Source organism: Ochotona princeps, chromosome 25 (assembly GCF_030435755.1).
Source record: "Ochotona princeps isolate mOchPri1 chromosome 25, mOchPri1.hap1, whole genome shotgun sequence".
NCBI classification, from domain to species: domain Eukaryota; kingdom Metazoa; phylum Chordata; class Mammalia; order Lagomorpha; family Ochotonidae; genus Ochotona; species Ochotona princeps.
The window spans coordinates 7449625-7737982 of NC_080856.1; the positions used below are offsets into that span (position 1 = coordinate 7449625).

At 38.7% G+C, this 288358-nt stretch overlaps 2 protein-coding genes across 3 annotated transcripts; one reads left to right on the plus strand and one right to left on the minus strand.

Annotated features, from left to right (window-relative positions):
* Positions 1-453: 453 nt before the first annotated feature.
* AASS (aminoadipate-semialdehyde synthase) lies at positions 454-42816 on the plus strand. Of its 2 annotated transcripts, XM_058654950.1 has the most exons (23): positions 454-1068; positions 2144-2320; positions 5876-5960; positions 8778-8845; positions 8945-9091; positions 9997-10075; positions 10198-10325; positions 12394-12542; positions 14075-14197; positions 14516-14627; positions 20925-20984; positions 21158-21225; positions 23592-23713; positions 23897-24023; positions 27458-27568; positions 27659-27767; positions 28437-28577; positions 33204-33371; positions 37310-37405; positions 38951-39066; positions 39730-39818; positions 40270-40446; positions 42377-42816. In XM_058654950.1, exons 1-23 carry the CDS (start codon positions 859-861, stop codon positions 42493-42495), a joined length of 2781 nt encoding a protein of 926 aa, XP_058510933.1. In that variant the 5' UTR covers positions 454-858; the 3' UTR covers positions 42496-42816. The 2 variants fall into 2 exon arrangements, with proteins under 2 accessions (XP_058510933.1, XP_058510934.1); XM_058654951.1 differs by lacking the exon at positions 8945-9091.
* A 10704-nt stretch (positions 42817-53520) lies between these two features.
* PTPRZ1 (protein tyrosine phosphatase receptor type Z1) lies at positions 53521-173909 on the minus strand. The gene is made up of 30 exons (XM_058654948.1): positions 173711-173909; positions 135931-135996; positions 113681-113860; positions 111047-111198; positions 107318-107413; positions 106627-106693; positions 103846-104003; positions 103598-103748; positions 99656-99837; positions 98059-98185; positions 93547-93593; positions 87797-91229; positions 83434-83578; positions 79019-79110; positions 76484-76569; positions 74042-74062; positions 73773-73869; positions 71418-71500; positions 70006-70140; positions 69314-69448; positions 68212-68375; positions 66230-66365; positions 65438-65584; positions 62769-62862; positions 62433-62506; positions 61053-61181; positions 58592-58738; positions 56576-56718; positions 55661-55796; positions 53521-54255 (listed from the first exon to the last, which is right to left on the minus strand). Exons 1-30 carry the CDS (start codon positions 173766-173768, stop codon positions 54115-54117), a joined length of 6822 nt encoding a protein of 2273 aa, XP_058510931.1. The 5' UTR covers positions 173769-173909; the 3' UTR covers positions 53521-54114.
* Positions 173910-288358: the final 114449 nt, after the last annotated feature.

Sequence of the window (288358 nt, forward strand, 5' to 3'; positions counted from 1 at the left end):
GACGTCAGAGGATTAGCCTGTTAAGACATAATGATGAAGACACAGCTTCAAACTGTGACATTTTATGCAAACTGACCTCTGCATAGGTCCCACAGTAGGGCTTTTGTAAATATTTCTGGAAGGACAGAGTAAGGTTGTATTACTTCTAATACCTGGGATATAGGTTTGTTTAGTTTTCTAAGACATTTGCTTTTTTGAGGACCAATACATTTTTTTGGTGAAATTTCATAATAATAAATTACTAGAAAATGAAAATGTTTTCTGAATCTTTACTTCCTACTTCCGTTTGTGTCTCATTGAGGGCAGTAAGACAACGGTTCACTGATGTTCACTAGGCGGCACAGTACATCAAGCTGCATGTGGAGGGAATGGCCAGAAATGAAGCGGGAAGGCTGTTGGCATTCTGTTGTGGAGTCTTCTTAGTTACTGTAAGAAAGGCAAGCTTTGAGCCATCCAAATGGACACCAACTGTGGAAGGCCAGTTTCCCACTGTCTTCCTGGCTGTATCACTTTAGATGTACTTGTTCCAAACTTTTGTGCTGATTAAGTGTTCGATAAAACATGCTTAAAGAGGTACTTCAGCATTGCGGTTATTGGTAGGAGTGTCATGTCAGTTGCAACATACTTACTATTTCCTTGGAATTCAGTGTCTTTGTTTTTGGGAACTTGGCTGCACGTGGATAAAGGACCACCTTGAAGGTAGCTTGTCAGTTCCCTCTTCTCTGCCTTCCGTCTGCTGCCGTCTGGGTTGGTTACATTTTACAGCAGATTTCTAAGGAGACCAGAATTGATCTGCAAACCCCCTGCCTTTTACTGTCCTGCTCTCTCACGCTGCCTTTATAGTCACCAGGTTTCAAGATGCTGCAAGGATATAAGACCAACCTGGGCAGGCTGGGGCTCAGCCTCCCCAGACAACTTCACCATAAGGCTGTGATGGCCGTCAGGCGGGAGGATGTGAATGCCTGGGAGAGAAGGGCACCTCTCGCTCCAAAGCACATCAAAGAGATCACCAGCCTGGGGTACAAGGTCTTGATACAGCCTTCAAACCGGCGGGCCATCCATGATAAGGTGACTATTTCTAGCTTTTTTTTTAAATGGGTAGGAATAAAATGAATCTGCATATGAAAATTAACTAGCATTTCAGTAAAACGAAAATGTCTGTATGTCTTTACTTTTTACTTAGATTCAATTTCTGTGTTTCTTTGATCAACTCACTTGAGAACTCTTAATATCTATTAAACTAAAGTGTTATCTAGATTCTGTTAATGTTTTGAATTTGGCTTCACTTGATGTGCTCTGGACTTATTTTTATTATATTTTGTGGCTCCTTACAGGAAGAAACTTGACTGTATTTCTTGTATGTCTTATCATCTCTTCTATAGCATACTTTCCTATGCAGATTAGAACAATAATAAATATCAACTGAGAAAAAAAATGACAAACATTGGAGATACATCTTTTAAAAATCTAATCAAGAAATCAGTCTCTGACATTCAATGTTTCAGTGTATTACTGATGCAAAATATGCATATTAAAAGGTCTATTTATTTATTTTTTTTGAAAGCTAGAATTATATATATAGAGAGGAACAGACATATGAAAGAGAGAGACCCACCTCTAGCCCACTCCTTGAATGGCCACAAGGGCCAGTCTGGGCCAGGACAAAATCAGGAGCCAGGAACTGCTTAAGGCCGCTCCTGTGAGTGGTAAGAGCCTAAACACTTTGACTATCTTTCACTGTGTTTCCCAGGTCGTTAGCAGGGAGCTGAATCAGAACTGTGGCAGCCAGAACATAAACTGGTACCCACACTGCAAGCAGTGTCTTTATCGGGTACACCACAATGCCGGCCCCAAAATATACCTTTTATAAGAATATTTCAATAACATGTTAGTGTTGTGGCCAAACCAGACGTTGATTGTATTAGTATATGTTTAATTTTCTAAGTTTTCACTATAGAAGTCAAGTATGATAGACTTAGGTTTAGCCAGCAAGTACAAATATTTAAAATAGTTGTTCTGCTATTTGTTCTAATCCATAGAGAATTTATCCCTTAAAAAATCATGTGTTTATTTACTATAGTTTTTGTTAGAATATGAATATGGCAAATAAGGGAATAATCTTTAAACAAAATTACATTCCCAGGAATATGTCAAAGCTGGCGGAATTCTTCAGGAGGATATTTCGGAAGCTTGTTTGATTTTGGGAGTTAAAAGACCTCCAGAGGAAAAGTTAATACCCAGGAAGACTTACGCGTTTTTCTCTCACACCATAAAAGCTCAGGAGGCCAATATGAACTTGCTGGATGAGATTCTGAAACAGGTAATCAGTGCCCAAGGTGCATGAAAAGGTAACATACATAGCTTAATTCTCAAGCAGAGTTTCATTTTCTTTCAGCATCAGGGAAATACATCGTATTGCTGCACTCAGTAGGTGAGTTAGTGCTTCTCCATCTGTTGCTCTGTAGGGCTGCTCTGCTGTGCAGGGTTGAAGTTTGTACGAAGAGGACCGGAATATTTTTTGTAAACCAATTATAACCTGTGATGGGGAGAAGTGATAGAAATCTTTTTCCATGAACATTGGCTAATTTAGAATGTGTAATTGGTCAGATGCTGCCACATACCATTTTATTGATGCAGATGACTGTTTTTTTCACAGGGGACTCAGAGAGGTGAGGTGACTTCACTGAGGGGCACAATTGCGTAGTGCTAGAACTGAACTGGATGTTTTTATATGTATTAGTATTTGTGAGGTAAAGACTTTCTTTAGATGTAAATACCTTGGAAAAGCAAGCAGTGCTCAGCAGGGAGGATACTCATTGGTAAATGTTTCCCGAGTGTCTACAATATGTCTGACACCATTCACATCTGTGGACGAATGAATGAAATAGTAAAGTAACTGTCTTCCCGGAGCTTACGTTCCAGTGGGAGGAGTTGGTTGAGAAGTACATGATGTGTCTTCCACACACTTGGTGACATACGTAACGGAGAGGACTCCAATACTGAGGCAGCAGGGCACAGCAGGTTCCACGGAAGATGACAGACTAGTTTAAATGGAGTACTCAGGCTGGCAAACATTGGAGGAAGGCAAAGGACTAAATCGTGTCCATCTGGGAAGAGTTTTTCAAGCAGAGTAGTGGTGCAAAGGCTTGAAAGTCCTTTTGAGTGGAAGGCAGAGTGGATCAGGTGCTTTGCCTGCTGTGTGAGTGTGCTGGTAAGAGAAGAGGGAGAGCAAAATTAATCAGAAAATTTTTCCTCTAGACCGGTCCATACCGTACGCCACAAAGGCGGGTGTTGCACCTTGAAAGTACAGGCCCTGACATATGGACGAATAACAGATGCATTGTGAGATAAATCCTGCAAAATTCAATAGTGACATGAAGGTATAAAATCAGAAACGAGCAATAATCAGGATGACTCAGGTTTTGGCCCGAGCCACTTAGGGGAGCTGCCTTGCTGGAGGAATTACTCCTGCTAGAGCAGCAAGCTTGGACGGGAAGAACAGAGTTGAGTTTTTTGCCTACAAAAAAATTTGCCTGAATGTTCCATTAGATATGTAAAGTAGGAAGCTAATTGATTAGGTTGTAGGACAGGAGTCCATGGCACAGGAGGGCAGTCCCGCATTTGGGTGTGTGATAGAGAAGCTCCATGTCCTAAGGTGAGAGTGGAAGAATGTTAGAAAGTGGTTCCTGTGTCACATAATGCAATGTAATTAATAAAAAAAAAAAGTTGCTCGACATCTGAGGATAGGGTCAAGGATGGGAAAGTTCACAAACAATAAGAGAAATGAAGGCACATGTATGTTTATAGCAGTATAGAACACTTCTCTAATAATTTTCATTCTAGTAGAGTTCAGTGGTAGTTAATTTGCAATGTTTCTGAAGAGCAGATTCAAAACTTTTTTGTGGAATATGATAACAGAAATGTTCCACCTGAAGTAAATATATTCCTTTTTTTTTTTTTAAAGATTTATTCATTTTATTACAGCCAGATATATACAGAGGAGAGACAGAGAGGAAGATCTTCCGTCCGATGATTCACTCCCCAAGTGAGCCGCAACGGGCCGATGCGCGCCGATCCAAAGCCGGGAACCTGGAACCTCTTCCGGGTCTCCCACGCGGGTGCAGGGTCCCAAAGCATTGGGCCGTCCTCAGCTGCTTTCCCAGGCCACAAGCAGGGAGCTGGATGGGAAGTGGAGCTGCCGGGATTAGAACCTGCGCCCATATGGGATCCCGGTGCGTTCAAGGCGAGGACTTTAGCCGCTAGGCCACGCCGCAGGGCCCTATTCCTTTTTTTTTAAAGTTGGAAAGTCAGATGTACAAAAAGGAGAAGAGACAGAGAGGAAAATCTTCCATCCATTGATTCACTCCCCAAGTGGCTGCAATGGCCGGAACTGAGCCAATCTGAAGCCAGGAGCCAGGAGTTTCTTCCAGGTCTCCCAAGTGGGTCCAAGGTCCCAGTGCTTTGGGCCATTCTTGCCTGCTTTCCCAGGCCACAAGCAGGGAGCTGATGGGAAGCATGACCATCGGGATTAGAACTGGTGCTCATTTGGGATCCTGGCATGCACAAGGCGAGGACTTCAGCCCCTAAGCTGCCATGCTGGGCCCGTACATCATTCTTTTAAAGCTACTTTGGAAACATCTTTTTGTAATGCACTTTTTTTTTTTTTGCCATCAAGAAAATTGATTAAAACAGATTCGTAAGGGGTTTTGTGGTAGCATTTTAGAGCCAATTACTCAGAATTGGGTGAATATTAAATATCCCCAAATTCATGGACATGGTTAAGTTTCAATGCTCTTTGAAGAAATAAAGCAATTGTTTAAAATGGATTTTCCATAATTATGCTGCATTAATAAATATCTTATAAGCATACTTAATTAGGCTCTTTTTTTTTCTAGAAAAAGGTACCCAAAGAGAAGAGGAAGAATGTGTTCCTAGTGAAGGGAAATAAGAGAAATGCAGGCAGCATGTGCTATTTTGAACTTTGTTTTTCATTTTATGTGAAAGATAGAAAAGAGAGATAGAAACTCATTCACTGGTTGACTCTCAAAATATCCACAAAAACCAGGCAGTGACAGCTACAGCCAGTAGCTAAGAACTCCTTCCAGGTCTCCAGGATGGTTGGCAGACAAATAAATGTTTGAACTGTTATCAGAGACTAACGCACTTGAACCATCATCCACTGTGTGCAGGATGTGCTTAGCAAGAATCTGGGTTGGAAGTGGAGGAGCTGGTACTGGTAGACAGGTGTTCCCAAGTGATGTCTTAAACACTGTGCCTAGCAAGTGAAGATTACCTGCAAAACGGATGAAGAGAGAGAGGGAGAGTGAAGGCAAGAGAGTGAGCGAGCAATTCGGAGAGAATCTCTTTTTTCCATGTAGACAAAACCTAAGTGTACTTAGACGGACTGTGCAATGATGTTGTGGGGAGGCTGCAGCCAAGAGGTAACAGTTCATTCAGCAGGAGTGGTTTTGGAGGTCGAGGTAAGAGACAGGCTGTCTCACAAGGCTCCCTCTGGGGAGGGATCTACTTTCTTTGAGACAGAAAGGAGGAATGCGAGGATGTAGGGCTGTAGCTATGATGTTGGTTGTGTTGAGGGGGAGGTGAAAAAGAAAAAAATCGTGCTTTTATTTTCTCGCCGGTTACTCTCAAGGGGTATTTATTCACTAGGACCATTGTTTCATCTCGGTGAACCTGCATATTTGTGATCTGGCATTTTTTAATGACTTTGTGGTACACCTGTGGATAACTTAGGAGAGTGAGATGCATTCCTGAAAGAGGAAAAAACCTGTAAAATCCCAACTAGCCCAAGTGTGTGCTTTGAACATTGAAATTCAGCTTCATGGATCTGGTTGAAAATTTGTTGTCCTTTCTCCAGGAAATCCGACTTGTTGATTATGAGAAAATGGTGGATCACAGAGGCACCCGGGTAGTGGCGTTTGGACAGTGGGCAGGAGTGGCGGGTAGGTATGCCAGGGCTTTCATGACTTGTCACTCACATTCTGAGTTGCTTGTGGGAGTGAACTGTAATATTCTTCCTTTTCTGAGGTCAAGGGGTTGTGAATGTTTATTTTTATAGAAAAAATTTGGAATATGTTGAAGGGTGATAAGGGTGGGTAGTTCCATGTGGAAGGCTAGGTCAGTCTGGTATTGGGTATTATACTTGAATCCACCTGCTACTGAAACAGTAAAGACATCTAAGTGAAATTTTGAAACTTGATAAATTCTTTTTAGGAGAAGCAAATGCATTGTTTCTTACTCTAACTGCCAGTTCATAACTTTCTTCATCTAGCACACAAATTAGCTAACTGATTTATGTAAAAATAAAAGAAAATTAAATTTCTTATTATAGAAGAAATAATTAAGTAGACTCCCATAATTACTCTCCCCAAGGCTTTGGAGGACTCACTCAGATGAGAGCTTTGCTTATAATGAGAGAATTAATATGTCATAAATAAGAAATGAGTTGATTCAGAAATCAGCTGGTTATCAGAAAGAAGTTGGTTCAGGAGCCTGAACATTCACATTGTTACGATGTCCATTTCTAATACTGAAGTGCCTGGATTTGGCTTTCGGTTCTTGTGTCTGACTCAGCTTACTCTTTTTTTTTTAAAGATTTATTTATTTTTATTGCGAAGTCAGATATACAGAGAGGAGGAGAGACAGAGAGGAAGATCTTCCGTCTGATGATTCACTGCCCAAGTGGCTGCAATGGCCGGTGCTGCGCCAATCCAAAGCCTGGAGCCAGGAACTTCCTCTAGGTCTCCCACGTGGGTTCAGGGTCCCAAGGCTTTGGGCCATCCTCGACTGCTTTCCCAGGTCACAAGCAGGAAGCTGGATGGGAAGTGGGGCTGCTGGGATTAGAACTGGTGCCCATATGGGATCCTGGTCTGTTCAAAGCGAGGACTTTAGCTGCTAGGCCACGGCATCGGGCCCCTCAGCTTACTCTTAATGCAGATACTGTGAGGCAGCAATGAGGCTCAAGTGATTGAATTCCTGCCACCCACAGGAAGAGCTGGATTGCATTGCAGCTTCCAGATTTAGCCTTGACCCAGCTCTGACTTATTGTGTCTGGGTGTGACCAGTTGATGTGAGCTGTTCCTCTTCTTATCTTTTTGTCTTTTTTCCTCTCGACTAGATAAATAAGACAAAATCAGCATATTTAGAAGCAGTGCTTCATCTGTGAATAAGATGTGGCTGTTATTCTTAAAGAATTCTTCAAATAAGACGAATACACAGGGCAAAATCAGTGTTGATTGCTGCAGGAAAGGTAGTTAGAGGACTTGGCTACTGGTAAAGTTTCATTTAAACCATCCCTTTAAAGCTAAGATTCTGAAACAGAAATAAAAACTATTCAAAGAAATAGGGGAGAAGGAATGTTTGAAGCACGGATAGAAGGTGGAGGTGAGGGAACATTTTTGCAGAATAGAAATAAGTTCAGTACAATCATTGTGTAGATAGAGAGGGATATGTGAGTTTGAGGAGCATTTAGGAGCTGCAGTGCTTGGGGTCTGGTTGTTGGTAACATAGGGGTGGGGGGGAAGCACTGAAGATGATTACAGATACTAACTTGAACCAGGATTCACTTTGCTTAGTATCTATGGGAATGGAAGAAGAATTCAGGAGTAGGATGTTAATGAATTCAGTACAGGGTGACATATTAGTACGTTAGTAGATAAGTTGTTATAATAAATATCATAGAACAGTAGCTTGAAGATCGAAGTCCAGATGTGAAACCTGTAGAGCTGCTGCCACGAGTGGAAAATTTAGGGTTGTCAGTGCAGGTGACTGGTGGTTGCTGTTCCCCATCAGTGGAATGGAGAAAGAACATGAGTACAAGCAGTTAGTTTTGTTTTTTAAGGATGTGACCTAGAATTTGAACGGAATGTTTCTTCTGATCCTCACTAGTTCAAATAGAGAGATACAATCCACAGCTGGACAATGAGGGTGTGTCTTGTAATGACCACATACTTTTTGATCGATGAAAATTTAACTGAATCTAGACCGCTACTCTGTCATTTCACAGCTAGAAAATCAAATGAGGCATTTGAAATGGTGTTTTCAGACACCCAACAACAGATGGTCTAGGATGGTGATCCCTATTAGGTGGAAAATAAATGAGGTAGACTATGTTATCACAGAAGCTTTCTGCTGGGGTAATTTCCATTTCAGGGGAAAATGGGCAAGTGACACAATATTTGGTGGACTCAGAGGGCTGGGAACGTAGAGAGAGCAGTTGGGGAACCTGATAGGGCCAGAGTTTCAGCAAAGAATATGACATAAGGAAGAGTTGGGCAGGCTCATTGAAAAGAGAGAGAGAGAGAGAGAGAGAGAGGGAGAGAGAGGGAGAGAGAGGGAGAGAGAGAAATTTTGGACAGGATGAGACTGCTAAAGAATAGGGTATTTGTGGAGAAGGCTAGAGTCCAGGAGAGAGGTAAATGTTGAGAAGAATGAACTGATATAGAGCAGTGAAGGAAATGAGTCAAGGGTATATTCCTGCAGAGACAGAACAGGAGGCATCTGGAGCCAGTGGGGAGAGAATGTTCTTTAACAAGAAGAGATTCCTTTGCCATTTGTCAAGATGGAAAGTGGAAGGGCGATGGGAACCACAGCTGGGTTAATGCACATGATGGCCGAAAGCAGAGGGGTTAGATATGAACTGTTGAGGCCTCTTCCAAATGGGAGATCTGTGCTTCTGAGCGAATCGGAGAGTGGTCAGAGAGCTAGCTCTAACTCCGTCTATCTCATGGTCTTATTCTATCGGTCTGATTCTGCCATAGGGATGATCAACATTTTGCACGGACTGGGTTTAAGGCTCCTTGCTTTGGGACATCACACTCCTTTTATGGTGAGATATGTTTACTTTTGGAAAATATATGCCATATTTTATGAATAGAAAAATGTCTCAGAGGATGGGCTAACTTGAATTGTGTGTGCTTGCTTCTAGCACATTGGTATGGCTCACAACTACAGGAACAGCAGTCAGGCTGTGCAAGCTGTCCGTGATGCTGGCTATGAAATATCTCTGGGTTTGATGCCAAGGTCAATAGGCCCCCTAACGTTTGTGTTCACAGGGACTGGAAATGTGTCTAAGGTAGATCCCCAACCTTTCTTCTCTCTATAAAGCATTCTGAAGCTCTGAAGCAAACCTACACGATATGGGGCATTTGGTAGATATTTAAAGCAGAATAAATGGATATTCTGTTTTGGGTCCTTTCCCTTACCAATGTATGGGGTGTAATAATGGTCCAAATATTTTCACTGCTTTCTGTTGACTCTGAGCTGTCACCTGCTTAGGACTCTCTCTCTGTGTCTCTCTCCCCTTCCTCCCTCTCTTCTACTCCTTTTCTCCCTGCTTCAATTTGAGTCATTATTAACAGGGTAGAGGTTACCTTAGGTTACCCTGTTTTAACTTCTATTACTGAAATGTCCAAAAGTTTTGAAGTGACTCCAGCATATACATTTTTAGGAATTTTCCAATGAAATACTAGGAAGATCAATTCAAGATTGAAATTAATACCTCCTTTCTCCTCGGGTAGTTTTGAAAATGCACTGGTAATCTCCTAGATAAATGTGTAACTGCAAAATAGATCTTTCTTCATAGGAAATTTTTACAAACAGGATTCCTGTTAGTAGTATATTGTGTGGTGGGCATTTTATTTTTTCTTTTGAGAAACACAGTTTCCTTCTTTGAAATAATGTCTGCAATGGAATGAAAGTAAACATGATACTTTTGTCCTCTTATTGCTAAATATTCTTCTTGTTATTTTGAGTAAATGATGTGAAAAAAGTAAAGGCCCTGTAGTACTCAGGTTTTGGTTACAATGGAAAGAAAGGTGACTTGCAAGCTGTGAGCAAGAAGCTTGTGCACCTGCCTTGGCAACACAGCAGAGTGGGAAGTTACACAACTGTGGGGGAAAATAGGTAGTAAATTTGCAGGAAGTGGTGTTGCATCTTATACTGTTACTGCTTAGATTTTTACTGATACATTACTTATAGGGAGCCCAAGAAATCTTTAATGAACTACCCTGTGAATATGTGGAGCCCCATGAATTAAAAGAAGTTTCCCAAACTGGAGGTAAGCAGAGAGGAATACATCTCTCTTTTTCTGAAGTGTTCACAATAATCTTGTATTGTAGTATTTCATCATGGTACATGCTTAAAATTTGCCACCAACTGTACCTGTTTCTTCTCTGCAAGACCTCAGAAAAGTGTATGGGACAGTGCTGAGTCGTCATCACCATCTTGTCAGGAAGACAGATGGCATGTATGATCCCGTGGAGTACGACAAGTATCCCGAGCATTACATAAGTCGCTTTAACACTGATGTGAGTATCACATCCAGCTGGGGAGTTGGTTGCTTCGAGACATTATAGTTAGTCTGTGTAGGGAGAGGAATTATAAATGCATTGGTATTCAGCTCCTCATATTGCTTTGTGAGTGCTTTGGGTCTCCTAAGTTGTTCCTGGGAGCTGTTGGTTTTCGCTAGAGCTTGGAATAGTTGTGTGGGGGTTTTAGTGGTTTTTGCAGGGTTATGTTCTGCTTTGTTGTCTCTTTTCACCTCAGTCCTGCATGCACGCAACAGGTCCAAACCTTATCCTGTGAATTAGTGTCTTCTGTATTATCCTCATCTAATTAGCACTCTTGGCAAAACAACAACAACAACAAATCCATGAAGTTTGATCTTAGCATAGGTTTTTCCTTTCTGTGAGAAGAAATGGCAATCCTGACTTCAGCCAGCCATCTTAAAATGTACCTGATTGATTACCCAGGTAATCAATAGTGAAATAGTGCAGCAGTATAGGCACAGACCCATCTTCACTACACAAAGCAGTTATTTGCAAGTCAAATCACTCTTTGGATCACACTGCCCTTATCTAAAGGAGAAGGAATGATTTGCATATTTTTAAACTGTGTTTGAACAATATAGTTGGTTAAAGTTCTGGCCTGAAGTTTAGCTGTTTAAGTATGCATGGTGTGTTGCAAGAAGGCTTCTTTCCTTGAGCTTGAGAATGCTTGAGCTGCTTGAGGAACAAAATCTAGGAAACTAAAACATTTTGGTTCCAGTAAATGTCCATCCTTTACCCCGCACCCCCAGCACAGTGTTGGTGATTGAGTGCTTCTTAAAATTTGTAAACCATAGTTTTATATATCCATATATAGACATATATCTGTGAATACATATGCATGTCTATAGCACATCTGTCTGTACAGCTTACAGTTGCCCTCTGACCTAATCTTCACAGCAGTCCTTGGAGGGTGTGTATATCATGTATGTATGTATGTATGTATGTATTCCTTGGAGGGTATGTATATCATGTATGTATGTATGTATTCCTTGGGGGGTGTATATCATATATGTATGTATGTATTCCTTGGGGTGTGTATATCATGTATGTATGTATGTATTCCTTGGAGGGTGTGTATATCATGTATGTATGTATGTATTCCTTGGGGTGTGTATATCATGTATGTATGTATGTATTCCTTGGGGTGTGTGTATATCATGTATGTGTGTATGTATTCCTTGGAGGGTATGTATATCATATATGTATGTATGTATGTATTCCTTGGAGGGTGTGTATATCATCTATGTATGTATTCCTTGGAGGGTATGTATATCATGTATGTATGTATGTATGTATTCCTTGGAGGGTATGTATATCATGTATGTGTGTATGTATTCCATGGGGGGTGTGTATATCATGTATGTGTGTATGTATTCCTTGGAGGGTGTGTATATCATATATGTATGTATGCATGTATTCCTTGGAGGGTGTGTATATCATCTATGTATGTATTCCTTGGAGGGTATGTATATCATGTATGTATGTATGCATGTATTCCTTGGAGGGTGTGTATATCATGTATGTGTGTATGTATTCCTTGGGGTGTGTATATCATGTATGTGTGTATGTATTCCTTGGGGTGTGTATATCATGTATGTGTGTATGTATTCCTTGGAGGGTGTGTATATCATGTATATATGTATGTACTCCTTGGGGGGTGTGTATTATCCCCATCTTACAGGTAAGGAAAATAGAGTCCAGAGAAGTCAAGTCAGCGTGATTTCAACTACGTAGTACTAGTGGATGAGTTAGCAATAGAACTTTAGGTCATTGGATTGTTCTTTTTTTCCTCTTTTCTATCCAGTTCATTATAAAATAAAGGTGTTAATATAGTATTTATGACATTTCTACACTTATCTCTCGTGTGGTAATTTCACACTAAAGTATGGGTGGGTCTCTATTGGCTTCCTTCAAAAGATGACCACTGACCTGGAAAATGAGACCTTCAATTATTTCTCACGGACTTTCTGAAAAGCTCTCATTCAGCATGCTGTATTGGAAGAGTAGCCTATTTTCTATCTTATTGAACTTGCAACTTGCTTTACAGATCGCACCCTATACAACTTGTTTAATTAATGGGATCTACTGGGAACAAAACACCCCTCGCCTACTAACCCGCCAAGATGCTCAGAATCTCCTAGCCTCAGGCAAGTTCTCAGTGGCTGGAGTTGAAGGCTGCCCCTCATTACCACACAAGTAAGGACTTTAATTCAGTGACAATGACAGCTTTTACCAGCAGCACCTGTTATTGAGAGATCAGAGAATATACTATACTCACATATCACAGGATTTGTGGTTTTAGATTTTGTTATTTTTACTTATTTGAAAGACAGAGACACAGAGATCTTCCATTTGCTGGTTTACTTCCCAATTGTCTGCAGCAGCTGAAGTTCAAACAGAATTAAATCAGGAGCCTGGACCTTAATCAGGGTTTCCTACATGGGGGGCAGGGACTCAGGTACTGGACTCATCACCTGGTGCCTCCTCGGGTGTGCCTCATTACCAAGCTGGGATTTGGGGCAGAACTAGGACATGGGGTGTAGGTATCCCAGGTCACATCTTAACTGCTGCACCAAATGCCTCGCCCAGATTTGGTTGTCAATGACCAGCTGTCTGCTTTATTTTACTCAGCTTCCCTGGAGGCATCACTTGACACATGCATCTTCTCTCCTTGAAGCTCTCTGCTTCTGCCTTCTGTGACTCTACAGGCAGCAACAAGACAGTGTCCTCCAAGAACAGTTTCTCTGCATCACCATTCCCATCTCTCTTTAGTCTGTTCCTCTGTTCTTTTCTAAATTCATGATGATTTACTTTCCTGCATTTATGATTATGATCTGCCTCCCTCCTGGTAGAACTCAGGTTCCTTTAGGATAGAATCTCTGGTTATATTGACTACAAGCACAAGGACTTACTTCACGTACAATGGACATTCAGATACTTATTGAGTTAGTACTTGCTTGGCATCTAGTATCGCTGGAATTCTGCTGATTCCAGGAGGATAAAAGGTGTTTGCTGTCCTCAGGCATTCAGTTGGCATCACATAAATGCCAAGAGCAACAGCATCACAGGAGTTTCACAGGAAGCACTGGGCTCCATGGAGTCTGAAAGTGGAGGAGTGGGGAGAAGGAGCATTTCAGGCGACAGAATGGATTCTTAATAAGTATCTGCTAGAGAAGTGTAAGGCCTGGGACTGACAGTCTGCGGATTCATGTGGGCTTGTGGCAGTTAGGGGAATTGTGGTCTAACTTGTACGGCTTTTGAATATTAGTTTAAGATTTTGATCATAATCCTAGAGAACTATGTGTATTGCCAAAAATTATAAAGTACTTATCCCAATAAGATAGTGTGACTGAACATTCCTAACTTTAGAGATAGCTGGCTAGGTTAACTTTATTATTTTGTTAATGATTTGTACGTGGAAGGGATTTTTCATTTTTGTTTCCTTTCTTCTTCCCTCTGCCTCCCTCCCATATTTTTTTTTATCTTCATTTTATTCTTTCGTTTTTCTTGTTGATGATTAAAACACAAATCGGGAAGATTCCCTGTAGCCCAGAATAGGCTGGCAGTGCTCAGAAGAATTAGCTGCAGAAAAAGAGGCCGCGGACTCGGGAGATTTTTGGCATTCACATTAAAAACTGTTCCAAGCACCTTTCGCTTGTGTTCATTTTTAGTCTCGTTACAAGCTTCCAACTTCCTACCTCTTATTTAAGCACTGCTGTTGTTTTCAGACTTGTGGCAATATGTGACATTTCAGCAGACACAGGAGGGTCGATCGAGTTTATGACCGAGTGTACCACCATAGAGCACCCCTTCTGCATGTATGATGCTGACCAGCACATTATTCATGACAGGTGAGCTTGCCAAGACTGTTTCAGGATGAAGGATGTAATGTCTATTTTGAAATACTAGTCTAAAATACCCAGTATGTACATCTTTATCAACATCTGAGGATTTTGAGAGAGAAGCATTAAAAAAAATCTGGTAGAAATATCACATTCAAATTCAAACACTTTATGTTTAAATTGGAAGTGGGTTGTCAAAAGCAATGTTTGAAAGTCACTTATCTTTTTATGTTCTTTTGCACAAAATTACAAGTGATAGTATCTGGGAAAGTCGATGCTTGGAAATCACATTTTGTACTTGTGAATGAAGCATATTGCTTTTCCTAGTGTTGAAGGTTCTGGAATTCTGATGTGTTCCATTGACAATTTGCCGGCACAGCTTCCCATCGAAGCTACAGAATACTTTGGAGATATGCTTTATCCTTACGTTGAAGAAATGGTAAGTACACTGTGACCAGCAGCAAAAACTTTGTGGCTGTAAATACAATTGTGGATGCATCCTCCGAGTGTTCTGGTCTTCTTCATCCACGGAATCTGCTGTAAAATGAAATGCCAGCCCTTCCTTGAAGCATTTCCTGATACACTTTTTTCCCCTCTGTGTATCATGCTTGTTTGTAATATCTGTCTCTTGCTTTATACAGAATAGTCACTGACATGTGAGATAAGTCGTGTATTATTTTTAATTCTACCTCAATTCAAAACAATAAAAATTCTAAATATTTATTAAATAGAAATCATCCAGGTGCTGCTTCATTCCCCAAGTGGCTGTGATGCCAGGGTTGAGCCAGGTCAGAAGCAGGACCTAGGAGTTTCCGTGAGTCTCCTGCGTGGGTAGGGACCCATGCACCTAGGCTATGCTCTGCTGCCTTCTCAGGATATTAGCAGGGTGCTGGAGTGGAAGGGAAGGTGCTGGGACATGAAGTGCCCATATGGAATGCTGGTTTTTTTTTTTTTAAGATTGATTTTTTTTTTTTTATTGGAGAGGCAGAGGAGATATAGAGACTAAGATCTTCTGTCCGCTGGTTCATTCCCCAAGTGGCTGCAATGGCCAGAGCTGGGCCGACCTGAAGCCAGAAGCCAGGAGCTTCTTTCGGGTCTCCTACTCAGGTGCAGGGTCCTGAGGCTTTGGACCATCCTTTAGTGTTTTCCCAGGCCACAAGCAGGGAGCTGAATGGAAGCAGAGCAGCTGGGACATGAACCGGTGCCCATATGGTATCCTGGCGAATGCAAGGCAAGGATTTAGCCACTAGGCTACCGTGCCAGGACCAGAATGTTAATGTTTCAAGTGGTGCTTTTAAGTGTTGTACCACAACATTGCTCCTGACTAGGTCAGTTCATTCTGGAACTTCTTACTGTGTTGTCATGAATAGATCTGAAAAATCAAAAGTAGAGAAAACATTATTGGATTTTAGTCACCAAGACTTAGTTAAGTGTCAGTTTGTGTCAAGATGGTGTGTTCGTTTGTGATCAGTGGCTGACTATTGCAACGCTGTGTTCTCTGCATTCCATTTGGTCTGTTAAGAGCACATAGAAAAGCTTTGTTATATCAGTGTTGATCCTAAATGTTCTTACCTGTTCTGCCTCATTTCTGTCGCTAATGGTTGTCTCTGATTCCAAAGTATGCAGAGTGGCTTTTTTTTTTTCATTATCACTCCAGGCGCACTTTCTCACTTTAGTGGGGCGCAGTAGTCACTCTACTGGTTGAGCTTTTTGTGTGGGGGAGGTTTAAGTTTGTGATTATAGAACAAAACTGAAAGCATGTCTTTATAAAAATTAAAAGAGTAAATAGAAGAGAAAGAGGAGGAGGATGGGAGTTTCGGTGGGAGGGAAGAATGGTAGGAGATATCATTATGCTCTTAAATTTGTATATATGCAATATATGAAATCTGTTCACCTTGGATAAATTTTTAAAAATGGAAGAACAAAAAGGAATGAAGGAAACGTCCATTCTGTGCCCTTCTTCCTTCTAACCTTATTTCATATTGATTCTGTTTTTCATCTTGGAATGGGCCAGCAGATAGCTGTAGCCAGGCTTTAGAAAAAGCAAGCAGAGGCATTCTCATTGGTTGGATGCAATACAGTAGTTTGGATGAGCCAAGAAGCACATTCCGTATTCTGATTTCAAATTCTCATGAGAATCCTATCTGGCAGGTGCCACCAGTAAACCCATGGTCTAGATTAAGAGGCTGAAACCCAGAGATGTTACAAGTTGGGGAGGGTTAGTGAGGTGGTCCGTGCTGGATCTGCCATGTGTTTGCAGTTGGTGCTGAGGGGTTCACACAGCATGAGAGCATACTGAGGCTTTGCTGGAAATGTCCACTTCTTTACAGAATTAAGCAGGTGTTCACTTCCTTTCTGTACCTCAGATATTTCATACGTAAGTGAAAAGGCTGCAATATAGAACCTTAATGCTGCCTCCAGGTTTAGTATTCTGCAGTTGGCCAATGTCTAAGGGTCCCAACGGTATTTGTATTTTTAAAAGAACAGTAGGGAGTTTCTCAGATGTTTACCATTTCTGGTGTTCATTATTTCTCTTTGTTATCATTCCTCTGCAGAAGGACTAAATTGAACACTTCCTACAGTATAAATTTGCTGGTGACAGGTTCCTCTTGTTGTCCTTTATGGGAAAATATCTTCATATTCTGTATTCTATGAACAAACCCTTTTTGTGAGTTTTTAAAATTTATTTTGGCATTATATTTCTATGTAATCCGTGTTTTCAGTTCTAGCATTTGTATGTGTTGTCACTATCCATTTCTTTGCTAATACTTTGTCTCATCCTCGACTACGAATGTTTTTCTTCAGGCCTCGTAGCAGAGCTATCAGTGTCAGTTTGCAGTCTTTGTAGTGGTCCCCCATTTGCTAGGGAATACTTCTCATACCCCTAGCAAAACTATGTATAGTACACAACCCTGTCTGGACAATGGCCGTTTTTTACATCCACACCTTTGATAAAGCACAATTTATAAGTTAGCCACAATAAGAGATTAACAACAATAACTAAAAGTAAAATAATTATATCAATGTGTTATGATAAAAGTTATGTGGAGTGACCTCTTTCTCAAAGCATTTTATTATACTAAACTAACCCATTGTTCTTGTGATGTGAGATGACGTGGTTTAAGTGATGGGTTGAGATGGATGAGATATGCATTGTGATCTCCTAGTGGGCTACTCTGTAGCACTGCGGTACTGTGACAGGTTCATCTGCTGACTGAGGTGGCTCCTTGGTGACTGACAGGCAGTATGGTACGTTGGGCGAATGGCTAGCTCACTTCCTGGATCTGGTGTTGCAAGAAGGCATGAAATCTCATTATGCCACTCATGATCATCTGAGACTTAAAACTTGTGCATAGTTATGTCTGGATATTTGATTTAATATTTTTCAGATTTTGGCCAACCATGGCAAACTGAAACGGGAGAAAGCAAAATGGGGAAACCTCCTGGAGCTCACTTTTCTGATTTCCTGGGTCAGGAAAGGGCTGAACTGAATTGATTATTTTTTCATTTACAAATGAGTCATGATTTTCTGGTTTTCATAAGCTGAATGATTGGGGGTCATGTGTTGCATGTCGTGAATGTAATGCTGTAGAGCTTCTTGATGTTTATATTTGTCTGAAAAATGTTGGTTTTTGTTTTAATTAGAAAAATATTAGTTGGTTAGATTTGCACTGATATTAGCTTAGACTCAAATTGGAAATTGTACATCATTTGTATGGTAGGGGAGAGTTGCTCAGATAAAAATTCTGTTTTGGGGCCTGGCATGTTGGCTTAGTAGGTAAAGCCTCACCTTGCGAATGCTGCGATCCCATATGGGCACCAGTTCCTGTCCTGGCTGCTCCTCTTCCCATGAATTCCCTGTTTGTGGCCTGGGAAAGCAGTAGAGGATGGCCCAAAGCCTTGGGAACCTGCACCTGTGTGGGAGACCTGGAGGAAGCTCCTGGTTCCCGACTTCAGATTGGTTCAGCTCCAGCCATTGTAGTCATTTGTGGAGTGAACCAGCAGATGGAAGATTTTTCTCTCTGTAAATCTACTTTTCACATAAAAATAAATCATAGAAAAAAGAGTTCTGTTCTTTTCTTATCTGTACCTGGGTCACTTGAAGTCTACCCATCCTGACTTAGCTGGTGGTTATCTAGAGATGTGTATCAGGGTTCCTGTCGATATTAGACTGACATTTTCCCTAATCTTCCCTTTGTGCACTTTCTCCTTAAACCTGTGGCTTTGCTCCAAGCCACATCCTTGTTGACTTGCATTGGGCTGTCTGCAGGCTTTCTACAGAGCAATGCGGAAAGAATGGGACACTTGGCTACTGTTCGTTCCAGGCTTTGACGTTTCTCCCCAGATTGCTTTCTATTACTCGTTCTCTAAAACCCTCATGTAGTTAGTTATTGCTTATTTTTTGTCTAGTGTCTCTATAGTTATTATTTGTGTGAGAGATAGTCTGTCAGCGCTTAAGGCTTCCATTGCTAATATATAACTCTCTGGTTGTAATAAAAGGGTTCAATCAACTTGACCCCAGCAGGGATTTGAAGTAGATAGAAGAATTATTAGTGAGCCCTTGAGTATAATTAGTTTTTTGAGTGTTAAAATTGTTGAAAATATTGCCTATGGGGCCAGCACTGTGGCCGTTGTAGTGTTTGCATTCTGGATGAGTCCAGGCTGTTCTGTTTCCAATCCAGTTCCCTTCTAATGCACTCGGCAAAGCAGTAGAACATGGCCTGTATGCTTGGGCACCTGTGTGGGAAACCTGGAAGAATCTCTTGGCTGCTGGCTTCAGAATGCCTTACTCTGGCTGATTGACATTAGAGGAATGAACGAGCAGATGGAAGCTCTCTCTCTCTCTCTCTCTCTCTACCTGTAACTCTGAGTTTCAAACAAACAAATAAATCAATCTTTTTAGAAAAAAGTATTGTTTAGTGGGTGGACTTAATTTCTTAAAATAAATTGATTTCTTAATTTCTTCTTTTGACTGCTCTAATATTATTTCTCAAAGAAATCACAACAAACCATTTTAATTTAAAGTCACATATTAGTGTGTAACGTTATAACTTTTCTAAAAAGTTTTTTTCTTTCTATTTTTCCTTAGTCAAAGTTGCCATTTGCTTCATCCCAAACAAATGTTAAGCAAAAATCAACCAAATCAGTGAATTTATGAATTGACAGTTAGCTTATGTAACTTTTTATGCCATTAAGTTCATTTTTCAGTGCAATTTTAAGAGAAAAATATAAATATGAATTTTATGTAAGTATGGAACTTGACAGTATCACACACAGATAAGTGAAATGTAAGAAGTCAACATGGTAAAATTCTGTAAAAGTTACTCTGTCAACACTGTTAGTGAGACTATTTTGAGATTGTTATTTGTGATTATTAGTAATAATCCCTGTGAATTTTTGAAGCATATTTAGGTACATATCCATATATATCTATGTTTGTAGAATTTATGGATCGCAGACATTTTCACTTGTATTGGATACTTGAGTCAGTTCCACCAGTGTGCTTCACATACTTAACAACAAATTTTGTATTATTTAACTTGTGATTTAGTTATTACGTGACAGTGAAACTTAAATAAGGCTGTGGAATTAGGGAGAGATGCTCAACAGACAGACTGTGAAATATGCTCAAGTGCAATGTTTAACCTTCTGAGTTAAATCAGAAACTCATGTTATTATCTACTAATATCTGGCCTGTGGGCAAGTTGGAAGTGGAGGAGTATTCTTGATAGGAGAATTTGGCAGAGGTGGCTGAGAGAAGGAAAACATGACAGGCCCTATGTGGGTTGATTTCATGAGGTTCCCCAACATCCTCCAATAAGCTCATAGATCCCCAACTCTTTTATTTTAGTGCTCAGATGCCAGAAATAGATGGTCTCCATTTTCATTTCATGCTAGTAATTTGTATTTGTTTTAATACAGTTACCAAATTCTCTGCTGCTGGCATCTACCAGAGGCATTGTTCCCCTTCTTAGTCTGGGGAGTGCTGTAGACCCCACCTAGGAGTAGAGAGGACCAAGGGGCTCATGCCTGCCTTCTGCCCATCAGAGGCAACACTGACTTGATAAGCCCTTCCTTAGAAGTGCTCTTACATTCAAGATTTGGGTTCCTTGAAAGAAAAGAGGACTAGAAGAATGTTTGTATGTGAATAAAAAAGATGACTTTTGTTGCTGTGTGTTTAACTCAACCTTGAGAGATTAGGGAAGAGAATGTGGATGACTCAAAATGCACTTGATTGAGTCACTTTCTCTATTACATTTGGAATGCCGACGTGCCTTGCATAGAACTAATGTGGATCGGGAGAGATCCCCTGCTACAGGATAGAAGGCCTTGTGTGAAGTGGAAGACCCTGTTTTCTACTGCCAATAGAACCACATCAACCTTGGAATTGGGGTGAATTCTCTCAGATGGAGAATTCTGCATACAAAGTTCGACAATAAACTCAATATGACACAGCTAACAGGCTGGGAAGGATAAGCTTTTTTGACTGTGTTCCCTACAAAGCAAGATGATCATAATTAATGTTTAGTTTTAAAATTGGAACTCACACTGAAGCAATGTGCTCTTGGAGATAGAATCTATTGCTTGTAGGAGATTTCTATAACCATTTTAACAGGAAAATGTTTCCTGAATTCTTTTTTTCCCTGCTTAGGCTAATATTTTAATGTGGATACAAATATCAAGAAGGCTTCTTTGCCGTGTCATTTATCTCTTACCACTCTCATTTTTCTTTCAGTTACTGTCAGATGCAACACAGCCCCTTGAAAGCCAGAATTTTTCTCCTGTGGTGCGAGATGTAAGTTGCGACGATTTCTTTCCACAACTGTAGTTTCACTATTGTCCTCCTGGCTCCTCTGTTGTCCTCACCTGCTGCCTCTCTGTGTCTCTCCACTCTCACACTTTCTTTGTATCAGTTGTAAGAGTAAAATATGTATTCTAAAAGAAATGTCTTGTGTCATATACATTTAGGCAGTGATTACATCCAATGGTACATTGACTGATAAATATAAATATATCCAGAAACTCCGAGAGGGCAAGTAAGTATTGTTCAAACCTTCTTGTTTTACACATTTATTCTTATATTAGAGTATTTTAAAGTTCCTTAGTAGAATCCTTACCGTTACGTTTGTACACTATGTAAGTTTTAATACCTCTAAGTGTAGGGAATCTGAAAGTGAGTGGCTGAAACTAACAGGAGTTGTTTTCTCCTGAAGAGTAATACAGAATCATTTTGCTATGTAATACCCTACTTGGGGGTACTCCCAGAGCCGGTGAATCGTGCAATTGAAAGGATCATTTTATGCAAAATCTTTTGAAGTCCATTAACAGATTCTTTACAACATGAAGATCCCACATATAGATTTCTGTGTACTTTTTCAAGCAAAAGTCCAGTAGGGTTTTCTTTTGAAGAACTTCTTGTTCTTTCTGTAGTGTTTTGATCATTGTCACGTTGATTATTTTCTTAAAGGAAAACATGCATAACAACACTTTCTTGTGATGCTTTAAGTTTGTATTTTGCTTGGGATTTGAGCTCTTTTTGTTTAGTAGAATGTTTAGAAAAGTGAACTCTCGTATACAATTTAAGAAAAGTAGTGAAAAAGCAATAGTGACAGGTGTATTTCTCTGGGTATTGTTATGAAGATGTCAAAAAAAAATATAATGTGGCATTTTGAACCAAAGGAACAGTTCTCTTAGAGAGATACTGAAGTTTGAAAAAAAAATTGAATGTTTCTTCTCCAGTTGAATGCAGCTGGCTTCTATATCTTATATCCATCTGTTGCACTGGTATATCCATACTAAAGAGAATAACCCATGCCCCGAATTCTTTGGGGGAAACTAGAGTGGGAAAACCATAAACAACAAAGCAAAACACTGTCCTATTTTCTTTTCCAGTGGTTCAAGTAAAGAGGTATGCTTCGATCAAGTATACTACAGTTATGAGTTTTCTGTGTGTGTTGTTTGCTTACAGCTACTTTTTCACGAGTCTTTGAAACATACTGGCTTAAGAGACAGGGAGAATATATATATATATAAGCAACTGTGCTACTCCATTGGAAAGTTGTCTACAGGGGAAATGTTGTGCATGTCTTTTATAGCTCTCTCTCTGCCTTTTTATTTTTCATTATCTGATGGTGTCTTGCATTGCTCATGTTAATGGTATGCCCAACGTGGCCATTCATGATAGTGCTTCATTATTTCATACCCTATTTCATACAATAGTAAGACTACTTGGTTTACATTGCTTGGATTTCCTACCTTCCTTTTCTGATACACTCATAAGCCAAATAATGAAGATTGCATTTTGAAACAAAAATCAGTTTATTTTGAGCCCTGTATTTTTTTTAGACTTATTTATTTTTATTGGAAAGGCAGATTTACAGAGAGTAAGAGAGACAAAGATTTTACATCTCTGGTTCATTCCCCAAGTGGCCACAACAGCCAGAGCTGAACTGATCCGCAGCCAGGAACTAGGAGCTTATTCCTGGTTTCCCAGGTGGTTTCAGGGTCCCAAAGCTTTGGGCCATCCTCTGCTGCTTTCCCAGGCTATAAACAAGCAGCTGGGTTGGAAGTAGAGCTGCTGGAACATGAGACAGCACCCGTTTGGGATGCCAGTGCCATAGGTGGACGCCCAGCCTAGTATGCCACAGCACTGCCCGCTCAAGTGTATCTTAACCTCTGCACCAAATGTTTACTCCTTATCAGGAAATTGGTTTTAAAGCATTGAAAGAGTATATTCATATTCAAAACACTATGTACTAAATATTAATGGATCTAGAGATGGATAAGACTTACAGTTGTTAAAGACATAGCTTTTAGGAGAGAGAATTGTTTATCCAGAAGTTACAAGTGACTAACAATAAAATGAGAATGAACATTATGTCTAGTACTAGTCTTAGGTGTCTGCACTTAACACAGCGTTTGGGATTTTAGAGTATGATTTCAGTGATTCTAAATATATGTGAGGAGGAACAGTAGGCTCCTCACAATGTTGTCTACTTGGACTGTTGTCAGAAGTAACTTAGACTGCCAGTGTAGAGCACATGTTGTGATTTTTAAATCCTGTCCCATGGAGAAATGAAATGCAAGACTATTTTATTTAGTTGTGAATAAGTCAAGAAAGCATCTTGCACCTGCTCTAGAAATATTTGGAATTGTGTTCTCTAGACAGAGACCTCAGAGATGTCAGAGCCTGTTGCTCTTCACTGCGTCTAAGCTAAGTAATGAAATTATTCATAGCAGGAACTTCTTGTTGAAGTTCTCACTGTACGCAGAGAAGTAGAGGAAGAAATTGTTGTTCCACAGTTCATATTTTAGTTCGGTTTGGGGAAGGCAAGAGTGGGGAAGGCAAGAAAGAAAAGATAAATTTTAATTACTTCCCTCCCTGTTTTATTTTGGTTCACAGAGAACGTGTTCAGTCACTTACAATGGGTTCCAAGAAAAAGGTCTTGATTCTTGGATCTGGCTATGTATCCGAGCCTGTTTTAGAATACCTGTCAAGGGATGACAACATAGAAATCACAGTGGGTAAGTAAGTTTTAACCTTTGAGGAACAAAAGCTATTTTTATAATCACCTTGAATGTGTAAATTTCAGATGACTATTTTCTTTCTCAAATAGAAAAAAATAATTTTTTTAAATATGCAAAATGTATATTATGATTCAGTTGCTGATAGAAATCTTAAAGTTGTTTCTTCAATTCTTGAAATAGGCTCTGACATGAAGAATCAAATTGAACAATTGGGCAAGAAATATAAGATTAATCCAGTTAGCATGAACATTGGTAAACAAGAAGAGAAGTTGGTTTCCTTAGTGGCAGCACAGGACCTTGTCATCAGGTACATGTCAAGAGTGACTTCTATGCATTTTCTGGTTTTATTTCCTTTTTAAATTTTCTCTTTCCCATCTTAACTCTTCTTCCTTGTCTCCTCTCCCCCGTTCTCCCCTTCCTTTCCCTTCCTTTCCTTAACTTCCCGTCCCCTTTCCTTCCTCACGTTTCTCTTTCTCCTCTCCTCTCTTCCCTTTCCTTCCACTCCGCATTCTCATCCCTTTAGCTAAATATATTAATGGTCATACGCACCCAACAAGTGTACAAAGAACGTAAGTGTCACAATGTATTTTTACAAGCAACCCCTCTGTAACAACCATCCACATTCCACAATAGATAAATGGCAGCACCCGCTGAAGCACTCTCTCCATTATCTAACCCCATCTTTAAAGGTAAACAGTATCGTTGCTTCCAACATATAGAATAATTGTTCCCTGCTTGCGGACTTTAAGTAATTGGAATATTTCAGTACATCATCATTTGTGGCTGCCCTTTATCATTCAGCATTGACCATAAAAGTTACTTGTTTCATTGGCTGTGATTATAAGTTGCTGATTTTCATTGCTGTGTAGTATTCCACTGTGCGAACCTACTGTTATTATTCATTTGAAGGTGGATATTTAGCTGTTTTTAGATTTTTGGCTTTATGAGTTACTCTGCTATATACATTTTAGCGTTTATTTCTTAGTAACCATAGGCACACATTTCTGATTTGTATATACCTAGAAGTAGAACAGTTGTCTTATAATGTATTTCTGGATTATGAAATGTTTATGTCTCATACATTTTTGTGTTTATTCCTTGTACTTACCCAGTTTAAGTGAAATTAGTATATTCTCTAGATTCAGTAGCACTTTAAGTCTTATTACAGGAAGAGATCTTGAATTAGAGTGCTTTCTACTGTCTAATAAAAATGAAGACCTCACTTGTAGACACAGAGCAACAAGAGGTTTTGAAATGTCAGTGTGATGGGAAGAGTGACATTCTCTTAGGATGTAGTGTTCATAAGGTAAGAGGGACGAGTTTACCTGTTCTTTCAAAACGACTGCCAAGAAGTGACAACAAGTGCTTAGATCAGATTTAACTTTGTGTCTTTGGAGGGAATTCTGTAAAACCTCACATAAGAAAACAAAGGGTTGAGAAAACTAACACTATGAAAGCTGATTTTAATCACATGTAGCAGCTTTTATATTGCCTCTTGGTATTTTTAAATATGACACCGCTGGGCGACTTGAAATGTTGCCCAATTTATACAGATTTCATGTGCATTAATTATTACTTAACAAAAATTGATGTGACTTGTGAACACTGAAAGAGTCCTGCTTCAAGTAGAATCAATATTCTAACATTCTATCTGAATAAAACAAAAAAAAGTTTTTTGCCACACATAGGTACCTGAATATTTCATTGTGGCTTGTCATTGTTTTTTTCTTAAACATAAATAACTAAACATAAAACAGATTTGGTTTGAAATTTGTAGAAAAAAATGAGAAGACAATGCACAATACAATCAATTACTAATATGTATAAATTTAGAGTTGAGCAAATTAGTGACCCCTAGTAAGATCAAACCATAGTAAAATGCACTGTTTATTTACATTTTTCCTCATTTGGTAGTTTTTCTCTATTAGGTAATGTTACTAATCATTGTTTTCCTATACAAATAATGTTTTGGAGAAAAGAAATAATATGTTTCAATGTTAACTTTATAATGGATATTGCAAAAACAAAATGAGCTAAGTAAATGTTTCAAAATAGTATGTCAAATTGTCATGATTTTATTTTTACACTTTTGATTTTGATGATTTAACTGTAAGATAGTATGAATATTGATAATTTTCTGAAAGTTAGATTGGTATTTTGTGTGTGTTTTTCACGATTGACATTTTTAGTCATTTAGAATGAGTTGGAGTCAATTAAGATTACCACAAAGTCATATTCCCTATAGATTGCATTCTATATCATACTCAAAATAAATTATAAGCTAATTCCTTTGTCCCAAACAGTACCATTTTAGTTCCCAGCAGACTATTTGTTCAGTGAAGATGATGTCAATGTTTTAAAATGTTATTAGCTCTTAAATTTTCAATGTGAGAACAAAGAATTTTGTCATGAAGATAATGGTATTGTTTATTTATATGAATACTTTGATTCTAAAGTTTTGGAAGTATTTTGCTCAATTGGCTTAAAGGTCTAGTGAATCTGATAACAATCCTTTTTTGACTGAAAAACCCAATTCACGAAGATCAAGTGTTTCACAGGAACTATTGGTACTTGCAAACTATGCATGCAGTTTTGTTCTGCACGATGATCACCCTGAGCAGCAATATGTGAGTCTATCAGTCGGAGAAGGAAAACCATCTGGGAAATTGTGTGTTTGTGTGTGTAAAGTAGGGAAAACCTGAAGTATGTAGGATGAATTTAGCAAGTCTAGTGATATAATGTGGGATTACTTTAAAAACAGCATTCCTTTAAAAAAAAGTATTAGATTTAAAATGATATGTTAGTAGTGTGTAGACTGCCTTACCAAATAAGCAAGGGGCTAACAGACTACATAGTGCCAGGGAATTGGCAGGATATGTTATTATTCTTTGAGTGAAATATAGACATACTCATTTATACCAACAATTATGAAAACATTTAGGGGATTATGTAGCGTCAGTACCAAATTAAAACAAGTCCAGCTTTTAGAAAACCCTGTTCAAGTTGAGTTTTGTGAACAGCTTCATCCTTCTGCTTATTATGTGGAATTTTAGCATTTTCCTAGCTTTCACACGAACCAGTACCATTAAAATTCATCTCTTCCCCAGTCCTTTCGCTGAATCTCTACTGTTGAATGTAACACATCAGTGACCTTGATTTACTGTGGGACATTGGGAGGTAAAAAAGATTAGCATGTCTGTTTTAATAGGGGACCCTACACAGAAATCCAGACAAATGCAAGGACAATTAAGAGTAAATTCCATTAAGTATTGTGAAGATACGTGTAAGGGAAGGAGATCTGACTTTAGGGGTATCTTGGAAAGATTTTTTTGGAGGAAAATAACTTTTTTGGACATATCTTAAAGTTAGATATGACTTAGATGAGGATGGAAGGGTGTTTCGGGCTTCCCAAGAGGAAGACACAGTCAGAGCCAAGATGTAGAACTGAAAAAAGGTAAAGATTTTGAGTGGAGAATTACAATCGCTCCTTTGGTGTCCTAAGTGATTTATGAAAGAAATTGAGAGAGGAAAGTGGAAAGGCTAGGCAAGGGGCATTAGGAAGGGCTGTAGGTACAACATCAGGATGAATTCATTCTGCAGTCCACCAGGGAGCCACTGGTCACTTCTGATAGAATGAATCAGAACAGGACCTGAGAATGGAGCATTAGTACAGTGTAAGGTCTATTGGAAAGTGTGGTTGGAGAGGAAAGTTTCTGATTAGCTTCTGCTTCTCTCTTTAAGCTTGTTACCTTACACGCTGCATCCTCTTGTGGCCAAGGCGTGCATCACAGCCAGAGTGAACATGGTCACCGCCAGCTATATCACACCAGAAATGAAAGAGTTGGAAAAAAGGTCAGTTTCCATCCATTCCAATAAGGGAGATGGCTAGCTGACATTGCTTTCCATTTACATCCAGTGTTTCCTGTTCGGATCTCTTGGCAGAGTGGAAGACGCTGGGATCACAGTCATCGGTGAATTAGGTCTGGATCCTGGCCTTGATCATATGCTGGCAATGGAAACAATAGACAAGGCCAAGGAAATGGGAGCCACGGTGAGCTTATTCATACCCAAAGGTCTATGCATGGACGTATCAAAAAGGTCTAACTTCTTATGTATACAAGTGATCTTTCTGTGACTGTGAGAAGAGATGCCTCTGAATGATAGCTTACAAATCCTGAAGATTCCAAATGCAATTCTTTAACTGTGGGAATAGCCAATAATGAAACAATGTCCCAGGCTTAGGCAGCAACCACTTTTCAGAGAAACAGAAGTTACTGTAACATATTGGCTTAATAAATATTTCACATTGCCTTGGAGTTTCTGTATTCAGATTTGACTTTTAAAAGTAGAGAAAAAAACCTTTTAAATAATCATAAATCTGTTGGTGTTTGATTATCTTTTCTAAATGACTACTGTTTGATATGTAAACATGATGATTCAGATTAAATGTTTGAGCTTTTTAATATATGCCATCAAATATTTACATTGAATATAAAAGTCTGTAGACTAAGCTGATTAGAACTAACCCTGCCTTGACAGGTAAGTTTTTTTTTCTTCCAGCAGTTATAAAATATAATTGCAATTTTATTGAATGGTGCTTGATTCTAAATGCATTTTTAAAAGCTTCAGGCAAGAAAAAAATCCTAGCAAACTCATGTCATTGTCCTCAATTCAGTTTTTACATTAATTATTCTTCATTTGTTGATTCATTTATTTGCAGATTGAATCTTATGTTTCTTACTGTGGTGGGCTTCCAGCCCCTGAATATTCAGATAACCCTCTGAGGTATAAATTCAGCTGGAATCCGACAGGAGTTTTGATGAATGTAATGCATCCTGCCACCTACCTACTCAATGGAAAGGTGAGGAGTTACTATTAAAGCCATAATGATTCAAGCTGCTTTAGAGAGTCCGTTGTCTTTCTCCTGACCTGAAAGCCCCATGGCACTGGCTGTGCTGCCGATCCTCTTACTGTCTCTTTTTCAGTATTTCTCTGTGTATGTTTTCTGCTATTTTGCCTGCCATCTCTTCAAGATCCCAGCAAATTCTGATTATGTGCTCGCCCTTCCTTCATTGCCGTCATGCAAATTGTTTCTGCTGTTTCGCAATTCATTTGTCCACTTCTTACACATGTAAATACTGGTCATCTGTTGATTTATTTCAGCATGATAAACGGTTCATGGAAGTCTGTGTTGAACTTCAGCTAAGACATCAAGGGCTTCCACACTTTCTGATGCCAGAGAACTCAAACCGACATGAGGGTTGAGCCTTAAAATGAAGGGTTTTGTAGGTCAGGGGAGGGATGCGCGGATTCATTCCCCGCTGCCGGGCAACAGTGCTTAAGAACTGTCTTGAGTTTTATATTATTCTTATCTTTTTCCCGAAAAGAAATCTATGGCTCAGAAAGAATGTCCAAATGTTCAAATTCAGGGCTAAATCTTAACATGTTATTTGATGTCAGAAAATTAGACACTGAAATCGACAACTAAAATCCATTGGGAGAAATTTAATAGTATGCTTATTGCCAGAGTAATAATGACTGAAGGCAGTTGCTTTGGCTTCTGGAAGAAGCGAAGGAATGGGGAAGCAGGAAAACCATTGGAAAAGAGGATATTCTTTACTAAAGGGTAGAAGATACCAGGCAAGCAACCATTCACAAGATGCCAGCAACCATCCACAACACAGCAGGTTTATAAGGAAGGAAACTGGTATAGGAGGCTGAGATAACTCAGGAATGATTGAATTGATCACAATAGGCAAATCCAGTATTCACACCACAACTGTTTGACTTCATCCCCGGGGGAAACATGTGACAAGACTGAGCTGCCTCTTGGAATTGTGTGTTCCATGCATCACATTTGTTTCATGTAGTCCTGGCGCTACAAGGGCTGATGGGTGACCTGATAAAAAATGTGTTGTCACGAGTCTGATGTCCGTTTTGTAAATTCTTAGTGTATCTGTCATCTTTTAAAAATTTTTCTTTTTAAAAAAGATTTATTTATTTTTATTGGAAATTCAGATATACAGAGAGAAGGAGAGACAGAGAGGAAGATCTTCCATCTGTTGATTCACTCCCCAAGTGTCCGCAACAGCTGGATCTGAGCCGATCCGAAGCCAGGAGCCAGGAGCCTCTTCTGTGTCTCCCATGTGGCTGCAGGGACCCAAGGCATTGGGCCGTCCTCGACTGCTTTTCCAGGCCAAAATCAGGGAGCTGAATGGGCAGCAAGGCTGCTGGGATTAGAACTGGTGCCCATATGGAATTCCAGCATGTGCATGCATGGTGAAGACTTTAGCCACTAGGCTACCAGGCCGGGACCCTGTATCTGTCATCCCAATGTATTTCAGGAGTCGAATGAAAGAATTTCATACAAAGCAAGATTCTCAGCAGTGATCTGTGTGCCAATGATATACAGCAGGGCTAATAGATTTTGGGATCACCAAGATTGCTTTGAAAGTATAGATGCCTGGACCCTATCCTCAAAGACTCACATCCACCAGGGTTTAGAAATTTCTAAAGTGTCCCTAAGTGATTCTAATATATAGCTGAATTTGACAGCAACTGAGATAGCGGGGACCTCAGCCACACTTAAAAACACTACTAAATGTGTTCAACCTGATGCTGAAAGGATGGATTTCACACTTCAGGGCAAGGAACAGGACTGGCATTCTGCACGGTGCCTTCCAAAGGCCAGGAAACTGATAGGATCTGCAGGACACCGGGCTTTTCTTTGTGCCATAAATGCTGGCCATTCTACCCAGCCCCCCAGTTCTGTAACTCTCGAAGCTTTGAACCTGCGTCTCGGTTTGCTGTTCTGCCAAGCACACATGCTTTTCTGTGTTGCGACCTGTCCTTTGTTGAGATGCCGTCCAATTGTTCCCTTTAGCCTCTGCTATCAGGGAAAAGAGGCTGGCATGGGGCTGGTGTAAAGTAACACTGAAAGGCAGAGTGATTTCACAGTTGAGTTGGGCAAAATGCCTATCATTGCTAGGTTGTTGGATGAGATGGTTATAGAGAGGGGATCAGAGCATGCAGCCAATAGAACAGAAAGAGGTGAGGCTTGGATGCCAGCAGGCCTGGTTTAGTGCCCTCACTCTGCTATTACTTGTGGTGAACTTTGAGCTGAAGGAAGGACACTACCAGTCTTTAGGATTCTTGTGATGTGACTTGGTGAGGTCACAACGACTCCCATCTGTCTAAGAAATAGTGGGTTGTCGGGCCTCTTGCAGGTCTCTAACCGAAATAAGTAGTTGTGGGAGCTCAGGAAAAGCCCAAGCTTGTTTTCAGGTGGCAGGAGTAATTTTTTTTTTCTTAAAGCTTTTTGCTTCCGTCCTGAACTCCTTTTGTGTAAAGGAGTGCTTTGTGCAGCTCTTTGCCGCTGTGGAGGAGTCAAAGAGAAAACAGGATGCTTTCTTTTTCTTTGCTGAAATACTTTTCTGTGCTAAAATGACACTTTTTCCAAGGTCTTGTTTAAGTTTCCTCTTGTGGATAGAGTTTTTCCCGACCACTCTACTCCCTGTTCACTATTCTTCGTCTGGACCCAATTGAAATGTCAGACACTTCAATGGTCTGTGTCTGAAAATTGTCTGGGTCTTGTATTATTCATGCAGCAGTTCAAGTATATCCATTTATTTCCCAAGCCAGACTGTTAAACTTCCCTTGTCTCTCCACCCACTCTACCACCATCACTGTTTGCCATGAAGCACCCATTGAATAATTCACAGAATCCGAATGGGGCAGCTTTAAACTTTGCCGACAACTGGACCATAGTCTGTTAGTTTTATGCAACATCTTTGTCCTTGTTTCCTACCAGTGGCACCCTTTCTAATTTCTTTTTGGAGCCAAGATACTTAACGAACTCTTGGTCTTTGTAAACCAATTAACAAAACTCAGTTTGCGTTCCTTAGCTGTCTTCATGAGACTTCATGATCAGCGTATGAACCAGCTGTCATATTTTTGTCAAAGTGCTACAATGTTGTTGTTTCTATTTTAAATGTTTTTCCCCTGACCTTCAAATAAGGCAAGAAAATTCTAAAATTGCCCTAGCTCAAGAAAATGATATGGGTGTGGAGCTTTTAAGTATAAATCAACCAGTGTTTTTGATTGTATTTAGAAATGAGGTTTACAGTCCTATCAGATTTAGATCCTGTTGGATTAGAGTTGGAAATCAAAGCTTAGAATACTGACAAAGGAATTCTGTGCCCAAGAAATTGGAGCAAGATGGTCTGTCTGGACATGTGCTTGTGTGCTTTGCAGCCCAGAGCGGCTTCAGGAAAATAAACCAAAAGCATACCTCCCGTTCTTCCGGTTCACACTCTGGAATTCTAAGTGGCATGTGGAGCCCTGCAGCCTGATCCCAGTCGGGGGAAGTCTCTCCAGGTCCTTGCCCCACCCTGGGGGCAGTGTCACCTTTTCCTTCTAGGCTAGAGCCTCTGCTGAGGAACCGTGCAGAGCCCATCTGCAGTTCAACTATAGGGATCGCTGTGTTCAATGCCTTCTTCCAGCCAACTCCCCTGGATCACCCACAGGCCCTTGGCAGCTCCCTGCTGCTGCGCTGTTTCGTGCAACCTTAAAGACAGGAAGGGCAATGGTTTCCAAAGCTGCAGTCAGGACAACTCCAGTTCATCGCACAGTCTCAGTAAGAACTCTCAACTCTATCATACTGCTTTCTTTCACTTAGGAACAACAATAAAAATCAAAGTTAAAAAGTTTAGTGCTTTCATTAAAATGGAAAAAAAACCACATCAAAAAAGCTTTTGGGGAGTCAGCAGCTTCATTCCTCTCCAACCACACAATCAAGGGAGCACTCACTTAAGTGTCCCTGGATGACCACCACTTTGCCTTGTGGAGGGAGAGCTGCCTTCGGCTGCCCCGTCCACAGATACCTCCTGAATCTACGCTCCCAACACATGCCAGAGTTTGCTAATCCAGACTGTGAGCTCTTTAACCTTGTCCTAGCATAGCTCCTGGAACTTGATAGAAGTTCAGGAAATATTTGTTTCTCTAATAAGGTAGTGAATTTAAGACAGGAATTGTGTATGATTAATCACTCTCACTCCTTTTATTCGCTTTGTGATTTGTGTGATTCCTTACACATACGTAACAGGCATTTAACACGTTTGCTATGTGAAGGAAATGTACAAGTTCAGAAGGCATAGGATAAAGAAAAGAAAAAGTGAGATTACTTACATTAGTTTATCGTAGAAATCTTTTAAATGAATTTCTGTTATAAATATATATATATTCCAAAACTACAAATTCTATTGGGACATAGTTCACTGCCATTTTACCCATTGGTAAGAAAATTTAAAAGATATCATGTTAGGAGAAACTAAATACATTAGGTCAGGTTTGAAAGCTTGGGAGAATAATTACCATTGTTCTTGTGAATTACCATAGTGATAATTGTATGAGTATGGGTGATGGTAGCTTCATTAAAAAAAAAATCCAACTGTTATAATCACATCAGTGCCTTTTCAATGTCCCTCAGGTTATGAACGTAGCTGGGGGAGTGTCCTTTCTTGATGCAGTTACTACCATGGATTATTTCCCAGGATTAAATTTGGAAGGCTACCCTAACAGAGACAGCACAAAATACATGGAGATTTACGGCATTGCATCTGCCCACACTGTGTTGCGAGGGACGCTAAGATATAAGGTAAGTATCTACACTTTCTCTTTTAAAATTTTTAAGAACATCATGTATTTGAGCAGCAGGGGAAGACTGAGAGGGGAAGGAGAGGAGGAGCAAGAGAAAGAGGGCAAACTGCCATGTGCTGGTGCAGTCCCAAGTGCTCAGGTACCCCCAGTGTGGGGTGCAGGGAGTCCCAACTTCCATTCTAACCATCAGGCCAAACATCTCCTACTATCAACTGTGGTGTAAATGGTGCACGACCTTCATTTTCTGCAGTAATCAAAATAATTAAGATGCTATACTAAATTGCAGTCTTTTTTCTCCAGGAGTCTCATGATTGTTTTAAGAGGCTCTAACCAAATGGACAAAACAGAAACCTGTGGCTGATGAGGCAACCGGGCAGGCTGAGGTCTGGCTTTAGGCTCAGTGACACTTGGGGGTGGGATGGGAGGGAAACAATAAACATCTCTTTTCCTCTCAGTGGCTCCTCTCAGAGTTGATAGCAGTCTCAAGTTCCACATATCCCCAGCTTGGTGGATTCAAATCCACTGAGAATTAAATGCTACATCTTTCTAGCAGCTGAAAATATAATTTTGGTTTGCTAGCTAGTACAGGTCCATGAAGTTGGTGAGATGAGATGTACTGATTGGCCATTGCTAGCAATATATGTCCCTACAGCTGAACGTGAAGTCAGCACGCCTGGGGATGGGCTCAGAGGGGCTTCCAGAAAGCAAAGATGAAGGATGTATAACCACAAGGCAGCACATTCTAGGAGCACAAACACAAGTGTTCTGATATTGGGTCCATGCAAGAACACTGCCTAAATCAAGGCAAGCAGTGTAATGATTTTCTAGCGTCACTTAAGACCACAAACTCAGTGGCCTGAAAGAAAAAACAGGTGTCCTTGTGACCATTCAGATGTCTGAGCTCAAGGTGAGAGCCAGGCTGGTGCCTTTAGGAAGCCCGTCTCATGAACACATCAGCCTGATGCCAGTCTGTCTTCATGAAACCTTCAACATGCATCTCTTTCCGCTGCTCTTCCAGCAGAGGGACACGAGTCATTAGCTCTAGGACCTGGCTGATTTCATGTTAAGGTAATCAGCTAATTATTTCTGCAAGTATCAAGTAAATCTATAGTCTGAGCCTCTAAAGGCCATGGATTTGTAGCATCCACAAAAAGCAAATACATCCAAGAATGAGAACTGTACTCTCAGGGCTGGCATTGTGGCGTGGTGAGTAAAGATGTTGCCTGCAGTGTCGGCATTCCAAGAGAGTGCTCCTTAGAGTCTCAGCAACTTCACTTCTGATCCAGCTGCTCAATAATAGCCTGGGAAAGAAGCTGGAGGTGACCCGTATTCTTTGGCCCCTGCCACCATGTGGGAGATCTGGATGGAGGTCCAGGCTCCTAGCCCCAGTTCGTATAATTATTTGGGTAGTTAACCAGAGGATAAAATAGCTCTCCCTTTCTGTAATTCTATCGAACAAATAAATAAATGAATAAATAGGTCTTTTTAAAAAATCTGTTTTCAGGTCTATCTGTCATGCTAGGTTTTCTGGGCAGGATAGATAATACTGTGTGTTAACAGTTATTCACTCATAATGTTTTTTCCTGGGCCTATCTTGGATTCTGTGTACCCTCCCTTGTCCTCTCTTAACCTTCTTAGAGGCCATTACCTTTGCCTGGAACTTCTTCCCTTAGACACCTGCACTATTTGTCTTGGTCTCCTTCAGTCCTTGCTCTTTGTAACTCCTCTCATACCATGCGAGTTAAAAATGACCCGTCTCTTGCCAAGGATGCATTTCATTGTTCTTCCCTACATGAAGTAAGTGTTAGCATCCAGTAGACATTTTCAGGTCTGAGAGGGAATAGCTGGAAAAATAAGGCGTGAATGGATATTACCTCTGCAGTGCTCACTTGAGACTACTGGCCTTTGGATTGCCCCATTTCTTTTCATGTCTAGTTCAGATTTAAGGTTTAGAATATGAAGTTATGGCAAGCATGTAGAGAATAAAATTGTTACTATAGTGATGCAAAGAAACATAATCATCTTCTCATTTTTTTAAAAAAAGATTTATTTATGGGGCTGGTGCAATGACGCAATCGGCTAATCCTCCGTAATCCTCCACCTGCAGTGCTGGCTTCTTCATATTGGGGCACCAGTTCTAGTCCTAGCTGCTCCCCTTTTGATCCAGCTCCCTGCTTATGGCCTGGGAAAGCAGTAGAAGATGCCCTAAGTCCTTGGGACCCTGCACCCACATAGAAGACCCAGAGAACACTCCTGGCTCCTGGCTTTGGACCGGCTTAACTCTGTAGTGGCCACTTGGGGAGTGAGCCAATGATGAAAGATTATCTCTGTCTTCCCTTCTCTCTGTAAATCTGCCTTTTCAATAAAAATACATAAATCTTAAAATCTTAAAAAGATAAAGATATATATTGGCGTGGAACAGTTTTCGCATATGCTGCGGTTTTGTTGCTTAATGGATACATAAAAGAAACTTATATCTAGTTTCCCCTACAAAACCCCATTTCTGAGATTAAAAATAGCTAAGAAGTCAATATTTTAGATGTTGGATGAAGAAATTCTCAGCACTTATCCAAACCTGAAAGTCAGCGTGGCTATCCCTTTTGTATTTCTCCTCTGTGAATTTGACTCACATTGAGTCTGCACAAATGTTGAATTCTTTCATTAGCAACCTTTGACTAGTTAAAACATTAGCAACCTTTGAGAAGTTAAAACAACATCACCTTGCAGAAATGTGAAAACTGTAGGACCACTTGTTTCACATAGTGAAATCTCTTAAGACCACAAGCATTAAAAATTTCTATAACTGTTGTTTCCCAAAATTGTTTTCCGTACTTTCTCTCTCTCTCCCTCCCTCCTGCCACCCCCCTTGCACAGTGACTGTAGCAGCCACAATGTTCCTTATTTGAGCCCTCACATTTCCCCTTCTAATTAACACACAAGAGAACAAATCCTCATGGTTATCCTTTACTTCATCTGCCAGCGGAATTCCATTTATTTAGCCTTGTTATCCGTTTTCCTTCAGTAGACTGGAACGTGAGAATGTTGAAAATGGGGTGAGGGAATAAGTTTGAAGGGTAAGCACACACAGATTAAATAACACACACACACACACACAATTTCTTCACTTTTTGTACAGGCAGCCCAACAGCTAAAGAGATAATTATAATTTGTATTAATTTCCCTAATAGAGATTTGACAAGATTGTGTGGGCACACAGAGAACAGGGCACTCTGGAGACGTACTGAGCTGGTTCATAAGGCAGCAGTAACATCGCGTAGGTGAAGGAGGGGGCCAACACACTCCATGCACAGGAGGACTGTGTAAGGGGTCCTGGTCCTTTGGCAAGCACAGTACACTTAGGGAATTATGCCAAATGGAGACGATGATGGCAGAGAGAGGTTAAAGAAACAGACTGGTGGATCTTTTGAGCCACACCATGGACCTTAGACCTACCCTACCTGTGGAGAACAGATGAGGAAATTGTAGCAGCGTGCTAACATGATCACTTCGGCACTTTAGAAAAGTCTTTGATTCACACTTCTTCTCCAGCCCCTCTGTGTGTCTTAGGGTGGTGGCTTTTAATAAACAGAATGGGTTTTTTTGCATTTGAGGATGTATCCTTATAGTTTCTGCCTACTATTATAAGAAAGGGCACACCTGCTGAGGTGACAGCCTATCACACTTGTGAAAATTTGCTCATTATACTGTCAGAAAATACAAAAATAGAAGAATCATGTTTTACAAGGTCTCATATAATCCAACCACATTGTTATGATGTGATTGGGGAAGTTGTGTCTATACAGCAATCCAAAAACTATTTTTTGCCTGTTTCCTAAAGTAGTGGTGAAGATAGATCCTTCTTTTCAAAAAAAAGGTCCAAGGTTTTTGCTTTTCTTTGAAGATGAAGTTTTCTGACACTACTTTAAATTCTTTCAGGGGTATTCCAAGGTTCTGAATGGATTTGTGAAATTGGGTCTTATAAACAGAGAAGCTTATCCTGCCCTTCGACGTGAGGCCAGTCCTCTCACCTGGGTGAGTGATTGTGGGAATACATGCTGTCTATTGTTCTTCTGAAAGTGTGAACTCTGCTTTGAACCATCATAAAAGCCAGTCCATTAGCGTATGTGCAAGAAGACAGGCCCAAGCCTCAGCATGCTCTTTGCTTTCATTGCTATAGCAGGATGGAAAGGACCTGGGGGAAAACAAACCAGATAGTTTGCCGAGTTCTGAGAGGAGATGTGCTGGCCCTCTACACTGAACTCTGATCTGCCAGTTGTCTGAATGGCAACCCAGGACAGATGATAATCCAGGAGAGATGTGGGAGCCTCAAGGAATTGGATTCATAGGTCTTAGATCCCATGGATTCTCTCACTTACACACTCAGAAGCATGAACAGTTTGAACTTCGGGAACTGAAGTTTATCCCTATAAACTGTTATGCCTAAATCTTAGGGTGTCAAGGTTGGAAGGTACTATGGAAGCTTGAGTAGCGTTTTTGCTAATTGTCAAGATTTGACTCATTACCAGCTTGTTCATTCAACTTAGACAGACATACTCATATTCCAGTAGAAATCCCCAAAATGTGGCACAAAGAGAAAAAGGTCAGTGTCACTAATCCTAATCCTATTAAATCTTCAAGAGAAACTGGGATTCTTGCTAGCTAGTTTTTATTTGTGTGTGTGTGTGTGTGTGTATTTAATATGTACTTGTGAATCAGTCAGGCTCATTTGTTATAAATGCACTTGTGGAATGAAGTGAAGCAAATATCTGTCAATGCAACAAAGTTGGGAAGATTGGTGTGGCATTTTTAGGGGTGCCCCAGCATCTTAAGGATGATAGTCTACAACATGGTTGACAAACTTCTTTTGTAAAAGACCAGTCTGTAAATATTTGTGAAATATTTTAGGCTTTATGTGCTATGCTGTCTGTTGCAGTCACTTAGAGAAGTCATAAATAAGTGAGCACATAAATAAATGAGCATGAGACATTTCAATTAAGAAAAACAGTAACCACCAGATGACCAGCCGATTTGGGTGTCCCTTGTTTTGTCGGCTTCTGATCTCGAGCTTAGTTTTTCCTTTGTGAGCCCAGAAAAAGTCTTGTGTAGAAATTAGAAAAAAGCAACGGTCACTGCTGAAAAGTTCTTCCTTTGAAATTTGATTGCCTGTAAGGTCTTTCTCGTCTCTTGAACCTATAAAAGAACTCCAGTTGCTACTGGCAACCACAGCAGCAAACCCCTTCCTTGTTAACCTGCCCCAAATTAACTGCCTGAGAGTGGGTGAAAAAAAAACTGAAGGCAAAGATACACAAGAGAAGAAATGTGTTGGTAGATGCAGGGCTGTCTGTTCGGCACTGGGGTGATGTTATGGCTCGCTTTTGTGTTCAATCCTCAGTCTGGAGCATCTACTGAAATGCAGGTGCACATTATGCTGTAGTTTTGTATTACCAGTTATCTCTGATTTAAAAATTTGAAGTGCAATTGAGCTTCAATGTCTTAATGCAGTAGTTTATAAATGTATTCATTTCTTGTTTTATTAGGAACTTAGAGATTTTTATCTTTTTTTTTTCCTCTGTTCAGAAAGAACTCCTCTGTGATCTAGTTGACATTTCACCCTCCTCTAACTATGATGAACTAAAAGCAGCCGTGCTTAAGAAATTAGGAGGGGACAGTACCCAGATGGAGGCAGCTGAACGGTAGGCTCCTGCCACTCAACTTGGAACAGAATATGTTGGCTGTATGATCATTTGTGCTTTCCAGAAATGAAAGGTCATGATCTACCCAAACATTTTGCATTTATCTTTGATCATTTTGCTTTTCCAAGGTTCAGCTATCATGGAAAGATTTCCAAGCAACATACTCATTTGGGGGACAAAACGTAAACAAAAATTGGAACTCAATGGCAATCATAATTAAGGGACACTTCATTTGCAACTCTTTATCATGCAATTCCCAAGAACTGTGGTTTTTGTTTGTTTGTTTGTTTGTTTTGCTTTAATGTAGGACACATTTTCAATGTTCTTCCAATTACTCAAAGCTTTCCTTCATGTAACTGCTAGTTGACATACTTCATGTGGGTGAACTAACATATAAATTCATCTAATGTAATGCTTTGTAATGAGAACTTATATTTCATTCTCTCTATGGCACTATGAGGAGCCATTCTTGGGGGAATCTGGACAGGATCTGAAGGTAGAAAAATTAGTATTGTCATCTGACAATTAAGATAGTAATAACCTGGAATATCAACTTGTGATTCTGTTCTTTGAAGAAAAAAAATTAAGGTTCTCTTTTTTGCTTCTCCAAATGAGAGCATGTACAGGACTTGAACCAATGCAGCCATCTGTTGCACTTTTCAGGTTGGGCTTGCTTGGGGATGAACAAGTCCCTTGTGCAGAGTCCATTGTGGATGCGCTTTCCAAGTATTTGGCAACGAAACTCTCCTTTGGTAAGCTATGGGGTATTAACGAACCCTGAAGTTAGCATTGATACAGGCAAGCATCATACTGGAATCTAGCATTAGGAATGTGGAAGTATAATGTCAGGTAAAAGGACATTTAGCCTGTTTTTCCAGAGGGAAGAATATAAGAATGAATTTGGGGTTTACCTTTCATTTTTAATGCATTGGGGAAATTCTGAAGAAGTATTTTTGGAAGCAAACTGTGGTCTCTACAGCAGTCTGCCAGTGTCTGTGGCCAGGCTGACTTGAACAAAGGACTGGGATCAACACTCTAATTTCCTTGAGGTTTTCATTTGGTCTGTTTTGCTAAAAAGCAGTGCACATGGTTATTCAGTGGCTGTGTACAATCAGAAAGGAACTTGTGAAAGAAGAAGACGAAATTCAGTATTTGAGTTGTAGTCATAATCAACATTTTAACATTTCTTAATTTTATTTTCAGGCCCTGAAGAAAAAGATATGATTGTCGTGAGAAACATCTTTGGAATTAGACATCCTTCTGGACATTTAGAAAACAAGACTATTGATCTTGTGGCTTATGGAGACGTCAATGGCTTCTCGGCCATGGCTAAAACTGTGGGGTTACCCACTGCCATTGCAGCTAAAATGTTGCTTAGTGGTAAGTTTTATTTACCTGAGGACTGAGTCTATTCCTACATCCTTTTCTGGCCATCCAGTCCCTGGACACTTAGTAATTACCCTCACACACAACACTTACTGGCATTCAGTAGAAGGGAGTTGTTTCAGAATGTTCCAGCACTGGCTTGATGTGGCGAAGAAAGGAGTGTGAGCTTTGGAGTTGGACCTGATTTCCACCCCAGCTCAGACCCAAGGTGACTGAATGCTGAAGGTTGTGTGTCACTCAAGCCCCTTCAAGCCATCTTGAACATAAGCACTTGTTTTAGTCAGCTTTTCATTCATATGACAAAAAGAAAATCTGAGATAGGCTAAGTATGAAGCCAAGAGGCTCATTTCACTCACAGATCTGGAGGTTGTGTGGCTCCGTGTGTTCAGCTTTTGCGAGGGCAGCAGAGGACAATGCCGGAACATGCAAGCATGTGGAGGGATGATTGCATAGTGAGCCAGGAAGTGGAGGAGAGCAGCTGGGTCCAGTGCAGGCTTTCATAAGTGATGCGCTCTCAAAGATTCCCACTCAGGGTACATCCTGAGGACCTAAAACCCTTGCACGAGGCCCCTTCCTACACTGTGAAAGGATCAAGTTTTTTATTCTATTAGCATCACCAATTGGTGGCTTTGGGGTTCTAGGTTCTGTATGATTTAAAGGAAAAGAAAATATTCAGTCCACAGTGGTACTGCCATCCCTAATTCATTTTTTTCGGGAGGGAGGAGGTGACAGGAGGTGAAACTCAAGCAAAATAGTGGGTAAAATTCTTACCCCTTTGAACTGTCCCCCAGGAATTGCTAACTCTCTTCTTTCCTTGGCTTTTACTTATTTGGCAATGATAGCTCTGAGAAAGCAGGAGGTATTCACTTCTTCATCCTTAAGAGTAGAGACAGTGTTTTCTTTATTTTCCTATCTCAGTGTTGAATACATTTTTTGAGCTACAGATACCTGCAAACTTTCTATGGGGCTACACCTGAGTCAACCCATTTTAAGTTGAAACTTTGTTAGCTGGAAGTCACATTTTCATAAACCTAACCTATAGCTCCATCCAATTTAGCAACACTGTGTCTTGGCTGTTCACCCCCTTGATCACAGAGCTGGCTAGTTGCCTTGGCTGCTACTGCTGCCGCACATCGTAACAGGGTACTGTGCCACGTAGTTAGCCAAGCAACAGATCAAGCTTGAAAATGAGAGGCATAATGTCTTCTGAATGCGTGTTGTTTTTGCAATATTTTAAAGCCTAAAAAACATAAGTTGAACCCTGTAATCAGGAAAGTTCACACTTTGAGTTTCCACTCTTAAGATTCAAAAAGTGTCACCTCTGAACATTTGACCTTCGTGGAAAAACTGAGGAGGTGTTAAAAATCCTGAACGCAGATAACTATGAAGTCATGGGAAAATGAGCAACAGCATGCTGGCTAATGACAAATTTAACTGTGCTTAGTGTAGAAAGGATCGAAGAGGGTTTCCGTGGCCTGGAAGGAAAGCGTGTGGCCTCACTGCTTCAGTCTTTTCTAATAGGCGCTCACGCTCACATGATCAGGTTGGCCTCAGTTCGTTCTGATGATACAATCCTTTTAGCAAACATGGCATCAGCCACAAAACAGACCTCTCGGATTTACTTTCTTCCATTTTTCTCTGGTTACCTTAGCAGTAGTAAACGTAGCTAGGTGTAAACATTTTGAGACAATTTCTCAACCCAGCTGTGTTTTTACAATCTAAAAGACATTCACCATCCTTACAGAGTGTTAATCAAATAATCCTTTAGTATGGGAGATATAAGAAACTACCTTTAAAAAAACTTGCTCAGGCCTCCATCAATCCACTGACTGTGAAGTGATTCCATCTATGGGTGACTCTTGCTGGGGAAAGGAAGCTTTCGGATCACCTTTGAAACAATAACCACACATTTTTGTTCCTCCAGGTGAAATTGAAGCCAAAGGCCTGATAGGACCCTTTGCAAAAGAGATCTATGGACCAGTACTGGAGCGGATCAGAGCAGAGGGCATTATGTATACTACACAAAGCAAAATCAAACCATGATTGAGAATTCTGTTTTTTTTAAATTTATTTTCCCAGCAACATAGCTCTAAACAATTGTGTGACAAAATTGCCTTTATATAATGTGCTACTTTATAAGGTATAAAGCACAATATATTTTGACAAAGTGAATATAATTGTCTTTTTTAAACATGAAGCATTATTTTAATATGAAAATGTTTAAAACGGGAGATACCAATAATTACTGAAAACTGAAATAATTCCACTATATATTTTTCGTATACAAGTGGTAATGACCATGCTATTTGTCAATTTGTTGTGCCACTTTTTTCTTACAAGCAAATATTTTCTAAGGTCAGAAGTGCAGTTTTACTCTGATGGTTAGAAGAACATCCTCATGTAGCTGTACTTTGGTATTCTTCAAGTTGATTCTTTTGGAAACCTTTAGGTTACCTATCAACAAACCATTGCAAAAGGAATATTTGATACCTGTTTAGTAGTGATGATTTATTATGTAAATATTGTTCCTTATAGTTTTCTCTTGATTGTTTTGAGTGGGGACTGGAAATCATCATATATGTGTGCATACATCCTACCCACAAGATCACCTCATAAGGCAAAGAAAAGCTATTTAACAGTAGGAAACACTCCTTTGTGTTAGGGGGTCTGAGCAAAGCAAAAACAGAAGGAAACGTTTTCACCCTATATAAGGCATCTGCGGAAAACCCACAGGTAGAGTCATACTAAATGAGGTAAAGCTGAATGACGTCCCCTAAGATCAGAAACACTGACTGCCCCTGCTTCTCCTATTCAGCTTACACAGAGGGGCTGAGCCAGGGATCTCTGACACGGTTAAGAATTAAACTCTACCATGGTTGATAGGCTGTTTTGGAAATGCATAGAAAATCTGTAGATAGACTCTTAAAAACTAACAAATGAATTCCGCAGATTTTCAGTGTGCATTACTTTGTAGAAACTGATTATCTTTTCATACAGTATCAGTAAATGAACAGTGAATAAAGAACAAACCATGAGATTATCAAAGAATGTAAAAGGAGTAGAATTGAGAATCCAGAAATATATTCATTTTTGATCAGTTGAATTTCCAAAAGGCACTAAAACAATTTGGCAGTAGTGGGTGGGGGCCTGAGATGGGGGCCTGGAGTGGGGTGGCAGAAATAATCTTTTTTAAAAAAATTAAATGGTGCTTACAAATCTGACAATGTACTTGTGAAATTATAAAGTAAAATTTTTACCTCATATAAGATATACAGTTTAACTCAGAATAAGCTTGTGCCCTAAATGTAAGAGCTAAAACTGTAAAAATATTAGAAGACAACACAAATATGTCTTTAGAACCTTGTGTTAAGCAATGCTTTCTTAATATTACTGAAAACACATGTGACAAAAAATTCATTGCAATCATAAAACTTAAAACATTTTGTGCTTTTGAAGACACTTTCAAGAAAGGAAAAAGACAACCCACAGAATGAGAGAAAAATAGTATTGAAAATATATCAGATAAAGGAGGAATGTCTAGCTAAAATAGATAAAGAACTAATGGAATTTAACAATAAAAATAAAATCACATTTTAAAAATAGACAAAGAATGTGCATTGACCATCTTCCAAAGAAAATACCTAGAAGCCAGATAGCCCATGCCAACTTTTCAGTTTTTTTTTAGTTTTTAAAATTTTTTTTAATTCATTAATTACACTGTATTATGTGACACAGTTTCATAGGTACTTGGGTTCTCCCCACCCCTCCCCAAACCCTCCCACCATGGTGGATTCCTCCACCTTGTTGCATAACCACAGTTCAAGTTCAGTTGAGATTCTCCCATTGCAAGCATATACCAAACATAGAGTCCAGCATCTTATTGTCCAGTCAAGTTCAACGGCTTCTTAGGTATACCTTCTCTGGTCTGAATACAGAGCCAGTAGAGTATCATCCCGATCAATTAAAAGCTCCAACATACCATCAGAAAAATTTACATCATTATGGAATTAATTGACATAGTAATGAGTAACCAATATGTTAAAAGTAAATGCGAATTCTTCACCACCTTCTGTGACCACCTCATTGACATTTCAATTTTAGTTTATACACAACATATAACATACATAACATGTTATACATAACATCATATCATCTTAAATTAAGGCAAACATGTGGTATTTAACTTTTTGGGATTGGCTCATTTCCCTTAGCATTATGGTTTCCAGTTTGGCCCATTTGGCCACAAAGAACTGCATTTTGTTTTTTTTAATAGCTGAGTAGTATTCCATGGAATAGATGAACCATAGCTTTCTTATCCAATTCTCTGTTGATGGGCATTTTGGCTGCTTCCATGTTTTTGCAATTACTGATTGTGCTGCTATGAACATAGGAGTGCATGTTGGTTTCTCATAAAACAAGTGTTCTGGATATATTCCTAGGAGTGCTATTGCTGGATCATATGGTATGTTGATTTTGAGTTGTTTGAATGTTCTCCATACTGATTTCCATAGAGGCTGTACCAGCCTGCAGCCCCACCAGCAGTGGAGTCAACTTTTCAGTTTTATTCATTGTCCGGGATATGCAAATCAAATAGATGAGATACTACATCATGCCCAATAGAATGACCCTAATAAAAAAGATGATAAATGCCTTTATATAGTGAAGATGAGGAGAAAGTGGATCCTTCACGCCGTACTAGTGGATACTTTAGGGAAAAACCCAAAAGCATGTATATCCACAGAACCTTGTGCAAAAATGTCCCTGGCAGTAATCATAACACCTAGAAACAGAGACAACCCAAATGGTCATCAGTTAAGGGCTATGTAAAATGTATAGCCATGCAATGGTGTCGTCACCAGCCATAGAAAACAAATGGTGAATGGATATGGCCCACACATGGAAACATGCCAGGGGAAGGAAGTCAGACTCAAAATGCCACATGATTGTATGATTTCATTGATGTGAAATGTCCAGAACAAAATCTATTTACAGAAAATGGAGATTCATGATTGCCAAGGATTGGAAAACTGGGAGGAAAATGGAATGACTGCCAATGAGTGTGGGGTTTCTTTTTTGCTTTATGAAGACACTGGAAAATTGATTGTGATAATAGTGGTGACACTGTGCATATACTCAAAGCCACTGAACTGTGTACTGTGTGCGAATTTTATGCTACATGAATTGCATCTTGAGTTGTTGTAAAATGCAATTACAATTTGCTCCTTGAAGAAATAACACTTTGCGTTTGAGATATAAATGAAGTATTTCTTTTGCCTTCATGCATTGTGCTCATAATTGGCATTGAGAGTAAATCTGCCTTTGAAATAAACAGGTGTTAAGCTTGTTGTTTATTACAATTGCAAAAGCATCTCCTGTGCTATTTGAAATGGATCAAAATTGATGAGGAGCTGATCCCACCTATTGTACATAGAGTATGTATATCAGTAATACACTAATAAATACATTTTGTTATGGAATGATTTCTACCACAACAGTGAATTCAGTTCAACTCATCAAGAAATACTTTGTGCCAATGACCAGACCCACTGTCTGGAACAGAGTGCATTGATTGGGAACTGGTAATGCAGCACCTTAAATGGAATTGGGGCGCTGTCAATATAATTGACTTGTTTGAGTTTTAGGATACTGTATGATAAAAGACATGTAACTGAAGAGCTGATCAATATTGGTAGTGGTTATAGAAAAAGAATTGCTAGTAGGCTTGAAGAAAGCTGTGTGTCTAATCAAACACTCTCTTAGCTCTCAGTATCAAATTTACCTATAGAAACCCCAATATTCAAGGTGGTGTTAGTAGGGTATGGGAAGGGTCACATGTGTTATAGTTACAGGTGTTGGGCCCTGTAAAGGGGCAGCAAATTTTTTTTAATTGTAAAACTTGTTTTACTTGAAATTCAGAGCTATAAATAGGAGAGAGTTTCCATCTGCTGGATCAGCCCCCCCGCCCCGAAGAGTTGCAATGGCCAGAGCTAGGCTATTGTGAAGCACGGAGCCAGAGGCTTGCTCCGGATTTTCATGTGTGTGTAGGGACGCAAGGCCTTGACCCACCTTCCCCTTCTCTTCTAGGCCATCAGCGGAACAGCCAGCACTTGAACTGGAGCCTATAGGATGCTGGTGCCACAGGCAGATTACTGTGCTATGCCACTGTGCTGAACCTGGTAGCTTTTTTTTTCTAGAAGTACTAGACAACGAACATTTTAGGTTGTTCAGAGCATATACATCATAAATGCTCATTTCCACATTTATAGTGTAGAATTATATACATATATAATTATATATATAAAAGATTAATTAGACTTTGTAAGAGCATGCCTGTCATCTAGCAGATGTAAAAATTACTGGTAGTTTTCCTCCTTCAAAGTAACACTTTTTCTTGAAGTTTATGAAATTTCAACTTTGAGGGGTTTTTTTTTTGTATTTGGAATGCCTATGGAAGGGTGCATTATATATCCATTCTGCTCAAATAGTCTGTCATGCATCCATAAAGAATTTTAAAGAATTTTAAAGACAAGATCACAGCAAAAACTGTGATTGTACAGAAAAGAAAAATGAATTTCAGTTAGATTGCCTGCCTAAGAAGATAAGACAATACCAAAATTAAATAATCGCTTGAAGACTCTCTGAAAACTTGATACTGCTTGAAAGCAGCCTGATTTGTAAAGCATCTTGCAGAGTCATCTATGTGTTAGGACCATCTCTAGCCCACGAGACACTTCTGGGAACTTTAGAGTAGTACTGCTTTAAGACACTGTCAAATCCTGGTTCCAGGACATGCTTTTGGCTCATTGGTTATATGAAGCTACATCCGGTGTTAACATGCATGCCTGGTTCATGTCCTGTGTGCATCTCCAACTCCTTTTACTCAGCTTCTTGCTTGTGTAAACCCTGGGTGGGCATTGTGGTGCAGAAGGCAAAAGTGCTGCTGGAAATGCCCACATCCAGTACAGGGACTGCCTGAGGGAGCCCTGGCTCCCCTGCTTCCACTCTGCTTCCCTGCTACTGAGATTGGGAAGCAGTGCATTACAGTTTGAATACTTGAGACCCTGTCAGTCATGTGGCAGGACTGGATGAAGTTCATTTTTCTTGGCTTTGGCTTGGCTTAGTCCTGGCTGTTGTCATCTTTTGGGGAGTAAAGCAGTGGCTGGAAGATCTTTATGTCATGCATATGGACTTCCATGCAGAGTATATAACAGTACATAAAGTTTATAAAAGTATACATAAAAGTATATGAAGCATATAAAAGCAGGTGCATGGATTCCTGTCATCCATATAGGAGATCCAGATTAAATTCTTAGCTGCTGAATCCTTTTCTGTCTGGTCAACCCTGGCTACTTGTGAGAATTTAAGGCATGAATCATCGGATGAAAGCTCCCTCTCTGTCTCTCAGTCTTCCAAATAAAATATCAATGAATGCACTTTTAAAAAGCTAGTTCCCCAATAAAGGCTTTATTAGAAAAAAATACGTTACTTCTTTTTGATGGACATTGTCATATTAAGTATTTAAATAATCAATATCAATGATCTAGTTAATAATCCCTGAATATAATGCACAATTTTTACATTCATGTAAAGTAGCTAATCCTACCTTACTATTTTTATAGAGTATTAACTATTTTCACAAGAGTTTATGTTTATTGATTATTTGCAGTGTAACTATATTTGCTAGACTTGAATTTTATTGGAATGCATCCAATGAGAGAAGATGGTCTTTCTGGAGCAAACTTGTTAGTCACTCACTTTTTTTTCAGTAAGACAGATTTGTAGAGAAAGGCCTTTCATCCACTGCTTCACTCCTTAAATGGCCAGGCTGGAACTGAGCTGATATGAAGCCAGGAGCTTCTTTAAGGTTTCCCACATGGATGCAGGGTCCCAAGGCCATGACCCATCCTCTGTTGCTTTCCAAGGTCACAAGCAGGGAGCTGGATCGGAAGTGGATCAGCAGGGACACAAACCAGTGCCCACATGGGATCCCAGCACTTGAAAGGAGAGGATTACCCAGTTGAGCCACTGAGCCAGCTCAGTCAGTCACATGTTGTGCAGTAACTTCTTTTTGCCAATTTTGTTTTCATTTCAATGCTAATTCTTAATTTTCATTAGCTAACAAGAAAAATAAAAAGTGTTAATAATCATATCTGGTTATATTAAGAAGTTACATTTTGATGGTATAGCAAAGTAGGTTTCTAGTGTTCTTTGGTCTTAGGTGGATTGGCAATGTGTACATAACAAATACATTGATGCATAACAATTTCATAAACCCTGGAAGTTCCACTCCAAGCCTGAGAGCCTTAGGAAGTTGTATTGATAGTTCTCCCATCTTTCTTTGATTGAAGATGACTCTGGGGTATTGCCTGGCACAGCTCACAAGGCACTTGGCTCTGATTATTTGAGTTCATTTTCTCTGAGCCTGATTGACAGTGAAGCTGGCACAAGGTAAAACAACCCCTCACAAAAACTTGCTAACCCAAGTACAGAAAATCTGTGCTTGCTTCACAAGCTGGTGATAAAAGATGATTTGTTCTCATCTCCTTCAGAAGAATACTTAAAAGGAAGCAGAGATGAGAGTTGGTAAACAGAAGAAACCAGAATTGGTCTGTAAAACACAGAGGAAATCAGGAAGGCAAATGGCACACCTGCAACACGCAAAGGCTCACATGCTTTTTTTTTAAGATTTATTTTTATTGGAAAGACAGATATACAGAGAGAAGGAGATACAAAGACAAAGATGTTGCATCCCCTGGTTCATTCCCCATGCGGCTGCAACGACTGGAGCTAAGCTGATCTGAAGCAAGGAACTTCCTCTGGGTCTCTTATGTGGGTGCAGGGTCCCATCCTTGATAGCTCTCCCCAGCCACAACCTGGATAGGAAATGGAGCAGCCAGGACATGAACTGGTGCCCATATGGGACACTGGTGCATGCAAGGCGAGGAATTTAGCCACTGGGCTACCCCTCACATTCTTAAAACTGTTCTGGCAATCTTACTAAACTTTATTTGGCACAGTGGTTTTACTTTCTGGACCATCCTTCTGCCATTTCCCCCTTATTATCACAGAAGTGTAGTTATTCAGTAACACCAGTTCATCTTCCTGCTATGTAAGTATTTCTTTGATAGCACTGTAGGTAAGAGGCAAAGTGAAACATTTAGTATCATATTGCCAAAGTAATTCGTTTCATTGTGAGCTCTTCTTATTTGGGAAAGGAGACATGTACTGCAACATGTCTTAATTTACCAGTTTCTTTCCTTTCACATTGAAGCCGTGTGTCTTTGTTGGTTACGTTTGTTACTAGCAAATGTAGGTAGCAAATAAATGGGACTTGTTTTCTTTAATCCATTCCTCCAATTTGTATCTTTTTATTGAAGAGTTTAGGCCCTTTGTGTTCAGGGTTATTGCTGAAAGGTAATGACTTATTCCTGCCATTTTTCCATATACGATCTCATTGTTTGCTTTGGATTTCCTTTACGCCTTCACTAAGAATTTTTTTACCTTCATGTCCTTTCATTATGGTGATTGCTATTTTCTGTTTCTCTGTGTAGCATATCCTTAAGCTTCTTTTGTAGGGTTGGGTGGGTGATGGCGAATTCTTTCCATTTTGGCATTTTTGGGGAGGTCTTTGTTTAGCTTTCATATAAAAGCGAGAGCTGTGCTGGATGTAATTTTATCTAATTGTTGACCTCTGACTCCCTGTATCTGAACAGTTCTACCTTTCTCTAGGTTTTGGATGTTCTGTTATTCTCTCTTTCAATATTCTTTTTACTTTTTGGCTTTCTCAAGTCTCTCTTGAACCCCAATAACTAGGATATTTGCACTTTTAATGTTGTCTCTCTGAATTCTTTTTTTCAACTCTATATTTTTCAAACACTTGAGCACTTGAGCTTACTATTTCATATTTGATATATTCTGTTATTGAATCCTTAAATTGTGTTTCTAATTTCTTTTATTGTGTTTTTCAACTCAAGGATGTATATTTGACTTTTAAAAGAATACTTGCCATTTGTTAAGTTTCTCTGTTAAAATTTCTTGGTATTTCTCTAAATATCACCATCTTCCCTTAAGACATTTCTTTTAAATTCTACCTCTTAGACTTCCTATTTTTCAGATGCTGCCTATTCTGTTTCTTACACTTTATTTTATCCAGTAGATGAAGTCAATGTTTCCTTGAAATTTCTTGACACTTGTTAATGCACAAATTATTGCAAAAATAACAATTAGATCTTCCCCCCCAGTCTTTGTCATCTTTCTTTGTTTGTGCCTGCTTTCTAGAAATTCCAGTCTGTTTTTTCTCTGGGTCTGCACAAACTTCTGCTATTTCAGCACTTGATAACATTTTACATTGAAGCCTGCTGTTAGTATGTTGTCACTCTTAGCACCATTGACTTTTTCCTATTCCAAGTTCATTCCAAATCCACAGTTGGTATGCTGCTTAGAATGACCTGTTAGACGCTCCACCTGTGAGTACTGTCCAGGGAGCAAAGGACTTTGGACTTTATCTGGTACTGGATCTTACTGGGCTGTCACTAACATTAAACTCTAAGGCAAACGTTTAGTGCTCAGTTTTCCATCCTACCCCCACTTGCTTAGCTCTCCACTGGATATTGAAAGCTGGTGATGGCAATTGTTTGGTCACTTAGCTAGAAAGAATCCAAATGCTTGGTCTGCACTTGCTGGCCTGAAAGTCAAGGTTGTAGGTCCTGTGCCATTGATTTTGCAGTGCTAATCCTACTACTGCTTTTGTTTGTAAGGCTAGACTTAATTCTCCATCCTTCTGTCAGAGGTGAGGCATGGAATTGCACTGCTTGAATATTTAGACCTATTGATCCCTATGTGCCAGTGAATCAGATTTAAGGCAACACACCTAAAACTGAAGTGAGATAACAGGGGCTTGAGGGATGTAGTGAATGGCATGTCCAAATTACAGAGGGAAGGATGCAAGGTCAGCATATTTGGAAAGTTTTTCTGAAGTTAATGCCTCTTGTGGCCAGCTTAGTATACAATCATGACTGATTAGCAGTTCTTGATATTTATATCACGAGAAATTTCAGTTTCAAAGCCTCAATTTTATTACCCTCATTTACAGACCTTGTTTTTTCTTTTAAACTTCTTTACTTCAAAATAAAAAAAAGGTTTAGTGTCTAAAATTTAATGTCAAATATGTCTAGATACTTGAAACTGGTGTAATGTGTTTCATTTACATGCCACTGCTCTAGCATATCAATATCAGCCTAATGAGGAAGAGACCTCTAGCTCACCAGAATATCTGGTATCTAGCAAATGAATGAATGATAATCTATCAACCTTTATAGAGATAAAACACATCCTGTAGTTTGGCAAACACTTTCCCTATTAAACTGAATTGAAACAGTGCATAGTATTCCTAGTGTACTATTTGTAAACACAATCCAGAATCACATTCTAAAATTTGTATGCTTACATATAAATGCTATTTTTTATTTTATAAATTGGAGAAATAGCCTAAATAATTTCTGCTAATAAATTGAAACTTTCAGCTAATAAATATGAAAATTCAATATAATTTTTATTGTGTAATTTGAGCAGAAATGTGTGCAATTAAATGCTTGCAATAATTTTTTGAAATAAGATTTTGGTGCTTCTTCAAAAATGTTTATCTGTTTATTTACTTATTCGAAAGGTAGAGTTACAGAGTGGCAGAGGCAGAGTCAGAGATGGATGGAGAGGGAGAGAGATCTTCCATCTGCTTGTTTACTCTTCAAATACCTGAAACAGTTGAAGAATGGCCAGGCTGGAGTCAACAGACAAGAACTCCATCTGGGTGTCTCAGGTGTGTGACAGGGATGCTAGTCTTGAGCTGTCATTGGCTGCCACACAGGTTATATGTAGTAGCAGACTGGGTCTGCAGCTGAGCAATACTCTACCCAAACACTCCAGGATGGGATGCAGGCATCCCAAGCAGTGGTTTAATCACCATGGCCTGCCCCTGCAGCTATTTTATGTTGACATCACGAAAAAGCTCAGGAAACATCATATTAGAATGGTCGTGGATTTTATAGGTCCTCTGAGTATGTCTAAATAGATTTCTGATGCTCACAATTAATTTGCTTTGAGAGATTGCAAAACTACTCTGTGATTTTAAATTAGAGATGCAAAAGAGATGGGAAAATGATGATTAATGCAATATTATGATTGCTTATTTTTCTTCTGCTTCAAAAGTGGAGTAAAAGAAAAAGATGGAGACCTCTCTAAACATGCAGCAGATGGGTCTAATATTTTTATTGATGCCATGTAATATAAAAGGGAATGGCTTAAAAACAACAACAACAAAATACATTTCCTCCAGTTCCGGAAACTGAGAAATCCAAGATCAAGTTGGTATATAGTAAAGGCATGCCTCCTAGCAGAGAGCTGTCTTCTCATTATAACCTTATAGAGAGAGGGATCTCTCTCAGGCCTCTTGTATAAAGGCACAGATGGCATTCACTAGAGCTCTGTCTCTGTGACCTACTCACCAACTGTTCTACTTCCTGAGAGTTTTGTACCTGGATTTCAACATATGAATTCTGGTGGAAACAAACTTTCCAATCATAACACTTCTCTTAAGCCAAAACAAATCCGTTTGCTTTAAATAACTTAATAGCACTTAACTTTGTGCTATGTCAACACATGCTCTTATGTTGTTCTCAAAAAGGTAAAATTCTGTGACAAACCAATGTACGTCAATGCAGATTGGGAACTACAGGCCTACTTCCCTCGTTGTATCCGCTTGACTTGCTTTGTTTTCATCTTCCCAATGGGACCTTCAATCACAATTATCTACCACATGTGCCTCCACACAATACTCCATAAAAAAAACACACAAATTGATGGCAATATTTATATTTATTCAATCCCTTGGATAAAAATCATTTAAAGAATGCTTGGTAAGGTGTTATTCTCATAAAAACATCACAAAACATATGTAATTCTATTTCTCACAAAAATTAGAATTACATGCTGAAATGGAGTTAATCAAGTCACTTACATAACATAACACAGTTTGAAAAGACCTGTTGAGTGAGACTGGATCATGACCTACATAGTTAAGCTCATAGTTACACAGAACTAGGAAACTAACTCGGTAGTAAAATATAAAAATCTACAATTATAAATATAAATTTGGTCCATGGAGACATTAGTGCAGTATTTACAGTAAGTATCAGATGATTTCTGCTTTAGGTGAATACTGCAGTTGTCAAGTGTTGAATATCACAGGGAACAGAATGTTTATTTACAGTACACTATATTAAAAGTTCTATTTCTAGCAAATCTGATGAGTTCTACAATTACAGCTAAAAAGTTGACACTAAAAACACATTTTTTTGTAGTTGGGAATTTCTAATATCTATAAATTGAAATTTCTGTTAAAATCAATATGGAAAAAATACCGTAATTGCAGTCTTAGAAATACTGTAAAATTCAATCACTTTAGTTCAGACATAATAAGTGGATTACAAGAAGTCTTTCAAAAAGGCACACATTGTTAATGATGTAAATTTGGCAGGCTTCTGTGTCACAAAAGTTACTGTCAGGTGATGAGATGTAAACAGATAACACAACTGGACTGAGTTTCCTGTCTGACTGTGGAAAGGGGAAACATTTCTCAGATGTAGGATCCTCTCTTCCTCTTCTGGATTACACTAAAGATTCCAAGCTCTCAGCTACGTTGCCATCGGGCAGTGCTGTGCCATTGCTGTCCAAAGAGGTGGAGGGGTTCTCTTCCTGCCTTGTGCTTACCAGGCTGAGGACCACTTTGTAGAGAAACTGATACTGCTCCTACAGAACAGAGAATGGCAGGTTACAAATAGCCAGCTCAATGAAAACACGCATCCATTTCATTAAGCAACATTTTTAGATACACTTTGTCCCCATCCTTGGAAGAGTACTTGTTAAGGGCCTTATATTTTCAACAGTGGAAGTGAATCTACATTAACAACTCTTTTAATTCTAACATTGGTTCAGTTAGCACACATCTGTTAACCTGGAAAACAGGTCAATATTCATTTGCAGTGCCAACTGCTCTGTTCTTTATCACTGGCTTCTTAGCCTGAGACATTGATGTGATTAGGTTGTATTAACTTGTGACTAAACTCCTTGATAACTGTAAACAACTCAACAATAGGTAATTTCCCTAGTTATGAAATCTGCTGATTCTGTGGGATCATTGAAAGGTCTCGGACATGAGCACACTGTCAACTCAAGGACCCAGGCAGAATCCAGTTGTTCTTGCAAGATCTGCTGTTGGCCATGTGTCCTTCACATTCTGTGAACCTGACTAATCCTATGCTCTGCTTGAAATGTGCTCTAGTTGATCTCAGGGTAGAGACGTCAAGATGCAAGCACTTCTCCTTTTATAGATGTCAGGCAGAGAAACCATGTCAGTGACTACTGTCAGGGCAGAAAACATTAGGATGACAGGTTAATCAGTACATCATTTATTATATTCTCAAAACTTGGAACTGGGGAAAGCAAACTTAGTGCAACTCAAGTGGTCCAAAGGAAGTATTTAGTAGAAGCTCATCTAAATAGCATCACCTGGCACTGACGTATCCTAAAGCTTTAAGGATTCTTTACAAGGATCTTATAATCAAACATATCAAGAAGCTGTGGATGAGCCCATGACTTCTACATCTGCCATAGTTTCTCACTTTCCTATTGCCTGTCAGCCTGTTTCTACAATGCAAACATCCTAATTATTTTTCATGTTAAGAAAGTAGTGTCTCTCCAGATATGCTATGTACGTTCCTTGATTGTACATGCCTCTCTTTGTAAAAGTACTTTGGAATCAGCTGTTTGTTCACTTCAGAAGCTACTTAGTTCAAGGTCTGTCTTCTGACTGTTGTGTGAGGTTAGCAAGAGCTTGTCTCAGAAAGTAACTATTTGTTTTGCTACAGAAGTCAATTTGTTAGAGGTTCTAGGAAGAATATTTTTTCAGAATTAAAATAAGTCTCATACGTTATTTTTAATACTTTTTCCATCAGTCCCTGGATGATGGGGTTTAAATGCTTATTGTTTGTCGTTTGAATTTTATGAATTAAGCATTCTTTTTTAGTTCAGCTTGAAAATTACATGGTAATGTATCAGTTAATGTGATCTTTCTGGACATATGGAAAGATGTCTGTAGCTGTTTTCAAAGAGTACCCCAAGAGTGAAAAGCTTGACTCACTGATTTATTACTTACAACGTCGGCAAAGACTCCTGGCCTCATCAAATTGATCATCTTGGCTACCTGGTAAACATCCACGGAACTCTCTTTTTCTAGTTGATGCATGAGTGTTGTCAGGGCACAGAAAGTTCCTGCTGTCACACCTCCATGCCTTGCAGGAAGACGAAAAGACAAAAGATTCCATTTAGATGGATGAAACACTAGCATGAAATTTACAGAGCACACACTCTTCACAACATTGCAATCAAATTGCAGAAAATTTGAATTAATTACTTCTTTACTTTTGTGTGTATAGAATCATGGTTTAACTTTAAACATTACGAAGTGTTTGCAATATTGCTGAGATACTTTTTGGAAACTGAATATTTTATTGCACATTTGCTTTTATATTATGGAAAAAGTTAGCAATAAACAAAATATAATTTCATTGAGATCATGATGTAGTCATGTAAATATCATATGTAATAAGTATATCATATGTAACACGTATTTGACATATAATTCCAACATACACATTTTAAATTTTTCATAGAAGAACTCTGGAAAGAACTATTGGATAAAAATTCTAATTTCTGGCAACTAGACACATGAGAAGTTCTGTCCCAGGAAGTGGAGGTGTAAATAATCTCTCGCTGGTTAGTATCTGTAAAAGTTCCAATGCTCAAACCAGCTTATCATGCAAAATATCCTTGGCATAAAATGAAAAAGCAGATTCTTGCTATCATACATGCGTTTCCTGTGTCCAACTGGAGCTTTAAGTGAAGTGGGAAAAGACAATTTCTTTATTAAGTTTGTCAATAAGCAAATAATTAACCCTGGCTGAGTCACACAGTTGGCTGGTGGCATTAAGCCGGCCTGAGGACAATGGAAATAAAAATATACATACAGAGAATGCTCAGGTGTGAAAAAATGTTAACATGTGGAACTTACTCATCGTGAACAATCATGGGTCCATCCCTGTTGGCACCTTCTTCTTTGATAATGCTTATAAGTTCAAATGTTTTACTGATTGGACTATCTGGATTTGGCCATTTGGGACACTGAAAATGCCTCACTTCAAGTACATAATCATCCTATATGAAGAAAAAAACACAAAACTTTTAAAAGTAATATTGGTCAGTGACTGTTTATCACAAGTGGAATAATTAGGGAAAGTTAGTTGATGATAGTAGGTGCAGCACATCCTTAACCATGAGGGAAGCTACACTTACAATACCACATTCACCATGCATGGGGGTATGCAATAGGACAACAAAACTTGATTTCTTCTCTAGTTCTAAAAGCAAGCCTTTTTTAAAATGGGTGAATTATACCAGTACTAGCAAACCACAAAAGTGTGTTCCGAAGACCTGTGGCTATACTACTAAATGCCAAATTGTGCAAGTCAATGTTTGATACTAAAATCTGTTTTGAAGACCACACAGATCTCAAATACTGGCTATATTCGGCTATACTAAGGGAAGAATGAGCCTGCAGATGCACCGGGGAAAATGCTGGCAAGGCGGGTGAGGAGCCAGGTATAAGTTCCACTTCCTTCTGCTTCTTGTTTATATGATAAATCAGATGATACAACTTGAGTAAACCTCTTAAACCTTCGAGTTCCACTCCTCCTGGAATGTACTCAGAAAAATACTGAATTTAAAAATAAGTTTCGAGGGAGAGCATGTGGCACAGTGGTTAAGGTATTGCTCAGATGGCCAAATTTTGTATTGGCATGCCTGAGTTCAAATCTAGGCCCTGCATTTGATTCTAGGTTCCTGCTAATATGTACCCTAAAGGCAGCAGTGATGCCTCAACTACTTGGGTCTTTGTCATCCATGTCCAGTTCCCAGCTTTTGCTTGGCATAGCACCGGCTACTGTGGGCACTATATTTGAGTATACAGTATTTCTCCCTACTTTAATTTAGAACAATACAAGATGGACCTGACATTGTGGTGCAGCAGGTAAAGCTGACCACAACAACACTGGCATCCCCTATGGGATCATGCCTGCTGCACTTTTTATTATGTTCCCTTCTGGTTGCTTGGGAAAGTACTGGAAGATGGCCCAAATGTTTGGGGCCCCGCCACCTACATGGAAGATCCAGAAAAAGCTCTTGACGCCTGGCTGGCTTCAGCCTGGCTCAGCCCCAGCTGTCGCAGTCATCTGGGAATGAACCAAGAGATCTCTCCTGGACTCCTTCTCCTTCTACTTTCTTTCACCCTCCTCCTCCTTCTTCTTTCTAATGAAAATATAAAGTAGTGTCTTGCCCTGAAGTTGTCATGCAAGATCATCAACATGGTTTGGGGTATTTAAGATGTAGCAGAGAGATCATTGTTATATAGTTTTCAGGTAAGTCTAAAATCAAGCAGGGGTTCAAAGTTGTTTGAATTTGTTTCTTAGGTTGAGACCCTACTAAGCCCCCAGATAAACCTAATTCTTCTTATTTGAAAATTTTTATCAGTTAAAAAAATAAGAATCAGAATGAGTAATTTTTAAAAAACATTCTATTATATTTACTTTCAACCCCAGATCTGCCATTAACTGATCGAGTAAAAGATCAATCAGGAAAAAGAAAAGATTAAAAAAAAAAAGAAATCTTTGGTTTTCTGTGCGTGTAGAAATCAAGAATAGTACTGTACAGTGATGATGAACTGTTTAATGACTGTATATGATTTTGAAAACAAAGGAGACAAGTAAGGTAATGTTGATTATTTGACTAAGATCTTGCAATCTGCTAAACGCCAGAATCCTTTTTATTTTGTGAAAGAACCTGAACTCACTGGTTTTTCATCCCATATTAAAGGACACCAATGCTGACTTAAGTAGAGCAATTAACAGAGCATGCATGGTAACTTTGCCATAAATATCATGTTGGAATTGGAAGCTTGAAACTTCGTGGGTTACAGCATCATGTTACACATATATTTAGGATGAAAATTTTGTCATTTGACACTTGCCCATACCTGTGTAGCTTCTAAGATAAAGTCTTGAATGATGAGTTTTTCCTCATTAGACAGGCATTTGTGTTCTTCAGCCATTAGAGAGACTTTAAAGCTCTCACAATTTATAGGTTCATCTTTATTTGGCCAGTAAACAAATTCATCTTCTGCCTGGAGGTTTAAAATCAGAGTCAAAAAATAATTAATGAAGCAGATTGTGCATTAAAGTTCATTGATTGGTAAAGAAACTTCAACTCAAAATTTTCTTTGTCTCAAAATTTTCTCTTTAAAATATTCTGGGTATCTTAAGCCAGGCTTATGTACAAAATACAATAATATATTTAAGAACTCAAACTGCTGCTTCAGACTCCTGTATTCTTGGCTTGTCACTAGCAAAGGGAAGCTTGTTGTTTCCAGAACCGACAGAACACAAGCATAAACGCAAATAATTCTAAAAGCTCAGGATTTTCCAGCTAATGATCAATGTAAATTTATAGATGATAATTGGATATAACAGTAAGTATATGCGGAAGCACAAACACAGAACTAACAGAAGAGTCTGTTTTCAGACTCTTCAAATACTTGTCACATGGAGAATGAAGTTATTCCTGATATTTTGATTCACAAAAATCATTATTAGTCCAGGAATTTACTTTATTTCAATTGGATTATTTTTTTAAAATTTCAAGGGGCTCCTTATTCAAAGGATATCTCTAAATATCCTAACACATTTTACTTACAGAATGATGAATGGAAGTGAACAGACTCACTTTCCCTGTGGATTCGTTTTCTTAAGTAGTCCTATGAAATCCATAAATTTAACCTATTTTCAATCTATCCTTAAAGAGGCTGTCTTCGTCATTTCCATATCTGAGAAGCTATGTAGCCAAATCAAGTCTAATGAGTTAAAAAGGGGCTATTTCATTGACATTAGTTTGCTGATGGGAAATAAAATGTCTTTGCTTTTTTCTTTTGTTTGTTTGTTTGTTTTGGTTTTTCCTTGGTTGTTGAACTTTTTGTGAAGCAGGACAGAGGGATGAATTTGGAGACGTAGGATTGTCTGGCCCAAAGGGGAATCCTGGAGAGCCTGGTTTGAGAGGGCCTGAAGGTAGCTGGGGGCTTCCTGGAATTGAAGGCCCCAGAGGACCACCTGGCCCCCGAGGTGTACGGGGAGAACAGGGTGCCACTGGCCTGCCCAGCATCCAGAGCCCTCTGGGTAGAGCACCGACAGACCAGCACATTAAGCAGGTTTGCATGAGAGCCATACAAGAACATTTTGCTGAGATGGCTGCTAGTCTCAAGCGTCCATATTAGGGGGCTTCAGGCCTCTCTGGAAGACTTGGTCCCCCTGGTCCCCCTGGTCCTCCTGGAGAGAATGGTTTCCCTGGCCAGATGGGAATTCGTGGCCTCCCTGGCTTGAGAGGCCCCCTGGTGCTCTTGGTTTGAGAGGACCTAAAGGTGACTTGGGAGAAAAGGAAGAGCGTGGCCTTCCAGGAAGAGGTCCCAAGGGTTTGCCTGGAGCAACAGGTCTCCCAGGTGACCCAGGCCCTGCCAGTTATGGGAGAAATGGCCAGGATGGGGAGCAAGGCCCCCTGGAGTGGCAGAAATTCCTGGTGTACCTGGTCCTCCTGGCCCACCTGACCTTCCTGGTTTCTGCGAGCCAGCCTGCTGCACCTTGCAGGCTGGTCAGCAAGCATTTAGCAAAGGGCCTGATCAGTGAGAGGCTTAATATTACAAGGCTGTCTGCGACATCTGCACTTGCTGAAGGAGCTTGGCAGAGGACTACCCTGCAAAGCTGGGGTAGAGATGGCACGCATTACCTTCAACATGATTCCAGAAGCCCTACAACCAGAGTTAGAGCATTGGTGCTATTCAACTAGTCCTCTTTCGTTTCCTCTTTGAGGGAAGATGATGAAGTCAGTGGAAACAAAAAATGAAAAGCCAGAAACTTCCCCATATAAAATACAGAGTCCTATTCCTAGGATCTTGAACTTCAGTATGCTATTTATATATGTGATTCACAGTGGGCCATGGTGCCAATAAACAAAGACAACTGGTTTAAAAAAAATACAAGTGGGCCTGGCGGCGTGGCCTAGCGGCTAAAGTCCTCGCCTTGAAAGCCCCGGGATCCCATATGGGCGCCGGTTCTAATCCCAGCAGCTCCACTTCCCATCCAGCTCCCTGCTTGTGGCCTGGGAAAGCAGTCGAGGACGGCCCAATGCTTTGGGACCCTGCACCCGCGTGGGAGACCCGGAAGAGGTTTCTGGTCCCCCCATCGGATTGGCGTGTACAGGCCTGTTGCGGCTTACTTGGGGAGTGAAACATCGGATGGAAGATCTTCCTCTCTGTCTCTCCTCCTCTCTGTATATCCAGCTTTCCAATAATAATAATAAAATCTTTAAGAAAAAAATAAAAAAATACAAGTGTACAAATTTTGACCTTTTATTTCCCCTGTAAGGGACTAGCAATAGCTCATGGGACTTACCATATTTTGACCATCAGGAATCATAACCACCAGCTGGGCATTATGGTCCCATATCATTCTCCAGAAATCCTTGATAGTATGGAGGAGGGGATGCTGAGTGATGATGAATTCATTGCTCTGATAATAACCCTGCAAAGCCAGAAGATATGGAAAGAGCTCTGGCACATGGCCTTCAGCATGTTAATGGTCCCTAAGCCAAAGTACTTTTATAAACTGTAGATTGTGTGCACAAAAAATATTGTGGTTGCAGAAGTATATAATGTGATTATAGCCAATGTTTGCAAGACATTTCCTAAATGTAAAATCCAGCATTAAATATTTTCTTACTCTTAACTCCTCACAGTAGTACTGTGAAATCAGAAGTGTGAACTTCATTTTTGCAGATGATTAAAGTGAGGGTTAGCAAGTTAAAAAGCTGTCTTCAAGTTGACCTGTCACCTGTAGAAGCAGACTTACTAAAATGGTGTGTGGAAAGCTTCCGTATACTACATACAGTGGAAACTTACGGGAGAGTTTGTTTTTACTCACTTTCCACAAGTCTCAATGGTAAAAATGGCAAGTTTCACACCTACTCATAACAGGACCTTCAGTCTCCAAATATCTTAGTTGTTTCTATAAGAAAGGAACGAGGGACGTCCCTTGTAGATTTTGATGCAGAAATGTGGAAGCTGATACCGGTGAAAAATCACTTTGCCCGTGCTTTTGCTTACTGAAACTACAGCTCTTCTGTGCTCCTTCTGCTCTGCATCCTACAGCTATCCAGCCCTACTCCATTCACTTGCGGTCTCAACCAAAACACACATCCCTATTTCCTATGTGTATATTTCTTGATATTTTCTTCCCTGAGTAAATAGGACAGAAGTTTTGGAGTGGGAATAAACACACTTATCTGAAGTCAAGCTGCTGAAATGTCAAAGAAGGTCACACAGTCCCTCCTAGTAAGTATTCATCCTTGATGTGAAAGATAGAAGTGCAGGGAGCAAATGGTGTATCTTCAGAAACCCAGGTCTCCAACTGAGGCCAGTCTTCCGGGGAAAAGCATGCTGGGAGCCTCCACTGGTAATGCCAGTGAGATGGACTCCGCAGAAGTGTATTCTTGAGCTGCTCAAGGACTCAGAGCAACTTCTCTATCTACCCATTAGCCCAAAATGATGAGTTTGGGTTCCTGTATCTACAGTACAAAAGCAAACCCCAAGTAAAGCTCCTTTCCAGGTGTTGCTAAACTTTTCCAGGTGTTCCAGGTGTTTCAGTAATGACCATGTGTGACTCATGTGTATCAGGGGTGCTGCCCATGTGGTCACAGTGGCAAGCAGTTCACTCTGATTTTGATTTTGGTAATGCAGCTTCCAGGAAGTCTCCCCAGAGAAATGTCTTGCTTACCATGACGTAAGAGGCGTTGATGTAGTCTGTGCCCTCCCCACTTAGGGATGAAATGCCAACTCTTGATCTTTCCACTGGAACACAAAATATTCGTTTTAAATGTTCTTTACAACATGATACCACCTGATCTCCAAAATACAGCTACATTTCTAAAGATGAGTCTTTGGTCCTTAAAGTAATTTAAAAAAATTACAGACCCTGACAGCATATATATTGGGCATAATTAAACAAATATGACTATATTTGTCTTAGGGCATACTGATTTTACTAAATTGCCTACAAATATTTTATTGGAAAAGAGTTATTATTTGTTTTTTAAGATTGAATGTAGTTTACCAGGGATGATGGAAGAAGTTCTGTTCTTTTCTCTGTTGCATTGCTTTAGGGCTGTAGAGTAATCACTCTGCTGTATATTCGATTGACTCAGGAGCTGAGCAATAAGATAAAAAACACAGGCATTTCGTTTAAATTACTAAACACACACACACACACACACACACACTCCAAGCAAGATCATATATCCACATACATATATCTGACTTCTTTGCCAAGCATTCCTAATCTACACCTTATTTTAGTGAACTCTGGATCGACTACATGTGAGAAAGAATATGTGATATTTTTCTTTGTGTGTCCAACTGCACTTAACAAAATGTTCTATTGTAGCAAATATAGCATATCTTTCTTTTTCTTGCTTATATTATTCCACTGTGTATGTTTGTGTATTTTTATATATTTTCTTTATCAATTCATCCAATGCTGGCATCCATGGTAACTGCATGTTCAAAGAGATGCCTTTAGTCCTGCGCTTATTATTATTTTTTGAAATCCTGTGCTTATTGTACATGCTTTACACCCTGGAGGTTTTGTTGATGGCTACTTGCAAATGAATAATAATAATGTTGATTTTCATATTTGCCAAAACCTTGTAAGAGATAGCATTTTTCACTTTTATTTCAATGTTCTATGTAGACAATATTAACCAAAAATCCTTTACTACCTTTCTACATTTATTTCTTAAAGATTTATTTTATTTCTTTATTTGAAACACAGAATTACACACAGAGCAAGAGACACACAGAGAAATCCTCCCTCTCTGGCTCACTCTCAAAAATGGCTGCAACAGTGGGAGGCGGGCAAAGGCAAAGCACTCGGCTCTCCCTGATGGATGGCGCAGGCCCAAGCAGGGTCACCCACCTCCATATGGGATGCTGCTGTTACAGACGGCGGCTTTTGCTGTTATGCCAAAACACTGAATTTTGTTGACTAATTCTGTATCTGTTGTGAGGGTCACATAATTCTTTTACCTAATCAAATAATATTGGAAATGTCAAATCATCACTTACTCTTTACATCACTTTACATCAATTGATCAGGATATTAAATAGACGGGATGATTTAAAATGCTGATATCTGAAGTGGGATTTTATTGATATTGGGTCTACAAATATCTCTTATTTTTGAACTAATTTCATACCAAAGTTATACTCTCCAAATAAAATTGATTAATTTCCCCCTTGGGTTTTTAAACCCTAAGAGTTTGAATTTTCTGTCAAAATAGTCTGGTAAAAATTCGAGGGGTCACAGTTGTGTTGCAGTGGGTTCAGTTGTTACCTTAACTATATGCATCCCATAGGAGTGACACTGAAATCCTGGCTGCTCCACTTTTAAAAAAATATTTCTTTATTTTTATTGTAAAGTCAGATATACAGAGCGGAGGAGAGACAGACAGGAAGATCTTCCATCCGCTGATTCACTCCCCAAGTGGTCTCAGCGGCTGGAGATTAGCCGATCTGAAGCCAGGAGAGTCTTTCCAGGTCTCCCACGCGGGTGCAGCAACCCAAGACTTTGGGCCGTCCTTGACTGCTTTCCCAGGCTGCAAGCATAGAGCTGGATGGGAAGTAGGGCTGCCGGGATTAGAACTGTGGCCCATATTGGATCCTGGCACATTCAAGGTGAGGACTTTGGCTATAGCGCCGGGTCCCTGGCTGCTCCATTTTTGGGCCAGCTCGTTGCTAATGCTTATAGGAAGGCAGAGGAAGATGGTCCAAGTGCTTGAGTTCCAGCTCTGCTCTTTAACCCATCTTCCTAGTGATGCACATTCTAGCAGGTAGCAGATGCTTGTCTTGCCACCCATGGGAGAGACTGGGTCTGAGTTCATAGCGACGGATTTGGGCAGTCATCGCTGCTATGGTAGGCACTTGGGTAATGAGCCAGTAGATGAGACAGTCCTTTCACTATTTCTCTCTCTCCATAAAAATGAGAATAATTAAATTTACATTGAGAAATAAAATTATAATTGCCCTGTTCCTGCATGAATCCTGAGAATGAACAGAATAGGAATAATGAGAAGGGAAGTAACATAGCCCTCCTCCTTGCGAAGCATCTCAGCTCTGTGTATCATCTGATCCCACATGGCATCTCTGGTAATACCTTCTTTCCTAAGTCTGTCTGCTAATTTCTGAAAATCAGAGAGCAACTCTTGTAGGAGGTGCGCCATCAAACCAAATATACCCTCCTGCTTGGTTTGCTGTCTTTCAACAGGGTGAGTGGGAGAAACCCAGGTTGAAGAAGCTATTGTTCTGGGGCAGCCTATTCTAGTCCATGGGTCTTAAGAGCCACAGGAAGAACCTGAGCCATGGCACTTGTGTTTAAGTGGTCTGAGTTTTTCAAAGTAAAAAAGTAAAAAGAATGCTTACATAGTTTTGTATAATAAGTTCTGTCTTCATTCTGTTATGCGCAGGGCCCTCCTTCTCTGAATAAAGTTTGCATTTGTGAAAGTTAATCTAGGGTTTCTGAGAACTTCTCCCCCTACTATTCAGAATTTGGCTTCTCTCTGAATTTCACCATGTGGCATTGTAATCGGTTGTGAACAGGGTGGTTAAAACATAAAGCTACTGTACAACAATCCTGTCAATGCTCTCACATGGCCTGTGGACTCAGAGAAGGAGATGCAGGGATGTTGAACTCCGTGGTGACATCTAAGTGGCTACACGAGAACTCACCTGGAACTGTTTCTCTAGTTTTGTTCTGCCTGTGGGTCCTGGAATGAGGAGTGCATTCACATAGGCGTGAATGTGACTGTCAGGGATCTCCGTTTCTTTACTCAGGATGGCCTCCACCAGCGTGTCATGAATGAAGACATACTGTTCCTGGGAAAAGAGTGAAACAGGAGCACGCCTTCCATATTTCTTCACGGAAAGTGAATTATGAAAATAAAATACATAGATTCCTTTTTAAGTCAGAATTAGTATAAGCTGTCTTGAATCCCATTCTCCCTGGAGCTGTTCGTAGTACCTTTATAACTATCTGGAAATGAAAGCAGTGACTTTCCAGTGACAGACAGAAAGAGTTTTATAACATGGTGCTGGGAGCGAGAGGATTGATTTACAGACTTGGAAGGAAGTCAGAGAGAAGAAAGGAATGAGCAAGTGAGAAATAACCTTTCATCTGTCCACTGACTGACCCTTGAAGATTGGGAAGAGGGACTAGGAACCAAGTAGTATCACCCCACCTATCCTTTAAACTTCACACTTTCTCTGGGGACTTTCCTGACTTCTATATTTTCCATGAGACTCCCTTTTGGTGTGTTTAATCCTCCCGTGGAACTCTTCCTTGGTTGTATTTGATGAGAACTTTATGTCCTTCCTGGACATAGTCTAGTCTCCAGGGAATGAATTTCTGCACACTCAGTTAGTAGTACTTTATTGTGTAAATCCTAGGAGTCTGATCTCGTGTGCTCTTTAAGGACACGGCCATTTTTTAGATGAACAAAGCAATCTTTTAAAAACACATACCTCTGTTTGCACCAAATAATTTCTCTGTGATCGAATGTGTTTCAAGAAGCCAAATATGTTGACAGTTCCTTCATGTTGAATTTGTTGCAACATACTGTCTAGCACAATATAGGTGCCTGTTCTTCCAACGCCAGCACTGAAAGTTTATACAGAAAAAAAAAAGTATTTCAGTGTGAAGCACAAAATAAACTTGAAAAGGAGTTACTAATGGCTGTCATGTTGCTTAAAACTGTGTCCTCCAACCCAGCAAATGGGTCACGCAATAATTCAGCATTCCAACAGTAAAGAGTTTACTATTATAAGGAATGCTTTAAGCAAAACAGCTTTTCTTTCCCCTATGAGTCAAATTGTAAAACAACATATTTCTGTTGGAGTTCTTTAATTTTCAGCAATTATATGTATTATTCATTATGAGATCTTATACAATGGACGTGGAAAGTAGACAATCTAAAAAAAAAAATGGAAGCATCAGATCTACCAAGTTGTGAAAAGCAAAGGTCCTTGGCTCCCTGTATTGCCAGGTTGACAGGTTTGTAAAGGTTTCTACATTAATAGAAAGAATTTGATAAAGCTTTCAACTGAAAATATCATCTCAGGGAGACTGTAAGGATAAAGCCTAACTTGAGTAATTTCTAAAGGGCCATTATCTAACAACTTCTTCAGAGCCTCTAACAGCGGGACCCAAGTCAGAGACAGGGACTCTTTTCAAAGGTTCCGACAAGGAGGAAGTGTTGGGGTAGAAAATTAGCACCTGCTCTGTACAATAGCCTGGTCCTTCTCCAGTTGCTGAGAAACAATTCCTGACCTTCAGAGCTGCTTTTCTTACGTTTTCCTGCTTTCCTCATCTTATTGTCAGGTTAACAGATAAAAAAGAAAAAAGAGAAAAACCTCAAGGTAGATCTCTCAAATTTTGTCTGGAGAGAGCTCCTGAGGTAGGTAATTAAAATGTGTCAGATAAGCTGAGTATCCAAGGAGAAAACACTTGTTTCTGTTAGAACACAAACAGCGCTTTGACAAAATCATAGCCCAAAGAAATAAATTTTATATTTTTGGTCGTAAGACTTGGTGCATAATTGGCTTTCAGTAGGTATTAGCCACCATTATTATTTTAATTTAAAAAGTTTAGATGAGAATGTCATGTATTTTTGTTTGTGACCTAATTTTTATGTGTGATTTGTTCTCTACCCAACGAATTGATAATACATTGACTCTGATAGACAAACTCAGGAGAAAAAGACAGATTTTGATTACAAAATGTTTAAAAAGTTGTTTTGCCAAATTACTCACACTTCGTAGATTTTGGTTTCTCTAAAGTAATATTGGTATAGCAACTGGACCACAGATTAATTTCTAAGATCAGGGACTTTTATCTCAATTGTTTTCATGCCTCGGTGTTAAATAGTGCAATAATTATTTGTTTAAGGGCAAAAACGTTGCTTCAGTTGCTTCACATAGTAAGTAAGTAAGTTGAAGCCCAACAGAATAACAAATGTTACAAGAATGTCTGGTGCTTTGAGATACTCAGCAATCAAAGTGTGCGTCTGGCATACTCACTTCTTAGTGGATGGACCTTGAGCTGCTTTCACTTGACATTCTTGGGATCAAATTTAGGATTGGGTTTGGGGTTTTTCAAAGTTTGGAATATGTGCACATATACATTAAGACATCCTAGAGTTGGGCCCAAATCTAACCACAGAGTTCATTTATGTTCCATATGCATCTAAATGTAGAGTCTCATGGCAATTTTATTTAATATTCAAAATAAACATGAAGCAAGCATAAAACAAAGGTTTCATCATATGAAAATTTCCAACCTGGCATCACGATGATGATCAGGCAGATTTGGATCCTGGAACATTGTGGATTTTGGATTTTTGCTTACTTCTTGAAATTACTACCATTTTGGCTAAAACTACTCCATTGATTTCCTTTTCATGGACATAGGCAGTCCCTGGGGTTGAGAGCACATCTCTGGGACTCACCTGCAATGGACAACAACAGGCCCCACTGCATGGCGCTTGGCATGAGCTGCCTTTCTCACAAAGGTCAGCACGGGCAGTGAGTACTCTGGTACCCCCATGTCAGGCCATTGAGTGTAGTGATACTGTGTGACCACGCGCCCACTGGGTCTTCCTTTCTGGGAACCCTGAAAGAGTCAACACAGCTAATAGCAGTAACATACATACTTATGTGTCCATATACTGCAAGAGTTTAGGTCAGTCCTTACAATGATAAATCAGTCTGTTCACCTTCCTGTTGAAGTCTCATTGGATAATCTTGAGCTACATGCATACACTAATGGTCAAAGCTTTACAAAATTTTTTTGCATTCCCTTATTTCAAGCTCTACTCATTTAGCTAGGCATCACATAGGCATCACACTCACTTCAGTCTGGCCCAAGTTCAAGACCTGCTGTTAGAGACTTGGAAGAAACCTTTGGGAATGAAATTATAGCATGATAAGAATTTGCAATACACTCAGTTATATGTATTTTACCCTGGCTTAGTTACATCAACCAGAAAAAGAACGAAATGCATTATCCAATGGTGATATGCCCACTGTATAATTTAGATAGTTTTCTATTTAATAAATAAAATTATATATACATTTGTGATGTACAATGTGGTGTTTTGAAACGTGTATGCATTGCACAGCAATCAAATTAAGCTATTTCATATATGTATTACCACAAAACCTTATGTAATTGTAAAAATTCCGAAGCTACTCAGCAGTTTTAAAGCCCACAATAGTTTGTTATTAACTATCGGTTACTTTATTATACAATAGTCTCTTGATGTATTGGAAAATGATCCTCCTCTGATGTAACGGAAGTTTTTAATCGGTTGGCCAGCATCATCCCAATTTCCATTCCCTGGTAACCGTCATTCTGTATTCTAATTCTATGAAACAGGCTTTCTTTGATTTCACATAAAAGTTTTATTCGCCTTATTTTACCTAAAACAACATCCTCCATGTTTATACAGTTTATCAGAAATGACAAGTTGAAGTGTATCTGATTATACATAGATATCACATTCCATTTATCAACATCTGATGGAATATTCCCATAATTTGTTGATTTACCTTTTTAATCTTTGTGTTTCTTAGGGTAAAATTCCTCACAGTATAGTAAGCAAGCACTTGAACATTCTTCTGATTGACTAGAAAGTTCCCATATTCTTCACTACCATCAGTAGGCCAGTATTGGTCACACTTCCTCTGTAAATGAAAAAGAAAAAAAAATTTTTTTTCCATATTCAAATGTGCCATGTCAGTCTTCTTTAAAAGTAGTAAAAGTTTGAGGATTATAAGAACAGATTTCCTTTTTCTTTTATTTCCATTGCTTTTTGAGTGTCTGTGAAAAAGCTATAGAGGAGGCCAGGATAGAATTAGGGAACTAGAAAGGACTCCAGCTGATTTATTCCCAATTTGCCCCTTTCATATGTATTAAGTTAGTGCAAAACCAGGATTGGGATTCAATACTCCTATATTAAAACATTTTTCATTCTACGATACTTTTTACAGAATCCTATGTAGTTTTTCTTCAAGTAAGAAGAATGTATTGAAAAAGTGGCTAATTGGAGTCATAAATTTTTTTAAATTTCTAACGCTAATGGCTTCCCTTTGATAACAGATCTCCTAGTAGGGAGTCCTGTTGCACTATTATAACTTGCTGTTTTGCAGTGCTGACTCTGTCAAAGCTAATTTTCAGCAGCTCTAGTCACCGTTTCAGGGATTACATCACAAATACCTATTCTGTAATAAATCCAACACACCCTTCCCTTCTCCACGAGGTTAGTTATCATGACGATCACTTCCACGTTGTGTTCCCATATCATTCTCCAGAAATCTTCAGCTGTGGACTTCAGCGGGCCTTGGGCAGCGATGTAAGCTTTTGGTCTATTGTATCCCTGCGGAAACAAATGACAATTTTTTTTCCTAAATTATTTACATGCTGCTTTAAATTACATAGTACATAGGCACCTTTTTCTTATAAAGAAAGCAATTAAAAAAACTCCTTCAAAGCTGGAGGAATTTGATAGTACTAGCAAGGGTCATGATCTTTCATTAACTATGATATTTTTGTAAAAATGTGTAGCAAGAATTCTCTTTGAGAATTTCAACATGAAGGAATTTTGTTTATTCCAAGTGCATTTAATCCAAGTCTACTTATATACTTCAAATACACTCCTTCATCATCCTACCTTGAACTGTATGAAACTTGGTTAAGAAAATTCTGGAGATATTGTCTTTACTAATGCTTGGTAACGCTGGGCAGTGTTAATCACTAATAGTAGTCCTAGCTTCATCTTCTGAGCATCCATTCCTGAGTAATGAGCTTTATAAACATTAACCATAAACTGTCATCATTTTGGCTTGAAGATGAGGAAACTGAAGCTCTCAGAGTTAGGGTTAGGGACAGAGATTAAGGCGCTTTTCAAGGCTCCATGATTAGTGAGCAATAGAGGTGGGAATAAAAACCAATTTAAACTACAGAGCTCAGGTTTATCCAACACACATCACACTGTCTTCTGTGGAAGCATGAAGGGGTGGCCTGTAACACACTTCTGAGGATGCATGGTCCCACACAGAGCCAACCTTTACGAAACTAAACTTTAAGGTCGGTGTTAGGAAATAACCAAGTTTTGTTGGCAGTCACAGTGAGGAGCCCCTAAGTTAGTGACTGATCTACTATCTCTGAAAAACTTGAACAAGTTTCTTACAGTTGGGTCTTTAAGGGGTATTCCAAAGTACAAAAGCTGGTAACTGACTTAATAATCATGTCTTCGCCTTTTAGTCAATTTTATCATATGAGTATTTCAGTCAGGATTCATTAATCATCTTTGATATACTCAACATTGTGTGAAGAGGAGCTCTGGGAAACTTTAAATAAACCCTGTTGGTTCTCCTTATATTCTAGGAGCCGTCAGCCTTTGTGTATGTACAAATTGTACCTCACACACTCTGAGCCTGCATTCTCCCCTCATCCAGGAGATAATCCAAGTATCGCAGTTGGTGTGTCCTACACTCTAAGATTGTTTCATCACAGGATCTCCTGGAAATTTCTTTCTATTTTATTATCTATTGGGTTTCATATATTAAGCACCAGTTTGTACATGACATCATAGTATAACAAATTCAGAGTGTAATAGAATTTCTATAACATTTTCAGTTAAAACATGCTTACATCAACATAATTGGCATTGATGTAATCAGTCAGTTTGCCATCTTTTTCAGCAAGTTGTGCAAGCTTAACCCTGCTATGATCATCTGTAATAAAAAAGAATACATTTCACTGTACTGCAGACTACTTTTCAGAAGAAAGTTCATTGACATACATCAGAATTTATCTCACACACAGTTAAAACAAGCACCAAAAAAACTATTGTTTTAATAGGTTTTTGGAGATAGAGATGATGATGAAGTTAACAAAGAGAACAAGGGACTCTGTCATCAAAAACATCTCAAAGGTGGTAGGTGTGAGAACATATACACAGAACATTTGGTGGAGGTGTTGAAAAAATGGTGCTAAGTGGCAAGAGGATTGGCGGGCCTGCAACAACAGTAATTTTTCATACAGGTTGAAATGTGAGGGTGGCATTTTAGATAGGCTTTTAAATTGGGAATGGGGGCTGTGAACAATGAAGGGTCACCCACAGAGCAGTGATGGTGCCTTAGAAGCCAAGGGAAGATCACTAGTAGATGCTGAACTGGAGGCTGATCGAGGAAGGAGAAGCAGCGCAAGAAAGTAAAGGATTCTTGAGTAGCTGGCATTGAGCTAAGCCGTTGACTACAACGCTGGTATCTCAAACGTGTGCTGCTTCAACTTCTGGCTACCACACTTTCAATTCAGCTCCTTGCTCAAGCACCGGGGGATCTTAGCACCCAGCAGAGAGATCTAGGCTCCTGGCTTTTGCTTGGCCTAACTTTGTTTATTGCAGCCATTTGGAAAGAGACCTAGCAGAAGGAAGATCTCTTTCTATCTTTATAACTCTCCCTTTCAAATAAGTAAATCTTTTAAAAAGGAAGCTTCTGGAAACTTAAACAAGCAGGACTTGCTATATATAAAAGTACAACAATTTTCCCAGCACAGAGGTGGTGAAACTTGCACTGTCATTTACAAGAGAATTAAAACTATGATAGCAGATACAGTATTCACGACACAATGAAGGAAGGAGTCTGGGATTGAGTTCAGAAACCAGTTTGAAGGAGATACATAATGCAAAAATGATGTGTTACTAGAAGGAAACTTGGTTGCTTTACAGGGCAGACTATTCTTTCAAGGATGAAGAAGTAAATACAGAGCAAATTGGGACCAGTTAGATTTTCCATCAGCTGACAGGTCACACTGACACAGAAATACAGCCATTGCGCTGGAGAGATGGGTATAGACACCACCCTGTCAAGTCTTTGCATTTCAGTTTTAACATTTTTAGAATTTCTGGGTTGTTTCCTTCATCTATAAAAGAAGACTCTTATTACTTCATCTGCCAGGTTATTTCAGGAATCCAATAAGATAGTGTTCTTATGGTACCAGGCACATAGTAGAAGTTGAAAATATATTCATCTCTGTTCCCTTCAGAATTACTGCATGGCTAATTTCTATTTCTTTTTATAGAGAAAATACTAACTAGTTTCTATTTCTTTTTATATGAGAGGCACCTGAACTGTATGTGTTGCCAGCACAGTGTCAGTAATGCTCTCAGGTGAAAAATGAACATTGCCGTAAAATCTGTGGAAAAGATGGCAGCAGCTATGCTATGAGAATGTGGTTCTAAAGAGAGCTCAGCTTCACCGTTAGACTGGAGTCAAGGTCGAAACAGTCTGAAGGCAGCGACTATTGCATGGATGAAGAGAGGAAGATGGAGCGGTTATTTTTGGAGTTGGAGGGAACATGAAGATGGAATTGAAGAGAGATGGGAAAAAATACAGGAGAATAAGGAGGAACCGATGTCCATAAAACTGCTATAAGAAGAAGGAAAAAAAGACTAAATTAATAAGAAAATAATCAGTGAGATCCTACCAATGGGAAATGAGAACCCACATTATTGCCCACTGAGGAGAAAAGGGAGAGAGAACAGGTAAGAAAACAAAGAGAAAAAGAAGGAATATGAAGAAGTAACACAAATCATCGCTTGTAAAACAACAGGAAACACACACACACAGAAAAAGAAACGAGTAAAGGTGGACGTAAAAGACAAAGTCTTACGAGAGTCTCATTTGGTTAGAAGAACTACAAAAAGTAGATGTGTCGTAAATGAAACGGGACCAACGAATAGACAGAAACAACACACACGGAGGACGTGCGTAGCCCCAAGAACGTAAAGGAAAGACGAGAGCTCGATTGGTTTCAAGGGAACAGCTGTCATGAGTGGGAGAACAGTGTGAGTTGGAGAGCTGTAACTCCAGGTGTGTTTTGCAAGTCTTTTATATCTGAAACAGTCCTAAGGAAGTCTGCTCTCAGATGACTTCAGCGCAGCGTTCAAGGACACAGCAGTGGCAATGATGCTGAAGTCAGAGCGGAGAGGACAGATGTACTTACAGGCAACGATGTTCACATAGCGGTTCTTGTGTTTGTTGTCTGGGTGGTTGGAGCTGTCTGCTGTGATACCTAAGTCAGCAGTACAGCTCTGCACTTCCTGTAAGAAATTCCATGTATGCCGTTTTAACATTTAACATGCTTGCAAGCACAATGTCTTAAAATATAACAAGGAAGACAAAACAAAGTAATCTATCCAAAACAACTTTTTTTTTTTTACATGTTAAAACTACTTCTTGGCTATAAGAAAATGCAGTGAAATAATGCCTTACCTGGTAAAACTCTTTCAGTGTCTAATGAGGGAATGAATGCCAAAAAAGTAAAGAAATCAAATTCCACAGCACACGACAAATGAGAAAGAAAAGTGTTCATATTAGGTTTACAATGGAAAACTATGATCATGCAATAAATACATTCATCAAATACTAACAAAACAGAATGTTTCAAACAGTTGCATGCAAATCAAAATGTCTAACAATTTGGAACCTTAAAATTATGTAAAAGGAAAAATAACACTTTTAAAAAGGAGACAGTGATACAACAACAGGATGATTTTTCAAAAAGCAACGAGAAAGGCCACATTATCCATGACACATTTTATCGTAATAGATGGATTTTGAAATATTCAAATATAACTTTGTTCACCCACTACAGCACTATTTGAAACTCTGAATTAGTAAAATTTAGAAATATTTTTAGTTAATTTAAAGCATAAATAGCTTCATATTAGGTGGTTTATAACAAATTCAAGGCTGTCAAAAATTACAAATCTCTTTAGCTTTTAAAATTATAATACTATAGCAATTTGAAACAAAATTTAACTAATTTGTACGTATTTTATTAGTATATTCTTTTGGTTTAAACTGTAATTTTTGTTAAAGATGATTTCTGTCAGTTTTCTCTTAAAATGCTTCTCAGATTTTATTTCTACATGTATTAGTTTATAACATAATTACTGTGTTAAGATAGTATAATGTAATCCTAACTTCTGAGAAAGTATGGATCCCCAAAGTGACTGTGAAGCATCAGTGAATGGCCCATCCTCTCTCCAAAAAACGGCCTCTTTTGTAGAAAGTCATTCTGAGCAATTAAAACCAGTTAATAAGGAATCACTTGAAGGGTGTAGCATTATTAGTTACAAAGCTAATAATTGAGTGAATGAGAAGATTCCTGCAACCAGACTGTGAGTTAAAAGCAACAGAATAAAATTTCTGAGTAAAAATATGAGATCATTTTTATTAATTCAATTATTATAAACTGATTAATATTAAAATGATCTTATAATGTGCACACCAAGTATACCATCTCACATGTGTATCACCAACTCTGACTATAAATGATCTGCTTTCATTTATTTTTTTTCAACAGTTGGAAGGTTAGATCCATTTTTATTTATTTATTTTCCCTGTTGTGGTCAATTTAGCTTGACATTATCCTGACTGTTTTTCTCTGCCGGTGTGATATGACCTCTACGATAAGAAGAATAGAACTTGATGTGTTAAATACGTAATTCTTCATAATATTTCACTTTCTTTGATGTTGCTGTACGTTGCTTGCATAGTCCATGTGGCTATGATTTAGATTTATTGAGAGGATTAAATGAATTGGCTTCTAATTTTTTAAATTTAAGCTAAACCTATTACAGTTCAGTTGTATTTCTTTTACTTTCTTAAAGCTTTTTAACTCTGGTATTTCCTTGCCCTAATATGTCTTAATTGGGGTGATTTGTGCGAAGCAGATGCCGGCTGTGATGAGAGAGTGGATCCTGGGGTCTGGCTCAGAACTCAGGCTAAGGAGTTCTATAGGATGCTTGGGGCTAAAGGGATGCTGGAACTCAGTAGGGGCTCCCTATTACTGCTTGGCCAGAGAGAAAGTCAAAGATTGCCTGATGGCAAAAGCAACAGAGAGGCTGGTTTTAAAAATTGTTTTTAAAATTGTAGACCTGGTTTGAATGCAGCTTTACAATGTACCAACTGTTAACAAACTCCCATGGAGTTGGATTTCACCAATAACAGGAGTAAAAATAGTAACATAAGTAACTCCAAGTTTTGACTGAAGCTTTAACGTGGAAACATTTAATCTGATGATGTAACAGACAGTGTTCATTAATGAAAAGCTTTTTTTTGTTGTTGTTAATTATTAAATTTGGGTATACAATTTTCTATTTTGAAAAATCTGGTAAACTGCTAACTCAGTGGGCCATGACAGAATTGAAGGAAAATTTTCATCCTCTATTATCTAAAAGTGTTTAAAACAACAACACTGGACATATTTTCACTGTATAAGCAGTTCAAAGGCTTTAAAGAAAGGCATGCTTTCTTGAGAAGATGTGATTGTTTTTTAGCTTGCATCCTAAAGTTAAGTAATTTTCATTCACATTTACAGTCTGGGGAAAAATTTATGCAATTTAGAGAGTTAAAAAATTGTTACTAATTCAGATTTTTACAAACAGGATATCAGAATTCTGCAATTTATAGGGAAGAATTAGTCATATTTAAAAAATTTTCTATGAGCACAACTTAATTTTTAAAATGGAAACCAATTTAATAAATTGAGTGACAGCTACAACAAACTTTCTTGTAAGTAGGAAAGTAATATTTTCAGCAGAAGCAAAAACTGTTTCAATCTCCCTCTTTAGGCCAATACACAATCTATGGGTGAATCTTAAATTATTACTTTCTATTTTATATAAAATAGATATATCAAAATTGTACCTCAAATTCTTCAGTGAACCCATTACTTGCATGCAAGTCTGCAACATGTTTTGGGAAGTGCTTAATTGGAATTGCTCCAACATCATCTAAGTAAGATAAAAACAATCTGTGTTAGGAAATATGACTCACTAGAAATAGATATGCCATGACTTGAAATCTCACTGTTTCTTTTAACCCCATCCAAATCTTAGAATTTCATTGTTAAGCAACAATCATCAATTTTCTGTAAGCAAACCATAACCACCACGTGCATTTTAGAAATTCATTTTGATCACGAGTTTCTTTTCCATCTATACTGTAATGGCAACATAACTTATTTCAAGGTTAGTTTATAATTATTCTATAAAAGCATCTGTATTTATCAAGCAGACTGTGTTCCTGCATGTACCACATTCTTGAATATGGGGTTTGTATGGATACATGCAAAAACAATGCAACTATATTGTCATTAAAGAAATAAGTGGTTGTAATCTCATAGCCAGAACCCCAGGGTTATATGAGTATCTCCTTCAGTTTCAGCATGGGCTATGCACAATACGCAATGCAATTTCAGTTTTGTAAAATTGTCCAGGTTAACGTCTAGAGTTGATTTTAGTCCATGTTTATACTTGAAAGCCTCTTGTTTTCTCTATAAATAATAGAATCAATTTTATGTGGAATATTCATTGAATATAATGACAAAAACTATTGAGACTTTAATCTGTAAAATTTAAAGAATTCTAACATGAAGATATGCTATGTAAACAAAGTCAATGGATCTGTTAATTAATTGTGAAAGGGCCAAATTACTTTAACTGATTTTTTTCTTTTCCTGGAAAGACTTTCTTAGACTAAGCATGTTGCAGTTCACACTATGCAATTTCACAAGCGATTTCTCTGACAAGGAAACATCAAACACGTTTTGCTAGAAACAGTTATTTTCCTCAACAGATGTTCAATAGGTAGGCCATCTAATACATTTAAGCTTCATTACCAGGAATTTGTTGACTAAAAAAAAAAAAAGACTCCATCTGTTCTGTTAGATGAGTGGACTTGAATACTAAACTTGAATTATTCAAGCTCAAGGTACACTAGCAAAAGGTGTAATTCCACCTTCACACCCAAAGGAGAGTCTTGCCTGGAAGTAGCTCTTATAATTAGATAAGAAAACAGAAATAATTTGTCACACCTAAATCATTAGTTCTGATAAATGGCTTTCAAACCCAAGGAACTCCTGCCCAGTCAATCTCCTTTCATAAGTGGAATATCACTTAACATTGTTTCTAACTTTTTGTTTATTCCAGAGATGGTGAATGTGGGTGTGCTCCTATTTGCAGCTGCAATCACCACAGCCTACAGTGTTCCTGGGCCAGGAGCCAGGGGCCAGGAGCCAGGAGCCAGGAGCCATCCACAGCCTACAGTGTTCCTGGGCCAGGAGCCAGGGGCCAGGAGCCAGGAGCCAGGAGCCAGGAGCCCAGGCCCACACAGGTGCAGGAATGCTGGTTCCCTGAGCCATCAATTGCTTTCTAGAGTCTGCATTAGCCACAAAATGGATCAGGAGCCAGTGCGGGGACTTGAAATCAGGCACTCCAATGCGATACACAGATGGTCTAACTGGCATCTTAACTGCTTGTCCAAACACATGCCCCATTTTTCTTTTTTATTAGTCGTGAGATTCCAGGGAAGGAGAGCATGGAGAACTTGAGCCCTGAGCGATACCACACACAGCATCAGACAATTTAGCAAGCGGCTTGTATGAAATGACTGGAGTCGAATTCCTGTCTTTGATTCTGCTTAACAATGTCAGTGTCCACATCTCATCCCCCCGTACCTCAGTTCACACATTTCTAGACAACTTTTCATTTTGAGATTTTAATCAGTAAATGGCTGCAATTTTTACTTCTAGTGGGAACTCGGAAATGAATATTTTAATAAAAATTATAACTTGAATATTGATATTCAGGTAAGTTCTGATAAAAGTAGTTAATGTCCTCTCAAATATCTAACTGCTTAACATCTTGAGACAAAGTATTTCAGACAACTGTAAACTATTTGTGTTCATGTTTTTGCCACTATGACCACTGCTGTTTTCATATTTTTTTTTCTGTGAAGGTTTCTCAAGAAACCTTTTCTCTCATAATCTCAAATGATCAGAATGGAGCTAGACATTATTTTTATTGCTTTCTCAAATGCATCTGTTTTACATTGACTTAGTATGACTTCCGTTGCTTAGGTTTCCATTAAAGTACTGAAACAGAGTCAAAGCATTGCTCTTAAGCAATATTTTATTGCAATAAAAGTTAGTATCATCAACATAAATCAGCTGAAAGTTACAAATTTGCCATTTCATCTCTGCGATTGGATCACATTCAATGAATAACAGAATATGACCCCAAGTGCTTGATATATGATACACTAGTTTGGGTAGCACCAAAATTAGTCTGCATAGCAGCCATCAGTTGACTATCCAAATGAACCTAAAACTTCTAAACTTATAATCTTGTGCTTTTCATTCAATGTTTTCCAGCTGCTCTTCATTGCACCTTACGCTGTTACCTGAAATTGGGAAGACAGGTGTTGGAGGTGTAGATATTACTCGAGGAGATGCACTATCCTCTAAATAAAAGTGTGCAGTTTGGAAGCATTTCCTGCAAATAAAAGAAAGCAATTTATACTACGAGCTTCCATGGACACTAAGACAATCTCTGAGCTGCTTGAAAATTATGGTGGGAATACCCAGAATTAAAATATAAGTGAATAAAAAATAAATACTAAGTGAATATACACCCAGAAGAAAGATCATTAGGTTCAAATCAATATTAACAAAATATAAGATATAAAGAGTTTTACAGCCTCCAATTTTAATCTCAGTTTTACTTACATGAGAGGCTGAACAACAAACAGATATCAGATATGCTAGAAGCAGGAATTGTTTTCAGTTGCAGCTAGTACCAAATGGCATTTCACTGATGGAGGAAATCTTCTGGCTACATTGTTGCTACACACCAAGTATGGAAAGGAAGGAATGCCTGAAGCTATTGTCACTCAACATTAACCATACCCTTCTGACTGGATTCAGCTACTAGTAAATGGCATGTAGAAACAAGATTTGCCATAGGTAATGTTTTGATGAGAAAAAGAAGCAGCTTTCTACTACAAGGTAATATAGTAGCTACAAAACTCTAGTGAGGAAATAATGAGCGTGGCATCCAAATCAGGGGTGATTTTCTTTCCAGCACACATAAATATTGTTGCCGAGGCTTTTAAGAATGACCATGGGTATATTGGAATCAAGGGTAACTATGACCTACAGTGTTTTCAATCTAATGACAAGAGTAACAGCTTGCAAGAGCACACCACAAACTCCTGATGACAGCAACGAATCAAGTGCTGCTGTACAGTAACTCAACCCATCTTTAATTTAAAAATTTAGATAGTTAAAAATGCTAAATGTTGATTCTTAAAGTTGTGACTCTTAAAAAAGTTTCAAGAATTCTTTCTCTTTTCGTTAAAAACAGCTTTTGCTTTAAAAATATCTTCCCTGTTGAAGAAGTAATATTGCATTTTAGAAACTCACGATTTATTTTATGTAAATTGTACCTTAAAACATCTGGAAAATGATTTCAGGGCATATTATTTAATGTGTGACAGGATTCAGTACCTATGGTCCATATGTTCTGTATAAGCAGTGAATGTCTTCACATTTACGTGCTAACTGTTGATAACTATGTCTCCTGCTAATTATCACTCAGCCATGATGAGAAATGTGATGACTGTTTTAAACCTGTAGACATAGGTCCTATCAATCAATGGCAATCTGATTATTTAATTTACACCTTTTCCCACAGTACTCAGAGTTAAAAGCTAGAAGTGTGTAATTATTTCATCTCTTGATGTCTTCATACAAGTCTCAAACAGTACCAATTCTGCTCTGTTCACTCACAGGGCCCTAAAGAACATCAGACGGCACTCTTACAAATGTGCTAGGAAATCTACCAAAACGGGAACCAAGGTGGGTGAGTTACAGGCCCAACACCCTGCAGTAAACACCAGGAACAATATGAAAGTGTGAAAGCGACCTAGGCTTAATCACTTGTAATTCCCCTTTTTGCTAAAATATGCTTCAACTCAAAGTTTATACAGTTATAATAGGACACAGTGAATTAGGAAAATTAAAAAGAGAAGATCTAATATACCACTTTAGGATTGTTTTCCTTCTAAGTTAGGTTATAAGCAGATTTAGACATTTTCTTCTAAGAATGTTGCAGTTTTAGCTCTTAAGATATAGTCCCTTCTGAGTTCACTTTTACACATGGTGTGACAAGTACTACTTTGAGTCTTCGTGTGTGCATGGATGTCCAATATCACTAGCACCATTTTTTGAAGGGACTTCTTTGACCACTAGAAGGTATTGGGATGTGTATCTAAAACCTGTTGACTATAAATGTAAGATATTATTTATGGACTCTCAATTTTATTCCTTTGGTCTATGAGAATACTTCACAAATTTTGTGGAAAAAGTAATTAAAAGACAAATTCATCTTGATGTATTTTTTTAAAATCCACACATTGTGTTTACATGGAGATTTTGTAGACACCTTACTTAATTGCATGAATTTTGAAATTTTTTGTATCCAAGTGAAATGTCTTTTGATTCTAGCTTTCATGATATTTTTGATAATCTTGAATGTGTCTGTAACAATGATAGCAGCAGGCTCTCTTTATTATTGCAGCTTTGAAATAAGTTTGGAAATTGTGAAGCATGAATCTTTCCACTTTGCAAAAATATGTGGAAGAAAATGTGGAAGTTAGTTCTTATTGCTTTGAGTTTGATAAAGGATTCTTCTATATGATATGAAAATCATAAACAACAGGTGAAAAAATGGGTGCACTGGACTTCATCAAAAGTGAAAACTTTGATACTATCAAGTATTATCAGAAAAAGAGAAAAAACAAAACACAGAATAGGGTACATAATTATAGAATATTTATCTGGCAAGAGCATTATGTCTAGAATTATAAAAAACTAACAGTAATAAAAAGAAAAGTAATCCAATTAAATTTTTAACATTGGCAGCAAAGAAGTTAAACACACATTTTTCTAAAGAAGACATGCAAGTGCCTGACAAGTACATGATAATAAACACTACTAGTAATTAGAGAATACTAAAATGAGTTTAAAAACTGGTGAATTATATTCTTTAAACAGATGAAGTTTATGATATACTGATTTATGTCAAATAAAAATTAATCTCAATATAATAAGCTACTGTTTAGACGGTTTTTGGGACATCCTTAGATTTTAAGGTATTCCACAAGCTGCAGGCTCAACATAGCTCTAAAATGTTTCCTGGTTCCTGAAGGTGTCTCACTTACAAACACGGAGACACTAAAATCCGAATAGTTCACACAAACCCTGAAAATTGCATATTTAGCGTTACCTTGTCATGAAGCAGGCAATCGTGCTAATGTATAGTATGGTCTAGAAAGTTACATCTCACAGTGAGTTAACTCCAAATGGATGTGAGTAGGACGAATATGTAACAATTTTGAATGGGTTTTTCTAATGACAAGGTTTTAAAAATATTAGATCGATTATAAAAATATACATAACAACAATATTCTCATATATCTAAACCACTATGCTTTTTTCATATTTTATAACGTGTTATTGAGAGGAAAAGAAAAATAGCTCATTGATGAAGACTAAATATGTTTTCAACTGGTAATTTTTATCACTTCCTTACATAATGGGTTGACTCATTACTGAAAGAAAACATAATCATTTCAGATTTTAATTTTCTATGAAATATCAAATAATACTGAATTTTACGTTTTCCTGCCCCTCTGGCTAATAAGAATTGGAATTCTCTAACCCTTCTTAGCATTATATTTCAGTTGCTATAATACATGATAATACAAAATTTTATGTTTTCTTGAGAAATATTTTCTCCTAAGGAAAAATATTAACAATTGGAAGCCCTTATTCCTTGAAAGTCTTGGCTTTCATTCATTTTTAATATATGTTTTGCTCCAAACAATACTTCACACAGTGCAATACATATAAGAACAAAAATAATACATGTGGTAACAAACTAAGACTATGTAGGAGATGATTCAGAAGGTGGTGATATGAACCTGCAAAGTGATGACACTAAACACAAGGAATTATAGCTCTAAAAATTATCTTTTAAAAGAAAAAAGTACTATGCTTTCTTCCTCATATCATCCTCACATCCTTGTATTTCAATACACACACTAACTTTACTGCATCCCCATTAAATTTAATGATTTGCTGCATGCTTGGCTTGTTAGCGGTTGAAAAGTTTATGATTGGTGCAATCGTCCTTGCTTTTAAAATACCTTAATGAGCTGTGGGTGAGAGTGAAGCTGTACTTTATCTTCAAAGTAAATTGCAAATTTTAGAATCCCACACAATTTAATGTAGCAATTAACTTTATTCCCTAATTATGTAATACATAACATAATTGACTGGTTTACAATTTTTGTATGGCTTTTAAAAAAATCAGTATGCAAGATTGATAAAGCATCTTAAATAACTCTCTTCTAAAAAAGCAATGTTTTCTAAGATATCAAAAAATGTTTTCCTAAATTTAACGTTTGCAATCTTCACAGTTGGTGAAAAGCTCAGATTTCTGGCAAAAGCTATGATAATGCTTGAATATTCATTAGATTAATATGAAAGAGTAGCTGGCAAAATATTGCAGTAAATATTAACAAAAATCAAAGTTCCTTCATTTTATCTTTAATTGTTTCAGTATGAAGGCATTCAACCCTTTTATTATTATACCTTGGATACATAAGTTTATTTTTACATAGTTCCTTGAGTTATCTTAACGGTGGTTCTCAAGAAAACAAAATTTGAATAAACTTTCTGGATCTTTTGGCTTAAATTTGGGCAAAATCTGAGCTTTAGGAATTATCTTTTCCAAAGCAAACACTCCACTTACCTCCAATAGATGAGAATACCCACAAGAGCCACTAGACAGAGAAAGGTTAGGGCTGACACGACCACAAGGGGCAGGACCGCCTTCTTCTCAGGATCCAGCCCTTCAGCTAGACCAACGCGAGACTCATGGCTACTATTACTGGCCTCTGTAGTCGGAGAGAATGGAGAGAATTGATGTTTCACTGAAGGAAAAGTTACAACATGTTTCAACTGATTCTCTGCAACCCCCATTGCTGTTACTTACCTTTAAAACTTCCATTCTACGATGCAAAAAATGTGATTATAGGTCAACTTAAGCAAAACCAAGTTTAAAAAGTAAGCAAGGCTGAAGGACCACAATACCCCAACAGAGATCAGCACTCAGTTTAAGGTGCTGTTCCAGTGTGCATAACATTGCCTTGAAAAGTTTGAGAAAAGGGAAATGGAAGTATTAAAATAAGAAATCTGTTAATGTCAAAAGAAAATGATCAGGAAGAACAATGTTACTTACTGAGTCATTGTTGCTTTTCCAAAATTAACTTTAATGGAATTGTTAAACCATGCAATTAGGTATATAACTATAAACAATTACTTTCATTTAAAAATCTTATAACCCTTATTACATTTGCATAACACTTTAATTCAGCAACGCATTTTAATGGTAATTGTAGGTTAATTTTACATGTTATTTTGAGTTCCTTTCTTCTCCACTGTTTTGATCAAGAACAAAAGTCCAATATCATGTGAACTGAAGGCACACGCGCGTTTAGCTATTCGTTTCATATACTCAAGTGTAAATAATGAAAAGGTCCAAATTCAGTCACTAATTTAATTGTGAAATATGTCAAATGACCATTCTGTAATCCTGCATTTTTGTACCAGCCTTTTGAAAATGACTGTCACTGGGGATACTCTTCTAAGCTGTTAAGAATCTGAGTTTCAATCTTAGCAATCAGTAATCATCTTTCCCTCCGCTTCTCAACGCTTCAGTAGAAAGTGAGGTGATTATAAGCATTGTCTGTTTCGGAGACAATAGGCTAGCACTGTTGCAACAGAACGCTGCTTTTATCCACCTGTGGAAGAGCTGAAAGTACTATACTTAAGTTCTTCTTCAAGGATCGCTACTCACTCACATGCCTGACACATTTATATTGTGTCTTAATCTGAGTCATGTGAAACAGAGGAAATCACTTGGGACGGTGCACAAAAACTCCAGATGATTATACTTGATGAAATAAGTCAGTCCCCAAAAGGCAAATATAGATTTTTCTTCATTTGTGGTAACTAACATATAGGGAACAAAAAATGGACATTTGAGATTTGATTACTTTTTTTTAGCCCTGTATATACTCTCAAGAAACAATGGCTTATCTACTTACTACTTGCTGAATTCTATATTTAGTGGACAAATAAGTTTGTGATTAGGAAAGAAACTCAACATATGCAATAGGGTGGGGAGGACATTATGCCCTTAAAACCGCATATGTGAAATGCATGAAATTAGTTCCATTTATATAGATACAGAGTAAAAAAAAAACCCTTAAGAATAAGAAAGTTGAGACACTATGTGTGCATGTGTATCAAATTAGAACACTGTAGAGAACTTAATATTTAAAATGGAGCTTTATATTTAATTGGCAAGAATGGGCCAAGAATTTAAATCACTCTATCAGAAATGCAACACGGAATGAAAATGGCATCCACAATTCCCCAAGTACTCTTCTTATAACAATAACTGGATTTTCCAGTTAAAACTGGAATACAAAAGGGTGACTAGAAATCATATGACTTAAAAAAAAGCGTTGTAAACCAACTGACATTTGAGCTGTATGTGGTTAACATTCTTGTGAGAAAAGTCCAAATGTCAACTTACACTCCAATAATAATAATAATATAATGTGAAGTAGATCAAACTATGCAGAAATTAACTTTATGTAATTGCATGGATCTTTATAGACTACAGATGTAGCAAACCTGTATATTGGGGTGTGTGTGTATATATGTACATATATAAGTAGTATCTTTTTATTACCATATGTATGTGCAAGCAAATGTATCAGCTAGGCCTGAATACATATTGTAATGCATGTGTAAGATATGTACACATAAAATATTTAATATAAATATGTCCTTTATATAAGCGCTGAATAAAAACATGCACAAATACATAATCTTATATGTGGACTTACAATTTCTCTGGAAGATCTAATCTTTAGCTGAAGTATCAGAATGATAATTCTAAGACAATTCTGTAGTATAAAATCCAGAAATTTTTAGCAAGAGGAAATGATACATGATGAGCAACCAAGTAGTTACTTTCTATAGTATAAGGAGGAACAACTGATAGCAGTGATTTAATTTAGTTTAGTTGAGTCTGAAATACCTGTTTTGCTATTGGACCAGCAGTGTATTGAGTTGCCTAAATGATAATGTATCTATATGCAACTAAGATTAATGCTTTAGAACATCCCTTGAGAACAAAGCAGCATAATTTAGTATTGCAACTTGGACATTATGTATTTTGCGGTACTGAATTGTGAAAGTGTAATCTTTAGGAGACTGACACCAAATGAACGTGTTACCAGATTCACGTCTGTGTTAGTTCTTCACATCGCCTGGATTAGGTCCTAGTACTTTTGGGCATCAGTTTTCGTCATTTATAAATTGAAGGTGCTGCTATTCTCGATGTCTATGCTTTTGAAAGACCACATTCCAGGAAACATGACAAATGTAAAAGTTTCAGAGAGAATCTGTAATAGTTAGATAGAGGGGCATATTCAATTACTGAAAAGAAAAACTACATAAGAGCATTTTTACTTGATGATGTTGGGTTTTATATGTATATTGCTTTCTCCTTGTTAGTGGAAGAATATCGCTGTAATAATTAGGTAAATCTAATTAGTACTTTGCAGATAATGTGCTAAGTTTCAGTCACTAATTCTTGATTTAACCTTTGCTGCAGATAGAGCCTTTTTATATAATATCACGTAGCAAGAATACTTTTGTGTTAATTCCTAAAACGACAGAAAAATATATTTCTGATATTTCCTTAAAAATAAACCCAACCAATCTAAAAGCTGCTATAATTGAGGCTAGGTAACAACTCATTTATGGCAACACTAATGATTATAATGACCTGCAATTTCATTATGTATTCTCACATATCAGAGTTTAAGTGCTTAAACTGAAATGCAAAGTTAAATAGTTATCAAGTCAAATATAGAAAAGAAGCTTTTCTACCAAAATGTACAAACTTTTAATTGCTACTTCACTGAAGGAAAATATAAAACTAATTGAGGAGATTAAACTAACAAAGAGGAAAAACATAATAAGTGTGCTATCTATCTTTAATTATGAATACTTTTATGTAATATGTTATGTTTATGTTTCACTGTTAAGATTTAAGTATTTTCTTTTTACCTTAACATTTCTTAAAATTTAATAAAAACCAAATTATAAAACTTATCTAGTATTTTACATTTCTAATCCAGTTGAGCTCTCCTTTCCTCCCTGAAGGGACTCAGAGCAACATCTGTAAGTAATCCGCTCTAGGAAACATCTGGCCAACACACTAATTTACATAAAACACAGTCACAAATGAAATACATTTCCACAGAAAATGCTTTACTGTTTTGCATCTTGTAACAGAACACCTAACCTACTATTTTGCTTAGAAAATTGTATTACGGCAAGAACAAAGTAAATTTTGTTGGTTCACACTGCCCTCTCTAGGCAATATAGAGGTAAACAAGGAAAAAAACCTAGAGTGTTTTCTTCTTTAAACCTTAGCATTGCCTCTCAAATACAACAACAACAACAGAAACAAAACAAAACAAACAACAACGACAACAACAAACCGGTCCTTTTGGCCCCCAAGATAAGGGAGGAAGTTTGAATTTTCCAATTTTTTTCCTTGGGGTACACCAGAGATATTTACATCATATGACTAACAGCATGATTCATTTAATAATTCAAGTGGATTCGTTTACAATGTATTTTAGAACACAACTATGGGAACTGAAATCTGCAAATAGCACACCTCAATCTTACTTAAGAAGCAGTATAGTGAAAATGTAGGTCACGGAGCTGTTTCTGCGTGTAGCAGTCATCCTGTAGAAATGGGAACTTTGACAATAAATAACTTTTTAAATCTATGTTGGACAGAATTAGAGACCAAAACCATCTTGAACATTCATTCAAAATTATGTAACCATACTTTAAATGTTGTGACTTGATTTGTTAAGTGTTTTAATTTGGAAAAAAAACACACACTCACACACAATGAGCCCTTTAATCAAATTTCGCTCGTTCCATGATTTTTCTGTTTTGCTTACAGGGCAAGGAAAGCACCAAACCTCAGTCTATCCTCTTGAACTGTAACTAACCTGCCTCTGAACTGTTGAAGACCTCTGAGTGCCTGCTAGCAACAGATGGTGCTGAGGGCTGTGGAGATTCCAGAGCTAGTTCTGAGTCACCTGCTTCCAGGACCCCATCAGTTTCTTTTTCATTAGCATCTGGAAAACTGAAATCTGTGGAAGTCTCATTATCACTAAAACTATCTGAGGCCCCTTGCCCTGATCCACTCTCTTCGTCACTTGACACAACTGCCCATGTTTTAGATCCTGGAGTCAGAGGAAGCAGGGTTCTACCACTCTGACCGTGTGAGTCGAGTGTCCCACTGTGCTTTCCAGGCAGCACACCTGCAGAGAGTGATTTACCAGGCCTTCTGTCCATAGCGGTTTGACTGTCTGTGGCTCCCCCCAGGACTTTATTTTCTTTTTCAGAAGTTGGAGGTTGCGAATATGATTGTTGGTTACTCTGGTCCAAAGGGCTGTTCTCCTGGGCATCTGATTCATTCATGACCTTTTCCTGCGATTCTCTATAGGTTGAACATGACATACACTTATTTATGGCAAAGCCATCACTATCTTTGTCATCATATTCATCATCGTCACCATACTCGTCATCAATGTCACCATCCTCATCTCCACCCACCAAATCAACAACAGCTCTAGCAGTGGCAGCCTGTTCTACAGTTGCTTTAGAAGGAAATAGCAACTCGGTTGTACCTACAGAGCCTTCTTGACTGGGAGAAACAGCTGTAATGGAAACACGCCCATTTCCTAAAGGAACAGAATGATCACTAGATACAAGTGAACTGGAAGCAATTGTTGGAATACTAGCAGACACCTTGTCAGTAATTGAGATTGTGGTGGAGGTGGAAACTTCTTCAGAATACACCAGTTTAGTTGTGAGTGTATTTGGACGCTCATCCATTGGTAAAATAGTAGTAACAAATGTAAGGCTTCCTTCTGGGGGAAAGGCCTGGTTACTCTCCAAACTGGTAGTTTGCAACAACTCATCCTTGCTGTATAAAGAGGATATTATTTGCTGGGAACTTTCACTTTTAAGTAAAACTGGCTGAAAGAATTTCTCACTTGCATAAGAAACAGTTAAGTCTTGAGGTGAAGCAGAGTACATATTAGAAGTAGGTAACAAATCAAAAACTGGTAGAGAGGTGGAGTGTGACATGCTTTCACTTGAAGCAGAATCTGATGTCATGGGATGTAATATTGTAGAACCAATTTTATCGACCTTGGGGAATTCAACCTGTATTGGTTCACTGGACACAGTTGGAAGGGCGATTTTAAGCATGGTGTCAACAGCAGAAGCCTGAAAGGAAGGTTGCAGCAATCCTTCAGGATTAAAAGAAGTTGAGGCCTCATAATCTAGAAGCTGAGTTGAAGGAGGGAACACGTCACTAGAGGCGGGGTCAGAGGAGGCTGGCTCTGATTTTGCACGAAGCACAAGTTTAAGTGAAGTATCATCGACTTCTGGAGACACAGCATGTGTAGATTGAACTTGACTAATCTCGTATTCTAAAGCTTTAGTGGTGGTATAAGCAGGGGACCCTGGCAGCATGCTTTCTGTGCTAGACATGAAAATAGAGGTTTCTGGCACAGCTGTCTTTTTAGAATGGTAAACCATGTCACTGAAAGTAGAATTCTGCAATTCACTTCCATATATTATTTCACTTTTAGAAAGAGGCTTATTGTCATCACCCACCAAAGATGTAGAATATGTAAATTCAGCTAGAGAAACAGGTGAAGAAATTTTAAGGGCTGTCAGCCCATCGGTGTCAAGTAAAAGGGATTCGCTATCAGAGAAGGTTCCAGACCACCCCCCGTCACCAGACAGGGCATGAGTAGGCTGCAGTACTGATGCAGTTGGGGCGATTGACGATTTAGGTATTGACAGACGGCTAGGGCTGCTCGACAGAAAACCCTGCTCAGATACATCAAGAGAATCATGCACGGGGATTGCAGAACTGTGCGACCCACTGAAGTGTTGGGGAATCTTGTGATGAAAGAAAGCAGAAGGAGGTTCATGCATCACGACAGCGCTGCTGGACGGTTCGGCTTGAGAAAACACACGCGTTTTATACAGCACCCCAGATTCACTACCCAATTCCAAGGTCTCCGAAGCAGCGTGAGCAGTGGTCTGATGTGACACCACATCAGAGTACTGAGCAAGGCTGGGCTCTAACAGCAAATCACCCACAGCCAGCGGCAGAGAAGCATGCAAGGGTACCTGATCACTGTCAGCAGCTGAAGGAACTTGCGGAAGGGTTTGAGAAACTGTATGCAAATGGCGGAACCGTTCACTACTGAAGGAAGCAGAGGAAAATGGAAGCAAAGGTGCACCATCATAGGAAGACAGGATGGGTTCAAATGACACATCGACACTGGGAAATACGGGTGTAGCATGCAAGGCCGAATCACTACTTGAAGCAGCAGGGGTAGTATTGAGGATCTGATTGTCAAGCAACAAAGGGGTGGCTAGAGGAAAGACTTCACTACTGTAGGAAGGTTGAAGAGGTGTCTCACCATTGGATACTGGTTCAGTTGTCTGCGAGTGTACCACATGCACAGTGGGGACTGAATCGTGTTGTCCAGAGGATGGAGTAAAAGCATGAGGTGTGGCCTCTGTTGCAAAGTAGGCAAAAGTAGAATAAGCTGGCATTTCCACGTCTGTGACTGAGGGCCCCAGAGGTGCTACTGGTCCTAGAGAAAAGGTCTCAGGTTCATCGATGTGTATCTCTGTATAATTATTCTGGGGAATGCGTTCTCTACCGGATCCAATATCGGGCTGCGTGGCCACATCTGTTGAGCTGGGAAGCCACTCATTTCCATCAACAGAGAGATCTTTCAATGACTCTTCTGAGCCTGATGAAACTGAATCTTCTGAAGCTTTTCTTGTGGACTCTGGTATAAGGAGATCATATGGGATTGCCTCTGGGTTTTCTGAAGAAAACACGTATACATGGGATATATTTTCTGAGACAAATGGCATGGCAGAAGTTGCAGGACTGGAGCCTGAAGAATCATCGGATCCAATATCATGCCTGAAACTGGTCAGTAAACCCTCTTCCTCGCCAATATCTGTTGACACCTCTGGATATTCTGTTACAGAAACTGTATGTACAGATTCTGCTGTTCCGGTCAAGTTCATTTGTGGATACTTGGCAACAGTTTTAGAAGCAACATTTAAAGAAGCCAAAGTGCCTTCCACAGTTTGGGGTGGTAGCTTGGTCATAGTCTCTGAATGGGAGGTCGAGTCTAAAGATGTGTTGGGAATATTGGTCTTTCCAGGCAATTCACTTCCTCTTGTGGGGGACCGGTTAGTCTTGGCCTCATTGGATTTAGTCCCAATATAATTGTAGTGGGTTGTGGTAGAAATGTGGGGTTCCTTTTTCCTTATTTGGTTTGTTGTACTATCTCTACCAGGATTCACAATGAATCCTTCTTCATCTTCTTCCTTTGAGAAGCAAATAAGATTTAATGAAACACAAGGAAATAAGAGAAAAGTAGAATCTTAATAATTCCTGAAACTATGTTATACTGCTAAGCTTCACTCGTGCAAACTTGGAAATTCTTTTCCTCATAAAATGTAGGGAACCAACGCTTCTATCTTATATCCTACGCTCTTCATATTCTAGGCAGAACAATGAAGCTTAAAACAACTTATTTCTGGCTGCTTTTATTTTTAAATCTGTGGAAGGAAGTGAGTTAATAGCACATCCATTGAACAGAGACACATTGCAGTTGCATTTATTAGCTGAATATGTTATTTTAGATTTTTAAATTGTTTTTCTGTTCCTTTGTTCAACTAGTCAGGCAACAAACTAAATAGTAACACTCTTACTATAATATGAAATGATAATAAAGCAATTTCAAAGATCAAATAAGCTGGTCATTAGATCTCTTTCATCTACTGGTTAACTCCAGAGTCCAGCCCCCTGAGCTCTTGTTCTTGTTACCTAGAATCAAATTAGTCCCTGGAACCTGGAATTGAACCTGGGCACTCTGTTGCGTGAGGAAGATATCCCAATCAGTGTTGTATCCACCAGATCACATGCTTGCTTCTTCTTACAATAGAAATTCTCATAGTTTTGCTAAGGATCCATGTTAAATTTAGCAATGCAGAATTTCTAAATTCATCCTCAATTTTGTTAAATTTAAGTATTTGGCTAGTTTTTTTTTTTTATTACTTCTCCCCACTCTTTTCCTCTCCAAAAAGAGTTGCTCAACCCTTGGCCATCTTATCCTTGCCCTTGATTCTTAGAATATTTCCTTGGTGCTTAGAAAGAGAAGATGCCAGCAGGCAAAATACACCTGTTGACACATGTCCTGAATGATCACACTACATTCAAAATTCACACAATTATCCATTAATCAAAATTTATTTTAAAAAACACATGAACTTGTTACCCCTACCTGTCTATACTGTTATAACTGTTATAACTTTGCCTTTTTAAGGCTGAATTAGATAACTGAGCTTTGAATTTATCCCCTAGAATTAGAACATAGTTGAGGTTTCCCTATATTTTGTGTTTTGTCAAACTCTGAAACAGATAATTCCTATCAATTTAAGGAACTCAGGACACAATGGAAAATGTACAGTTTAACTTTCAATTATCAATCTTTTTCTCTCTTTTCCTTTACATAGTTCCCAAAAGACATGTCTTGTCTTTTCCCTATATGATCTAGTATTTTCAGTGAATTCCCACAACAATATCATTCTTCTTCCTCTTTATATCCCCACATATACTTTATCCTACCCCGCTAGGAGCTACGTAGGTTCCCTTACTACTCCACCTTCTAAGGTGTCCTTTTCCTGTTCTCCCTGTGTCTCCCCACACCTTCCTTCCCGTGTCTTCATTCTGCCATGCCAGGAGCTGGACCAGCATCCTGCATGCGTGGCATCCTCCCAAGCAGGTTTCTTGCCCGGCTGGTCATTACAGGACAGCCCCGTTCCGCTACCAGGGCCACAGTTACTGCTGGGTTAATCTCTGTATACCTTTTCCTGGCCTTTCAGGATCTAGATATATAACAATAAATTCCCAACATCTCCAGAACCCAGGTGTGTGGTAGCATCTCTTGTTGGTTTTTCCCACACACCTATAAACAGTCCTTTTTAATAAATTAACCTTAACCATTCCACTTGAGTGTGGCATGTTTCCTGCTGGGACTTTAACTGATATATTGAGTTATTTGTTCGCTCTTGCTCAGGAACTTTGGTTTTAAAAAGCAAGTTTATCGCAGTCACTTCCCCAACAGCAATCTTTTGTTTCTAATATATGAAACTGGTGAGACCAGAGGACCCATGATATGCACAGTACTTGTAGTTTCTATTCTAAAAGTATCATGACAAAAAGAAGGGTGTATCATGTCACCTTTATTCCTTGCTTTTATGAAGAAATATCTGAGTGCAATGCTATAGCTTATGTAGAAATTTACTGAGAGTTAACATCAGAAATTTTAAAATAACTTTTGTAAGCTTATGGTCAACACTACCTTAAAGTTATTATTCCTTGTGAAGAAAAAATCCAATTAATAATTATTGCTCAGAGTTACCATTAGTTTGAAAGTTCTTCAGTATCCACAAACATTTAATACCTGTTTTCCATTAAACTAATCATAAGTGAATCACAGTATTACACAGCAATAGAGCCCAGAAGCTAGCCTCTCGATGAATAATGTAACACATTTATTTGTGCAACAATCTCTAATGTAAGCAATAATTCAAGATAGATTTATAAATTTTAAAGTCTTTAAATATAAAAAAATCATACCTTTATTATCTCTTCAGTTCCAATTAATTCAGGGAAAAGGTCAAGTTCTATAAAGTTAAAAACAAAATAATTAAAATTTCAGGCAATGAGTAAAGTGTTGTGGGATTCTTTTCGGAAAAAAGGAGGAGAAATAACAACAACATAATTGTTAGCTTAGAAAATATAGAATCTGTCAGAATTAAAACTGTCAATTCCAAATGTAATTATTCAATATTTCTGGACATTATTACATACCACTTACACTTACATAGGATTGTATCCCAAATAACTTGGTCTCCTGCTTATGTCCCAATGCTCTACCTCACCCTACCCAGGTCTTATTAAAGGCAAAAAGAGAAAGGACAGTGAAACTAGAATAACTGAATGCAAAGAAATGTAAATTTTCATGCATGCAGATGTACTTTTACTCTTAAAGGGGCAAGAAATGTGTGGTTAGGGAAATGCCAGGGACTTTTGGAGCACTGGCAGAGTCTAGTCTGTACACTCTTTAATTTACCCTCTGATCAAGTATCATCCTCTGATTTGGACTCATATTTATTTGCTATGCACCATGTAAATTTTTTCCCAGTGGTTTCCCATCAAGGCTGGCATTAAGAACGACGGAAGGAAGTGATTCTTCATGTTCCCCCTTCAGAAGCTCAGCTAATGCCGACTATGCAAGGAATGAGAGGGAAAAGATCATCCAAGTTCGTTTTTCACCCAATCAACCGCAATTGACATGTTTTTTAATACACAGATGCCTCAATGCTGAAACAACACCCTTCTTCTTAAGTGTGGGGAAAGACCAGAAGCTGGTCCTTTGTCTCCAAGTGGGAATCCTGCCACACTGGAAGGTTTGTGTAAGCCTTCATCAGCACTGCACAGTTCATTGGGAAGATGGGAGAGCGATGCTATGAGGATCCAGGCATTAGTACTTTTGTTTCCTAGAATTCACTCCACCTCTTCATGGGCAACCGGTCTGGCCCAGGTACTACTGAAATATTAAATAATGAAGAAAAATAATGGAGTAAAGATTCATTTCATCAAATATTCTCCAAGGAGACCAGGAAAACCTTTGCTAGTGACTAATCTGTCTTTTTTCCTGTTTTTTTTTTTTTTTTTTTTTTTGGAGTGGACATTTAAGATTTACATTTGTGTAATCAATGAACAAAAACTGTTGATTCATTGTAGTTTTGTTTTGGGGCACATGTAATGTTAGATTTCATCGTAAAGTAGCATATTAGTCCATAATACATTAATAGTCCAATATACAAAAAAGTCCATAAAACATTAGTCCATAATGTGTTAATACATTATGGATATTAACAGTCCATACTACAAAAAGACAACACTGATGTAGGTTGATAAGCAGGGCTTATTTAATTGTTGAAAGATGAGCCAAGTTTCATGGTGCAAGACAGTGTAGTCTACAGTTGCTTTAAATATCGTTATATAATGATACCACTAGCACAGATGGGATAAGCAGAGTAGGGATCAACGGACGGAGACTTAACAAGATAACTGTATACAACTGAAAACCACACTCAGTCAAAAAGAAATGGTGACTTAACTCATTGTGCAGTTAAATTTAACACATATAATCATTAACGTCCTGAAACATACACTTAAACAATAGCTTACAACTACAATCGTTACCTCTCCATCGCAGAAAAGCAATGAGGACAAACGGCTGCAGTGAAATAAATCTATTTGTGAATGATTTTTAAGAAAGTAGATTATGAATTACTAATAATTCATTTCATATAGTTTGAAAAATGTCTTTTTAAATAATTTATATAGTTCCTTAACATTAAAAAGGCTTCCCTGGCAAAATTAACTGTTTCTGAATGTGAATTTATGTATTTATTTATAAGTAACATTTAGAAAAATACTTAATGGGCATTAGCTTAAGAGGATAGTGTTGTTGACAACAAACATAATTTGTTATACAAACAATAGGCGATCTAATTATTAATTAAATGCATGAATTTATGACATTTTGCAATTAAAAACATTACTTGCAAGACTGATTTTTCTTTCATAGATACTGATCAGTAAATTTGAAATCCACAAAAATTAGGCAATTGTAAATCACCTTCTACACTTATTTTAAATAAAAGTGATGAGTGATACAGATTTTAAGAAAGCTTCTCCTAAGTAATAACAAAATAATTCAACAGGGTACGCTACAATGTTACCAAGGTAATGGAACGTGAGGGACAGGATGAAGTGGTACTAATAAAAACCATGCCAATGCAACAAATTCAAAAGTTTCTTACATCAATATTAGATTTATAGTAACAAAATTTACAAATCTCATAGGTACCAAATCTGTTCTATAAAACTCCAAGATCATAATGCTGTCAAAATATTTTTTTCTGTAGCATATTTATCGTAGAAACAACATATACTGTAATGTGATATGACTTCAATATTGTAACGATAAGGATTGAAGTGTCATTGCAGCCTTTTCAATCCAAAAAATAAGCTCCAAAGAGCTAATATTTTGGTTGTAAAGAATAGGAAAATCTGGTTTTCAGTAAAGTAACTTTTGATGAAGAAATCTGTGATGGAGAATAGTCCACTTAAGTTTCGCATTGTTGGATTTAAGAGGCACATGGTACCAACACATCATGCCAAGTGCTATCCTTTTCTCTGAAACTTCATTACTGTACAAAATGCTTTAGGGGGTAGAGACAGCCATGGAGATTAAATGGTTGTCCAAACTAGCATCTCAGTGTTACAATGTTCATTAGTGTCCCGATCCTTTAAACAAATAAAAATAAGTTTAGTATTTGTCATTCTGTACAAATGTGAAAATCTTACACATTATATAACAATATTATAATTGGTGTTATTATGGACTCAGTCTAAATGGATCACTTAGAAACCACTTCTGAATAAGGCACACACTTGCTCTATCTTTTCATATGCATTAAGCATCTCACAACCAGAAACCAATACGCATTGACAAAGTTTAAAATCTTTGCATAGTAAATAGATTAAGAAAATATAAACAGCAGAACATAATTTTTTTCAAACTCACAGGAAATTTTGTAAATATCGAGTAGCATCATTAAAACAAGACAATAAAATTCAGTGAATATGTTCAACATAACTCATGCTGTAAGATCACAAATCAAGGTAGAATACATTTTTTAACATGCCATCTTTCAACAATTCACATGTGGCATTGACTAACATGGTCACTGTCTTACTCGCGAAAGATGTCGTATAGGAAGATCAACATGGAAAACTTAGAAGAATGTTGAAACTCACAGGAGGTAGCATGATTTGATGTAATGAAAATCAGGCTAAGTTACTTTAATGGTCAGCTTTCAACAAAAATTAAAATTCACATTCCATCTTAAAATAATCTGATTTGGAAAATAGCACAAGATAAAAACAGTAGGAAAAATGACTATACCCAGGCCTGAGGTATAACCAATGATGAAAGAGCCACCATGTTAATTCTTTAGCTGCAACTGGTAAATCCTGAAGCCAATGATTTAGAAGGATACATTTAATAACATTTAATCCTTTGACATGTACATTGACATGGTTAGGACCACTATGGTCAGCCACCATGTACTCTATATAAGTGTGTGCTGGAGTATTTAAAAAAGAAGGGCAAAATAGGGCACAGGCACAGCAGTGTTCAATCCATAAGCAAAACTGACATGCTGAAGTGAATATAAATTGTAACAATTCATTCATGTCATGGTAGGAATGAACAAAGAATATTCACATACATGCAAGTATATAGAATATATGTATGCATGATGTGCTTGTATAGTCATGTACATTTATACATACATAATTCCATTTTATTATTTTCAAACTGCTTGCATTAAAAAAGTGAGCCAATTTAATCATACAAATGATCAAATATGTCTGCTAATGTTGATTCAGCTGTTATACATTCTTTGAGACCAAAGGATTTTCTTACTTAGAGAAGATGCATACACATAAAACACATTAGAAAAAGAGTTTATTTGGTTTATTTTGGAAAAATAATATTATCAAATCAACCAAGAGAAAAGCATTCCACTGAGGAAATTATCACAAATGGATGAAGCACGCGAGATAATCTCCGGAAGTGCTTTGTGCAGATATCGTAACCTCCCTCACATGACCTTACGACCACGTTTATACTTACTACAAAATGCTTTGGGAGCTGAAAAGTGAAATAAATACAATTGAAATCAACTCTTAATTTTATAAAATCCAAGTCTCAATACTTTGATAGCAATGATCACTGGTGACCATTGAAGATTTTATTCAGAGATTTTGTCAGTCTTACTTCACAAATCCAAATCTTCAACAGTAAAATAAGTTCACTGTCCTGCACCAGATTTATTGAGCTAGTTCCCATACCTCATGAAATCACTTGATGATACAGACTTGAGAGAAAAATCAGTTGATTTTTATTCAAAATAACATAAAAAGTAATAAAGAAGTCACTAATGCATTTCACAATTAAATTAGACTCATTTTCAAAAGAACATAAAGTATTATCAGGAGAGAACTTACCAGCATCGGCAGTAGGCATATCCACAACCAGCTGGTCGCTGTATTTTCCATATAAGCCATTAGTGCATATGGCTACTATTTGAAGAACATAACTCATATTGGGAAGTAAATTATTGATAATAGCACCCTAAAATAAAGACATTAGTGATTATTCAAAGATGGCATTATCATAAGATGACCCTGGGCATCTGCACTAGACAAGTTTTCTTCATTTGTTAATGGAAATTATTTGTAGTCTATCCATCTAAGAAAAAGCTATGTCATGTTAATTTGAACTGTTTTTGCTTCTTAAAAATCAGTTGCACAGGGGTTGGAGTTGAGGAACAGTAGGATAAGCCACCACCTGTCAGATCAGCATCCCATAGGAGCACCAGTTCGAGTCCTGGCTGCTCCACTTCCAATCCAGCTCCCTATACATGTGCCTGGTAAGCAGCCAAGATGATTCAAGCGCTTGGGCTGTGCCATCCACTTTATTCATAAATAAGAACTACAACCTAAAAACTAATGTTGGACAAAAAACATAATTTACCAGCAAGGAGCAAAATGTAACAAGCACAGAGATGCAAATATATCTTCACGTAGCACCTACATATATGCAAGACTAATATAATTAATATCTTTATGTAATTATGCAATATATTTAGTTATAAGTCACATGATCGCCCCACATAAGCGTCTCTATACCTTAGACAAATTAAACAAGCCATTAACAATTTTACATGCTGTGCAAATTTTATTAGACATAAGAAACATAAAAAATGGTCATTTTAAACAAAAATTTGCTTAAATAAAAATTTAAAAATAAAGGTGGAAATTCTTTATTTGAATACAGGCTCTCAGGTTTTGCACAACTCCCAGCTGCCTGGTGTCCAGGGTCTTCTTTTTGACAGTGGGGTTTTACTTGAACCATACCCACTTGGGGACTTGTCCACTGCAAGCAACATTTGCTACTAAACAAAGCCTGGTATTGAGATACTCAGGCTATAGAAGGAGCCATATTCTACTTCTTTTAATCCAATTGTTTGGGTGGAAGGAGGGAGAAGTTTTTCCTTCTTTCTTTACATTTATTATAAAAATAAAATTTTATGTTTATAAAAATATAAAAACAAATAAATAAATAAAAATGATCTGTCTTGCAACCCCCATGTCTGACCTATGACTTCAGCTTTGTTACCTGGAAATTAGATTCAAACCAAAGGACTTTCAGTTCCATTGTTGATTCTTCCTCTGCCTGTACACACCATGTGGAAAGGGTACTGAGAAGTCCAGTCCAGTTTTTCACAGTAAGATCTTAACAAGGTACTGGGCTGTTTTCAGAGTTTCTCCCTTTGTATACAGAAGCTACACTACAAGACCTTTAAGTTCATAAACTTTTTTCTCTCTACTCTGCAATGTTGTTGGCAAAGTCTTGGTTTCCTCAAAATCAGGGTAACTTATGATGAAATTTAGTACAGCTACAGCTTAGCTCCACCCCGCCAAAAGCCTTCAGACACGGTTCAGTGTACCAGAGGTGACAACATACAATTCTTTGTAAATTCTTACCTTGAAAATTAAACTATGGCGTTATCACACATAAAATAATGGATCTTATAGTTACCAAGTCTTGATAGCCATCTGTCAAAACCTCATGCTTGGTCTGATCTCCGTCCAGCGGCTGATACAGGACTGCAAACTTCTCGATCATCGCGTCGTAAACGACCCGCGGTCGCTCCCAGGTAACAAGAAGGCTGGTGTAGTTCTGGGGGTCAGCCTGCACATTTTCTGGTTCTGAACTGCAAACTTCAGAGAGAGAAACACAACAGTTGGTGACATAACTGTCAGACTTCAGGACTTTAACACGATGTATCCCTGAAAAAATTTCCTCTATGTTATTTCAGTTAAGATTAAAAGACCCATTCTCCCAACATGCAAATTTCATGTATGCATTTCCTTCTGTTTAAAACACTCTTTTCCATCCCGTATACCCTACCCACCTCTCCTTCTCTCCCCCCCCCCCCCCCCCGGAGGCCCTTCTTGTCTTGGTTCAAGTCCCACTTTGCCATCAGGAAAGATCTTGGTTGAACAGCCCCTTTCGTTAGTCTTAGCCTCACTTTGATTTCTACTGAAGGCATCTGTTCTGTGGCCCATTGCCTGCTACGTTTTATCAGTATTATTTGCATGCTTTGTTATATTAATTTTTAAAAAATTAACCTCAGCTCCTTTGTATCATAAATGTAACAGCAATAGGTTTTTCTTTTTTGGGGGGCCTAATTTTTTAAAAAATTTTTGATAGTTAATACATAGCATTTTACCATTCTTTAACATAGGAAATTATTTTCTTGGATGCTATTTTACTTGTTTCAGTCTTTAATAAAAATTGTTATTATATTATTTTTCACAATACAGTTTTGTAGGTCTAGGGTTATTGCCTAGAACATAGTCTTGAACAGATCTGGTTATCAGATTCACTTTTAGAAATAAGTGAATGAAACATAGCTTGTTTTGTTTGATGCCCAACAGATGCAGTAAGCACAAGTCTAAGAGAATTTCAATTGCAAAAGATGGCCTATTAGCAAGCATTTTGATATTAGAGAAACCCTGAAATAATTAAAAATACTCAAAGAAACTTCTAGGAAAAACAAAACTCACTTTCAGTATTTTTCAGGTCTGCTGAAAACACTTAAGCATCATTCATAAGGAAAATAATTTCATGGATTAATTCATTTTTCTCATTAAAAAAAAGATGAAGTCATTCAAAGACCTCTAAAACTAAATTCGAGACCAAGTTTGAGATTGATGCCAAAAATTTAGTCCCATCAGAAAGTTTCCTAGTGTTCTCTAAACTTTGAAACTTTGGACAAAACCGGAGGAAAAAAATATCATGAAGTTTGCGATATCACCCTAATGAATCAAAATGATAAATAATCGCTTGAGAGGTCAGACAGTTTACAAACCAGGAGAAAGATTTCTCAGGACTAAGAACTGACATGGCTACATACGATGGATTTTATTTTCCAGTGAAACCTGACATATTCAATCCACTAGATGGAGTATGTAGCTAATTTAGTCCAGCCACTCATCCCTGATATAAAAACTACAGAATCTCAATGGAATATTCTAGTCACTACATCTAGTTTGTTTTGCAGTTTTGGATATGTAGTTCACCTCATAGCACAGGAGGGCACCCACAACTCAAAGTTAGAAACAAGTGTTACATACAGTATTTAGTATCAACATTAGCACATTTATATCATGGTAGCAATAATACATAACTGATTCAGAAAAATATATGCATAATGCACTCTTGAACTAAACTTGTATATATCGGTCAACTTCTATATGAGAAACAGACTTATTCATGGCAAATCTGTGATGCTACTTGTTTATAGATGGAGTAGACTGGATTGACTTGATGGAAATAAAAGCATAATGTATCATTACTTAAAAGCATGAATTCAGTAGATGAAAATGTATCACAGTCTAGCTCATCTCATCTGTGCACGGACACTTCTCTGATTGCCCACCAGATGGCAGACGACCACCAACTTGTTTCAAGGTGAGTTGTTCACACTCACTGGAGTAAGACTGCCTTAGTCTTCCCTCCCACAAATCTAAAGTCCAGATTCCGAAAGTGAAAAATGATTATGGACAATATCACATGGAAATTTTTTCCCCAAAAACAAACCTCATTTTTTAAAATTGAGATGATTTTTAGCAAACCATGCTCCTTAATGTGAGGCTATCTTAAAATCCACTTGTTTGAGGCCATGTTTACAAAAACACTAATTTTTTTTTGAAAAATAAAAAAAGCATTAAAAGCAAAAAAAAGGTCTGTGATCTAAATGGTCATGTAATTTTGATACGCTAAATGTTCATTAGTTTTAAGGACAGTAATAATTTTAATGGGTGATTAAGAGAGTTCAAGCAAAGAACAATTCAGCTATTTTTTTTCCAAGTCACTGAAAGAAAACAATTTCTTAACAATTTTATTGGGAGACGGATATTGCCTTAAAAAAATCAGCATCTGTCTTTTCCTGGAACACCTTGTTTAAACATGAGCTGTGTGCTGATGCTACGTACCGTGTTCATCTGAAGGCTTTGCAACTTTTTAATTATTTAAAGGGTGCTTAGCAAAGGGGAAACCGGCTCCAATATGTCTGGAAAACTAAAGCCATTCATTCACTTTGTGCTTACTGCCAATAAACACGGTGTCTTCTTAACTCCAATGAATAAATAGTAATGGAGCTTTATTTAATTGTATATTGCTTATCCAGGAGTCAGAAGGATCTTACTACCTTGCAGGTACCTTATCAAGTGCAACAGGTAGTAGGTAAGATCAATCAGACCAAGCAATTAAAGCAAGGTCACAAATATTCCTCCATCAAGGTAAGAAGAAACGAACCATTAACGCAAGGAGGAAATCAATCTAACTCAGAAGGAAGAAGGATTACTTTCAATCATGCAGAAGACAGACATCCCTATGTTGAATGCTGGCATATGAATGAACTGATATGTGACAGCAGCTTGCCTTAAATCAAAATGGTATTTGACTGAATATGTAACTACATCGTTATGACCCATCCAACAGAACCTGAATTTTCTCACAAGCAGATTTCACTGTGATATGATCACATCCTGTGTTTCACCCTTTGACTGCTGAGCTCATTGGGTTGGAACAAGTAGGCACGTTTTGGGGTGCTGGCACTAAGCTCGTTTCTCTGCCTTAGGAAGGTGTGATGAGTTCAGTAGCCGAGTCCTCTCCTCAAGAAACAGATTGAACAAGAGGATCAAAACTATCCGACAGCCAGGACCGAGGGGAGGGACACGGGAGATTGCAGCAGAGAGATGCCCTGGGTCTATCACCTTACACTGAGACTTTTGTTCTAGGAGAGATGCACATTTAATCTAAGCCAGCATCAGCTTTTGAGCATGACTGCTTATCCTCCGCGATGAAGATATTTCAGAATGTTCATAGAAAACTGAATTAACATATTTTGATGTCGATGTAGAGTCTTTTTTTTCATAATATATACTTTTCATGATCTTTTTGAAGAAACGCATGATGATTCACTTTTTATTCGGTATATTCATTTTCAATGCCCATCAGGTACCAGGCTACTCCTAAGAGGCCACCAATGCAGAGATGAGAACATTAAACCCCAGGCCACGCCCAGTGACTCAGTTCCAATGTGGTTCTCCCTTGGGGTGTCACAGATCAGCCCAATCAGAGTTGATCTCCCAAGCCTCCACCCTGTCACCTCTCTTGCACGGCTGTTATCCCAGGCTGGCGTCACAAAGTGAACTTAGCTCTGCTACATATCTCGGAAACGTTTTTCTCATCTGAAAAGTGCAGCTTTCACCTAGGGAAACATGGATGTTTTCACTGCCACTTTACAGATACAATCATTGAGATTCATAGAAGTTGCACAGCATGCCTGAAGCTACAAAACTAACGAAAATAATTCTGAAGTTCTAAATCCTGCATCTTGTCTTTTGTACCAGAAATACCTCCCATAACTTCATATCTAACAGCGTTGCAGAAAACTGTTTTAACACCTACCTGCTTCATGAATCTCTTCCTTTCCAGTATATGAGGAGAACACCTGCCTGGAAAACTTATACTGCTGTTCTCGGAAATTGTTTTGCAAGTAGTCCATCAACATGACATACCCAGACTGCTGCATTGTAAGAACTTCACAGAACACGGCCAGCTGAAAGGCATCAGCACAAGATTTGAACAGGTATTGTGAAAAAACATTCCTTGTAATAACGTCAAATCACTTCATTCATTCTTGGTTCTCAAATCACCTGGCTTTCTGAGATGCTCACTGTTTCTTTAAAAACAATCCACTCAACAGTGTCTGTGCAGGGAGGTGATGTCAGGGAACCATTGTAGCTGTAATACTTGTCCGTTGAGTTTGGCAGAAGATTCAGCAGTATGAATGGATCTAAGACAGCCTGCTTTCCTGCAAAATAATAATCCAGGTCTTAGCCAGAAGTCCAACAATGGAACTTGGCTGTTTGATGCTTTGAAGAAACAGAGACGGAGATTTTGTTAAGTACTTAGAAATGAATTTTAAAGAACATTTTAAGTATATTTAAAATATGGGAATATCCAAGTTGTCAATAGCAATGATGGATAAAGAAGATGGAATATTACTCAGTCACAAAAACGAAATCCTGTCACTTGCAGCAAAATGGATACAACTGGTGGACATCCAGGTAAATGATGGAAAGCAGGCACAGAAAGGCAAATGCTGCATGTTCTCTCTCCTGTATAGCTGCTTAAGAACATAACCCAGGGGCCCGGCGGCATGGCCTAGTGGCTAAGGTCCTCGCCATATGGGCGCCGGTTCTAATCCCGGCAGCTCCACTTCCCATCCAGCTCCCTGCTTGTGGTCTGGGAAGGCAGTCGAGGACGGCCCAATGCCTTGGGACACTGCACCCGCGTGGGAGACCCGGAAGAGGTTCCTGGTTCCCGGCATCGGATCGGCACAGCACCGGCCCATTGCGGCTCACTTGGGGAGTGAAACATCGGACGGAAGATCTTCCTCTCTGTCTCTCCTCCTCTCTCTGTATATCTGACTTTGTAATTAAAAAAAAAAAAAAAAGAACATAACCCAGTATCTAAACACAGACTACAAGAGTTTGGATAACTGGTAAAAAAAATCACAGTTAGATTTAAAACAAAGTAGTTTCTAATGTTACACAGTATATTCGGGTGACTACCTTCACAATAATTCATTATAGTTTTTATAAACAAATAAAAGATAGGAACTCCATATATTATAGATTCAGAGGTGAATGGAATAATAAGACTTTCAAAGTCAAACAGAAACTTTTTACAGTCTTAAAACAGATTGAGACTTCCGAAATGACAAGAGCGGTACTCCTAAGAGGAAACCTGATGTTTTAGTACGCTTCCACAAGAAAAGCTGTATTCAATTGTCACTAGTAACAGAGTAAAAAAGAGTGAAAAAACCCATTCTACGTACAATGATTACTTCTACTTCCAAATTAATGCCCAGCACAACAGCAGAATACTGATCCTTTTTTTAAAAAAAGATTTATTTATTTTTACTACAAAGTCAGATATACAGAGAGGAGGAGAGACAGAGAGGAAGATCTTCTATCTGTTGATTCACTCCCCAAGTGGCCACAACAGCTGGAACTGAGCCAATCCGAAGCCAGGAGCCCGGAGCTTTCTCCGGTTCTCCCACACGGATGCAGGGTACCGAGGTCTTGGGCCAGTCTGCTTTCCCAGGCCACAAGCAGGGAGCTGGATGGGAAGCGGGGCTGCTGAGATTAGAACTGGCATTCATATGGGATTCTAGCACATGCAAGGCGAGGACTTTAGCCATTAGGCTGCCGCGTTGGGCCCAGAATACTAGTTCTTATATGTAGATGATGTCATATGGAAGTTGTGTGTTCCACAATGGTGTGCAAAGAATATTAGTAAGGAAGCTTTTAGTCAAAAGCATGAGCAAATTTGTCCTTAAGCCCATAAGAGTAACCTAGAATCTCCAGGAATAACTGAAGAAATTTTGAGAGAAGATGGCAAAGCTCCTACAGCTTTGTTAGCTTAACCACCCAGTATTCCCCTCACCTACACTGTCCGCATAGGCCAGTGCAAGGCCTGTGGACAGTCATCTCTCAGTCTGGATGGAACAAGCTCTCTGACTCAACAAGGGGCAGATCCAGTGTGGTTTAGGGCGATCAGCGCTGAACGTTTCAATCGGGCAGATGGAGGGAGACACCGGTTTCGTCTTGCGTCGTCTACTACTCAGAAAAGCAAATGAAAGCAGCCCTGTGTGAGTTCACATGTTCCTGACTTTTAATAAGTTTGCTCAATTTAGACCTTCATAAGTAACTGGCCGCAAGGAATCAATCGGAGGACAGGTTTCTGCTTTCAAGCAAAGGATCTGCAAGAATTTCATTTCTGCTTTCAAATTTTGTAGCTTTCCAGAGAGGAATAATCTTCATTTTATTGATGACTCAGGGCTGTATTACTACCTTTTGTGGGGGAGCCTAGTACAAATGAAATAAGAATAATAACGGATTCACAGGCTCTGTTCAGTGTTGCCAAAAGCATTTGCTGTGATAAATTGCAGGATTCATGAGAGAGTAGGTGAAACAGCATCAAACTGTACGCAAGCACACACTTTTCACCAAAAATCTCATATTGTCCTATTGATGAAGCAAAGACTTATCAAAGGAAACTGCTAGGGGATGAATTTCCATGTCAGTAGCAGTGCTTTTTCACTTTGACATACGGTTTCTATAAAATCGACTGATCGCAGATTAGGTTTGTACAACAGAGAAACAGAACAGTTAAGACATCTTACGTGCATGGTGTAATTAGAGATAATTTTCATAAATAAATTTAGAAAACTTCACCTTTCTCTTTTTAAGTTAATATTTTAGGATTCTCACTTTTTTTTTTTTTGAGAAACTGTTCTCAATAGTGTAAAAAGTGAGAGATTGCTCCTTTTTAAATTGTATTCTTTTTTACATTTTAGGACAAGTGATTTTCATCATATTGTATCCAAAAAATAATCTTGAAAAAAAATGTTTCTGCAAGCAGCTTACCAAAGCGGCTGACACTCTCGACTCCGTCAATAATCGTCTTGTACTCGAGGTTATCTTCCATCCCAACCTGTTGAGAAGGATGACATTCTAAAAACAGGGTAAAATTCTTGATTAAGTGCTCAATAAAATATATACATGGTAATGAGTTCCATTTTAAATATTCGGACATACCATCTCCCAAACTCATACTATTTTTTTCATTGTAGGAAAATAACACAGCCAGGTAAAAACAAATAAAATAGACAAAAATCAGATGACTCTTAGTATTTTCTACCAAGAAAAATAAACTTTAAAATGCTGCGATTCACACCCACTACTCTGTAATTATCAAGCTTTGCATATATAAATATTTAAATCTGTATACTTGCCAAAAATTTGTTCCGTTTAGAAGAGACCTACCCAATCCCGCCATACACACCAAAAGGCCATTTTCTAAAAAATGCCTTGCAACTGTCACCCCACCGAGGGGTTCACTGTTAGAAAGTACACGAAATTTCCAAAAAGTTATGAAAGATGTGTATTTTGAAGCCACTATGCATAGATCTGCAAACATTTTGCTTCAGATTAACATATTAACTCCACCTTCCCAAGAATTTTTAAAGCACCCTCAACTGTCTTGATACTTCACATCAATATTTTATGTGATTAAAACAGAAACTAAGATATCATCAAATGTATGTATAATAATTACCTCAAATAAAATGGACAAAGCTCTTAATTTGCCTTTTCCTTTAACTGCTTCCTCAAAACTGGAAAATCGGCCCGCATCAAAGCAGTAGATCTGCATCTATTAAATGTAAGAATGAGAGTTTCAATCTACCTAAAGCCTTACAATATTTAGTAAATGAAAAGAGTATATGAAATGAACACCTAATGAAACAACTGACCAATTTAAATATATCCTACTTGAAAAATCCTATCAAGCATATACTTCTAAATTCTATATATTTTCATAATATTTCATCCACTTCAGGCATACTCAGCTACACTGAATATAATTTATCGTCCATCAATCAACAGGTCATCACAAAGTTAGGCATCTAGGACAGATATCACAGCCGAGATTACTAACAGACATTGCAGTAATAATTTACTAAAGCAGTTATCAAATGCAAGAAGCTAAAAAGATTTTCTTAAGTTTTTTTCTGGAATTCTTTCAAACACAGAATTCACTTTTTCATAGTTTATATGCCTTTCCTGTTGGTTTTATATTTAGCATTGTTGGGTATACTGCGTTCAGTTAATATTGAAATTCTCAATAATTCTTTATTTTTACCTCAAATACCCAAACTTTCATATTCTAATTATTACTTTTCTTCTATGAGGTTTAAACCTTGTTAATTCCCACTTTAGTCTACATTTCTCTCTGCAACAACCTCTACTCCCACATATAACTGGGTGCTTTTCAGATGTTGGGTTTAGAGTCCAGGCAGTTCAGCCAGTTACTAGATGAGTAATTCATGCAGAAGTACAGAACCTTTGAGGACAGCAGCGGGAGATCAGGGCTCTGACGAAGGAACGGAATGTGATGGCAGTTGCTCCTGCCATAGGCGCCCTTTCAGGAAGATTGCTAAGCTGAGCCCCGAACGAGATGTGTCACCCAGGTGAAAAGGCAGAAGAGACGGGCAAGTGCTCAAGTCAGAGGCCGTAGCCTGGAAATGGTATTAGTAAGAAAGGAAAGATGTGGGGGTTGTGATTGCAGCTGGAGACATGCAAGGGGAGAGAGGAGACGTGTGGCTGGAGGGAAGGATGAGGGCCACTCCAGCAGGGACTGTGGGGTGTCACCGGGATACTCAAAAGCCACTGATGTGGTGCAGCTAACAGGGGTGAAGAGGAGAGTGGGTGGGGTCTGAAAGGCATTAAGATTGGAGATAAAAAAGTAAGTTATTAAAAATCCAAGGAATGGGCCAGGTGTTTGGGGCAACATTGAAGAAGCTACTGGGACATATCCACATTCCAAATTTCAGTGCCTGGTGACTACCTCTCATTCCGGTTTTGAGGTAAAGCCACCCCAGGAGGACGCAGGTGATGGCTTAAGATGTTGGGAATAACCCTGGTGGAATGAATGGATCCTGGCTTCCCCTGGGCAGACTCGACTGTTGCAGGTGCTTGGGGAGTGAATCAGCAGTTGAAAGATTGCTTTTGTTTATCTATATGTTGATCTCTTTCAGATGCATAGAGACATCATAAATGAAAAGAAGCCAAATAAGACATACTGGTGAGGTTAGTTTTTGTTTGTTTGTTTGTTTGTTTGTTTGCTTGTTTTTAACCTGCCACATCCTTCAGGGGGCAGAATTGAGAACATTTGCTTGTGGGAAGTGGGAAGCCAGCAGAAAGAACAAGGCAAGGCTGCTCCTTGAGTTCTTTTTGCACAATCGTGCATGCAATTAGAATAACAACTTATTTCACAAACACACTGATAAAACCGCTGAACTGAGAAAATTTGAAATAATAAACCTCCTTGAGAGGCAGAGGACAGAGAGAGGGTGAGAGAAGCAGTGGAAGAGAGAGAGAGAATCATTCACGTGCTGGTTCTCGCCTCAAATGCCTGCAACAGCCATAGCGGATTCAGGGTGAGGTCCAAAGGCCAGAACTTAACCAGGGCCTCTATTGGTGCAATGAGCCCAAGTATTTGACCTGCCATCTGCTGCCTTTCAGGACACATTAAGCAGGAAGCTGATTGAAATGGTGACACCAGGGTTCAAACCAGAACTCTACTCATGGCATGGGCAGCCCAAACATGATGGATGCATTATGACATTCAGCTCCAATATGGAAACTTTGAAAGAATAAGAGGCACCCATGATGTCATTGTCCAGAGAAAATAACTATTATCATTTTCTTAATTTTATCAGAGCAAAAGTTCAATCTGCTTTGTAATTCCCAAAGAAGTTTCACAAAGAAAAGGTGTTACTAGTCTCAAATCAATTCCATAAGAGAGAAATGGAAAGCTTGGTAAGTTAAATAACGTGTATAACGTCAACTCATCTAGCTAACAACAACTGGGAGGCAGGACTCAACCAAGTCTATTTGACTCAGATTTGACTCTCAATCACATTTAATTAGGTTTCACAGTTTACAAATTTGGTTATACTACTGTACCTTCTTTTTTATTTTTAAAATATTAAGATTTTATTTATTTTTATTGGAAAGTCAGATATACAGAGAGGAGGAGAGACAAAGAGGAAGATCTTCCATCCACTGATTCACTCCTCAAGTGGTTGCAATGGGTCTGGAGCTGAGCCAATTGGAAGCCAGGAGCCAGGCGCTTCTTCTGGGTCTCCCACGCAGGTGCAGAGTTCTAAGGCTTTGGGCCGTCCTCGACTGCTTTCCTAGGCCACAAGCAGGGAGCTGGATGGGAAGCGGGGCTACCGGGATTAGAACTGGCGTCCATTTGGGATCCTGGTGCATGCAAGGCCAGGACTTCATCCACTAGGCTACAACACTGGGCCCATATTTTACATTCTTCTTTTAAGAACATTAATATATTACAGTGAGCTTTTTAAATATAAATATTTCATTCAAAACATCAGTTTAATAGGACTTATAACAATGTATTAATCATAATGTATTTTATAACTATTTAACATTTTATTATTGTATATAAACCTTTGCACATACATTTCTTAACATATTCATGATTAGACTAAATTACCACAAAATAAGATGATGGTTTTGAGAATAAAGTTCCTAATGAAAACAAGCAAACTATTTCTTAGAATGTCTACCTTTACAGTCTCTTCAGACACTGATGAACATTTTTATTTCACTACACACTCGTTATTATTTTTTGTTTTTACAAATTTTAAGATTGGAAAGTGTTCATGTTTCAAAATGTTGTCCAGTACATTCATGAAGTCCTTCTCATTTCCCCCACCCTTCACTCCCCCCTCCTTCATTTACTTTGTTTCAATTTTTAAAAAAAAATTATAAAGACATATTTACAGAAAAAGGAGAGAGAAAGAGAAAGAGAGAGCTCTTCCATTTGCTGGTTCACGCTCCAAATGGTGGCAAGGACTGGAGTTGAGCTGGTCCATCGCCAGGAGTTAGGAGATTCTTTTAGGTTTCCCATGTGAATGAAGAGGCCCAAGGATCTGAGCCATCCTCCTTTGGGAGCAGCATCCATAGCCTAGGAGCTGGATCAGAAGTGGACAGCTGGACATAGAACTGGTGCCCGTATGAGGTATGTGCGTACGGCCTCTGCACTGGCTGCCTCATTCACCTTCCAATCAATATTTATTGATCACGTGTTATGTTACCGGAGAGTGAAAAATCTGACAGGAGTCTTAAACAAAGTTTTACTAATGAGAAAGGCCAATATTAACCAAGTAATTAAAATATGACCAGAAAGATACAAATTTGAATTAAAAGTGGATCATCTTACAAAATGAGTTTGTAATGAGTGGAACCACTGACTTACCTCAAGTGGAAATTTTTGTCCTTCTAGACTATGTTCGGATCCATCCGATGACGCATTGCACTTCCCCCAGTGAAATGTTATCTTACTGGCTTTAAACACCGTGTCTGAAACTCCTCCACTGAGGCGGTAGTCATTTGTGAGATTAACTTCCACTAAAAACCAAAACAAACAAACAAAAAAACAAAAAAATAGAAGCTCAAGTAGGTTGCTAAGAAAGTTACAAAATTCAACTCTATTTCCTATTGTTAGGAAAACAGTCCATTCAAAAACATTTAAACTTTTATTGAACTCCCTGCTTGGAAGCTCAGTACAATCTACCCATTGTTTCTTATTGCCACCAACATGAACTAAGCTAGTGATTGTATGATCACCAGCAGCTGAGAGCCAGTCCAGGAGCTCTGCTTGTCTGGCATTCCTGGACTTTTATTCTTCCAAAGTCCGGCTGCCCTAAGCTGTGTGATGGTCATGACGGGAGAGTAAAGGAAGGAGAAACAGAAGAATGTGAAGAAAAGACTTTCTCTGAGAAGCTCCACCTTTCTCCTCCAACCCCCTTTTTACTCCTCATCTAGCTTCTGTTTTTCTTCTGTTTCCTTATTCCTTAAAGCCTCACCTCAGGTTGCATCAAACTCCAGAATCATGTGTTTTAATCTGTGACAAGGAAGATGTGAAATCCATTCATGCGTTAAGAGTCTTAGCTTATGTTTGAACCCTCCTTGGAAACCATTAGAATCTTCAGTGCCCTTAGCTGAGTCTCACAGCAGATGGTGAATAACTATTCCATGAGTCACCTGGGGAATAATGGTTCTAACGCAAAATGCCGACATCTCTCAATTACATTCTGACAGCTTTTGTTCTACGATCACACAGACATCTCAGTTGGCATTAGAGACTAAATCCAACAGATTGATCACCCAGGTAAGGATATAAACTTACATTAATCATGAAAAACAATCATGACAATCACAGCAACAGTAATGGCACTAATGACAATCAATAGTTGTTTACCACTTATAATGTACCAAGCTATACATTAATGATTTCACACATATTAATCACTTGATCCTTAGGTCCACCTTTGTAACTCTTCAACTCTAATAATGAAAATGATCGCCTGCCACATGATGCAGTAGTCCTATCACCGGGGATATATCTAAAATACAAAAATGTGTTGTATCAAAGGGATATCAACTGCACTATGTCTGTAGCAGCATTGTTAAAAGGGGCAAGCTATGGAACCAACCAAAGGAGGCACCATTAGATGAATGGATTAAGAAAATAGAGTGTATATAAATAACAGATCACTGTTCAGATAGAGAAAACAAGGAACTCTCAGCTGTGGCAAAGTGAATGGAGCTGCAGGATATAACGTAAAGCGAAGGATACGATGCTAAGTCAGACGCAACAAGGCAAATGCTGCACATTCTCCTTACAAGGGGGAGATAAAAAGGATGCTTTGATTTGAATATAGAAGACTTATTTCTAGAGGCTGGAGGGAGGTTAAATAACAGGTACCAAATCAAAATCAGATGAGAGGTGCAGTTCCTAGCATTGCAGAACACAGATATGAAACTACAGTTCCCCAGACTCCTCATGCATTTCTCTGAATAAGTGGCAGACAGAAGCTCTAAGCCGCCAATCATAAAGTAATATTAAAGGTAGAGAAGTGCTAATTACTCTGTTTTGATCCGTACGTGTTGTGTGCATGCATTAAATGTCACACTGAAGACAGCAAACAAATACCATTGTAGTTAATAAGTTCTTAGAGGATTTGAAATGCTGTTCTTTCATTGTTTAATAACATCACATGTAATAACTTTCTTAATCATGCATTCAACAATACTAACTATGGGCTTATTACAAAGCAGACACTCATAAATTCCTTACTGTCACGGGATTTGAAATTAAATTATTACACTCAAGTGACGATTATTACCTAAGTCTGAAAAATCAAGAAGAAATTCACTAATAATGAAACCACTCCTAAAGGGCTGCGATTATCATTGTAAGTATTTTTCCTACTGTTTGTCCTGTGCTTCCTCATAACTTTGTGGTACACAGCTTTGTTTAAAACATAATATCAAATGGAAAGGTGCCACTCTGAATATTATTCTGTCCAATTTACTGAAAATGATTGTATTATATTTTACACATTATTTTTTAGTCTCAAGCATTTAAAGGGTGATTTTTTGAATTTTCTCTAGAGAAATATCAATGTCTGACTTTCTTAAATTTCATTACAGTTGATTGCTTTTTCCATATCCAAATATTGCATATAGCATGGACTGAGAAGAAAAGATCAGATCGTGATTCCCCAAAAAAGGAAATACTGATTGACCAAGAGAGTGATTAGTGATAGAGTCATTAAATTTCAGTATCTTTAACACCTGTTCTTGTGGTGGCATCAGTATTTCCACAATGCTGGAAAACATGACATACCAACACTGGCCATTTTAGTTTTGGTACAATTTTTCAAAATATTATCCAAACTTCCACTTTTCTTCACTCTATATAAAGACCTCTACCTATGGTTTAACAAAAGTCAAACAGTACATTAGGCAAAGAAAAATGAAATTAAATTAAACATATTCAAGGCACTCTCAAATATCAAAGGCACAGAGAATGTAAATATGTTACCTGTTTTTCCAGTGTTATGAATGAATGTGTTTTCCAAAGATGTTTTATCCCAACCCTGAAATTTAAGTTTCTTAAGATTCACATTTACTTGTGTAAGATCTTCATCAATATTGATAGGAGATTGTTTAGGGCTGTTGCACATTGGATATTTCTTTCCCCAATTTTTTTGATTCAATGCTCCTAGGAAAAAGAAAGAGTAGGAGATTAGTTTCATAAGCTGCCATAGTTTATATGCTATACTTACATACTTTGCATACATGTTTTACTTTACATACTTAACATGCTAAGTTCTATATCATTGTGTAGTTAATACGGTACTTAAAAATAGAACACGATTGGATTATCTGAACTGATTCACCAGAAAGTTATGCCCAGATTTAGATTCTGAATTTCAACACGAGACTATCAATAGAGGCCTGTGAAACAACCACGCCACGCCTAGTGTTCAACAAGGCATCACATTCTTAGAAACTAGCAAAACAGTCTCATAGTCATATAAGGTCCAAGACCAGAGTCCTAGCCCAGAGTTCCTACAAAGCTTTAACAGCAAAAATAAGTAAATCTATAAGTAGAATTTTCACCTGTTTCAAAGAATGAGCAGTCTTCTAAATGAAAACTACCCTAAGTTGCCTTATTTCAGGCCTGCCTGAAACATAAACCATCTCTCATAATTATATTCACTTGATGTTTTCTTTCTTACTCCCCAACCCAGCTAACAGCAGTTACATGCTATTAGTTTCATTACTGGGCGTGGCTCTAGCATCCCACGTCAGAGTGCCTGGATTTTAGTCATCCTGACACTAGCTCCTGACTCTTGCTTCCTGTTAACATGAAAACCCTGGAAGGCACTGTTGGCCATTCAGATCATTGAGTTCTTGCCACCACCCACATGGGAGACCTGAACTGAATTACCAGGTTCACTTTTTTGGCTGTCAGAGACGCAGCCGTTGTGGGCATCGGGGGAGTAAATCATGAGAAGGTAGCATTCTCATTTTCTCTCTGTATTTTATTCTACATATTTATAAAATTGTAGAATTCTCTTTATTTTTCTCCCTCACCAGGAGAAAAATAAATTTCTCACAGTTTAAATAAATAAATACAAGCATACTTTCAAAAGTGTTGGGAAATGGAATTAAAAGATAATTTATTTTGGTGCAAAAATGAAAACAATGACTTTTTGAAAATCATAATATTCGCATAGAAAATATCTTCTAAGCATTGTATGGAAAGTAGTCGAAATTGTGAGAGTACAACTCTTAAACTTTTCTTAAACTTCAATATTTTCACAGCCACCACTAGAAAGGGCAAAGTGACAGCTTAGTGCTTTGTTCGCTTTTGAATATTCATATGGGTATAGCCAAGATTTTATATGATTAAGACGTAAGACAGCTCAATTACACATAAATGCCTTTCACTGTCACGCTTGTCTATATCTCCTTTTTGTGATAAGAGAGACAATGAGCAGTGAGTGTTTTTCTCTTTTTCTTACTAAAATGAACAAATTACATACATTTCACAATAGATTTAGGAGCATAGTGCTACTCCTCCCCCTGCCCTCTCTGCTGCTGGCATCCCCACCCATCAATGATCACGAATTCTGTGCAAGCTCAAGCTAATGAGCACGTCTCATAATGTGAGAAAGCTAACTTTGCACGATTTACCTCTGGACAGAAAGAATAATTAGTCACATTATCCAACTGGCTAAATAGGGCAAGTGAAGTGATGTATGTCATAGTGAGGCTCTTCCAGAATCAATGACTGCTGAAAACATCTTTAAAAGTCTAGCTCTGTCCCTAGAGAGTGTTTGAGTATAAAAGAGCCTTAAATATGCAGTGCTGCACATTTTGGCTTCTAGGAATAGCTTTAATGCTTTGAGTAATATTTTGTTGGTTTCTCTTGGAAGGAACTTCAGCATGGGAACAAGAAGGTACTGCTTATTCTTACTAATATCAGTGCAAGGAAAGGAGAGACCAACTGTAGCATGTGTCAACAAACTTACATTTTAAATACAGTGCTATACATTCCAAGCACTCCTGGGAAGAGTCACAGCATTGTGCACAGACACTTTAAACTTTAAGTCTTTGGTCCCACTGCTTGTGATGTATAAGCCTATTTTCCATGGGATGGTCTTTTTCACTTGAGTTCTAATGGCATCTTAGACTGCATGTTACAGATGACCGAACTTCTAACTTCTGCTCTGAAATAGAATCTTCCTGCAACCTTTGTCGCCCTGTAATCTTAGATGGCATCCGGATGACTCTTATAGATCTGTCTTCAAAAGATATCCCTAATTGGATCATTTCTCAGCTTTGTCATTAACACTGTAACCCAAGCTGCCATCATTGTTTGTCTACACCTTGCCTTAACAAGCAGCACTGCCATCACCCAGGACATGGGAGTGTCAGGCCTCCACCACCGTCTGATGATGTCAGAGTTTACATCTGGGTCCGACCCCAGGAGATGCATATCCACATTTGACTTGGGTTAGACATCTACAGTGCTTTCCAATTGGTTTATAGCTTCATCTTTTGTTCCTTCCATGATGCTGTTCTCCACTTAGGTAATAAATGGAATTATGAGATTTGCACCTGCCTTGAATAATTCCTTCTGCTTGAGGGCATGCAGGACCTGCTTGAGGGCATGCCAAGGGAAAGTGATTGTTTGATCACATTACATTTGAAAGTGAAGGTGATTGCAGAGTTCCTGCTGTGAATCTGTCATGTTTTAAAAGGTTTTATTTTAGTAAACTGTAGAGAAGTACAAATTGGGAGAGATACTCCTGCTGGCTTTGTAGAACAGGTTTGGGAAGGGGTGACATAGCTGTGAAGCACCTCCAGGAGCTATGAGTGTCTCCAGGGTTATAGCCAAAGCAAATAGAAACACCATGACCTCAGTTCTCCAGCCCCCAAGAACTGAATCATGCCAAAAATCGGAATGAAGTTAGAGCAAGGCATCATGCTTTAAATGACACATTCTGATATGTGAGACCCTGAATCTGATTGGAGAAGCCAACTCAAGTGTCCCCTCTCTCCAATTTGCATCCCATGGAAGGTAAGAGATTGCAGATTTATTGCTTTAAGCCACTAACTTTATGTTAATTTGTCAAACAATAAAAGGCAATTCAGTAACTAAATTAGTTTTTTAAGATACTGTTTGGCTCACATTTCAGTAACTTTCCAGCTTATTAAAAATAAATGCATCTTTTCACTACAGCTGACAGATGCTGTACAATGTTACTGCTCACACTCATTTGCTACCACTCTGTGTTGGGTCCTAATGTAGCCACACCAGCTTCAGTTCTGTTACTGTAGCAGTGGGAGCTGTGGTTCCTGCTGCCATCTCTTCCTGGAGGGCTTCCCCTGAGCTCAACCATGCTCCAGAGTTTCCTTTTACCACTTCAGTATTTGAGGTCTTTGCTCAAGTATAACTCCCTTGACAGTCTTTCTCTGAGTACCCTGTACAAAACAGACTTCCTGCCCTGGTTTCTTTCAAAGGCCATCCTTATTTTATATTTCCTTATTAACATATTAGTGAAATCTGTTTTATTGTTTCCATATCCCTTTTTATAAAGATTAGCTCCTAGTAGATGCTCAATAAACATTGACTGAATACTTGAAGCAAACAAACAAAAAATGAAGATGGCTTGTTTTATGAGCTTAAGCAATGGAATTATATGTGAAATCACAAAGACGAAAAAATAAGAAAATGAATGGGTGAATGAGAAATATTTCTAAATTCAACTACGGATCTCATTTGACTGTTATTAGGTAATGAGAATGAGATGAACAGTTCCTACTAAACTGCTCAAAGATGTTAAGGCCTCATGTCTGAACTCTGTGTGCATTGTAATCTGACAGGATATTAATTTTGAGTAATTGGTTACCTTGCAAGTACATGGGATTACAATGATTGTGGACTTAGATTAAAAACAGTTACTAGAATAACGCAGGCTCAAGATTCCTCCTTAGTTTTTAATAATTAAATGATAAAAGTGATTAGAATAACTAAAATACATTTTTATGTACATAACAATTAGAATTTGATGTATTCCAAAAGGCTCTGAGAGAGAGGTGGTTTCAAATCTCCAGGAGTGGATGTGCATATAAATAAAACACAGATAACAGATACATTGATTAGTTTTATGCTTAAATAGTGTTTAAATTCCCAATTTCAAGGTTTTAGCATGGCAACTAGAGAGTAAATTTCACATAGTAGCTATAGCCCAGGATGACGCATCTGAGACAACGCGTGGACCTACTTCAACAGAACTGTTCTGTATCCACCTTGGTGCCATTAGACAAAATTAGGAAGGAAGCAATTAGGACACTGACTAGCTTCAGCTGATGTCTATCAGCTGATTTTTCCATATGGAAGACTTCAGAGTATGCAAAAAGAGAGCCAGAGAACTTCCATAAATTATTCATTCTTCCATTCATTGACTCACCTGAATTAGTATCACTCCTGCGATATTATTTCCTGTGCTTGCCTTTACAAGAGTACTTACTAGAATGTACATATTTTGTCTATTAACTTGTCTATTTCATCTATGCTATTATCAGACTCTGGCACACAGCAGAAACAAATTGAGAAATAGTCTTTGTGCACCAAGTTAAGGCACTCAGTATTTGCATGCTATATACCTCCTATTTTAAGAGAAATGGAGAACAATCCTAGCCTTTGTAGGGGATATACATGAGTCTAAGTTAGCCTGTTGCTTGCTAGTTTATTGTTACATTATATAAAAGATTAGGGTTTGATAAATAAGTATGTAAGTGCCTAAAGGAGGACATGAATCGAAAGAAAGCCCACTGGATAGGACAAGCACGGTCATTTGGGCATTAAAGGAACATCTGATTTTGTCAGACACAGAAGAAACTGAGTACAAGCCTGTTGAGTGATCTTTGTGTGAGCAAACTCATGGCGCAGTTTGTGTAGGAAATGTTGAGACAACACGGACAGGCCAATAACATCTAAAAAAAATTATACAGAGAGAGATGGAAAGGGTGACAAAGAATAAATACATTGCCTAGGCTGGTGTGGGGGTGGTTGTGGTGTCTACTGAAGCTTTGAAGAGTAAGAGGCTCAGAGACAGGCATCTCAGGATTAAGGAAATGCTGAATGAGGAAGAACTCTAATGTAAGGTATCCATAGGAACCATCCTCAAAAGTCCTGGATGGGAGCATAATTTTAAAAACATTGTATTGTGAAATGTCACCTCCATTTGGACCAATGCAAAGATATGGATTGTGAAAAACTAAGATGGAAAGTAAAGAGAGGATGAATAAAAATATACTAACAGGATTTTTAATATTTGGAGTGGAAGTAGCTAAATTATGCAAATGAAGGACAAAGTAAAAAATTGCTATTGTCCCTTTTTGTCTTCGTTATTATGGATGGATTTAAATTTATTTAAAGATTTATTTATTTTTATTGGAAAGGCAGATTAGAATTAGAGAGAGAAAGTTCACTCCCCAATTGGCTGCAACTGTAAGATCGGAGCTGATCTAAAGCCAACAGCTTCTTCCGGGTCTCCCACGCAGTGTAGGGTCCCAAAACTTTGGGCCATCCTCTACTTCTTTTCCAGACCACAAGCAGGGAGCTGGATGGGAAGCAGGGCAGCCGGGACATGAACTGGCACCCCTATGGGATCCTGGCACTTGTAAGGTGAGGATTTAGCCATTGTGTCAGGCCCTATTGTTAGGTTTAACATCCAAATATTAAATAAATTCTTAAGGCCCTATAACTCATCATCAAGCCACTACTTCTAAACAGATAAAAGGCTCACAAATTAGGTAGCTCTGTGATTAATTTGATGCCCTTTTATTTGCAGGACTTGGCCTTAATGAGTCCACTGTATTTCAATGTTCAGGATTCAGAATGAATGTAACCCAGGCAGGTTAAATAGAGGCTTTCTCAACTATTAGCTAATTGCCTGCAGCAAAGGGGAGGCAAACAATTTATGGAATAGAGAGAAGAGTTAGATTTACTTTGTCTCATTCCTCCCACCCGCTGCAATCTTATTGTTATTAACAAGGGAGAAAACACAGAACGAATAAATTCTCCAATAAACCAACAAATCATCCTGAACTTACTCCTAAGCTTCGGTAATAAAGATCTTACCTTGTAGAACAGCTCTAAAAGTTGCCTTAGGTTCATTGCAAACTCTTCTGTGATAATCAGCTTTACCTTTCTTTGCTTATTCATTGATGACTCAAGGTAATTTAGCAAAGAAACTGCAGTGCAACAGACACACACAGGTCCCTGCCAGTGACACACCATCATACCTGTATTGTGTGTCTTTTCTATTTCTGAGAAGGATGTTGGCATTTTGATTGGGATTGCATTGAATCTGTACATTGCTTTTGGTAATATGGACATTTTATGTTGTGGATCCTGCAAATCCAGAGATATGGTAAATTTCTCCATCTTTTAATGTCTTCTATCTCTTTTTATAATGTTTTATAATTTTCATCATAGAGTTCTTTCACATCTTTGGTTAGGTTAATTCCAAGGTGTTAAGATTCCTCTGTACAATTTTAAAGGGGATTATACTTACAAGTTCTTTCTCAGCCGTGAAGTTATCTGTGTATACTAGCACCATCCATTTATGTACGCTGTTTGTATTCTGTTACCCTGCCAAATTCTTTTATGAGTTCCACTAGTCTCTCGCTTGAGTCTTTTGGTTCTGCTATATAAAGAATCATGTCATCTGCAAACAGGGATAATCTTAATTCCTTGGTTCCAATTTGAATTCCTTTAGTTTCTTTTTTTTTTTTTTTTTTTTTTTTTTTGCCTAATAGCTCTGGCAAGGACTTCCAATACCGCGTCGAACAGCAGCAGTGGTGAATGTGGACATCCTTGTCTAGTTACAGATCTTAGTGGAAAAGCTCCCAGTCTTTCCCCATTTAGCATGATGCTGGTGTTGGATTTTTCATATACTGCTTTGATTGTGTTCCAGGGTGTTCCTTCTATGCCTACCTTGATTAGGGTTTTTAGCATGAAGTGGCGTTAGATTTTTTAAAACACCTTTTGTACACCTATTGAGATGATCATATTGGTTTTACTTTTCAACTGCAGTATGTATTTCTACTTCCAAATCAAATATGGACTCCGAATGGAACTGTTAGGTATACCTTGACAATAGGATGCTGGACTCTACGATTCTCCATACCTACAGTGTCAGGATACACTTAAATAGCAGAATGTTGCGCCTATGACTGTTTCTGAATGACTATACTATTGTAATGAGATAGGGGATATCAGTGGGAGGAGAGGATTTGGGGAAGGAGTGAGGGGAAAATCCCTCAGTCTACAGAACTGCTTCATAAAATTTTCAAAAAGGAAGAAAAGAAAGAAAGAAAATGTGTTACATATGTACAGTAGAGTTTTATTCATCCACAAGAAGAATGAAGTCCTCGTGTTTTGGGCAAAATGAATGAAACTGAATCCACTATATTAAGTGAGGTAAGTAAGGTACTGAAGGAAAAATCTGCATTTTTTTTCTCATGGGTGAAATTGAAAACAATTTATCTGAATATAGCAAAGAGTAGAACAGTAATTACTGGAGACCAGGAAGTGGAATAAAATTTAAACAGAAATTTAAGAAGACTAAGACTGTGTCTTAATTCTTAGGAAGAACCATGGGTTCCTCCTCTGTGTACATGCTTATCACGAAACACTCTTACATCAGAGCTCCGAGATGCACGTCGGTGGTTTAAGGACCAAATAACAGACTACGGATCCATTATGGCAGCAACGAATACACTGCCACTTCTAGGAATTCTACATTTTGTGTTATCCACTGATTCTGTCAAAATATAAATCTACTGAATGCAGCTTTTTCCGGAAAAAGTATGTTCCAACTGTTGTGGGCATTTGGGGAGTGAACAAGCAGACAGAAGATTGATCTTTCTCTGTCTCCATCTCCAAATAAATAAATAAATAATCTAACCTAAATAAAATACTGATAAATCATGTAATTGTTGTGTTAAAAAGAAGATGCGGTTGTGTGGATTCAATCTTCATTATGTCTACTTACCCGACCCTGTGAGAGTCCATAACATTCTATTCAGTAACAACAGATTTAAACAGTCTCTTTCTGGATGAGTAGTCTGTCTCTGTACAATTGCACAGAGATGATGTGTCAGGAAATTGAGACAAGGGAAGAGAAGCAGTAACTGGGATCAACACCCTTGAGAAATTGCAAACGCTCTAAGGAGGGCAAGAGGTAAGTGCTTTGAAATCAACTTAAGTTAAATATGTGAAAGTTTGGGGGGCCTGGAATAATAGCGTAAAGGCTAAACCTCACCCTGCACCCACAGGGATCTCAGATGGCTGCTGGTTCATGTCCAGATGGCTCTACTTTGCATCCAGCTCCCTGCCTGGGGCCTGGGAAAGCACTACAGGGTGGTTCAAAGCCTTGGGACCCTGTGCCCATGTGGGAAATTTGGAAGAAGCTCCTGGCTTCTGGCTTCAAATCACTCAGCTCCAGCCATTGCAGCCATTATAGAAGATCTTTCTCTCTGTATCTCTTTCTCTGTATATCTGCTTTCCAGTTAAAACAAAAACAACAAAACAAAACAAAATAAAAAGTTTGGGGATCCAGACATAAAACCTAATTTAGATACTTTGACCAATTAATACGAAGGAATCATTCAAGTTAAAAACAAGGTAAAAGCTAACAACACACTTGCACAAGAACAAGTTTCTCTTTGTCTTGCTCTGGTTAACGCAAAAGCTATATGTTATCACACATGACACTACTCAGTAATAATCATCACGTTTCCAAAAGGTGTTTAAGACAAAATCATATTAGGAAAAGTCTTCAAAACCTCATTTTTTTCACTGCTCAAAATAAACTTTCATAAACTTATACTAGTAATACCAAAAGATATGCAACAAAAATATGTTGTCTTCAATGGTAGGTGTGATGCTAAGCAGCAATGAGACTAAAAGAAAGTATAGGAAGACATTCCTACCCTTTGTTAGAGATGTCTAAAATTTTGCCAGTTTCAAAGAGGTTGACCCTGGACCACAGCTCTATAATAATTGATCTGTTGATGAAATAAAATGTTTCTCTACAACTAATTCATTGTGATTTCAATTTGTAGGACTCTAAGAAACTAGAAGGAAGAAATCTTCTGGACCTAAAATCTAATTGAAATGGTTGAATCATATGGATTGTATAAATGTCTAATTCAAAGCTGTGTTATATAAATCAGTTTTCTGATTCCTTATTCATGGGTGCAGTCTGAGACCCTACCAGGTAGTCATAAAATCAATGCTGATCACAAATATCTCATATTTCTAAATTCAACACTGACCTTCTGAGCCTATGGGTATGCTAATTGCCATAGTTACTATCTTAGTAACACATTTAGATCTGAAAGTACAATAATGCATTTTCCTTTAGTGAGCTCTGGGATCCAGAAAACATAAAATCTATGGGCAAAGAAATTAACATAATGAGAATTACTGGCAACTTGGAATATACACAGGTGTGTTATCATTTCCCTGGAGTGCCAAGAATTGGTTTGAAAAGGAAAGGGCTGAGTACATGTTCGTTGAGGCAGGGCAAGGCTCTCCTTTTTATCACAAGCCAGAATGTCAATCCTATCGAGAAGACAGTGAGGTAACAAAATCCTGTCTGGGCTTACATGCTCCTTCACCTATGCCTGGCACCAGCATTTCATTACACGTTCTGCTAAATCAAATGTGCTCAAAGATGGTTTTCCTGGCCTCTGATCAGAGCTTACCCATGACAGAATCTCACTATTGGGAAAAACATCCTAGTTCAATTCCTCAGTGAGCATGATGAGAATCCCCTCTCCCCCGAGGCCTAAATATCTTTGATGACTGAGTCTCTGTCTATCTCCATGTTATTCCAGGTTTTTTTTTTTTCAGTGTTGGAAAGTTATTTCCTCTTTCAGAGTAAGTTTTAGCAGCTTCTTTTCTCTCTTCTCTCGTCCTCTCTCCGCTTCCCCCTTTCCCTCCCCTCTTCAACATCATCATGTAAACACAGAGGTCCAACACTATGAGCAACATCATAACATTGCTGTAAGGCTTCAGTGATATAATACAGTGAAAGTCACTATTACAGTGCTTGACACGAGACAATGGCTCCTCTTACTCTCCCTTTCACCCCACCCTACCTGTCCTCATCTTTTGGCACACCACTTGTTGGTGATATAATACAGTGAAAGTCACTATTACAGTGCTTGACACGAGACAATGGCTCCTCTTACTCTCCCTTTCACCCCACCCTACCTGTCCTCATCTTTTGGCACACCACTTGTTGGTGATATAATACAGTGAAAGTCACTATTACAGTGCTTGACACGAGACAATGGCTCCTCTTACTCTCCCTTTCACCCCACCCTACCTGTCCTCATCTTTTGGCACACCACTTGTTGGTGATATAATACAGTGAAAGTCACTATTACAGTGCTTGACACGAGACAATGGCTCCTCTTACTCTCCCTTTCACCCCACCCTACCTGTCCTCATCTTTTGGCACACCACTTGTTGGTGATATAATACAGTGAAAGTCACTATTACAGTGCTTGACACGAGACAATGGCTCCTCTTACTCTCCCTTTCACCCCACCCTACCTGTCCTCATCTTTTGTTCTCCGTGCCTTTGCATTCGCCACATCCTTGTCTGTACTCTTCACCCCCTTCTCTACATTGGCTGGTTCCCTTTCACTCTTCCTGCTTTAGTTGCAATGTCTTCCCCTAGGAGAGGCCCTCCCCGGGTGGGCCAAGCTTATTAGCACTGATCAATTCTCTTCGATTTATGAAGCAAACAGATCAATGAATTTATGTTTGAATAACAAGGAAGGTAGTAAAATGTAGTGCACCCATGTATGGGAAACATGGCCAACAAAACAGGCAAGTATATGAAGGTTCTTTAGACAGTTCTCAGAAGAGCGATGGGGAATTCAGTTCGATGGAGCCCGAAACTGCTGTCTGTCATATTAGTAAATTTCAGTAAATGCTCAGAACTGAAATGATTATTGCTACCATGATAGATATATTTAACTTAGCCTGCCTTACAAACAAAATTCTGTAATGAGTATTAAAATCTTAAAAAGGCAAAAAAATTTCGCTGCAACATTCTGCTAGCATTTATTTTAGTTAAGACCACTGGCAGGCACTATTGGTAAGGGGAAGCTTATATTCAAGTTTATATTTCTGATACTCTTGTTTCTATTCCAGCTAATTTCTATGGGAAAAAATCATTCCACTGGATAAAGAATTACTAATTGAACTGTCTTTACTTCTAATTTTAAATAGAGGGTAATTCTACAGTTGAAACTAATGCAATCAATTTTTTGCTTTAGTTGGCATATATTTGTGAGCTCTGTGACATTACATTTCCATTGATTTATTAAGCAATTAAAATTTACATGAATTGAATTCTTAAAAATTTATTAATTTTTAGCTGATAATAAATAAAGTTAAAGATCCATGAAAAAAAATTTATTAATTTAAATCTTAAAAAAAGTACATTTATTAAAATACACTGCCTTCTGCTGTCACATCTCAATCCTTTTTTAAGATTTTATTTATTTTTATTGGAAAGTCAGATACATAGAGAGAGGGAGAGACAGAAAGGAAAATCTTCCATCCATTGATTCACTCCGCAGCTGACCACAACAGCCAGAGCTGAGCCAATCTGAAGCCAGGAGCCAGGAGCTTTCTCCGGGTCTCCCACACGGGTGCAGAGTTCTAAGGCTTTGGGCCGTCCTCGACTGATTTCCCAGGCCACAGGCAGGAAGCTGGATGGGAAGCAGGGCTTCTGGGATTAGAACTGGCACCCATATGGGATCCTGGCGTGTTCAAGGCAAGGACTTTAGCCACTAGGCTACCGCGCTGGGCCCAATCTCATTCAATCTTGACTTTCATGATCATGATACTTCTGAGGACTGTAAGTATTTTATTGACTGCTCCTCAGTTTGAATTTGTCTGATGCTACCTCACTATTAGATTCATGTCATGCATTTTATTAGGAATGCCACAAAATGATGCTTTTCTTTTCTCATTGTCTTATTAAGCAGCACAGGGTTTTTATGCAGTAATTATTACTGATTCACTTTGGTCATGTAATAAAAGTGGTGTCTACCAGGTTATTCCACTACATTATCTTGTTTTTTCCTTCTGAATTAGAAAGTCTTCTGGGAAGCTGTTGTGAAATTATATCACAATCTCATGCTTCATTAAACTTATCTTTAAATTCTTAATTTGTATTGCTAGGAACTCCACTTTCCTGTGATATCCAGCAGGATACAATGCATTATCGACATCAGTTGGTGGAGCTCTACAGGACTTTTTTTCTAACCTTCTATCAGCTTTCTTTTGTCCCAGAAGTGAGCTGAGTCAAGATAATGCTGTTAGCATTAGCGCAGGCGAGATAAACAGTGTCTACAGTGTCCAGTCCTCGTGGAGAAGGCTTTGCATATACCCTCAGACTTCCATGCTTTTTCAACATGTTCATTGGGGTCTAGCCTTGTACCCAGATCGGTTTCTCATACACGAATAACTAAGGACATGTTAGGGTTATCTATCTGGCCTTTGATGGCTTTCACTGCTTGGTGGTTATTTGTGTCTTAGTAGACAGTCTGTAGGTCCATCCCCATTTCTCTGGGTCAAAGGGGAATTCTTGTTCCAACTCCAGGAGCACTCAACAACTGTTTTCCCAGCAGCCATCGAAGAAAATGACTAAAAATCCTTACTAACACTTCACCCAGAAATGCTTTCTTACTACCTTGAAGTTTTTAAAGTACTCCACAGTTATATATATTTTTCTTTTTTTTCTTTATTTATTATTTTTAATTCATTAATTACATTGTATTATGTGACACAGTAACATAGGTACTTGGATTCTCCCCAACCCCTCCCCAAACCCTCCCACCACGGTGGATTCCTCCACCTTATTGCATAACCACAGTTCGAGTTCAGTTGAGATTCCCCCATTGCAAGCATATACCAAACATAGAGTCCAGCATCTTATTGTCCAGTCAAGTTCAACGGCTTCTTAGGTATACCCTCTGTGGTCTGAAGACAGAGCCAGCAGAGTATCATCCCAATCAATTAAAAGCTCCAACATACCATCAGCAAAAATTTACATCATTATGGAATTCATTGACATAGTAATGAGTAACCAATATGTTAAAAGTAAATGCGAGTTCTTCACCACCTTCTACTCCACAGTTATAATACGATAGCTAAAATCATTGGAAACAAATTATTATAAACTACACAGTTTAGGAGGCCTGTATTACTGGGATTTTGAAATTTTAAAAACTGCAGGAATATTCTTTTGAGGATGTTTGGAACAAATACAACTGATTTAAAATGCTAATAAGATGGGTGTTTGGTCCAGCCCTGAAGATGCCTTTTGGGACACGCACATCTCACTTTTCAGAGCCTAGGTCCAAGTCCCACCCGTGTTCCATCCTAGCTTCTTGATAATGTGCAAACGGTAGCTTAAGCACTTGGGTCCCTGCTATCCAGGTGGGAGTTCAGGCTTCTGGTTTTCTCCTGGTGATGGATGTCACGGACATTTGGGGAAAAATCCACAAATGGAAAATTACTCTCTCTTTCACATAAGAAAAAATATAAATAGTGTTTAAAAGGCTTATAAAGTTTTCATTTTTTTTTAAAGATTTATTCATTTTATTACAGCCAGATATATACAGAGGAGAGACAGAGAGGAAGATCTTCCGTCCGATGATTCACTCCCCAAGTGAGCCGCAACGGGCCGATGCGCGCCGATCCGAAGCCAGGAACCTGGAACCTCTTCCGGGTCTCCCACGCGGGTGCAGTGTCCCAGTGCATTGGGCCGTCCTCAACTGCCTTCCCAGGCCACAAGCAGGGAGCTGGATGGGAAGTGGAGCTGCCGGGATTAGAACCGGCGCCCATATGGGATCCCGGGGCTTTCAAGGCGAGGACTTTAGCCGCTAGGCCACGCCGCCGGGCCCTAAAGTTTTCATTTTTAAAACTACCAGACATAAACACATCAGGAGTGATTCAAAGTTAAGCTCTCTTACAGCTAGACTTACCATGGAGAGATTCCTTTTGAACACAAAAAAGACTAGAAAGATACAAGCCAAAGAAGCCCTGTCCAGATGCAAAACCCATGAAAGCTGCAGTAATAACTGCTCAAAATGTACCTTATCTATTTTTGACGCACATGACAGGCTTTGAACGATCTTTAACATGTTCATACATATAATACAGAAACAACGACACTATTTTTCACATCAATATTTTTTACCAGAGAACTAAAGCTCTCACACATGAATAAATTTGTTCATGCACATGCTTTGTCCTTTTTTTCCTCTATCATTTATTCATTCCACAAATAAGGACAACATGAACTGAGACTGATCTAGATCTTGTACACTTCACTACGGGGATCTGCGGGTCAGCAGGAACAAAGACATCTGAGAAATCATTAGGCACTAAATGTGTGGTCCCTGCCTTTAAACTACTGAATCAACTCTGGAAGTCACCTCCAGCTATTTTCCCCTATGGATCCTCTCAATAGTCCCGATGATCTATACAATTCTGGAAGCACTAGTCTAGATGCTCTGGATCTGTATGTAAAGTGGATTTCACTGTTTATGATTGTAATTGTTCATTTGAAAACTTTCAATAGGAATTGATTGTAAAAGTTTAAGAATGCTCTTATTTTAAACTAATTCCTCATTACCACTGCATCTTACTGTCTACAGTGTCATTTGAATATAAAACATTTTAATGCAGATTATTAGAAAGACTTACTGATGTGTTTAATAGATCACAAGCACAATCTATCACATAACTATCAGGGATAATGTAGCATGAATTTTAACACTATCAAGCAGATAATCAATAATTGTTCATTAATAACACAATTTTCCTAAGGTATATGGATGTCCACAGATTTTACAATAATTCTAATATAGCCTAAATCTCCTGCAAACTTACATGTAACAACTTGGCAAAGCTTCATGTTTTCTGGCCAGCAGCTGCTAGCTGTTTAATTGCTTAACATTAGAAAATCAGAACATGGTGTGATTATCTATTTATGGCCAAATATTAGTTAGGATCAAATAAATATAGTTCCTTAGATCTCTGTGGTATTTAATCTACATAAACATCTTCCCATGATGCTCATAAATGATTAAAAGAAGGCCAGATACATTAGAGGAATTTGCATCCTATGCCAGAACTTCATTTTCCAACCAATTTACTTTTAAAATGTTGGTGGCATAAAAATGCAGCGCTGGGATTTGGAATTTTAAATCTAGCATTCTTCTTTGTGCTTAAACATGAACAAATAATCCCCACTAATGGAAAGCAGGAGAGTTACTGTAATTTACCATATAGGTACATTTTGGTGGTAAAGGATCATAATTAAAAGTCATGGAACTTTCTCTCCAAACACACTGTGAAATCTCAGAGACTGCCTGGGTTTCTTGATTATCTCCACGGAAACTAAGGATGTAATTATTGTGCTACAAAGGAAACAATAGAAGCTGCTTTCAAAAGACGCAGTTTTCGCCTCTCAAGAGAAAATGGACTCTCATGTTGAGAGAAACTCCCTTAGAAAGTGATGAATTGGAATAGACAGTCCTTTGATCTATAGGTCAGTAACATCGTCAATCAATCTGCACAAGACATTGAGTTCCAGAGGCAGCTCCTGCTCCAGAGCACCTTTTGAGGACAAACCCAGGCTGTGGAAGATTCGCCTGAGTTTTCCGACTTTTAAAAAATGCTATCCTCTCTGCTAAATGATGCAGAAAATGTGACTTGAGTTGGCAGCAATTCAGACCATCAGTGATGAGGAACTGATTCACACGGAGCTGGGATAATGATCCCAGATTGTGAAATGAATGCAGAGTGAGGCTATTACACCACAGCAGAGCAGAAGAGCCAGTTGTGTGATACTTTGAGTGCCCTCCCTGGAATGCTAGCTGGATCAAGTCCAGATAAGAGGCAAACATATAATCTGATCATTTTTCTAAGAGAATACTAGCCATTTCCACAGTAATCATATTTTTTTTACCTACTCCTTTGGAGTATAGATGATTATATACTATCTCCCATGTTCACTTGGTATAGTCATACAGAAATAGCCCAAAGTCTGCTTGAAATTTTCCAACAATTAGGCCATTCCAGAGTGAGGAACTAGGGAAGGTAGAAGATGTTTTGTAATGCAAAACAACTCCTGGACTGCTTCTAGAATAAAAATGAGTAAACATCTCCTATTAAATGCAGCTAAAAGTCCACGTTCACAAACTCAATTATAAAACAAACATATGTTTGGTGTAGAAAAACTAGAAACTACAAACAAGCAAAAAGAACTCACAGTTCTCTGTAACATTTTCCTTGAAAAGACACATACCTAACGCCGAAGACCTCAGCAACGTTGGAACAAGCATTTTTAAAATATGTATCTACACAAAGAGCTATAGACCTAAAGTCCTGTGCTTTGCACTGTTTTCCACCTCCAGGTTCATGTTTCCAGGCTTCTGATCACTATGTGACTCTGCCCAAGTGACCACTCTGGTTCTTCCATTGAGAAATGAAAATGTGAGCTGTTTTTCAGCTTTGCCCATTCATGCTGTGCGCTCTCGCCTGAACACACGCAAGGCACCACCCTGTGCAACAGGGAGGATCAGTAAGACACAGCACCGCCGTGCCTGTGTTACAGTGAAGAGGAGTGTATGGGGTCAGTACAGTAAGCTTTGTTCTCTTGCTGTGGAACAGGAAAATTTCACTTGAAGGAAGTCAGAGGTCTGATATCCAACAAGAAGGAGAAGACAGAATCAGAAGGAACAGGCTGGCCTGTTAGCAGGCAGAGGGAAAGGGAGCTGCGAGGGGTAGAACAAGATCGTGAAAACCACTGTCAGTCACGGTTAAGAATTGTTATTTTAAAAAATTTTCTGTAGATGATGGAAAGTAACTGATTGCATTTAGACAAAAGAATTACAAAAATCCCATCTGCATTTAAAAAAATGACTATGATGGACAGAAAGTTGGTACAAGCCCCGAATGAAAAGACTTACATGACTTTAATAAGATTAATTGAACACCATGTACTATATATAATAACTTTTAACAACCTTAATTGAACACTATATATGTATATTAAATTGTGTATATTGTTGAGCCACACAGACACACACAACCAGGCACTGTTGACTATTTTGCATATACAAAGCACATGCAGACTCATTTAATTACTGCAGCACCATTTAAGGTAGTACCACTACATCATTTTACAGATCAGGAAACTTGAGCAGAAAAAGCAAAGTAGTCAGATTGAGTTCTAGACTTTATACTACAATCAGCTAGTGAGACAACGAGCATCCAGCTGAGTCTGCTTCCTAAGAATAGATGCAAGTTCATAATCTTTGTTACACAGTGACCTCCCTGCCTAACTGTGTGACGATGCTGGTAATCCTCTCAGAGGATGTGAAACCTCCCCTCCGTCCCACCACACTCAGACTCTTCTACCAGTGCTTCTTCCTTTAGTTTACTAATTAAAATGTAAATACAATGTCAGTAACTAAAAATCGAAATCATTGCAAATGAAAACACAACACGAAACATTTTATCTAGAACTGTTGGCAGGATAACAATCCTGAAGTTAATACCAGAAGCTTCTCTTATTACGTTCCTGCTTTTCCGTACTCAGGTATGAAGAGTACTGTAGAAGCTGAGGAGTGCACTTCTTCACCTACAGGTCCTGTTGCCCAGAACAGTCATTCACCAGTGTAGATTGCACCTATTCATGCTTTAGCTCAGCTTGAAGTTAATTTCCCCAGGAAGCCCTTGACGAATGCTTTAGGTTAGTTGGAGGCTAGATCTTACACTTTCATAATTTACCACTGCACATGCATCGGGCTTTTGAAATGATAATCTGATATTATTGTCCGCATTTCTGTGATCATTTCAATTTATCACTGCATCCCTGATACCTGGCACACGATCTAGTTTGGACTATCATCCAATGAGTGAGCAATGGATAAATAAGCTAATGGTTTAAGTATCTTAACTTTTCTTTTGTCTTTTCTTTTACAGTAGGATGTAAGCCATGGAAGTGGTAAGTCAACTCCTTCCTACAGAATTTATAATCTTCCTAAGGAAACACAAGGGCAAGGCTTTGGGGAATTTTGGAAGATAAAGTACATATACTGTTTATGAAAAATAGTGCTATAAAGAGATCTTAATTCCTAGAGATGCTGACAAAACACAAAAAGATGAGAATCCTATGTGTAAAGGCTTGATGTTTCATTTCAAGTTAGAGATGATCTAGATTAGATAGGTCAAATTGTGGATACGCTTTCGCATTGATTTTGGATTGGTCTTTGCTTGTGTCAATTTCCAGATAGTAAAAGACTACAAAATGCAGCTTTTCCTATTCTATGACTGCTCTGAAAACCTGCTCAGAACTTATAATACAATATTTATTTTTTGTATATCTCAGGATATAGCATAGTTCCATGCACCAGCAGCTCCGTGAGCTCAGAGCTAGAGCAGGTGGCCATGGCCTCACATGCAGCCCAGGTGCTGCCCAGGGACACCTGCTGGGGTCTCCCCAGATTGGAGGTCTCTAAATTTACCTTTCATATGTTTGAATAAAATTTTTTTCCTAAACAGTTAAAAATAAAACAAAAATAAAGAAATAAAAGGACATTTCAGTTTCTAGAAAGGCCTGGACAAGACAGAATCATTCATGATTCTACATGGATCCAAAGTTTGTTAGTTCAGCTTGGCCAACTTTCTTCCAGGTCAAAAACAAAATTCGAAAACCAAGCATGAAACTGCACTGCACATAACCTTTATAAATGGCTCTTCTGTTTTCCTTAGGAAGGATCTTCTCTTTACAGCTACCAAAATAAAAAGACTCTTTAGGAGGCTATTGTATTAAGAAAACAATTAGTTATTTTATGTATCCTTCACTCTCAGGGATCCAACTGTCTGGTAGTGATTCAAGTGTGGCCAGAACAGCAACATGTTCTGACTTGTATCTGATGTAACCCTTCAATGAAGACATTAAACGTAGCTAAATTTAAGCACTATTGAGAACATATCAATATAAGAATTCTGATGTTAAGTTGATCTGAATGTTAATATACAAATATTTTTACAAGTCTAGGAAAAGAGGATTATGCTTCAGTAGTCACTAGTTTTAAGACTGGAGCAGTTAAAGTGCATCACTTTGAATGATCTGATTGCTTGAGGTTATAGTCAAAACTCGAATGAAAGAGAATCTGACATCTGTGCGAATCTTGTGCTACACTTTTATGATATTTAAAACTGAAAGGCAAAATGACTTTGTTTTCTTTGTGTATGTATTGTTGCAGAAAATTTAAGATTCTGTGTAGAATGGAAGTTACTTTCTGGAATTAAAGGAGATCAACACATTGTGAAAATCACCAGACCCTTGCGGCTGATATTCCCAGGGTTACATTTCACGCTTTCATCACAGAGTAACTGACAAGCCTTGCTCATCCTTCTGTAGTAGGTTTTAAAAATTAGACTGTGAACTGCTTTCATCAATTTCTGAACATAATTGCAGCATATATCCTGCACAGAAAATTTGGCTTTAACCTTATGTAAGAAAATAATTATCAGAGTAATAATTTTCCACCCTCTAATTCTCCACCCATCTTGTAGGCAGTAGATTTACATTGTTACCTCACATTTTATAATTGTGCAATCTTTCCTAAGTAACTTTAACTTAAGTGATTCCATTTAAATAATGTTTGATGTCTTGTATATCATTAAGTGGCTTGTGGCAGCATGATGACTTCTCACAGAACACTGTCATGATTGACCTAGAAAATACTACCAAACTTCAACTGTGTTCCAAATTAATAGAGATAATTAACTTCACATAGAGATATCTTTCACTATAGGCTTGACTTTAGGGTGATTTTTATGGAAGAGCATATTCTTTTGGATAAATGATTTAATTTTTTTCTCTTTTTATTACTCTAAGAATTTGGACAAAATGGCTTTGGGACATCCTCAAATACCACTTTTTAATGAGTTTATTCCTTTGAACAACAGAGTGCAACAGGAGCTGAATTCAGCAGGCCTTAGGTTACGAGCAAGGTGGTACACTTGACTGTAAAGCAGAGAACTACATGTTGGTTATGCACAGATCCATCTTGGAGAATTTCACCACCCTATAGATGCCACATCTAGCTTCAAGCAACCTGTTCAAGGAAGAGTCTCAACTTTCACGTAATGGGGTATTACATACTTTGCCTTTGCTGTTATCTCTGCTGCAATCCACTGGTAAAACTATGGTCTTCTCTTGCTTGAGCTGATAGGAACACTCAGTAGCTAACTCTGTTGCTCCAGGCTGCTGGGAAACACACCACCCCAGCCAGTGCTCCAAGAGTCAATGTACAACTACTGGTGTCGAACAGGGGAGAACTTTTAACTTTCACTCTCTAGGCCTTGGAGCTTCCCTTTCTGACTCAGGGCTAAGAGAGAACAATAGAAACATTAACACATTTACTTTGCTTGATTTTATAATTTATAGATCATTGTCATAAATAAGTAATAAGAACAGGGAGCCACTAATAAATGTGCTTAAATTTGCTCACTTTCCTGCTCTGCTAGACATCTTGATGATTTTGTTTTCTATATTGTAAAATAAATTATTTCACAAAAAACTAATGCAAATGGCTAATAAAAATGTAAATAAATTTCAGTGGTAGTCAAACTAAAGCAAATTAAAACAACCTGGCATTTTCTAACATGTCTTGTTAGTAGATTTTCAAATTGAAAACTTTCAATCTTAGAATGTCTTTTGTGGGGCAAGCATTTACTTAGAGCAGAATTTAGGTCAGCCTTTTTTTTTTAAAGATGTATTTATTTTTATTGGAAAGTCAGATATACAGAAAGGAGGAAAAGCAGAGAGGAAGCTCTTCCATCTGTTGATTCACTCCCCAAGTGACCACAATGGCCGGAGCTGTCCTAATTCAAAGTCAGGAGCCAGGAGCCTCTTCCAGGTCTCCCATGCAGGTGCCAACTCCCAAGGCTTTGAGTCGTCCTTGACTGCTTTCCCAAGCCACAAACAGGGAACTGATTGGGAAGCGGGGCTGCTGGGATTAGAACTGGTGCCCATATGGGATCGTGGCGCGTTCAAGGTTAGGACTGTAGCTGCCAGGCCAAGGCGCCGGGCCCTAGGTCTGCCTTTCTAGAAAGAATGTAGTCAGTATGCATCAAAATTATTATTAGTCAGTAACTTTTTATTAAGAATTTTCCATGAAAGAAATTATTATAGTGTAGACATATGTATATTTGTATTCATGTCTGTCATTACTTAAGTTTTGAAATTGAATACGTGACTTGGTGTATCCAAACCTAGAATAATCACAGCTGTTCCAAAAAGACTATGATAGTGTGTGTGTGTGTGTGTGTGTGTGTGTGTGTGTGTGTGGTTATCCCTGAAGTGAACAGAGTGGTTCTATATATTCTTATTTGTGTGTGAACACATTTTCTAGGTTTTTGCAATGAAAATAACTATTAGTAACATTTTATTTGCAAAATTCAAATATAGAAAGAACAAAGAATTGTTAAATAATAGTACATCTAATCAATGAATTATTGGGCAAAGATTCAGTATCACGATTTAACAGGTGTCATCACTAACATTAGGAAGTGCTCCAAAAGTTTTCAAGAATAAATTGAATGTATAACTCCATATATCCAAGCCTAGGATAATCAAAGCTGTCCCAAAAAGACTATGACTGATTTGTTTTGGCATGTGTGTTTGTGGTTATCCCTAACGGAAGTGAAGAGTAGCTAATATATTCTTGCTTGTGTTTGAACATATTTCCTAATTTTTTGCGATGAGAATGACTACTAGTAGCATTCTATTTGCCAAATTCAGCATGATGCTGTGCTCTGTCTGCAAAGATAAAGTCCAAATTAGCCAAGTTCCTTTTAATCTGATTGCATCTTAGCAACCCACTCTTCTGTCCACAAGTACCCAATGCTAACACTCACTGTTTCCTAGAGGGCCACCAAGTATATTAGGGCTCATCCAATTTCCACTTACATTTTCCCAACCAGGTCTTCCCCTAGGGTTTCTGAGTATTATTTCTGGCTATCACTATTTCAAGTCAATTATAGATAATTCATGATGTTCTAAGTTGGTCTGGTGATCTGACAACACCATTTTAGACTGTGACTCAAAAGAATGCTAAATTTCATCATATAAATTATATGCTTACCTGTATAGGACCAGCCAATCTCTTCAACGAGTTTTCTCTGTTGTCTGTAATATCCATAGGCCCAATCTAGAACCAAGAAAAAGCAAATGAATGATGTATGGAAATCTAAAAACTTAGATTTTTATGTGCAGCAATCATTCCTAGCTTGAATGAATCTTGGTTACTCCTTTCCATATCATGTCATCAACGGGTCCCTTCTACCCCAGCCACCATCCCTGTAGACTCCAATACCTTTGTTCTGGTAGTAGTGTAAATTAAGGGACTGATTTTAAACAACTCTGGAGTTCAGGTAGAGTCAAAGCCAACATTGTAGGTAAAGCAAACACTTTAAGAGGTCACTGCAAAGACAGACTAGTATCACGAAGAATTGGTTGTCCAATGACCAAGTTTATCTTAACCTGAAGTCCTATTGATTGAAGAGGTTTCATGTGAAAAAAAACAATTTTATTTATAAATGTTTTGAGAAGAGCCAGAGGTTATCATGCTTTCAAAATTTGTTTCCCTTCTAGTATAAAATGACATTGGCTGACTGGAGAAAATCAGGATTTAAACGTGTGTAATGTTTGCTGTGGGAAAGGTTATGTTAGATAGTCTAAGTGAGTTTGGTCCCTGTAGGAACAGAGATGTTTTAGAAAGTCCAACTAGACACTTTGCCAATATGCGGGCTACATACTCTCAAGCAGCGGTTTCACTGCTGTGACTTGCCAAGAGCAGACAATACCTCCGCATAATTCACATCCCTTAAGATTCACCTTTTTTTTTTTTTTTTTACAGATTTTCAATGCAGACATAAATGAAGCCAGCTGATGACAGAAATCTGGACACAGTACAAAGAAGTAGAACAGAAGATAAAATTTTGAAGCCTCACAGTTAGACTGATAGGCAGAGACACAGAGGAAGGAACGGAACTTGCAGGTGGACGAAAGGGCATGAGCACCCAGGTGCACAAAGTCTGTAACTAAAGGTTTCCGGGGTTATCTGAGAGTTCCTGACAGCTTAGGACAGCAGGTCATCTTACCGAGCACCCCGTGGTGCAGAGGTCAATTCAACCTTCCCCCTTAGCCATCTTCATTTTATTCCCCTTTTACCCAGAATCCTCTTTAAAATGAGAAAACAGTCTACTGATTTGTCCCAAAAGGTGATGAGTTTATCCCATGTGTTATGTATATTTGGAAGGAAAATGTTAAAGAAGAGGACAGAAGAATCTAATCCATAAATTAACTGATGTGGAAGGGGTTTGGTGTGTGTTTTCAAACACAAAAGAGTTGGCCTGTGAAGACTTACCAAAGGACCAGGAGACCCTGGAGAGGCTCCTGTCATCAGAGCATTTCTCATCCACCAAATACATCTAAGTACCAACGTACAGGAGAACACAATATTAATCTATGTTGTAAATTTGAGGAAAACAGGAATTATAAGGATCTAAAGAATATCTATTTCAGGATCAAGAGATGAAAAAGTAGGTGCTTCAGGCACAGGCACTATGCCAAAAAAAATTGTAAAACTATCACAGTAATGGAGGGTTTCTACAAAGGATAAAGAACAAAGGGAATCATTTCTTCCACAGCCTAATTTTGGTAGTGGGACAGCCAAGAAAGTTTAATCTTTCTCTTAGAAGAAGGGAGGAATTTGGAAGTAACCAATTATATTGCAAAAAAAATAAAAAATATATAAAAAAAATAAAAGGAAACCAAACCAAACCAAATGAAACAAACAAAAAAAAAAAACAACTGAGGACTAGTTGTGCTTTTCCAGAGAATCTCGGTGCTAGCCATATGTCTACCAAACCTACTCAAATTTTTCAATGAAAATCAAAATATTCACAGTCTTAAATAGGAACATGACTGGTGTATTTTCCTGTATTTTTGTACATTACACATTTCGCATAAAGTGGTTTATCTATGCTTCTAAAGTCAATGGATTTTTTTTTTGAAAAACATGTTAAATTTTTTTTTATCTTTATCAGATAGCTATTAATGAATCACTGTTTTAAATGAATTAGAAAATACAGGCAAAAATAGTTTAAAAAATCACCTGCCACTTGAAACCCCAACTTAGGATAAGTTCAGTTCATAATTTTATGCATGTGCTTGCATGTATATTAACTTATACTTTATCTGCATCTAATCATAATATTTATTGGTAGCTTGCTTTTTCTACAAAGTGATATAGATACATATATATAGCACTCTCAAGTTAATATCCATGTCTTTAAAGCATAAAATTTCATTTAAAACATTCTGCACATATTGGATATAGAGATACAAAGCCAATTTTTGACTTGGAAAGTACTTCTTTCAAACAGGAAATGACCAGCGTGGATTTACTCATACCTCACTAGGTGGGACACAAAGATTAGTTACTCCTCACTGGGGTATTGGGGATTTCTCTGCACACCCCTCCAAAAAATGTTCTGCACCTAAACTGTTGATGTTATGTTGGAGCTTTTAATTGATCGGGATGATACTTTGCTGGCTCTACCTTCAGACCAGAGAAGGTCTCCCTAAGAAGCTGTTGAACTTAACTGGACAATAAGATGCTGGACTCTATGCTTGGTATATGCTTGCAATGAAGGAATCTCAACTGAACTTGAACTGTGGTTATGCAACAAGGTGGAGAAATCCACCATGGGGGGAGGGTTAGGGGAAGGGTGGGGGGAATCCCAGTACCTATAAAACTGTGTCACATAATACAATGTAATTAATAAATAAATTAATTTTAAAAAGAAAGTACTTCTTGTACTTAAACGATTTGAGTGATAATTGCTTCTATTTAGCTAGCATTGCTTAAGCTTTATGTGTAAAATAATATCTAAGGAAAATTAAGTATTCTTCCCATTTACCTCTACAATACCAAGAAATGATAACGATAAAGAACTCAGAGCTATTATACAAAGCTATAATCATTATAATCTCCTTGTTTTATATCTCAAACTGATAGTGATTTTGTTCTGCTAAAAGAGAAAAATCCAATTGGTAATAAGTTGGTGTTAACAGGAGCAAAGATCAAGATAACTACATGTGTAAAAACAATTGGAAAGATCTAAAAATAACATTAAAAGTGAGAGAAGAATCAAGCTGTATAAAACACCGTATAAGATGAGCAGAGCACATAGAAACGATTAAATTGTAAAAGAATGTGCCACTTTGTGATGTATTAATATGATGTGCCACTCTTACATGCTTTTAAATTATTAGCCGTACAATCATTGTGTGTCATTATATAGCAACGCAAATCAGATTACTGTTAGGAAGCCCTTTTTTCGCACACATATGTGTTAAACCTGATGTACATTTATGGAGTCCAGTTCATTTTGTCACCTACATTAGCCTGCGTCCACACTGATACTTGCAATTGCTAGGTCAGATCTAACCCAGTGCCATTTCTTATAAAAACCAACGAGTGATGCAGCCCAATCCAAACCTGCCCTCTACACAGTTGGCCCTCATGTACACCCTCAGGAGCTGCAGCCCAGTCAGAGAGACCCCCAATAACTCCCACTGGGCTGGGTTCCAACCTTGATTTCTTTGTCTGCCAGCATGTACACTGGACTGGTTTGTTCTGTACCACATCCCATTCAGCTCTTATATATATAATTGGGCATTGAAGTCTAACTCATCCCAACCAACTCCACCCTCCAGCCCTGAAGTATGCCTTATTTTTGAAAGGCTTAGGTGAAATTAGACCCAAATATAAGTGTCTATCCATTAAGCAGGGAAATCTGGCAAGCTTTCATGTTGGCAACCCTACTTAGAAGTTGGTATGGACCTTGCATTTAAATTGTTGCCCTTTATGTTGTCTGATTCATCATGTAGTTATGCCTGTGAGAGGCAGAAAGACCTTGATTCCTTTCCAAAGTATTGACTGAAAATTCATTTTTGCATCCATTCCATTTAGATTTTTTTACAGTTCTTGACAAACACACTTTATTCATAGAAAGCATATTTCATAATAAACTGATAAATCTTTAAATGGTCTTTAATTATTTATACTCACAGGTGTGCAATATCATTCTTTTCAAACTTCTTAAGCTTCTTGTTATAATCCTCTAACCCTTGTTACTCTTGGCCAACATTTTAATGGTCATCAGGGTAAGTATAGTAGGGCTGTCTAACAACTAAAAACACCTGCAAATGTTCTGTCTCTTTTCATTTCTAAGGTCTGGATCACGCATTCTGACACTTTTTATTGAGAGGGAGAGACAGCGAGTGAAAGTAAAACAATGTGACAATGTGCTTTAGCGCCTGCTTGTTCGGTTGTAAACTTAATCACTTACTGTCTTAACGGACAGTCAGGATCTGTCCCTAGCCTGCATTTTCTTTTTTAAAAACAATTAACGTTTCCCCTCATTATACTGTTTTGTAGGTATAGGATTTTCCCTCCTTTTCCTCCCTCTCCATTCTCCCCTCGCCTGTCTCCCCTGTATTTTACAATACTATAGCCCTACAGCTGCAATCACAGTTCCAACATACATTACTGTGTATCATGGCATTGCTTGAATAAGCAACAGCAGGGAATCTAGTATCTTGTCAAGGTAGATTGGAGTTAAAAAAAAAAAATGGTAAATTGGAGTTTCACTCAGAGTCCTTCTTTTATTCAGCAGTAGATATGCAGTAAGGTGGATGATCCTTGTCCAAACACTGCACTGGATTCCCAACAAATACATTTGGATCAATAGGATCTCAGAACATTTATACCTGCCTTGTTTCACAAAAGATTTAAGGCGACTCAAGACCAATGCTCACTTAAAAGTTCATATTTACATTGTGAAGTAGTTCCTCATTTTAGAACCATTTTCCCCAACTAGAAATTTTAAGAAACTGAATGTTTTTGAGGGCATCTTAATTAGTTGTCTAGCAAAAAAAAAAAGTACCTACTTATCTCCTTCACTAATTTTGTTCCTAATGTACAAAAGCTTTATGTTCATCGTTTTGCTGCTGTTTATACATAACTCCTTGCCAATAGACTCTCCAGTGATAGCTGTCATGTATTGGTTATTTTACTTCCCATTGCTTATGTGGAGTGAGCAGAAATGTTTAAATCCTATTGACGCAATTGGCAAAGAGTATTAGGGTAGTCTTTTGGCTGGCAAAATCATTTTATTTGTTTCACTTTTTCTGCTTGATACCCAGTCCAATTTATGTCTCAATCTTTGGCCAGGCATCTTCTCATGTGGGTGAATTTATTGTCCATGGAGTGTTTTGTCTTCATCGTTCTATTGCTGTACCCTCCATAGTCAACTCTTTGGAAGAGATGATTCAGTTCAATCATCACTGCTAACACACGTTATCTTTAAGTCTTACAATTGGCAACCTATCCTGACCCACATCAGCAAAGGCTGAACTGGATCCCTGTTGCAACAGCTCTTCTCAAATTTTGCCTGAAACCTGAATGGTCGTTGCAATGGCAAATACTCAAAATTGTTCATCATCCTGCCTTAATAAAATTTATTGTGCTCAGAGGAGCAATACTTTTTTAAAAAAGCATTCCTGTTCAGCACATAATTAATAGCTGTGGATAGTACATCTCATTAGGTGCTTTTATACATGATTACAGATGGTTGGTCAGGGTCTGGATGTTATTTGTTTTGGAATAGTTAACTCAGCTGGAACAAATATGTTTTCTCACCAGGTTTACCATTTTGTGAGGATGTCAAGACACTGAACAAGTTGATGAAGTGTTTTTGGTCTGGATTTCAATGAGGACTTTGCTGGCATTTTGCCCTGAAGTTACTGGGCTACTGGGACACCTCAAGATAATTAACATACCCCTGTAGTGTCTAACACGATAATAGTGATAGTTAAATAAGAAAGAGCAAGCATTTTCTGGTGGAAGATGTTTACCTAATGATTCATAGTATGTCTAGCCAAAGACGTGTTTATTTAACATTGGAAATTAAATCTTAGAATATGTGTTTTGTACACAAGGGGGTCCCAAACTAGCAGAAGAATACTTCGGGTCCTTTAATTTTCAATACTTTAACATTCAAAAGTGCAATTAAACATGCATTAGCGATCAACTTCACTGGATATCTAAGAAAACAATTACTATCATGAAGCTGATTATTTAAGTTTCCCATTTTAGATGGTATGTATTTACCTCCAACTAACTAGAATGTCTTGTCTCATATAACATTAAATGAAAGAAATGCTTTTTAAAAATATATTAAATATATTTGTTTATATTTGAAACACAGTTACACACATAGAGAGAGAGACAGAGAGAGAGAATCTACCACCTACTAGTTCACTCCCCAGATGGCCACAATGGCCAGACTTGCGCTGGTCCAAGGCTGACAGCCAAGAGTTTCTTCTGGGTCTTCCATGTGGTGCAAGGACCCAAGGATTTGGGCCATCCTCTTTCCCAGGGCCATCCTCTTTAACCAGGAGATGGACCAGAAGTGGATCAGCCGGAATAGGAGCAAGTATGTGGGATGTTTATACTGCTGGCGGAGACTTAGCCTACTGGGTCACAGTGTCTCGCATAGGAATGTTTGTTGTGAGAATGAATTGCCCAGAAAGCTCTCAGGTCTCAGAGCTAGGGCCATTCTCAGGCAGAGAAGTTAGGCATTTCTCAAATAGATTGCTCCCAGAACCACTGAGACTGTGTTCCCAACCTTCTACCTGAACACGTCCCAGTCAAACAGTAGCCCGAGAATACACTACTGATCAGTGAGATGCACTGCTCCTGGATAATTAGGCAGTCAGTGATAAAGCTATATCACTCTGACTCAGCTTCCCTGTCCATCACTGCCCAGCTCCTGCCATTCAAAGGGGTAGATGTGTAGATGAATATAAAGATTCAGTGACAGTGCTTGTCAGGGTAGTGCCCATCCCCATCTCCTGATACAACCAAGCTACCTATGGGAAAACTTAGCAATGCCTTTCCATATAACAAGAAAACTAGAAATTTCTCATATGCAAAAACCAGTAAAGCAGTGCATGACACATAAAGGACTACGTAAATGTACTTGCTAATCTCCATATCACTTTCAGTTCTACAGCCAAGACAGGTACAGCGAGTAGCCACTAAAATATCATCAGGAAGAAAAGACACTGGATGTTTCATTCCACAGTTGCCAAGATTCCCCCAAATGTTCTTGTTTTTAATCCGTTTTTAAAAATGTCGATCTTTAAAATATCACTGACCACCAACGACATTTCAGTTCTAAGAAGATCAATGGATGATTTATGATTTTAATGAAGTTGATTCTTTGAATTCAAGGCATGTGGTGAGAATTTTTTTACAAACACAATTGGCTCTTTTCATGGCTACTGCCACTGTAACTTCTTAGGCTCAGCTAGCAGATTGCCATGGACACACACCCGGACGTCTTTCCCTCTCTCTACAGTCAGAAGTTTACATCTGGGAACCAGAAGAAAGAGTAGTGAAATCTCTTCTGCGCCTGTATCTTCCTTGGGACCTTAAATAATACGGATCTTTGTGACAGAAATTACTGTTGGAGATTTATAGTGTGCTAAAACCGTATTGATACCAATAAAAAAGCTAAGCTTTAAAAATCTAGAAAGCATTAAGCAGCCATGTACTGATGATCTGCAACAATGTTCAATGCATATGCACTTGGTTTCACAGGATTTTAACAACCCATAGCCACGATAAGCAATCTCATATTTTTGCTTCTCATATGCTTACTGAAGTATGCAATTAAAAATTAATATAGGTTCCAGCATGGTGGCATAGTTGACTGATCATCTGCCTGCAAGCACTGGCATCCTCTAAGGGCACCGGTTCGAATGCTGACAGTCAGGGAAGGCAGCAAAGGATAATCCAAGGCCTTCGTTTCTGCTTCTATGTGGGAGAACTGGAAGAAACTCCCGACTCCCAGCTTTGGTCACATCATCATTTGGGGAGTGAACCCACATATGGAAGATCTCTTCTGGACTCTCCCTCTTTCTCTCTGTAATTCAGATTTTCAAGTGAAACAACTAAATCTTATCAAAAAAATGATTATAGACTGTGTACCTGAACACTTCCTGATAACAGTTTCAGTTTATCCTGGTAACTAAACTGGATTATTTTGTCTAAGTTCATGAATCATTTCCTGAATTATTTGTTTAGTTTCTCTGTGTAAATAAATGAGAATTCTACTGGATTGCAGGTTGAATTGTTTACAATCTAGCTAAGTCTTATTCTATTATACTGACAACATTAATTTAAAAATTACAGAAAACTTCCCCCCATCAAGGTGTCTTTGTATGCAATCCAAATTTTACAGTTCATCTATGTGTTGATTTATGCCATTTATAAAGTTAACACAGATTAAATGTAGTATCAGATTATCAACTACACATTTGCTAAATAAATGAATGAATTTAATCAGTGCAAACCCTTGAGAAATGCCAAATTGACCAGAACATCAGGTTAGCTCATCTACTCCACACACCTTGCTAGAACTCTAGACAAAAGCTTCTGCTTCCCAGAACCCATAGGACTTCTCCAGTGATTTCATGGCCTGGCTTAGTTAGATAAACATCAGGCATACCTGTAGAGCCCTACAGGCCCCATGGTATATTTTGTGGGAAGTATAGCCACCCTCAAACACCCTGTGTCAGATGTTTTGTTCACTCATTTCTGTGCCTGTATATCTTCACGTTCTCCCTTCTCTGCCTCTCTGCTTTTTTCAGTCTATTCTTCCTTCAACTGGCATCTTACAATCACTTTTTGACTCCTACAGTGTTTCTCACAATTGTATTGGAATAATAATCTGCATATTAAGTATTCAATATTTGTCGACTATGGTAAGTTCTGGACTCATTGAGACCTTCAATATATCCATTTTAGATACTCAGCACAAAATTTAGGCATGCAGTAGGCATTCAATACAGATTCATTGACTAGGGAGAGGCAAGCATTGGGAACAGCAGTCTAAGGAACAGGTTTGCACACAGGGGTGTGCCTGCTTTTGGTCCCTGGCACTGGCTCCTGACTCCTGCCAAAACAGATCCAAGGAGTCAGCAGGGACGGCATAGGTGACTGCCTTCCCGTCACCAACGTGGGAAAACCTGACAGAGCCTGGCCTGGAGCCTTTGCTGACACCAGGGCAGTGAACCAGCAGATCGGGCCTCTTGGAATTTGTGTGCATGTCTCATGCTTATTAAATAAATGAATAACAATTTTTAAAATGCACTGATTTTGTAAACCTACAGACTTAAGAGTCACATTCTCAGAAGACCTCTAATTCATCCACATTGCCTCCGCTCCTTAAGTGTACAAACCTGGAACTGCGTTAAATCCTTAACTTTATGGTTAGGCACTTCCTCCACATTCTGCTGTAATCCAGTAAACAGAAGCCACTGAGTAGGATGTTCTGCAAGCTGCATCTTCTCTGCCCTTTATTTTCTACTTGCCTCTCAGGCAGGCCTAGATCCCCATTCTTTCCCATCTTTTACTTCCTCCAGAATTTCCTTACAGGGCTGCTCTACCCAAGTCCAGCCACCCTTAAAGTCCCTGCCCCTCCTCATTGATCACATGAACTACCGTCCCAACTTTCATGCATCTAACAGCTGCCATCCTCTCCCTTCAATCTCTTCTATCTGGAGACTCCTTACTCCTTATGAAGGACTATTTTTTTATTTAAATATTTATTTATATAAAGGGAATGAATTTCATGTATTGCATATGCAGGATTTAGGTATTTTTCAAAAGAAGAAATATACATGACCAACAAACACACACAAAAGTTCCAGGGATCACTATCCATTAGAGAAATGCAACGAAGTCAAATGAGATGTCATTTCATTCCAGTTAGAATGACTCTCATCCAAAAGTAATAAAGTAAGAAATGATGGTGCGGTTTTGTAGAAAACAGAATGCTAATACACTGGTGGAAATGCAAATTTGTATAATTATTATAGAAAGCAGCATGGAGATTTCAAAACAAATTGAAAATAGATATTCTATATTGTCCAATTATCCCACATCTGGGACTATATCCAAAGAAAATGAACTTAGCATGTAAAAAAGATACTAGTACTCCCATGTTTACTGCAGACCAATTCACAATAGCAAAGAAATTCACTCTTCCTAATGTCCATGAATGAATGAATGGATAAATAAATTTAGGCCGGGCATATTTATCAACCATAAAATATGAAATCCTGACATCTGCAACAAAATAAATGGAATTGACATCATTAAACTAAGTAACATAAGCCCCAGAAATACAACTTTTAATCCTTTCTCTCACAGGTGGAAACTACTTCATACAGAATATTAAAAACCCCAAACAAATAGAAAGCATTAAAATGCACTAGTAAAATCTCAACCACCCAAATAACAAACTGTGGTTTTAGTAAGGAGATACAGAAAGTTTACAAGAAAGATAACAAATGAGTTAATTACAAAACACGAAAGAAAGCCTTTGAGAAAATAAGATACTTGAACGAGTAGGTGCAATTAGATGCTGGGTCATCATGAGGGAAGCCCTATTGAGAAAGGAATACTTAACTATAAAACAGCCACAGACAGCCGAGGGAAGAACATTCTCAATGAAGTTGCAACACCCCTACTGTGCTGTACTGTACACAGTACTGATGTAATATATACCCAAGACAACATTCTGCCTGGCGTGTTTGAAAACCATCAAGGATGTCATCAGTGTTTTGATGGGCATTTCACTGCCTTTGTAGATTGCTTTGGACGGCATTTTTAAAAAATAATATTCTAACTTATAATCCATGAACATGGAATATTTTCCATATTTGTGTATGTCTTTACATTTTTGCTTATCAGTGTTTTACAATTTCCCTTCTGGAGATCCTTGTCTTCATTGGTTAAATGTATTCTCAGATACATTTTCTTTTTTTGGTAGCCATAGATTGTTTTGTTGCATAGGATTGATTTCTTGATTTCTATTTCAGCAAGTTTATTTTTTCTGTATAAAAATACGGGTTGTCTTATTATGTTGATTTTGTCCCAGAATGCCAGCAGTAGGTGCCTAACAGAAACAAGTGTTGGACTTGTGCAATGAAAAAAAAAACCTCCTTTTAGAACATTCTTTTATGAAGTGCATCACTGGACATATCTTACACAATGATATCCAAACTAAACAAATGTACTTTGTAGTTCAGTGGCTTCCTCCTGAGCAGTAAGATTCCATCAAGAATGAACAAATATTTAAGTAACATTTCCAGGATGAAAGTGATCAAACAGAGTCAGGCATTTGGTGCAATGTTTGACACTGCCAGGATACCCACATACCAAACCAGAGTGCTTGGTTTGAGCCCCGGCTTTGCTGCTTCTGGTTCAGTTGCCTGCAAAAGTACATTCTGGCAGGTAGTAAATAACAAGTAGCTGAGTCCTTGTCACATATGCGGGAAACTGGATTGCAGTCTGACCTCCCAGGCATTGTGGGCATTTGGCAGTAAGCCAGCAGGTAGATGCTCGCCCTCTCTTTCTCTCATTTATCTCTTATATATACAGTTCAAATAAAATGAAAATAAATAACAATTACAATAAAGAAAAAGATCTAAATCTCAAAGCAATTACAATAAGCAAAAACATCTAAATTTCAAATCTAAATTGGAAATCCTATCATGAAACTTTTTTCCCTTTGCTCTTACAAAGTTCAGGTGCCACTTTGTGAGTTGTGCAAAATTTAGGACACTTAACATGTATGTGTTTTGCATATATTTTACATCATTGTATGGAAAAAGCTTAGATTTGAGTTTTACGGTTTTCAGTTTCCACTTCTTACAGAAACTTTGTATCTTCCCTAAAGGTTTTCATGCTCCAACTGCATATCCACATGGCTATGTTGGAGGCTGAGAGGTTGGAAATGAGGAGAAGTCAAGGAAAAAGCACATACCTTTTTTTGCCAAATTAAATAAATTTTAAAATAATAGTCCTATAGAGCTTGTGCTATTGTGCTGCTGGTTAGACCCTTCGGTGATCTTGGCATTCCATTTGAGAGCGCCAGGTCAAGTCTGGGTTATTCTCTTACTGAGCCACCTTCTTGCTAAAGTGCCTGAGAAGTTGCATCATGGCCTAAGTATCTGACGTTATGCCACCTACATAGGAGCCAAAGATGGAGTTCTGGGCCTCTTCCTTTTCCTCCCCTTCCTCTCCAATCCCTCTACCTTCGGAAGAAAAATCTTCAAGAAAAAACATTCCAATGTTACATGATACTCAATCACAAATAACTGGTTACCCAATTTTAATTAAGTGATGTTGTTATACTTGCCACTATATTAGTTTCAAGTGCAATAGCCTTTTTAAGCAGAACAAGAGACAGGACTTTTTAAAAATACTGCTCATTGTTACCATTCCCATTCTCGAGAAAGAGACATTCAGACATTCAAAGGACATTCATGGTGGTAAATTTCAAAAACTGTAATGGGATAGATCTCTCTCTCTCTTTCTCTCTAATGAACCTCTATTCTTTGAGCTCAAAAACTGTAATTCAAGCTTTCATACCTAGTAGCTACATGATGCTGAACAAGTTCATTGACTTCTCCATGTATTATCTTCATTTGTGACATGGGCAAATCTATACAGAGATACATCTATGGACACTAGTGAAACAGAATATAGTTGAATTGTGTGATAAATGAAAAATAGTAAGAGTGACACACATAGAGGTCATATAGAAGAAACAATGGTCATCATACTTATACTTATTATTCAGTTTTGTAGTAGGAATTTCACTGTTCTTAGTTTTCATTCAAGAGACTGCTACAACAGTGTCCGCCAAAACAAAAAAATACTTAATCACATCCTATAGCTCCAAGACTGTGCTTACTTTCCTATGACCTTTACAAACACAGATTGAGAAGCAGGCAGGGATAAGCATCTGAATGGATTGAGTCAAAGAGATGCTGATCTACATCTCAGAATAAACCACTACATTAAGGTATATTGTTGACCTCCCCTACAATTCTATGCTAAAGGTCTCTGTCAGTTAAGTGAAACTGACTGATCAGATGGTGAACTTCTCTCTAGCATTGAAACCCCATAGAGTAAGATTGGACTAAAAGTCCATAAACAAGCATCTATAAACAAATATCATGGGTCCAGTATAATCAGCAAGAAAGGCACATTAATGCTACATGGTTTCATAGAATGGGGAGGGACCGTTTGGTGCATGGAGAAAGTTGTGAGAGTCAATGTGAAGTTGGTGGTTTGCCATGAAAGAGAAGGTCCTTCCTGTAGCATGCTACTTATTTGAGTTGCCAAGGCTTCAACTCTTACCCACATTTATGACCCTGTGCCTTGGGTATCTAGTTGCAGCTCATCTTTTTTGTTTATCTTTTCCCTCATCCTGTTTCTATTTCATTCCAGGGCCAAACTTGACCTTTTCACCCTGAAAACAAAATGCAGCATGAGCTGTGTCTCTCGAATATCAGTGCCTATTCTTGTTCTGCTTCAGGGAATGACCCCCTCACTCTGGCTTAGTTGTTCACTCTGAGTGCATTTGTTGAGTGGGCTAGAGTTTTGTTCAGGAATTGGATCTGGACGTATTTAAGATCAGTGAAGGTCCTAACATTTACCTATTGAAAACACTGTGGTTCTTGTGCATCAAGAACTAGTTTTTGGTCATAAGTGATAATTCCAGAGATTTCCTATATTTCAAAAAAAAATAAATTGGAACCTCATTTTTGACACAGACCCCAGACCTTACCAGAGTAAGGCAACTTAGAGACACACATCCATGGATTCCATCCATCCAATGCTACTCCACAGCCCTAGCCTAATGTGCTGTGAGCTTTGGAGACTTCTGATCAAATCTGGTCCTTTTTCAAAACCTGGGGTACAAGTGTCCCTCTAACAAGTCCACAGTTACCAGCCTTTCAATGCTGAGCTCTGACTCCCAAGAACTCCAGGATCCTATCTTTCTCAAAAGACATGGAGAAACTGAAAGATACCACCTAAATCCCTGAATTACATCATATTCAAATGAAATCTGCGCTTTTGATAACTTAATGATAAATGGAAACTTATGAAAACCCTGGGCAAGGTATCCTTTTCTACAGGTGTAGTAATTTGCACATATTCAGAGAATTACATGTAAAATATTGCATATATAATGAAGCAAGGAAATGTTCTTAACGGATCTGCAAATCATTTCTGAATGCATCCCCCAGATTTCAATCAAGACTAAAACAAAAAGCAACTGAATGTGTGTAGGGGCATTAACTTCAGCATTTTGTAGGATTTGTGCAGAGGAAGAAAATAGACATGTTCCCATCAGTATCATATCAGTGCAACGAAAGCTAGTAGTATTGAAGAACTTCCAAAGATAAGACAATTCTACTACCTTGGTGCTTGTAAGACAAATCAAAGGGGAGCAGAAAGCTGATGTACCAAAGTTTTAGCTACGAAAATTTAAAATACTGTTCTGGGGTTTGTTGATAATAAAAAAGCAGAAGTGTTAGATCATCTGAGTCCCTCATCCTCTGCCACCACTAGTTCTTTATGACCTCTTCACGTATTACCTATGTGTCCTGATGTATTTTCCATTCAATTAACCTCATCAACTTATCAAGATCTCTACTGATCTTTTTGGTACAATATACAAAATACTTCCCTTTGTACCAAGATTCCTTAGAAAGGCAGCCACTTTATTTGGATGTACAGATTGTTAAAGAACTCAGCAGCACTTTGGGGGTAGATTTCTTAGATTCCACAGGAAGAAACACATTCAAAATTATGCTTTCATCAACCTAAAGGAAATGTAGTAACATAAATGATTTTGGTACTATTCCAGTAAGGAAGAAAATATTTATAAGATCAGTAAGGCTTGGCATAAACTTCAGCTTCTCATGCTATATAAAACACAATTTAAATAGTCAAAGAATGCTGTTGCATTATCACAGCTATAGAAAACAGAAGATGAAGAGATTTCCTAGAAATGTCTAAGGGCAGAGAAATTTCTTGAAATGTATGGAATAAGATCATTTTTGAATTGGGGAAGCAACAATTTCTGGTTTTTGTATGAATTTATACTTTTTATGTTCTGTCAAGTTTATATTTTATACTGACTTCCATGAACAAAACGTGATGAAATTCAGCAAATTCTTCCTCAGTTAAAGAAATCTGGAAGAAATTCACTGATTGTAAGATCTCTGACAGGTACACATACTCTTGGATGTCTGTCAGCTATATTCCTCTGATGAGGCCCCAGGAAAGGTCTTAGCCTTCTCCATATAGTTTCAGGTATTCTTTTCTGCAAGTGTGGCATCTTATTTCACATTCCATACTATTTTTATGGTTTATCTATGCTTTACGTTGGGATTTGCTTCTTTGTTAAAGTAGAATACCATACCATTTTACACAGACATATTTTCTGTGTCCATGCATCCACTGAGTAGCATCTAGGTTATTTCTGTTTTGTAGCTAATAAAAATAATATCAGCAGTGCATTGGCTTCCAATGTAGTCAAGAAAGCAAGTGTTTAGTCTAACTACTAAAATATCCACATTTTGGAGGCTAGCATTGTGAGCAGTGAGTTAATAAACTGAGTGCCAGTTCAAGGCCTGGTTGCTCTGCTTTCAATCCAGCTCTCTGTTCATGTGCGTGGGAAACAGCAGACAATGTTCCAATTACTTGGGTACCTGCCACCTACAGGGGAGATCTTGATGGAGTTCCAAGTGGCTGGCTTTTGGCCGTGTGGGGAATGAACTATCCAGTGAAAGGTCTCTCTGAGTCTTTTCTCTCCCTGTCTCTGCTAATCTGCTTTTCAGATAAATAAACAAGTTATTTTAAAAATAAAGTCTACATTTCATATCTCAGCACACAGCTTTGAGTCTCTCTGCATTCTGGTTCCTGCTAGTGCACATCGCTGGAAGCAGCAGGTGTGGCTCAAGTAGCTGCTACCCTGAGACCACAACAGAGACATGGATTGAGTCTGTGGTTCCGGGCTTCAGCTTGGCACAGTCTCAGCCATTATGAGTGAACTAGTATATTAGACACTCTCTCTCTTGCTGTATCTCAAATAAATAAGACATGAAAATCCCTTGCAGGATTCGGCCTAGGGACCACTTCCCATATGGGGGGCAACCCTGTGAGAAAATGGCAATCACCTTTCTTTATTCAATTTAAAATATGCACCTGCCCTTCATAATGAATTATAACCGAAGTCCAGCATATTGACCAGATGTATTTGAGCCATCTTCTGCTGCTTTCTCAGTCACATTACCAAAGAGCTAGAGCAGAGGCAGGTCAACCAAGAGTAGAACTGAACACACATGAGATTCTAGCAGTTCAGGCAGCAACTTAACCTACTTGCCACAAGACTGGCCCCCTTCTGCCCAGTGTTCAACTGAGTTATTTTTTGATGCTGAGTTTATTATGTGTTCCGGAAATTAAATCCTTGATAAGCTGAGTAAGAAGAACCTTCAACTCTTTCCCTTAAAATGTGGAACAAGACAAGGATGTTTGCTTCTTCACGTTTTTCAACAAAGTACTGAAAGTGTGAGCAATGAGGCAAGAGGGAAGAAAGAAACGGAGTCCAAAAAAGAAAGGAAGGCATAAAACATTCCTGTTTTCAGTGACATGATTTTATGTGAGACAAACTTGCAGATTAGAAAAAAAATCTGCTAAAATTGAAAAATGAATTCAGAAGTTGCAGGATATAAAATTCACATACAAAAACCAGTAGCATTTTTTATACACCAAAAATAAACTTCCTGAATAAGAAATCAAGAAAGTTTATTCACACCAGCTACAAAAATAATTCCTAAGAATAAATTTAACCAGAGACTTGAGTGCCAATATTTTCTATATCTTTTCCACAGAGGCCAATGTGAACCATCACAAAAAAGGTCATATGATCCTTTAAAACAAACAAATCCTATTTCTCAGATCAATTATGCATAACGCTAAAGAATTTATAAGAAGGTAGCAAAGGTTACAATAAAATAATTTACATGCCATGCCTTCTCCACAACATGATACGTCAAATTCTCTCTTGCAATCCGCATTTCCCTTAAATTCCTGTTATTTTATATATGTCTCTAAAGTACCTTTTAAAAAGTGCACACAAGGGAGGATTAAGGCGACACTGTCAAGCAAGAGCTACCTACATGGCAATTACGTTACCTAAAAGTCAGCACTCTTAGAGGACACATTCCAACACTGCTTTAGAAGATGGGACAAAATCAGTGAACAGAAACAAAAAATTTTCATCCAAATTTGATAAAGTGTATAAAAATCCAAGCGAATGATGAAGGAAAATCTAAAGTATATATCTTTAAAGAATTCTAATCATCTCTGACAGCAACGCCTTTGTAGAAGAAAAGGCAGAGGATATGGACCAGAGTCAATTCACAAAAAAAGATGGAATAGTAATAGGTAAAGGCACTAGACTCGAATAATTTGATCCTTCAGCCAAATGCAACTGAAGCCAAGTGGCTTTTCTGCTCCCCAGTCTGATATAAGCCAGGGTCTGGCAGAGTGTCTGCCGTGTGCTCCCACAGGACACGCATTGGTACCTGCTTTCTGTAGTATGGTTTGACAATCTAAGTCAACAGTCTCATACATACGCATATCATTGTTGTGGATTTTTTTTCTTGCAAGGATTTATTCTAAAATATCAGTAGACACCAGGAGTTCAAACTTTGGACTCTGAAGTTCACCAGTGGTATATCTAAGTTTCTTGTCAGTCATTTCCTGGCCCTGTGAACATGATCCAGTTATTTGACACCTTCTCTTTTAATTTTGTCTACGTCTAGATTCCCTCAGTCATAACCCTAGACAGGACAAAGAAGGGCACCTACATAATAGCATCATTGCAGTCAGTTTCAAAAACATACACAAAGCAAGTAGCACAATATCTGGTGCATGATAAATACTCTGGCAACTTTTGGCCATTATTAATTATTGTTCAAGGACAAAACTATGGAGGTACTTTCACAGTAAATTGCGAGTAACTGTCAAGAACTACTCAAAAATTTGAAGAAATAGTGTCTTCAGAGTGACTGTTAATTGTTCCCCAATAGATACACTCCTTTAGTTCCATAGCAACAAAATAGCTAACTGAGAATCTCATTGTTCAGATTAAAGATTGCAAATGTTTCTTATAACATCTGGGTAAGTGGTAGCAAAACAGAGTGCAATCCTTGTATTTTATCTTTAAAGGAAATATGTAGGTTCTGCAGTTTTCTCCCTTAACCTCTAATTCAATGGAATCTGACATGGCTGTGTGCCACTTAGGACATGTTAAGGTGGATAATAGTCCAGAGCTAGTGGAACCAGATAAGATGGCCTCAGGTTTCAATACTGTGGCTTTCCAACCTTCTCCATTACCTTAGTAGGAACTATTGCAAATCAGTCCGGACTGACAAGAAATGAAACGAACACAGTCATATGGGGTTTCTTCAGCATGCAGCCAAAATGTAATCCAACTAACACTGTAACTAAAAATGATGATGATCACTGACAAGTGTATTTTAAATTCCAGAAAAATCACCAAAGCATCAGTAGAAGGCCAGACTTGTTTTAAGAAATGTATGTTTCTCTCTCTCCTCATTTTACAACTTTCTTTGCTCCTATCTTCACGTCTTCTTTGAATGTGTGTGCTTGGGGATGGGGATGGCAGGAAGGAAACATACTTGGAAACTGAAAAAAATTAGCCTGAATTGTGGCATAATGGGTTAAGCTGCCACCACTAATGCCTACACTCTATATGGTCACAGGTTTGATTCCTGGCTGATGCACTTCTGATCCAGCTTCTTACTCATGTGTCCGATAAAGCAGTGGAAGATGGACTGAGTGCTTGGGCCCCTGAACTCAAGTGTCAGACACAGATGAGGCTTCTAAATCCTGGATTCAACTTGACACAGTCCTGGCCATCACGGTTATTTGGGGAGTGAACCAACAGATAAAAAATTTCTCTCCCTATTCCTCCCCGTGACTCTGCATTTCAAATAAACAGAACTTTAAAAAAAATGTTTAAAAGAGGCAAGTTAATGGGTTAAAATATTTACATGTTAGAATGATGAGTGACTTTACTTTCATATAAGTTCTAATCACTTGTAGTACTTGTCTGTTAGTATAGTTAGAAAAGTTTCCAGAAGAGAACAGACTCTAGAGTCAAGCAGAAAATGTTATAAATACTTGAAAGCTGGCACATTTTCTTAAGTCTTGAACTATTATTATCTTTATATTGGATTAGGTCACAACTAGGTCTATCAGGAAGACAGGATTATTTTCCTGAGTCATTGCATAGTGTTATAAAAACATACAAATTACGTATCTGTGAGATAGCCCACAGAATTCCAGAAGACACATGGCAAACTCTCATTGCTCTATATATGGCAAAATATAAAATCTAATTAATTAATTAATTAATCAATGTTGGTGAGGCGGATTTTGAAAAAAGAGAGAGAGGGAAGAAGAAATAGAGTGAAAATCTTCCAGCCACTGGTTCACTCCCTAAATTACTGCAATGGCCAGAGCTGAGTCGATCCAAAGCCAGGAGCCTCTCCTGCGTCTCCCATGCAGGTAAAGGGTCCCAAGGTTTTGGGCCATCCTCTTCTAGGCTTCCAACTGCAAGCCAGGAACTGGATGGGAAGTGGAGCAGTTGGGACACAAACTAGTTCCCCTTTGGGATGCCAGTGCTTGGAGGTAAAAGATTAGCTAGTTGAGGCATGGTGCCTGCTCAGAAGTCTGAATTGCACTGGCGAAATAACCATGTTACTGCGACAAATATACAGATTCTAGTATAGTTGATTATGGAGAGAAAGCTGATACATTCTGTGGAGTCTGATGTCCAAACTCATCAGATTTCAGTGTCTCTCCATCTTACCAGGCAGGCACTGGGGAGGTTTGGCTTCTTTTACAGCCATGGTCCAATTCTGGCAGAAAGGAAGTGCTCTAGAGGCGGAAGCTTCATCTTGTCTCAGTGACACCAAATGCCACAGCAGGAAAAACACAGAGTTCACATGTTACACAGGGGAAAAGACTATGACCAAGTGATCTCATGTGCACCAGGTGATCTTTCATTGGCAGAGAACAGAAAGACATAATCTTTACATCCTAATAGAGAAAAGAGGCCATCTAGGCATGCTTCAGACTACTACTTTTAGGGATAATCCAACTAAAAATTAGAATATTATGGTCTGAAAGAATAAAATATAAGCTCCAGAGCATAAAAATGTAGTCCAAATATATTCTCTAGGGCTAGGTGCTACATAAATGTCCGAAGGGAATGTAAAAGAACATTCTCTATTTCAAATAACAACAAATCTGCATGTAGAGTAGCAAGTGCCAGGGGCAGCAGCAAAGCTGGAGGCTGCTGATCAGTGGGGCGGGAAGCAGATTTCTGGTGCCGAGGTTACATCCCATGTCTGCTATTATGCAACACTCAAAAAGTATTTTTTGGTCTTAACAACTGGAGAAAAAGGAGTTTTGAAGTACTTTACTGATGAATAAACAGAAGAAGTAAAACATGATCTAGAAAAAGATTACTGCAAAGAGCAGGCAGTGCACAAATACAATTTTAGAGAGTATGTAAAATAATTAGGATGCATAGATATAAAACAATACACCAAGATGGAGGATATTGAAAAAAACACACTAAAATTTCAGGTAAAAGCCAAAACTGACTCTACAATGTTTACAAGGGCCACAAATACTATGTAAAATGCCAGAAATAAGAAGACAGCAAAAGACACACACGTCAGACTACTATCTAAGCAAAATGTTTACCAGAAAAGAATAAGAGGGTTTTTATTTGTATATTCATTCAGTAATTAACTTGTTTAGTATATACTATATGTTGTGTATTGGGCACTGTGTTGAGGACTAGGCTATACCACAAACTCACAGGGTTCATATTCTGATGAGCAGAGACAGAAACACTTGGGTAAATTATACAAGGTTTAAGAACTAAGGAAGAGAAAATATGGACAGAGGTAGAGACAGAAACACTTGGGTAAATTATACAAGGTTTAAGAACTAAGGAAGAGAAAATATGGACAGAGGTAGAGAGTATTTGGGAGAGGAAGATGGGAAGGATAACCGGTATGTGCAACAGGAGGTCCTCAAAGAGAAAGTAATGCTGAACAAAGACAAAAGGATGTGGATCACAAATATTATACAAGAAAGGGTAACACGAAGACAAAGGCCTTGTGTGGAAGTGTCTAGAAGACTTGAGAGCAACCAGAAGCCGAGGGGAACCAGATAAAATGTAGGAGGGAAAATTCTAAGGGCCCGCCACCACAGGGCATGATGAAAAAGGCAGAGAATCTGGCTTGTACTCCGAGTGAAGCAGGAAATTGAAGAGTGATAGCATCTGACTTACATCCAAACAAATTCACCCTGAGTTGTGCAGCCGAGAAGGAGGACCTGGTGGCAGGCTCATGTGGTGATTCAAGTACAGAGGGGTTGCTGGTGGTGGATGGGGCTCATGAGCACATAAACCCTGGAGTTTGCTGATATGATTAATAGAGTCAGCTGTGTACACTGTCATTTCCTGAGACAGTGGAAATCCGGAATTAAGGAGGGAGGAAGATCAGGAGAATAAATTTTAAACATGTCAGCTTTGAAAAGTATATAAGGCATCTAAATGTGTAATGGATATGTAACTCTAGAATTCAGATCTGAGTCCTGGTCTAAAGACATAAATACAAAGAGATAAAGAGATTGCAGGGATGAGAGATTCAAGCAGGTTGTGCAGACGGAAAACAGAGGTGATTTAAGAAGTGAGCTGTGGGAATGCCAACATTAAGAAGATAGGAAGATAGAACCAAACCAGCAAAGAAATTTGGGGAGCCTTGAGGCAACAGGCAAACCAAGCAAGTGAGGATGTGTTCAGAAAGTCAAGACAGTACTACTGCTCCAGAGTGACAGAGTGAAAGCTGTCAAAAGCTGCCTGTAGGATGAAGACTACGAAGGAGCGCAGCAACACGAGGTTCACCAAAGCACAGTCTGCCTGGAGTGGGTTCATCAGTGAAGAGAGGGAGAAGTGGAGAGCTGCTCAGGGCAGAAATCTCCTTCCACAATCTTAGCAGTCAATGGCAGGAGAAAAATGTAGCAGATCTTACATGAGAAATATATTTTTAACAGTAGAAATAGCCATCTACAAAGAAATAACCATTCTTATAACTACATGTGGCTGAATAGCTTATATTGTCATACATTAGCTTAGTAATGTGAAAGAAAACACCAAAGTTTTAATTACCAGTGAACATAATGCCCCAAACAAAACAGAGTTCTGTAGCTGAATATCTGTTAAGCTGAGCAAACACACCAAAGCTTGCTTCTGGATGACAGGGAGTTCTTCCAAAGGAATTCACAGTGTTGTGCTCACCCTCCTTGATAACCAACGGACCCTTCTTCTTGTGCACAAATCCTTTCTTAACAAAAACTCAATGAGGTGCACCAGTGTGTTGGTGTAGCAAGCTAATCCTCCATCTGCTAACACCAGCATCCCATATGGACCACTGCTTGTGTACTGGCTGGTACATTTCCAATCAAGATCTCTGCATATGGCCTGAAAAGTCAACGGAGGATGGCCCAAGTCCTTGGACTCCTGTGACTAGGTGGGAGACGGAGGAGAAGCTCCTAGCTCCCAGTTTCAGATTAGTTTAGCTCTGGCCATTGTGAGCAATAAGGCAGTGAACCAGCAGAAGGAAGATCAGTCTCTCTCTCTCTCTCTCTCTCTCTCTCTCTCTCTCTCTCTCTCTCTCTCTCTCTCTCATGTTCTCTGTAAAATCTGTGCTTAAAATAGAAAGAAATGGAAATTTAAAAATTAAAACTCAACAAAGGTCTAGTAAATTTTCTCCAGAAGAGAAATACACACAATTTTCCTATAAATATTACCTTTGTCATTCAAATAACTCAATGTTGTGCAAAGCTTCTCATACTAAACATGATTCAGTATTTTTTAAATTGAAGTCATTAAAAAAAACAAGATGAAAGTGTCCATCTCTTAAGAATGAATGGTAATACTATAGGGCAGTGGTTATCAAAACAGCCTGGTACTGGCACAAAGATAGAGAGGAAGATCAATGGAGCCGAATAGAAACACCAGACGGGAACCCACACAGATACAGCCAAATAATCTTTGACAAAAGGACAAACGATAATCCAGGCAAATGGGAAGGTCTGTTCAATAAATGCTGTTGGGACAACTGGTTGATAGCCTGTAGAAACAAAAAGATAGACCCACATTTTTCACCATACACCAAGATCAAATCTAAATGGATAAAAGATTTAAACCTACATCCAGAAACCTTCAAACTTTTGGAAGAAAATGTTGGAAATACTCTGCAAGATCTAGGGGTAGGTCCCTACTTCCTAAAAAGGACTCCAAAAGCAATAGAAATCAAGGCCAGAATAAACAAATGGGACCTCATCAAACTAAGAAGCTTCTGTACAGCAAAGGAAACAATCAATAAAGTAAAAAAGCAGCCCACAGAATGGGAGAAGATCTTTGCGCACTACGTAGGTGATAGAGGGCTAATCTCCAGAATATACAAAGAACTACAAAACAGCCAAAACACCAAAACAAACAAGCCACTCAAGAAATGGGCATGGGAAATGGGGAGAATTTCACAAAGGAACAATCCCAATTGGCAAGTAAACATATGAAAAAATGCTCAAGTTCCCTGGCAATAAGGGAAATCCAAATTAAAACATCAATGAGGTACCACCTAACGCCAGTAAGACTGGCCCACATGAAAAACACCAACAACACTTGTTGGTGAGGTTGTGGGGAAAAGGGAACCCTACTCCACTGCTGGTGGGGCTGCAGGCTGGTACAGCCTCTATGGAAATCAGTATGGAGAATATTCAAACAACTCAAATTCAACATACCGTATGATCCAGCAATAGCACTCCTAGGAATATATCCAAAACACCTGTTTTATGAGAAACCAAAATGCACTCCTATGTTCATAGCCGCACAATCAGTAATTGCAAAAATGTGGAAACAACCAAAATGCCCATCAACAGAGAATTGGATAAGAAAGCTATGGTTCATCTACTCCATGGAATACTACTCAGCTATTAAAAAAAACAAAATGCAGTTCTTTGTGGCCAAATGGGCCAAACTGGAAACCATAATGCTAAGGGAAATGAGCCAATCCCAAAGGGTTAGATACCACATGTTTGCCTTAATTTAGGATGATATGATGTTATGCATATCATGTTATGTTATGGATGTTATGTCATATGTAGTATATAAACTAAAATGGAAATGTGAATGGGGTGGTCACAGAAGGGGGTTAAGAAATCGCATTTATTTTTAACATGTTGGCTGCTCAATACTATGTCAATTAATTCCATATCGATGTTAATTGTTGCTGATAATATGTTAGTGCTTCTATTTGATCGGGATGATACTCTGCTGGCTCTGCCGTCAGACCAGACAGGGTCTCCCCAATAAGTAGTTGGATTTGACTGGACTATAAGATGTTGGACTCTATACTTAGCATATGCTTGCTAAGAGGGAATCTCAACTGAACTTGAACTATGGTTATGCAACAAGGTGGAGGAACCCACCATGGTGGGAGGGTGTGGGGAAGTGTAGGGAGAATCCCAGTTCCTATGAAATTACAACACAATGTAATTAATGAATAAATTTAATAAAAAAAAGAATGAATGGTAAATCAGCCCAAATCCTCCTTAAGCTTATAATATAAAATTTCAATCATAATTCATTCACTATATAATTGAGTTTTAAAATTGATTTTCTCAAATTGAGATCTATAGGAACATTTATCATCGCTCACAGCTATTTTCCAATTCTTCACTAGATACAATATTCCTGTCTTTAGCTATCATATAGTAAAATAACAGCTTTTAAACTTTTAATTACTTAGCCAACATTCTATCAAGCATCTCTAGTTCAATAAACGATCTCTTTTCTACAATCTCTCAATCAGACACCTGAGTTTCTGAATTATTTTTCTCAAATGTTTTCTTTTAATTTAGGTTTCTTGTCTTAATGATTATATTCTGTCCTGAGCACATTAAAACAAATATTTCAATATAACCTAAAAATCATCTGTTATTCAATAGTAATCCAATTCACACTAAATCAAAGGTTAGGCCTTTTTCATATGAGTAATTGTGTATTTTAGCAAATCCTTTGATTCTAATCAGGATGAGTTTTCTGAATTGCACTTTGCTGTTGTTTACAGATAATTTCTATTCATATATTAGGCTTGTGATGATCTAAGCTATTGTCATTTAAAAGGAACACTACACTATAATGTTCCATTAAATATTTGCCATCTTGATAGTTATTTTTAGTGATCTATTCTTTTTTTTTTGCATAATTTCTTAAGACTAGGTCTTACCAGGGACTATCCTACCACATTGGTAACAAAGCCAATGGCCAAAGGAGACATATTCTGATTCTTTTTATATATATATAAATATATATATATATACATATATATTTATATATATATATATATATATATATATATATATATATATGTACTCTGATTCTTTACACAATGTATGATTCTAAAAAGTTCCTCATAGCCTACCTGGCAGAACAGGACATCACTCTGATATTCTGAAATTTTTGAAGACTTTGAAGTATCAGGAACACTGGTTCCTTTTTTTTTTTTTTTAAGGATAACAGCTTTTATTTTACAAATATCTTATACCTCTCAAAAATTGTAAAGCATTAGATCCATGCTAAAATATTAATATAACAGGTGACCATTGACTACAAACATACAAAGGTTTCTCCAAGCTTGAATCAAACAGGATCTCACATATCCCAGATCTTGTTCTTGGTAAACAGGGATAAAAGGAGCTGGGAGAAATACTCTTGGCTGGCACTGCCTGGATGTTGGAGGGATGGAAGAGGTGTTAGTAAGAGGGATCTAGTGTCTTTTTGTTTTGTTAAAACCCTGGCTTGACAGGAAACACAGTGAAAACATACCCACAGAAGCGGTGCATCCGCTATGCAGGCCAAAAAGTAGATTCTCCCACCGCTCCTTAGAATAAAGAAACTTATAGTTCTCTTTCTCTCGTGTTTCTGGCTAGAGTCATCTCTTCCTTCTTCTGCATTCACTATTGTACTCTAGTCCACTCACTTAATTTTCTTTCTTAGAACTCTGAATGCTGAGAGTAAAAGCCCTTGGGAAGTTCTTCGTGATTGTGTGCCAATTCAGCTGAAAACCTATATAGACTCTTGGACCTGTTAAAATGAGAATGTGATTTGATTGACCTAATTTGAGTCCACCTTTTTGAAAATGAGAAAGATCAAGTGAATTTGAGAGTGAATTGAATTCTACTTCCCAGTGCTGGGAGTGGGACCCTAAGTTTCTCACTGTTCTAATGTGTGTGCTGAATGAGCTGAGGCAGTGGCAACCTTTAGCAGTTGGCTGGAGGACATCTATTACATGTTCTGTTTTAAAAGGGATTGGAAAGAAGTCCATTTATTCATGCCACTCCTACTTACTGAACACCTGCTGAATGCGCAAGGGGCTTTGAGAGCCCAGGACCCATCTATATTCGGAAGCCCAACTCCCTGCATCTGGGGAGCTCTGGAAATGCTGGGAATGAAGTGCGAGTGCTGGGCCATTCTAAGTGTGCTTAGAGAGAGAACAGGAACGAGTTAGAGAAGTCTTCCCTGAGGAGGAGAAGGGCAACTGAGAAGGCCTGGGGACTGCAGAAGGAAGACAGTGAGCCTCATGTGGGGATTGCCCATGCGCAAGGTCAAATGACATTTGACAGGCAGCCTGAAATGAAATCCTGAAGCATCTCACGTGTCCCGGTGAGGATATCACAGCAAATCTCAAGCTGCAGGAACCCCTGCATCCCCTGGAACAACACAGAGCCTCCCACCACTGTTTTCTCGATGATTTCTCAGCCGGGGCCCTTGCCTACCTGTACTGTGTTTCATTTCTGAAGTCAGCTGCAGAAGAATCTCTTTTTGAGAATTGTAGAAACATTCTCTACAACAGATCTTCCTCCTAAAACACAAGTTTGCTAAAGCATTCCAAAGTCATTGCTATGAATGCACCAAGAGTCCTTTAGCATTAGTTTGGAACAATAACTAGTTCAATAAATAATAATGACAGAGGCTTGATTGAACTTCACACATGAAGTTAGCAAAGCAGGCTAGTGGACCTTTACTAGGCTGACAGCCGATGAGTCTGTCGCTACAGCCTAGGCTGTATATGCATGCATCTGTCTTCAATCTAACACAATAGATCTTTCCATTTGTATCATGATCAACAAATGTGCCCTTGAGAATTTTAGGTAAATGAACAGGAATGTATACAATACATATGTATATGTATATATAATTTATTCTTGAATAGCATATAAAGACACTAGGAGGCTTAACCAGTTTGAATTGAAACTCAGGCCTGTAAACCATGGATAGAACTACATGCACATGTATTAGTATTTTCTCACTGAAACTGCACCGTCTGGCATACTTGACTGTTAACAAAATGCAATAATCAAGCATAATTGCTTCCAAACACAAAAGCCCATATCAATCTTTCCTTGATGACCTATTTTCAGTGAATTTCTCCAGTAGCGTAATCACCCAAACAAATCTCCCAGCAGACTGTGCACTGTGATCTCACTGTCTCACACTGAAATAGCCACAAAGGTATACTGTTTGCTGGCAGAAGACTCACTCTGCCACATGACAAAAAGGTTAATATGTTTTGATTATTTATGTGTGTGGAGACAATTTGGATTCATATTTTATCATCTTTTGCTTGAACGCCATTTAGTTTCAAACAGCTTAATTTCTTGATATGTTTGTCAAACTTATTTGTTTCAAATGATCAGATGCTATGGAATTCTAATTTTAAAATGTACTTTCTGACAATGTCCATGCCTGCATTGTAGGGAAACACTTCAATAACAGCATGATGGACTTGTGCCTGTTCATGAAAGACATCAATTGTAAAACTAGAGGGGAAATCAGTGTGTGTTGTGGGGGAGGCCTGGGGAAGGAAGGGTACGGGCAACCCCCACGCCTATAGAACTATATCATAAAGAAAAATAAAATATTAAATAAAATATAATAAAAAGTGCATAGAAGAAACTATGTGTTTTTTAAATTTCATTTATGACACAGTTTCATGGGCTCTAGGATACCCCCAACCCTTCCAAAAAGCCCTCCCCCCAAACTGAATTCCTCCATATTGCTACAGTAGTATAGTTCATATCCAGTCATGATTCCTTCATTGTGGACATGAACCATGCAGAGAGTCCGGCATCTTATTGTCCAGATAAATTCAACAGTTTCATTGGGAAACCATCCCTGGTCTGAAAGTAGACTAGCAGAATATGTCCCCTCCAATGCAAAGCCACTACACAGCTTCAACAACAATTTACAACATCATGAAGTTAATTCACATGGTATTGAGTGACCGATATGTTAGAAAGAAACTATGTGTTTTGAAAAGCTCTCACTAAATGGGTATTTGCTATGGGTAGAGTGGTTGCTACAAAATTTTGACTAGTTTATTACAGAACAAGGAAGCCTCTTGGGCTTTATTTCTTCTGGCGAAAGTACTGAATAGTTAGGAAGTAATGAAAGAACGAGAAGAGCATGAGTTGGAATTGTAAGCAAGACAGAAGCACCGACTGATACTTCCTTGCGGGATGGGTAGGACCAGATTGTGCTGTATCTTAATGCATTTAAGTGCAACATGCGCTAGCCGCTCTTGGCTCATTAAGCAGTTTCACTCTTCATGCGTCCCTTATAGGAATCAACTTTGCAGGCACCACTGACATCTACGTTGAAATCTTCCTGGAGTAGCTGAGAATCACAATCCTATCTATTCATGCTTCAAAATTCTGGCACGAAGGATTTACCTTTGTCTCAAAATAACAGCTGCCATCATCAAAAATTAAGTCTCAAGCTGGGACATATGTAACTGTGAGAAATACGTGACATTTCCTAGCAATAGCTGCTGAACGGAACATTCAGGAAGAGGTTTTTGACATACACGTTTTGCTTGTATGCAAGTGTTTTCCTACCTGCACCATTATTTTGAACATCATGGGATGGAATATTGAGGTCTAAATGCATTTCAGAATAGAAATATAAAGTCCAACTTCTGTGTCAAGTTCTTTTCATGAAATAAACAGTGCAAGACAGGATTATCTTTCTGTTTCTGAAAATAGCAATAAAAATGCGGAGTGACACAAGTTGGTTCTGATTTTCTAAACATAAAATTAGATCCAAACAGCCTGGCATATTTTATTATTCTTGATTCGGCATGCGTCCACCGGGGTACATTTTATCTTTAACCAGATTTTCTCCTCAAAGACAAAAAGCATTTATGAACACATGAATGCAGTGCCAACCACAGAATAACGGCTCAAGGAACACCTGCTGAACTGAGTTTCCTTGATCTAAATTGGACCAAAACTCTTCAGAGAAGCACAGTACTTTATTGAGGTCACAGGAAGAGGCAGGCAATCTCCAAGACCTTTATGACGCAGGCAACAAAAAAGCCCAGAATATCTCAATATCTGTTATGATTCAACGTAATGATTTTTCCAAATGATACATTTTAATGTTCTAAATAAAACAATACTAACTTGGAGAATCAGGAAAAACACTGTATTACACATATATCTTTGCTTACTGATTTGTGACTGTTCATATCACTATATATGTGTGTATAAATATGTATATTTCTATAATGTACATAAGCCTATTTGTATACACATAAACATTATATACCTACTCTGAAGGCTGTCAAAGAAAAATATTCCTAGACTTTCCTAAATTAATCATTTTTTTAATTAAACTTCTTAGAAATACCTACATTTTCCCTTCACTGAAAGAAAAATGTTTATATTTCAATGCTTGACAGCTCTCCTTTTACCTTTCAAAAATGTAAAAATGCATTAATTATTATACATTAATATCTTGAATGTCATACTGTATTTTTCACATGATCTACTGACATAAGATTTAATACAAACTTTGAAAAGCCTACCCTATGAGTAGTTTTCCATTGTACTATGTTTACATAAAACACAAATAGAAATCAAATAAAAAAGGTACTAGTTTGTGCAAGACAAACATGATAGTCTTCAAGCAATCTGAACTGGTGAATATCAATGAGGCCTGTGAACTACTAGCCTGCTGGCTTGAACATAGAAGTGCATATGCTCGTTATAGAAAGAACAAATCCAAGGATGTTAAAGGTGAAGCAAACAGTTTTGACACAGACCCTTGCTAAGACTATTTTGACTCTACAAATATTTCCAAAAACTTCCATCCTTAGAGGAAAGGTTACTTGTTTTGGTTAAGTTGAAGCTATGATCTCTACTAAAACAGACTATTTTCAGCAACATTTCCTTGTATTGCAACTCAAGGCACTGGAGTTAATCATTCAGAGTAACGGTCTAGCTACAGTTCCTAAAACTTGTGACAAATGAAGTTTGACTATTTAAGAAATGAGCAGGCTTCCAGCTAGCTGTCTCTGTGTTCCCTCTCTCCAAATGACCAACCTCTTAGAACTGTAGCATTTGTTATCTAACATCTCCTTCCTGGTGACTTTTCTTGATACACATTCCATGCTACATCTTCTTTTCCCAGAGAGGACTGTCTTTTAAGGATCACAGTGTCTCACTTGCCATAACACAGCACCATATTCCAGCAATTGCACCAATCCTGTTTATATCATGTGAAATAATGCACTTAAAAGGGGTTGCTAAACATTAAATTAGCATATAAAGAGATGGTATTATTAGACTCCAAAAGATTTATGAAATTTCCATGGTGACAGGCACAGTTCCCCAGCTTTCTAAAGAACTTCCTGATTCCCACCTTCATCATTTCAATTCTTTTTATACTCTGCTATGTGACTTATCTTTGTAAGAGAGGTATTTACTAAAGTGTTTTTTTCATTACTCAAAACTCTTCTGTCTTTTTCCATTATGTAATGGATAAATTTCAAATTTCCAACACTTTAATTAGTCATTGGAGACCTACCTACTAGATGAAACTTTCTATTGGCACTTTTCTTTAACTTGTTCTCTCCTCCTAAAGACCGTGCTTATTTTGTTTTAAATTTGTTTAAAATCAATCTGTAGTTTCCACCTTTTCCATGAATGTCTTAAAGTCTGCTGCTATGCATACTTTAAAAAAAAAAACTTTTGGTTTGAAATAAATATATCTTTGAATTCCATTTTCCAATAACATTTCAAAGAACTCTCAGATGTATCATTGACAAAATTAAATATATTATGTTCCTATGTCCTTATAAATAGCACTTTTGAACCCCATTTCTTAGGTTGGTACATTTATCTTCCCATCACTTAGAGATGTGAATTTTTGGACCAATTCCAAGACCACTGTAGTCTGTACCCCTTCTAGGGTTACTCTGAAAGGGAAAGTGTTTCAAGAATTAGAAGGGGGTGGGTGGGAAATGTTCTAAGGCCTTTGTCCAATGGCACTAGCATTGTTTTAGGCTCACATAAAACTGGCCAATGTCTCTGCCTTAAGAAAAACAAAAGTTAGTAGTGTCAAGAGGTTGGCCTAGATCTTTAGTTTTAGATCCTGGAGTCTATTCTTTGATCACTTGGGGAATTTTCAGAAAATATTCATGCCTACACTCAACACCAACACAATACAATCAACTTACTTTGTTGCCCAGCGTCCACAGATTTTAGACGTTGCTTGGGTGCACTTGTTACCTATAGCTGCTATAATCAAATGCTATACTTAGCACTAAAAATTGCACACATTGATTTCTCACAGTTCTGGAGGCTTTAATCCAATATCCAGAGACGAGTAGATTTGAATCTTGCTGTGGGTTCTCCTCTGGTTTGCAGACTTTTTCTTGTAAAAAAAGGGAGAGGGAAGAACAGAACGATTCTCCAAGAGTGGGAAAGAGTCTGTAGTCTAGCTATAGCTGTAAATGGTTTAGTATAATATCCTTTTTCCTTCTAATTAATAAATTATTATTTCCAGATATGTTAGGACTACTTCCGTGGAAACATAAAACATTGATCTCTTTTTTATGTGTACACAAATTGATTCATGTTTATTGGATAAAACCAGATAGCTCACATTAGCCAGGATACTGAATAATCAAATTTATTGTAATGTCCATAGGCAAATATAAAAAGAAAAAAATACAACCATGCCATGTTAACACATGAAAACATCCATAAACTCATACTTTTCAAAAATTATATTAACTACAAAGCCCTCACTTTGTATAAGTATTCACACAGTATAAGTATTTTTAGCTAATAGCATCAATTTATCCACTAGTCAAACGTGTTGTCAAATTTATTACACTATCTTAATGTTTAAGGTAAGAACAAGTTTTCTCTCTTTTTTTTATTCTGCTTTTGAGTTTGTGAGACTAATTTCCCAAGCTCCATTCCTTCAGAATTTTATTATTTGAATATTATGATCAGTGGTGAATCAAGTCTATAATTATACAGTGAATGGAAATGATGTCTTTGAAAAAACTGATGAAGAGAAGAGAAGGAGGGACAATGGGATGGGCATTAGTGGTAGCAGGGAAGTAGGAAGGTGTGACTGTTTTCTAGGAACCATACATGTAGACCCATAAAGTCTGTTCTTACATTAACAAATTGTTTATATGTGGTGTCAGTATACACAATGCAATACTATTCAACCGCAAAAAAATGAATCCTCGGTTAAAATATTTGTAGAACAAGCGCAAGGTGCAGCTCATCATCAGCCCCTGACTTCGTGATAAACCAGACTCCAACAGCACACAATTTTATGTTCTGTATCTCTACTTCCTCTCCTCTTCCAGATTTCCGGAACTGTTTTGGGATGCTATCTCCTAGTGTCAACTTGACAAGTGAGGACTGATTTAATGCTATCACTTTCGAATGATTGAAAAAGTTGTCTTTGTGAGCCCAAGATACTTCATGTTTCATCACTGGTCACCTGCATTTCTATCCTTTCTCCCACATGTGAGTGTCTCTCTCTCTCTCTCTCTCTCTCTCTCTCTCTCTCTCTCTCTCTCTCTCTCACACACACACACACACACACACACACACACACACACACGGGCTCAGTGACTAACTTGATGTCTCAATCCACTAAGGCATATTTAAGAATCACTGGTGTTATCTCATTTGCAGCATCTACCCTGGAAGCTTTATTTTTCATGAACAGATACAGCCTGGATCTAGATGGTGTGTACATGGATTTCTAGAAGGATCAATGAAATTCTGCGAAATTCTGATGCCAGAATTGCCATCAAAGAGGTAGATCAAGGTGAAGTGACTCAATTCTCAGATTGAGATCATAATAAGAAATAATGGCTGTAAATGCGTTGATCTCAACAACCAAATGATATGATTCTGTAAGTGGCTTCAAGATACCACCTAGGATCTTACACATGAACAATTTATGATGCAGTTACTATAGGTGCAGAGTGCAGCAATACATGTGGAGTGAAATGTGGATGTTGTACAGCATAGATCACACACTTCCGCACAGCATCATTCAACACTTCCATCCCAGTCCACAAAGGCCACAAAGTGGTCACTGAACTTTTGTCTTATACAGTTGCTTTAACAGCACCATCATGTCTCTGTGATGTTTATGTGACTGACACACAACCACAAATTAATCAACATGCATAGATGCTTCAACTAACTCAGTAACTAGAACTCTTTTTCAGAGTTGATAGTGCCTGCTGAGTACTACCAATCACTACTTGTGTTTTTGTTGTAAAATAGTGGTATTCAATAGACTTCGGGCAGTGATTGAAATGTCTTCATGTGTTAATTGTCCTGAATAGCAGTCACTAGACACATGGAATACTGAACATTTGTAATGTGGCTGGTGTGACAAAAATGCTGAAATATTTCATGTGAGTAAGTTTTATAATAAGTAGCCTAGTGGTTATGTTATTGGACAACATAATTCCAAAATGTAAGTATTTCAGGATGAAATGATTTTTTTTCCATTAGTTCCTATATAGTAATTTATACATACTATACTCTAAATAATCACGCACACATAAAAATTGATTTTCCTTTGTAACCAAAGGATCTTGCTAAGGATTATTTGCAGTAAGAAACTGAAAACTAAAGTACATTTGAAACCTGTATATCTGGCTTGGTTCTTTTACTGTGAACATTCTTGACAGAATGGGAAGCATATTTAATTACTTGAGAATTAATGCATTGAGATATTTTAAAACGTTGTTACTCTTAACCAGTAGTGAACGGACAAAGTATCTCAGAAGCAGTATTTAAAGAAGGATTTCCATATGAGGGATTAGATCAAATCAGTTGGATTGCAGGCATCATGAGTATGGCTGAAGTACTGGTGCCTAGAATGGCGTGTAGCAGATGTGGGAACATAACACACATGTAATGGATAAGTAGTTAAAACCTGGTGAACAAGACTATGCTACCACCGGGCCGTGATGGTTGCTACATGATCATACGCATGTGTCAAAAGCCTCAAGATGGTAATACCTGAAAAGACAAACTATGCCACTTTTTTTTTAATTAAAAGGGAAAATAAAGAAGCATGAGAGTCACAGGCAGTGAGTTAGTGGGAAACGAGGCTCCCATCCCGTGCAAGCCAATCAGTAAACCTGTGCAGCACACATGTCTCTTGGAAATGAAACAGAAAAGGCCCCGGTGCCAGCATGGGAATGAGGATGCAGTACAGACCCTGTGGGACATTAGGTGGGCCGTTGGACCTCTCTGGGCTTGAGTGTCCTCCTTTGAAAATACATAGAATGAGAATACCTACCTCATGATTTAGGGGAGATTGAAATGAATGAGAAAATGTCTCTAACATGTCCAGTCGTAGGACTGCACCAGGTAAATAAGCAAGCAGATGGTAAGTATAAATAAAACACAAGCTAGTTTTCTAAATCAAGTTCTTTCTTCGAGTATCTCTGCTCATGACAAGGAGTTTCTCTTTCCATGTTCCTTGGAGGAGCTGGAAAGTAGGTGTGACGCACAGTTACCAAAGTGGACACAATTTCAATCGTTTTGGAGTACAGGACATGGGGAAATGCAGATCACGCTTCTAGAAAAACCTGATTGTTTGCCAGCAGCCAGATTACTACAACATAAAAATTTAAACAAAATCTCAAGTCTCTAGTTCACATAAATATTTTATATTTATTGTATTTTTCCTTATGATAAGTAGACCAAGCTGAAAGTTCAGCTATTGAATCCATTGATACTATATTCAATTTAAGAAAGCAATTCTTCAGAGGCACTGGGTATGGTTTGTAGTTAATGGGACGTTTAAAGAAGTTATGACTTAAAACATCAACATTCGACTTCTTGCATATTTAATAATAATATTGGAACATTTAAGTTCAGTATACCTTGCAACACTCTAACTCATTTAATTCAAAGATCCTAAATTCTCTTTAATTGAAAGAAACCATTCCTTAAAAGCTCTTAAAACTCCTCCCTCTCCTCTATGACTCACAGTTAAGCCTCCTTACAGGAAAGTCATGATAATTTTTCCCATAAGAAATACCTGTTCAGTGGATCAAGAAAGGATTTGTTCCAGTAAATACACTCTAATGACAATTTCTCTGCTTGGGGAGTTATTGGGAAAAGGAAAAAGCAATTGCTGCCCATATCCTGTTTAAAACAGCAGGGCATTTTGATAAAGTCCCATGTTCGTGCTAACTCATGGGTTCTAAGGACACTGATGACGAGCCATGAACAGGCCCACTAGAAAAGGCAGTGGGGGAAAAGAATTGAAGTAGAGGCTTAATCTTTCATTTCTAGGTGAGGGACCTCAGTCTTGAAACACTCAATCCCTAGAACAATATACTCATCCCACTTGAGGTTGCTAAGTTCTCTAGGTCAGCTGTATGCTAGCAATGTAGAAGGTCATCTTTGTTACAACGGTGAGGGGTACAAAAGTTGTCACCCTCCCATTTTTGAGTTCCAACACAGGGTGATTCAAGCTTGAGATCATTAAGAACAGCAAATACAGTCCTTCAAGTTAAAACGTACATCACCCAAAGGTCACAGAAAATATTCAATAAATGGAAATCTACATACTCCCAAATAGCTTATAAACAATGTTTTATTGAGAAAAAATTTTTGTAAATATGCTTCATTAATAAAATCAAATACTGCTCAATCATAGAAATGAATGACATACTGAAACAGACCACAACATCGGTGAACCTAGACAACACTATGCCACGTCAGCACAGACAGAAAAGGCCCAGGGAGGTGCGGCTCTGTTTATATGAAATGTCCAGAACAGGTGAATCTATAGAAAGCAGCTGGTGGTTGCCAGAAACTAGAATCTGAGAGCAAGGAAAATATCAGTTAGTGAGCAAAGAATTTCTCTCCAGGATGTTGAAAACAACCTGCAATTTAGATCGTGGTGATGCATGTATACGAAAAGCACTGAATTGCATCTTCAAAATTTATTTCAGATCTTCAAAATTTATTTCAGTTTTTCAAAATTCACAAAATATTTTCATAGTATTGTTTGGATGATATATTAAGCAATACTCTGGTTTCTTTCCCTATTAGTGTGAGAGTTACTTTACTAACTTCAAGACAAAGGGGACCTAGGTTTGTGAACTAGTGCTAAAACAGAGCTGAACATTCAACAGGTGTGTGCATGCTGGCCACTGCACTTTACAGAACGTCATCCCTCTCTGAAATCAACAGCAAGCTTTCCCAAACAAGCAGGACCACAGAGATGCCCCTCTACGGCGCAGGTTCCAACTGCGCACATCATATAACCCCTGAGCACTTCCTTCAAGATTTTTGAATTTAAATTATGTTCGCAAATGTGGTGGGACATGTGCCATTATCAAATTTAGATGCAATTGTCGTTGATTAAGACTTGAAAGTGATTTCTGCTGGTAAAGGTAACTGTTCCAACAACAGCGCCAGCTACCGAATGAAACCACAAGTTCAATGCCATCGTATTTTGAGCCATCTAAAATTTAAAGATTAAATGACCCGGTTGATAAAAGTTCAGTGTATAGCCACAGCAACCACGGGACCAAACTGGGTAACTTTCAGGTTAATAGCTCCATGATTCTTCCACCCCATTGTGACCGAAAATTGTTAGGAAAAAAAAAAGACATCGCTTTAATAAAATACAAATATCCCATCTCCCAATTCTCCTGGTGAAAGATCTGAACCCCTGAGCTTGCATCACAGGAAAATACTCCCACTGGCTCTCTTGGAAGGCAAGCTAAGAGGCGGCAGGTGACAATGCAAGCATGAAAAAAAAAAAAAAGTCCACCCGCAGTTATCTTGGCCTTGGCAGCGGCAGAACCCTGATAGAGATATTTATTGAAACTTTTTTTTTTAAAGTAACTGCCCAGACTTGACTATGACTAAACTGTCAGTATTTAAATACGCTGAAAAGTCAGGTTGGTGCTTGTTCCTGCTCGTACTCGTGGTGTGCCTGTGTTGTAATTCACATCAGACACGTGCATTTTTTCATTGAAGCCTATTAAATGCCTATAGCATGAAAATGCCGAGCTCTAAGTGGCCCCGCGCCACAGTTATTATTTCTGGTCGTTGATTTGTCTTGTGGTATGTATCGGAAAGGCTTCCTGCACACTGTTAAGGGAAACGCGGCTGGGGTACGCGCAGTAGCCACGCAACCCCTCCTCTCTCGGGTCCGGGGCTCTCACCCTGCGGGCAGCTGGAGCGTGGCGAAGGCCAAGGAGGGGGCGCGCTGACAGCGTCCCACGGCCGCCACCATCGTGGGATCCCAGTGCGGGTCCCTCTTCCTCCTGGCTCCAGGATGGAGTCCAGCTGCTGGTAGACAGTGGTTCCACTCCCCCACAAGCCCGCTCCCCGCCGATCCCGGGGATGCGACCCACTGAGGTCTGTCACTCACCCAGACGGCAAACACAGAGCAGCTGAACGCACGCGAGGAAGCGCTGGAGGACGGTCATGGCCAGACGCTCCGGCGCCTCGCGCGCCGCGATCCCTCGGCTGCTTCTCCGGGTGGGCAGGGAGGGGGCGCGAAGGAAGCGCTCTCTTTTTATCCTCCAGTGTACACACTGATGTGTGTGTGTGTGTGTGTGTGTGTGTGTGTGTGTGTGTGTAAGAGACAGAGACGGAGAGAGAGAGAGAGAGAGAGAGAGAGAGAGAGAGAGAGAGAGAGATGGATGCAGCCGAAGGCGCGTGGAGGACAGCGGGGCCACGGGCCGAGGAGCCCGTCGGCTGGCGGGCGGTCCTGGCTCTGCTGCGCGGGCAGCAGCGGCCGCGGTCTGAGCGCTCGGCGCGCGGCGGCGCGGGAGTGCCGGGTACGCGCCCGGACCAGGCGGTGCGCGCTGCACTCTGCCGGGGGCGGAGACGCGGGCCGGCACCCGGGGCGCGCACGGGGGCGGCGGGGAGCGGCTGCAGCGCCAGATCTCAGTCCCAGGAGAGAGATTCTCACTGGTGCACCCCTCCTCCTGCCCCGGGCCGCTGGTTTCGCCACCCCGGAGTTAGTAGGACCTGACGAGGGTTAGAATCTTCGCACAGAAACCGGTCTCATTGAGACCGCTTCATCCCTTGGGAAGAGAAGTGGAGGCCAGACCCTCATTATCCCACACAGCCAGAGGCTGACCTTAGGGCTACACCCCTCGGCTTGCTTTCCATTTTATTGTTGTCCTCTCGGCAGATGCTAAGTGGGTCCAATCAGAGACTGCTGGGGACGTCTGGGCATCCCTCCCCCCTTTTCATTTTCTGAGTAACCAAAGTGGTCCCAGACGCCATTATCTCTAGGGCAGCCGACTCCGAATAATCTCTGGTTCTGACTGTGACCAACCTGACAATGACCCTTGCCGAGACCCCAAAGTGTCCAGCTGTGTACAGCTGCTGGGGGAACTTCAGCACTGCACTGGCCCTGCGGTTCGGAGCTACCAAGGGCCCCCTCGTCCAGGGTCGCTCCCTGGGCCGGTATACAAAAGAAACAGAATACTCGGGCTAGGCTGCTTCAGAACTGAAAAAGTTACCCTGCGTGTGCCCACTTGTTCGTGTAGTTGATAACCTGACTGTGGGCGCCTCGATGGCAGTAATTTGCGTTTGGTGTGGTAACCCCAGGTCCTACACAATGATGACAATGAATGAAAGAACCCATCAGCAGGTGCTCCCTAAATGTTTGCTGAATTAACTGGAAACCTGAATGAAATGATAGAGAAATTAGCTGGTGGTACCCTTCCAGACCCTGTCTACACGCAATCTTTAAAATCTGTGAGATATTTATTAACATGATACTTTATCAATATTAACCCATTTTCTCCTGGTAGGAAAACCCTCTTGAAGGCTTTTTGAGGCACAGCAAACCAAGTTCTGGAGTCGTCCCTTTTATTCTCAGTAACAGATGTGGGGAAGGTACAGTATGTGCATCTGTGTTCCATGTCTGTCTTGAAAGTGGCATTTCAGCTTTACAAAACTGAAAGCGAAATCACTGCTTCACAAAACTTGTTTCTCATGTTTGAAGTTGGGTGTTACTACCACTTTTCGATGATACGCACAGCTTCCAAACACTTGGCTAGGTGTACAGTGAAAAAGATACAATTTACTCTTGCTTCAGGAATTGATTCTAGTCTTGTGATGACAAACTCTAAGCTATTAGAGTGTTTATTCAGAAATGTATATCCAAAAAGTTGACCATTGTTCTTCCCATTTCTGTGAACCAAAATAGAAATAACTTTGAGAAGAGTTCTGATGGGAATACACCGTTTCCGCTTGTTTAACCATGAGTGTGTGTGAAGCTAGCAGTGAAAGCAGTTCAGAGGAAGTGTTTACTCAGTATGGACTGGAATAGGCAGGGAAGATTTCCTAGAGATGTGTAGCTAAGCCAGAAGAACTCACAGGAAAAAAAAAAGATGTCAAAAGTGGTGGGGACAAGAATGGAAGAAGCAGATGTCATATGCTCTAAAAAGAAAACTATGAGTTACATCTGAGCAGATTGAGACTGTTCAGATTGCAATGAATGTTGGCTTCCTAGTGGAGCAGCTTGTAGATGCCACACCCGTCAGAGGGAGCCACAAAAGAAGGTCAAATACTCTTAACTGTTCAGAAGGTACCTTCTTTCAAGGGACTGTGTGTGGTTCCAAGACATCCCAGTTATTTAGCATATTCCACCAGCTTGTGAGAACAATCCAGCAACAGCAGCATCATCAGTGCAACTCCTTCATAATGTCACCTGTCACTCTAGTTAGATCACTAAACAAAGACACTTTCCATAGGAAAATGAAGATTTTACTCTCTGTTGATTCAGTTCTCATGGTCATGGTTACTAGTGTTTGCCTGGGAAAACACAAAAGCTAACTTTGGGAATTAAATCACATTGATCTTAAGGTTTGTGTGGTGAGCTGGATGCAAATCTATTCTATTAGATGAATAGCAGTAAAAAATTGACATGGCAGCAATGGAGCTGACATGGCCAACTCAGGATCTTCTGATGGACCTGGGAAGGGGAGATGGATTGGGAAGTTCCTTGGAAAATAAATCACTCCCAGGTGTGGGTAGTAAAGAAAAGTTCATGAAGATAAGAACACCAGTTTTATGGGAGCAATGGTCATTTTTGAGATGTGTTATCTGGTCAATATTGAGAGAGAAGCTCTACATCTATCTAAAGCAATTGTTTATTCTGCTGAGTTAGATTAATTTGTTTTGCATGTTATAAATTCAAATCCATATGTAAGCTCTGGGAGGTTTCTACTTTCAGTGGATATAACAACATACGTAACAAGAAAATTTCAAAATAAAGAGGAAAGTGATTATATCAGTTGGACCAATATGGTCACAACAGAGTTCATCTCGGTTATTGTTTTTACTTTTTTCCAGTTATCAGACCCAATTAGGTATGTAAGATTGTCTTCTCTGATAGTTCCAGTGCTGAGTCATAACACCTTGGGTCTTTGAAGAAGTTATGATGTCTAACAGAAAAATCATGGCATGTTATTTAATTAACCTTGCTATCTTATCAAGACTGAATATTAAAGTTGTTATGTTCAGAGTATATAATTCAGTGAGAAAATTGTGTCAAAAAGCACAAAAGGGGTTTTTTGGTGCAGTACAAGATTCAGAATAAATCTTGTATATATATCAACAGAATCATCTTTTGTGTTTTGTGATTTACAGTTTAAAATAATGGTTAGAAGTGGTCAAAGAACTGTGTACTTTGGAAATATAAGTAGATGAATACTTAAGCTCGTTTGCTTAAAGAAGGAGTCATGTCATTGCAGCACAGATCTGCGGTCTGTTCTTCACTGTAACTTACAACTAATAAAAATCAATGTCTAACATATTTAAAAGTCCTAAAGTTCAAGACCAAGGCGTTGGTATAGTCAGAGAATGGTAAGGAGCTGATCCCTGGTTCATAATCAGCCCACTTTAGAGTTACTTTAGAAATCACTAATCCTATTAAGGGTCACCCTCAGGACCTAATCAATTCCCAAAGGTCTTGCCTCCAAACAGCCTCACTGGGGATCAGGTGGTGGTACCAGTGGGGATGCATGGAAACATTCACTCCATTGCAAGTCTCTTAACTATTTGGTTTGTTACAGAATTACCTTGATTTTGAAATGATCATATCCTATATATGGTCTCATTTTTTGTGTGCATATATTATGGAATACTTAATTCTAATTTGATCAGTTCACTTCTGTACATGCATTAAAATATCACATTGTTATCCAAACACAATTACCTGTTAATTAAGCATTTTTAAAAATTATATTTAACAGATAAAAAAAAGAGGAATTCTCTACACTGGAAGCTCTTATTTGAGGAGCTAATGTAAGATGGCAGTGTGTTATATTATTAATTGTTTGGTTGTATTAAGCAACTGTATTAAGAAAACTGCACTGTAAAATGTTCGGTTCATGTTTTATACTGTAATGGCTGTAAGCTGATGATAGTATATTGACTGTTGGAGGGAATGTGACCTAGCACAATCATAATGGAAGACAATATGGAGTTTCCTCTGAAATCTGAAAATAGATCTATCATACGACCCAGCTATCCCACACCTGGAAATTTACCCAAAGAAAATGAAGTCAGACTATGAGTTATCTGCACCTACATGTTTATAACACCTCAATTTACAATAGTTAAGATCCGGAGTTAACCCAAATGTCTATCTGATTGATTCCATGCACCTTGGAATACCACTCAAACATAGAAAGGGATTAAAGCATGTCTTTTACAACAAAATGGGCACAACTGGAGACCATTATAATTACAGTCACCAAAACACAAATGGCGTGCTTTCTGAGAAATCCAGTAGATAATACAAAATAAAAAGACATTTTAGGATTTGATTGCTTTTTTGTTAGCCCTTGTTTATACTGTGAAACTGTGGTATTCTACCTTATACATGTTGAATATTGTGGTTAGTGGTAAATTAAAGCTGTGATTATAGAGTGGATTGAAATTGTTTCTACAAAAATTAAATTTAAAAAAGGAAGAAGAGACTGAATGAAGAAGGATGGAAAGGAGAGAACTATGATTATGAAATAAATAGAATGAGATCTGTTCCCTTTATATTCATAAACCATTCTTCAAATGACCAGCTTGCCATACCAGTATTCTATACTGGGACAAACATTTGAGTTTCAGCTGCTCTACTTGAAATTTAGCTCCCTGCTTATGCTCCTGGGAAGGCCATGGAAGATGGCTGGAGTACTTGGGCTGCCACACCTATGTGGGAGAACTGGATGGGTTTGCAGGCTCCTAGCTTTGGCCTGGGTCCTGTAACCACTGCAGTCATTTGGGAAGTGAATAAGTAAATGGATGATATCTGTCTCTCAATAGTAACTCTACCTTTCAAATCGATAACTTTTTTTTTAATCAAAGCTTGTGAAGAGATAGAGTTGACAGTCTTTTTGAGTGTGTAACATAGATCTCCAATCCTTTATAGCTTGCACGCCTCAGGTTCCCTTACTGAGGTCCTCAAGGTTGGAGAACGAAGAGGCAAAATTAGATCTCTGGTTTCTTCATGAAGATCTTAACATCCAGCAAAATTTTAAAATGTTATTAGGAAGAAAGCACAGGATATTAGTAATGTTGTCTTCTTTTGGACTACCAGGTCTAGGCCAAATACTTTTGCATCTTGGCCAGAGCATATAGAATAAAACTACACTGAAAAAAACTCAGAATCAATAGAGTTCAGAGGTTCATGGTTACATTATGTGTGACAATTGCTTTGCTTACTTTCCTAGGTTATGCATGTTAAGAATTGTTCTAGAGAGTTTTGATGAAAATTATGCAAACCTGAAAGAGCTCACCAAATGTTAACCCACATCTCCATCAAGCTTGAAAATGTTGCTCCAACTCTCACGGTTTCGACAGAAGGTTAAGAGGATGAATGAGGTGATGGGATGAAAAATGAAAGTTATGCAAATAGAATCTTTCATAAAAAGTCACTTGATGAATATCTCCTTTGTTTTCTTACCTTTTAAATAAAAATGTTGGTTACATTTACATAGTTTAAGATCATGAAGGCATGAACTCTTGCCTGCTTGTGTTTATAACACCACTCATTCTTTTACCACTTAGAAAATGCAAAAACAATGTTTCCTTTTTTAATCTGAGCCACATTCCCTTCACTCTACAGTCAGAATATAGCATTCTAAGGAAGTATTTCTGAAAAGAGCCTGATGAAATGGACATGATCCTTCAGTTCTACCGAGGACATTGTGTTCCTCCTGATTGTACCTCTGAGCTAATATCATCATGGTTAGATTACCGACTGAATTAGCTTTCCAGGCTTTCACATACTTATAACAGGTTATTGAAGAACGGAGACTCACAGAGCAGTCATATAAAGTTGCTATTTTTTCTCAACAACCACAATACTGTAAACTAATGTTGCCCCTTGGTCAGAATCAGTAAATAAACTCTGCAGGTTTAATGTTCTATTGACTTTAACCCCACTCCCCACTCCTACACCAAATCTTTCTTTGAGATGGATAGACTCTAATACCTTGATCATGGAGTACTCTTTTTCATTGCTTTTTAGATTTTTAAATTTTGTATTGGAAAAGCAGATTTACAGAGAGAAGGATCTTCTCTCCATTGATTCACTCCCCAAGTAGCCTTAATGGCTAGAGCTGAGCCAATCCCATCTGAAGCCAGGAGCCAGGCGCTTCCTCCCAGTCTCCAACATCAGTGCAGGGTCTCAATGCAGAAGAATAAGTCAGATCAATGTCATGTAAGAACCACCTGCGTTGGCCATGAAGACGGAAGAAAATAGTGACTAGCCAAGAAATGTGGGTGACCTCAGAAGCACAAAAAAAACAAAAGAAAGCCCTTGGGGGGAGGGCAACTCGCTGCCAGCTTAACTTTGACACAACAAGACCCATCCTGTGTCAGACTGCTAACTTGTAAAAAAACAAACTTGGAGTGCACCAAGTCACTAATTTCATGGTGATTTGGTGACAGTTACAAAAAACTCACATCTATGATAAAGCTTGGAGTCCTCGTTATGGCCAGTGCCATTGGCTGCTCCAACTGACCTGTCCTGTCATTTGTGTCTTGTGCTTCCCTAATTTCAGCAGACAAACTTGCAGATCAGCAGCTCTGCCGATTAAACAGTTATCTGAGCATCAAACAAAATGCCACTACTCTTGGAAAGAGCAGTACTCATCTTTCATTGTGGTTTCCTTCCATTCATGTGCATATGTCTAGAAAGGGTAAGTGTTCAATAAAGCTTTTTACAAATATACACCTGCTTCTTGCTATTGATACCCTCCATCATTTCCTGCTTTGTTGAGCCAGCTGTGGTTATCTCTTTCGGTGGTGAATTTTGTGCTTTAACATGGTAGCACTGCTACTTCTTGATCCTTTAACATTTATTGACTTATCCAGATGGAAAACTTAGCTTTACTTTGTCCTCTGTACTGTAAATAAACTCTCCTCCATCCCCCAGGAGTTCTTTCATAATTTTGGTTTGCTCAGTGTCAAGAAATGATACGCAGTGTTTAACTTAGCGTTTATGATACCTGTGGCCCACATAAGAGTGAAGGGGTTCCAGTCCCATACTTGGCTCCTGACTCCAGCTTTGCATCAACATAGGTTCCATGAGGGCTCCGTAATTGCATTCCTGTCCCCATAAAGAGGTCCAGAATTACTACTCCCAATGACCAGTTTCAGCCCCAAATAAGCCCCCGTCGTGTGTATGTGTGTGTATGTGTAATGGGGGCTTGCCCCCATAAATATATAATCTGTTTCACTTTGGATTATTTAGTTCCAGTCCATCAGTCTTTTCTGCTGGGATGGATCTCTTTCGCCTTCAAGGGATTCCTGGTTACTTCTTTCTCCAGACCCGTTTCCAGGGTCCACTGCTGAGAAAGTGTTCATGGAGGGAAAATGGGGAAGACTTTGTCTCTCCAACAAGATCTCTACATTTACCTACTTTCTATTATTTGAAAAGCAAAGTAAGACAGGGAAAGTGAGAGAGCGAAAGCAAAAGTGAGAGCAAGTCAGACAGATGAGATCATTCCCCAAATGGTCAAAATAGTTTGGGTTGAAGCAAGGAACCTGGAGCTCTATCCTGGTTTCCCTTCCCTGATGCATTAGCAGGGAGCCATACGGGAAGCAGAGCAGCAAGGACTCCAAAACAGGATGAAAACTTGGCAAGCAGCTGCAAAGCACACTATGCAGCAATGATGTCACCTTTACTCTTGTCTTGAATGACTGCAGCAGAATATTACATTTTGAACTGTAAATCATTTCTGCTCAAAACTTTGAAGACATCAATTTATTCTGATTCTCAATAATGTTAATGAAGGAGAGTACCAAAACTATTCAGATCTTTGATTCTGTCTGCCTGCCTTTCGTTTACTTCCTCCATCCTAACAATCAGATTTTATAATCTCTATATTTTCGTTTTTCATGATGTAAAATATTTTTGAAATATTTCTTTGATGACTTTCCCCCTCATTTATTTCCTTTTTTAAACTTTTTTTAACTTAAGAGGCAGAACTATATAGAGAGATCTTACATCTGCTTGTTCACTCCCAAATAAATGGCTGCAACAGCCATAGTTGGTCCAATTGGAAACCAGGAGCCAGGAATTTCTTCCTGGTCTCCACATGGGTGTGGGGCTCCAAGCACTTGGGCCAGTCTTTGCTTCTTTCCCAGGGTATTAGCAAGGATCTGGGTTCGAAGTGGAAAGCACCACTGGTGCCTAGGTAGATGCTAGCTCCACAGGCGGAGGTTAGCTCACTACCCATGGTGCCAGCAGCCCTTCTACTTTCCTTTTATCTTCCTGAATTCCCATTATATGAATACTGTGCCTGCAAGAATGACCTCATTTTTCTTTTATGACTTATGTCTTGATTTTGCCTCCTGATTTCCCAAAAGATATGTATCAAATCCCTTTCAACACATTTGCTGAATTTACTATTTCTCTAACCATATTTTCAATTTTCAAGAGCTCTTTTTGTTCTCCTGTCATTTCACCCTCTTAACTATTTCATGCTCCCCGGGGAGTAAAACCTGTCTTCGCCAGGGATGGCAATCTAAATATGGGTGCTAAGGGAAGAGGTCTAGGATTCAGTTTCTTTTTAAACAGACTTTGAGTCAATTTTTGGTGCTTTTGAAAACATAATTTCTACTTTATTCTACTGTAGTAAGAGCAATTAACTTCAGAAGTAGTTTAACAAACTTTTAAAAATGTCTAAGAAAGTACTGATTAGTATAGATGCAATATTGTACAGTGGAACATAGTTTATTCATATTGTTTAACTGAAAGTCTGTGGCCATTTATATAGAAGTAATTGATTTTCCCTTTCCCTATTTCCAGTCAATCATCATTCCACTTTTTGATTCTAAGAATCTGACATTTTAGATAATTTGCATGAGTGGAATCATGCAGTACTGAATATTTCATTTCAGGCTAATTTCATTTAGTGTAATTACCCTAGTTTTTTTTTTAATGTTAACTGGCATCCCATAATATGTAGACCATTTCTATTGATTCATATATCTGTCACTGGGCAGTTCGGTGATTCTCACATGTTAACTACTGTGGACAATGCTACGATGATGGGAAAGTGCCAGTTGTCTCTTGGAGTTCCTAATTTCAGTTCTCTGGGATAGACACTTAGACGTAAGATTTCTGGGCCATATGGTAGGTCAAGTTCTAATTCCTGAGGGGATCTCCATGGCAATTAAATACTTTTGAATTCCTACATTGTCACCAACAGGTGTTCCTTGGGGTTCTACATTTGTTATTGCCACAGTGACAGATGTGAGGCAGCATCTCCTTGTGCTGTTGAGCTTCATTTGACTGATAATTAGCAACAGTAAATCTGTAGAGAATTGAACATTGCCCACAGGTTCCCAGTTGGAGATCCCAGAACTTGTTTTCAGAATAAGCACAACCATTTCTTAGACAACTCTAAGGCTCCCAGTAAAATCCTATATTCAGAATGAAATATTTGATTTTTGATTGAGTCTTGAACATCTGAGTTAACAGAGGCTATCCCACTCAATGTCCTATTACATACAGCATTAGGCATTATTTATTTTCTAAGAAATATTTTTGTTCTGCAGGGTAAATATGTTGTTGAGAAAATAGCTGGTCATAGTTGTTTATTTTTGTTGCACCTGTGTGTTTGGTTGTCCATATCCTGTCTTCTTGCCTATTTTTCCTCATGAGTTTATGAAGGTCTTCAGACACCTAGTATTCAGAGCTTAGAACATATTCTATTCAGATGAATATACTAATAAGCATATTTCATATTTTATGCAAGATACATACTGGAAATATTAAATAAGCATTTTTAGGAAAAATATATAACACTATTGGTCAAATCTATTTGCTATTATATTTTGAAGGACTTCAATTTTCTTACTCTAAAACATTTTTAATACTGATTCTTATTCTTTGAATGCATACATATCCTCAGGAGGAAATGATAAATGGATTCATAATCAATGATTTATAATTCTATAATACCATTTCCTTTTTATATTCTCCTCAATTTTACTTAGGGAACTCACCTTGCAATTGCATCTATCCCTAACAGTATTTATGTTCTTGTCTCTGTTCTTTTTCCTTACATTATTCCAATGTAACTTAAAAGATAAGTTTATATTTCTAAGTTGTGGAAAATAGACTTGTTGATTTATTCATCTTCAGACACTGGAATCACCTGTGTTTTTCAGTTCTCTCTTTCTGATTGATTTTAACTGTGAAATCTTCCTCAATGATGTGAATATCCAAAAGAAGAACATTTTTCTCCAATGCCAAGTGCCTAGAGTTAATTTTTACCCCTATTTTTGGTCTTGCCAATTCATGTGTTGTGATTTGGTAGAAGATACTTGTCACATATCTGTTTACAATGTAATTTTGCATGCAGTTAAATATGTTAGAGCTGAGAGTTTTGGTAGTTAATAAAATCACAGCAAAAGAACATTAGATAAGATTCTACTGTACCACTGTGGGCTTAGCAAAGTCAAGCTTCCTTGTTCCTCTGAGTGGTGATGACGGGATTGGGCAAGCCAATCAGGAAAGCTGAATAATAGGAGTAAGTGCTGGCTGTGCTTGGAATGGAGCCAGTCTTGCTCAGAACAGAAGGGAAGAATGAATGCTGGCACAGTGATGTCAATTAGTGAAGGCTTTTCTTCAAGTGCAGTAGCCAGGATGTTACAGCGAAGGCTTTATTGTGGACCTTGAGACACAAAAACCCAGTTGGACTCTGCTTTGTTTGTTTGCTGTGCGAGTTTGAGCAATTTATCTAAATCTCAGTTGCCTGTTTCTATTTATTTTCAATAATTAAGAATATAAGTAAATAAGAATATGAATAAATTTAATACATTTAAAGAGATAAAATTGCCTGAATATATGAGATACTATGTAATGCTTTGGTATGTGTATACATTGTACAATGTCTAATCTTGGTAAAATCTTGAAACATTTAATATTTTTACGGTGAAAACACCAAAACCACAATCTTCTAGCTTGCTATTTATTTTCACAGCAACATATATACTACATTAATTTTATCAATAGTCATCTAATTATGTATCACTCAGAACGTATTACTATAAATCCAAACCCTCCTACTCTCCATTCAACCTTTCAGCAAGTCTTTTTCTTTTCTTCTGCAAATTTTGGTTTAGGGTTTATAAGAGACCTTGGTCTTGTCCTTGAATCTGAAAGTCCGTGAATTAGATGGTGTCTGATGGAAAGCATGGAGGATGGTGGGAGCTAGAGCACTGCATAAAAACAATTGAAACTATTTAATGCTTCATCTATAATTTTCATAATGTTCTCTTTTATTTGGTTGGGGGAGGGTTTGTTGCCTATACCTAAGAAAACATTCTTCTTCTTATGAAATTGGAAAATTTACTAAAAACTATGAACCTTCGTTTATCCTGTTTGATGTGTTGAGCTTTTCAACCTGTCTATCAGGATTGGTGAGTTGCAAAGCACCATGAGGCAGGCCTATATTGTATGTGAACAAGAACAGGTTTAAATGTGTGTTGAAATTTCAGAGCAAATTTCACAATGCCAGTTGGGCTTCAAAGTGTGTCATGAGTCAAAGCTTACCTGGGAATTGTCATCTAGTTATTACACAAAATGAATTTAAAGTACATCACAATATATTACTATCACATAGGATAAAACTCCATGGAAATGTAAACTTTTCAAAGGAAATGAAATCTGCATATAACAAAGTGACTTGTAATCCTATCTTTACAGGAGCACAACCTACAATAGTGAAGACAGGGAAACAACCCAGATACCCATCAAAAGAGGAGTGGCTAAAGAAACTGGTACATTTCTGTCTTCCTTTCCATTGCAAGCTATATGTTCCAAAGACTATCCTGGGTGCCAACATTCTGGTATTATTAGTGAAGCACCTCCTTGCAACGCTTAGCTGCCAGCCTATTCTAAGGTTCCACTACTTGTGAATGTGTGTGTATAACACATGTGCACATGATCATGTATGTGTTTTTGTGTGTGTGTGTTGAAGGGAAAGGTTTAATGTTTTCTGGCTAACAATTAACATGTATCTGATATGAAAGTAGTTGGTTAACGTTAAACACAGAGTTCATTAGGACAAGTTATTAAGAAGAATCTAATAAATTCTCTTAAAGTCTTTATGATCATATGAATCTAACACTTTTAATATTTGACAGAGGTCACATAATACAGGAAAATCTTGAGAAATAAATAAAACTGAAAAAGTACTTAAAGCAAAACATCAGGATTCTCTGTGAGGGTTGTTAGAAAATATTTGCAATCTAAATCATATCTAATGTAAGTTTGGGGACATCAAATTATAGTAGGATTGATATGGCACTTGATTCTTTTTTATTATCCAGCAAATGGAGAAAAATCTATTCTATGATAGCCGAGTGGAAGACTTAAACTAATGATAAATGAATGTAGTGTTTGCTATATTTTTTTTCATCTGATCTTTCCCTTTTTTGCCTCATACTGAAATTTTGAATTAAAATAAAGCCTTGTAATCTGATAATAAATCTATAATGAATCCTTGAAGATTTTTGTAGAGAAAGTAATCTGTGATCATATTGCAAGTGATGTCATTGTAGAAGCAATATCATTAACATTTTAAAATAAAGAAAACCTCAAAAGAGGCACATATTCAGGTGTAAGGGAAAACAACAATCAATGCAAAGGAATAAAGGCTGCTGTTAACATGTGGGAAGAAGGAGGCTGGGGATTTCATCCTGTATAGAATAGAAGGCCTTGGCTGGAGCACAAGCCCTGACAATACACTAAATCTGCGATATGCAACAACAGTTCCTAGTATTCAGGAGAAGTTTGCATGATTATTCATTATTTTGTCAAAAATAAATCAGAGACTATTACTAAATACATTTCTTTTCGAGAAGAAGAAAACAGGTGAACTTCATGGTCTGTGCAGTAGGGCAACATTGCAGTCTAATACTGAAGCTGTAGCATGAAAGATTTGGTTAAGTCTCCTACAATTCCTCTTCCTGCCTTCCCTTCATTCTCTTCCTTCTTTTTGTTCAGAATTGCATATACATCTGCTTAAAGATTAGAATCTGAACTCAGTTTCTGGACAACACAACATTGAACCTAATTAAAAGCAATGACGCAAGAGAGTCAGTCTCTCTGTCTCTCTCACTTTGTGTTTCTCTCTCTTTTTCAGGTATACATACACACTAGGAAAAATGTAACTACTGTGAGAGTTATAGAACTGAAAGAAATAAGAACTCTGATAATAAGAAAAGTGAGTATCAGAATGGTTCAAATTTATATTTAAGTGGATTTGGGGGATCATTTCCTACAATCTGATACACTAAGGAACAACTCTGTCTACTCAATGGGATCCTACACACTCACTGAACAAGAAAGTGCAAACACCACAGACTAGGGGCACATAATGTAGAAACATGACTGTGAAGTCCAATCAGAGCAAAGCAGATTCATCTGACAATGGACCAGATTTGTAGATGGCTCTTTTGTAGTCTAGACAGACCATATTTGGATGATCCTTAGAGTAATCAGTGACACAAAATCTTCATGCTCTGCTCTGGCCTTTGATGGTTGACAAGAGACAGTTGCTACAGCAGGTGTAATTCTCATACACTGTTTTCAAAGAGAGGTTGGCTTCTCTGATAAGGAAATGGTTACAGTGAATAATAAATGTTCCAATTAAAACTTCTCTTTCCAGTTGACTAGTTCTAAGACCAGACTTTCTTTGCAGCTTTTTGCAGTGTTAATGAACCTGAAGTCTTAGCTAATAATACAGCTTCTGTAGTCCTTTTGTTATGTTTCTTGGGATGGGTGTTGATGTTGAAACACAATTAGGAATGAATGATGGAGAATGTGTTAACACAATACGCATGCAGGAATTTCCCACTTTAAATTTGGTGGATACCAAAGCACTTAAAGTCAGACTATTGTTCAAAAAGTGTCTTCAAGAATTATCCTACCAAGTTTCTGTTAGAATACCTAAATGAAAGCAAACAGTCCATACATACTGCAATGAATAACAAATCATACTATAATGAATAAACAGTACAAATAATACTGTGATTAATTAAAAAACTGATATTCCCAAGCAGATAAGTAGGCATCATATTCTACTTTATGAAAGTTTGTGAAATATAGTTGTGCACTGCCCTTGGAAATATTATTTAACTTTAGTTTTAAATATGTTCACATTTTTAGAAATAAAACCATTATAAGATTAATGGATAATGTAAGGTGATTGGAGGAAAACTGTAGAGACCATTCCATTATTAATAGCTTCACTTACTATCATTGCAAAGCACGAGAAAGAGAATGATGATTGAGATATGACTTCATTATTATTATATTTACTATTATATTGCACAACTGAGATTTTCCATACCTTTCATGGAACAGCACTTAAGCAGGAAGCATGTTGGCAGCTTCTATGATTGTATTTGATTCATTAGAATACACTGTGAAGTCTGATTTTATTGCAATGGCTATAAGTGGAGTAAGAGATACAAACTTCATGCTCCAGTAATAGTTTCCTGCTCATACAACCAATGAAACCAATGGGGTCATATGTAGACACAGGATGAAGGCTACATGTGGGGCCCTGCCTGATACAACTTTACCTAATGTGTTCATAAAAATTTTGCTTTCACAGTGAGAACTATACTTGAGGTACTTGATTCAAAGCTGTCTCTGTCTAAAGAGTACTATCCAATAAAATTCTTGCTGCTGATGAAAGTGTTCTGGGTCTGCTTTGTCCATTTGGTCACCACTTGTGTGCATGGCTCTTGTCCTTGTGCAATGCAGATGATGATCCGGGAAACTGAATTCTAAGATCAAGTTAATCATGTATGCATTTTAATTTACATTGCTTGCATTGAACAACACCAAGTTACAACAATGATTTCTGAGTGAAAGGTCACAACTGATGGATGCAGGTGTGCTCTTGCCAAGTGGCAACACCATTGATTAACAAAAGTAATCCCGGGAAAGGTATGACAAGATATTACAGTTTGTTGGCAGAATTACGGGAAATCGGAGATTGTGATGTTGACATGGATTTTAAAAGAGCGGATACCAAAATGATATTCTTGGTTTCTTTGCAATCCAAGATAGATTTTACTTTTATTTATTTTTAAATGATTTTTATTATTCTCCATGATACCTTTTTGTAGCTATAGGGGTTTCCCCTTTCCTCCTCATATTCTCTTCTCACCATTTCACAGTAGTACAGTCTTTCAGCAACTGTTGCAAGATTAATGTTCTGCTATTTAAGTTCATCATGGCATTGTAGGTCTAGACAAGAAGAATTTAGCATCATATTGACGAGGTATAGTTAACAGTTTCACTGGGAGTCCTTTTTTTCAGCAGTAATGATGTCTATTGCAACGTATTTTCACTTCTCAATGTTAGTCCCCATTATACAATTCAACTATTAGATTTTATATACATATATATATAAATAGACATATATACATATATAACTTGTTTACCTGTATGTCTATTTATTTTGTATTTTGCACGAATATTGCCTTATATCAAAGAAAACATATGACATTTGCCATTTGGGGATGGCTTATCTCACTCAGTATAATCGTCCCTAGGTGGGACCATTTTGTTGCAAATAGCAGAATTTCAAAAAAAAAAAAAAAAAAAAAAAAAAAAAGCAAATAGCAGAATTTCATTCTGGCTAGTGGCTAAGTAATATTCCATGCAGCAGATGCACCACAGGCTTTTTGTTTGTTTTTTATCCATTCCTCCTTCAATGGGTATCTGGGTTGTTCTCACCTCTTCGCTATTGTGGATTGTGCTGCTATAAATATAGGGTTGCATATCACTTTCTCATATGCAGTTCTCACTTCATTTAGATATATTCCAAGGATAGAGATAGCTGGGTCATAAGGTAAATCAATTTTCAATTTTCTTAGCACATCGGCTCAGTTCCCATCATTTACAGCCATTTAGGGAGTGAATCAGTGGATGAAAAATCTTTCTCCCTCTCTGTCCTCTATGAAAATCTATTCAAATAAAAATTTAAAAGTATTTTTAAAAAGAGAAAATAATTTTTTTCTCTGTACTTCGGCATCCTTTATAGGTTTTGCAATCAGCTTGTCAATTAAAAAAGTATATTTACAATGGGATTACATTATATATGCAGGTCAAGATAAGGAGGACTAATTTTATCAAGTATTGGGCAATATTGTTTTATGCCTTTCACATGTTGGGTTTGCAGTGATTTTCCTTATTGTTTATGTAATTTGCTTGAGTTATTTATTCATGCATGCATTCATCCAAATATTTGTAGAGTATTTTTATGCTTGTTCCTATATTATTTGAGAGAAAGTTAAAAATGAAAGATAGCTTGGATTGTTTTTTAAAGAAACACACAATGGAATAGAGGATAGAAGAGATGGAGTATGGGGGCAACAAACATGCAGTTAATGAAAGGAACTTAATATTTAAATGAAAACGCACATCCACTAGAATACACATGAAAATAACATTAAGAGGGCCCGGCAGCGTGGCCTAGCAGCTAAAGTCCTCGCCTTGAACATGACGGGCGCCGGTTCTAATCCTGGCAGCTCCACTTCCCATCCAGCTCCCTGCTTGTGGCCTGGGAAAGCAGTCGAGGACGGCCCAAAGCCTTGGGACTCTACACCCTTGTGGGAGACCTGGAAGAGGTTCCAGGTTCCCAGCTTCGGATCAGTGCAGCACCAGCCGTTGCGGCCACTTGGGGAGTGAATTATCGGACGGAAGATCTTCCTCTCTGTCTCTGCTCCTCTGTGTGTATCTGACTTTGTAATAAAAAATAAATAAATCTTTAAAAAAATAACATTAAGAAATCTTTACAATATATTTTTTTTCTGACAATCAAAATTTAATTAGTAACTTTGTACCTAGAATTCAATCTATGTGTAGGTGGGATATGCTTTTATCTTACTGTGTCATGCACTGACCAGCTGTTAATTTATATTAAGCCAGGCATATTTGTCTCAAAGAGCAAGCTGTTCAAGACATCATCAAAATACTCTCCACTAGTTTCAATAAAATTCCATCCTAGTGCTCTCTGTTAGTCATCCTGATTTTGTACACAACACCAGATGGACTCCATAGCCTTAGGGGGAAATGCATGTACTTGAAAGTCAGGTTTTATAGGACTTTTCAAAGAAAACAAACTAAATATTTTTTAATGTTGTTTTAGGCAAAATGATATGTAACTTGTGTATTAGTTTTGTGTGTCAGATATAAAAATTTTAGAAGTATGGAGCTAGAAATATCCTTGATAATAGTGGGGAAAACAAAATTTAAAATTGACAATGTCATAGTTTCAAACTTTGAGAGCAAATTTTACTCTCCTGATTTACAGATTTTTTTAAAAAATCATGTTCATTTTAATGAGCTGCTATATTCAGAGAGAAGGCTACTTCTAGAGAATCTAATATTTTTATGTCAAAGAGTAGGTCATCACTTCCTTTTTGTTCATACTTTCTATAGGCAAATGAAATGTTTTAAAAATTTAGAATGTTTGTGTCATCTGGCATTGGTGTACATAATCCCCACACTGCAAGGTGGTGTGGTTAATAATTGGTGTGGAGCTGGATAGACCCTTTGTCGTAGGTTTTGTAAATACATCTATAGGATCATGGTTGAGATTAATAGAGTATAGAAAATGTATCAGTTTAAAAATGATACACATGTACTTTAGAATGGATCAAATTTGTCATTGGATAATTTTTCACATATTCTTAAAGAAAACACGATCATTAATCAAAATTAGCCTGTGTGAAAAAAGAGCTTTGAGAAACAAGCATGGTGGCTCATCAGCCTAATCCTCTCACTGCAATACTCACATCGCTTAGGGCCTGGGAAAACAGCAGAGCATAGCTCTCAGGACCCTTCGCTGAGAAAAAACTACTGGCTCTTGGCATCAGATCGGCTCAGTTACCATCATTTACAGCCATTTAGGGAGTGAATCAGTGGATGAAAAATCTTTCTCCCTCTCTGTCCTCTATGAAAATCTATTCAAATAAAAATTTAAAAGTATTTTTAAAAAGAGAAAATAATTTTTTTCTCTGTACTTCGGCATCCTTTATGAACTGGTGCTGGTGTCATCCCATGATGAGAGGAATGATGGGACACAGAGGAGCAGACGTACCAACTTGATGTTGGAGCCCATCGAAGAAATAAGGAAGTGTTTGGGAATCTTTCTCAAAAGGAAAGATAACTATTCTATTTCCAATAAAAACTGATTAGAAAAGAAACCTATCCCAAAGCATGGAACCTCAGGAGGACAGCAGAATTACCTGGATATTGAAGGAAAATCAGCCGAAGGCCAACATAAAGGCTGTATGTGCAAGGAGATTTGTTATTTTGTATTTCTGTTGGAGAATTTCTGTTGGAAACTGCTTTGCTTTCATTTGAGAGCCACAGCAAAATCTCCTGTCTTCTGAGAACTGACTACAATTCATTTCCCACGCTGATACATGGAAGTCTCAAAAGTACTCACTTTCTTCCTTCTCTAATTGTAATTCATGCATCTCAGTCTCCTTCTGGAAACGGCCTTCCATCTAAATGTTAGGAAATCATTAAGAATTCATCTATATTCAATCTTCCCAGTCTCCTTCAAGGTTGTTCACAGAGTGCCAAACAGCCCACACTCATTCTCGGATCTGAGTTGACCTGAGCTGAGCTGACAGCCTGGCACTGGGATTTCGTTTCCCAAAGCAGATTGTAAGATTTAATTTTGATGACTTCTATTGGTTCCATTTGTGAAAGCAGTTGGAGAAAATATTAGTAGCAACATAATAAAGTGTCAACAGTGTAATGGCATTACTAAGATGTGCATTTCATTTCTCAATGGTTGTACGGGTCACAATTTACAATTTATTGTCAAGCAATCATTGTAGGTTTCAACAAACATATTTCCAACATGAAGTTTGCTGACTATAGATTGTATAACCCTTGAAATATAACATAACAAATAAAGCAATTTTGGTAGTTTTATTTTATTTCCTCATCAGTAAGAAGATTTTGACAGTAGGCAGAGGACACTTAGACATAATTTGTGGGTTAGCCCAATGATGACAGTTAACTGATAATAAGGTATAAAAATCAATGGTTTTTATTATGAGTAATCTTGGGTTTTCTAGTGTAGTGGAAAATTACACCTTTAAAAGATGTTTTATTCAGAACACAACATTGAAATCTTCAATTAAAAATCATTGTCTTGAAATGGCACTTGACTTGTGGGTTTATCAAGTCATAGTGACAGACAGCAACATGTAATAGTTCATCATATGATGTTATTTAGATTTTTTAAAATGTTCTACAACTATAGGATCTCTCTTTAATTCTTGCAAGGTACAATTTAAAAATTACTTGAGTGAATTCCAAAAGGATCAACCATATGACATATGCTACCAATTTTAACTTACATGACACCATATAATAAAATGCTTATGGGGTGTCTATATGTAAGAAGCTATCTTTGAATGAATACATACTCTTCTTTTGCATAGTTCTGTTCAGATGACATGGCAAAATAAAATAAATCAGATAAACATTCCTAACACATCAGGCCCTCAGAGAGTGGTTATTAACTGCCACAGCAAAACTAGTTCTCACCAGTAACTTCTGAATGGATAATTCTATCGGCTGATTTCATTCCAGTGGACTAGTTTATAACTGTGTATTAGTGGAAATAAAGGAAATGCAATTGCAGTTGCACTTTTCAGTGGTTTTTTTCTAAAAGAGGAAAAATTAAATTGCAGAAAAAAATAGAGACATTTAAAATGCTCAACGGAATGGTCACAAATATAGATATACGTGTATATGTTAAAAGAAAATAGATGCATACTCATTTTAAATGTTTGCATTCTTCTGTATTACATATACATTTATATTTATATATGTGTGTGCACATTTAAATTACATATGCTAACACACACACATCTAAAACCAGTACTCCCTCAAATGTACAGATGCATCATGGGTCAACCTAAGCACTTTAGACTTTGCAAGTTTGTCTGTAGACTACTTGGAGAATTAACGTTGTCTCTCTTGTGCATCTTCCATGAAATCAGCATTCAACAAGCCTGGCTTCCTGGCAAACAACAGAACAGTCAGCTCATATCTAAGGAGCGAGATCCCACCAATGAGCAGGGAGAGCATGAAGTGGCAAGAGTGACAGCTGGGGTACAAAGGAGCAAAGAACAGTGATTCCGGAGGAGGGTGGGAGCGTGACGCCACTCTCCATGCCTACCACAGCACAGATTCCACAACGGGCACTCCTTGGCAGATAACTCACCATGGGCCTGACCTTGGCAGCCCTGTAGAGGTAACATTTATGTGAAGGGGAACTGTTGTTCCCCAATGTCTCCAATACACTAGTTATAAAAAAAAATTTCCTTTTTTCCCATTAAGAAAGTGAAAATGCATGGCAAAGCATATTTTCCCGCATTCCTCTTTATGGCTTTTTCTCTTTTTTTCAGGGGCCATGTTCACGGTTCACTGCAGGAATTTTCCCACATCCCCTGTGTCTTTCACTATCTGTGAGGACATGTAAATAACCTTTAATTATAGAACACTACAATGGCTTTTGTTGGTTGACTGCATTTTCTTTACTCTTCGGGGCCACAGTAGAACTAGTTCTTCCTCGTAACCTTTGAAGGGCTAATTCTGTTGAGTGATCTCATTCCAGTGGACTGTTCTGTACCTGGAATGTTACCTTCTGCCCTAGATGTCCTTTAATCCACAGTTCATTTTTTATAAAAGTCACTGTAATCATAGCCTTCTTGCTTCTCTTTGTATGATCATTAACTGCTTGTAGTTTGTGATTGTCAGTACTCACGCACTGATCATCAGAGGGGCCAGAATATACAGGGTATCTTACACTCGAGGGAGTAGGAGAAAATGCTGTACTCTTACACTATGAAGCATGTATTCAGTGGGAAACAAAAACGCAGAATGCAAGCCTGTTTGAATGAATAAGAAAAAGCAAGGAATGGTCTCAATTCTGGGGGGTGGGGAACACCGAATCAGCAGAGTTTACATGTCCATGCATGTGCAGTCAGCTGCCTGCTGAGACTGGTGGCCGGTTCATTCAGAAATTCGAGTCCTAGCTCCTTTCTGAATAATGTGCTATTGTGCCTGCTAGCTCCGAGTCAGACAGAGCTTTCTGCCTTACAGCTGGCATCGGGCTTACTGATGAATCACTTGCCTCTTTCTGTTTTTGCCCTTATTATTTTGTTGAAGATTATTGGCCATGATTGATGGTTCTGTGCAACTGGTAAAAGCAAAAAAAAAAAAAAAGAGAGAGAGAGAGAGAGAAAGAAAGAAAGAGCGAGCTCCTATAGAGTGAAAAGGGAAGAATAAAGCAAATCTTCTGCCAGAGGTTTGTGATGCATCTGGTCAATGATGGTTGCCTAGGAGTGAAAATTTAGCTTCTTAATGTATCTTAGTCTCCTCATTTTATTCTTACCACTGCTTTTATATGCAATAATCAGATCATGCTCTAAATGAAGGAAACCAGAAGAAGCAGGGAGCTGGATGGGAAGTGGGGCTGCTGGGATTAGAACCAGCGCCCATATGGGATCCCGGTGCGTTCAAGGCGAGGACTTTAGCTGCTAGGCCACGGCACCGGGCCCACTGTAGGATCTTCTAATGTCCTTTCCTCAAGCACTCCATTCCCAATACAGCTGCTGGAGCAATAGATGCTGAAGGCTGCCCTGACATTTCTGATTATCTGTGAAATGATCATGTGTGTCTTATTGGAGTCCCAAATAACTGTAACGTATTTAGTGCGTGGAACTGGTTATAGGGCAAATCAGCATCTTTGACACTGAGATTAATAGTACACTTTGGACTTCACTCTCTGCTTACTATCTATATCACATAGGATTAGAAGAACACAAAAGTTCCATTTGAATGGGCAAAAACAAAGAGGAATTTATAGTCTTAAAAAGCTGGTGAGTCAGGGCAACTCAGTTTTTCTGGATATCTTCATCATTTTGTTTTAACATTTATCCCTTTGGCTTGTTTGTTGCTTTTTCATTATGAATGGTGCATAACAAAGTGTTAATATCACTACACTTAGATTTTGTCACAGTCACAGCATTCTCATGCTACTATTAATGTTAGCAATACCCATCAAATACATCCTTACATAACCAGAAATTATGAGAACTCTAACGAGGTAGAATAACCATTAGCCTCAGAGGTAGTAAGATACTGATGGAAATCAGAAAACACTTGAAACCCAAAATACTTGAATTCAATGAGATTTGAGATAAGACCTCATTTTCTTGAGCTATAAATTATGTACTGTTCAAAACCTTTTAGGACTTGAGCCTTGCCCCAAATTTGTTATTAATGGGAGTTAAATTTTGAAGTTAATTTTAAAATATATCCATCATTCAGTTGAACACGACTTGAAATGATCCACCTTGAGTTCTTAGCCCGGGGCACAGGACTTATACCACAGTGAATATCTTAGTGCAGCAAGGGAGAAAAGAAAGCAAGGAGATTGACGAGGAGTTAGATAAAGGCCTCACGGTGTAACTGGGGTGTAATATTAATACTTATTAATACTAGTAGGTTCATCAAATGAATGAATGAATGAACAAATCTTTGCTTAAATGAACATATATTTGGTCATTTTTCACTTAGAAACTTACCCTAAATGAATCAACATCCTTTCAGATACTAATTCAGCTGAGAGCTTCAAATGTGCGGTTTCTTCCTTCTTCTATTCCAGTCTTCACTTCCTCTCTAGAGACCCCAGACTTACCTCTTTTATAATATTATTTCAAGGCATTTGTCTACAAGAGAAATGGAAAAGTACGTAGGCAATGATGGCCTTTTGTGTGCTATTTTTAGCTTTCAGTTAAAGGACCACTTAGTAAGTCAGATATCAAGACCTAACTTTGTAAATTATGGGAGCAGACACAGGAGATGAGATTTATGTAGCAACAGCTCTATGGCTTAATTTAAGCCTCTAGTTGGATTTGATTCAAATCTTCATCTTCAAGGAGTTTATAGTGTATATGAGCAGTCAACAGATGCATGATTTAGCAAAAAATTTTAAGATTTGAAGTATGTTACAACTTTCCCACCCCCCCTTTTTTTTTACCAACAAAGCAGAACAAAACACACAATCATTTGATGCTTTGTACAAAAATGTAAACAGCCATCAAATACTTGTGCAATAGTTTCATTAGGACTATAAGTGGCATGAGTAGCTGAGGATGTTAATGGTTAATGTATTCTGTGTATCTTGAAAGGATTAAGCGTCTATGAAGGATGAAAATCCAAAACTTGATCTTGGGTCACTCAATTAAAAGAAATATTTTCATCATTTTATAAATTTCAGATTTTTGAAATCTGCCTGGATAATTTTTGGTCCTAAGAGTTGACACTAATTATTGAACAGGAAAACAAAAATATGAGTATCTTGATTTACCTGTTGATAATTGCTAACTTAAATGTGCTCTCAAATACCAAGAAAATACAAATTGTGATGGCTAGCAAATTTTTCAGGTTTCTGTGTGCTACCCTAACGTGGATGGGATGTTTGGAACAGAGACTAGTGCAAGTGGCTAGCTGTGCATTTTCATGATTGTGAGAATTGAGAAGAGAAAAATAATTTTTAAAAAAATGAATAAAAATATACTTGGGGCTGAGGCCATAGAGCAGATTAAACTATCATCAACTGTGTTGCCATCCTAAAAACGCATCAAATCCTGAGTGCTCTATTTTCTATCCAGTGCCTAGTTAATGCACCAGGGAGAGCAGTAGAAGACGACTCAAATACATGGATCCCTGCCACTCATGCGTATTTTTCTGTGTATTTCTGCTTTAGGTTTTGTTAATATCTACCTTATATATTTAGGTGTTCTGATGTTGGGTGCATATGCTTTTGTAATTGCTATATTCTCTTAATGAATTGACCCTTGCATTATACGATATTACTTGTCTTTTGTAGCAGTTTCTGAAGCAAGACTATTGTCTTACGTAAGAGAGATACTTCTTTCTCTGTTAGTTACGATCTGAGTGGGATATCTTTTTCCATCCCCACTTTCAGTCAAGTGTGTGTTAAATCTTTTGCATTGTTGTTGTTAAAGAATTTATTTATTTATTTGACAGGCAGAGAGAGAGAGAGAGAGAGAGAGAGAGAGAGAGAGAGAGAGAGAGAAAGATAAGCGCAGAGAGAGAGAGAGAGAGAGAGATTTTGCATCCTTTAATCACCCCAAAATGTTTGCAATCTCCAGGACTAGATCAGATCAAAGGTAGGATCCAGGAGCTTTTTCTAAATCTTCCACACAGGTGCATGAGCCCAAAGACATGGGCCATTCTCCACTGCCCTCTTAGATGCATCTGGAGCTACCAGAACTCAAACAGGTGTCCATATGAGTTATGAGCCCTGCGGGTGGTGGCTTAACCCAGTGTGCCATAGTTCCTGCACAATGCACTTGAATTTTAAGTGAATCTCTTCAGCAGCAGATCACTGGATCTTATATTTGTTTGGAGCATTTAATCTTCTTAAATGCAAAGTAATATGTAAGGACTTATCACGGTAGTTTAATTGTTTACTTACTCTTTTGTGCTCCATTTATTCCATTTCACACTGAGATGGTGATTAAACGGTATGCATTTCTGTTTAAACAGTATGTACATATTCTGGGAATCTATTGCACAGCATGAGGACTATAGTAAATAATTCCTCATGTATTTGAAAATTGCTAAGAGTAGATGTTAAATGTGCTCATTGCAAAAATGCAATAATGAAATTAAGGGATAAATGTATTAATTATGTTGATTGTGGCAACCATTTTGGAATGCATACACATATTATGTTAGGGCCCAGTGTTGTATTTTAACATCCCATGTGGTCACCAGTTTGTGTTTTGGCTACTCCACTTCCAATCAAGCTCCGTGCTAATGGTATGCAAAAATAGCAGAAGATGGTCCAACTGTTTGGGTTCCTGCCATCCGTGTGAGAGACCCAAATGAAGCTGCTGGCTCCTGGCTCAGACCTGGTCATTGTGGCCATTTTGGGAATGAATCAGGGATGAGAGAGAGAGAGGTCCAGTTGTTGAAATCATAGGTGGGCAGCAGTACATATTATGGCTATTCCATTTCCAATCAACTCCTTGTTAATAGTATGGAAAAGCAGCAAAAGATGAACCAAGTGTTTGAGCACCTGCCACATATATGGCAGACCTGGATGAAATTTCTGACTCCTGGTTTTTTGCTGGCCCAGTCCTGGTCAGTGGATGAAAGTGAACCAGCGATGAAGGATTCTCTCTCTCTCTCTCTCTCTCTCTCTCTCTGTGTGTGTGTGTGTGTGTGTGTGTGTGTGTGTGTGTGTGTTTCCTTCTCTGTCACCCTGCCTTTAATATACAACTTTAAAAATATAGATAAAGGGTTAATGATGTAGTATAGTGAGTAAATTACTGCTTGCGATGCCAGCAGCATTTAAGCCCCTGTTTGAGACCCAGATACTTCATTTCCCAGCTGCTCCCTGTAAATGTGCCTGGAAGGGCAGCAGAGGAATGCCAAGTGTTTGGGTCCCTGTGTCCTTGTGGGAGATACAAAAGAATCTCCAGACTCCTGACCCAGCTCTGGGCATTATGACATTCCTGTAGTAAATCAGCAGATGCAAGATAGCCCCTCCATTTTTCTCCTTCTGTCTCTTCCTCTCTTTATGCAACTATACCTTTCTACTAAATAAATAAATCTTTAGAAAGTAAAAATAAAGACATTAAGTCTAGGAACTCTACTTCTTCCTCAAACACATTTTTATTTTGCCATTATATCTTTGTGGCCGACTTCATATTTATTTAAATGGCTCTCCCTCTTATTCTTGCTGTAAATGGGGTCATGGGAAAAATGAAAGGAAGATACTTGAGTTTCTGTGTTACTGTCCACATTAGCTTTAAGTTTTTGAGGCTTACATGGCCATTTACAAAGAGTTGTTATATCCAGTTACCTAACATTTAGAGGGAGAAGTTTCCTAAATCTGTTTCTACTTCCCTTGACAGAGAAGGGCATATACAGAAGTTGGGCTGGAGACTGGCTGCTTTCCTAAACTAAAATTGCCCAAATACTGTTTCCTGATGAATCATAGCGTGTCTATGGGCAGGATGCTTGTGTGTCATTACCAAGGTTACTGAAACTCCCTACCCGCTGAGCATATTTTCAGCAGGGTTGATTCTATACTGAGAAAAATTGGTTAGCTCTTTTGTTTTGAGGGCCCTCAAAAGGCTAGAGTGAAGACAAATTTTATTCACATTTACTTGATCTGAAATTCATTCCAAAGGCATCTTCTATAGATCTACATCTTCTAAACAACAAAGAAAAAGAAACAAGAACCTTTTCCCCAACACAATCCTAAGGTTATAGACTACCTAGTTGACACAACCAGCTCAGACTAGTTACCTGATCCATAATTTATCACATGTTCCATCAGGCAGGGGAGCACAGGTGTCTGACCGGCAGGTTAAAAGTGTCAGATTATTACAAAAAGTAAGTAATGCATTGTAGACAGAAAACCTGGAATGTGGAGATAATGAAAATGCTTTTATTATCATTAGGGAACAACAGCTGAAATACATTGCTGTCAGTTTTCAAGGTTTTTCATGATTATGATTTTTCTCATTACCTGTATTTGCAATGAGACTTTATGCATCACTGCCACATTCACCCAATTAATCCAAGGAAGTCTTGAAAGGATGTCTTTACAGGTTTTTGCTCTATCACTCTAAATCTATAGTATTTACATGGAGAGTTATATGATTGATATTAGATCAGACTTGGATATGGAAAAGAGAATACAAAAAAATACCAGGTAAACCTTGCGAGGTAATTATGGTTTTTCTGTTTTAATTGCCATAAGTAAATATGAAAGGAAAAATAATTCCATGTAGGCCACTAATGGACTATCATTTCCTATGAGATACAAGATCTGGATTCCTTTGGAAAGCCACCAAGCCAAACTCTCTTCATCCAACCTAGCAGTGCCAAACACTCACCAGAGGAATTAAGAAGATGGAGTCTTTTCATTTAAACTCTTGGCCCTGGGAAGTCACCAAATGTCTATGAGTCTTGATGTTCTGATCCGTAAAAAGCGTGCAATCACATTATCTACCCAACAGTTATCGTTCAAACCAACTGACAATGTGGAAACTTTTACTCAAGAAACATTAGTGCAACAAATGCTACAGGTAATCTGCTGGACATTAAAGGTACAAAATTGAATAAGCCAAACCCTCCTGCCTAATAAAGAGTTTGACAAGTAATGTCTGCTCAGCCAAATAAGCTTTGCAATGGACATGCAACAGAACACTGTTTATCCATTACATTTGCCTTATGGCACATATCTAATCTGAAGGCAGGTTTCACCAACTGTGGGCTGAGAGAGCCAAGGCCTGCTTGCCTGGGGTGAGGCAAAGTGAATATGTAAGCTTACACCAATCATCCTACTAAGAAACTGACCGCAAACAGTGCATGGCACCTTGTAATTTTAGGTGGATGACTCCTTTGGGGATCATTCTTTACTCATTTGTCCACCTGGATTCAAATGTCACCTGTCCACAGTCAGTGTTCCCTGACTTCTGTTATAATGTCCATTAGCCTGAAAGCAATGTTGATTATATGCTTTCCCATAGCATCTTTCTGGAAGTTCAGTTGAAACAATCTTTCTGTTTTGGTGACATGTCTCTGTGTGAAAGTGCATGGTAAGCTTCCTGATAGATCTCTATTGGCAAGACTCTAATTCCCTCAGTAACACCTTCCATGGTGTCCTCCAAAGTCAAAAAAGCACACATTTTCTCCACCTAAGAAAAGGAGGTGGAGGTGGTCTGGAAGAAAAACCCAGATAGAGTCATAAAACATACTTCTAAACAACGATGGCAAGATCTAGAAGTATAAGCAATTCACAGAGGGCCGAGGGTGCATGCACTAAGTGAGGAGTTGGAAAATAAGAACTTGTAAATAAAAGTCAGAGGAACTTGACTGTTTTGCATGGAAATGAGAGGATTTAAGGAAAGTAATAAGAGGCCCTAAGGATGTGCATCAAAAGATTAAGGCGAGGAAGATCAATAGGTATTTAATAACTCTGTTGAAAAGGCCACTAAGAAGAATACCAGCGAAGCGACTTGATTTTTCTTCCATGTGTATTTTAGTATCCGTCCTTTCTTTGTTCACAGGGTTTATGTGTAACTCCATAGAAACAAAAGGAGCAATGATACTTCCCAGGACTGATATTTTCTATGAAAATACAGTGTCTTGGTCATTGATGATGTATCTGAATTTCATTGAGAATTAGCCAAGGCTGAAAGCACCATTCAAAGTTCCTGATGACAGCACTGGTCTAAATGGGGATAAGGAAAAAAACCAACAATGAGGCATTGTTCAATGATGGAAGATACAAGAATGGAAGGCTAGGCGCTTTCCCCATCTATCCATATGAGAAAGGTTAACAAACCTCTTAGAGGTTTAATGTGAGAAAGTAGGCAAGGGGCCAGCACCATGACTCAGTTGACTAATTCTCCACTTGCAAGTTCTGGCACCCATGTGGATACCAGTTTGTATCCCAGCTGCTCCATGTCCTTTTTAGCTCCCTGCATATGGCATGAAAAAGCAGCAGAGGCTGTCCCAAGTCCTTGGGATTCTGTGTGCATGTGGGGGACTCAGAAGAAGCTCCTGACTCCTAGTTTTGGACCAGCTCAGCTTCAGCCATTGCAGCTGTCTGGGGAGTGAATTAATGGGTGGAAGATCTTTCTGTCTCCCCTTCTCTGTAGATATGCCTTTCCAATAAAAACAAATACATTTTTACTGAAAAAAAAAAGAAAGTAGGCAAAATGATTGGGCCACATTTCAATCAGAATTCATTTAAATCCATGCAGGTAGACTTGAAAAATCACTTAGAAGCCCATAAATATGAAAGACATTATTAATCTTAGTATTTTTTCTGAAGGAGTGGTAACTGAAATCAAATACGTTTTGCCTAAAATGAGACCAGTAAAGGGATCTTGAGACTCACTGTGCGTGTGTGCATGTATGTGTGTGAACTGTTAAATGCTGTCACAAGACAAAACCTTGCAACAGCAAAGGAGGTCAACTGAGCCCTGAGCAAGCTGAGTGCAGGGGAAACCATTGGTATAAATACTTTCCCCTACCCTGGGGCAGATTTGCAACTCATCACTAAGGAGCTCTAGTGGGAAGGATGGGAAGAGAGGATTATTTCTTTCACTTCCGCAGCCTGTTGACCTCACTCTTCCTTTGAATAAGTGAGCTTGTGTTGGTGCCAGCATTCATGGCTTCGCACGCCCTGAGTCACACAGGGAACCACAGCTATTTTTCTGTGGACTCAATCCCCAGCTGGGTATCTGCCCTGCTTGCTTCTTTTCCCAGAACAGCAGAAACACAAAATGATGTGGAAATAGACATTAACAGCAAACAGGCTCCTTCAATCCTCTTTTTCCTCCCAGCAATATTATCAAGAGTAATAACAATAACGTCTTATTCCTCCACTCATTTCAGGCACTTACTGTCTGGACACTTGACCCATCACTGTGATTCTCTGATGGCCGTAAGTTAGTGTTTTAACAACATTTTCTTGGAATGGAAGTAGTGTTATCCTTCCTGATGAGATTCTCAACGAGAATCAAAGGAAACCAAACACCAAAAAACACTCTGTAATGATTAAATTAAAATTAGATTTAAGCAGAGACAAATAAACTGAGATTCCTTCTTTATTCGATTTGAGTTTTCCCAACGAAGAACATTACTCAGAAAGGTTTTAAGGTTTTCATGAATGCGTAGTTCAGCAACTTGGAGTGCATCACAAATCTCTCTTTTGATTTCATCTTTTAGAATTACTAAAATTGAAACTGTCTTACCCAGAATTAAAGGGATATTAGTTCTCTCCTCACATATTCTGTCTGGTCTTGTGAGAGTGGCCCATTGTACCCTAGTACAACAGTTTCTTTGCAGTACTGAATCTTAGACACTAAAGACAGCCTCTCTTCAATGGGGTTACTACAGGGGAAAAAAGAAAATTTCAGTGCCTCATAGAAGGACAATCTAATCCTCTTTGCTGGTACATCTGCTGTGGCAGTTTTGCTCTGCAAATCAAAAGGCATTCCATTAATTAAAGTTCCCCTTCCTTTCATTTTTATTCTGCTTGTGAAATGTGACCAGTATTCACCAAAAAAAAAAAAAAATTTTTTTCAGGACACTTTGCTCACAAATATCCACCCAAAGGGTGTGCACTTTGATTTGTTATGTGATTTCCGATGACTGTTCTTCCTCTTTTTTTTTTTTCTGAGAAGGAGCCCTTCTCTGTTGGCCGAGTGCAATACATTCAGAGGGCTTTATACAACAAAGCTTTCAGCTCTGAGTCAGCAACAAACTCATCTTTGTTCGTGTGTTTCTATTAAGCAAAGAAGGCCAATTTTATGCAGGTTTCTATGGCCGACTTCACAAAGGCTTCTCTCTGTGTGCAAGTGCTCTGGCAGGGACAGCCTACTCTGAGATCATCATTGCCAGCAATTACCAGCTGCAATGAACATCAGAGAAAGAAAATCATAAACTGGTGGAGATGGTGATTTTCCTCAGCAGACTGAAATACAGATTCATTCCCTAGTAAGCAGTTAATCAAGGCAGCTCATGGGAGGTGTACCCATGTGCAGCCCTAGATCTGTTCAGCATTTTCCTTTATCCTCCAACATACAGCGATAGGATATTCATGTCATTTGCTGGGAGGAGGAAGTGGAGCTCATTTGCATCTCCCTGGGTTTCCCTGAAAATTCCTAGGCATCCTAATCTTTCATTTGATGGTGCTTTGCTGTGGTTAAGATTATGTTAAGCTATATTCTCTCAGTGCATTTCCAGGTGTTTCACATTTGTCAAACACCACAAACTACAACCCTCTGAGATTTCTGATGGGCCCACACAGAGATGATTTAGGAACTTACAGCAAATATTTGGAATAAGTAAGATCATTGTTTACTTCTGAGGCAAGCCTTCTAATAAATGATTAGAAAAAATCATTATTATATACAAATTTCTTATTTGCCATGATGGATAAAAGGATACAGTTTGGAGATAAAGGATTCACAGAGCAATCTGAGCTAGTGTTTCCTGCAGAGTGATGACTAGTTTGATTTTATAAAAATATTTCTAGATTAAATACATTTGAGTGGGAATAGTGGGTATGAAAAATTAAAACTTCTTTTAACTGCAGTATTTTTTAAATCCCTAAATGTCATTGGTATTGTCATTTTCTAAGAGATTCCTTCTATTCCTTTCTTGGACTCTGGTCCTACAGGTCACATTTTTGAGAAATGCTCAACAAGGCTCACAGATAATTGGCAACGGAAAGTGTCAGAAGCTTATGCTAGGGTGAGCATACAGCATGGTGATTAAGATGCCATGTGAGATGCCTAATTCCACCTTAGAGTGCCTGCTCCGAGTTCCAGCACTGCCTCCAGTCTTAGCTTCCTGCCTATGCAGACCCTAGAAAACAGCAAGGGAATGGTCCAGGTATTTCGGATCCACCCACATGGGAGACCCAGACTGCGACATGGGCTCCTGGCTTCAGCATGGCCCAGCCTCAGCTATTGCAGGCATTCAGAGAATAAATCAAAGGAAGGAACATTCTCTCTTGCTCTTTATTTTGCTGCTTTTCAAATGAATAAAACAACATACAGATTTAAAGATGCTCCTATTATGCTGGACTAAGATGACATTTACAAGAGGAGCTTTAGATGTCTATTGGTTTGAGATGGATATATAAAATATTATACTCTGATGTTATCTGAAGTGAAATGAGTAACTATTCATAAATAAACTAGAATGTGAAATAAGAGAGCACTGTATCTCTACCCCAACATGTTATTTTTTTACAGGTGGGGACTAGAAACATTTCCATTCATTGATAGACATGTTGGTTTTGATTCTCATTCTGGATGCAAATTTTAATTTGAATGAAACGGTTGTGCTGCTCAAGAACATGAAAACCTAGCAAGTACTATGTTATGCTGCCTTACTTGATTACTGTCAGTTAGCCAGGCCAAAAAATTTTTTTCTTATTTTTTGTTTTTATGTTAAATCTGTTAGCAAAGGTGGTTTTTTTTTTTTAATTCTTTTTGTTACTGCAAATGAGAAAAAATGCTGAGTATCTGTATCTACTAGGTATAATGTAAATAAGACAGTAATGGCCCCGATTCTCCTGGAACTTTTTTGGCCAGAGGAGGTGTGGGAAATGTGGTGTTGTTTAACATAGAATTGCATACTAGTTTGTTCATTTCCAAAAAATGGCTTTTGAGTGTTGAGTTTGTGTAGGCAACAATCACTGATATTTAAGATAATGTATTCGTTGTACCCTGAAAGCTGGCCGGTCCACTAAAGTCATGGTCACAGCGTTAGGTTTTACCTTCTATTGTTGAAAACATCTCCTATTTCAGAAGACTGCATTTTGCAGTTCAAATTAATGATGGTTCATCTGGGCCCTTTGAACTATTTGCTCAGAAATCCTGAGCAACTGTTTCTATTTTTCAATGACTGACAAGTCACAGCCAGATAAGATACAATCAGTGTGTCAACTATTGAAAGGAAAGAAGGGTGATTCTTACTTTGCAATCTTTTGTACAAGTCTAAACTCATCTGGAATTGAAAATAAAGCCTGAAGGTGCATACCTTACTGCTAGATACACAACAGCATTTAAAGGATCTTTCTACACTCCTGAAGCAAGTTGAAGCTTGGCTAAAGGTGGTTTTTTTTCTTCTTGTTATGAAATAAGGAAAGATAATGGTTGATTATATAACAAGGCAATAATAGCAAATCTGTGGCAAAGAAATATGTTTCAATACTAATGATATTTGCAAAAATTACAAATTTAGCAAAAAGGAATGAAGGAAGGAAAGAAGGAAAGAAGGAAGGAAGGAAGGGAGGAAGAAAGAAAACCAGGAGTTCTATTTCATCATTTGGCTACAGGTCCACCCTAACTTATCATTTTACTTCATTCATCCTATGATTTCAGAGTTTATAATCTTACTTTTTAAAGATTTATTTATTTTTATTTGAAAAGCAGATTTTAACAGAGAGGAAAGGTAGAAAGGTCTTCCATCTGCTGATTCACTCCCCAAATGGCCACAACAGCCAGAGCTGAGCTCCTCTAATGATGGGAACCAGGAACTTCTTTTGAGTCTTCCATGTGGGTACAGGGTTCCAAAAACTTTGGCAAGCTTTCCTTGCTTTCCAAGGTCTTAATCGTATAGTTGGATGGAAAGTGGAGCAGCTGGGACAGAATTGGCACCCATATGGGATGCCAGCACCACAGGGTAGAGGTTTAACCTGCCTCGGTTGCACCCCATCTTACATTTTGAGATCTACCAGACCAACACATTCAAGCTCCATTCTAATCCTTTCAAGGTCCATTGGCTGACAGTATACCCTAGTGCTCCATTCATGCACCTGGGCATGCTGTCCACTGCACAAGCAACAGCAATCAATGAGGCGTTGTTCTGAAACATACATTCCAAGGCCAGACCACAAACTTTATGATCTTCCTGTGGTTAGAATTTTGAATCCAGTAAATGCCAGGAACCATAGATATAACACATTTGGAAAGTTAACATCAATCCTGTATACATGACTTTGAAAACAAGTGACCTAATACCTTTAACATAAGATAGTCTCTTCTGTTGAGTTTCACATGTTTAAAACAGTGTCAGTCACTGACATACATAAAGCAATGGACTGTCCAGAAATAAATCCATACATAGGTAATGTGCTGACCTTTGACAAGTGTAGCAAGAATACCACAAACATTATTGCAAGAAATGAATATACATGTTCAAAATTGAATTTGAATGTTTATTTACCCCACATACAAAACTAGATTTAAAATGTATTAAAAGCCCAGATGTGAAAACTGGGACAATAAACTTGCAGAAAAAGACAGTGGAAAAAAAATCTCTTAGACATTGTTCATAACAATGACTTCTTGCGTATGACACTAAAAGTTGAGACAACCAAAGCAAAATAAACAAGCATGAATGCATCAGACAGAAGTGTCCCTCAGAGCAAGGGAAACAATCAATTGAGTTAAATAGCAATCTATGGATTGGGAGAAAATATTTCTAAACTATATGTCTATCAACAGATTAGCATCCAAAACATACAAGGAAATTATACAAGTCAGTAGCAAAAGAATGACAGCTCAAGCAAATGCATAAAAATGCATAAAATACATGAAAAATGGGTAAAGGGCTTGAGTGAGCATTGCTTCAGAATATGCACCCAATTGGTTAATAGGTGTGAAAACAGAAATTTTGATCTAATAAAAATTATTCATTTAGGAAGAAGCTTAAAACAGAAAAGGAACAAAATTTAAAACATACAGTTACCTACATTTTCATTGACATAAAATTAACCCTAAAGAAGTTCAGACTCCAAAATTGCTTCTATAAGAAGCTAGTTGGTCAAAGCAAAAGAGAATTGTGAAAAAAATGTCTCTTAGTCTCTCGTATATTATAACTCACATTTAGAAGCCTTTATCTTACCATTTCTTAATTCCCCTCTCACGAGCTCTCTTTTTCTCACACAGAAATCATTTACTCCCAACTCAACTACTTCTTCAAATTAAACTCATCAGAAAATTTCTCTAATTAATTATAAGCCCTGCTTTCCCTTTGAATTTAGAACAATGATAACAGCTTTCTAAAGCATATATTTGATATAAACATATATAAAAATATAATTGTTTTAGGAGAGCATAATTAAAGAATCCCCAGAAGAGAAAGATCCAGATGCTAAATTTCAGAGGAATCTAGAGGGTTCTGTAGATGTTAAACAAGAGGTTTGTAGGTTACCTCTCATATCTTGCTGGTACGAATAAATGGGCTCTCATCCAATCCTCTAAGCAAAGGATGAGCTCAGAGAGTTTGGAGACAGGCTTTTAAATACTCTTAGAAAGCATTCAAGAGTAGCTTTGAAAGAAGTGTAACTTTAGCTCTCTGTTCTTAGTGAGTTTATTGGTTTCCTGGCTAACTGTATTCAACTGTTAGCTAACTTTGCAGACAAGGGAAAAAAAGAAAGTTAAAAAGGAAAGAAAGAAAAGAAAAAGCTGTAACAGCCCAGACAGAAAGAAATCTAAAACTTCGTATCACACTATTGTTAGAAAAGGCGGTGCCAGTCTCCACTTAAATAACAGGTGGGAATCTGTTGTTGAAGACAGTTTTTAAAGTGTAGCTTGCACAGAAATAGAACTTTGGGGCAGACTAGGATTCAGATAGTGTATATCTGAATGTTTGCTAACTTTTATAGTTATCCTACATACGCACATTCCTTTTCTTTATGCCTTTGTACTATTAATGGTTTTGCTTGCTTCTAAATTCATTGTATGGTTTTTGGGATATTCTTGATTTTTTTCAGACTTACTTGTCTATATGAAGTCAGAGTTACATAGAGTAAAAGAGAAACATAGGGGCAAAGAAAAAAGAGAAAGAGAGAGAGAGATCCTCCATTCGGTGGTTCATTCCCCAGATGACCGCCACAGCCAGGAAAGGGCTAGCGTGAAAGTAGGAGTGAAGATTTTCATCCTAGTCTCCCACAAGCTACTTAGACTATTGCTTTCCGAGGCCATTGCTAGGCAGCTGGATTGGAAGTGGGGCAGCTAGGACACTTACAGCACATGTGGGATGCTAGCATTATAAACCATAGTTTTAGCTCCTATGCCACAATGCTGGCCCCTATTTTTGAATCTATTAACAATATTTGACAGTTTCTTGGGGCTGGATTGACCAAGACTATGTAACTGATTGGCTTTCAATGACTAGGATGATGTACACAAGGCTAATGGCTTGTAATTATACAACAGGTCGAGGATGCCTAGTATAAATAATCCGATATTTTTCAGGGCTTTGTCTGCATCACACTGAGGTTGCCTGGCCCATCAGTTTTCTCTCTCATAGGAAGTGTACCATATATTTTTATGTGATTTTATTCATTCAAAGTGAACAAATGTATTTCACAATCCAAATTTAGGAGTTTCATATACTTCCCACCCGACCCTTCTTTCAACTTGTTTCCTTCCTTATTTTTCTTTAAGTTTTACGATTACAAGTTTCCATTCCACGTTGCAATTGCAGGCTTAACATTCATTAGATAAAAATTTCCATACACAGCAAGCAGAAAGCAAAAACATTGGCTCTCAAGAATATAGACTAAGGGTCTTGCGCGATAGCATAGTGGCTAAAGTCTCGCCTTGCCAGGATCCCTTAGGGGTGCCACCGCTTCCCATCCAGCTTTCTGCCTGTGGCCTGGGAAAGCAGTCGAGGACAAACCAAGCTTTGGGACGCTGCACCCGTGTGGGAAACCTGGCAGAGCTCCTGGCTCCTGGCTTCGGATTGGCTCAGCTCCAGCCATTGTGGCCACTTGCAGAGTGAAGCATTGGAGGGAAGATCTTCCTCTCTGTCTCTCCTCCTCTCTGTATATCCACCTTTCCAATAAAAACAAATTAAAAAAAAAGAATATAGACTGACTATAAATAATAATGAAACCTCAAAATGTCAATTTCATTCATGTTGAATACATTTTGTCACACTGCACTGCAGATATCACAGATAAAGGAAAACATTATATTTATTTTTTTCATTTGTTTTTATATTGAAGGTAGATTCACACATACACAGAGAGAGAGAGAGAGAGAGAGAGAGAGAGAATCTTCCATTGCTAGTTAACTTCCCAAATGGGAATTCTAATTCAAATGATTAATTTTCAACTTAGAGCTGGCAGAAGTCAGTGTCAAAACTAAGATTTTCGAGGGAGAAGCCCCACCAGTTTCTCGCTCAAGTGGTTTTGATAGTTCACCAGTTATGAATCGCCACCAATCAAGCTTAAGAAGGTAATTAATGCCTGTTTATGGTCCCAAAAATAATGTTTAAAGAGAAATCTTACAAGTGATTAAACACAATTTAATTGAGGAAATGTTTAAATTTATCTCCTTCTCTCTTTTTAATGCCTAGCTGTCAGCAGGGTCCATGGTATGTGGTAGACGCTCAACAGATGTTTACAGAATTCATGTATGAATCAAGTAAAGCCACTGCCTGTGCACATCTCACATGGGCACCCGTTCAAATCCTGGCTATTTCCCTTCCCATTCAACTCCCTGGTAATGCACCTGGGAAAGCAGCAGAGGATGGCCCAGACGCCATCATGTTCAGGCCACCGCAGCCATTTGGGGAAGCGAACCAGTGGGTAGAATCATGCTTTTCAAATACATACATACATACATACATAAATTAATATTTTTTTCTAAAGAAGTTCAGCCATTTTCCCAAAGTTATTCACTGATCATTTTACCAGAGTTCACGATTCATTTGATTGATGATATGAGATTGTCAGAATGTTTTTAAGTCATCCTTGATGACTGCTAAGCATGAGACCCTCAAGTAAAATACAAACAGGCTGGTGGATAAGAGATGGAAGAAAATCTTTGCCTCAAGACAGACACTGTTGCAGCCATCTAAAGCCAAAGATAGAAATAGTAGGCATGGCTAGTAATAAGCATGAACCAGTGAAGAAGACTAGGAAGGGAACTTGGGTTGTGAGAAAAAGACTAGGAAGGGGATGATTAAGATATATAAGTGGGAGTTGGTGGTTTACTTGATCGAGCTGGGGTAAGATGTTCAGAAGAGTAACAGGCTATTTGGTCAGAGAGTATGGGATTGTGGATTCTGTTGATTAAGGGCAAAGATGCCAGACTCAGAAAATTAGTTGAGATGACACAGGCAAGGCAAAATGATTCTAGGAGACTGGAATCATGTAAGCAGTGTTTGAAAAAGACATTCTTGGCAGTTGGGTGCAGAACCCAATAGCAGGTGCAGGACCTATGAACAAAGCATGTAATCTTAGGACAGGCCAGCTCTTGAGAAGTTCCTACGGAGCTGAGGAAAATACAATGCATGAGGTGGGGAGACGGGAAAACTTTGAACAGAATCCTGGTGTTAGGAATAAGGACCTTTTCGCTGCTTAGGGTAACTTACATTTCAGACATCAGACTTCAATGGAATATGGCACCTGGAAAGTATGAAATTTAAGACATGAAGTATAAAATTAGGAAATTGGGCCTGACATGATAACCTAGGGGTTAAAGTCCTCGCCTTACAGGTTCTGGAATCACCTGCTGGAGCTGCCTCTAATCCTGGCACCCCGATTCCCATTCAGCTCCCTGCTTGTGGCCTGGGAAAGCAGTCGAGGATGACCCAAAGCCTTGAGACCCTACAGCCTCATGGGACACCTGGAAGAAGCTTCTGGGTCCTTGCTTCGGAGTAACTCAGCTCCAGTCATTGCAGCCACTTGGGGAGTCAACAAGTGAATTGAAGATCTTCCTCTTTGTATCTTCTTCTCTCCATACATCTGATTTGCCTTTCCAATAAAAAAAAAAAAAAACAGATCTTTTTAAAAAGGAAGTTGAAGTTGGAAAGAAGCTGAGATTTGTATGTGTGGCTTTGAATTTGAAAAAGGAGAGAATCAAAATGCACTTTTGTATTCCAACAATCTTCTATGTATTTAGTGTCAAATAGTAAGGTATAGGAAAACATAAATTTTTTAACATATAGAAAAGCTTGAGCTTCTACTAAATTGGTTATTTGTAGATAATTTTCTTTCCCAAATGAATTGGTATTGTAAGACTAAAATGACTAGAGTTGACTTTTGCAGTCAACTCTGCGCAAATGTTGTTGTCAAAAAGCTCTATGATGGTACTCAGTGGCTGTACACAACCCTACATCGATAGTTTCATCCTGCGTAAGCACACAGGGGTTTTGTTTTTTTCTGCATTTGCCTCCTTGAGTTGCTGAACCCACTGTGTCCATCCCTTTTCAGTTTTGTTGCCTGAGTTTACCTTCTTCCAGCCACACCGGATCCTGTGAAGAGGAATATGAGAATGGATCCATGGTTACACCTGCATTCCAAGGCTGGATTTCTTTCTGAATATTTAAAGCGTTCTACTCAGATTCCTGTTCTGGGGCACATCTTACATTATCTCATGGCTGTGGTCTTCATATCACCTCATTACCAACATTTCAAATGCGGGCACCTTCTTAGCCACTGGTACCGGGGTAAATGGTGCAACACAGATGATTTCCATAGAATTCTTGGGTTGACATCTTTGTCCATTTAGATTTGTTTTTGACCATATAGGCACAGCAGGCAGATTCCCAATCCTGTTGTCCATCAGGATGTTAGATGCAGTCTGTATCCCAAATTCAAGCTTCTTCATTTGGCTTGTGATGGGGTCTAAGAAGGATTCATTCAACCTCTCTTTCTTTTTGCTCTTCAGCCAACATGCAGCAACTGCTCCCTCCCTACCAGGGCTAGCTCTTTGGACTCATTGCCATTAACTGGCAGCCCGTCCGAAAACTAGCCACATCTTTGAGAATTGTGCTTTGAAATTTTCCTGAATTAACCTACTGGAATGAGCCACAGGTTTCTGCCACAACTTTGCATAAATCAATGATAAATACAATCGCTGTGATTCCGTACTGTAAATATTTTAAGGTAAAAGTATGATTTAAGCATAGTATTTTATGAAGTATGCATATCCAAAGAATACTAGAGAGAGAATGAGCGGTAGCGGGATGGGGAAATTGGCACAGGATACCTGAGTTACAATCTCATCTCTGTATATAGGGAATGATTTGTTAACTGACCTTATTATTCATGCCTACTTCGGGGAGTCCACGAGATCCAAGGTGATAAAGTTTTCCCTAATGGTTCATTTTCACCAAATACTCGTTCGAACAACTTTCTGATTTCTGACATACAAGCATTATAGTGTCATTATAGCTATTATACTGCTACATACATACAATATTAATTCTTAATTTGTCATATGAGAACTATCTTAAAACCACAAAAGTATTATTGGAGTGAAGCCAGGAGCTCCACTGGAGAGAGTGCAACTACCAGTGTCTGGTCTTCTTCATTTGATTCTCTTGATGTAGTATTGACATCACAGATACCCAATTTACACTCCGTAAGATGAAATTTAGTGGCATAATAAGTTTAAAAAGATGAAAACTGCTGAGAATTTGTTTTTATTTTAAAAAGCAATACAGGTAAAGAAATCAAGTACCCACAGTCATATGTTGAATGTTCTTATTTTATTTTTTAATTTTTATTGGAAAGTCAGGTATACAGAGAAGAGGGGGGACAGAGAGGAAGATCTTCCATCCGATGCCTCACACACCAAGCAACAACAGCAGACAGAGCTGAGCCGTTCCAAAGCCAGAAGTCAGGAATCTCTTTCAGTTCTCCCATGTGGATGCAGGGTCATAAGGCTTTGGGCCATCCTTGATTGCTTTCCAGGGCCACAAGCAGGGAGCTGCATGGAGAGCGGGCAGCCGGAACATGAACCAATGCCCACATGGGATCCCGGCACATGCAAGGCGAGGACTTTAACCAGTAGGCAACCGCGTTGGGCCCATGTTGAATGTTCTTAAAATACTATTTTTAATAACTGAAAATGCAGCAATAATATTGAATCAGAAACATCTTACAAATATGCTAAATTCAAATTGATAAAGCTTGCATTAATAGTTTAATAAACTTTGCTTCAAAACTTTGATTAAAATAGAATATTTGTACTAATTATTAGGAAGTTCGGATTTTGGATCTGTTTCTGTCATTAATCAATTGTTGGCCTTGGATAATAAGTTAGTTTAGGGGTCTTTTAGCTATATGATTCAGTTACATTATTTTACAATTGGAGGCAGGTGATTGGCACAGCTGGTGAATCATTACTGTGCTAAGATTCCACATACAAGCTGCCCTGGTTGTCGTTGTTGGTTCAACAGTCAAACATGGATCCTAAATTCTTGTATTATTAATCTATTTTCTTATATATTCTTCTCTTCCAAATATATGATAAAAAATTCCCTGTATTTGAAAATTCATAAATTTTAGAATGGAAGGCAGTCCTTAACTATAGGAATTTTTTTTTTTAACTACAGGAATTCTTTAGGGCTCCATTATATGAGTCAAATAAATGATGCAAGCATGATATATGACTATATTAACAGCAAATCATCTTTATTATCATTAGTCTTTCCAAAGCCTTCCATATTTCATTTTCAAAACAGCTCCCTTCTAAAGGCCTGGGGATAGCAGTGGAGGATGGCCAAATTGTTTGGAACCCTATCAGTTTAAAGTGTTACCTATGTGGGAGACCTGGAAGAAGTGCCTGGCTCCTGGCTTCAGCCTGGCCCAATCCATATGGGTTGTAACCAACTAGGGAGTGATTTGTGGATAGATCTCGTTGTGTCTCTTCCTGTAACTCTGACTTCCAAATAAATAAATGTGTCTTTTAAAAATAGTCATAATAGAAACGTGCTATGTGTATGATCAGCAGCCTGAATTACATTTGGTATATGCCATAGATCACAATCAAGTACAGTAGGTCTATCCCGTTTTCTGTAATCTCAGCTATAAATACTAGATTATATGAATATTAAAACTACCATATTTCATGACTGATTGAAGTCACCCTCTTTTCAGTCCGGACTCAACTGGGTGAAAATTCTGTACACTGGAGTTGACACTTTGGTATAGTGAGTTAGGCTGCTGACTGCACTATCGCCATTTCGTATGGGTTTAAATATAGCTTACTCCCCTTCCAATTCAGGTTCTTTCCAATGTGTCTGAGAAAGCAGTGAAAGACAGCGCAAGTGGTTGGGTCCCTGCCATCCACACCGAAGACCCAGATGAAGTTGCAGGCTCCTGGTTCCTTGCTTGGCCAGCCCTTGCTGCTGCAGCCGTTTGGGGAGTGAACCAGTGGATGGAAGGACTCTTCTCTCTCTCACTTTCTCCTTCGCACCCTCCTCCCTGCCCCCTGCCCTGCTTTTCTCTCTCTGTCTCCCCCTCTGTCTGTAACTCTGCCTCAAATAAGTGGATTAAAATATACCCAAAAATACCTTAGAAGCAGCATATGTCTTGTTTACTGCCTGCTGGAAGAGTTGAAGCTCTCTGGTCTCTTTGGAGAACTGTCATTCCCATCATTCAGCTACCGTTGCTGCTCCCAAACACATACTTCACATAGAATTAGATGAGTTGGTGGCATGAATTACTTTTAAGAGACAAGAAGTGATTAAACAGTGTTTTCATTTTCTTTGAACACTTTGGATCATTTTATTCCAGATAGAGCAATTTACTGTGAAGGAGAAATGGGACAAAAGCAAGTAAATGCTGAAAAACAAAATATTGAATCTGTGGGAAATTCTCCTCAGATTGTAAAACTACTTGCAGAACCAAATATTTTCCAAACCACCTATATTATACCAATTATTTATAATCTGATGTTTTTAATCTGAAAAGTTTAAGATTATTTTAACTCAGATGTACATAATTTAGTCACATTCTTTATGCATAATTTAGTATAGCACATAATCTAGAAGTTGTTATTTTTAAGATAGAACACATTTTTAAAACTGGCAAGAAAAAGCAGTAGTAGATTTTTTACAATAGCAGAATTGGATAAATTCAATGGAAAGAATCAAGAAAATATGATGCTACTTTTTATACTAATAAATGACTCTAATTTTATTCAGACCAGTGTATTGCTACCATCTTTGGGATACTGGGAAAGAGATGAATTTTTTTTCATGTGTGCCTATACGTGATTTTGCAGATAAAATAATGTAATGTGCGCTTAAGATACACAGCAAGTTTCCCTTAAGTATCAGCCATTGCGACTCTAAAAGACAGATTAGCCTTCACTCCCCAAATGCCGCACCTGGACAAAGTAGAAGTCGGGAGCCAGGAACCCAATTGAGGCCTCCATGTGCGTTACAGGAACTTGATTTTTTTAAAAGATTTATTAATTTTATTACAGCCAGATATACACAGAGGAACAGAGACAGAGAGGAAGATCTTCTGTCCGATGATTCACTCCCCAAGTGAGCCGCAACGGGCGATGCGCCCTGATCCGAAGCCGGAACCAGGAACCTCTTCTGGGTCTCCCACGCGGGTGCAGGGTCCCAATGCATTGGGCCGTCCTCCACTGCTTTCCCAGGCCACAAGCAGGGAGCTGGATGGGAAGTGGAGCTGCCAGGATTAGAACCAGCACCCATATGGGATCCCGGGGCTTTCAAGGCGAGGACTTTAGCTGCTAGGCCACGCCGCCGGGCCCAGGAACTTGATTTTTTAAACCTCCTCCGCTGCCTTAGCTGTGCCTGGGCAGGAAGCTGCAGTGTGGAGCCAAGAATCAAAAGCAGGGATCCTAATATAAGACAGCAGCATCTTCCCTGATAGGTCTAGCTCTTGGAAGAGGTTAATCATGAAAAAATACTATCACTTCCCTCGAACTGGCTGCTATTTTATTTTTCAAAAGGTCTTTTGATTTATTTGAAAGTCAGAGTTACAGGGAGAGAGAGAGTGTGTGTGTGTGGAGAGATATATCTTTTGGAAAATAAAATCAATTTAATTCCTGAAATAAGGCATGTAATTTTTATTTCAGCTCCTGCGTCATGGTCATTACTTTCTTATATATTTTTATTTATAGTTTGTGATTTTAAAGATTTATTGACTTAATTACAAGGTAAAGTTGTGGAAGGAGAGAGGGAGGGAGACATTTTCATCTACTGGTTCACTCTCTAAAGGTAGCAATAGCCAGGGCTGGCACAGGCCAAAGCTAGGAGCCAGGAACTCTGTCCTGGTTTCCCACTGAGTGGCCGGGGCATGAGGACTTGCGTCATCTTCTTCTACTTTCCCACGAGAACAAGAGAAGGACCGGATCCAGAGCGGAGTGGCCGGGACTGGCTCTGATACCCGTATGTGACGCTAGCAACTTGTGGTGGCTGAATCCTCCACATCACAACACTGGACACTGTGGCCCTCGATCTTTAACTTTTCTGTCTTTTATCTTTTCCTCCCGCCCTGCATTCCTGCAGACTTAGTTCCTTTGTTCTTTCTAATCCTTTGTCTTCAAATGTAAGAAAAAAAAAATCTAACACTTTGTGTGAGTCATGAAAATGCTATGAACATCAGTTATTAAAATCACAGAATTGATTAATATATTTTTGATGGAGATCCCTGAAATCTGTAATCTACAACTTGAGTTCAGTTTAGACTAAAGGGATTTTGCTGTCTCTGTATGTGCAAAACCAAGTTTTTGTTTTCGGGTATAGCAGATATCTATCAAACATTTACTATAGGTTCTTTCAGGATTTAAGCTGAATGGGAAACGGTCATGTGTACGCAGCTCACAGGGCTAACTTAAAACCTCTTCCTTCCCGGGCCCTTCATTCCGGGCATTGGGGTTTGCCAACTCATTGCCTGCAAATATATTTATCCTGAACATGTAATTGTAGGTCATGATTCACCAGTCGTTTTTGACTCTTTGGTTTCTGCCATATTATTCTTGACATGGATGAACCTGTCTTCCCCATGTTCTAAATACCCCAGCAATTAAAGCTTCATACAACAACATACATCAGAAAGCTGACCAATACAGAAGAAATTACAGCTCTTGCACATTTTCTGTTTTAGCTTTCTGTCTGAGTCACACTATTTCTGGAGCTGCTTCTTTGTGCCAGATGTTAAATATTTAGTGGTTCTTTGATGATCAGAACTTTTTGTTAAAACCGGGGCTGGAATTTGAGGAGGAAGAGTGGAGTTATGCGTTTTCTCCTCGCCTGATGGAACATGTTAAGGTTCTCAAACATTACATTTCAGTTAATAATTGTTATCTTGAAAATCTTCTGAGTTTTTAAAAACATTTATTTGTTTTCATTTGAAAGTCATGCTTTACAGAGACAGAAGGTGAAATGGAGAGAAAACGTCTTCAACCAGCTGGTTAACTTCCCAAGTGACCACAACGGCAGAGCTGCACCAATTCAAAGCCAGGAGGCAGGAGCTTTCCCCAGGTCTCCCACGTGGGTCCAGGGCCTCATCGCCTTGGACCATCCTGTGCTGTTTTCCTAGGACATAAGCAGAGGGCTGGATTGGAAGCAGAGTAGCCAACCCGGACCCAGCACCACGAGGTGGAAGCTTAGCCTGTGTGCCACCACACAAGCCCATCCTTTGATTTTTAAAAATCACGCTATCAGCCCTTTCTGGCTGGAGGAATGTCATGAAGAAAATAAGTTGAATGAAACTGTAATAATTTGCCACACTCACGAAAATACGAGAAACTCCTAATTATGTATTGCCTTGTTGTTTACTTTTGTGTCATTTCCTCAGCTAAATTTAAGTTGTTCAATGGCAGATCATTTTCCTATTTGGAGCTGTAAACTCTCAACTTCCAAAATCAGCCTGTGCCAGACACTCTATGCCAGACACACACACACACACTGAAGATACCTTACAGACACACTCAGGGAGAAACTCACAAGCCACAGGGCACTGCAAATGCATACTAACCTTTGGCAGAACATGTGATGAGTTCAAACACTGAAAGGTTAGTGATTGAGGAAAGATGTTTCTCAGGGAACACTGATCAATTTCTCTTCCATCCTAGCAGAAAATAATTGAAGACATATTTATACTGGCTTTATATTCAGCAGTGCTGCATGAATACTCACTGAATAATTTATTCAGAAATGTTTACCCTCTGATGTACATCTCTAGAAAATACTGTGGATTCAATCCATGCTCAGAAACAAGAATTTCAGCTTGTTTAACACTTTCAGTGCCACACAAGACCTTGAGAAACACACACTGAAATCTTCAACAGGAGTTTCGAATTTCCCTCAATACATTTGCTCCTTCGGTCTCCCTCCCGCCCGCCACTCCATCTGCACACTTGCTGGTTGAAGGGCCACTTGAAGATTCCTGGGAAGCGATTTGGCTCTTTATCCCAGTCTCGGGTATAGATAGATGGTTGAGAAGGTTTTGTTCTTCATTTTTAAACTCTAGCTATATATATTTTCAACAATCCCATATTTCCTGAGCACACGGGGATTCCCCTCCAGGAGTTACTCAGAGAAGTGTTGTCATTACTAGGAAGTGCCAATGCTCACACAGATGAGGTTCAAGTTCAGTTCCTGCCAAGAACAGGACAAAACGCATCGCTGAGCACCAGTCCTTTGTTTTGAGAGTGAGAATGGCTTAGTTGCTGAACGACGCCAAGCTTAAATAGAAATGCCCTAGCATGCAGTAAGGCCTAGGCACATAATTACATTTTCTTTCATCTTTATCAAGGAAATTCTATGAATTCATTTCCTTCTCTCTAGTGGGCATCTCATTTGGGCCAATTTTTGCTCAGACGTGTGATTTGTGAGAGAAGGACCTGGGCCGTTTTTCTTATTCTTATATATGGTGGTGAATGGAACACATTACGGAGATTCACTGACTGTGATTACGACAACTTTCCTTGGCAGCTGATTTTCTTCTGCTCTTTTCTGTCTTGGAAAGTGATGTGCATTATTATTTAACGCTTATTGGTAGGTCTACTTGGTGCTGGGTGCTGCATCGGTAATGCTACATGCCCGCTTGCTGAAGGCTCTCACTCGGCAGTGACAGGCAGCTCTATTCACGCCCTTGAGGGCTGAAAAGTGGAGAGCGGTTGTGTGCTGGCAGGGGGTGTGGCTTTGTGATCCAATGTGCATTCTATCCCTGTCCTATATATACACGCTCAGTCTGTTTCATGTGCCCGTTTGAGATTCCGGCAGCTCAGTTGGAAAGCATTAGGTCAGCCCACAATGCAATGTGGTGGCCTGAAAGGGTTCTTCCAGGCCACCACACAAGGATGGAAGTCAGTCGGCAAAGTTTAGTTTCCACCTGTGATTCCCTCAAGGGCACGGGCTCTGCTCTAGGTCAAGGATCTTACTGGGATCTTAGATGCAGGCAGAGTTTCCACACAGCCACCGAACAGAAGGCAGAGAAGATAGAAAGAGTCAGAGTTGAGGACTCTTGGGGACTTACAAGAGGCGTCTGACTCCTCAAAGCCTGGCTTGCAGATGCAGGCCGAGAGCCATTGAAAACCTGTCGCCTAGCAACATGTGACCAGCTAATGAAGGGAAGTTGGAGGTTTTTCATTTTCCCAGACTGCAGGTAATTCTTCTAGCGAACTTCGAAAAGTGTGTTCTTGATTCCTTTCATTTCCACAGTTTAACATGTGCTTTGTGTGCCACTTGGATAACAGATTTAGTGAGTTGGCTGTGCGCTTTGAGTGAGATCTTCCAGGGGTTTTATCGGTTCCGCAGTGGGAGCATAGATACTATAATTTAAAAGTGAAAGCTCAGGATTAAGTTGGTAAGTACCACTTAACACAAAGTAACAGCCAGGGCTGCATGCATTTCTGAAATAACAGGGCAGGTGGAAACAAGCAGCTGTGATGAGAGTGGTAAATAAAACATCAGCTGAACTTCTTAAAGTGGTGCTATTGTGCACTTTGTACACTGTTATAACTCCTAGGCTTTGTGTCATGTGACTGAATAGACTGTTAAATGACAAAGTAGGAGAATGGCTGAGAAAAATGTAGGCACTCGGCTATGCATCTTAACCCAGAGCTGCTGAATATTCTCCCCAATAGGCCAGTGCTCTTCAGCAAAATGGCATTAGGCCCCAGTTAGTGCAGGAATCCAGAGTAGTCAGGCAGTGGGGTGGGAGGATGTGGTGTGGTACAATAGCTTGTTAGTTCTTGAAGTACCCAAATCCCATGTCAGAATGCTGGCGTGAGTCCCAGCTGCTCTGCTTTGGATTCAGCTTCCTGCTAATGCCCCTGGGAGGTAGAAGACAGCCCGAGTGCTTGCTCGCTTGCCCACCGCCATGTGGGAGACCTGGATCTCTCTTCCTGGTTCACTGATGGCTGTTCTGAGGAGGACAGGGGCAGGAGGCTGTGCTCTCAGCCACGACACGCAATTGTGTTGAGGCCTCTGTCTTGTGAATTGCAGAAAGCAGTTTTACCCAAAATGAGAAGTGGGGTGCTTCTCCTCAGTTTAACATGTTTAAAATAGGAAATGTGGTCTATGCGAACTGGAGAAATCCATGGCGGACATAGAATGCGATTCAGCTTTCTTTTTTTTTTAAAGATTTATTTATTTTTATTGCAAAGTTAGATACACAGAGAGGAGGAGAGATAGGGAGGAAGATCTTCTGTCCAATGATTCACTCCCCAAATGGCCTCAACAGCCGGAATTGCACTGATCCGAGGCCAGGAGTCAGGAACTTCCCCTAAGTCTCCCACGCGGGTGCAGGGTCCCAAGGCTTTGGGCTGTCCTCGACTGCTTTCCCAGGCACAAGCAGGGAGCTGGATGGGGAGCAGGGCTGCTGGGATTATAACCAGTGCCCAATTGGATCCTGGCATGCTCAAGGCGAGGACTTTAGCTGCTAGGTCACAGTGCCAGGCCCAAGATTCAGCTTTCTAAAAATGGGGAATTACCAAGCCAGTCTGACACAGAGTTCTCAGATGCAGTTGTAGCCTTGCATGTAGGTCTAAGGGTGAGAACAGCAGGCTGCTCTGTGAGCCTTAAGCCCAGAGGGATTACAAGTGAGGCCTCTGGCTCTATGCTGGCACTCAAAGCTTGGATTTCTAGGCTCCTGCAGCACCTGTGCTCTAAAGGGGCAAAGGGAAGTCTCCCTTCTTCCCTCTAGAGCTTTGCTGAAATGAGCTGACAACAGACAACAGGAAGATTATATGGAGATGAAGCACGCATATTACTGAACAGGTGAGAGACGATACATCCCAGGGGTGTCACCACCCCGTCTCCACAGACGTCAAGGCCTGTTTACCCCTTTTCTGTAGGAGAGGAGGAGAATGGGGAATGTGGATCATTCTAAGGGATCTCCAATGACTCTTACGGAAATGAACGCTCAGTTTGTACAATGATTGTGATCTTGGAATTTGAGTGAGCCTAAGGGACCGACATCACCCAGGAGCAAAGTCTGTCCTGGTGTGTCTACATTCCTGTGTTTTGTGAGGTAGATCATGAAATTTCAGGGTAAGGATGGAAAACAATTGTGCATCCTTTTGAGGACCTGGAATGCCAGAGAAAGGCTGCTCCCTGCACTTGGGAGGAGAAACAATAGAAGATTTGGGGACCATGACCGCACACTTGGTCCTAGCCGAAAGGCCGAGGAGCAGTGGGGCCCTGATTCCAGAGCAGTGCAGGTGCCGATCTTGGGAGTATTATTTTCAGAGCTTTGACAATTCCAAGCTTGTTCTTGTATTTGCAGCAGAGCACATTCCAAGAAACCGAACCTTGGAGACATGGTGACCTGTGATGACTGAACACAATACATGATGTGGTTTAAAACATGTCTGGGCATTTGAAACCCGTAAGCAGTGCTCTGGAAACTTCCACATGAAAAGACATCCTCGCTCTTGTCTCCCAAGGAAGAAGAATTTTCCTGCAGATAATTTCAGTGTGCAAAGTGAGATCGCTTAAAGATACTGAAGATGGAAGCCTCCTGTGCAACATCAGGAGGGTGCTCCAAGAAAGACCCAAGAAAATGGTGGAAGTCGTTATTTTTAAGCTCAGTTTTGGTAAGCAGAACAATAGCTAGCAATCAAGAGGGCAGGGACAAAGCCCATTGGAGGGCTAGAATGCTATCTGGCTTGCTGTTGATAAAACAGAAAACCATCCACAGCATGTGATGTGACTGGTACCTTATTCTTTGCATTCTCACAATAAAAATTCCAAAGACTGGCAAGACACTTTTGTATTGCTCAAAGGATCTTCCATGCAGAAGCAAGTAAGTCAACTTTAACCCCCCTTTTTTCACTCCAACAGAAAGAAGGCAGGTGCTGCAGATTTCTAGGTTCACGAGCGTTCCTTAGTTGTTAACCTGAACGTGATCGTGCAGAGCCTGAAAAGAAGGGGTTTGGGCCACAATCTGGAAGCTCAGTTCAGGAGTCCTCTGGACAAACTGCTTCTGAGAGGACCGGATCCAGATCCCAAGGTCCGCAGCATCCAAGGAGGGGTCAGTAGCACCTACTTAGGACCGGTTCTCAACAGCGACACCATGTGGCAGTGTGAAGAAACGTGACCTTGCCTAAATTAACTGTTCCACCAGCGGTTGTGAAGGTTGCAGTGGTCCCTTCCTTCAGCCGTGTTACCATGACGATTCATCGAGTTCAACCCTGCAAAAAGTTGGTAATAAAGAGGATGGAATCTTATGTTATTAATTAGAAAATAAAAGAGTTGTGATCATACAGACCTCCTCATTTGTTAGGAAGTTCATGATTTTGTTTTGTCCTTGTTTCTTATTCTTTTTTTTAAATTTTCTTTCTTTCTTTCTTTCTTTCTTTCTTTCTTTCTTTCTTTCTCTCTTTCTCTCTTTCTCTCTTTCTCTCTTTCTCTCTTTCTCTCTTTCTCTCTTTCTCTCTTTCTCTCTTTCTTTCTTTCTTTATTTCTTTCTTTCTTTCTTTCTTTCTTTCTTTCTTGGTAGAAACCCAAATTTCAAATGTAAACATTCTTGAAAAGAGCAAAATTCAAAGAATAGTAGTGGTAGACATGTAATTGTGTTACATATTGCGATTGCTGTCCTAAGCTGCCAACTGATGTCCCCACATACTGGCCTTCTTACCTCACTATACAATTCTTTTAAGGATTTACTTGTTTTTTTTTTATTTTAGAAATGTATATAAAGAGAAAGATCTTACATACACTGGCTTCTCCCTAAATGACCACAATGGCTGGAGCCGAGCTGATTGGCTCACTATGCATTCTAAATATTCATGTCTGGGGGCTGGTGTGTGGTGTAGTGGTTTAACCAGCCACCTGTGGTGCTGGCACCAATATAGGCATCAGTTCCTGGCTCCTCCACTTCAGGTTCAGCTCCCTACTACTGAGACTGGGAAAGCAGTGCAAAAATGCTCTAGTCCCTAGCCCCTGGACCCACCAGGGGGACCCAGAAGAAGCTCCTGGATTCTGGCTCAGACTGGGTCAGCTGTGGCTCAGTCAACCATTTGGGGAGTAACTAGAAAATAGAAGATTCTCTCTCTCTCTCTCTCTTTCCCTATGTAACTGTGCTTTCCAATGAATAAATACATCTTCAAAAAGATTCATTCCACAGGAGGATGTGTTCAAGGTCACACCTTACTCTCTTTGAGTGTGACCTGATTTGCACACAGCGCTTTGACAGATTCCTTTGAGATAACATGAGGTCATCAGGGTGGCTGGGGTTTTCATGAGAATACAAGAAAAGGCATCTAAGAAATTTATATGGAGAATGTTTTGGGATGATTTACATCTGTTGCTATAATGCCCAGTTTACCAGAAGATAAGTTCACTATGGAGTACCACTCAGGCAGTGAGAAAGAATGAAATCTTCTCTTTTGTAACAAAATGGATGCACGTGGAAATTATTGTGCTTAGCAAAACAAGCCAGTACCCAAAAGACAAATACCATGCTTTCTCTGACATGTAGTCATTACTGTGGAATACTAAAAGATGTGCAAGAATAAATCAGCATCTGTGACAGGATTGATTTTGGCCCTTGTTTGTACTCATGGACAAATTTTGTATTCCTACATTTTACTTTCTGAATATGTTTGGTGACAAATGCAGCCTGTGATTTTAGGACGGATTTAAAGTATGCCTTTGCAAATGTTAAAGAAAAAAAAAGCAAGAAGGAGGAGCGTGTAAAGTAGGGAATGTGGAGGGACATACGGTTATCTTCTTAGAACTGCACCAATGGCGTGTTCTCTTTATATTAATTTTAGAAAGCAGAAATAGCAAAAACAAGGGAGAAGTCACTGTTAGGCGCTCTACACCCGCCATGCTTCTGCACTCACCTTAAGTCCTGTCCTGTCTGCAGAGTTTGGAGGTAATGAATGAAGTCATTGCACACTAGCGCAAGACCTAATCCCTGTTTTACAATGTAAAATCCCATCACTCGAAACAATACCAAGACAACAAGGACAAGATACTGGTCAGCTCAAAAATATCCAGTCTTCCATGGATTTTCATAGAAGTGAGAGCGTTGCTGGAGCTGGAATCTCTTTTTAGCAGGTGGATACGGTGCTTTAAGGTTAGTTAAAGGAGTGCAATTCAGGGGAGACTTTTCAGGCCTTTAATCAGTAGAAATGAAGATGTAGTTCAAGAGCTGCCTTTGTCAAGTTTCCCTCATCTTTCTCCCATCACCCCCTGTCCCACCATTGCTGTTCTCTGTTCATTATCAACCCTGGCACTTCTGAAAAAGTTCTCCAGTTTTCCAATCTTTAATACATCACTAAATTGTGAAATGCATTACAAGTCTTGCCAACTGAGAGATAGCCAACAATTTCCTAAAAAGCTATCATGGCACATTTTCTCGGGAACTGAGCTTTCCTCTGAAATATGAGCAAAAACGGAAAGTCACCAGCCTTGTCTTCTCCATTTTTCAGTCTTCTCCATTTTTATGTACTAGTCCAACTCTTTTCCGGATTCACTCTATTCAAGGAATGACAACAAAATGTAAAAAATGCATGGGCTTGTGTGGCTTGGAAATTAACTCAAAACTTCTCCTTGCTGCTGCATCCATTTTGGGCCTCAGAGTTTGTGCCTCAGTTTTCCTTAAAAGATCTCCTCTCTCTTCCACAAAACCTTTGTGGGTGCTATATGTGTAAAAGTCTGGGGGTAGAGTTTCATTTTTATTCCCATGTGGCTCCTCATTCCTTTTATTAACAGATCTCAAACTGTCTGCAGCAAAAGCTGTGTGCTGATTCACCTGTTAATTAATTCTCTTGCTATAAACGTAACTAGGAATGAGGTACTGTCTTAGGAAAAGAAACGAATAAAGTGGTACAGTCACTACCTTATTTTAAGAATAAATGAAGGGTTGAACTTGTTGGCTGAAGTCCTAGGGTACCCTTTGGGTCTTGATGACTCCGTTTTTGCTCATATTTTAGAGGAAAGCTCAGCTCCCGAGAAAAGGTGCCATGACAGCTTTTTGAACTTTGTAGAAGCTGCTTCTGCAACTGGACATCAACCGGCCGTGCTTGGAGCATGTTCGGTTGATTAGAGCACTTATCATATTTGTTAATTTACTTTCCATTCCCCAAGTATGCAGCATTTTTATTTACATTTATATATTACATAATATAAATGCTTTATGCTAAATGCTGATAACATCAATTCTCATTTTATCAAGATGCTCATTTTCTTCTGAGCTATCAAAATCTACTGTTACGTGTATTCACACAACAGAAAAAAAATAGTAATAGCTTTGAATACACGTATGAAAAAGGAGACACAAGTAGAAAAAATTTTCATTTGAAAACACTGTCATTGTAGAACTGATAAGTCAGTGAGTGTGTCAACTCCTTGAAGTCGCTCAGAATCTGCCCTTGTCATTTCTGTCAGTTCATCTGTTGTCACAGCCACACTTGGAGAAGGGAAAGGTGCATTATCTTTACAAAATGCTGATTTCATTTCACACTGATGTTTCAAATTTAAGATCTGTAGTGGGACTGAGTGATCATAAGAGAGAGCACTGCTAAAGGGTTGGCACTGTGGCATAGTAAGCAAAGCCTCCACCTGTAGCGTGGGCATCTCTTCTCGCTCCCTCTCTCTCTCCCAATAACTCTTTCAAGAAAAATAAACAATTACTTTAAACAATAAAAAGAAGGGACCACTGCTTTGTCTCACCATAACATTTAACTTATTAAACTCATTGAGACCACTGACTGGTTCACTTAACCAAAGAGCCTCAGAATTTGAAATGTTTAGGTTGGCAACATTCATGCTAATGAAGCAACAAAGCGAAAAGAAATCAATGCGCCATGAGCAACGCAACTGTGAAGAGAACCAAAGACTAATCAATGTGACCTATGTGTTTTCTCCCTATGAGTGAACTACTAAAAAAGAAAAACCAAATAATTAAGGTTCCAACTGAACAAGAAATGAAAAATAGGGACTTGCCTGTGTGCAATAAATGTTTTATACTATTGGACTCTGATGATCTAACGGATTCCTGTCACAGAGATATACCTGCCAAAGACTTTGCACAGGCTGTCTTACAAGTAACCTTTCATTCTATTCCCTTGGGGCTTTGAGAGACAATGACATCCACTGTTTCAAAAAATCCTATCTTTCCAATATTCTGGCACTTAGTTTTTCTGGTCCTCTCTTGGCAGAACTAGACAGAGCATAATAACATGCACCAATGAGACGTATTATGACAACAGTGGAAAATCTGGTGCAAGAGTGCTTGAAAAATGAAATGAAGAAAGAAAGACAAATGACTGTGTTAAACACAAGAGCTGGGAGTGGGCCCTGTGGCCTGCAGGTCCAAGTGGGCTGCAATCCAAGTGAGAGTGCCTGGTCTGAGTCCTGGCTGCTACTCGCTTCTGCTTCAGCCTCCTGCCGAGGTGCGTAGGAGGCAGCAGAGGGTGGCTGGTTCAAGTCCCTGGATTCCTGCCTCCCACATGGGAGACCGGTGTGCAGTTCCTGGTTCCTCTTTGCAACCTGACTCAGCTCCAGATGCTGAAGGCATTTGGGAAGTGAACCAATACACGGGAGCTCCTGCTTTCTCTCTCTCAATCTGTAGCCATCATTCTGTTATTCAGATAACTAAATAACTTAATTAATTAATCTTTTTTAAAAATTCCAGAGCTTTAAGTAACCTACTTTTGAAGCTTATGTGTAAATTTCAAAAAACCTCTATTTAATCATTTTTATTCTACCTTGCTCTAATTATTTGTTTATCTTTGAAATAGAATATGTACTTTAGAGGTTTTGCTTTACTTGAAAATTCTTTTTAAAAAATTCATTATGATACTGTGCTTTTACTTGGTTTGTTTGGAGAAACATAGAAGGAGCAAATCATTTTCATTGTCTAACTTATTTTTATAGTCTATTTTGTTTCCATATGCTCTTTCATCTTCATTAAAATCTTACTCATTTTAAAGGTCACACTTTCATCAGAATGAAATCAAACTTTAAGGCAACCTGGGGTTACCTGAGGTTACACATTCATAATTAATGAAATAAGCTAGAGAAGCTGCTTCCTCTACTATTCAGATTAGGCCAGTAACGTGTTTTCCAATGTTTTTCTTATCTTGGTACTGCTGTTTTAAACTTCCCAGAGGCTGCTCAGTTGGCCCATCATCTAGGTCACTTACCTTTCTAGCCTTACCTTTGGTCATTTCTCACCTGGGCTGCTTTCTGTGCTTGTCAGCCTGGACAGTTTCATAAGTGGGTCCCCTCGGTCCACCCTTTGTGATTCGGTACGTGAATGTGTTTTTGCCTTTACTAGTTCACCCAGTTCCTCATCACACCACCTTCCCTTCATCTGTTTACATGTTACTTCATTTCTTGTAGACATCTGCCAGCCATGACACTTTCACTGATAGTATAGGACTGAAATTGCCAATAGTGTTCAAAGGCTAATCCTCAACCTTGTAGTGCCAGAATCATGTCCCAGCTGCTCCACTTCTGATTCAGCTCCTTCCTTAGAGAAACCAGCGGAGGATGGCCCAAGTCGTTGGGACCCCACACCCACGTGGGACATCTAGAGGAAGCGCCTCACTCCCGGCTTTAGATTGGCTCAGCTGTAGCCACTGTGGCCATTTGGGAAGTTAAGCAGCAGATGAAAGACCTTCTCTCTGTATGTCTCTCTTTTTCTTTGTAAATCTATTTCTTTCCAGTAAGAATAACAAATACATCTTTAACAATTATTTATTTTACTTGGAAAGTTAGAATTACAGACAGAGGGAGAAATAGAGAGAGGAGTAAAGAGAGAGAAATCCTTCATCAGCTGATTAGCCTACTATGCTCTGAGCCGTCCCCTCCCTTTTTATTCTTTATTGCAAGTTATTCTATCAGAAATCATCCACTAAATGAAAAAGGATATAAAAATTAAAGTGCATATATCTATTCCACTACTAATTTTCTTTTAGAAAGCATATCTAATGAGAATCAACTGCTAGACCCAGTACCATAGCCTAGCGGCTAAAATCCTTACCTTGCAGGCCCAGGGATCCCATGTGGGCACCAGTTCGTACCCCAGTGGCCCCACTTCCCGTCCAGCTCCCTGCTTGTGGCCTGGGAAAGCAGTCGAGGACAGCCCAAAGCTTTGGGATGTTGCACCCGTGTGGGAGACCCGGAAGAAGCTCCTGGCTCCTGATTTTGAATGGGCTCAGCTCCAGCCGTTGCAGCTACTTGTAGAGTGAATCAGCGGATGGAAGATCTTTTTTCTCTCTGTCTCTCCTCCTCTCTTAATATCTGATTTTCCAATAAAAATAAATAAACCTTAAAAAAAGGAATTAACTGCTTTTGAGAGAGGTGTAGAATTGGTGAGATAGTATACAAATAGAAATCACTTCTAACTTGCAAATTCTACCATGAGAAAAATTTAAATCATTGGTGATTGAACTCATTTTAGCTAGTCATTTTATGTTTTGAATTTCAAATCTTTATCTGCATGTTAAAATCATTCTAGATTTGCCCACCTTTTAAAAAGCAACTAAGATTGCATGCCATTTTTTAAAATGTGACTTAAAATCTTGGTGTTTTTTTTGGTACTTTATGCCATCTTAAAATCAATTCAAACTAAAATGCTACATTTCTCTAAGATAGCATTTGAAGGAAAAGCAAAATTACTGCTCCATTTAATAAGTACATATCAGTTTCTGAACATTAAATGCATAAAAAAGAACATTTTGAAATCAAAGAAACAGCACGTACTTTTTTTCCTCTGTCAGAAATCAAACTTGACTATCTGGTCCTTGTTACCCAATACATTCTACTCTTTCACATTTCACTGCGTAGAACACATACAGAAAGAATCTCATCTGGTTTGCAAATGCGAGTCAATGAAAGGCTTGGGTCTCAACCGTGGAGAAATGGCTGCTGTCAAACCAGATCATCTTTCTGTCTGCGTGTGTAACTGATCATGCTGCCTCTTGGCTGGGACCTTCAGAATTGCTTTTTAGCTGACACTCCATATTTACGTTGAACCACCCCAACACCTCACTTGTTTTTTTTTGTCATAGACATGTGAGGACCTAGGCATAACTCCAGAATGAAATAAATACAGAACAGAATTTGGCATGTGCAATGAGCACAGTATATGTGTCTTTCTGAATTGATGAACGCCATGCAATCATTTAAGAGTTGGCTACTCTAATGCCTTCTGCTATGTTCCTTTTGTTCCAGATTGCTTTGGTTTATGGAGATCTTTTGTGATTCCATATAAGATTTAGTAGTGTTTTTTTCTAGTTCTCTGGAATTTTCAGAGGACTTCCATTGAATTTGCAGGTCACCTTGGGTAGTATGCACATTTTAATGATACTGATTTTTCTAATTCATGAATACATTTTCATTTCCTCGTGTTTCCTTCCATGTATTTTACCAATGAATTATAATTACCACTGTCGAGATTCTTTATTCAATACTTTGATAAACTGTATTCTCAGATTTCTTTTGTAGCTATTGGAAGTGAGGTTGTTTTCTTTATTTCTTTTACAAATGATTCATTTTAGGTACATAAAAATGCCACTGATTTTTCTGCATTGATTTTGAGTTCTTCCGCATTGCTGGATTTGCTTATTGTTTACAGCAACTTTTGGTGGAGTCTTCAGAGTTTTCTGTATATAAAATCATTGCAAGTATACACAAGCAATTTGACTTTCTCCTTTCTAATGTGGATGAACTGTATATTTTTTTCTTTTGCATGATGACTCATGCTAGAATCACCAGCAATATGTTCAATAAAAGAAGCAGAAGTGACAGCCTTGTGTTCCTCCTCAGGCATGATAGAAAGCCTACAGCTCTCTTCCCAGCCGATTTGTTGCTGCCTGTTAGCTTCTTATATGTGACCTTTATTACGTGGAGGATGCTCCTCTATGGCTGATTCAGAGTTTTATCATGAAGAAATGCTGAATTTTTTCAAATTTCTGTCTCACCAACTACTGTGACGATCATCTGATTTTGTTTTTAATTTTGTTTATGTGGTGTACCACATTTACTGATTTGCATATTTTCAGCAACCCTTACATCACTGGGGTGGATTTCGCTGAATCATGCTGGATGATTATTTTAATGTGTTGTTAGATTCGATTTGCTGGTGTTTTGTTGAGGATATTCATATCCATGTTCATCAAAGCTGAACCTGTAGAACTCATTCCTGTTGGTGGTATACCCATGGCAGATTATCATATCAAAGTAATGTTAATCTCCTAAGATGAATTTAGAAGAATTTCCTCCTCTTCTGTTTTATTTTTTAGATAATTTAAGGAGAATTGGTGTTAATCCTTAAAAATTGATAAAATTAGCATTGAAATCATCTGGTTCTGTGCTTTTTTTTCAACAGGAGCTTTTTAAAAATACTGATTAAATATTTCTGCTCATTTCTGTGTCTCTGTGTGTGTGTGTGTGTGTGTGTAAGCATTCCATGTCCTTATGATTTGATCTTGGTAAGGTATACAGTTCTACAGAAAATTTTCATTTCATACACCAGAATCTCATAGGACATGTCCCAGCTGCTCCACTTCCCATCCAGCTCCCTGCTTGCATCCTGGGAAAGCAGCTGAGGATGCCCCAGAGCCTTGGGACCCTCAAGAGCACCAGCAGGTGCAGTGGCCTAGTCATGGAGACTCCATGAACCCCTACAAAGCCATACCCAAGACCTGGTTCTCAAGCACTCCATTGGGTACCATGACCACATGAAATCGCTTTCCTGAGACTTCCTATAATGAGCCGTAGACCTTTAAAGTCCCTAGCAACTCCATTGGGAAAGAATGCTTTTCAAATCCCAGGACGAACTCCACCTACCTGCAGTCTTATGTTAGAACTAGAACATCCTGGGCCTGGCACAATGGTTCAGTGGCTAAATCCTCGACTTGCATGTGCCAGGATCCCAAGTGTGCCAGTTCATGTTCTGGCTGCTCCACCTCCCATCAAGTGCCCTGCTTGTGGTCCTGGAAAATAGTGGAAAATGAACCAAAGCCTTGGGACTCAGCACCCATGTGGGAGACCTAGAAGAAGCTCCTGGCTCCTAGCTTCAGATCAGTTTAACTCCTACTGTTGCAGCCACTTGGGGAGTGAACCAGTGGTTAGAAGATCTTTCTCTCCATATCTTCTCTCTGTGGATTTGTCTTTCCAATGATAATTTTTTTAAAAGGCTAGAATATCTTTTTGTCACAGGCTCTCCCTTCACTGATATTTTAGTTCGAAACAGTGGAAATGTGCCTATCTCTACTCCAGTATTCTGTTGCCTCAGATTCCATTTCCTTATGCAGTTTTAAATTAACTCAATAAAAATTTCACCATAAATTATAGAGCTGTGATATACAAGTGATGTTTCTTTTTTAATGTTTAAACTGAAAAATCATTAATTATGTTTCCTGGTTATTCTACTTGTAGGAAACTCATTGTAATGTTACATGATTTGCAATTGGGTGTGCACAACTACACACCATTAATAGCAGTCTCCACAAATAATGTGGGTAATATTCTTCAGTATAGAAAATTAAGTTCCTCTCTCAGGTTGTATTCTAATAATTGGATCTCTGAAAACATTGCTACAAGTATAATGATTTTAACATAAAATGTTAGAGTTACATTTAGTCAAAAAATAATAACCAGTACAGATTCTTACTGGCCAAGATAACAAGCAGGAAAACCTTGAAGTCGTTTATTTCCCAAATGATGCTATTTCCCTGGTAAAGCGAACCTCCTGGGGTCAGAATGAATCAGCTCTTGAAGTCAGTAAGCCCTGCTGTCACCATTCATAGCTGTCCCCACTACATTTCCTTTCAGAATTAGGTCAAGCAAGGCATCAACTGTGCAAGGTGCAAAGCGTGCTCATATAATGAACGGCATAATTGTCAATGATGTGGTACCACCTCTTCCCTGGCCTCTTTCTTTCCTTCTTTCCTTCGGTGTTTCCCCCCCACACTGGTATTGTCTAGGCCTCCCAGGGGAGCCAGGGACATTTGTTCACTCTGAGGTCGCCTTGGATGAAATCCTTCTTGCTGCAGTTGCAAGAGCACTGAAGGCAGAAGGAACTACACCACTGTGCTTTAACTGGCTTCTAGGTCTCTAAGCTCCTAACAAAGGGTGTGTACTTGTCAAACATGACAGAAAATGAATTTTCCTGGGTGTTTAACATATTTGAAAAACCAGTTGGGCTATGTGATTTCTCTTTTAAAGAAAATGTACTATGAGATGAGCATTTGGTGTAACAACTGAGGCGCAACTTGGAATATGTCCATTCCCTACCTGAGTGCATAGTTTATGTCCCGGCTCTGCTGCTTCCTAACCAACTCCATGCTAATGCACACCATGGAAAGGAGCACTTGGTGGATCAAGTAACTGAGGCTCTGCCACCGCATAGGAAAATTGGGTGGAGTTCCAGGCTCCTGGATTCAACTAGGTCCAACCCTGCTTGTTGCAGCATTGAGAAGTGAATCGGTGTATGGAAATGTTTTGTCTGTCTCCCTGAGGGTGCTTTTCAAAAAAATTGAAAAATAAACAAATGAAATTTTAATAATAAAGAGTAACACCATTAAAAATGGGACGAATTTGGCCAGCCACATATTGGGGTAACAGAGCTGGACTCTGGCTTCAGTTTGCTGTAAATGAACATCCTGGAAGATATTAAGGAATAGTTCCAGCACATGTATCTCTGCCAGCTCTGTGGAAGGTCCAGAGTGTATTGGAGTCACCTGCTCTTGCCTGGCTCAGCGCTGCCAACGCTGACACTGGGGTCACCTGGCTCAGCGCTGCCAACGCTGACACTGGGGTCACCTGGCTCAGCGCTGCTAACGCTGACACTGGGGTCACCTGGCTCAGCGCTGCTAACGCTGACACTGGGGTCACCTGGCTCAGCTCTTCTAGCGCTGACATTGGGGAAGCAAACTAGAAGTTGGGAGATTCCCTTTCTTCCTTTCAAATAAATAAAAATGAAAACATTAATTTTTGTAATTATATTTAGAAATTTATGCCTTTAACTGTAACAGTGTATGATCATGTCATATATGATACATATTTTTATATTTTCTGGCTGATTTGAGCTTCCTCATAGGTCTCAATTTACAATAAATGTTGGATAGGGGATAGAGATGGCTTCCTACATAAAAGAAATTATCAGTGCACACTATTACACTTTTCGTGGTAAGAACACTTTATGTATACTCTGATTTGTGTCATTTTTCAAGAAAACAATGTATTATTGACTACAGTCACATGGTGTTTGATAGCTATCTTAAGCATAATCCTTCTAATTGCTCTTATATAGCCTTCAACCCACCTGTGTCCCAGCATTCCCTTCCACAAGTGCCCCAGGCTCCACATCTGTAAGGTCAACTCATAGATTTCATATACGAGTAAGATCATGTGGTATTTGTCTTTTTGTGATTGACTTTTAGAAAACATTTACGTGGTAAACACAGAAATGTTGCCAATTTAAAAAGTAAAAACCACAAAAAGAATCAGTTTTTCTAGTAAGCAACATCTTTCTGGTAACCAAGGTTCTACTTTGGATGTCTATGAGAGCGACTCTTCTCGATGCTTTATTTGCCAGTATTACACAGGCATGAGCCTCCACATGAGCTCCCTCAAAGAAATTGTTATCAAATTGAAAGCCAGAGTGAGAGAGGGAAGATAGGGAGAGATAGCGATGTTCCATCTGCTGGTTCACTCACCACATGCCCTCATGAGCCAGAACTGGGCCAATAGCCAAATATCCACGTGGCTCTGGGTGGCAGAGACCCAGTTATTAGCACCATCATTTTCTGCCTTGCAAGCGTATTAGCAGGAGCTTTGTTGAAAGTGGAAGAGCAAGGACTTGAACTGGCACTTCAGTGGGGAATAAGGACAACTTGATTTACTGTCTGTCACAAGTCATTTTTATTCTGATCTGACCTCCCCATTTTGGTTTATGTGAGGCATTCTTTTCTTTCTTTGCTGAACAAGCAAACTGTGGTGAAGTTTTCCCCATACCCTCCTTAACCCTCTTTTTAAAACTAGTTACCATTGTCTTACTCACCCTTTAAATTTGGATTTGTTGGGAGTGGTGGGCTTCTGCAGGATAGAAATGGAGCTTAATTCATTGCTTAATCTTTTTTTTCCCCAGTGTCTATTCTCTTTTCCTCCTCCGCCTAATTAAGGTGCAGAAAAGCTCTTCTTTCTTTCTTCATCACTGTGTGCAAGGTTCCCCCCAAAGCCATATCTTCTTCTTTCTAGATGAGCTGATGTATAGAGAGGAATAAAAGCTCACTGAGTCAGTGTTTTCTGAGGAATGTACATCGTAGACATTGAAAGCCAGAGAAAGCTAAGGCTCAAAGAGCTCAGAGTAACGTGCTTGCAAAGTGGTACACTTACACTCAAAGTCCATGTGTATGAGTACAATGACAGCACCACAGACTTTGGAGTTTCCAAGTGTTTAAATCAAAGTTAGGATCTTCTATTTTCATTTTGTAAATTCTGTCATCAGATAGGACTCCTTGTTAAATTAAAATTTCAATGTGATAGTGTTTCTCCTACCTCATACGAAGTTAAGCACATGAGACCAAAAGCAATTGCCCTAATTAATTAATTTAACAAAACACAGGTGAAATTAAAACCTAAATTAGGGCTACATACCTTCCATGGTTCACTCATGGTGAGAAATCTTATTTCAGTGGACTACTATCTCTGATATAAAAGTAATTGCATAGTTATAATTAACAAAATTCCATCCTTTGATTCTAAAGAAAAGCCAGTTTGCCGTGTATAAACACTGACTGGGTAATCATAGTGAACTAGGATCCACATTGTTCAAAAAGTAATTGAGTCTCTGTGTTAAAAATAGAAATGTAAGATTTCAAATCATCTCTAAAAAAAATTAAAGACATGATTTTTCAATATAGAAAACAAAGATGCAATGAGACTGACTCTCCTGGGTTGCCCCAGACTGGTGTTGAGTACAATATCATGAAATAATTACAAAAAAAGAGTGTCTGGCTCTGTCGTCACCAGTGCCAAGGCCATGCCAACCCTTTCCTTAAATCAGTCCTCATGTTCTGAGCTCACACGAGCTCCACCAGCCAATTCTCCTGCTGACTCTGCAGTGCCTCTTGTTTCCAGGCTACCTGTCCTACTCGGGCCCTGCTGTCTTGACACTCTCCTCCCAGCCAGCCCTTTGCTGTCAAGCCCTGAGCTTGGACAGTCAAGACTCACCATGCCTGATGTTTCTGGAACATGTGCTATGACTGGTGACGCCTGCTATTTGTCACTACAGCCTACTCAACTGGCCTTTACCTCCTGGACTCCCTAATCTCAAAGTATCCTGAAGCTTCTTTTAAAGCCACACTTTGTATCTATTACATGTATCATTTAGATTATTTCATGTGAAATCCATGAGAGATAAACCAATGCATAGATTGAAAATAGATGATAAGCTCCAACATACTTACTCTTTCTTGCAATATATGTGTACTTTACTATACACTTACTTTAACTCTTTCTTCTCTAAGTTGAGTACTTTGCTGGGAGGTTTTCTGTCCCTTATGCAAAATAACTTCTAGGGATATTTCATGCTCACACAAAGATCTCTGTTTTCTTTTTGAAATTCTGGTAGTATTTACAGCTTTTCAGTGGACATCACTATTGGCTATCATACATCTTCCTTGCATTTAGCCTATCTCGATAAATTCATCATCTCCCCTCCTTTTCCATTTGGATTTTCAAATTCAGGAAATAAAAGCACATCTGAATTTAGTCGCCAATATAAGAAATGTGAGCACTTCTTGTGTCCTTTCCCTCAACCTTGCCACTGCACAAGTCCGCTTCCTCAAAAAATCCTATTCTGCTGCCTCCTTATATACCTCTTAACTCCTATCTCATGCCTGGGCATTCCCTGATGTCTAGATTTCTGCCAAAATATCCGATTGATTACCCCACACACTTTCTCTTGCTTCTTCACTCCTACAAGTCTGCTTGCTACATTGGGTCTCCAAAATTATCCGCGAGACAGTAAAGTGTGATCATCAACTCTTTGTTTCAAACACTTGAGTTGCTCCTTCTTGTTCTTAATTCCAAGCTGGTACAGCATTATTTCAGCTTAGTCTCTAACACATTCTGTCTTCCTCTGGACTTTTACAAATACAGCTTCCCGTCTACATGGAGCAGTTAGTAAATTTTTAATATATGAATAAACAAATGAAAAATATTTTTCCCAGCAAGAAACAAATGAAAGATCTTTCTGCAAGCAAATGCCTCAATCAGCTTATCTTCAACACAAAATGTTCACTACATTTCAAATTACTTTTAATGTTTTACAAAGCAAGTAGAATGTCCATATGAAACTTACAGTGGTGCTTTTTGGTCCTACTAGAAATATTCAGCTAATCCTATGGCTTAAATCACAATGTGTTTTTCTTTTAGCTGACGGTGTCACTGTCTTTGACTTGAGGGACACCCAGAAGATGCAGCCAATGCCTACGACAGGATGACAAGTACAGTGAAGGAATCACTGAACACCAGTAAGCCAGCCAAGTCCCTTGAATCTAACCTGGCATAAACAGAGTGGCAGATGTCACTGTCAGATTGTACTAATATCCTTGATTTGACCTAGTGCTAAATGTTATTATTTCAAAAGGTCTGAATAATCTTTGTAAGTTTGGACAGTGAAAGAGAGAAAATAATGCTTTGATTTAGCCAGACCAATGGCATGCAATTTATGTAGAAAGTGACCTACCTAGACATGGCATCATTGGCAAGAGCTTCTGTCTACCAGGCACAGGGCACTCCTGACAATCACCTTCACATTGTCCACATTCCCTCACCAGTGGCAAGGCACACAGTTCTCTTAAAAACAAACAAAACAAAACACAAGACAATAAAGTTCAAGTACAAGCACATTTGTCACTTCCGTACTGGTTGGTTTTGCTCTGTTACATTTAATTGTTATCTATAAATACAATACATTTCTTTGATTTTTTAATTTGTCATTTGAAACATTTTTCTAATTCATGGACCTGTGTTTAGTGGAATCCTGTACAATAAAGAAACAGCTTTGCAGAGGCCTATGTGACATAGTTTCCTAGGGAAATGATTATGTGCTTGGATGAGTCTAGCGTTCTGCCCCAAAGCCAATACTATTTCAGATTGGTTCAGAAATCCAAAGAGAAAATGTCTCAGATCCCTAAGGATTACTTGGCTTCCACCTCACTGCAATTCAAATCCAGACAGAGTAGGACAAAGGGGTCCCAGTTGTTCTGGTCTGCCTGAATGAGACAAACAGAAGCCAGTTTCCAAGAGAGCCAAGGATTGGAGTTGTAGCATTTTAAAAAATAGATTCAGGAGCTGCAGTTAATACAGAATGACTCAATGGTGATTACCAAAAACTTAGCACAGGTGCAGCACATGTACGGAAGGGACTTGCAGAAAGTTCATGGAAAACAGATATTATGAAAATAAATAGTATCTGTGGATTTGAACATTTTTTTGCACCAAACTGAATTTATCATTTAATTTCATTTCTCTACAAAATTGTTGAAATGCTTGAATATTTAAAGGACATGCTCTTGGGACTGGTGCTGTGGCATGGCATGCTAACCCTCTATCTGCATGTGGGCATCTGTTGTGGATGCTGGGCTAATCCCAATTGCTCCACTTCTAATCCAGCACTCTGCTAATGTCTTGGAAAAGTACTGGAGGATGGTCCAAGGCCTTAAACCCCTGCACCCCCATGAGATACCCAGAAGACGCTCCTGGCTTGATTCTAGCCACTGTGGTCATTTAGGTCATGAACCGGCAGATGGACATGTTCTGTGCTAGGTCAAATATAAAATACTCAATTCTAAAATATAAGGAAGAGGTCAGGGGTCATGAAGGGTTATGAAGAGGTGATCAGGAAAGGAAACTTTTTACCACTTACCTTTTATACTTTTGATATCTGCTCTATGATTATTAAACAGTAGCACTTTACTAAGTCAAAGAACCTTTAAAACTGGGAGATAAATATTCACAATCTGTCAGAATACTGCAAAAGTGAATTTCCTGTGAGATAATCCACTTTGGTTGTGCATTTACAAGTCTCAAGTGACACAGGATACATGGATAACTTTTTATTCCACGGTCCTCTGCAAGTTAGGTTTCACTGAAATAGTTCTCAAAACTCACTCACAGCCTGCTAATCCCCAAATCGACGAACTGCTTTTCAGTCCTCCTCTCATTTGGATTCCCTGCAGCACTGGATTGTGCTGCCCACCCCTTCGTTACTGAAACACTGCTTCTTTGTGCTTCTCTGGCTGCTGGTGATCTGGCCCTGAGTGCCTACAAAGCCAGGCTCCCCTTCCTAACATTCACCCTCTCTCTGAGTCCCAAGAATGCAACACAGGACTTTGCAAAAACAATTGTCTTTCCTGATTGAATGTGTCATGACCCCTGACCCTGGCTAGACTTTGTGTTACTCAGTGTCTCAAGTTTTCCAAAACCAAAGGATTTACCCATAACCAAAGACCATCTTTTATTGATGATGTATAAGATAATTAGAAGTGATTGCTTCATTTCCTTACTGTTACTGTACTGTTTTGAAGATATCACAGAAAATACTAAAAAGCACTACAATTGGAACAGGAACTTGAGAGATGGCACAGAGACACAGCCTGTCCAATTCTAATACCTGGGTTCAACCTCAGCCTCGTTTTTCTCCAATGTTGGGACCCTGAGTCAACTTAGCCTGAAAAAGATACTACCACTGCACATGTCTTGGTTTCTTGAAAAGTGTTTGTAAATGAACAGATTTAAACTCACTTTGAACCATACCTAATATCCACATTCTTGAATCTGTTAGTAACAAACATACATGTAGAAGATTCTGGAACGCTAAAGCCAGAGTCAGAGACCTGGTTTCCATACTCACTTCTGCTACTGTCTTTTAGACTTTTCCAAATTTCACCATACCTGTTTATAAAAAGGGAGGTTAAAATAACTCCAAAATTCTCTCTTGTTCACGAAATTCTAAATGTTGATTTGCTTGAGGAGCAATTTTTTAAGCCTGTTTACCTCAAAGCCTTAAGAGCCAAAGTGCTGTTTGGTGTATAAATTTGAAAGCTTTTCTAAAGGTCAGAATTAATGGCTTCAGAGTATGTGAAACATGAAGGCTTGTTCCATGAAAACCTTGCTTTTAGTGTTAAACAGAGTAATCACATCTGTTAGGACACAATAATAATCCTATTTCAAAAAGACAGCATGGTTCTATAGCTGAATATCTAATAAGCACAGACACAAAATTAAAATTGCCCACATTAGAAATAGGTCAATCAACACCCAAGAAGTTGGAAATAACGTTTTTATTTTGACATCACTGATTAGAAATTTATGAGACCTGGATTATCTCAACATTTTTTGCAAATAAATTACTGCTTAAATTTGATATTCTTCAGTCCCCCTAAGAAAGATACTTTGAAGCTTTATTTTTTTTCCTGTGTTTATTCACTCCTCAAATGCTTGCAATGGCCAAGGGCTGGACCAGGCCTGAAACTAAGGCTGGGGACTCAGTCAGGTCCCGCCCCCCCATGGGTGGCAGGAACCTGAATAAATGAGTCACTACCTGCTCTCTTGTCACAAACAATAAATTAAAAAGATGAAAATCCATTTTGTAAACTCTAAGTACAAGGCCAGTAAAATAGTTATTAATGTTATTTTCATATACAGCAGCCCATCTTTCACAGTGTAGCTAACAGAACTTCTGTTGGAAGGTGTGTAATAAAGATATGGAATAGAGTTCAAGAAATCACAAAGCAATGATTTAAATTAGAAAAAAGGGAATACTTCAATTGTACGTAAAGCCCCATGGGACTAACAGTTCGGCTAACTATTGAATTGGGTGGCATTCTTTCTCGAAGAAATTCTCACATAAAAATGATGGGACACTGTTTATTCCAGTGCTTCCCAAAGAAACATTAGTATCAGCTGACTGCACCCATGGCAAGTTACAAGAGGCCTGCCCTAATTGCATTGTGTTGTCACTGATGAAAGATCTATTTCGATGAATAGGGAGAACCTAATTAGAGCCTCTTCACAGAGTAATTCAAATTCTATATATTTTGCTCTGTGACCATGCTGTGTGGTGTTCACAGGCAACCACTTTGAAATCAGTGGAGCCTTGACCTATTGGGCATGGTTAATGGGAAATGCTAATGACCAGGAAATGTTAATGAGCTGGGAACATATATCCTATCCTACTTAAGATGAGGGCACATCATAACAGAATAATTAACGTTAAAACTCACAGTTTGGTTGCTAAACCGTTGTATAATAATTAAGAATGAAAGATTAAAGAGTACAAAGAGCTTTCAAAGATTATTTACTTACTGAAGTACATCTTGTTAGAAACAGATAAACTCTGGATTCCTGGATATTCTCTTATAAATCTTCTATAGTGATTTGACATACTATTAGGATCAATTCAAGAGTTACAACTGAAACAGTAAGTAAAATGAAGTTCCAATATATTAAGTGAGAGTTGATACTTTTGGTGTGTCACTACCTGATTTTAAAATTTGTATTTCCTTTCTCAAGTTTAATATCATTGTGGGAAGCAGCTACTCAGATATGGTTATGTTGCCAAGTTCCCCTTTGTCTAAACTAAAGCATGTGATCAATTCTCTCCAATGAAATTTCAGTAGAAGTGATCAGTTTGGGGCCATGGCATTGAAGAAGAAGATGTGTTTTTTCTGTGTTCTAAAGGACTGACAAAGCTACTGGATGAAAGAATGCATGTTCCTAAAAATCACGATGAGCGAAATCCACCTGCTTGTCAGCTAGAAATGCTGCAATGTTTATGCAAATGGAAGAAAAACAAACAAGCAAGACCAGTGGACTGTGTCATACCTCCTAAAATTTAGGGATAATGTGGCAAAGCTAACATATTCTAGTTAAAGATAATCATAGTCGTGATCCTCACATATGATTGAACATGTGAATAAACTGCAATGTATCAAGTAGCTGGTGCTTTCAAAGAGCAAATAAAGCCACTGCTTGGGGCACAGTGCTTCCACATGGGTGCCGGACTGAGTCCCAGCTGCTTGGCTTCCAACCCTGCTCCTGGCCAATATGCCTGGAAAAGTAGTTGAAGACCGTTGATAGTGCTTGGGCCCCCGCATCCAAATGAAAGACCTGAAACACTCTCTTGGCTCCTGGGTTTGGACTTGCCCAAATAAGGTCACTGTGACCATTTGGGGAGTTAATCAGTGGATAGAAGATCTCGCTTATCTTTCTTTCTCTGTCTCTCCCTTTCTCTAACTCTGCCTTTCAAATAATCTTTTTTTGTAGAGAAGGCTATCTCAGAAGTGACGTATTAAGAGTTAATATATCACCCCTTAAAGAATTCAGTTAATGCATTTAAGTATATTTACCTAACACAGATACTTCAAAGTAAAAGTATAGATAGCACCCCATTGACATCATCACCATTTGCTTCTCTTTTCCAAAAATATTTTACTGCTTTTTTTTCAAATGCACCTTAATTTATTTGAGAGACAGTGACTGAAACAGGGAGTCCGGCAGATGAAGAGTGTTCCCATCGCTAGTTCATTCCTAAAATGCCTGCAGTGGTTGGGATTGGGCAAGGACAACACTTAGATCTGGCAATGAACTCCACATCTCTGGTATGGGTGGTGGATATCCCATTCATTGAGCCATCACTGCTGCTCCCAGGGTCTGCCGTGACAGAAAGCTGGAATCAAGAGCCAGAGACAGGACTCAAGCATCTTAATGCTGGGCAAAATAGCTGCTTTGAAAACCAAGCCTTTCTGTCTCCTCTAACCTTTCAATAAAACTCTAAATGTTTTAATTCCATAGGCAAACAATTACCTTCTGAATGAAGGACTCTACTGCTATTCTTCTCTGTTTAGTGCACTTTGATATAGTTTCAGGCTTTTATAAAATTTTAAGCAGAATAGAGATTTCATTGAAATCACGTGTTTTTCAATGTGAGTGAGGTAAGAGATCATGTGCCACAGCTTTGACAAACAACACACTGGAAGACTAGAGGATACAAGCTCCTTAACCTGCAACATTAGCCTACTCCTAAATATGACTTTATGGGGGGGGTGAATAAGCACTTATTTACTAGACAACTGTGAATCTGCCTTTCATTGTCCATCAACATCCAGTGAAGTCCCACTCCTGTGGGAGATCCAGACAGGATTCCTGGTTCTTGGCTTTGACCTGGCTAGACCTTGGCTCTTACGGAGATTTGGGGATTTGAATAGTAGACAAAAAATCTTTCACTCTTACTAACTCTTTCACCTCTGCCACTCTGCCTAGCAAATTAAAATTCTCTTTTTCTGGGACCGGCGGCGTGGCCTAGCGGCTAAAGTCCTCGCCTTGAAAGCCCCGGGATCCCATATGGGCGCCGGTTCTAATCCCGGCAGCTCCACTTCCCATCCAGCTCCCTGCTTGTGGCCTGGGAAAGCAGTCGAGGACGGCCCAAAGCTTTGGGACCCTGCACCCGTGTGGGAGACCCAGAAGAGGTTCCAGGTTCCTGGCTTCGGATCGGCGCGCATTGGCCCGTTGCGGCTCACTTAGGGAGTGAATCATCGGACGGAAGATCTTCCTCTGTGTCTCTCCTCCTCTGTGTATATCTTGCTGTAATAAAATGAATAAATCTTTTAAAAAATTCTCTTTTTCTAATAAATAAATAAAATACATACATACATACAAACTACAAGGGAATACCTGGATTTAAGATGAATGAGAAGAACAAACTATAAAATACTTAAAGTCAAGGGTAGCCAAGAACTGACTCAAGATAAACCTAAAAAGAAGCAGGGAAAACTACAAATGATGTGTCTCCTGAGGCCAGGAAGGAACCATTTTCATTTATTAGGGACTGGGTAATGAGGTTGGACATAAACTTGCTCTTTATTTCTCTTTTGATCTACATACAAGAAATCAAGGTTGTATGAACTGTTTGGAAGCCACTTTAAAGTATTGGTGTTTCTCACAGAGATAATTAGGATAGTGAGTGGAAAGTGAATATATTCTTTATAATTAGTTTAAACTGGAGCCGGCAGGGGTGATCAATTTAAAGCTGACCAGGTAGCTGTGCAGATTTCTCAGTTAGACTCTAGAAACGTTAGATCACACAAACTTGACATGTGTCGTTCCGAGGCTCCACTCCAGTTTCTGTTGCAGAAGGCCTGAGGTGGAAACCCAGCATTTGAATATTTGATTTGGAGACAGATGTGCTTTGAAACTCACTTAAAAAAATACTGCTAAATAGTATGATAAATTTATCACTCTCTTTGGAAAAGAGGAAAGGGAGTAAAATGAATGAAAATTATCATGAAATGTGAAATGTAAATTTGCTTTTTTGCCAAAATTGCCAAAGTTCTGCTAGCCAAGCAGCTGTACTTTGAATACTTCTAAATATACATTTGCATATGTTGTAGAGTGCATTGATCCTGTTTCTCTAATACTTGGTTTTTAGTATTAGAGCCATTGAGGCAACTTTTAGCACACACATATTTGACTTGTACACAGCTCTTGTGCTGAGAAGGGACTTTGGGGAAACAGCCTGTATTTACAACCTGGTATCATCATGTCAATGTGGAGTTGAGTGAGGTCTTTAACCTTTTCATCTGTTGGAGCAGTATTACATTACTGATGTCTTGGACATTACTGAAGACAGCAAATTACCTAATACACATAAAAGGCTTAGAAAATTTCCTGGGTTATCAGAAGCTTTCAGAGTCATTTACTTATTATAAAAATTGCTTGATGGATCTGGTTAAAAAAAGTTAAACAGGTGGATAATGGCAACAGTTTGGGATGCACTAGAGGTTTTCTGACCTAGCCTCAAGTGTGAACTTGGAATAGTGAAGTGAATAAAATAAAATTAAACTTAGAAAGAAGATGGCACTTTGGGTATAAGTAAAAATCATCTGTTTAGTTAGTTGTATTTCTTCTCAATAAATAAGCTTTATGAGTTTTTAAAAATTGCTGCCTCTGTTTTTGTTAAAAAAATAATTTGGCGACTAGAATTTATAGACACAAAAATAATGTCTAAGTTGCCCCTTTTCTCGAGAATCCATTCTTTCCATATTTTCTATTCTTCTGCAGAGTGCTGTTTGTTTCCCGCCCCCTCCCCCGGGGCCATGTGAAACCAGGCACGTTTTTGTCAGCCTGACCATTTTCTATGTCAATTTTTGCTGAGGACTAGTTTAAAAATGTTCTGCTTACAGCATAGATGAAAAACAGAAATTCACTGAAGAATCTCTAACTTAGTTCCATAGCAAACATGGCATTAAGACTAGAAGACTTAGATACTCTGCATCTCGGAGACAATGAACCTGCCCATCGTTACTACAGTTCGTGATACCACGTCCAGTTAGCAGCCGACGCTGTACTCACAGGGCTAAACTCTGGCCTGCAATGCTGGCATCCAATATGGGCACCTGTCTAGGTTCTGGCTGGTCCACTTTCCATCCAGGTCCCTGCTAGGCCTGGAAAAGTAACTGAAGATGGTCCAAGTGCTTGGGCCCCTATGCCCCAATTCATAATTCATGTGAAAATAAAGTGATCTTGTGAATAGAAATACAAATGATATCTGCAAGTAATATGGTCACAACTTTAGATTTGCTGCATTACACAAAAAAGAATGCCTTAACATCATGTGTTTACATTATAACTTCAACTGATTGTAGAAACCGCTTCAATTATTTTTGCTTAACAAAATAGCATATAATATTTTATTAACTAAAATATTAATGACTGAGTGAGATTTTAAATGAGGAAATACCTATAAATGCCTATAAGCATTATTACTTATTAAAATGGATATAAAATATAAAAAATAAAAATGATGCACAAAAGATTTCCTATTATAATACCTGAAGTTCAGATGACCAACATTACTTTACTTTTGTGCCAATTAACACTAAACGTATCCTTTTCCCGGGATATAAATCTTTTGACATTTTATGCCGATAATATAGAATAACTCTGAAATAACATCTTAGTATAAAGATTTCTTGCTTTCTTGATTTCTTTTTCAACATTCAATATTTTCTAAAAACCACTCTTTCATACTATCTCAACACACAGAAAACTTCTGCCTACAACAATTCAAAGAGGCAGTAAACTTTAAGATATATTACTGCAGAGTTTGTCTTTTGGCTAGAAGTGAGAAGGTTGGTATTAATGGGAGCATGACTGTGCTGAAAGAAAACCAACCCATGCCATTATGAATCACAGGGCTTTAAAACATTTATAAATGAATGAAAAAGCTTGGGGCTGACATGAATGATGAGTCCCATTAGGGCACTGTAATTTCTCCAGCAACGCCTCAGTATGACACTTCCCAAGAAAGGTGGTAAAAGTTCTATTATGTAATTTTTCCACTGGTAATTGGTTATAATCAAGGTCGAATATAGTCTGTATCCCTGGAGTAGATAAGGTGTAAAATTGCTGCATGTTGATACTTCCATCAGTTAAAATCCTATAATACCTCTTTGTTCTAGGAACAGGGTATTACTTTTGACCTTCAAAAAATAGTAATAGGCCCTAGAATGAAGACAGATAGTTTAATACTTACATTGTTTTTTTGTTTTAAAGATTTATTTTGGGGGTCCAATGCTGAGGCATATTTTCTTCCTTTTTTTTCTAATCAATTCAGAGCATGTACTCCTTGGAAAGTTCCATATTAACTGATAGCCTTGGCTGTCAATCTATGAAGTAGATTAACTGTGAGATAAAGAACTTGTATGAAATTAAACTGAACAAGTATTTTAAAATCATGTCAAGAAATAATTTTGGGGGCTTGCACGGTGGGATAGCTGCAGGATCCCCCATGGGTGTTGGTTCCTGTCCCAGCTGCTCCACTTCTGTCCCAGCTCTCAAGTTATTCACCAGAAAAGCAGCAGAGGACAGCTCCCGCCCTGGGAACCCTTCGACCCAGTGGCAGACCCAGAGGAGACCCCTGGCTCCTGGCATGGGACCAGCTCAGATTCTGACCATCACAGTCATTTGGAGAGTAAACTGGCAGAAGATCTCTCTCCTTCTCTCTGTAAATCTGCCTTTCAACTAAAAATAAGCATATCTTTTAAAAGATAATAGAAATCTTTTTCATATTTTAAAATAAAAGCATTTAAATACTTCCCAGTGTTGTGCTTTTACAAGCCTTTATTGTCAAGGATATTTCTTCATACTCAATGGCAAAGGAGTAGTGTAGGAGAGCATTATTTCAGAAGGGCAGTCTGCACTATGTTATAGTTCTCGAGTGTGCTACATCAACTTTTGTCTCTGAAATGGTTAAACTAACACCCTGTTCTTTTTCAGTACTACACACAAAAGCTATGTAAACAACAGCAAAAGTAAAATTATCAAAATTTAAAGTATGAAGCTAATTGGGAAAGAGTAGAAGAATGAATTGGTGTGAAAAATCCTTGAATCCATGTGTAGTCTTTTCCAAAATATGTGTTTTCCCACAAGCTGAAGTACTGCTGTACGGTCATTCTAACTTTACTGCTAATTCACAGAAAGTATACTAAAATTAAAACACTAATTTCATAGATTAACTGAAGAAGATAAAACTTTGAAGTCATAAGGGAAATTTTTATATTTGTTTAAGAGAGGCAAATTATTTCCAGTATTCATTCTAGATTGAGGGAAAATGCAACAGCAACAAACAACAGATCACCATTCCCAAACAAAGGAAACAATCTCATGACTTCAATGGAGACCGAAGCCTGAAGACCAGAAAGTTCTTCCCGAGTGTCAGGTGAGACGAAATAAAGCTACATGAAGTATGAAGAGAAGAATTTTACAAGCTACCTTGGAGAACCCCGGGGGTACACATAGAGCAAAACACGGTGGAACTGCAGCTAGACCTCTGCCAGGCAACAGTTGTAAAACCTCCTGCTGACCACAGGAGAAAGAAGCTGCAAACCAAGATTTCCACACCCGGTGAGGATGGTTTTTACCTATGCGAGGAAGAGAAATGTGTGATGCCATGAAGTGGTTCAAGGAGTGTGTACAAAAGAGGAAAACACTTAAAACAGGATGCCTATCACATGATGAGTCTGTTGACAAGGGGTTTTCTAGAGCAGCCACAATGAACTATCACATATTTGGTGACATACATGTTAAAATCCATAATGTAGCTCACACTGTCACTGTATAATCAAGGGGAGCCAGCTGCCTTGCCTCATTCACATCTGGCCACGCCTGACATGCCAGGGTTGTGGAAGCAATGCTCCAATCTCTGTCTTCCTCCCAGGGCCACCTGCCTGGTATCTGTGCCTCAAATCTCTACCCATAAAACTACTTGCTCACAGATTCAGGTCGCACCATGAATCCTGGAGACTGATTATAGCTGCTTTGTAAAACTCTATTTCCAAAGAAGACAGCATTCACAAGTTCTGAGGTTTGGATTTGGACCTGTAATTTTGGAGCTTCTATGCTATCCATGACAACTCTGAAAATAGGAGTTTATAATTAAGAGAAAAATGAGCAGTGAACAGTGAGTTTTGGGTGCTTACAGAGTGCTGAAAATGTGCAATATAGCTACTAAACATGGGCTCTGGAAATAGAAGAGAATTTTTAGAGTCCTGTGAGGGAAACTCTAATAATAGTCTACAACCAAAAATGATAGTTTATTTCAGCAAAACTCAGCACTAGGAAGAAAGACGATACTTAACAGAAGTGAAAATATTTCAACATGCTCATTGTTTTGAGGGAGAATAAATGTAGTAGAAAACACAGAACATATTTTTTTAATTTGAAAAGTTTATTTATGAAAATATAATTTTGATGTAACAAATCATTTAAGATTGAACACAGCATGTTATTAAATTTTTAATAGTACACATACTCAGAAACAATTTTGAGGAAGCATTCTTTAAATGTAAAAATGCATATTTTTTCATAAAGTTGATAAAATTTGCAATGACTATATAAATGCAGATTTCCATTTATTATACACTACCTGATATAATATCGATTTTTATATTGAGACCTTTTGAACACTTTCATGATCACATACTATTGTGTTAATGATCTGTTTTATATCAGCATTTGATAAAAAATTTTACATGATTTTTATAAAGAACATTTTAATAAATCTCTGACCTTGAAATCAATACAACTTTATGCTTTTTGTCTACCTGAATATTATGAACCATTTTTAATTTTATATTTTTAAAATCCCTACCAGGTGGAATTTATCCCTGGCATGCAGGGATTGTTTAACATGCATAAGTCATCCAATTGAAAAGTAAAAGCCAAAGGATCATCTCAGCAGATTCAGAGATAAAATCCAGCACCACTTCATGCCAAAAACCCTAATCAAGATAGGCATAGAAGGAATTTTCTATAACACAATCAAAGCAATTAAAAAAAAAAACTCAATGCCAGCATCAAACTGAATGAGGAAAGACTGGGAGCTTTTCCATGAACATTTGGAAATAGCCAAGGATCTGTTATCACCACTGCTGTTCCACATAGCACTGCAAGTCTTCATTATTGCTCTTAGGCAAGAGAAAGAATCTAAAGAAGTTCAAATTGGAACTGAAAAATTAAAATTGTCCTTCTTTGCAGATGACATGATTCTATACATAAGAGAAGTAAAAAACTCAATCAAGTAACTGTTAGAACTCAGATAATTCCACAAGGTAGCAGGGTACAAAGTCAATGAATAAAAATTGATGGTCCTAGCATACGCAAACTCCATAGATGCAAAACAATTTTTAAGTACAGTTCCATTTACAATAGTGGAGAAGAATCTTAAATACCTTGGAATAAACCTAATCAAAGAAGCAGAAAACCTCTGTGAGGAAAATGAAAAAGCAATAAAAAAGAAACAGAAGACATCAAAAGATAGAGGAATCTACCATATTCCTGTATTGGTAGAATCAACATAATAAAATGTCTATATTACCGAAAGTAACACACAGATTCATTGCTATCCCACTCAAAATGCCAGCACCATTCTTCTCAGTGCTGAAAAACGCTATAAAAGTCATTTAGGCTTACAGAATGTGAATAACCAAAGCTCTCCTGAAAAATAAAAATCAAGCTGGAGGAATCACAATTCATAACCTCAAAACATCACACAGGGCAGTGGTCGTCAAAATAATCTGGTACTGGTACAGAAACACAGATCAATGGAACAAAATAGAAACCCAAGAAGCAAGCCCACACATGTACAACCAACTTCTCTTTGACGAGAGAACAAAATAACCCAGGGAAAGTGCTGGGACAACTGGAGAGCTGCCTGCAGAGGTAAGAAGAAAGACCTTCACTTGTCACCTTATACAAACAACAAATCTAAGTGTATTAAGGACCAAAATCTACACCTGGAAGCCATCAAGTAATCAGAGGAAGACTAGGACACATTGTGCAAGATACAGATATTGGTAAAGACTTTAAAAAGCCACCAGAAGCACAGGCAGTCAAAACCAAAATAAACAAATAAGACCACATCAAATTAGGAAGCTTCTGTACAGCAAAGGAAACGAGCAACAAAGTGAAGAATCAACCAACTGAATGGGAAAAGATCTTTGCACACTATACAACAGATAGGGACTAATATCCAGGATTTACAAAGAGCTTCAGAGACTTAGCGACAGCAAGACCAACAACCCTTTGAAGAGATGGGCAAAGGAAATGAACAGACATTAATGATAAATAGGAATAACTATTTAAACAGCTCACTTAATTGGTTTGACATTTGTGACCAAAGCTCTAGAAAGAAAATTTTAAATTATATTCTGACTAAAGTATAATTTAGCCTTTTGAAATAACTTTGTTGGGAATTGTCAGAATCACCTACTGGGTATAACACGTAGGGAAGTTTGTTTTTGTGTTCTCATCAACGGAGAGAGAATAAAGCATGAATTTGGTAAAGTATTATTAATAGCGATACACAAACAGCTCTTAAAACTCAACATAAAAATTTTTAAATGGTTGAAAAACCTTAACAGACACACTACCAAAGAAATTGTACAGATGACAATCAAGTGCTAAAAAAGATGTTTTGCTTCATGTATAATTAAGAAAATACAAATTAAAGCCACAATGACATACTATTAGATACACTTGAGATAGTCACCGTCCAGGAGACTGACATGGCCCAGATGTTCCACCTCTGGCTGCAGGGAGGGATGACAAGGCCAAGTCTAGAGAAGCTTTAGGGCAGTAAAAACACTCTAAATGGGATGGTATATGCGTGGTATTATATGTGTTTCCAAGCCCTGTAATGTATAACACCAAGAGTAAACCCTTTAGAGGAAATGATAGTTTTCACAGGTGATGATGTGTTAATGCAGCGTCATCAGTTGTAACAGACAAGCTCTCTGATGAGGGTGCCATCGGTGGGGGTGCTCAATATTGCATGTTGGGGACAAGCAAATGTGACAAGTCTGTTCTTTCATCACCATTTTTCTGTGAATATAAAGCTGCATTAAATCACAAACTCTGTTTTAAAAATTCCAAAGCATAAATGCCTTCAATTAAAAAGCACCAGGGAAAAGACTTATTGGAAGTATTTCTGCAACACTACACTAAGCAGCTTGTTATAAAACCCATTCTTTCTGCTCGAAAGCTGCTTGACTGATGAGGACCCTAGTAACTTGCCTCTTTGGCTGATTTTCTGGGCCTTAGATCTCAGTCACCTTGCTATTCCGGTGCATTTGGGTCATCCAGTTTGTCTCCTGGCCACAACGCCAAGTCCACCATTTGTCTGCTGCTGACCCATCCTTACACATCTCAGGTGCGGAACCATTCTGAATTCTGGACTTGTCTGAACCCAAATTTCATTCAGCTTGCTTATTTTCCATAATTTCTCAAATAACTGTTCCAGGTTTAATCACGTATTGATATTGTTGAGCCAGTACCCACTTATTTTATTGAGCACTTCCAGGTCAAGTCCAAGCCATTATCCCCTGGTTACCATTTGGAAATAATAAATAAATAGATAAATAAACAAATAAATAAATAAAGCACTCATTTTTACATAACACCATCTTAGATGCTTCAGAAAAGGAGGTTGGAAAGCATTCTTTCCTGTCCTTTAGGAAGTTATTTCGTGATGTATAAAGGATATCCAGGCACACATATTTTAACATACGTTTCTACATTGTTTGCAGGAAAAAAAGTAACTTGTTTTAGTTACAATCCAAGGACTTAAGTGGGATCCAGAGGAGGTGATGGATGATCACACACTATCCTCTTATTTCAAAGAACTTATTAAAGGTACCTATAAATAATTTTATGAAAATGGTGATTCATGGGCAGCAATGAAATATTACTTTGCAGATGGTCCCTAAATATGCCAAGCTGCTGGTCGTTACACAGAGTTTCTCCGCTTGCTATTTCTTGTATATCAAGAGTTTATCTTCTGAGTAGGTTGCCCTAGAATTTAAGTATATTTGATTAAGAATGAATTCAGTGTACTGTGTAGTTATTAAAAGAAGATGACAGATTCAATTATACATTTTGCAGAGCTGGAGGAAATGGGTGGGCTTGATATTTCAGCACTGCCTCAGTAATTAGTGGCTGCTTCTGTTTATATTTGGCCGTGTCATTTTCAGTCATTTAGCACTTAATATTTTCAGTATTACCATGACAGGGTTGGATAAATAACCTTTAATTTCTCACTATGTAAATATAATCCTTCAGTGTAAATGAAAGGAAGCAGCCAATACTACAGAGGAAAAAATGTTTCAGGACTTGTATGGCTAGAAATTGCTATTCTTCAGCCAATGACAATGCTTAATATAGAACTACAGGGATTTTTCTTTTTTCTTTTTTTTTTTTTTTTTACTTATAAAGCAGATTAAAGTTCTAGGCTGCACCAGAGGAGTTCAAATCAACTACACATAGTTGTCGCACATTTCATGAGCCAAAGGAATTATTTGAAAACATTTATTTTTTGTGGTGTGAAATGGTCACAAAATTCTAAGAAAAAGAATTTGGAAGAAAACAAAAAATAATGATTTAAGATCTTAATACCAACCGAAGCAGACAGCAAATTGAGTCATTTATTTATGAAGAACCGGTAAGATTTCCAGCAAGAAAAGCAGAAGACTTCAAAAATTCCATCACAAAAAAATGTGTAAAATTAATTGAAGATACAATGCCGGGATTCAAGGCTGGAATGACGTGAGGCTAGGAGCTGAACACACTTTCTGTGGAGGAGGCCTGAGAGTACATTGAGCACGGCTTCAGTGCAACAGGCTGCCGTGGCAGCCGAGGTTTAACCGATTGTGCCACAATGCCACAAGACATTTTGGTTACTAAAAAGCAACATTATTTTTTAAAGTTATATTTAAAAATATTAAGAGGTCCTTTTGAAATTGAATATGTATCACGCATTTACTGATTATAAATGCTACACATAATTATATCATATTAACCTATAACAACATAATATTTCTACTAAATAACTCAAAACTCAATGGAAATTTTGGAATTTAAGAACTAAGGAAACAGGGCCCGGAGGCGTGGCCTAGCGGCTAAAGTCCTCACCTTGAACGTGCCGGGATACCATATGGGCGCCGGTTCTAATCCCGGCAGCTCCACTTCCCATCCAGCTCCCTGCTTGTGGCCTGGGAAAGCAGTTGAGGACGGCCCAAAATTTGGGACCCTGCACCCGCGTGGGAGACCTGGAAGAGGTTCCTGGTTTCCGGCATCGGATCGGCGTGCACCGCCCCGTTGCGGCTCACTTGGGGAGTGAGACATCGGATGGAAGATCTTCCTCTCTGTCTCTCCTCCTCTGTGTATATCCGGCTTTCCAATAATAATAAATTAAAAAAAAAAAAAAAGAACTAAGGAAACAGCCTAGAGAATAGTGCTAAAGGAAGAATAGATAAGAAAATATGGGGCCTGGTGCGATAGCCTAGCAGCTAAAATCCTTGCCTCGCAAGCACTAGAATTCCATATGGCTGCGGATTCATATGCTGGCTGCTTCACTTTTTTTCCAACTCCCTGCTTCTAGTCTGGGAAAGCAGTCAAAGTCAGTTCAACGCTTTGGGACCCTGTATCCGTGTGGGAGATCCAAAAGAGGCTCTGGGCTCCAGGCTTCGGATCAGCACAGCTCTGGCCATTGCAGCTGCTTGGGAGTGAACCAGTGGATGGAAGATCTATCTTTCTGTCTCTGCTTCACTCTGTAAATCTGACTTTCCAATAACAATAAATAAATAAATCTTTTTTTAAAAAAGAAAATATGAAGGTCAGTTCAGAAAATCAAGCATATAAATATTGAGACCCCAAAAGAGAAAAGAGTAAGATTGAATAAAAATAAATTAGCAGTGAAATAATTTTTTTTTAATCAATGTCTATTGTATAAATACTTTCCTGATTGGCCAATGGAATGGGAATCACAGAGAGCTTCGAACAACAAGCTGTTGTGAGGAGCGCAGTGACGGCGAGAGAACGGCCTGCTGGGAGACTCTCGGCGTCCACTTCAGGCAACGGGAGATGCTAACAGGTTGACTTCCAAACAATCCTGCAAGGATGAGGACAAAAATCACCCTGGTTCAAGAAAGCAAAATAGTTTACACATTTACCTGTTGAACTGTTTATTTAGTGGTACATTTAGGTTTAACTACACTGTCAATTAAAAACATAGCACATTTAAACATTTTTTAAAAAAATTAACATTTGACCACAATGCAAATCAGAAACTGAAAATGAAAGAAAAAGAGCGAGAGGGAGGGAAGAAGAAAGGAAATCATGAAGGAAGGAGGGAGGGAGGGAAGGAGGGAAGTGGAAAAGATTATAACTGTAGTTCTGTCTATCAAGTACATGGACTTTGCTCTGTTTCATATAGTGCAAATCCTGCTGTTGTGATCACCATGCATGATCTGTGACCTTGAGTATCTGTTGCATGAACAAACTAATAAAAAGGAAAACAACAAAAATAAACTATTATAAGACAAAAAGTATTTTTCACTCATTGTTTTTCCAAGAAGTTCTCAGCAGATAGTCTCCACTAAAATGAACCAAGGAGAAGGCCAGCCCCAACTCTTAGAATCACCTGGACCATCTGGCCAGTGAAGCAGCAAATGGAAGATTCTCGCTCTCTCTCTTTTGACAATCAACTCTACTATTTATGAACACTGATTGGAATACAAAAATTCATACTAAAAGTGTGGGAAAGATTCTGGAAAGGTAGAAATACGCATGTTTGGACCTGTTCTACTTCTTTTTTCTTACAAAGATCTGTAGATTGTTTGACCTACTGTGTGTGTATAATTATAGTAAGAGAATACCAAGGAACACAGAAGCTTTGCAATGTTTGCTGTCCATTTATCATTTGCTTGCTTCTTTGCAGAGCTTATTCTTTGTCAACAGAGAAGAAAACCCTATTAATATTCCTTCTTCTTCATCATTTTTAATGACTTCACAGAAATTATTGAATATCAGAAACTTGAGGCGTGATGCTATTTCCAAATAGTTATATATAAGTGAGGCAATTTTAATTGACAGATGTAAATAACCCAACAGGCTGTCTGAGGAAATGGTACTAACACTTTGATGCTTTACCTCCCAAAAACTACTGAAGGTCATAAATTAGATCAATATCTAGAGGTTATGGTACCTTAATACTCCAAAATTACCATTGAAAATGTGCTCTAGACGCTCTCTTGGTGAAGGGTAAAGATTTGGTCTCAGAGGGGGATGAGGGAAGAAATATGTGTATCTGAGTTAAAAATTCAACAGGAAACTGATGAAGAACCAATGACTGTTCAATGACAATGATTTTTCCTACAAAATATTTCTTCTACAAAAAAATTTTAATAACAACTCAGAAGTGTATGCTGAACACAAATCAACCTTACATGGCTGCTGCAAGTGTAAGTTAAAAAAACCTACTCATTTATAGTCCAGGGACAGTCTATGTTTTAAACAAAATAGAATCAGTGATGATTCTCCTTAAAAAGAAGTTCTTCTTGAAAAAAGTTCAGATTCTACAACGACAGGGCTCCAAAGTTGAGAAAACCTATACAGATAGGTCAGACCTTGGTCTTATTTAAAATAACTGCATGCATGTGCTGAACAAAGAAAAATCTATTTTGTTGGCTCTCATTTGTCATTTAAAACAAATCTAATTGAATAAAAAACATTTAAGACAAGTAAACCACTAAAACCACTGCTCTTTTACAAAAGTTTCACGGCCAGGAAATTTCCTTCCCAGATCCACCTATGTACAGAAATGCATAAACACAAGGATATTTGATGTAGCAATACATAGAAGAGCAAGAAAAAAGAAAATGTGTAAAATAGCTGTTACTTTAAACTGTTAAATAATACATTTGAATTATTGAGTATTAAAACATTTACAGTATATAAACACATATAGAGTAACACATACAAGATTTTCTATCAACGGAAGCAAATTTCGGATGTCTTACCCAATCATGTTTATCAAATTTATAAATGTTAATGCATAGAATGTGATCAAGAATAACACCTCTGACTTCTGGAAGGCTTATATGGAAAGGTGAGGAAATGGAGAAATCATATGGAATAGTGATAAAGGGCATGGACTTTGGGCCAGATTTCCTAAATTTAGATTCTGGCTCTGACATTATAATACATGTCATATCCAGTCTCCTAACCTATGAAGTACCACGTGTGTGTGAACCCTGCTTAGAAAATGCTTGGCATGCACTCAGCACATTGTGTCAATTAGCAAGCACTAAACAAAGGTCCATTGACAGTTTTTAAAGAAAGACTTGTAGGTTTCATTCTATAGTGTTTTATTTGAAAGCTTGCTCAATGTATTAATGCAGAATGTTTAATAATTTAAAACAAGGAATACAAAATACAGAAAATTTTCTGTTGCTGCTTTATTGATGATGATATTATTAAAAAAATATGCCAGGGCACTGAGCTCCAAGACCTCCTGCTCATTCACTGGTAAATGAACTAGCATACTAAGAGTAAATAATTACCCCTCTAACATCTCAAGGGCAGGAAATTATTGCTATTTTCCCTTAATGAATCCCATGATGCTATGTACACAGCGGGTGTTCACTAAATGTTTGCTGATAATGATAATGGTGAGGATGCTGACAGCTGTGACACACTCTAAAGCTTGATTTAAAAGCCATCAGGAAAATGCAACACAAAAGATGATCCTTTTGAATTTAGTCTGCATGAGACACAGATTCTGTTAGGTTATTAATAAAGTAATTCAGTGCACATTGTACTGCCGATTGTTTTGGTACCATCCTGAGTTTTGGCTCATTATCATGACCTAATTATTTCAGATGATTCAGAGGGCAGAGCAAGGTCTGTTTCTGTTATTTTAGTCTTAAAAATCGGTTTTCTGTAAGCATTTTATAAATTAAATGTACAACATGGTTGTTAATGGTTAAATTCTATTTAAGCTCTTTAGCAAGGTTTTCACTCGTATTATCATTTCCTGTCTCCTTAAATTGCAATGCAACTTCCTTCTGAAATAACTTGCTCAATTTTATGTATTGAAGTAGCTCATACATTCAAATGATGACTTGAGGTTGCCTCTCACTCCAGCTGCATTCCAGTTTGATGAGTGAGGGTCTGTTTTTTTTTACATAGCATCTCTCTTCCAGAACTTCTAAAGAATCAACTAGTCACTTGTCCTTCTCATCAGCAAACTTTAAATCTAGTCTTTAAGGATGGAGTTCTGTTTCCTTGAGGCTGGTGGGATGATATGACAGCCGTGATGGGAAGAGACTCCGCATGACAGGCAATGAGAGCAAAGGCCATGGGGGAGAGGTGACCTCCTCAATGAAAGATGCTCCTTTCCTCATTATATCAGGAAAAGAAACCTCAGTAGAGACAAATTTTAATGGAAAAATGATGATCAAGTGACAGGAAATTAAATCCTCAGAGAGGCAAAGATAATTCTAGAAATGACAGGGAAAGCAGATGCAGAGAGCAGCCAGTGCTCCAGAGTTTAGGAGGAGCAGTCAGAGACAATCCAGTCACAAAGAAGCCTTGCTCATGGCCAGGAATTAGGCCATATTGGAGAGGGTATGGGTGTGCCCTCTAGACTGCAGAGACATTTGGTAAGATTCAGCAACATGCTCTCCACTGGGGTTGTCCAAAAAGACTGAAAATTCACTTGAAAATCACCCTGTGTAGGCTGGAGAGATTTGAAAAGAAGTTCCTCTCTAGGCTGCCTGGGGAGCTCACTGCAAAGCCAAGAACCAGTGTGTGGTCAAGGGAAGCTGTAGGCTGATACAAACTCCTGGTGGGGTGAGTACCACTTACAGCTCCAGGTCCACTGACTGATTCAGAAGTAAGTACTCTGTATCAAGGACAGAAAGTGCTACTCCACTGCAATGCACAACCACCACAGTGTCAGATTTGGGGCCCACAGCTAAGCAAGGGAGCAATACCTACTGTACTGGCCAAGCCTGGAATATCGAAATTCACTTTCACTGAAAGAATTTATGGTTGTGATCGTCTTACTTGAAAATTTCTTCATTAACATACCAACCCCTGGAAGAAATATTTACTGACCTCCCACCATTTGACAGGTACTGCATCACAGACCAAAGACATTATCAATGAAACAGAGTTCTTAAAGAAATCTCTTATGACAGGTTCTACCCCTAGGGTGGGGGATTCTCCTGCAATGTGTTCAATATTCCTGTTAGTTTTCTCCTCTCCCACTGGCTCTGGCCATGTTAGTTTCCAGCACACTCCTCAGACATGATTTTCTGGGTACTTCTAAACCTTGATGGTTATTCCTCAACAAAATGAGTCACACACTATTAAAAAGTAAGTTTGGGAAAGGCGTTTGACACAATGGCTTAAGTCTTTGCTTGGAAGGTCACATCCCATATGGAGTGCCAGTTCAATTCCCAGCTACTGTGCTTCCAATCCAACTTCCTGCTCACAGGTCCTTGGAGGCAGCTTACATAGGATCAAATATGGTAGGCCCATTTGGGAGACCAAGAAGAATTTCTGGGGTCCTAACTTTGGTGCTGCAAGCACCCAGCTGTTGCAAGCATTTGGGAAGTGAACCAGTATAGAAGTTCCCTCTGTCCATGTCTCTTCATGGTTAATGCTCTACTTTCCAAAGTGAAAACAAAGGCTGGTGTAATTGCTCAGCTGGCTGATCCTCCACCTGCATCCCTTATGGGCACCAGCTTGCATACCAGCTGCTCTACTTCTCATCCATATCCTTGTCTGTGGCCTGGAAAAGCAGTGGAAGATGGCCCAAAGCCTTGGGCACTTACACATTATATATATACACATTACACACTATATATATACACATTACACACATATACATATATATGAAAAGATATGTTTATCTTATAGGATGGAAAATGCTAGCAGAAATAATGGTAGCCATTTTTTAAAATACCGACTTATTTATTTTTATTAGAAAGAACAGATTTACAGAGAGAAGGAAAGACAGAAACATCTTCCATCTGCTGGTTCATCTAAAGCCAGGAGCCAGGAGCTTCTTCCGGGTCTCTCATGCGGGTGCAGGGTCCAAGGCTTTAGGTCATCCTCTGCTGCTTTCCCAGATCACACAGGCAAAGGGCTGGATGGAAAGTGGGGCAGCTGGGACAGTGCACTGGGCTCTATTTTTTGTTTTGTTTTGTTTTAATTCAGCATGGATAGGTGATTTGAGGTGGTGAATGAAAGTGGGTTAATTAAACCAGTTTATACATCTGGACTTTTGCAGAAGACCCAATCAAGTAGAAATGTCCATCAAAGAACTGAAAATATCTCAAGTCAAAGGGAAAAGTCCAGGAGACACAATTTGAATGACTGTGTGAGGCACATTGAGAACAGTAGATGAAGCAAGATCTGTGGCAAAGGGAGAGGGAATGTTCATACACAGTGTGCCCACATTCCCTGCCAGGGTCTACGTCTTCCCTTCATCCTGGGGTATTGAGGAAGAGGAAGCTACCCTCACTCTCTGAAGTTTCATTTCCTTAGGCTGCAGTACAGGAATGTGAGAAACAAAACCAGCAGGACATTTTCTCCTACACCATGATCCCAGGAAAGCCATCAGCACACCGTCTGACCACACGGCTGCCATTTCTCCTTTCAGCACAGTTGTCTTGGCTCACCTGCCTTCTGTTACTGTTCTGCATCTCAAAGTCCTTACCTAACACCTGAAAGCAGAGGTTATTCTGTAGGCGGAAAGGGGGCATCTTTCAAACAAGCTCCCTGGAAACAAAGAATCTGCTCAGAGCTGAGAGTGAACTCTAGCAGCTCTGTTATGAAGGGCTGCCTGCTTTATGCCACCTGTTTCTCAAGCCATGTCTGCGCTTTTCCGCTTATACTTTCAAAGCCATTTCCAATTTCAGAACCATATCCCTCGCTCCATATTTTAAGTAATATTCCTTAATAAGTAGCAATGTGCATGCAAGTCAAATATTCAAACCACCGCACTAGAGGTAGGAATATTTCTGAAAAAATTCTATATTGGCAATCACAGTAAGAAATCATTATTGCCTATACTAATGTGATTTAGGAAATATCTTCTTAAAAGACTTTTCCTTGATGGTTTGTTTTTCTCAGCAAGCATTAGGATTTCTGTCTTCTGGGTGAAGGGTCTCTCAGAAGAGTTCAATTTCCCCATCTAGCAAAGTGTATCCGGTTTGCTGTCCTGGCCTTGAGTAGACTGAGCTGTCTCTTTTTCCAATTATGATGATTTTGTCTGTATCATAAAAAAATACAGCTAAAATGGATTAAGAAGGGGTGAAAATATATCATTTCATATAAACAGGAGTTGTATGATACAGAAAAACAGTTTCAGCTGAGCTTCCTTGGCAGCTCATTAATCTGTGTTCTTTCTGTCTGCTCACTCTTTATCTCACAGGCTTGGTTCTGGGGCAAATGCTTCTTTGCAAGCAAGCACAATCCCAAATCTAACACGCACAAACGTGACAACATCAGCATGTGCAAGATATTCCTCCACTAAGTGAATGCTCTAAGTCAGCCCAACAATCTATTGCATTTAAGAGAAACAAATAACCAATTAAAATAACCTAAGAAAGAGGAAAGAAATAACCTAACTCAAGAATGGGGGGGGGGAGGGTGTAAACACTTAACAAAAAAAGATTTCCAGGCAGATGCAGTGAAGTGCTGGCATGTTTACAGGCTTAGCCACTTATCGCAGTAAAAACACACGGCCTTGTGATTTGGTTTTGTTTCCCTTATATAGATAGAATAAAAGTGGGATTTCTATTCCAGGCTGCTCACTGGTCTGAAGGGTGAATAATGGAAAAAAGGGGGGGAAAGAAGGAAGGAAGAGAAACACACTGTAATAACACTCCCTCACCCCTGCCCAGGCACGCTGCAATGCCCAAACTAGGGAATCTCATTAAAAACAGGCTTGAGGCATGAACCCTGCAGTTCCCCTGCGCTGATTCCGGCTGCTTCACTTCCCATCCAGCTCCCTGCTTGTGCCTTAGACAAGCAGTAGAAGATGGCACAAAGCCTTGGGATCCTGCACTCAAGTGGAAGACCCAGAAGAAGCTCCTGACTCTTGGCTCCAGACTGGCTCAGCTCCAGCCATTGCAGCCACTTGGGGCCTGGACCAGTAGACAGAAGATCTTTCTGTCTCTCCTCTCTTTATATCTGCCTTTCCAATAGAAGTATATAATGCAATTTTTAAAAATGTTATATGGCTTACATAGTGGCTCAGTGGGTTAGGCTGCCATCTGTAATTCTGGAATTTTATGTAGGTGCTGGCTCAAGATGACTGCTCCACTAATCATCCCACTCACCACTCACACTCTTGGAAAGTATTGAACCTGGCCTAGTCCCTTGGCCCTGCACCTAAATGGCAGACCCAGATGAAGTTCTATGCTCCTAGCTTCAGTCTGGTACAGTTTGGTTAATTGCAGCCATTTAAGTCATTTAAGGAGTGAGCTAGCCAGTGAAATCTCTCTCTCTCTCCCTCTCTCGCTCTGTAATTCATTTAAAAAATTAATTTAAAGAGCTGAGATGCCTGGACAAATGCTGGCTGATGGCTCAGTGGCTAAATTCTTGCCTTATACATGCCAGGATCCCATATGGGTGTTGGTTTGTGTCCAGCAGCCCCACTTCCCATCCAGCTCCCTGCTTGTGGCCTGGGAAAGCAGCAGAGGACGGCCAAAGGCACTGGGACCCTGCAACTGCATGGAGAGACCCAGGAGAAATTCCTGGCTCCTGGCTTCAGACTGGCTTGAACCAGTGGATGAAAGATTGTTCTATCTCTTCTTCTCCCTGTAAATCTGCCTTTCCAATAAACAAAAATAAAATAAAAAGAAATTAAATGAAAGCCTGCAAATGATACAAAAACAAAAGCCTTCCAGAGGAAAAGAACTAGAAAATTCAAATTTGTCATTCAGAAATGTATGACCTATTCCATCTTAGGCCGCCTGGATCCCTCCTCCAGCAGGAATTCTAAAAGGCATCTGGTAGGCTATGGTTCAAGGTCATTTTTTGCTGGCCCTAAGTGAGGTCTCCAGAACCAATAAGAGTGTGCAGTGCTTCCTAAAACTGAACGTCTCTGTGTTTAAAAAAAAAAAAAAAGAATTCTATTTGGTCAAGGGATGCGTTTATGTGGTTTATGTGTACAAAGCAAAGAACAGCATAGAGATCCTGGCCGCAAACCTAACAGGACCAGAGTGATCTGAGGAAAAACTCACACCCATGGGAGCAGTAGAATGCTTCATGCACTCTCTGCAAAGCCCCTTGAACACAAAACCTATACAATTTACACTTTTTAGGGATAAAAAAACTGCACAGAAAATGTATGTAGATTTTATACAGAGATACTTAGCTGATACAACAAAATATATCATATATACATTTATAAATGCAAATGAATGGGTTAATTATCTTCTGATTCCCAGACTAGTATATCAGAAATTTGAGTCTGACACCGTTTTATTTAAAGTATGCAATACCATGGCCATCAAAAGGGGTCAATATTTCCATTTTTTATTTTCAGAGAGAAAAATGTGATACCATGGAAACACATTTGTTGACCTACTTTTGTTTCTGCACTGAGCTGGAGGGAGGAGCAAACGCGGAAAGCAGAAATCAGGAAAACGAGAGACTAAGTCATTTCTATATCTGCTTTGTGTTCTTTGTGTTTCCTCTACCACACAAGGTCTATAAAAAGCATCTCTGTGTAGGTGAGTGGATCTGTAAACAGTGATGCATCCAAACAATGGAATATTTTTCAGTGCCAAAAATAAATGAGCTGTCAAGCTACGGAAATACCTGAAGGATACTGACAAGCATTCTCTGAATCCTAAATGCAAGAAGTCAATTTGGAAAAGAAGCACTTACATGATTCCAACTCTGTAAGATTCTGGGAAAGACAAAACTGTGAGAGAGTCAAAGTGATTGCTCGATGGCGTTGGAAGGAGAGTTGAATGCAAAGGGCACAAGGGCTTTCAGGACAATGGGAATGCACTGTGTAATACTGTAATGTGCATGCCATCACACATCTGCCTGAGCTCACAGAATGCACATTGCTGAGACTGACTCATAATACAATGTAGGAATTTTGACTGACAATGTTGTATCAATGTGGTTTCACCAAGTGCTACACATGTAACTCCTGTGGAGATTTTAACAACGGGAAGCTATGCTTTTATCAGGCAGGGGATTAATGGGAGACCTACAACTTTTGCTTATTTTTGCTCTGAACCTAAAAATGTTCTAAGCATTTTTAAGTTATCTAGAATTATCAGAGTCCAATATTTCCATGACCTTAAATGATGTTTCCTGTTATATCAAGCCATGCCATTATATTCGATGCTGCAGATCTTTGGAGCTTTGCCCTTAGAAGTCTTTGTGAAACGTTTAATAATGCCATTTTAAATCAATGACATATACATGCTTCAATGTGTTAAAGAAAATGGATTTATCTTGGATAGTCTGCTGGTTATATAGTTATGTGTTATAAAGTTTTGGATCATAAAAAACATGATTTTTTATTAGAGAAAAAGAGTAAAATGATCCTGAAAGAAATATGCTAGCACCCATTGAATGTGGCAGATCATGTCAGGAAACATATTAAGAGGACACACCCCGTAAACTCCAGCACGGTGTATTTAAACTCCAAACCCACTATTTCCACACTGCAATATCAAAGACATCTCAAAATTAGCAGGTCTAAAGCCAACCTCCTCATTTTTACCCTAAAACATGATGATCCCATTTTTCCAAATACTAACACTCACCGGTAGGAGTCATCTCTGAATGCTTTCCTCATAACCCACAGTGACTCCACCAGAAAATCCCCCTCAGCTTCGAGGTTTAAACAATTTAAGCCAACAATTCTCTGCTATCCTGGTCAACCCCTCCTTTCACTAGACTGATTGCAATACATGCACATCACCCACATCCTCCAAAACTCTGATCTCAACACCGATTACAGTTGTATAACTAAAGTGAGATCTTGAAAATAGGAATAGTACTTAAGAAAGAAACAGTGGCTCTAAAATTCATCCAAATTGAGATTGTTATTAAGTAAAAATACACATCAGGCTCACATCACTTCACAAAGGTTTTCTAAACAGCTCATCTACTTGAAACTCAAACACACATACAGAGAAAGAGAGAGAGAGAGATAACCTCCCATTCACTGGTCTGGAAAGCAATAAAAATAATTTCTAAAAAACAGATCTCAGACAAATCTTAAAAAAAAAAAGAAGACAAACAAGGGAAAAGTAGCATTTTCTAAAAACAAAAATATCTTCCAAAAGACACACAAGCTGATTCTACAGATAAATTTTATCAACTTTCAAGGACCAAGTAACCCTTTTGTTAAACTGAAAATATCTAGAATAAGAAAAAGATCAGCAATCAGACTTACTTTATAAATCCAATTCTAAATACCAAGACCCATGAAGTAAATTTTTAAAAATTCTGCTTGTGAATATAGGTTTAAAAACTATAAAAATATGCATGGGCACATTCAATATATTACTCTTTTGCTGTTCTGATTCAGACTATTGGTAAGAATAGAATGGACTCGGAGGGCTACTATAGTCACGTATATCTGTACACAATTATGTTTCTTTATTGTAGTAGCTTATTGTGTATGTGTAGGAGAATCAAGGAAATACCCACCAAAGCATTTAGGATATCAGATCTTGACTCAAGTGATTTTAGGGAAAAGATAGAAGCTTTTTTATTAGACTTCTAATATTTTGCAAATGTGTGATTAGCTCAAGTAAGTATTTTAAAATGTTTAAAAACCTACATTGAAGGAAATTGTGTTGACATGTTGACCTCTACAGTGGTATTTATACCTTGCCAAGAATAACTTTTGATGGTCACTGTGAAATAACCAGTGTGTGTTCAACTTGGAACATAGTCTGTGGCACGCCTGCTTCATAGCATTTCCATGTGTCACTTAGGTAAGTGGTCTAACTTAATGTAAAGCATTAGGTATGAGTGTGGGCATTTAGCATAGTGGTTACATTGCCCAGAAGGATGTCCACATCCCAGTAGCAGAGTGCCTGAGTCAAGTACATCTTAATAGATAAATAAACATGAGTGATAGCTATTAGAATCCACTTCAGTATAGGAAGGATCCTGAGTTCTATTTCTAAATATATCCAGAGGCTCCAAAATTAAAATAATAGATAATGCACATTTTCCAAGAACCTTTTGAATATTGCTTTTATTCACAACACACAACAATTTAATTATAATATTATAGCAATAATAACTACAGTAGTAATACAATTAGTAGCACACTATATTATACTATAATAGTATACTACTACTAACTGTATTCTAAGTCCTTCTAAGTTCACATCTTTCACTATACCTGTGTTAAATTTTTGACTGTCATAGGAGTGGGAATTCTATTTTATCTTCCAGGGCTTCATAAGTAATGTACAGCTGATAGAGAATCAGCAACATTTTGCTAGGGAAGAATCTGAAGACGGCCTGAGACTGCAAAGTTAAGGACTGTGCGCTTCAGGTAACAACACACTCGGGATGCGACTTCATGGGAGTTAGATGATCCAGCCTGAGCTATGAAAGCAGTGCTAGCGGCTTTCTGGCAATAGGCTGTTTTCTGGGAAAGCGGTGTTAATGAAATCCGGTTTCAATGCCTTAGGCTAGTGCTTTTTGGTTCATTATCAAAGAAATATTGAAGGTTTCCTGCCCAGGATCATTCTGCCAAGAATTAGATGACCTCCACAAAACAGGCTCAGCAAATTCCCATGATGTCAGTGCACTGAGCAGATTTCTAAGACCACAAGTTACGGCGGTGCCTTCTTAGCAAAATCCCCACAACAAGGGGGAAAGGTGACAGTGGGGGATAACTCACCCTCTCTGCCCTTCACACTGAGTGCATCTGCCACTACCCATGGACTTTTCTCTAATTATACAATACTCAAATTTTTTTTATTTCTATACAAAGAGGTTGATCTGTTTCCTTCTACATCCAGCTTATACTGGGCTTTTTAGATATCAAAGCAGATATAAAGAAACTGGAAGATATGAGCTAGGAAATCTCAAATACAAAGAAAAAAGATGCAAGTGTCGGTTTGCCCCTGTTTAATCGGTTTATGTTATGCGTCTGTTCATCTCTAGATGTATGTCAAAATATGGCATTGTACTCCATGAAAACACACAAGCATTGTACGTTGCTCAAAAATATCGAGGCTGGCATTGTGGCACAGTGAGTTAAGCCACCATCTGCAGCAACTGGCACCATATGGCTGCCAGTTGGAGTCCTGGCTGCTCCACTTCCAATCCAGCTCCCTGCTAATGCACCTAGAAATGCAGCTGAGAATAACCTAAATGTTTACGAGCCTGCACCGACATAGACTCCCTGGATGGAGTTCCAGGGTCCTGGGCCTCAGCAGATAGAAGATGTCTCTTTGTCTCTCCTTCTCTTGTTACAACTGCTTTCAAATAAATAAATAAATCTTCCTTAAAACATTTTTAAAAACAAATTTTGTAATCATAAACTTAAAAAATTAAGAACCAGATGGCAAGGCAAAAAAAATCATCTCCTGACAAGGTGTGTCTCTTTCAGCATGTGAATGAATTCATAAGGAAGTGACTGGTGGTGGGTGGGTTTATTATACATACAGGACTGTGTGTAGCATTTTTCAGCTTTTTTTAAATTTACTTTTTATCATTATTTTATGACACAAAATAACAGGCTCTGGGATTTCCACACCTTTTCCCCAAATCCCCTCCTCCCATTTATTTCCCCTATATTAGTACAATTGTACAATGCTTCATAAACAGTCACAAGTCCACCATTTGCTATTTAAGTGTATCCTTACATTGTAGCTATGGACAATGGCAGAGAGTTCCAGCAACTCATTGTCAAGATACATTTAACTGGGGAGGCATCAATAATATTGATTGTGCCTCTATTTCTTCTTTTACTCTTAGTCATTGCACTTCTGATTAGCAGATTCCTCTCCTTAGGGTCTGTTTCTAAACTGTGCTGTCCACTGGTCTACAGGTTGATTTTACTGATTGCATAAGTACCCAGTTCTTCATTTTCAGTCACTTGTGCCACTCCTTGCAGCTAGTTTTAGCTCTGGGCTTTTGTGCTAGGCTTCCCCCATCATCTCCATAGCCCCAGCTCCTGGCTCACCACTTTCCACCGCTCTGTGCTGTGGTCACACCGTTACCTCCATGGTCTTTCTCCCGCCCCCGATTCAAGCAGTGCCCAGGATTAGGAAGATGCCATCTATCCTGAATCATTGGGTTGTCAGCAGGTTCTGGCAAGGCCAACACTGCAAATCTTAGATCTGAAGGCCACCTGGACCTATTTTGGGTGGAACCTGTAGGATGCCAAATCAGTACTATTTTCCCTGTGACACTAGTGAAATGAGTTAAGCCATAAGTGAGTTCTCTACTGGCTCAGCACCTGTGCAACTCATTGTTGTTCCTTCACCCCTGACCCAAGCCTTTTCCTCAGTGCACAGAATGGCACCCAATGTGGCACTGGTGGGTGTCTGAGCCACGAAATTCACTTCGTTTTTGCACCTGCCTGATTGGGCTGTGCTACTCTGTTCCTGCTCATGGTCAAAGCAAGCAAATAAGCAGAATGGGAAGTTCTGTGCCTGGGCTCACCTCCTGAGTTCTGGTGAACTCCCTTTCCCACCACTGCTGGAATATCCGGTCACTGAAACACTGTTCCGCTGTCTCTGCTGCCTCCCTGTGTCCACACGTCTCCAGGTGTCCCTCTGGCATCAGCCTGTCTTCTAGTATTTCCTGAGACTGTGGCCTCTTTGCTTCATCCTGGCTAATAATTCTCCATCTTTTTAAATGTGTCCTTATCCTGTTCTTCCATCTTGCTTCTCCCTCCTTTCTGCACTTTTTTTAACAAGACTTTTAATCTTGGAAAACAACTGAAGATTGCAGGGAAAACCAAAACTGATCTGACCTGGAGACAAGAGAAGATTTGTGACTTGGACATACCTTGGTTGTTTTTAAATATTTAACATTTTCTGGAATACTATTTGACACAGACCTCCTGGTATGTTCTCATCATCTCTGGCAGTGGCTGGGTTTTGGTTCTGGTTCTGTTTCCAATTTCAGCTTTCTTCAGATGAAAACCCTTGAGGGCAGCAGTAAAAGCCCAAGTCCTTGGATCCCTGACATCCATGTGGAAGACATGGGTTGAGTTCCCAGCTATTAGCCTGGCCCCATCCCAGCTGTTACAAGCATTGGGTGTAAGCTAGCAGGTGGATATTGCCTAGGTCTGTGCTCCCTCACTCTCTGTGAGTGTGTAGGTGATGTGTGTGTGGCGTGTCTTTCCCCTCTCCCACCCTCACTCCCAATGTCTCTTTGCCTTTCAAATAAAAAGCAAAAGTGAAAGAACATTGGGATCTGCTTTAAAACAAAAAAAAAAGTGTGTTTTCTTCCATCACCAGGATACTTCAATTCTTAAACACACCAAGATGAAAAACAATTGCTTCTGTGGGAAGAAGAATCGTTTTGCAGCTCCCACACAGAATCTTGGCTAGAATTCAGTGGATGGATTTAAACAAGAGCGAGTGCAAGTGGGAGGCAGGGATGAGCTCACGTTAGGAACTGCAAAGTTCACTCTTACAGAACAGAATTCCCCATTCTGACCACACAGGCGAATCATGTAAAAGTCATTTAGAAACGCCAGTTCTGGAACCCCACAAATGATTAATACATGTAAATTTTGGGGAGAGAATGCAGTACAGCCAAGTGTGATGTTCTGACAAATGATTGCTTTTGCTTGGCATCCAGCATCTACTGATTTTCACAGTGTCCAGGGCTTAGGAAGTTTTAAATACTTTATCACCACTAATTGTTACATGTCACATGATACATTGATTTTAAAAATGCTTTTGTTTAATTCGAAAGACAAAGCGACACACAGAGAGAGGGGCAGAGAGATAACTTCCACCTGCTGCCCTCTTCCCAAATGCCTGCAACACCAAATTGGGACAGGCCGAAGCTAGAGGCCTGGTTGGTGGCAAGAACATAACCAACTGAGACATCATGTGCTGCCTGCCAGGGTGTGCATCGGCAGGATGGAAAGCAAAGGAGCCAAGACTTGAACCAGGCTCTCTGATGCAGCAAGTAGGCATCACCAGGGGAAACAACATCTGTGCCAAGCGGCAACCCCTAAATACTGAATTTAAAAGATTATTTGAGGAACTGCAGCATTGGCACAGCATGCTAATCTTTTTGTGGGACTGACATAACATGCAGGCACCAGTTGGTGTCCTGGCTGCTCCACTTCTGGTCCAGCTTCCCACTTATGAAATGGGAAAGCAGCAGAGAACGGTCCAAGGCTTTGGACCCCAGCCCCCATATGGGAGACCTGAAGGAAGCTCCTGGCTCCTGGCTTTGGATTGATTTTGTTCCGGCCATTGCAGTCATTTGGAGAGTGAACCAGGGAATGGAAACTATCTCTCTGCCTTTCATCTCTATATATAAATCTGTCTTTTAAATAAACATAAAGACTTCTTTAAAAAAAAAGTGTTTGACCCTGCATCTAAAATTCACAACAGAAAATTAAAATTGAGTTAGAATACATTCAGTAGAGAATGTAATAGTTAAATGAAAGGTAAAGTAACTTTCATGCTCTATATAAACTATCTCTAAAGCATAGGCAATAGTTTAATTTGTAGGCAATATCTCAATGATTCTTTTTAGCTTCCTAATTTCATATATTTATTCATAAAGGAAAAATTATGGAGAACTTGTGCCAGCTCTTTCAAATGTATTCTTCAGTCTATCTAACAAAATTCCTTTATGAATTTGTGACAGACATAGCTGGTTGCCTTCCAGTAGCTTTTGGCAACTCATACTAGCAGAGTTTGAATTTATTTTGGGGTAGCAGTGTTCTCAGCTAAAATCCCAATTCTTGTGTTTCCTAGAAGAAAGGAGTTCTGAGTGACATAACTATGGTCAATGAGGAGGGGATAGAAGACTGGCTGGTGGGAGAGCCAGAAAAACGATGATGGCACTCAATGATCTTATTTTTGTTTGTATCCTGTTGTCTGTCACCTTCCTGTGTTGCCCTGCCCTCAGGGCAGATGCGATGGACAGATTATATCCTGTGGATAATGGAGCAGGAAGCTAAAAGAAACCTGGCTTCTTGAAGATTATCACTAGACTGCAAATGAATTCCTGTCTCAGTTACTTTGGTAAAATAGACATCTATGATGTTCTTTTATAGAGAGCCAGATGCAATCATGGCTTATAGATGAATTCAATTCAAGCATTTTAGGGGTCCTTAAAAAAGGTTTCTGCAAAGTAACTATTATAAAAAAATATGCATGTATTTCCAAATTTGGGACACCAAAGTAAAATTCATCTTATATTCCCATTTTCCAGGATACCTTTTGAAGTGTTCTCATCTCCCTTTAGAACCAGGACTGACATGTTGCTGTCTGACTGCAGTAAATCATTTCTATTATACAACATGTCCCATCCTCTCAAGCTTACCTCTCCTTAAGCAACTACTCCTGTTTGGAATGAAGGTTCACTCCTCCCTTATCTATTTAACTAATTCCTAGTCTTACTTTAAATGCCCCAAAACAGCCTCTGTCCCTAATCTAGGTATTGTTTTCCTCATGTTCTCAAGACATTTTGTGTTTATCATTAAGTCAGATTTCACTTACTCATTTCCCAATAATGTCATCACCAGCCTAAGGGTACAAATAATATCATGCTACTCTCAATGCCCTATGCCCAGCTGACACATGCTAAGCTTCTGATGATTATTTGTTAAGTTAATGTTGACTCCTCCTAAAGGAAAACAAAATGCATTAGAAACCAGCATAAAACTAGCACCATCAAGACAAAAACTAATGTTACTTAGCTCCATAGAGTCTTCAGTAAAATTCTAAATCTTTAAGTAATAGCTAACACCAAACTTTTCCTGAAGAATATATCCATCCACCTTTGATATTTGATACATGCATTTATCAGAATCTACTTACAACTGCAAATGTAAACATACAACATCAACATATAATTTCTTCTGGTTACAGAAGAAGTAAGGCTATTCCTTGTTAGTATCCGCAGTCTCTGAGTTTGGCTTGGGCATCCCTTGAAACAGACCCTGGCAGAAAAAGTTCAATGTAAATTACCTTCGGGGCTTCTCAGGCTCATCCTGCTAGAGAAGTGGGAGGCAGTCTATAACCCATCCAAGAACTGCAGCCTCCTTGGAGGATGTGGGGCTCTTCATCTCCAGGTTCCAGCATCAGTGAGGTGTGTTCCAAGAGGCAGTAACATTTCAGCATTTCTGGCCTGATCACACCTTGACAGAGGGAAAGTCTTTGGGTAAAATTTGCAGATTTGCGGAAGGAAGCTTTAGGAATACCCTGGGAATACAAGTACCAAGGAAAGTGATTGAGGCAAGGACAACATCTGTTTCTTTAGGTAAAATAGGATATACATGAAATAACATATTTGTCAGTCATGCTCTAAATGGTTTCAATTAACACAAAGACAGTTGTCATAGGTTATAATTTAGACTCAAAGACAATATTTAAGGGCTCAGTGCTGAGACTAATTCCCTGCCTGCAGTGCTGGCATCACATATGGGCAGTGGTTTGTATCTCTGCTCCTCCAGCTCCCTGCCTATGAACTGGAAAGTAGCAGAGAATGGCCCACGTCCCTGGGTCCCTGCACCCACATGGGACATCTGGAGGAAGTTCCTGCCTCCTAGGTTCAAATTGGCTCAGTTTGCAACAATTGGGGAGTAAACTAACAGAAGAAAGATCTCTGTATGTCTCTCCTCCCTATAAATGCCTTTCGAATAAAAACTACACAAATCTTTTTTAAAAGACAATATTTAAGTAAGAATTTTAAGTATTTTAGTAAGGATATTTAAGTAACGTTTTCATAGAAGATTATTACTGAACGAGGCCAGCGCTGTGGCTTAGCTCACTAGGCCTCCACATGTGTATTAAAATACGCCAATCTCAAAAAGACAAATGTTTTATAGTTTCTTTGATATGTGACAGTAAGACATCTTGTAATATAATTGCTGTGTTTAGCCCTTATTTATATTCCTATGGAACTGTGGTCTTTCAACTTTTTATTTGCTAAATACTATGGTTAACGCTGCATTATTACTTTGATTATACAATGGATACAAATTATGTCTTTACAAAAACTAAAGAGAGCAAAGAAGAAGGAGGGAACTGAGTAAGGGAGAGAGAAGGAAGTATTGTTTGCTTAATACTTTACCTGTAAGTATATAAACCTCTTCTAATTTTATTCATAAAAAGTAAAATATTCAGAAAAATAAAATTAAAACCTAAGTTTCTCTTGGTCCAAAACAATAACACCAAAAAGAAATTCTCAGCTATTTACATTTTTCCTAACTTCTCAATTTTAAATTTTTTTAAAGATTTTCATTTACAAAAAAAAAAAAAACTTGACAGGTTATCTTTCTGCTTTAAGCAATACTTCCACTAGGTCAAAAGAGTAACTTTCTTATCACAACATTTTTATAAAGCAAAGATATGCAAGAGAAAATGGTGCCTCATTATCTGAGCTTATTATCTTAGCCCTGGCTTCACTGCGGGTCTATGAAATACTTCTGTGATTTTGTTCAGAGATAGCAGATGGGTTGATAGGCAAATGTCCAGCTGCTGGTGATCACTGGAATAAAGGACAGCGCATTCAGAGAGCCAAGTCCTGACAGCAGGCTCCCGGTCAGTGAGGGTAGCATCTGCCTTTTCGATGTAAGAAAGTGCAGCTGAACACTACACAAACTGCCAGCAGAATTCAGCAGGGAATCTACCAACTATCTTCAACTAATCACAGCACTGGTCCCTTAAAATCAGAGGAAGAGGGAGGGACTCTAATGAGATTCTGTTCCAAAAGTTAATTGTTTTTGGAAGTCATTGATTCAGGTGGTTTTACCAAACTGAATCTGTTTTGTCTCAAGCCCAAGTGTGCATAGACCAAGCTTTCACACTGCCAAATGTCAGGCCAACTCCTAATCTGAAGACATACATTTGAATCATTTATGCACATTGTATAAAGAAAAGCAGGTTTGTACCTAAATAATGTGAAAGAGTCCAGATATTTCAAACCCACAAATTTTACTAATGAGTGCAAATATTGCTTTCTCCAGAATTTTCAATCATACTGCTGATTTTAGGAGTCCATAATGTTTCCTTGCTGTAGATTCATTGAAAATCTACTCAGTATCAATTCTTCCTAATGATTCAAGCGCAACTTTTAGCAGGGTTGCTGTCCGTTTAACTCATTTACACAGTGTTCAACTTATAGTCAAGAAGATATAACATTCTTATACAATCATATTTTTTATAGTACAATGTTTCCATGTATTCATCTGTGTTTCATTTTTTAAAGACATTGGCAAAATTCAGGAACTGTTAAATCTGTCATCATGTAAAAGTATGACTAAAATATCCTAAAAATGTTTTGAAACATTAAAAAATGGTTTAATTAAACTTAAGGACATTTAAATGAATTTCCAGGAAATACAAGCAAAGTGGTAGCTAGGCAGCACAATGATAAAATTAGAATAGCAAAATCAAGCAGAGAAACGTAACCCCTTATCTTTGTAGATCCTCCTTTCCAATAAAAATAAATAAATCCTTTAAAAAAAGTGAACCAGCTGGTAGGGAACCCATCTCTGCACATCCCTTTCTTTCTATATCTCTCATCTTTCAGATAAATGCTTTTTTTTTTTTAATGAGCTGCAGTCACTCCTTTCATTTTCCTTATCCACGATGTGTAGGATTCAAACTCCATTCCTTCAGACACTGATGCCATTACAAATTTCCGCTCAGCCTTTGTGCACGGCCAGCAGCACCCAAGAGCTGCACATTTGCTCAGTCATCCGGTGAACAAGCAGGGCCTGTGCCAAGCGCCAGTGTTGCTTCCTCTTACCTACTTACTCTCTGAATCACAACCATACAGGGACCATCAGCCTCTTTGGCCTCTATGCCCGATGAGAAGCAGAAAAAATTTAAGGAATGTGGAATAGCTGAGCCATGTAGATATGATATGAACACATCCGCCATCTCTTGGCAAAACTGAGAACGGGCTCTGATGAATTCAGTTCAGTAAATGCACAGCTCCTTGTTGCGCTACAATATCATCCCAGGCACTCCATGGCATTTGACAACGGCTCCAAACCCTACAAGGACTTTAGGATCTCACATTCCTACAGAAGCTTGCTTGTTTTATGCCTGGAACTCTTTTCACCTTTAGAAAACTCAGGCTTTGCAAATGGATAAACTGCCTCTGTAGTAAAATACAAACTTACCAGCCCCAGAATTGCCCATGACTGCTTGTAGCAGTGGGAGAGTGGTCAGAGGAGCAGAGTAGGCTCTGTTGGCTGTGAACAGCAAGCTTGGACGTTGGAAACTGAAACTAAAGGGAAAAGGGTAATGACAAGTCTACATTCTAGAGAAGCCTAAGGTTACATAGCAGCCTGCATGCCCACCATCCTCTAGCTCAGTTTTTAAAACCAGACGTGAAGCTAAAACCAGAATGACCACGAAGCCCAGCTGGACTGCTGGACAGTGGGGGTGGTGGGCAGGAAACAAAGACAGCGAGAGCCAGAGAAGAGACAGGGATGTGGGGCTGCTGCTGCACACAGAGCAGCTTTCATTTCCCAGTGTACTGGGAGTACATGAGTCAGACCCATTGCAAAGTTCAAGGCCAGGGCAGATGGCAGTAAATGAAAAAAAAAAAGGTATTATTCTCACATTAACTTGTACTCGAATTATTAGATTTTCTTGAGGCTAATTCCAATGCCCTTGAAAATTCAAATAAGCACCTTTTGTTTCATCACCTTACAGAATCCAAAAGCTACAGGACAATCTATTTTTAAAAAATCTTACAAGTAATCTAAATGAAAGCTTTGAAGCAAACAAATAGCTGTTTCTGAAGTGGAACCTAGAAGCTAAGGTACTGTATTTTAAACTTCAAAATGATAAAGCAATCTGCTGATAAGTTTTACAAAGCATTCTTTCAGTAAAATGACCTTCCCTTTTGCCACAAGATAATCATTTATACATTTTCTCCCCAATTCCATGAAGAGATTTTGAGCTAGTGTCAGCCTATTAGCTTTTACTAAACACAAAATTTTCCAACCTCAATTTTTCATATACCAATACTTTATCTCTCTTTCTCTCTCTAGGTGTCAGTCTTATTAGCTTCTGTTGGCATTAAAACTAAGCTGCATCAGTTAATCACTCTAATGCTAAAATTAGCGAAAATGAAAGAAAACTAGGGGGAAATTTTCATTCATGAAAGAAAAGATCTACGGCAACACTGCCATTAGCAAGTTCCAACTGCAAAAACATCTTAGACACCTGCTTGGCACCAGGCACAGGGCATCAGCAGCCGGGAACAAAACATGGAGGTAGGAGGAGCTGGGTGTATGGGTGATTAATAACTAATAGGCAGAGACAGGCACTGTGGTGCAGTGGACAGTACCTGAATTCCAAAGCTGAACGCCTGAGATCAAGTCAAAACTCTATTTCTGATCCAGTTTTCTGCTAACATGTACCCTAGGAGGCAGCAGGTGATGGCTCAAATAAATGGATCTCTGCCACCCGTGTGAGAGAACCAAATGGGGTTCCAACCTCTTGGCTTCAGTATGGCACACTTCCAGCTTTTGAAGGCTTTTGAGGAGTGAACCACCAAACAAAAGATACATACACACACACACACACTCTCCCTTTCAAATAAATAAAAAATAAAAAAGTAAGATATGCAATCATGGTAAATGGCACATAATAGTATGTGATCATGTAAAGTACATGGGATCATAAATTAAACATAAACTCAATGAAGAAAAAATAAGGAAGGCTAAGAGGTGGGAGGTGATGCAAATGTCTTTTAGAGACCGTTTACCTGGAAAGCAACAGCAGAAGCAGTGTGGTGTAAATGATAAGGATTAGGGGTCTAAAGGCAAACACTTCTGGATTTTTACTCCCAAGTTGAAAATTTTTTAGCATGGTGCCTCTTGGAAGTTTATATTGCGTCCTTCAGTGTCAAGACAACTGTTCCAAATGGCTGAAATACTTGTTTAGCCCCAGTGCCAGCAGGCAAATGCTAGCTACATAAAAGTTTATTCATATGATCGGAGGTTTGGAACTGTGGTATGTTCCAGTAGCATTTGCACCGTGTGTATCTACCAAAATAAGGAAGCTTGTTCACCTGCCGTGGCATTGTGAGCATGCATTTTGTTCTAACAGACAGGCCTAAATTAGAAGCGAATTCCTGGGTCTCCTCTGAGCTCCCTCTGCACTTCCGCAATGAGCAGGGACATGTGTTGCTTCTTACTAACTCGTGTTCCTCCAAGAACTCCTAAGTCATTCATAGTGATGGTCTTCACTACAACAAATATTGAACTGCTAGAGGTTGCAGTCACTTATAGCCCATCCAACATTTTCATGCTTTTCCTACCACTTATCAAATTTCTCTTCCAACCCAAATACTGCTTCACCATAGACCCTTGGGAAGTAATTATAATATGGCACAGAAAGAAATAAACTGGCTTGCATGTGAAAAAACACTTGGGTTCGCAGTGTCACTGCACTGATGGAAATTTTTTGCTGTTAATCAATGCTGGTAATAATGACAGTCAGTTCCTGAGTCTTTGCCTGACTTCATCAGCACTTTACCACACCTCACCATTTTGCTCGGCTGGATTGCATATTCCTCACATTGCCCGCCCCTCCCTGCCAACAACCTGATTGTTCAGGTTATCTGAGGTATCATCCAGAAAACACGTATATTAATCAGTCAGAGGACACCTAAATGAAAGTGTAAGTGACAGGACCCAAGGTATAATTGGTAGCAGAAAACCACAAATAAAAAGTTCCTTGGTTCCTTATTCACACAGCTCCATATAATTTACACTCTTGCCTCCCTACACTAAATGAATAGGACACATTCACTCCAGATGATTAACAGGCAGGAATATACACAGAAGAGATTGATTTTTGGCATAGAATACAGATTTTTCTATAAAGCAACCACTAATGCCATCAATGCAGGCCATTACACAGCTCTAATATTACTTAAATTTATTCTACTTTCATGCAAAATATGTAGTAATGCAAAATAGTAGTCTTAATGTTGTGATTAAGCTAACATAGTGTCATATGCACTGTGTAATAGTACCAAGGATTACAACAAATTCCAAGAGACCTGAAGCTCTAGCAAAAAAAAAGAAGAAGAAGAAGAAAAGAAAAGAAAAACAGGAAAGCATCATCATACTCTGAGTAATTGCCTCATTTCAACAGAAATCACTTGTGGGATGAGGTTTTATATAGAATCCATCTGGCGCTTGAGCCAACAATGGCCATTTATTCTATATTTACTCATGTGCACATAAATTGCTCCACATCTCTGTCTATCACCAGAACTCAGCATGTACTCCTGATGATCTTTTCAATGGGCAAACAGATGCGGGAGGCATCCATCATGACAAACAGATGCGGGAGGATCCATCATGACAAACAAGAGCGAACCAAAAATGCCAGCTCTGTGTGCCTCCAGAGGCTTGACCTCATCCACATAATTCATTAAATTAAATGTCAGTTTGAAAAACACAGGTTAAGTTACTATCATGTTTTTCACTTTGAAGTAATGATGGTCTTTATTAAAATCAAGCATATTTAGGTAAGCTCTGCCCTTTTACCCTGATAGAGAGCCCTCTGCTCTGGGCTCTCCACCTTCAACTACTTCACCTATAATAAACATAAGCAAAAACTGAACAATGCTGGGGTGCCACGGGCACCAGTAGCACTCACTGCGACTATGACAAAAGTCTATAGCTGGACAGAAGCACTGCTAACTGATGCCATGCAGCCTTGGAGACACGGCCAACACTTCTCTTGTAGTCCACAAAAGGCAGCTGCATTTGTCAGGGCTTGAAGGGTTGCAGGATGTCCTACTGGACATTGCTCCAGAGAGGAGGCGCCTGTGAGCAGTGCAAGTGTTTAGGTGGAGAAAGGTCAAGCCAGGCAACTACTTCCTCAGCTTCCCCCTTAGACAGAAGAACTGTCTCACACAACCAGGGGCAAGGCTTCCGTTTCTAGCACAGATTCCTAAAAAAAAAGTTCCGAATGAGACACTTTTTATTCACATGTGAGGATAGAATGCAGTGTGCATCCCTACTACCAAATCAAAGATGGACTCCCAAAGAAACTGTTGAATATATCTTAGCAATGGGATGCAGAACTTCCTGCCATTGTCCATGCCTGCAAGGAAAATAAAGTGGAAATCACAGGAAAAAAATTTCTTCTAACACCATCCTTATCAGATAGCCAAATCTTGCCAGAACCCTCAGAAAATGGGTCCTTTGTCTCATCGGACATAACTGTTATGTGCTTCAACATGAAAAGAAAAAATCATGTTACTCATGTTTGTTTTACACTAATCATGATTCATCCCCTGGAGCCAAGCATCTTTTTTTTTTTAGAAACTCTAAACATTGTATAATGAACACACATTATTTCTTTATAATAAAAGATGATTTAAAAAAAGAAAAAGAAAATAAATCCAAACATGTCAGATATTGCAAAGAATTCCTTCAGCCTGATGACAAATCCATGAATAAACTGGCCCCAGAGACATTCCCTCAATAATCACAAAAGCACAATCCCATAAATTGGCAAAAACCTATTACAGCAGCACTGATGACTTCAAGTCAAAGAGACCACTTGGTATGATTTAGGTCATCACTAAGGGAAATGTTCATCCTGCTAAATCTAAGGAACCAAAAAGGAAGACCAAAATCTGAATCGAAGCCTGCTCAGATAGTACCAGTATTTACTCCAATCAAGGCCCTGTTCTTACCAATCACATCTCATCCATTTGCTTAGTCTCTTTTTTTTTTTGCTGCAAGATAGCCCCAAGTTCCAAGTTTCCTAGGCCATGTTGCCAAGTTTCAAGTATTAGAAATATTTTTCGATAGAGCTAAAGGAAAATGGGAAGAGAAAATCCTGGGACTGAATTTCACAGCAGTTTTCAAGAAGGACTCCAAATTTGGATTCCAATACCTTCTCTGCCTTCAGAATAATGGATATTTCTGATGGGGTCGAGTGACAGCCTGAATCTGATATATTTGTGAGCAAAGAGAAGCTGCAAAGCCATTAGGACCCATTTTGGAAAGATCCATTTAGTGGTAAATGAAAAAAAATATGGAAGGATTTATATTTTTTGAGATTTTTCTTTTATTATTATTTTTATTGGAAAGGCAGATTTACAGATAGAAGAGGAGACAGAAAGATCTTTCTTCCATTGGTTTACTCCCCAAGCTGGCGTAATGGCTGGAGCAGAGCCAATCTGAAGCCAAGAGCCAGGAACCAGGAGCTTTTCCTGGGTCTCCCACATGAGTGCAGGGTCCTAAAGTTTACATTTTTAGAAAGTTACTGAATTACAGTGGACTACACTTTCAGAAATACTAGAACATGAAAATGCTGTTGTGTCCTCTCCCCTTTCTCTCACTGTCTTTCAAATAAACAAATTAAATCTTGTTTCAAAAAGTGCTATGTATTAACAAATAATATCCAATCTACTGTTTGCAAGGGAAAATAAATGATATATACATACATAATTATTTTAAAAATATATGCTGTGATACCAAATTTGCCGTAGCTATCTCTGAGAAGATTAAAAATAATTATTTATTGCTGTAACCATTTTTTTGCATTATTTGAGTTGTCACAATAAGATATATTCACTTTTTTGGGTGTTGGAAAGTGGGTAATAATAATAGTAATAATAATAAGGTGCATTTACTCTGTTCTTAATCATTTAAGGCCTTTTTTATGTTAAAACAAACATGGTAGCCTAGCAACTGGGATCCTTGCCTTGCACGTGCCAGGATCCCATATGGGCACTGGTTCCAATCCTGGCAGCCCCACTTCCCATCCAGCTCCCTACGTGTGGCATGGGTGAGCAGTCGAGGTTGGCCCAGCGCCTTGGGACCCTATATCCAAGTGGGAGACCCAGAAGGACTCCTGGCTCCTGGTTTCGGATCGGCACAGCTCCGGCCACTGCAGCTACGTGGGTGGTAAATTGATTTATGAAAGATCTTCCTTTCTGTCTATCCTCCTCTCTGTATATCTGATTTTCCAATAATAAATAAATAAATCTTTTTAAAAAGCTATAAATTAATAGGACATACAGTTGCCCCACTTCTTAAGGCAAAAGATAAATCTTCAAGCCATGTCACATTTGCTGCAAGCTGCTGGAATCCAGTTCATAAAGAAAATTGAGCAGTTCTGAGACCAGCTTCCTGTTTTAAGGGCTGACAGGGAAGTTCGGAGAAGTCTGATGACTTGTCTAAGTCACAAGCCTCTCAAATTCATGGTTGAACAGAATTATTCTGACGCTTATCAAAATGTCAAAGAAGGTTTTATTCAACAGTATCACAATAGGGGAGAGGAATTCTGAACAAGCCTAGGTACGACAAAGAAAGCCAGGAATTGACAGCCAAAGGGATGAGATCAGTAGAGAGCAAATTACAAAGTGCAGACAACAGAAGAAGGGAGATATGCGTTAAATTGGCTTTACTGGATTCTTGGTACTGTCATGCCGATGACTTTGGTTTCAAGGGTAAGGAATGAGGAATTTGATCAGATTTTAATTCAGGGGGATTGTCATTAAATTGACTTAGCAGGATTTTTCCCAAAACAGACCAAGGTCAGGAACTTGTGAAGAAAACAGCTCACGGTTGGCCGACAAGGAGCCTTTGTCAACATGGACTGTAGTTACTACGCTGCTATTCTCTTTTCCTACAGTTCATATCTATCCCTAGACTTCGTTCAGCCTGACAAAAGATTTTGGTACGGAAAGTGAAAAATGTAAGGTATGGTAGAGTTTAAAATCTTTCCTTGGATAGTAAAAGGTTTCCTAGCAGTTAAAAAAACATTATACTCTGACTTCTAAAATTCTTACAGGAAAAAAACAAACTGTTTTCTCCATGCAATGGTTAAAGAGAGTCATTTAAAAAACTTTCATCCTTGCATGTCTGTCAAGAAATAACACCAGTCCTGATTTTAGGCTATTCACCTCCTGCCCAAACAGAAACCTTGAAATGATGCTTCTGCTAAAAATGGTGGAGCTTGGATTTAGTCCCTCATCCTCAATTTTAAAAATAAATTCCAAGAGGCCAAAGAAAACATATTATTTTGAAAGCATAGTTGATTTCTCAAAGATGCTATTATTTCCTTCCTGACACAGTATGAAGTTTCATGTGGTAAGCCATGTAATTTTTCAGCTAAACATATGGTGTGAACGTGAAATAGGCTTGTTCCATTGAAAGTCTGGCCACTTAACATGATGACTGATGGCTGGACAACTCATTGCAGTGGGCTGATACTTATATTCTTACGTATCTGGGGAAGGGCAAGTTCAAGTCTCCACGTTTTAAGGTATCATGAGATACAATTCTTCATACCAGCCAAGTGAAAAAAACTTTGTCTAAACTGCATCCTCTTTAAAAATATTTAGCATTAAAATCCCAATTGCCAATTTACATCCTTATTTATATTTAGTTTTAGAAGGGTGCAATTCTCCTTCTATGCACCTTGGCTTCTAGCCGTAAGGCAGATACCATTTTCTCCTCTTAGAAGAGATGTTGGGATTTGAGGTCGGGCCAAGGAAAGCTAAGAGACTAGGAAGTACTTACAGATGGAGATAATTAGCATATTAAAAATAAGCCAGCCAAAGTTGTGTGTGTGTGTGTGTGTGTGTGTCTGTGTTTTGTGTTGTTTTTAATCAGGAAGTAGGTGGGTAAATGCGCTTTCTGGCAACACTACAGAAGCTGTGTGGACAGAGGAAATGTGATTCAAACTTTGGTTTAAGAATGTTATTTTACTTGAACCAGGTTTCAAAAGCCTGGAGCAGGGGTTCCTTTGACTGAAAACCATGGAGTTTGGCCGGCTTTGTGGGGGCCTCCCTTGAAATTCTGCTCCAAGGGTACTGTTTTGAATTGCGAGTGAAAGTCTCAGAATGGAAGACTCTTGGTTTCAGAAGACACAGGATAAATACCCGGAACTCGATTGTTTTCTAAGGCAAGGAAGAGGAAGTGGCATCTCTGATACCACCTCCTGTTGAGAGGGGATTAGAGAAGAAGGCAGTAGATGGGAACTGAGGCTCTGGGACAAAACTACTCAAGCTCCATGGGCTCTTTTGCCAAGCTAAAGCAAAAAGCTCAGTGCGATCCAGGATTCAAGCAGTTTCTGTGGGATGTGCTTAATTGCCAGATAATTCGCTGTGCTCTTCTGACTTTCTCATTCCCAGCCAATCCTTCAGTTCGAATGTTCCACCTATGCTCTGAAGTCTACTCCTGTGCAGAAGAGACTTAAGGGATAGTTGTCCTGGGAGAGCATTTCTTGGGAGATGGTGCAAACTCTGGTAGAACAGGAAATTACCATTGCAGATCAGAGAATGCATAACATTTACTAAGAATCAATTGCTCAATTCTCAAGGTAACTCACTTAGTCATCCCCTGATGACCCTACTGGAACTTTCCTTCGCTTATTCTTTTCACATCTCTTTCAGCAATCTGATCAATTAAATCCTGAATTCTGCCTTTTTTGTCTTTTTCCTCTCTATCTTACTTCCTCTCTTCCCCTCATTTTTTCTCTCTACATTTTTCCCCCACACTAACTAGCGGGAAGTTTGACCTGGTGCACAATGTGTGAAAATAAATATTTCAAACTTAAAATTATTTTAAATCAATGTTTGTTAAATATTTTTAAGTATAGAGCACAAATAGAGATGGGAAGTTGGCCCGATGATTAACAGGACAGTGGAAAGGAGGGCATTTGATTCAGTGGTTAAATCAGAGCTTAGGACACCCCAATCCCATGTCAGAAAGCCTGACACCAAGACCTGGCTATTTCACTTACCATCCAACTTCCTGCTGATGCCCAGATGGCTCTATTTAAATCAGAGATTCATAGTGATGCTTGGTAGGTGCAATCCATTAAGGAAATTCTGTTTTCAAAAAACTCCATGTGTGGGCCAGATGCAGTGGCCTGCCAGCTACAGTCCTTGTCTTTCATGTGCCTGGATCCCATACAGGCGCCGGTTTCAATCCCAGTGGCCCTGCTTCTCATCCAACTCCCTGCTTGTGGCCTGGGAAAGCAATCGAGGACAGTCCAAGGCCTTGGGATCCTGCACCTGTGTGGGAGACCTGGAAGAAGCTCCTAGTTTTGTATTGACTCTGCTCTGGCCCGTTGTAGTCACTTGGGGAGTGATTTATTAGACAGAAGATCTTCCTTTCTGTCTCTCCTCCTCTCTGCATATCTGACTTTGCAATAAAAATAAAATACATCTTAAAAAAAAAACTCCATGTATTATATTAATCCATCACCCAGTCATGATGAGGACAACAGACTTGGTTTTCAGGGACCCATGGGGACTTCGCAGGTTGATTTTTGTTTAAGATATGCTTAAATACCAGAAATGATGGACTTGTGACTGTTGCTTAAGGACTATACTATTGTAATAATATGGGGAAAATAGTGCACAGGGGAGGTATCAGGGTGATGAAAGGGGCATCACAAAAAATTTAAATAAATAAATACAAACAAAAATTAATTCTATTGAGGGACACATTTGTGGTCTATTGAGAATTTACTCAATTTCTTGGAAATCCAATGATGCTCTTAGGGCCTCAGTGTGACTGTGATGCCTGGCAATCAAACAACACCTACAACCCTGCAACTTCTCTTAGCAGTCCTTTTGGAAAAGATTTAGGATGACACCGTGACCCACATCACATCTACAGAAAGCTGTCACCTGTTCTTAGCCAAAGTGAATTCTAAGAGTGTTCAGGGTGGTAATGGAGATGTAACGCATTTTCAGCACGTGTGTTGAACTGCCCAGCCAATCTGCCATGCTAGAGATTCCTCAGCAGAGTCAGATTCAGTCCCCTGTACCGTTCAATCTCGGAGAACATGTTCAAGAGTCCAACTGATCCACTTAGATGCCTGAGTTCAAAGAGGCAAGGATCTCTCAAAGCTTGCCGCTGAAGGCAGCATAGGTTCCCAGCAAAGCTCTCCCCAGAAATCTGAGTTCTCGCTTCAATCACCTAGCCTACCTTTTTGTATTCCTGATGAGGGTGAGGAGTGTGAGAATATTCTACTAGTTCTTAATCTCTTGCTTTGTAGATCCTGACCCAGGACTCAACTTGGAATAGGTATCTCTTGTTTTAGCAACATATACTTCCATTTCTCCATCATGTTATATTGTCTAGTGCTTCCCACTTTTGCGTATAATCTAATTTTCCCAGGCCTAACCACATTGGGAATAGAAAACTCTATTTTCTATTTTTTATGCCTAAACTACCATGCCAAGAACCTCAACTGTTTTGATGACTACTACTTAGCGCACCTCCAAGTGTTCCCAAGATATTTTGGGTGGTTCCCCAGAAGAGTGCCACACACATACCCACAACACAGTCAGTAGCTGCAGGGTGTCTGCCTGCTCCTTCCTTTCCTACTCTGACTTATAATTTTCCACATTCTCTGCCTACAGATGTGAGGAGTGTAGGATCATTGCCAAGGGCCACAAAGAGGAAACAGTCTCCTCCCCAACGGGGTGCCACCTTGGGTCACTAAGTCTCTGAAATGTTCCTTCTTCCCCTGAAATTAACGTCTGGTCATCTCGTACTTCCTACAAAGCTTCCAAATACCTCCCCCAAAACCCAGTGCCATTATTTTTCTGATTGCTACTTTGCTTTCCTTGGGCATTCCCACCCAGTGAACGAGCCAGAACCACTCCCACATTGCATCCCACAGCCACAAAATCCACCACCTACATTCCTTTCTTCCCGTGCTCTGAAACAGAAATCTCTGCACATATTAATGTTTGGGAGGAAAGGGAGGTAAAAATGCCGCTCACAGTTTCTGGACTAACATTCCACAGGCTGAGGCCATCCAATATTATCTTCCCTTGATTTCCTAATTTAAGGGCTATTAAAAAAAAAAGCACAATATATAGCAATGCATATAATCTGCCGCTAGTGGAAGGAACCAGACAGCTATGCCTAAGTTGGGGAAATGAGAATGATCATTCATGTTAGTGATTAATACACATTACAGATAGAGTACTGGGTTAAATGCCCAGCCCCAGCTCCTGTCAGCTGCTTTCTGATGCAGAATCTTGTAGACAGCAATGATCGTTCAGATAGTTGGGTTTCTGTCATCACACTACGACCCAGACTGTGTGCCCTGTCCATCGCGAGCATTTGGAGAGTGGGCCAGCAGACACTCCTCCCTCCATTGTCTGCCTCTCAAACACACACACACACACCTACAGACAAATATGTGTTTGTGTGCATGTGTATATGCAAATTGTCTCCAAAAAGACACAAGACAGCATTCGGGTTGGGAACTTGCTGACAGGGAGCAGAACTGGTAAAGACTTCTCACTCTATTTCATTTTGTTCTGTATACTTTGAATATTTTACCACTGCTTGCACCCCCTTTTCAGAAGAATTTTTTAAAAAATACCCAGAAAAAATATTTTCAAGTACATAAATTGATGCTTATAAATTTTTAATCATTCAGCTGAGAAATAATTGAAAAATTGTTGATGAAATCCATCTCATTTTTGTGTGTGATCATATTCTTCAAACACAAATTTACTTTCCAAAGAGTATTACTGCAAAGTTTTCTTCTTCAGTGTTTTAACAAATATAAACTCAGCTGTTATCAAAGGAAATTTAGCATTTTCACAACATTCCAAAAATAAAACTAATGTACACTTGCTAAAGCACTCAGTAAAGCCACCAAGTACCCTTAGGTTTTGATAAATTATTTAGTGCATGACATATATTTGCTTATAATGTTACTCTAGGCTGTGTTCTTGACAAAAAGAAACTTTAAAAAAATAGAAAAAAACAGCAATCTGGTGAAATGATTGAAAAGCAAAGAACTACTTAAACAGAAAATTATTCTGTCAACTCAAGAAAAACCAACATCATAATAGTTTCCAATATATGAAAGATTGTTATGCCAATAATGATGACAGATTATTCTCCATTTCCAACTAGAATGAGATCCCCTAAAATGTAACAAAACACAGGACTTTGATCAAATTTATTTAAGTCTATTGGGCATGGGAGATTTATAAAGTTTGTCTTAATTTGTGGGGGAAAAATAATGGCATTTCCAGCAGTGAAATTTCTAATCCTGTAAGACTATATAAACTACTGGTTTACACATGAACTAAGCTTTTCTCTAAGTAAGATACACTGAGGCGAAAAAATTGAGGAGAAACCTGAATTCCAAATTTCTGATATCCCCAGAGTTCTATGAAATGAAGCATTTGCAAAGTACTATCATATTAAATGTCTAACCTTACCACCTCCCATCCAAAATCATTCTAATTATTTCAAAAAGACCAGTCAAAATGTTGTTGAACATCACATTCTGGGATGCCATAGACTCCTTTTCTAGCTTGGTTCCCATGATTTGGAGCAGGTGGCTTGTCATCTGTCCATGTGTAGTGCCAGCAGCTCCAACGACCCATGGTCAACCCTCTGAAGAAGGTTCAAACAGTTAGAAGCACAGCACACAGAAGCAGAAGAATGGATGCAGACAGGTAAAGGGGCCCTGAGAAGCTCTTGATAGAACACCAAACGTGCTCACTTGGGGAGTATTGTGCAGTGTAAGCACCACAGGTGTTCACTGGGGAAATACCGTGCAAGTTTGCATTGGACTGCTTTTGCCATTTACTTGATATTCAGTCTATTAAACAGTCACCATGCAACACTTATTTCCCCGCTGAGCAGCACTCCTTCTCTAGTTCTGTCTTCTCACACTGCTACATGAGGACTTTGCTCTACCATCACCATTGCTGTTATCATGATAACTACAGCTTTGGAAAGCAATTGCTCCCTTGGATAATCTCAGCTGTTAGAATCTCAGAGCAGGAGGATAACTGACAATTAGATGGTTGCTAGTATGTACAGAGGAATGGCCTGTACCCCACTTCAAATCACAGTACTCTAGCCTTGTGGGAGACACAAAGAGGAGTGAGGGGAGGACTGAGCCTCTTGGGTCAGTCTCTGTCCTCTGTTTGGCTGTGTTGTTGTTGTTGCTGCTGTTGTTTAGCATGGCAGGATGCACAAAGGAAAGCTGTGGCATTTAACTGTCCAAATATTGAAGCTGTAGGAAAGCACAATTTGAAGTGAGGTAAGTCTGCCATCATTTGCTTACTGCTAAT

Excerpts from the sequence above, each read along its gene's own strand:
- PTPRZ1 (XM_058654948.1), bottom strand. The coding sequence starts at position 173,768 with ATGACCGTCCTCCAGCGCTTCCTCGCGTGCGTTCAGCTGCTCTGTGTT. Across the intron at positions 135,997-173,710 it reads GCTCTGTGTTTGCCGTCTGG|ATTGGGCCTATGGATATTAC; the intron begins GTGAGTGACAGA and ends TCTTGGTTCTAG. Across the intron at positions 93,594-98,058 it reads TATGCCTACTGCCGATGCTG|AACTTGACCTTTTCCCTGAA; the intron begins GTAAGTTCTCTC and ends TTAACTTTATAG.
- AASS (XM_058654950.1), top strand. The coding sequence starts at position 859 with ATGCTGCAAGGATATAAGACCAACCTGGGCAGGCTGGGGCTCAGCCTC. Across the intron at positions 10,076-10,197 it reads AGAAGTTTCCCAAACTGGAG|ACCTCAGAAAAGTGTATGGG; the intron begins GTAAGCAGAGAG and ends CTTCTCTGCAAG. Across the intron at positions 27,569-27,658 it reads ATGAAAGAGTTGGAAAAAAG|AGTGGAAGACGCTGGGATCA; the intron begins GTCAGTTTCCAT and ends ATCTCTTGGCAG.